Raw genomic sequence first — 288,358 nt, forward strand, 5'->3', positions numbered from 1 at the left:
GTAAAGCTACTCATTTATTCGAGATTTTAAACTCATATGTGACTGAAAATAATATTAACTGGGATAACTGTGTAGGCGTGTGTACGGATGGTGCCCGAGCGATGTCTGGACGACAGTATGGAGGACTACAAGCTCTCATCAAAACCAAGGCTCCAAGTGTAAAATGAACACATTGTCTCATACATAGAGAGGCCTTAGCAGCAAACAACGTTACACCTGAATTAAGTGTTGTGGTGGATAGCATTATTAAAGTGGTGAACTACATTAAAACATGACCCGTGAAATCAAGACTTTTCCATAAACTTTGTGAAGAAATGGGGGCCGAGCACACCTCTTTAATTAATTCTTGCAACTCTAGTTGGCTGTCCTACGGCAACGGACTCGCACCTGTATACGAATTAAGAAATGAATTTTATACGTATCTACACACAGAATCACATGATAATGCGCAAAACGTTATTAATTAAGAGTTTATAATAAAATTAGGATACTGTTGTGAATTTATTAAAAGGTTCAATATTTATAACACTTATGGATTTAACTTATTTTTTATTTATATTAACTTATCTGACAATAATTTATATATATCCGTACGTAACAATTAAATTCGCGAGCGCGTCTTCAGAATTAACTGTCCCTCCAAATAAAATGTTCTGTTAATATATGCCATTGCCGTTACGCTAGAACCATCGAACAGCCTTCTCGACTAGCGGCGAAATTATAACGGCAAAGGCAAACGGTATTCTCGCATCGGTTCGACCTTTTTCTGGAAGGTCAGTTCAGGTAAATAGAAGCCTCTCGTAAAATCTAAAACATAAGCATGTGAATAAAAACATGTTTACAGGTTAAAACTATGACTCATATTTTTACGTAACATTGTCCCCCTCTCAAAAGATGGTTCCTCCTGGAACCTTGTCGGGACTAGAACTGGAACGGTATGCTGGTATCGGCAACTGGACCCTCTTTTACAGCTTCCAGTTGTATAAAAATGACAAGGGACGGTTTTCTCTCCGCTCCAGTAACTATGCGGATTGCAACAGACTAACACCTGGACTTCGGTGTCTTTAAAGATCTCCTCCACCATAATTCGGATAACCCTCCAATCTAATTGGCGGCACTCCAACTCTGCACGTCGGACTCTAGTACGTGCCCTCTCAATTGAAGTAAGGCTTCCCATACATCTCGGTAGGTAGGTTGGTCACGGGCAGTGTCTTTTGTTACCAGATAGAAAAGGCAACGTGATGCATCTTGGAGTTTCAAGGTTTTACCGGGAGCTGGCACCTGGCATTGAAGTTCTGCAACTCGACCAAACTTCCTTCGAAAGACGGATGCCAACCCTGGTGCGTCTTTGATACTGGCCGGGATGGTAAGGGCCAGCGAGTAGTCATCGGGGAGCGCGAGTAGATCTTGCTTTTCTTCAGTGGTAACACCATGTCTCGCTTTACCGGTACCTCCATAGGCACCCATGAATTCCTCAAACGTGAGGTCAGACACATCTTGGACTTGGTTTACTTCCACTTCTTCATCTACGTCGTGGTCACCTTCGAAAGACGCCAGCCGGTTATGGTGTACTATCATCGGCTTGGGATTATACAGCCAGACTTTGTCGTTCTTCTTAAAGCAACCCTTTTCGGCTTGTGTATCGTACCGTTTCTTCATTCGGTCGCTAGCGATCTGAAGGTGGGAACGGACCAACTCATGTACATCGTCCATTCTTCTTCGTAATTCGATCACATAATCTTCACCTGCTACAGGCCATTGTGAAGAACGGAAGGTATTGGTTCCAGTCTCGCTGATGATCGGACACCATCTTTGTCAAATACTTGCCAACTGTCCTATTCATTCGTTCTACCATACCATCCGATTGCGGATGATACGCGGTAGTTCTTGTTTTCTTCATGCCTAGTCTATCACATATTCCTTGGAATAGATCGCTTTCGAAGTTCCTGCCTTGGTCACTATGGATCTCCAAAGGCACTCCAAATCGGCTGATATATTCTTGGATCAACTTATCTGCAACGGTGGCGGCCTTCTGGTCTGGAAGTGCGTAAATCTCGACCCACTTAGTGAAGTAATCCATTACTACCAGCATGTACTTGCCTCCATTTTCACTTTCTTGAAATGGCCCAGCGATGTCCAAAGCTATTCTTTCAAACGGGCTTCCAACATTATATTGTCTCATAGGAGCTCTCCTTTTTCGGTAAGGCCCGTTACTCGTGGCACAAATAGTACATTTCTTACACCAGTCTTTTACATCGTCGGAACTATTCATCCAATAAAACCGTTCCCGAATTCGCTGAAGGGTTTTCCTTACACCAAAATGCCCTCCCGATGGACTGTCGTGTAACTGACGAAGTACTTCGGCTATTCTGCTCTTTGGGATCACCAACTGTCTTCTCTTCTCTGAACCGTCATCATTTTCCAGGACTCGTTTCAGCAAGCCATCTTCAATGATAAATGAGTCCCACTGGGCCCAATACGTCTTAACTACTGAGCATAGGTTTGATATTTCCTGCCAAGGTGGTCGACGGTTTTCCTCTTTCCATTTTTGGATTTTCTGTATAACTGGATCTCTCTCTTGTTCTTCCCTTATCTTAGTAGGCGTCGAGTCGTCGTTGACAATCGTCGTTCTTAGCACTGCTGCTTCCTTGGATTCCGTTTTGTTGCAGTGGGAACACTCTGCTGGGCATGGCCTTCTGGAAAGAGAATCAGCGTTTCTATGGCTAACTCCGGCCCGGTGCTCAATCTTAAAATCGTATTCTTGGAGTCGTTCGATCCACCTGGCTATCTGACCTGGTCGGTTCGGATTAGAAACTTTCTGCCATAGATGTATTGATAGAAGTGCTCTACTGATTTAACTACTGCTAGAAGTTCTCTTCTCGTGACGCAATAATTCCGCTCAGGTTTTGAAAGAACTTTACTAAAATATCCGAGGACTCGCTCCTGTCCTCCTTGAATCTGAGACAGCACTCCTCCAATTCCCACATTACTTGCATCCGTATCTAAGATGAACTCTCCTTCTGGCAGTGGATACCCTAAAATTGGTGCTGTTATTAGATGTTTTTTTAAGGTCTCAAAGGCTTTTTGGCAGTCTGTATCCCAGCGGTATTCTCTTGCTTCCTCTGTAAGTCGCGTTAATGGCTTAGCGATATCTGCAAACTTCTTAATAAACCTCCGGTAGTAAGTACATAGTCCAAGAAAACTTCTCACTTGATGTTTGTCAGTTGGTTTTGGCCATTCCTTAATGGATTCGATTTTTCCCTTATCCACGGCCACTCCTTCTTTACTGACTATATGACCCAGATAATTTACTTTACCTTGAAATAGCTGGCACTTCTTGGGGTTTAGCATCAATTGGGCAGCTTTAAGTCGATTAAAAACGTTTTCTAAATTCCTCAAATGATCTTCGAATGTCTCCCCCAAGAGGATTATGTCATCTAAATAAACCAGGCATGTTTTCCAAGATAACCCTCTCAACACATTTTCCATAAGCCTCTCAAATGTCGCAGGAGCATTACAGAGTCCAAATGGCATAACGTTGAATTGCCACAATCCAGATCCTGTGGTGAAGGCTGTCTTTTCTTTATCTACTGGGTCCATTTCTACCTGCCAGTATCCAGACTTCAAATCCAAAGTAGAAAACAATTTACTTCCAGCCAATGTGTCCAATGTATCATCGATCCGAGGCAGAGGATAACTATCTTTCTTGGTAACGTTGTTCAGCAAACGGTAATCCACACACAACCTCGTCGTTCCGTCTTTCTTCTTAACCAGCACCACCGGAGAGACCCATGGGCTCGTAGAAGGTTCTATCACCCCGTCTTTCTTCATTTCCTGAACAATCGTTTCAGCTTCCTCTCTTTTCGCCTGTGGTAATCGTCGAGCTGTTTGACGAATTGGCTTAGCATTACCAGTATCAATTTTATGCTTAACAACGGTAGTTCTTCCCGTCTTTCCTCCTTTCGGTACGAAAATATCACGATACTGCCGAAGAAATTTCCTTAATTTCCTTTTCTCCATCTGATTTAGAGACTGTCCTGCAACTGCAACCATTTGGTCGAATTTGTCGTTGGAATTATCAGATGTTGTCGCCTGACGGATTATGGATGTCACAGGTACACAAGTTCCTACTTTTGTCTCTTTCTTTATGGTCACTGGGTAGTCGTTGACATTGATAAGTCTCACAGGAATTTCCTTAGCCGAAGTCACCAATTCCTTTCCAATTATGATTCCACGGCCAACCTCATCGTCGTGGTTCCAAGGCTCCATCATAACAGGTCTCCCTTCGTCCACAAATCCCTGTAGCCGCGCTACTATGATCGTTTCGCTTCTCGCAGGCACGACTGTATCTTCTGTAATGGCTGCTTGCACAGTGTTGTCATTATGTGGATGGAGAAATACCTCCTCGTTGCCAACTTTGATTACCTTATTCTTAAAATCCAATTGGAATCCATGCATATTCATTACGTCCATTCCTAATATAACATCCTCTTCGATGTCAGCAACTATAACAGTATGGACGAACTTTTCTGCTCCAATTCCCAATTGTACCTGGATTTCTCCATGAATGTTAGCATTTTCACCTGTAGCGGTCCGAAGTCGCAACCTCGTTGGTAACAGTTTCTTTCGGCTGTTTATAACTGTCGGGCGTATAATGGTTCTGGTCGCTCCGGTATCCACCAACAACGTATGCTTTTTACCATTTATGTCTCCATCTACATATACACTATCTTCACGACATTTCAAAGAAGCTATTAGTATGAGAGGGTCTTTGGAAAAGTTCTGGGTCGAAGCTGCCCCTCTAAGGCTGACCCGTTCTAGTTTTCCTGATGGTGAGTTTCTTGATTTGCGTCGTACCTAGGGTGCTTACAGGAGCTTCGTACGTGTCCTATTTCGCCACAATTCCAGCATCTGATGGTGTTCGTTTTCTCGTATGTCATGCTTTTTATCATATTAACGAGCTGGTCAAGTTTATCTTCATCTCCTTCCTCTTTTACAGTTCTAACTTTACTGTACCCGCCAGAGGCCTGCGTAGCTGACTCGTATTCGAGGGCGGCGGATAAGACATCAACCAGCGTTTTGTGACGAGCTAATCGCAGTGTTCTCTGCATTTCATGATCACGAAGACCACCAATAAACGTTTGAACGGCCAATTTTTCCATCATGTCTTCGGGAGCTGTTGGATAAGCATATCGTACTAATCTGGCAATATCTACCTCATATTCTTGAAGAGCCTCATCTTTCTTCTGTCTACGATTTTTAAGCTGTGACTGATATACATGCTCCAAATGTTCGTGGCCATATCGCATATTTAACCTCTTCTTCAGTTGTTCGAAATCATCGGTCTCCTCTACGGCTATGGTCTGAAGCACATCTAAGGCATCTCCTCGAAGAGCGATAGTCAGGTTTACAGCCTTTTCTTTTTCAGACCATCCATTCGCTCTTGCAGCTGATTCGAACTGTTTCATGTAGTTATTCCATGACGATTTTCCGTCGAAAGTTGGGTCTTTCACATGGACAGAACCTCCACTTCCTTCAAATTTCGGCAGTATTTCCAACTTACATTTCGTCTCGTCTTCTTTTATCTCCACTGTAAACGGATTGTTACCTCTCTCTGCTGTCCCTGTTTCCTCTATCTTCCTTTCCATCTCTTTAATCTTTTCTTCGAAGGCCAACATATCGGCAGCAACTTGATTTTTTAACGAAGACATTCTATCGTCCAGGGCAGACATCTCAGAAGTGACTTTAGAGATTTCCGAAGAGATGTTGGCAGAAACTTTGCTTTCCAGAGAAGAAATCTCGTTAGAAACTTTGTTCTCCAATGATGCGATGTCACCAGAAACTTTCGAAATATCGCCAGAAACTTTGTTCTCCAATGATGCGATGTCGCCGGAAACTTTGTTCTCCAATGATGCGATGTCACCAGAAACTTTCGCAATCGACGAGATAACAGCAACATGCTTGTCTTCAAATATATAAGTTTCCGGATCCAAACCTTCTTCTTTTAAAGCGTTCTTTAGTCGTTGGACTAAATCAGCCTTTTTCCCGGTAGAAACTAATTCCCTATCTTCAAGATGCCTTCTTAAATCCGTAACTGTGAGCTCATAAATCGTAGTCATTTTCACAATTTATAAATATTCACTTGTATTATTATTATAAGTCTAATTTATGTTCGATCCAACTTCTAACACCATTTGTTGTGAATTTATTAAAAGGTTCAATATTTATAACACTTATGGATTTAATTTATTTTTTATTTATATTAACTTATCTGACAATAATTTATATATATATATATATATATATATATATATATATATATCCGTACGTAACAATTAAATTCGCGAGCGCGTCTTCAGAATTAACTGTCCCTCCAAATAAAATGTCCTGTTAATATATGCCATTGCCGTTACGCTAGAACCATCGAACAAGGAAAAAAAATATCCTGCAATTGGCAGATAAAATTACTAGGTTTCAGAAGAAGTTGCTCTTATGACAGAGAAAATTAAAAGATAAAGAAATAGACTGTTTCCTGATTACCCTCTTTAAAAAATATGTTTACACCTTACATGTTATCATTGAGCGAACACTTTGAGAAATATTTTCCCGAAGATATGGAGCAATATGACTGGGTCAGAAACCCTTTCCTGCCATCCACACCATCGACACTTTCAACAGAGGAAGAACAACTGACAGCATTGTCCTGTGATTCTAGCTTAAAGCTTCAATACGACAAGGACAAACTATTTGAATTTTGGAGATCATTTTCTCATAAATATCATGCCATCAACACTTCTGCATTAAAGGTTTTATAACCATTTCCGACTTTGTACTTGTGCGAAACGGGCTTTTCTGCAGTTGCAGTAATTAAAAACAAGTACAGGTCAAACATAAACTTGGAAAAAGAAATTAGAGTGATAATTTACAAACTGGAGCACCGGTTTCATAAGCTGTGTTGAAAAAAGCAAGCAGATCCCCCACTTTAACCAGCCAGTTACATAAATAAATATCCCTTTTCATTTTTGTGCTTATGATTTGATTTCGTTCTTAATTTCACATAAAAAATATAAATGTTCAAATAGTGTTTTTGTTATAACTATGACCTGTTACAAGGCTAGTACTAAAATTGGTAAGTATTATTGGGGGTTGGGTGGAGGGGGCGTCACAAAAAAATAGCCAAAGTCCAAAGTGCGTCACAGTACGAATAAGTTTGGGAAGCCCTGGTATACAGCGATAAATTGTTTGAAATGTATATTCGACATATTTGGTTCCATGTTTTGAGCACGATAGAATCCCTTTATCCTTGTCAAAATATTCTTACTTGTAGTTGAAGGTTTAAAGATTATAAATATTTTTATAGAGTTGCAATTCATTTAGTAGTTTTTTAGAAAAAAATACCAAAATTCACTAATTAAGGCATTTTTTTCAATAAAAAAATTGCAAATAACTCAAAAAGTAAGCATTTTTAGAGAAATTATCACGATAGAAAAAGTATATATTTTGATGAGATACGTCTAAAAAAAATTTACTCAAAGCGATTCGGGAAATTGTTTGATTGTTATTTGTTTGTTGCTGTTAAAGTTATTTGTTAATAACAATTTCCGACCCAACCTCCAAAAGTAGGGGGAAAGTATCATTATAGTGTACCCATGCTTTTCGGCAATACTCTCTAGGGCATATATTTTTTTAAATTGCTTCGTGTGTAGAACTTGTTGTTTTTTTTTCTATAAAAATCTTCGAAATACAAATCATTTTCTTTCAAAAAGCTTGCAGTTCAGCTTTCTTTGAAGATGTATTTGGTATCTTAGTGAGCTGTCGGGAATAATAGGAAGCATTGTCAAGCACTACTAACACTATTTGGCTCCAAATTTGGAATCAGTGTGTTTTCAAACTATCGTCTTCCATACTCGTGTGGTAGTTAATATATATATATATATATATATATATATATATATATATATATATATATATATATATATATATATATATATATATATATATATATATATATATATATATATATATATATATATATATATATATATATATATATATATATATATATATATATATATATATATATATATATATATATATATATATATATATATATATATATATATATATATATATGTGGTTTCAGTTGTTTTCCGGGTTTGACTCCGCGTTAAATATTTTTGGTTTTTAGAAAAACCATTGTTTTGACGACGTTTCGGCAAGGTCACACTTGCCATTGTCAAGTCAGATTCTGCTTCGTCTTGATGTTACAGGCGAACTGATTTCTCGGTCGCTGCACGCTGAGTTTAAATATCTTGTTGCGCTTCTTGTCATTGGTCCTGTGCGCAGAGTGGGCGTGGTCTTCTTCGCTATTTTAATTTTTACGTTTTTCTGCAGAATTGTTTTCCACGTATTTGGGAGTCTTTGGGCATCATCTCTGGTGTTTAAATTTTTCGGATGTTTTTCGATCTCTATGGCTTCTCTGATTACACGTTTGGCCTTATTTTCGATGTTGGCTAGCATTGTTGTTCCATTTAAGTCTATTTTATGTCCTGTGTTTATGACATGTTGTGCTAGGGATGAAGTTTTTTCTTTTCTTTCGATGGCGTTTCGATGTTCTTCGCGTCTAACCTGTATCCTTCGATTTGTTTGTCCGATGTACGATTTATCGCAGTCTTCACATGGGATCCTGTATACGCCTTGATTTTCTAATGCAACTTTTGTTTTTGCTGATGGTAATATGGTTGCTATTTTTCTGTCGGTGTTAAAAATAGTTTCTATTTTGTTTTTTCTTAGAACTCTGCTGATTTTGTCTGTCGTACCCTTTATATAGGGCAGGATAGTTTTACCGACTGGTTTTTCTTCTTTTTCTGGATCTTTGCTGTTGTTTCGGGATTTATGTGCTTTTTCAATCATGAACATGGAGAAACCATTTTTTCTTAGACTTGTTTTGACTTTGTGCATTTCTTCATTCTTATGGTCCTCATCTGCCAGTTTCTCAGATCTTGTTATTAAGGTTTTTATTACCGAATTTAATTGTGCAGGATGATGGTGTGAGTCTGCGTGTAAGTACCTGTCAGTATGGGTTGGTTTTCGGTATACTGTATGTCCTATGCTTCCATCTTCTTTCTTAATAACTAACACATCTAGGAATGGAAGTTGTTGGTTATTCTCCCGTTCCATGGTAAACTGTATTTTTGGATGGATATTGTTAATGTGTTGTAGAAATTTATTAAGTTTCTCTTCTCCGTGCGTCCAGATAATAAATGTGTCGTCAACATACCTAAGCCACAGTTTGGGTTTATGCTCTGCTGTTTCTATTGCTTTTGATTCCATATCTTGCATAAAAAGGTTGGCTATTACGGGGGACAGTGGTGAACCCATCGGTGCTCCTTCGACTTGTTTGTACCTCTGGTCCTTGTAGATGAAGTAGGTGTTGTTTAAGCAATGCCTCGTTAAGTTTAGTGTATCCTGTGGTATTGGATATTTTCTATGTATAATTTCTAATGTTTCTTCTACTGGGACATTGGTGAATAATGAGATTACATCAAAGCTCACTAATAAGTGTTCAGGTTCCAGAATAACGTCCTTGATACGGTCGATAAAGTGGCTTGCGTTCTTGACGTAAGAATCCGCTTCCTCCGCATATGGTTGTAGCTGGTCAGCCAGAAATTTTGCCAGTGATTGTAACGGTGATCCAATAGAGCTGACTATTGGTCGTAATGGTAGCTCTGCCTTATGTACTTTAGGTAAACCGTACAGTTTTGGACATCTTGACGACTTTTCTCGTGGAATAAGCTGGAACTGTTGTTCTTTCTTGATGTTTGACGCTTGTATTTTGGCTTTCGTTGTTTTCTCCAGATACGTTGTTGGGTCTGTTGCGATTTTTTGATATGCACTACCGTTTAGAATGTTTTTTATTTTTGTGTCGTAGTCTTCAATGTTCATTATGACAGTAGCGTTACCCTTGTCAGCTGGAAGAACGATAATGTCTTTGTTTTGTTGTATATTCTTCAAGGCTTTCTTTTCTTCGTAAGTTAGATTCTTTTTCGGAGGCTTGGCTGTTCTTAATATTTGTGATACGTCTTGTCTAATAATCTCGGCTGTTTCTGATGGTAATTTAGTGATAGTCGTTTCCACTTCGCTAATGATGTTTTCGATGGGAATACGTGTCGGTGCAATAGCAAAATTAAACCCTTTGGAAAGGACACTATTTGTAGCTTCATCCAAAGTAAGATTTGAGAAATTGTAGACTAAATTATTGGATTCTGTTGTTGGTAGTTCCTTATTCTTGGGTCGTTGTTGTAGTATCAATTTCTCAAACTTTTTGATTTGTTTTTTCTTGGTGAGATCAGCATCTGTCTCCGATCGAAAGTTTGTGAGTTTGTCGAAGATGTTCCACATAATCGGATGTACTTTGTTACTTAGTGTGAGATATAGCTTTAGCAACTCTGAATTTACTTTATCGATGTCTCGTCTGGAATCTTGAATTGCTTCTCTAGTAAGTGCTAGACTTGCCCTTTTTAAAATATTCTTAGTTTTATGGTTGTTTTTGTGGAAACTTAACTTCATACAAGTGGGTATTATGGCTTCATCGCGGCAGCGTTCTAAAAAGGTTAGGTTACAAAGTAACTTACCTCGCTTTGACCGTAGTTTTTCATATCGTCTAAGGTCTCGTAGAATTTCCTCCCCGTAGAGGTTCTCTACGGGGAGGAAATTCTACGAGACCTTAGACGATATGAAAAACTACGGTCAAAGCGAGGTAAGTTACTTTGTAACCTAACCTTTTTAGAACGCTGCCGCGATGAAGCCATAATACCCACTTGTATGAAGTTAAGTTTCCACAAAAACAACCATAAAACTAAGAATATTTTAAAAAGGGCAAGTCTAGCACTTACTAGAGAAGCAATTCAAGATTCCAGACGAGACATCGATAAAGTAAATTCAGAGTTGCTAAAGCTATATCTCACACTAAGTAACAAAGTACATCCGATTATGTGGAACATCTTCGACAAACTCACAAACTTTCGATCGGAGACAGATGCTGATCTCACCAAGAAAAAACAAATCAAAAAGTTTGAGAAATTGATACTACAACAACGACCAAAGAATAAGGAACTACCAACAACAGAATCCAATAATTTAGTCTACAATTTCTCAAATCTTACTTTGGATGAAGCTACAAATAGTGTCCTTTCCAAAGGGTTTAATTTTGCTATTGCACCGACACGTATTCCCATCGAAAACATCATTAGCGAAGTGGAAACGACTATCACTAAATTACCATCAGAAACAGCCGAGATTATTAGACAAGACGTATCACAAATATTAAGAACAGCCAAGCCTCCGAAAAAGAATCTAACTTACGAAGAAAAGAAAGCCTTGAAGAATATACAACAAAACAAAGACATTATCGTTCTTCCAGCTGACAAGGGTAACGCTACTGTCATAATGAACATTGAAGACTACGACACAAAAATAAAAAACATTCTAAACGGTAGTGCATATCAAAAAATCGCAACAGACCCAACAACGTATCTGGAGAAAACAACGAAAGCCAAAATACAAGCGTCAAACATCAAGAAAGAACAACAGTTCCAGCTTATTCCACGAGAAAAGTCGTCAAGATGTCCAAAACTGTACGGTTTACCTAAAGTACATAAGGCAGAGCTACCATTACGACCAATAGTCAGCTCTATTGGATCACCGTTACAATCACTGGCAAAATTTCTGGCTGACCAGCTACAACCATATGCGGAGGAAGCGGATTCTTACGTCAAGAACGCAAGCCACTTTATCGACCGTATCAAGGACGTTATTCTGGAACCTGAACACTTATTAGTGAGCTTTGATGTAATCTCATTATTCACCAATGTCCCAGTAGAAGAAACATTAGAAATTATACATAGAAAATATCCAATACCACAGGATACACTAAACTTAACGAGGCATTGCTTAAACAACACCTACTTCATCTACAAGGACCAGAGGTACAAACAAGTCGAAGGAGCACCGATGGGTTCACCACTGTCCCCCGTAATAGCCAACCTTTTTATGCAAGATATGGAATCAAAAGCAATAGAAACAGCAGAGCATAAACCCAAACTGTGGCTTAGGTATGTTGACGACACATTTATTATCTGGACGCACGGAGAAGAGAAACTTAATAAATTTCTACAACACATTAACAATATCCATCCAAAAATACAGTTTACCATGGAACGGGAGAATAACCAACAACTTCCATTCCTAGATGTGTTAGTTATTAAGAAAGAAGATGGAAGCATAGGACATACAGTATACCGAAAACCAACCCATACTGACAGGTACTTACACGCAGACTCACACCATCATCCTGCACAATTAAATTCGGTAATAAAAACCTTAATAACAAGATCTGAGAAACTGGCAGATGAGGACCATAAGAATGAAGAAATGCACAAAGTCAAAACAAGTCTAAGAAAAAATGGTTTCTCCATGTTCATGATTGAAAAAGCACATAAATCCCGAAACAACAGCAAAGATCCAGAAAAAGAAGAAAAACCAGTCGGTAAAACTATCCTGCCCTATATAAAGGGTACGACAGACAAAATCAGCAGAGTTCTAAGAAAAAACAAAATAGAAACTATTTTTAACACCGACAGAAAAATAGCAACCATATTACCATCAGCAAAAACAAAAGTTGCATTAGAAAATCAAGGCGTATACAGGATCCCATGTGAAGACTGCGATAAATCGTACATCGGACAAACAAATCGAAGGATACAGGTTAGACGCGAAGAACATCGAAACGCCATCGAAAGAAAAGAAAAAACTTCATCCCTAGCACAACATGTCATAAACACAGGACATAAAATAGACTTAAATGGAACAACAATGCTAGCCAACATCGAAAATAAGGCCAAACGTGTAATCAGAGAAGCCATAGAGATCGAAAAACATCCGAAAAATTTAAACACCAGAGATGATGCCCAAAGACTCCCAAATACGTGGAAAACAATTCTGCAGAAAAACGTAAAAATTAAAATAGCGAAGAAGACCACGCCCACTCTGCGCACAGGACCAATGACAAGAAGCGCAACAAGATATTTAAACTCAGCGTGCAGCGACCGAGAAATCAGTTCGCCTGTAACATCAAGACGAAGCAGAATCTGACTTGACAATGGCAAGTGTGACCTTGCCGAAACGTCGTCAAAACAATGGTTTTTCTAAAAACCAAAAATATTTAACGCGGAGTCAAACCCGGAAAACAACTGAAACCACATATAGCTCCCGCGGAAATTTCAAATTCAATATATATATATATATATATATATATATATATATATATATATATATATATATATATATATATATATATATATATATATCGTTATGTTTCTTCTTTCCCAACCAAAGAAAAATAAATAAAAAAAATCCATCGAAATAAAATTTTAAGATATCAATATAAACAAATTGTATATAGTAATTTAAGATAAGATTTAGTGTAGATAAGAATAGAAATTTGTTTGGCAAACGACCTTTCTCCGTTTCTCCGTTTCAAACAAAATTATCGAAAAACCTTTGTTTAGAATTAGAAGACATTTTACCTGTAAGTTAATCTTTTCATTGTTTGTATAATCGAATATTAAATGACCATATTCTAATCTTTTGAAATATGTATAAATTGTGTATTGACAAAACCAATTTTAAAGTAAGCTATTTAGTTTTTCTCTGAAACCGAAATTAGGCTTTTCCAAAATCATGGTAAACACAATTTCAGCTTTTGATTGGACGGTCGTTTTTAAATGGGAATTTGTGAGCCGATCATGAGAACCGGAGAAGTCAGTTATAATTTGGTCATCGAAGGAAACAGTCGTTTGTCTCAAGATAGCAAGTAGATTGAAAAAGGTCCTTGTATCTACCGTTTTCATTTTGTGAAGATTTGTGAAAGTAGTTTTACGGCATCAAGTTGACAAAAGGAGGTCCTTGTGTCATTAATAAGTAGTTGAGTTTTTGGAGAAGTGCATCAGGTGTTTTGGGTTAGTGCAGCAGGTTTGCGAAGACGTTAGGAAGGAGCCTAGGTGCCAAAAAGGAGAGATCACATCGTTGAGGAGACTGGATTTTTCTGGGTATGTTCCAACATACAACTCAATAGGAAAATAACCTGTAAGTGTTTTGTACAATTGAATTTTATATCTGTGAAGGATCGGTTTGACATCATGGTCATTAGCATTCAAATTTAAGAACTGAGGTTTTGTTAGGCTAATCAAAAGTTTAAAGTTTTATTGTTTTCTTGTTTCAAGTAAAGAAAAATTTAAGTAAAATTGGTTTTCACTTAATATAAATGTATGTAGATTTAAAATCTTATTATTATAAAAATTTGATTTATTTTCTTGTATGCGAATTGACAAGATAACGACAGAATTTGATAATTGTTTTATTCGTTCATATAAAATAAAGAAACGTAAATTTTTGAAATATAACATTTTTTTTATTCTTATCCTTCTTCTCTATCCCGATAAAAGACAACTAGAAAATTTTTGAATCCATCGAACACAGGTAATATAAGGAGTTTATTTTACTTTTGATAACAAATAAGTTATATTTTTTTATTGGCTCAATAAACTTAAATTAAATTAAAGTCAATAAACAATCATAACAATATATATATATATATATATATATATATATATATATATATATATATATATATATATATATATATATATATATATATATATATAAACAGTCCTCTCTCTCTATAACGATATGCAAGGGACAGGGAATTTTCATCGTTATAAGGAGAGATCGTTATACAGAGAGAGACAAAATTCGGTACTGTAATATTAATAATACTGTACTAAATAACCTATTTTAATTTAAAAAAATTATCAAAACGAATATAAATGAGTTAAAACTGTATTGTACACAACATAGATGTATTAAAGAATAATATAACCAATACAGTATAAAAAAAATTACTGTACAATTAAAACATGTGTACTGTACAATAACAAAATAATATGCTACTGTAAAATTTATTTAGCCTACATTACCAAAACAGTCTCCGCATAAATCACTCATATCGTCTTCCTGGTGGATGAAGAATCGATGCAGTACTTTTGCCGCATCCAATGCCTGCTGAGGGGTCGGAGCTGGTTTTGGTTCTGCTTTCACTTCCGGGTCACTCTTTTCTTCTACACGAACTGCTGGTAGGATGTCCTCGTTAAAAAGTCCAGATGTAGCTAGATTTTCATCAACTTCTTCAAAATCTGTTAGCTCTTCTGGTCCGTAGGTGATAGTAAGTTCAAACTGTCTGGCCCAAACATCTAATGGTAGGTCATCTTCACCATCAGTCAATCTTTGATCTTCCAGCCATCCTGCGTGTTTGAAGGAATATTTTATTGTATTGCTCGTCACCTCGTCCAAGGATTTACTAATCATTAGGATGGCGTCAAGAATGTTTAGTTTAAGATCGCCATTGTTCTCAACCAATTCCATTAAAAGTCTTCTGTGTAATGGCTTTTCAAACTCTTGATGACACTTTGGTCCTAGGGCTAAAGGACACTCGTTGTGTTTGCTGGCAGAAAACAAAGTTCAATATTTTGAAGGTTGCACAGTACATAATGAGCAGGACAATTGTCTAATCATCCGTTACGTTTTTGTAAACATCGCGAGCCTCTCCTTTGATTTGCCCGTAGTTGATCTTGTGCCGCAGCTTCCACTTGCTCATCCAACCCTCAGACGCCTTGAAATTCTCAATTCCAAGCTTAGTTGTAAAAAACCCAAGCTTTTGTCCTGACCACAGGCCCAGAAAGTGGAATATGGTTCATACGCTGCTGCTGGAACCACTGACGCAAAGCGCGATCTAAATCTTTGTGCTGAGGTTTCCGCAACTTCTTCCTGCTATCGCCCTCTATCACCGCTTCAAGCCACTTTCTTCTGTTCTTCCATATCGCAGCTATAGTTGACTGAAAAAGCCCCGTACGTCGAACGATATCGGATTGCTTTTCACCTTTCTCTATTGCTCGAGTTATCAATAACTTTTCCTCCACCGAGAGCACTTTACGCTTTTTCGAAAACATGTTGACTGTTGACACACAACTCAAACTGCAAATGAAAAGTCGTCAATAGATGACAATATCTGTGTGATAACAGTTAGGCACGCCGCCCGAACAATAAAAGCGTGTCACTTAACCCTCTGATAAGACCTTGGGAATCCCCAAGGGAAAAGAAAAAGAGGTCGCCCAGTACAAACTTGGAGAAGATCCATCATGGGCGAGATGGCGAGATAAGAGGCCAAGGAAAGTCTTGGAATGAGGTGAAGGCCTTAGCGCAAAATAGAACCCGAAGGCGCGTTTTCACTGAAGCTCTATGCTCCACTTAGGAGTTCAAGAACCTTATATATATATATATATATATATATATATATATACATATACATATATATATATATATATACACATATACATATATATATATATATATATATATATATATATATATATATATATATATATATATATATATATATACGACTGAGTAGAATAGGTGGCCGTATTTCTTAAGCGCAAAACAAAACAACCGCTGGACAATGATCTTGCCACTCGTGACTCAGGTAGTCTGAACTTTAAACACAATAACACATTCGTCATCGACTATTGAACGCTGAAAAGTCATCGCTATAAAGAGAGAACGATATCGGTATATATATATATATATATATATATATATATATATATATATATATATATATATATATATATATATATATATCTATTTATTTCTAAAGATATCATTATCAACTTTAAGTATTGGAATTTTTTTATCCTGGAAAATCCATTAAAAAATTGATATATCTAAAAAGAATGTTCCAAATAATTTTCGATTGATAAAATACTCGTTTTTCCTGTTTACTTAAAATTTTTTATTCAAGTAATTACCATTAAGAGGCATAGATAAGCAGTAATTATATTTGTTTTACAAAAAATGTCTTATTTGTAGTGCAGTAGTGAGTGAGTTAATAACTTTAATGACTGAGGTAAAGCATTTTGTTTAAATTAATAGTAATGTTAAAAACCAATAAATTTTCTTTAAGGAAACTTACTTTCAATAACGGTTTTTAATGATTGTCTATTTATTTTTATATTCTACATTTTAATTTCCTGTCAGAACATTTCTTCAGAAGAATTAATATTCGAAAGATAATTATTTAGATGATTTAAAAATTCTCAATACTTTTAAACAAAATACAACACCAAGAAATACTTAGACATAAAAAGGAATTAAGGGAGGAAATATATATTCTTAAGTGGAACCAAGTTTTAATATTTCTTCAGTTATACTTTCCTTACTTATATTGACTATAATTCAAGTCAAAGAGCTTTGACAGATAGTGGAAATCTGACACTTATCTATTGCAGCACTGATGGCAGCTTTACCATTCCCATTCAATATTTCTGCTGTCTTACGGATAATCCTGTTGGTGCCATATTTAACTGTATGCTGATCCATCGAATGTGTTGAAGATTTGCCTTTTATAATAAATCCTGATAGAGTTGCTCAATTCAGTACAGGAAGTTTGTTCGCTATGATATTCCACGTAAGCCAAATGGGTTAGAAAATTATTCATAATTACATTTCCTTAATTTGTGTGTGATACTATGTAAATGGATTGGTATTCTACTCGATTTAAAAAGTTGCATTTGTTTTCTAGCAGTGAACATCAAATGTTTTCTTTAGCTTCTACTCCTGCAGCTGAATTTGACCTGCTCTGGACTGCTTCTACTTGTCACTCCATCCGTCCTTTGGTTATAAATGTATTTAGGCGGCTCTATCTCGTTTATTCTCTATATGTGATCTAGCCACCGCAGTCTATTTAATTTGATAGACCTAGTAATATCAGGTTCACTATAAAAGCGGTAAAGCTCAAAATTATAGCGCCTACGCCATAATCCGTTTTTTTTTCACACCTTTATAAATATGTCTGAGGATTTTACGTTCATATATTCAATTGCGTAGCTCGCCATACTGGCCATACATTTTCTGGTGCTATCCTCTTTTAATTAAATTGTAATTTCTGAAAGAAGTGAGTAGATGAAATAACTCTAAAACTAAATAAAGTAGAAGGTGTCAATAAAAATATGTTGATTACAAAAAGCTAATTAAAAAAACTTACGTACTTAAACTTACGTAACTAAAATTTTCTATGGGAGCGAAACTTTAAATTTAAAATTGTTCTGAAGCTATTTTCTTGTGGCATTTTATAGTAATTACTATTTAAATGGGAATAAGCCACAATTAAAGGTTAAAGTACATTTATTGACGTTTCAATTTCCACTTCGGAAATCGTTCTCAAAATACAAACATGAGTAAATTACTAATATTAGTAAATTCCAACTCTTAAAACTGCCTCCATTAATCTTACCAATGTGGCAGGGGCATTACATAAACCAAAGGGCATAACTGTGAACTGCCAAAGCCCTGATCCTATCGAGAATGCGGTTTTTTCACGATCAGCTGGCTCCATGTCTACTTGCCAATATCCACTTTTTAGATTGAGTGTGGAGAACCAACGAGAACCAGAAAGATGTGGTCTATTCTGGGCAACGGATAACTATCTTTTTTAGTTACCGCATTGAGCTGTCGGTAGTCAATACAAAAACGCGTTGAACCATCTATCTTCTTTACTAGCACTACTGGTGATGTCCATGGACTGTTTGATGGTTCAATTACCCCATTCTAACATCTTGAAATTCTATCAGCATAGATTTCACTTTTTTAGTTCGTTCATCATCAAGATCTTGGCACGTTTTAATCACCATCTCAACATGCTGCTTTGGATACTTAGATTTCGATAACTTCTCATTAGTATTCATAGAACAAATCGAAGCCACGTGAACACACTGTCCGATCAAAGTTCTTTTACTTAACTTAATAGCAGTTTCCTTTAAATTCATAACTCTTACAGGAACGACATCTCGAATTCTCACTAAAGCTTTGGCCGTTAGGAACTCGGCATTGTTCACATCTTCGACCATCCTTAAACTTCTCTTTCAGCAGTAACCATCAGGTCTGGTCATCAAAATTTTCTCAGTATTACCGGGTATTGTTATGTCACAAGTAGTTATTAAGCTGATAACATCTTCTTTGTCTTCATGAAACGGCAACTCTTCACCACTGATCTCGAGAACTCCATCTTTGACATTCAATACAGCCCCAACTTTCTTTAGTAAATCCATCCTCAATATGAACTCGTCAGAGATCTATGCAATTAATACTCTATGTTTCACTGTGGTCTGGCCAATGGATACTGACATATTAGCCTCGCCATATGTATTAATTATCTCACCAGTTGCTATTCTAAGTTTTACTGTTGCAGGCGATAATTTAAGCTGGCCTCGTACTACTTCTAGACGTGCAATAGTTCTTGTTGCACCTGTATCTACCAAAAACGATCTACATTTATTATTGATACGACCCTTGATGTACAAGCTATGAATTCCACCGGAGGACGTAATGTTCACAGTTACTATGGGGGCTGTGTTTCTCGAGGTCGGCAGTTGCCCCTTGGTGTCGATCCGTTCTAGTTTTCCGACTGTTGGATCATTTTCTTGCAATTACGGCGAATATGACCTACCTCACCACAATTCCAAGATCTGGGCTCGCGTCTCTTCGGAATCTTGTTACGAACTACTTTTCGTACCATTTCTTCCAGACGTTCGTCGTTTGGTTCGTCGCCTTCTTCAATGGTTCGTACTCGATGGGTCCGTGAAGTTTGACTAGCTGTTTCATGTTCCAAGGCAATAGCGAGCGCTTCATCTAGAACTCTCGGTTTTGCTAGTCGTAAAGCTTTCTGTAATTCATTGTCTTTTAACCCATTAACGAAGATATCTACAGCAATTTCTTCCAAAATGTTGTCTGGTACCTTTGAATAAGCTAACCGCACTATACGAGCAAGATCTGCTTCAAACTCTTGTAAATTTTCACTTGCTCGTTGAATTTTACTTCTCAATTGCGCCTTGTAGACTTGTTATAGATGGGCATCTCCTCGTCTAGTCGAGTGAACGAGGTCTGGTAACATTTTTCTTGACCTTTTGGAATCGATCTTAGGATATCCGCAGCATCACCTCGTAAAGCAGCAGTCAAGGAAACAGCTTTTTCTTGTTCTGTCCAATGATTTTCTGTCGCAATAGCTTTAAATTGTTTAAGGTATATGGACCAAGAAGACTTTATATCAAATGGTGGCAATTTGAATCTCATATGATGTGTCGTTTCATCTCTAGGTGATTCTTCTTTCACTACCGGATCTAAAGCTACTGTATGAACTGGTGGTAGCACTTTCGTGTTTGTTACCATGGTCTCTAATTGTTTGACCTCTTCTACGTCTTATATCTTGTCGTTTACATTTTTCTGTATCTTATCGAATGTTCTTGAAACTTCTTCAAATTTCTCATTGTTCTGAATACATACTTCTTTAATTATTTGTAAAGTCTCGTCGAATCTTCTAGATACATTGTCGAATGTTTCATCGAATCTTTTGGAAACCTTTCTCGAATTGATCTTCATTTTTTCTAGAAGTTTCTTCAATCATTTGCCAGACATTTTCAAATTTCTCGTCGAATCTTCTAGAAATATTTTCAAATGTATTATCATTTTTTCTAGAAGTTTCTTCAGTCATTTGCGACACATTTTTTATTTTCATTAAAACTGCTTCTTTTGCTGACTGGAACTGGAATGTCTCTGGATAATCTCCACTCTTATTGAGAATATCCTTCAGTCGTTCTTGAAGGATCTTCTTGGACCCGCTGCAGTCTCCATCGCGTTCTTCTAGTTGCTCACGCAACTGTTTTACTGAAAGTTCTACTAGCAGCATCTTTTGTCAGGTACACACGTACTTTTTTTAAATGTTCTTCCGTACAAAGATCACTACCGAACTACGCGGATGTTTCCCGACGAACAATACTTTTCAAAAGTTCAAAAGTCTTTTTTAAAAATCACTGCTGAATTTATTTTGAAATCTCACACCAGACACCACTGTAGCGAGATTAAATAAAACGAGCGGTTATAATTTATACAAATATATTTATTTATAAGTTTACAGCACGAAAATATCTTATCAACTAAACTCAAGTCATACCAGCGTTACATATATATAAAAGTTATTATGTACTAGAATTTTCTGTAGTAGTCCACCTCTAATTCGCCGCTTTCGAGATGCAACCGTTACATGGGCCACGCCGAATGCATGTTCGTAACATATATATATATATATATATATATATATATATATATATATATATATATATATATATATATATATATATATATATATATATATATATATATATATATATATATATATCTACGGCATAAAGTGGACTCCGCCCATGTTAAAATTCAGGTTCAATTGAGCTCCGTGGTCAAGTGGATACCGATATACGGAGCTCACTTGACCATTCCATAATATTGGTTCTGTCGATTCATCAACATGTAGAGTTTAATAATTTATAAAAATTTTTTGGAGCCCGTAAATACCCCTGTATCATAAATGTATATCGTTTAGTTCACGTGTATATATTATAGGGGTCGTACAGATCTTCTTCAATGTATATTTGAACCATACGTTTATCGGTTTAAGTAAGCTCTGAGAGTTTGGCAACTGTGCGATTATACCGTATATTTTCAGCATATACCCTGAACGGTTCATATGGGCTCCTTATTTTTATCTACTGTTCGTAGACAGTGTAATCTAATACGCATTACACTGAGTAACAGAGGATATCTTATTACCTGGTATAACTACGTACTAAAAGGTAACTGGTTCTTTAAAAACAGGTATATAGATACAAAAGGATTTGGGCTTATTATTTAATGGAATATTCGCTTGCATAGGAAATTTTATTTTTTCTGCATTTTTAAAAATGTTGTTCTTTTATTTACTATAATTTTATTAGTTCAATGCCGAACTCGATGTTTTTTTTTAATTACAGAAATTTCGTAATATATTTTGTTTACGTGAGTATGTCTTTGTACGTCTTATGTAAGCATCCGATTAATAAAAACTAATTTTATTTCATCCAATCTTCTGCGATATCTTTTATAAAGCTTTTTTATTATTTTAGTTCTGGTCTTATTTGTGTACTACATATGATATCTCGATGAACGGTTATCTCAAAATAAATATGGTTAAGAGCTACAATAGATATTTTTGTGTTAAAATTGGTAGTAGTGTGCACAAAAACAAAGAATGGTTAATTTGTTTAACAAGGTATATTCGGCGGCAGATGCATATAGTGCAAGCGTCTATGTTTTAAGGGTGGAAGGATGTGCACCTCATTTTTAGCTGACAAGCTTGCGAACAATATTATTTCTGGTCCTCAATTTACCTTTTAGTTTTAAACAATAATCTGTGACTGACCCCGTGCGATACAAACTATTTTCAAGGAATTTATAGGGAGTCTACGTTCAACAATCATGACATTATTGGATGTTCAGTTTTGTAAAAGCGTCTATGTTAGGGAAATTGAAGGAGCACACACGAGCTTTTCAGGAGTTTTGGCTGAAAATTGATTCATAGTTTATTTTTATTGTGCAATAATAGGTGTATCGTCTATATAATAGAAGTCCTAGTATCTACCGGTATGGATCGTTCGTTTGTGTAAATGTTATACAGTGTAGGTGCCTTTATGCTACCGTTCTTCATCTGCTATTCTTACCATTGAGTGATATAAAAAATATTCTCTTGTGTAGGCATAAGCAGACAATATAAGTGAGTTTGTTATCCAAGGGGATATCATATAGTTTTTGAAAAAATATTCTGTAAGTTAAGGTGTCGTAAGCGGCATTTAGATTGAAAAATACCACCACTGATACCCGATATTTTTCGTACCCATCTTTGATTTAGTATTTGTGATGTACATTACTTTGAATAGCTGACAAACTAAAAATTTCGGCTGATAGTTTTTGTGGTCGTTGGAGTTTTTGCCAGGTTTAAGCAAGGTAACAACTTTGGCTTGTCTCTAGACTTTGGGTATCTCCTAATTTGAATACAGTTGTTCATCATCTGGATAAGCCATTGTAGTGTTTTTGGTCCAGATTTCGTAATAAGCTTTGTGCTCAGATCCTCAATGTCGGTATTTGTATTATTTTTCATTAAATATGTAGATGGTGGATCCAAGCTCAAAATCATTAAAAGGTTCTCTTAGCTGACTGGTTTTGTTCTTTCTTACTTTGAGTTATTCTTTGCTTTTTTTCCGATAGAAATAGTATGTCTATATCTATAATGTGGTTTTCAGCGATTAGCTATATACCAAATACCCTAGGTTAGGCCCTATATGTGTTTCATGTACTAGAAATTAGTCAGATTCGTGTTTAGCTCATATGTCTGATAAGTTTAAATAAAGTAAAGTTTCTTGATTTTTAGATATACCCTTAACAGTTATAGACATATGTTATTAGAATAGTTGGTCCTAAAAAGGACCAATTTGACAAAATCATATTAAAGGGGTGACTGAAGAATTAGCCGATTAATTAATTAATCATTACCCGGGGTATGCCCGATTGCGGTGGTCTTATTAGTACTTCAATCTTCCTAAAGGCTCGTTTTTTAAACCCCATAAGTAATGCGTAATCTTTTACTTTTTATTAAAAATTTAAATTTTACATGCCGTGTATTACTTTTTGAAGATATATCGAATCAGATTTGTATAGTAATAATTTTAGGTTCTAAAGAACCTCTTTGTGAAAAATAAATAAGTTTGTGATATCTGTCACAACTCATATATAGATAATAAAAAAATAAACAGGTAAAATAAGAGTAAACAATCTTAACTACATACATCGGCGCCACTGTTCAGGTGATGGGTTTATCACAGATATCAAAGGTTACATTTTAATTCAATGTACTATTTACGTATCTTCAATATTAAAAAAGTAGAAAAAGACATGTTTATGCTTTTATTTTTTTAAATCTATGCTATTTTCTTTCTAGAGTTCCGTCTTTTTTTAACGACCTGTGTTCTTTTTTCAATTGGGTACTTGTCCAAAGCTATGACAAATACTCTGTCCTCTGCTATTCTACATTAATATGACTGATTTATTTTATCTTTCTTGCAACTATTTTAATGGTTATCCCGTGTATCTTCTTCTTCTTCTACTTTTTCTTTTCATATAGACATAACTGTCTGTTTTTCAATGTGCCTCCAGTAAGTGGCCTTTCCATCGTTTTCGTGGTCGTCCTACTGATCGTCTTCCTATGGGTTAACCGTCTCTTGCCGTCTTTATTGTTTTATTTGTTGTCATTCGGCTTATATGATCGTTTCATTCTACTCTTCTATTTCTTAACCAGTTTTTGATGTTCTTCACCTTGCATCTACGTCGTATATCTGTACTTCTAGCTCTGTCCCATAGTGTCTTACCATCAATTTTTCCAAGTGTTTTTATCTCTGCTGTTTCATATCTTTTTGTCCTCTCTGTGTCAGATCTTGTTTCTGCCGCGTATGTCATTATTGGTCTGATGACTGTTTTGTAAATTCTGCCCTTCGTTTCTGTTTCGATATTTTTATTTCTTCATAATGTTTCATTTATGCAGCCTGTGGCTCTGTTTGCTCTATTCACTGGGTCTTCCACTTTAGTTTCGAGCTTTCCGTAGCTAGATAATGTGATGCCTAGATATTTAAGCTCTAACACTTGTTCTATTATATGACCTTCCAGCTCCAATTAACATCTTAGTAAATTTGCTGTTGTAACCATGCATTTTGTCTCTTTTGGGCAAATTAACATATTAAATTTTCTGGCGGTTATATGAAATTGGTACAGCATACGTTGTAAATCATTTTCACTTTAAAAGAGTAGTATTGCGTCGTCTGCACAGCAGATTATTTTAATTTGTTTTTCTTCCATTTGGTATCTTTTTTAGTTCTTATTTTTTATTATTTCATCCATAATCAGGTTGAATAATAGAGGACTCAGGTAATATTCCTGTCTTATTCCATTGTCACCTTCAATAGGGTCGGTTAGTTCTTCTTCTACTTTTACTTTTATTGTGTTGTTTTGGTATATATTTTCGATCGTTTTGATTTTTCCTAGAGGTATCTCTCTTGCGTACAATAAGGGGATAACGTTTTTTTAATTTGTGTATCTTCTGCATATCATTATTTCTTTTGTGTATTAAAAATTAAATTTTGGTTATTATTTCTTAAGATTCTCTTAACGTGTTTATTAATTGTCTTGTTTTATGTGTATCAAGATATGTGTGTCATGATAGATTGTAATGCATATTTCATTTAATGTAATTAAAGTGCTCTTTGCGTTTGCCTATTACTTTCTCACTTCCTTAGCAATAGGTCTTTTTTTCCTCATCAATAACCTTATCCTCGCTCGATACAGCTATTTTAACCCTCTATAGCCCCGTGTGTACTTAAGGTAACAAAGGAGTTTTTGATGCAGAAAACTTTTTTAAAACAATTTCCGACTCTAGTATGCCCTCTGTTAATTTCAGGCAATATTTGGTTATACATTTTAATACACTCTATGAACCTATGACGAAACCTATATGGAAATGTTTAACAGTATGTCAAATGGACATGACTGCCTTATTAGTTTGTATTTTCGATCGTGATTTATTGTTATAAATTGTGTACAATTTATATAAAAATACATACAGAGGCATTATATCAGCATTTAGATATTGATTGCCGTTGACATTTGTTTATTTTATTTTGTTGTTTCAGTACTGTGATAAAAAACAGGTATGTTGCTTTGAATCCACACTTTACCATATTATTTTAAATTATTTCTTTAAGATGGATACAAAAACGTTCTACGGGAAAAGCAGTAAATATCCGAGGAATCCAAAGACTCTGACTTTAATAGTGATAATAAGAAAGTAATAATAAATTTTCCAGGTACCCAGATATTAATCGATCCAGAATCAAATAAAATGGAAAATGAAGACGATTTGTACGAAGCAAATTTAGACCAGGATACCAATTTAGATTTAGACTAAGATGAAGATGAGGGCGATACCGATAAAACTGAAAAACACACTGAACAAAATGTGCTCAAAAGGTCAAAAATGATCGTAAAAAACATTCAGTGGAAGAGTGGTTCTCGAACAGTATTTCCAATTCCAGAATGGAAAGGTAACTTACCAACATGCAAATTATTAGAACCGGAATCCCCTCTACATTATTTTAAAAAGATGATATCTACCAATATGCTGGAAAACATAGTAGAACAAAGTAATTTGTATGCACTGCAAAAGAATATAAATAAACCATTGAATATGACACTAGCAGAATTAAACCAATTTATTGGATCTGTTCTACTGATGTCAATATATGGCTTGCCAAGGACAAGATCATTTTGGCAGAAGGAAACACGTATTGCTCAAATAGTCGATACTATATCTAGGAATCGCTGGGAAGAAATAAAAACTAAAACGCATTTCAATAATAACGAAAATATGGTCAACAATAATGATAAGTTATACAAAATTAGACCATTCATCAACGGTCTATTTTAAAATTTTCAAAGTATTCCAATGAGTGAAAAATTGTGTATTGATGAACAAATGATACCATTCAAAGAGGCACATTCTTTAAAACAATATATGAAGAACAAACCCAAAAAATGGGGATACAAGGCATTTGTTTTGTATGATAGCAATGGTATTGTTTATAACTGGGAATTATATATAGGAACTGTTGAACATCCTCTTCATTTACCTAATGTAGGCACCAGCGGTAATGTAGTAATAAGATTGTGTGAGATAGTCGAACCAAACAAATACTATAAAGTATATTTTGACAACTGGTTCAATAGCATTTAGTTGCAGATTGAAATGGAAAAACGTGGACTGCAATGTTTGGGAACTGTTCTTCCAAACAGATTGCCTTATTGCCATTTTTCTGATGACAAGAATATGAAAAAACAGGGCAGAGGTACTGTAGAAGAAAAGCACGCTACAGTAGATGGCATAAGACAAACAGCGTTAAAGTGGTACGATAATAAACCGGTTCATTTGCTTAGTACATTTGTTGGTTCTAAGCCTACTTCGTTAGTCAAGAGGTGGGATAAGAAACAAAAATCAAGAATTATTGTATGCTGTCCAAATTCAGTACAATTTTATAATAAATTTATTGGAGGTGTCGATCTTATGGATTCACTAATTGCTCTTTACCGAACAGACATAAGATCTAAAAAGTGGTATCTAAAAATATTTTTTCACCTTCTGGATTTAGCTGTTGTTAACAGCTAGTTGTTGCATCGTCGTGATTGCGATTACTTTGAAATTAAAAAGAAAAACCAGTACGCTACATAAGTCCCACTTATGTAGCGTACTGTTAGCAAGCAATGATCAGATCAAAAACAAAGGACGTCCCAGGCTCAGTGAAATTGAGAACGAAATTGTAAAAAAACAGAGGAGAGGATCTACTGCTATTGTACTACCAAAGGAAGTTAGGCTTGACCAAACCTTCCACTGGCCAGTAATTTCTGAAAAAAAGGAAAGATGCAAAAAAACAGGATGCTGTAATACTTCTAAAGTAATGTGCGATAAATGTAAAGTTGCTTTATGTTTTACAACTAACTACAAATATTTGTTTTTTTGAATGACATAATAAATAAGTATATAACTTAATTCGTTAGTTTTTGCTAAACACTCCCAAAACTCTCCCCAAACGAAATTTAAAAAATCTAAAAAAATTACTAGTTGTTGTAAATGGATATTTGAGCACATATACAAATTAAAACATTTTATAAACAAACAAGTTTACAAAAAAGTCGGGCAATAGAGGGCTAAGATATATATATTTCACTATATGCTCTATCATTTGGTTTTCATTTATAATTTGCACCTATGACGAAATTTATAATATCTAAGATCTGGTGCTTTCATATGAAACTGGAATAAAACACTTGTTAGATAATATTTATTCGTTTTGAGTACACTTTTCTTAGAACCTAGTATATAAAAAAAGAAATATTTGTCTGTCAACAAATTTCTTTTTAAAAGTACGAGGCACTATTCTCATGCTGTGAGCTTTGCTGCTCTGTTACTTTTATAACGCTTAAGCTATTTTTAATTTATTGTCAATATTTTTGAGGTGTGTTATCTTAAATGATCATTTTTAAGGTTGGTACGTTTGATTAAATGAAATTGACATTAATTTGATAGTTTCCATTTTATGAGTGCTGATGGTATATTACTAGCATCTGTTGGTACTATATATCAATTTCAACATGTGGAAGTGAGAGCACTCTCTTGTTAGTAATTTCAGCGTAAATTTTGACGAAACCAGAAATAACCCATATTATTCTCCCCGTGTGATCTTAGTATTTCCGTTGATTAAATAGTATAGGGTATCCAATATCAATATCTAATGTTGATTTTTAAATGCACACTTTAGATACTCTGTTTTTGTTTACCTTATTTTTAGACCTTTTTAATTCAATTTACCTCAATCATTAATTCAATTATCTCTCCTTATCTCTAACTAACACCACATCGTTAGCATACATAAGGCACCAAGGGATATCTCCTTAACATGTTTTCGTTAATTTTTCCAACACTAATTAGAAGAGATAAGGGATTAGCACTGACCCCTGATGCAATACTATTCTCAAATGAAATTTATTAGTCTTACCCTCACTTGTTCTAACATTAGTTTTCCATTACTTGCCTTATGATAAAAATTGCATCCGTTGTTGATATGCCTTGCATGAATTTAAACTGATTTCCTAATATTTCTGTTTCTTCCTCTATCCTACTATCAATTATTCTCTCCCACAGTTTCATGGTGTGACAGAGTAGTTTTAGGGCTCTATAGTTTGTACAGAGTTTAACATCTACTTTGTTTTTGTATACAGGTACTAAAATGCTACTTCTCCATTCATCCGGTATTCGCCTTACTTTCAAAATTCTATTAAATAGTCCTGTTAGCCAACTTGTTCCTGATTTTCCTAATGCTGATCATATATATCCAGGGATGTCATCAGGACCTATGCCTTTTCTTTTTTCATCTTATGTAGCTCTTGAATTACTTCCGCGGTCGTCATTTTCGGCACCATTGCTATTACTGTCTCTGTTGCCTCTATAGATGCTTTCTCAAACTCTTAGTTTAATTGGTCGTTAAAGAACTCCTTGTAGCTATTTTTTAGATCCTTTCCTTGCATAAATAGTTTAATGTATTTATCTCGTATACATTTAATCTGATTAAAATCTTTGGTTTTCTTTGCTCCACTTTTAACAATTTTGTATATGTTTTTTTCTTAGTACTCAGTTCATTGTACAGCTTTTCATGCGCTGCTACCTTAGATTGTGCTACCGCACATTTGCTTCCTCTTTATCTATTTGATACTTTTGATAATCTTATTCTGATATTTTTTCTTGTCCCTCCTTATATAATCTTTTCTTGTCTTTTATATTGTCTTAAACATCGTCTGACTATCTATATTTACCAATTTTTAAGTCAATTTTCTGAGATTTTTTCAAGTATTTTAGTTACACCCTCTTTAATAATTTTTGACACATTTCTCCAAATTTCATTATGACCTTTTTCCATATTCCAACACATTATTTTTTTATTTCTGTTCTAAATTGAACTGCTTTGTCGCTTGTTAACGTCAATTAATCGTTTTTATGACTCTCCTCGATATTTTGGTTTTATTTCATATTTTACTTGTATATCTAGTACCAGCACTTTATGCTGTTGGCTTACAGTTTCACTAATTATTACTTTAGAGTCTTTACATAAGGGATTGGCTTACGATCCATATTTGGAATTGATTTTGTCTGCTTTTAAATTGGATAAGTTGGCTTTCTCTTTTCTAAAAGCATGTACTAACAGTGGACTAGGTATGGCCACTGTTAGTACATGCTACTGCTAATTCCAGCATATTATCTGCCATATTATTTGCTGCTAATAGCATTCTAATATTTCATCTATAGATTAAATCCGTATAACAAATAGATATTTTTCACTTTCTCGGAGTAATAATATTCTAACATACAAAATCCTATTAAATTGCCAAAACCTTCCTCGCATATTTTATTCACTTATAAGGGACAGCAGCAATATTAGTACCATAATAAGGGTATAGTCCTGGACTGGCTAATCGTTGGATAATAGGAAGCATGAGTGTAGCAGTTTTAATGTTTTCGGGACTGCTACCTGGTATGGGGGAGCAGAGATATCAGTACCAAGTTATTGCATATATGAATTGTTGCTTGAACTTTATTATTATTAAACAGCACTATATAAACAGCACTATATTCTATAACACAAGAAACACTGTTATAAAACAGTCGAATAATATACAGATTCTCAAATCAAATATTCAAAAAATTAAAGAACAGCTTACTAAAATAGAAATCGCCTATTTAAAATGCAATCCATTAATGGCCCAAAGTACCAAGCACTTCTAGCATATGGTAATGATATTGATCTCATAAGAAACTCTCTCCCGTCTGCGACATCTTCAACAAAGTGAAGAGAACACGAAAAATGTTTTACTTAAAATCAACAAAATGAAAAACAAATACAAGCGAATCAACAGAAGAGAGCAATTCAATCTAGATTGTGAATAAAACAAGTGATGTATTTATCTAAGGGGACGTCATAGAATTTTTGGAGAAATTTTCTCTAATTTAATATGTCGTAAGCGGCATTTCGATTGACAAATACTACCCCTAATACCTGATATCTTTCGTACCCGTTGTTGATTTTTGCAACAACGGGTACGTTATTACATACTTTATAAGTATTACGAATAAAAATAAATAAGCAAGAAGAATGTAAGTGTACTATATTTAAACCAAGTGACAGAAAAAAGAATATTATACATACATGTACTTCTAAATTAAAAATTATATGCCTGACAACGCAAGATACAAAAAACAATGATTTAACATTGAAAACAATGATAGCTTGCACAAGCGACAAAGTATTTAAAACGATAAGGCCGAACATATTATATCTAATTGTAATAGATATGTTGGCTAAAATTATACCATAAGACACCGAAATATTATATCTATGTGTTTATGTGTATCTAAAGTATAGTATTATATTGAATTCCCTACATTAAAAAGTCGAAATATTTAAATTAGACAGTAAAAAATTATAATTTTAAGATTAATTTATAAATTATTATAATTTAAATTTTACTGCTTGATGAAACAAATATTGTAAGTCATACACTATAGCAATCGAAACATCGGAAAGTACATTTATAATATAATAAATATTTCAGTGCCAATGTATTAAAAAAAATTCTAGTACATAAAAATGGACACTTGCCTATTCAAAGTTTATAATAGACACTAATTTCAGTTTATCTATAATTAAAGCAAGTAATATAAATTATAATTATTAAAATATTTAACTACATTAACCAAGTACGTATTTGTGAAATTTCTCGATGACTAAATTGATTGATATTTAAATAAATTTGAAGTTCCAAAACGTACCTGCTGTAAAATTTAAAAATCTACGACTAATCAAATTATTGGCAACATCGGAGGAGTTTAGTTGGGTACGCAAAGAAATGTATACGGATCCCAAAAGTGTTTTAACCTATTACAGAGTCCACTTAATCCGACGTGTTGGTCGGAGTCCACATAAAGCGCTACCCAGATAATGATATACACGGTGTATATTCGCCTGGAGTTAGTATAATACCGTTTTAGTACGGAGCTCTCATTAACCGCTAGATCTATATATATATATATATATATATATATATATATATATATATATATATATATATATATATATATATATTATATATATATATATATATATATATATATATATATATATATATATATATATATTTATATCGAGAAAAGGAGTACGACCGTCAATCCAAAATAAACTAAGGTACACTCGAAGGGTGGTGGGTTTTTCGGTCAAAGTGGAGAAATAAAAGACAAAGAAGGTGGCTACTTCATCTATTTATTGAAGACGTTTCGCTTTCTGCTCAGAAAGCATCATCAGTTCATCTAAAAAGAACAATATGAAACCAAACATCCATAGAGAAGTTACAACAAAAGTTAAAATAAATTATTCCTTCCTTAACTAAGATTTATCAACTTATATTTTATTAATATTTGTCAATATCACTTTTACATAATTCAGTAATTGTTCTTTTTGATGAACTTGTTTGATAAAATTAAACTGAAATTGATTCATAGAATCTTTTTCATTACGGTCCTAAATGTTTGAACCTTTGGACTGTGGAAGTTGTATTAGTCTTCACCTGTTAGCTGGCTAACTAGTGACGTCATAATATTATAATATATGATATTTTGGATTGACTTCGCATGCTTTGTTCCTTGTTGACAGATCAATCACTGTTGGGGTGAGTGGTGATTTTAACCACCTTTTCCTTTCATTGTTTGGTTTTTTAACGACAAGCTATCAACCAAATTTATCACATTTTTTGAATATACCGCCTTATATATAGAGGTTGGTAGGTGCCTTGCTGTTTATGTCACTTTGACCTCAAGGCCACTTCTCTTCACGTGTTTGCGTGGGTGTTAAACCTGTAAATTCATTTATCGGCGAGACTCAGTAAGCTTAAGACTGGTAACTTCATTTTATCTTATTACTATTAATCTTAAATAACTTATAATGTTACCTAAAGTTAAAATTAAAATCTAATTTATTAAATAAATTTGTTGGAAGTGCATTCGTATGATCTTTTTAGTTCTTTACACTTTAAAATAAACCTTAATGTTTTTTACTTAAGTTTTTATAATAACTTTTTTATACATGTATTTTTATCACATGTTCTTTTGCTGTGCTAATTTTGTTAAATTGCAAACTATACCTAGTTTCAATTAATTATTTTATACAACGTTAACTCTGAATGTCCAGTTTCGTAAGTTTTTTCATATTTTTAACATCATTGACTGCTACATGTCTTTGTAAGGTAACACACTTTTGTTGTAACTTCTCTATGGATGTTTGGTTTCATATTGTTCTTTTTAGATGAACTGATGATGCTTTCTGAGCAGAAAGCGAAACGTCTTCAATAAATAGATGAAGTAGCCACCTTCTTTGTCTTTTATTTCTCCACTTTGACCGAAAAACCCACCACTCTTCGAGTGTACCTTAGTATATTTATATATATATATATATATATATATATATATATATATATATATATATATATATATATATATATATATATATATATCCTGCTCCCCCTCTTAACCGATTCTTCTCTTTTTGTAATGCCTATCTGTTTCTGATGTTGGCAACCATTATAACAATATGTACTTTGCACACTGCTGCTCTCAAAATATTTGTGGTTGTTTTGTTAAACCACGTACGTAGATTTTTCAGCCAGGAAGTCTTTTATCTTCCTGGTCCTCGCTTTCCTTCTACTTTTCCTTAGCCCATTACATTTTTTAAATCTCTGGTTTTACAGCTTTTTACAAATCTCGATATTTGCACAAATGGAATGAGTTGAATGCCATTTCCAAATCTATAAACTCTACGTCGACTCTTCTTCTGGAAGGTAGTGTTTTTTTCTATTGTTTGTTTTATCGTAAATAGATCTTACATACTTCTTGTCCGAAAGCGATCTTTCTTTCAAAATATTTCAGTTTCTTAATTAGACTTTGTTCATATATTTTAGCTTCTTTTCTAAATGATTTAAGCACTTTATAAAATAATTTCTAGTTTTACTTACTATGAATTTAAGCTATTCTCTAAATTGCTTCTATTACTTTTCCTTTATCATTTGTACTTTTTCTCTTACTAATTTTCTTTGTTTTATATCCCACATTTTTGCCGTTTACTCTTCTTAACTTTTATTTCTTATTTAATTTCTCGTGCCCACGAAGCTGTTTGTGTTCTGTTGTTAGTTGTTTTGCTGGTGCCACACATCATGAATTAATTAGCTAAATTATGAGAATTAATTTTAATGTATCCCATATTTTGTTCTATTGTTTTAGCGTTTTGTTATTATCGTCGATTTTTTCGTCGATTTATATATCATAATCGTCGTATCAATTACAATAAGGCTATGAATTAGAAAATATTTTATTTTTCTTTTTCTATGATCGATTTGTACCATTTCTCTTCCATGAAAAATTGTATGTTTTTTTCTCTTCGGTTTAAATCCTTAAGATTGGGTGTAAATTAATATATATAACCGTTATCCACTTCCTTCTAATTTCTTTCTGTTATCGCAAAGATATCCAATTTTATACTTTCAAATTATGTTATTAATAATTTATTTTCTTTTCCATTAATACTTTTGTGTGGGTTTTTCTTTTGTTTTTAGTATATACGAGTATTCATTTTTCTTTTTGTCGCCTGGTCTTTAGTGATTGTTTGGTGATTTATTTAATTTATTAGATTTTGAAGTCGTAGTGCTATTTTGTTTCCTTAATATTTCCTGTTTTATACTCCATTTGCATTCACCGTTTCCAATTTTCAACTTTCGCTATTGTTCCGTTTTTTTTCTTATCTCGCGTCTGATTTGTTTTTAAATTTCTCTGTATTTATTTGGAAGATCATCCTGTATATACATTTCATCGTCCGGTCTTCTTCTTATTTTGTTATTATTTTGCATACTCTTATATTTTTCACGTTTCACTCGGTTTCTCTGCTAATTTTATTGCATTTTCAATTTCCACATTTACTTTCAGGTCGTTAATGTCGTTCAGCTGATATTTTCTTGTAGCGTTTTAATATTATTTTCTAATAATTAATTCTATAATTATCTAATTGGAATTAACCACATTTTCAGTTGAAAACGTTTACGTTTATTTTGACGTTTCGATTTCCACTTCGGATATTGTTCTATTTTGAGTATTTAAGGAGCCATTTCGGAAATGAAAATCGAAACGTCAGAGTAAAAGCATTTTCAACTGAAATTGTCGTTGATTCCAATTAAAGACAGTAAATACTACTTTCAGGACATTTTTTAGACAATTTTCCAAGGCGTTCATTTGGTCTTTTGTTTGTTTGTATCAATTTTTTCCACGTTTTCCAATTTTAATCCACGTTTTACTACATTGGTCACTCGTTTTTCCCTCTACATATGTTCTACTCTTTTCTTCAATTAATTATATTTTCTTTTAGCTAAAATTTTTATTCATTACTTTTTATTTTTCGTTCTTAGTTCATTAATTTCTTTACGAAACTCCTTTTGCTCTTTTCTTGTTTTATTAGCTTTTGTTGATATTTTATTTGTTGTATCATTAATTTTGCTCATCATATTCATTATCATTTCTATATTTTCTTTCATTTTTGTGTTAGATCTAGGTTGTGTTCTGACCATTTTATTACTCCTTTTAAAGCCTGTTTTGTCACTAGTTTCATCTTTTCTATAATTTTTCCTCTTCTTTAGGCCACGTTCATTATTCTCCATAATTTTTATTAATCCTTTGGCCAGTCGACCCTTCGGACGTAAGGCTCTTATCTTTATGATTTCTACGATTGGAACCAAGACTATTAAACTGATTATATTCGAGTAAGTAATTAATTAATTAATATTATTTATTTAACTTACTCTTAGGGGGTTTATAATTTTTTCACATTTACTACTTTTATGTAACTGCTGATCACTTTTGGATACCATTTTGGATCACTGATATTAGAAAACAGAAATCGCACCTTCTTTGCCGATAAATGCAGAACTTTACGATATAAAAACCTAAAGACTGAAGCATGCAAAATTCAATGCAATTAATGAATTTCTTTAAGTTTCTTTTAAAATATTTAAATTACACTTTGAAATGAATCTTCTTCTTCTAGTACCTTCCCTCTCGGAGAGTGGATATCCTTAAAATGAATATAGACTGAATAAACATTTCTTTACAATTTTCTTTCATTGCCTCCAGTGTACCTTCTTCTTTTTCCTTCTTGATTTAAGGCAAATTAACTGTTTTATATTTAGACATCGGTTCCCTCTATACTTAGGTAATCGAGCCATCTCTTTCGTGTGCGGCCCAAGTTCCAATGCGCGATAGGATACTACCTGATGATTTATCACGAACAATTTCCTCTTCATTCTTCCATTCTGTTAGTGTTCATTCCACACATTTTTCATTTTTAATACCCAGTTCTTGCTTCTTTTAATATATAAATATATGCTTCATATTTTGTTTAAATGTGGACCTTTCGTTACGATTAAAGTAGTATTTTTTATTTCGATAGCTTCTCTGAACATCCGTGAATAGTAGTACAATTCTACTTAATTTTCATAAGCACCTATTTTTCCTGAAACTAAATTTAGTGGTTCTACAGCGGATAAATTTTCTCATTAACAACTTAAGCGTATGTGGTAACTTTTTATAAAGAACAAAGATTTTTTTTTATCTCTGGCTAATCTTAGACTTTCTTGTGTCGTTTTCTAGCTTCTATTATTGTATCTAACCTTAAGGTAGACTCTTAATGAGGCTCTTTCATGGAGACTTAAGCTGCAGACTGTGTAGCAGAGAACCTGAAACAGTCGACCATATCCTGGATGACTGCTAGGCACCAGCTCGTAGGCGGCAAACACTTTTTAAAAACACATGAGCTACGTGCTTCGGAGGGCACGTAAAGCCATCGATCTCCCTGGGTTAATCTGAAACGACACTAGCTACTTGAAGCGGGGTTAAAGATGTAACTGCACGGTTCCAGACTTCTGGAATGGGTATCATAAATAAATAGATGATGTATAACAAGCCAATTGGCTGCAGTTCGATGAGTTTATAGCAGGCAGCTTCCGAAAAATATCATCTTTGTCTTGAAGATGAAATGATTCACGTTGGGTTTCAGGAAGATTTTGTTGTTTACATAATGCAACCAAAAAAAGGCGGTTTAGCGTCTAACTGTATGACTTTTTCAAATGTTTCAATGAAACAATTTGCAATAATTGTAAACTAGACTTGAATGTGGTATCTATATAGGCCTCTCTTTCGTGCTCGACTTTTAAAGTATAACCAGTTCTTTCGATTCTGTAGTTCCCATGATAAAAAATGTTTTGTTTTGTATAAGTTACACCTTTTGTGGATTACAATTAAATTTATTTATTTTTGTCTGGTATAAATGACTAATTTTATTGTACATTTACTTTGGAATAAAAGTAAGGACATTTTCCACATTATTGTTGTTATCTCTTAATCATCTTCGCGTCTCTCAGAATATACGTGCACAGTAGACATTCCTCGAACGAACGAGAAGCGAATGCCAAAGATAGAGAAATGTGCGTAGGGGTTTGCTAAAGAGAGATGCACGAAAACATTCGCATGCGGAACGAGTTTGAAAATATGGCCCCTGTTGTGTGCATGTACCACTTAAAGGCGCTGTTCTTGAGACCAGTTATAAAATAGCGGTTGATCGGTCCTCTGACGTTGTGACTAACATGTGTTTAGTTTTGTTCTCTTTCGTTCTAAGGCCTATTCTTGTTGCAATTTCTTCACTAATAGTGAATGAACCCCAAAAGGTATGTACCGTCTGGCAATTCTGCCGGTTTCGTAGACAAATTCTATTAATAAATAATTTAAATATATTATTTCAGTGGCATCTCTGCTGCATATTTGTCATTATTACTTGAGTAAATAAAATACCAGGTAGGTGTTAGATACTGATATGTCGTTATTGCTATCGTTTTGACCGATTTTAACTGAAAAGCCGGTTTCAAAAATTAAAAAATGACATTAATTCAAAAATAAACTTACAAATTTGACACTACATATTGATAACCTGACGGCAAAAACGTGTGTTACCAACATTTAAAAATGGGCGTTTCTCAGACCATTTTATATGTATGTTGCAACCTTATTGCATGTAGCAACACCCAAAACATTCTTCCGATTAGTTTTTTACGAACTAAATGTTATTTAATACATTATTTTGTCTACATATTAGTATATTGTTTTATTTTTGTCCCTTAGATGGACATAGAAGAATTGTTAAAACTTTGTACAATGACATCGACTGCATTAATATATAGGTAGATAAATAATATAATACCAACGAATATAGACGCATATGCGTTAATAATAACTAACAATATTTTATAAATCCGTAACATTATAGATTTAAAACATTAATACGATTTTACTATATTTATTATTGCATTAGATAAATGTAGATTATGATATTAAATATACAAATTTATCAATTATTGGAGTAGGCGGGAAAATAAATACAGGTTAAGATTAAACGAAATGTTTTTCTATTCGTCTTCTTTCCATGTTACAGATATTCCTGTGAACAATTTACAGCTATTTTTATTTTACAACTTATTTTCTACATAAATTTTATTAATCATAATAATCTCAAATGGCCTTAATCTTACCATATTATAATTATTATAATATGCTTTCGATGTTACCGTAATAGTATTATGCTTTCTCGTTTATAATTTTTACGTCCAAAAGAAATATTTTCGACAATGTATTTAATTTTATTTCAATATTTATCGACTGAGGGTTGTGTTACAGGTAGTCTTTTGAATGGTCTAGGTCTAGGTATTTTTCTGGGTCTATAGTTTATGATATTTTACCATTATCCGTAAAAGGGACGCCGGGCTGTTCTTAACGTGATAGGAGTGATCTCAGAGCTTTTTACCGTTGCGTCAGCCAGTTGCTAATATTTTTCTTTTCTGATTAAATAGTTTCTTTTATTACATTTATAACAGCATGATGAACAGGTATTAATGTACTCCAGGAAAATAAGCAAAATTTAAACGTATTTAAGACGTCTTAATAGTTTCAATTTAGTGTGAAAACGCAACTAAAAATCGTTATTCACTTATTTTACTCAAGAGAGATACCTATAGAAATAATAAAAACGATTGAAAATATCTATCAGAACAACACTTTAAAAGTAGAAAAGGAACATACTGACCAATTTGAAGCAGGCAATGGGATAAGACAAGTCGAATCTCAGAGTCCTCAATTGTTCAACCTGATCATGGACGAAATAATAAAAAGAGTAAGAACTAAAAAAGGATATAGTGAAGATGATTTACAATGTATACTGCACCAATTTAATATAACCGCCAGAAAATTTAACATGTTAATTTCCCCGTAAAAGCCACAATGCATGGTTATAACAGCAAATCTACTAAGATGTAAATTAGAGATGAAGGTTCAGATAATAGAACAACTAATGGAGTTTAAATATCTAGACATCACACTATCTACGGAAAGTTCGAAACAGAAGTGAAAGATCAAGTGAATAGGGTAGGTTGCAAACAATATGGAGAAATAAAAATATCGGGAAAGAAATGAAAGGCAGAATTTACAAAATAGTCATCAGACCCATAATGACATATCTTGCAAAAATACTATACAGACAGGACAAAAATAATGACAGAAACAGCAAAGATGAAAACCCTTACAAAAATCGACAATAAGACACTATGGGACAGAGCTAGAAGTAGAGTTATACAACGGAGATGCAAGGTGGAAAACATCAAGGACTGGGTAAGAAATAGAAGAGTAACGATCATATAAGCTGAAGACAAAAAATAGTGTATAATAATATATGAGTATAACAAATAGTAAGGACTGCGAGAGGCGGTTCCCAATAGGAAGAAGATCAGTGGGTAGACCACGACAATGATGGATCGACAACTTACTGGACTCACATTGAAAAACAGACAGAGTTAGGGCTACACAAAAAGAAGAAGATATCTTCGTTCCGTTCATGGTCTCTTATTATCTGTTATTATACTAAATATTTTCATTTCCGTTCCTTTTCATAGTCTTTGCGTCCATATCAGGTCGGATGTCTGCAGTGTAGACCATTACATTACTGATCTAACTACCGCCGTATGTATTCTGGCCTTTACTTGCCTTGATAAGAACTGATATTTCCAAGTACAGTCTCTGGATGTATTTCCCAGACACCCAGATATTCTGTACACTCTAGTTATTTGTTTTGTTTTACTGCTTCCTCCATTTTTTTGGTAACTGGATAATTTAATTACTAGATACACTGTCCATTACTCGTTTAAACTACTTTGTCTTCAATAATCCATTTGCAACTGGTGGAGCGTTTTGAAATTATTATAATTTTAGTTTTTTTTCTATGAAAATTATCGTGTTATACTATAAAACGGTCGTTTAAAATTGGTCCAGCATTCTCTCTCTTCATTTTCTGCTTTGTGCTTCGTGCGCTGTTTCTTGTATAATTCAATTCAGCATCATGCAACTTTACTCCACATTATTTTCATCTTCGATTGGATGTATTTTGATTGTATCTTCTCTTGCCTTTTTTGGTATAGTAGTTATATTATTAATGTCTCCTTTAAATTCTTTATTTTTAGTTTAGTATCCGACCTTATTGTTGTACAAGTTCTCGAATATTATTATCAAAGCGAAGCTAGAGCAATATTAAATAATGATCACTTTCCTTTATCCATATGATCAATGATCCATATTTGCTGCAATTTTTATATGGCATGGCCATAATTGTGTACAAATATGGCTATTAGTAACAATATAATTTATCATTGATCTTTGACTTCTTTCATTCTCAAATGTGTACTTATGATGTACTTTATAATTATGATTTAGAATTTAAAAACGCTTTAGTTATTCTTAATTCATTAGTGAAGCATATTGAAATTTACTGCTACTAAATGTTGATTTATAAATTTCTCCATCGTCTTAGAATCGCTACTTTGCCCTCATCTGTTTGTTTTGTCCCAACTCTTTATCTATTCCTTTTCTCCAACGTGTTATTGCTCTACCTCGTTTTTTGGAAGCATAGCTTATTATATCTATATATTTCTTTCTATCCGTTAAGACCACCCTTTCGTTTGACCATTTGCTTATTCTGTCTCTCTTTCCGTAATGAAAATCCCAGCGCCACCTATCCACAAAACTACTAACACCCGTGGAGAAACGATGACGACTATTATTGGACAAGTGTCAAACACGTGACTATAGATATTTTTGTAGTGTACCCTTTTACCCTATTATCAGCAAAAGTATATTATAGCGTTAAGTAAATATACTTTATTGTAAAAAATTACTGTTGTTAAAAAGTTTAAGAGTATTGCAATGATATTTATTTAACTGTTGTCTTTATTCAATTTATAATGTCTTTATTAAAAGGTTCTTATTTTAATTTATTAAAAAGCACGATAACTTATATTAATTTATTTAACTACTCAATAATACATAATTTATTTTATACGAACGCTACAATTAAAATCGCGGGCGCGAGTTCAGATTTAACTGACCCTTCCAAATAAAATGTCCTGTTAATATATGCCAGTGCCGTTAGCTAGAACCATCGACAGCCTTCTCGACTAGCGGCGAAATTATAACGGTAAAGGCAAACGGATATTTTCACATCGGTTCGACCGTTTTCTGGAAGGTCCCTTCAGGTAAATAGAAGCCTCTCGTAAAATCTAAAACATAAACATGTGAATAAAAACATGTTTACAGGTTAAAACTATGACTCATATTTTTACGTAACAGTATGTTGCGTGTATATACTATTTTATTAATGTTTAATAGTCAGCCACGTTTTGCAATATAATTGTTAGTGTTTCTATATAAAATTAAATAAATAATCAGATAAATGACGTATAATATATATTATACGTCATATGTCACTGGTTTATTATAAAGAAATATTTATTAAATAAATATTTTTATTTAATAAATAAATAATGCTGTTTATAAGAAAAAAATGGCTTTGGAGAATTTACAAAATAATGTGTATTGTCTTTAAATAATTATTTAGAGCGCGTATCCCTAGCGCGTCCTTACTCCTTGATTAAAAAAATTAATTTACTATTTGAGGCACGTTTTTCTTTATTTTCGTGTTTCTTTGTTTTTTCAATAACTATTTTTAATTATTTTCAATATTTTTTTATCTTAATTATGTGTTATGCACATACACTTTATGGTTAAAATTACTAACGTAACCTAACAAGTTTGCTTACTAAAAACTGTACCTAGTAAAAAAAGGCTGACCAACGGACAAAGTTTTGCAATAAAGTTGTTAGTGTTTCTATATAAAATTAAATAAATATTAAATATTTGAAATAATGAAAAAAATGAGGATTATTTGGAGATAGGGTTTTAAATATATTGACTGTAAAATAAAAATAAGTGTTTTATACCCCAGAGCCGGCATTACATCATATCTCCGTTGTTATTGGTCCGATTGGAGTGTGCGATGCGTTAAATTAAAGGGGAGGGGATAATGATTATATTAAGATAGGAAAAACGAACAAAGTGACTACTTAAAGGGCACTACACTCTATCTTCGTTATTACTGAACGTATAGCGACATACGAGATATCAAGTATCAATATCTATAATTTACTTATTATGTCGGTCTGTCTGTCCGCAATGAAAACCCAACCCTCGTAATGAAAATTACATCATATCTCCGTTATTATCGGTTTGATTGGAGCGTGTGATGCATTAAATGAATGGGAAGGGAATACCTATTATATTGAAAGGGAAACAAACAAACAAGGTGACTACTAAAAGGGCACTATACAGCATCTTCGTTATTAATAGACGTATAGACTTTAAGAAAAATTTTGATTTATTGACTTAAAGAAAACCTCTGGCTGATTACAAACTAAACAACTGATCGAATCCGAACATGTGACATAGCAAATGAAGGGAAAGAAATAACGAGTATATTAAAATAGAAAAAATCAATCAGTTTTTGTTTAAAAAAATCAATCAAGAATTCTGTTTGTTACTAAGTAGCAAATACGATACTACCGCTTATTTGTAGTGTACCATTTTATGCATCTTAAAACGTTTTGTTTTGTATTTTTCATATTCATTCATAATATCAAAATACTTAAATCTGCATAGAATATTTTTGGTGTAATAAAAAAAAGCATTTTAGTAGAACATCATACTTTCTAGAATTCCGATGCATTAAAATCGGGCGATATTCTAGTTAACATATAATTTGCAATTGGCACTTTTTTTCTTTTCCCTTTTTCTCTGTCTTTCATAAGGCACATAATTAGGTTGCTACGTTTATGATTTTATATTGATTATTGATTTTAGTATAAAAAATATCAAAATAACTCTATTGTTTTTATTTAAAAAGAAAAAAAAACAGAATTATTTCGAATGAGATATTTGGAAAAGCTGAGATGACACAAAGAAACCTTTTATACAATAACGTTTCAAAAATTCAAAGAATACTTAAAAACAAATTCTATTTTGCTTCATGAAGATGCCCAGACAGACACTATTTTTGAGCAGCACTAGTTATAAAATCAGGCCAAATGTACATTATTTATAGAATGACATTTTTCAGTGGAAAGAATGACTCGGTTCTTTGCGTGCTATTCTAAATACTTCCCAGCATTATACATAGTTATATAACTAACAATGTCGGACACAATCCTATTTTATAGTATAGTTACTCTAAATATTTAGTAAATTATGCTTCCATTCATGATTTAGGGAATAATAATATAAATTATCTTTACTCACTGGCAAATTTATTAAAATAATTAAAAAAATGAATATATATATTTTTTTTCAAAGTTGTTTAAAAATATCGGAGATATTTTTAAATAAAAGCTTATCCATAATTCTTCCAAAATTATGAGTTTTAGTCAAAAACCTCAAAATATTAATTTTAAGCAGTATCATGAGTTAAACCCCAGAGTTCTATTAAATAAACTAGAGGTCGAACTCTCTATGATCTTATTAAGACAGAATTAAAGATAGGCGCTAATTTTTGACGGAAAAAAATAAGAATGAATTTGAGACTTGTTTTATCAAATTGAACTTGTAAGCAAGCACAAAGATTGTTTTATGCCACAATAATTACAAAAAATATACCTATCTCGCGGGTTTAATATTACACTTATGTTTAGATGGGTTAAATGCCTTTTAGGAAGTTTTCTCCTCTAATTTATCCCACCAGTGAACGTTTTTGTTTTTTAATTAATTACTGAGTATATACCTATGTGCATAATTACATTAACAAACAATGACTAAAACATCCATCCATCTATTGTTTCATTTATCACATACTGCAGTCACACTATTATCCTAATACGCTGATCAGCTTAAGTCACTAACTTCCTAATGTCCTAATCAGCTTAAGATGGAATACTGGTAGTTCTGTTATGACATTGTGAAGTCACACTCAACTTCTAATACGGTGATTGGCTTGGGACACTAATTACCTTAGATGGTCACGAGTAGTTCGGTGATGACAGATAAACACAGCGGAACGAGAGATAATAATTTGGTGTGATTTAATTATGACCGTTGTGAACGAGTTTGATTTAATTTAATAAAATAGCTATATTTACGTAAATACGTGTTTTAACTATTTTAATAGACGCTACTATTTTAATAGACGATATCAGAAGTGTGTTAAAGAACCTACGGTAGAATTTAGTGAACTGTTTTTAATGTTAAGTGATTGAAAGTGTCCAAAATGCCGAAAAGGAAAAAGTCCAAGCGAAATAGTAGTTCCAGTAGTGAAACCACAACAATTTCGTCTACCGATTCTTCGCCGAGAAGGGAGTCAAGGTATACGAAAACGAAAAGAACACGTAAGTCAAGAAAAAGGATCTAAACATTCAAAAATAAATAGAACCTATACGTCTTCGCCTTTGCCTCAAATTAGAGAAAATGCCACAAAAATAAATTCACCATCTGCATCTTATAATTGTACGAATAGAAACATTGAATCCGTCAGTTTTATTCCTGAATTTGATCCACTAATTGGAGAAATAGATCGATGGATTGAAATAATAGAGCACAATGCTAAGACGTATAGTTGGTCTGATAACTACATTATATTTCAAGCGATTTCTAAGCTTAGAGGTACCGCTAAAACATGGTACGCTAGTTTTATTGAAAATGAAGTTGCATGGTCTCAATTTTCTTGGGCAGAATGGAGATCAGTGTTAGAAAATACTTTTCAAAGTACACGAAATACTTATGATCTTTTTATGGACGTAGCCCATCATAAACCAACAGAGGGTTCTTCATTATATGAATTTTATTTTGAACATTTAGCAAAAATTAATAAACTTAAAGTAAATTTTTCCGAGTCAGATAAGATTTCTTTAATAATTGGTGCTATTGGAGACGAACATATTAAATCTGCTATTGAAGTTGCTCAAATCAAAGATGTCAATTTATTGGCAGTTTATTTAAGAAATAAGCTTTATCACAAAAGTCCAGAAAAATTGCCTGATTTAACAAATCCAATTGTTTTTCTAAATCAAAATTTGTACATAATAACAAATTTAACAAGAATAAACCTTGTATGTGCTGTGGAATTCAGGGTCATTTAAAAAAACATTGTCACCACAGAAACCAAATATGCAGGTTTTGTAAAATTAAAGGTCATATTGAACAAAACTGTTTTAAAAAGAACAAAGAATGTCAAGAGACAAAAGTAAATAAAGCGAACAAAAATTTAGAAAAAAATAAATCTGTTAAACAAATACAGTTTGATTCTTCCGAAAATAAATTTAATAAAATTATTTTCTTAAATGAGCACAGCCATACTGCATTCATTGATTTTGGCAGCGATTGTTCGCTAATTTCAAAAGAATTGGCAGATAAGTTTAAATTAGAAATAAAATCATTAACTAAAGATGTAAAACTTTCTGGATTTTTGGGAAATTCTTTATCAGTTGAATATTATGTATTTGCTAAAATAAAAATCGATTTTGTAGAATTAAATATTATGTTGTATGTCATGGATAAAGATTGGGTTAATGACCTTCTAATAGGAAGAAATTTTACAGAAGATGTAAATATTATGTATTATATGATAGATAATAGTTTAACATTTAAATATAAGAAAGACTTAGATAAAGAAATAAGTACAGGAAATATATCTAAACACGAGAAAATGATGTTGGAAAATATTTTGCTAAATCACGAGGACTGTTTTTATACAAATTTGAAAGCTCTAAAAAAATCGCATTCTGTTGTTATGAGAATCGATATTACAAGTTCAGATGTAGTTAAGTTTCGTCCCTACAGAACACCTGCAGCTGACAAAGAAATTTTACAAAAAACAATACAAGAATTATTGGATGCAAATATTATTCGAAAGAGTAATTCATCGTTCGCAAGCCCTTCTTTTCTTATTGATAAAAAAAAGATGTAAATTGGACATGGACATAAGAAGAAACAAAAATTGTTAAAGAAATAAAGAAAGTTATAGTCTCAGAACCAATTTTAACAATATTTAATCCGAAACATGACATAATAGTTTACACGGATGCAAGTAGAGAAGGATTTGGAGGCATAATAACTCAAATTGTTGATGGTCGTGAAAAGTCAATTGCCTATTTTAGCAAGCAAACCACAAAAGAAGAAAAGAAATATCATTCTTTTGAACTAGAGCTTTTGGCTATTGTCAAAACCTTAGAAAGGTATAGATAATATTTAGCAGGAAGGTCTTTTACTGTAATAACAGACTGCAATTCCGTTAAAAATGCATTAGTAAAACAAACAATAATCCCAAGAACAGCAAGATGGTTTTGTGTTTACAAAAATTTTTGTTTTGAAATAAAACATAAATCAGGAGTACAACTACAACATGTAGATGCCTTAAGTAGGAACTTTGAAAGAACTGAAGCAGGGGAAAGTCTTGAAATTAAAGTGATGCTCATCAAAGAAGACGACTATCTAAGAGAAGCACAGGATACAGATACGGAAATAAATAAAAAAAAGATTATTCTTTTGTCAGGAGATCAGGAAAATCATAAGGATACTTTCAAGAAATATGATTTAAGAGGAAACAAAGTTTATAAAATAACGGAATATGGTAGAAGATGATATGTGCCTAAAAATTGTCGTTGGCAAATTGTCAAAATGAATCATGACGATATTGGACATTTTGCGTTGGATAAAACAATTAAAAGAATAAAAGAACGGTATTGGTTTCCACGAATGCAAAGATTTATTAAGAAATACATTTCGGCTTGTCTTGCCTGTTTATACCATAAACAACCGGGAGGAAAAAAGCCTGGCTATCTACATTCCATTCCAAAATATGCTAGAGCGTTTCATACACTCCATGCCGATCATTTGTGTTAACGAAATCTCAAAATAAATACGTCTTGGTTTTGATTGATGCCTTTTCTAAATTTGTGTTTGTTGAAGCTGTCCCAGATACATCAAGTAAACATGTTATTCGTGCTTTAGAAGAAATTTTTAAAATATTTGGTAACACCAAACGAATGATATCAGATGCAGGATCAGCTTTTGTTTCAAAAGAATTTTTGAATTATATGGCAGAGAGAGGAATTAGAGTGTTTACAACTGCAGTAGGAATGGCAAGAGGCAACGGCCAAGTAGAAAGGGCAAATAAAACATTACTGGATACCATGGCCACAATGGGTGCAAAGTTTAAGTCCGATATGTGGGATAAGAATTTAAAAAACATTCAACAAGGAATAAACGGGACAAAACACCGAATAACTAAATCTTCTCCCAGTGAAGTGTTTTTCGGGTACAAATTAAGAGTTGATGGAGACAAATACATAGATGATAATGATATGGACATTATTGATGTAACGTCATTGAGAAAGGATGTAGCTAAACGATTAGAAGAAAACAGAATCAAACAGAATAACGAATTTAATAAAAAAAGATGCTCTCCAGTGAAATATGCTGTTGGTGACCTGGTATTCACAAAAGTTACAAGTTTTCCAGCAAACAATGAAAGTAAGAAGCTTTTAGAAAAGTATAGAGGGCCATTCAGGATTGTTGAGGTTCTACCAAATGATAGATATCGTGTAAAAGAAGATGTACATTCATCAAGAACAAGGCGTCCTTATGAAGGAGTTGTTGGTGGAGAAAACATCAAGAGATTTAAGATTCAAAGATCTTAAAATTATTCAGGTGTTGTACGATCGAGGACGATCGTGACGTCAGGATGGTCGAATGCAGTCACACTATTATCCTAATACGCTGATCAGCTTAAGTCACTAACTTCCTAATGTCCTAATCAGCTTAAGATGGAATACTGGTAGTTCTGTTATGACATTGTGAAGTCACACTCAACTTCTAATACGGTGATTGGCTTGGGACACTAATTACCTTAGATGGTCACGAGTAGTTCGGTGATGACAGATAAACACAGCGGAACGAGAGATAATAATTTGGTGTGATTTAATTATGACCGTTGTGAACGAGTTTGATTTAATTTAATAAAATAGCTATATTTACGTAAATACGTGTTTTAACTATTTTAATAGACGCTACTATTTTAATAGACGATAATACATAATTGAGACCTGAATTAAAAAACCAGCAATGACGAAGACTTTGTCATTGGACAGACTGAACACGGCAGCACTGTTTTAAGCTTCTCAGCTTTCATCAAGCAGCTTTTATAAAATTCATTTTACAACACAATTTGGTAAATAAATTTTAAGAAAAGAAGAAAAAAACAATTGCTGATTGTTGAATTTGGATATTTATTATTTGTATTATATACACTTCATCTAATTTACAAACCGTTGTACGTCATCCGCGTCATAGTCCGTGAGGTTACATGATACCAACACGAAATATTTAGGCAGTAGGTGTGTTCTTTTTTAGAATCACTTTGCCGAATACACTGGCATTACAGCCACTAGACATATTTTATTATATACGCGTAGAAATAATAATTCAAGATTTCTATTAATGTTAACCTAAAGAAATACACAATAATATCTTTCATTTAATTTGTATAAATGCATTATTAAGCGTTTTTATGAAGAACATTTGTTCAGAACACACTGTAACTGTAATCGAACGAAGGTGATATTTTGGCATAAATTGGTAACACTTATTTGACAGTTGCGGTGTTGACTAGAAATTAATAAGTAATGAAAAAAGTGTTGATTTTGTTTAAGTATTCCATTTTACATCTTTATACGACGCATACAAGCTGCTCAAATTGTTTTTAACAAGATTATTTTTTAACTTTTGTTTTGTTTCTATTTATTTACATTACATATTAATCTGTTTTGTAGTATAATCCACTTTTGCAATAATTGTGACCTATTTGATTTAAAATGGATTCAGGATTTTTTATACTTTGACAACTATGTCAACTTCGATCTCTGTCAATGATAATGACGTGCAACGGTATTTAAATTAGATGGACTGTATATTACAATAATATAGGTATATTTACAAAACAATTTACGTTATTTATGCAAAGGTTAATAATGAGTGAATAAGATATAATATTTAGTTAATTCATACCTTTTTGAAGTAGCATCTATATTTTCAGTCTTCTGTTTTCCCAGTGCATAGAATCTAACCCTAAGGTATTTAATGCTCACCATCTTAATAAGCTCGATATGGTGATAACATAACCGAAGTTTACTACTTCAGTGCATACAGAGAAAAAAAATTACCTAAGGAAAGGTTATTTACTATAGACGGAACAATTCCATTGACTATCTTAGCATTCGTGCACGAAACATTTTAGAAGTCACCAGTTGCCAAGAACAAGGCTTTTTCTGTATTTTTCATAACCTGGAAACTGTCTTTGCTGTAATCGGGAACGCACCATTATTTTTAAATTTACTAACCTGCTAAATTCCCCAACAGAAGCATAAGAATGATCGGATTAAATACGACCTAAACACTTCAGTTTGGGAACAATTTTCCTAATAAATCCACACATATACTTAAAAAAGAATACAATTCTTTAATTTAGATTTCTGATCTCCTACTAGCACAATGTTTAACTCTTCCGGAGCAGACGAATATCAGTTTCTATTTCATTATGTTCAAAGAATTATTCTTTTCCTTCTTCACATTTGGCTATGTTAAGCCAGAAATATCTTATCTAATTTTAATTCAAAAAGACACTCGTATAACTAGAAAAGAAATATTTTTCGGCCAGAAGATCTTTATCTTTTTTTAAACTTTAAATATCCACTGTAATTCCATGTAAATATCACGGGAAACAAGTGAAATTTCAAACATTGTTTATATTATTTTTGCCCGCTTATTCATTTCACCTAGCTGACAACACGTGCACTAAACTTCAAAAAAGCTGTTTCATTTATTTTCCCCAAGTTCCATATCTGGTTTATTGTTACTACATCTACATATGTGTTAAATATTTGCCGCAAAATATTTTTTGAACCACAAAACTTATATTAAACTTTGGATTACTGTACTAAGATGCTTGTCTATAGCTTTGGGGAACATCCAAATGACATAAAAGACATAAATAATAGGTTTTCTTTAATTTTGGATAGTGTTGGGGTGAGGTGGAAGGAAATTAAATATATAAAAAAACCTCAACTGAGAGAAAGAAGTCAGAGCATTCTATAAGAAAGTTAACATCAAAAGAAAAGAATTCAAGGCAACCACACGACAATGCAAAAGTCCGAATGACGACCTATTAACAACAAGGAAAGATGTATTGAATAGATGGGTGGAATACTTTAACCAAGCACTTGATATAGAGGAAGAAAAAGAAAACCTGGAAGACGAAAGAGATCAGGTAAGGGGAACAGACGAGAGGGAAGAGGAACCACCAACGATTCTTGAAGTTGAAGATGCAGTTAAAAAACTAGCCAGAAACAAATTACCAGGAATAGATAATCTCCCAGCTGAACTATATAAAGAAGGTGGCCATGATACCATTATGGCATTACAACAGATTATAAAAGAAATATGGATACAGAAATCCCTCCCCAATGATTGGAATATTGGAATACTTTGCACCATACACAAAGAAGGACATATCTTTAATAAATGCTCTAACCACAGAGCAATTTCGCTTCTAAATGCAGAGTATAAAATATCTTCCATAGTACTATGTCACCGTAGGCACCATTTGCAGAACGGATAGTAGGAAAGTACCAGGCTGGTTTCAGAGGTGGAAAATGGACAATTCATCAGATTGCAACCCTGAAACAAATTTTGGAAAAAACACTGGAATATGGCATTGATACTCATCACATTATTATAGACTACAAAGCAGCCTACGACTCTGTGAATAGAAGAGATATGTTCAAAGCAATGAAAGAGCTAGGGATAACAAATGCGTTGGTAAATTTAACAAAACTAACTCTTGAAAAATTTGAATGTAGAGTACGAATTCAGAGGAAACTGTCTGAACCTTTTAAAACAAATAACGAGCTGCGCCAGGAAGACCCTCTCTCCTGTATACTGTTCAATCTGACTCTGGAAAAAGTAATTCGTATGTCACAATATTGTTCTGAAGCTATTTTCTTGTGGCATTTTAAATTAAATGGGAATAAGCCACCATTAAAGGTTTAAATACGTTTATTGACGTTTCAATTTCCACTTCGGAAATCGTTCTCAAAATACAAACATTAGTAAATTCAATTTATAATAATTACTATATAACAATTAACTAATATTTGTATTTTGAGAACGATTTCCGAAGTGGAAATTGAAACGTAATAAACGTATTTTAACCTTTAATTGTGGCTTATTCCCATTTAAATAGTAATTAACGTATGTCACAAATTACAACCACTGGTTCAACATATAATAAATCAGTGCAAATCCTGTTCTATTCCCAATATTGTTGGGAGCCTGGAAAACTCTTTACGAGAGGCATAAGTAACCACGCAACCACAAATCCTACGACCATTTGTTATAGAAAACGACGTCACCGAAGAAGTGAACGAATTTGTATACCTCGGAGCGCTCCTTAGCACTGAAAATAAAACTACTGTAGAGATAAACCGCAGAATTTGCACGGCCAACAGATGCTATTTTGGGCTTAATCTCCTTCTTAAATCCACAATTATATCGAGAAATACAAAAATAAAACTTAAACAACTCTTTAACTTCGAACTTTATAGAATATACCAGGAACCTGATATTGTAAAACATAGTAATATAGGACGTCTGAGGTGTATAAGGCATCTGATGTGGATGGGACAAAATGACTTAGCTAGAAAAACCCTCCTTGATAGACCCATTGGTCAGAGAAGAAAAGGAAGATCCAGAACAGGGTTCCTTGATAAAATCAATGAAGACATGAGAAATATGGAAATACGTGCTTGGCGGAAAAAGGCGATGAATAGGGACGACCGGAGAGAAATTCTTGAGGAGGCTAGGGTCCACGCAGGGTTGTAAAACCAAAATGATGATGTTTAAATGGGGGGGGGGGACTTTTCCTATTTCCCCTCCTCTCCGTGTATCCGCCAGTGGTGAGTTGCTAGTTTGAAAAGACCCAACATGGGAAATATTCTATTAAAAAAAGGAAAATTTTGATGTTCATTTGATTGATATTTTTTGATGTGGCGCAGTCATTCGGATATAATAAACAACTAATTGTAAATGACATGAAGCTAACTTTGCTTAATAATAAGACAACTATTCAAAGCATGCTAAAGTCAATAACATTCGTACTTGATGTGAGGAAACTCCAAATATCGAACTAGATTTCTCCTAGAGATTCTAAATTCTTTCTTGGCGCTGTTTACCAGCACATTACCAATGTTTTTTATTAAAATTAGAAACGTTTTAGAAAGCAGAAGAATACTTTTAATTTTTTACAATCTTTTATTGACGTATTTTTACTCAACAAGTTCACAATGGCATATTTGCACAACTAAGTACATATTTTTAAGGATCTCCAGCTTATTGATTTGCTACTGCAGGTATATGAGATTAAAACTAGTAATCAAACATCAAAATCAAATAAAAATTTCATATATTACGACATATATTACGAAAATTGCTACAATGTTTCTAGTTTTAAATTTTTAAATTAAATTTTTAATTGTTATTAACACGAATAATCATTTTTCCAATTATAATTTTTAAGATAATATTAAAAATCAAAATATATTTATTAATAAAATATATTTACTATGTTAAATTAAAATATATTTATAAAAATAAAATAGACGGTTTAGGTTTGATTTATGTTATCATGAATACACTGATATTCTCTAAAATATACTTATTTGAGCAAAAAATTTGGCAAACTTACCTATACAATAAAAATTGAATTACATTACCTAATGGGTAGCCATTACGACCCTTAACGAATTTGATTTTAAAAAATGTTCTGTAATAACTATTTTATTTATTCCAAAAATAGTTTTTTCCTTTGTAAAACTGACTTCAAAAGATATAAATGTATAAATATACGTTAGTCAATAAATTATGATAGCTCTGCAGGTGGTCTACTAAGTAAGCGGGGTTGAAGTATTGGAGTAAAAGTTATAGAAATGTTAGAGATTGGTTCTAGGTAAACAGATAATAAATTTATCATATACAATACATACAATAGAAGTTACTAAGCTGAAAAGTAACAATGACTGAAGGGATAGACGGAGGTAGACAAGAGGAAACCAAGTTTCAAATTTACTCGTAACTCAGTGTTGTGTATACTATCAAACAGTAATAAATAGAGGATATAAAAAGTAATTTCTTACACGAAAATGATAACCACTTTTAGTATCAGTCCATTCTGAGTTTTGTTTTACAATTAGTGCTGACTTTTCTATTTTTTTCAATTTTCTAATATTTGTCACTTTCATTCCTATATTTTCTATCCTCACCTATCTTATGTCATTTTCCACCTATTCCCTGCATCATATCTTTGGCATTCCTCTTTTTTTTCTGGAAGCCATCTGTTATAAACCGGCCGTACTGCAACCAATCGGTTTATTGTACATCTTCCAGTCCCTCAATATTCCCATTCCAGGATTCTGGAACCCTGAACCAGCTTATACAGGTCCAGCATATAGCTACCATATATTTTTGGACTAACTTGGTTGTCCCCAAAAAGTATTTGCCACCTGCGATTTACTAACTCGCAGTCATGCAATATATGGTTAACTAATGAAAAATTCTGATATGTTTTTGTACACATTTATGATAAGTCAAAGAATGGAAAAAAAGTATTTTTGAAGTGTGTAAACATTTAATTCCTAGCTGAGCGCTTTCAGCTTACAAAACCATCTTCAGAACTATGGTCAAGTATTCAAAGTATCACTACTAGGAGAGATCTCATTTAGTAAAAAATACAGAAAATTTTCTGTTTTAAAGCTGGTTCTATTATAAAATGTTCCTTAAAAAAACAGGTAAAAGACATTGGACTCCACAAAAAAACAAAAAAAAAACATTAAAAATTTTTTTTATTGTACGGAACTGACCATTTATTGGAGTTGAAGCAGCAAATTTCCTGGCAAATTTCATGATTTTGCAATTTTAAGTACGGAAAAGTAGTTTCTTTCTAAAAGAGAAATGACGATCAGTAGAAAGACCACGAAAACGATGGAACGACAACTTACTGGAGGCACATTGAAAAACAGAGAGAGTCATCTCTACATAAAAAGAAGAAGAAGAAGAAGAAGCAATTCTAAAGACTTTTGTTAAGTCATACATTTGAAGTCCATTCTGTAACTACAGTCAGAGCTGGTTGCATTATATTTCTGACTGCACCATTAAACTTGCCGTGGGTTATGATAAACAGGCAATCCGCGTAGTCCAGGACAGAATACCTATCGTTGCTGAGTCTAGCTATCAGCCTATCCATGACCAAATTCCACAAGAAAGGAGGTAAAACCCCCCTGCGGACAGTCTCTGACTACTTGTGCTGACACTGTATCCCCCAGTAACATTGCGTATATCCCACAGTTTCTCAGCATGCAGTCTATACATCTACAACTTGTTTCGTCTATTCCTTTTAGAATTACCCTCATGATTATATCGCCGTAGTAGGAGGCGTTGTCGAATTTTTCCTCTAGATCGAAAAATGCACCCAACATAACGTCTTGGTTTTCCAGAACGTACGCCACCGTCTATACGAGATGGTGCAGTGGGTTTTTCTATAGATAGTCCTGCTCGACATGCATACTGTCCCTGATGTACCTGACTTTCTACACCATCACTAATATGATTATCGAGCAGTTTTTCTAAAGTCTTCAGTACGAATGTCATCATACTTATGGGCCTTTGGGACGTAGCCTTATCGTATCTGACTTTGACAGGTTTAGGTATAAAAGCCATCCTTATTAGCCTCCACACACTTTTGGTACGTACCCCAATCCTACACTAGCTTGCAGTATTGTACATAATTTTTTGGAAAAAGGTAAAAGAAATAATAATTTAGACTTACTCACAATCAATTTAATTTAACTATCCAGACGACCGGTTTCGCTTTCTACAATATGCAAAGCATCTTCAGGTCACGATACAAAGTTAAATAAATGCTGAAATAATAAACCCATATTAGGGTGTTGTCTAATAAAGATAAACAAAGATAGATGATATAAATAATATAAATTACAGTAATTATGCCAATATTACATGTCTGTGGTTATTCAAAATGAATAAAATGTTTAAGCAGACAAGGTAAGACCCACAAATTGGTAAAATAGTATATTAAACTGTAATGAATTAATAAATGAACAAATAAATAAAACATTACTTACATGCCGGTACTCTATTAATTGATGGTTGAAAGAACATGATTCAAACTATCTTGTATTGTTGATTGGAGAACTCAAGTCTGCTATTGTAATTGTTTGACAGTAAACGGGGAAGTTCTTGAGAAGACAGATTTTATCCAATGAAGTAGAGATAGGTGTAATGTAATTGTTTGCTTGATGAAAGTAATGTTCTATACCATTAAGTTATTTAAAAGTTATTTATATTTATTCTAGAGATATATTTATGAAATGTGTGTTATTTATTGAGATTTTTGTTTTTGAAGGTGACAGTTGTGACAATGAATGAGAATAGATGTACAAATTGTGTGGGTGTGCAATTATATCAACTTGTAATTATCAAATTTCTTTGATAAAGTTCTGTTGCAATATGTGGCAAATGGTTGTAAAGTCCAATATATAAAGTTAAAAATTAAAATTGAGGACACTTTAAGACACACAGAAAACACACAGAAAACACTTAAAAACGGGGGGACGAAACAGACATTAAATTTAAAAAGGGGAGGATTTGAAAGTACTACATCTCTTACTTGGAGACAATGAGTTTTTTATGTTATGTATTAGATTTTAGAGGTAAATTTGACAAATGTAGGTTAAAGTGTGATCACTTTAACTTACACTTACAACTTACAAACTTTATATATTGGACTTTACAACCATTTGCCACATATTGCAACAGAACTTTATCAAAGAAATTTGATAATTACAAGTTGATATAATTGCACACCCACACAATTTGTACATCTATTCTCATTCATTGTCACAACTGTCACCTTCAAAAACAAAAATCTCAATAAATAACACACATTTCATAAATATATCTCTAGAATAAATATAAATAACTTTTAAATAACTTAATGGTATAGAACATTACTTTCATCAAGCAAACAATTACATTACACCTATCTCTACTTCATTGGATAAAATCTGTCTTCTCAAGAACTTCCCCGTCAAACAATTACAATAGCAGACTTGAGTTCTCCAATCAACAATACAAGATAGTTTGAATCATGTTCTTTCAACCATCAATTAATAGAGTACCGGCATGTAAGTAATGTTTTATTTATTTGTTCATTTATTAATTCATTACAGTTTAATATACTATTTTACCAATTTGTGGGTCTTACCTTGTCTGCTTAAACATTTTATTCATTTTGAATAACCACAGACATGTAAGATTGGCATAATTACTGTAATTTATATTATTTATATCATCTATCTTTGTTTATCTTTATTAGACAACACCCTAATATGGGTTTATTATTTCAGCATTTATTTAACTTTGTATCGTGACCTGAAGATGCTTTGCATATTGTAGAAAGCGAAACCGGTCGTCTGGATAGTTAAATTAAATTGATTGTGAGTAAGTCTAATTTATTATTTCTTTTACCTTTTGAAATGGACTCACACAAGCAACACATTTATGATAATTTTTTGTGCATAAAATCATTTTCCCTTTTTAGAAGAATTGGATAAATTCCGTCCGGACCCGGTGATTTTTACGGCCCAAATGAGTTTATTCAGCTCAGTCCAATTGGTTGCCATATGCCTAGTGGTATCAATTTTTCTTGAGACTTCGATGAAACTGCTCTCTGGAAAAGTCTTTCAGGATCTCAACATTCGTAGTATATTCACCTGAATCTTTTTGGAGCGTGGAAATACTTACCTGATGGTATTGAACTGCGTTTATTAGTCTAATTTATTAACTTTATTTATTATAAAATATTCTAACACTTAGTTTATTAAAGTCTTTATTTGTACAATATTACACTAATTTATTTCACACTATAATTATATAATCTATTTACAACATTTATTACAATTCATATTACAACAATACGCGCGTTACATTGCAAAACTCGACTCGATATTATTATTCAGACTGACTACCACAATGAAGATTCATTTATATATATTTATTCACCATTATTCTGGATTGCCTTTGAAGCGGATGGATGTTGACCTGTGCTGACCCTTCGCGAATGGTATGGAACGAAGACCGGTTTTATAACGTCTCGCAGAACCTATGAGAAAATACTTGAATAATAAAATGTTTACAGGTTAAATATGAGTCATATTTAGCGTAACAGTATTTTGAAAGAAATTTATTTAGTAGCCTTGACGTTTATATCTCCTCGCAATGGTGATTTTCTTCTTCATGATTTTCTTTTTGTCCTTCTTAGTTATTTATTATATTCAGTCAGATCTTTGCCATAATCGCCCCACTCGGCTGATCTTTTGGCGAAATTAAATTTTCATCTCACTGTTGTCCTTTGACTTGCAAGAGTTTCATTCCATCAGGTTAATTTCCTGTTAGAGTTCCTCAGTATCTCCGGACAGTTGTCTTCGAAGGCTGACACGATAACCTCTTAAAATGGTTCGGCTGACATACTTAGGTCCAATGTATGTCTTATCGTTCCTTTAACCTTACCTGAACAATATTTCAGATCTGCTTAATATGCTTTCCAGTTTGCCTTACGAGGATTGCGATTTAATTTTAGACTCATTGCCTGTTATTTTAAACCGATGTATCGATGGTCTGTACACCTCATCTGACAGATGCCATTTTTTAACAGTTATATCCGCATTAGTTGTAGCCAATGTTATATTAATTACTTCTTTTTGTTGAAGTTACGAAAGTTGGCTTATTTCCTACGTTTTTAGTATGTCTAAATCATGTTCCATAATAAACTGTAGTAAATACTCACGTCTTCTATTGGTGTTTGTTCTGCTCCAAATCAGATCGTGCTCATTCGCATCACAGCCAATGATTAATTGCAGTACATTTTTCTGCAATATCTCACTAGCTATTCCAACTCTCTTTATGCTAGTTATTCGGAATCATCATATGAAAGGTATGCAAATCCGAGAATTACGTTTTTATTTATTGTACCTTTTATTATGTGATGGAGCGATGTTCTAAACATTACCATTGATATCGAGCCCACGTTATCAAAATCGTGTAATTATGTTAAAATACAGCCTATAAGTATTAAATAAATTGTTGGTAATAAACCACATTTATAAATAAACCTTTTACTTTACGTTTTGTTATATTACAATTTAACATTTTTTTGCTTTGTTGTATTACATTGTTTGCTTCAGATATACTTTTAATTGCTTCTGCTGTATTCCTTCGCTCATATCTAAATGGTTAGTTCTTTCTTTAACCTGTTTTTAATACTTTTCCTATTTTGTGTTTCCTTTTTTCTAATTTTTATCTCAGGGTTTCTCATATAGTCCTCGGCATCTTTCATCCGCTTGTTTTTGTCTCCTTTTCGACCAATTATAAGCATTTCAAACTATCATTTTCCATTATTTCAAGTCCCATATTTAGGATCCATAGAAGATAATTATTTTTAATTGCACTGGTATACATATATTACATTATTTTAAATACAGTATATTTATACATTTGCATTTTAGTATCCCGCCTGATATTCGCAATAGCCTTTACTGTATTCTATATTGCTTTTTTAAACATTCTCTAAGTATTTGCTTTCACACACATATATTATTATTCAAATAGGATTTCTTCTGTTCATCATATATTATCTGATCTATTTGTATACAATTTTACATAATTATTTCTCACTCTCAAATTTTTGTGCCAACAGGGGGCATACCCTAATGTCAATGAATCCAAGATTAAGATTACATTATGTTTATTTCTTGTCTGTTTATTCTAAATATTTCTACTATAATGACTAGATTTGAAGAGCTTTTTCACATGAAAGTAATCTTGAACTTACGTTTTTTTTTAATTGCCGTATTGCCAGACTCCACTACGAGCCTAAGTAAGAATTCAAGCATTCATTGAATTCTGGCACTTCCAGGATAGTGCCGGATTAACAGTGTTCCAGCTAAAACTTTAACCACGGTTCCAGAGTAGTGATCTTACCACTCAATAAAAAACTAAAATTCATATATTAACTGTAACCTTAAAAGAAGAATAACTATATTATATTAAGTATAACTTACAACTAACCATACCTATCACCATAAATCAGAAGAAAAGCTTAAGAACTGCTTATTACCAAAAGAAAACAAAAGTACGCAAATATTTCCGTGAGACCATAAACTACTCTTAATATTTGGATTCTTGGCGGGTTCTTGACTCTCAAGAAAAAAGAAACCAGATTTTAGATCCCTGATTTAATTCCCTCCTCTGTCCTGCTGCTCATTCTTCTTTATCAAACCAGAGATCAGACAATACACTTCTCTCCATTCTCTATATCCTCTTATCGTATGTTTACCCATTTCTTTCATCCAGCTTGAAACCCATTCGCCCCCCAAAGTATCCCCTCTCATTTGCCGACATCTGGAAGTTAAAAAGGTGATCGGGAGCATTCGGTACGCCACATAACATTACAGTCCGCCGAGACAGATTTGCCTATCCTATTTGTAAACGTGCCAAAACTACCATGTCCGGTCAGAAACTGCATTAGGAAGTAGTCCAGTTTCCTGAACTTAAGTTCCCATCACGGCATCAGATCGGAAATAAGCTCCTTCGTTCATCTTGCCTTTCCGCTATCTTTTGCCAATTCTTTCTGCCACTCCTCTATCGCTCTCTCTCTCTCGCTTACTCTCTCTCTCTCTTCCTCATCTATATTTTCATCCAACCTCCTCGCATACACCTTCGCTGCTTGCTCTTTGCACAACAAGACGATTGGTATTACCGCTTTAATGGCATACAGAGCCTCATTTGAGGCCGTGTTGTAGGCGCTAGATACCCTGAGAAGCATTCGCCTTTGCGAAGTCCCCATCAGCTTGGCGTATTTCGAGTATTCAGCACACTGCACCACACGTCGGCAGTGTAAACTCCATTTATCACCCTTTTTGGTGCTACCTGGGCCTCCAATGTTCGGCATAGGCCGTACCACCTCCAGACATCGGTTCGCCTACTCCACCGTCTATTGGACGTGTACTGCGAACCTCAGTTCTTCCAACAGCCAGACTCCGAGATACTTAACCGGTGCAACCTCCACCACTTCTTTACTTCCTCTAGAAAGCGAAGTTTCCTTCCAGCACCTCAGTTTTCTGAGGTGCTAGCTGTAGATCATTCTCTCTGATCCACCTACTAATACGACGCAGGGCTGTGTTAGTCGCGTTAGCCATGTCCATGTTCTGACTCACCTTCGCAACCAGTGCGAGATCATCACTAGATCTTACGGCTCAGAGAACGTTGTTTCTATTGCCAAGTTTTTTTTATTATTATTATTTTAGTTTTTTAGGATAAAAAAACAGTTGTTTCCATTTAACATGTTAAGATCATCTTTGATTTTTACTGAAGAATTCTGGCACGCATAGTTAGGATATTTTGTCGTGTCTACTAGGTTGTTCCGTTCCTTTTTTCCATTTTCTTTCGTTTCTTCTATGTGTGCATGCATTTAGGTTAAATTTTTAACATTCGAAATCGTTCGACAACCATAAGGTATATTCTCACATGTATACACAACCAAACTTATATGGAATCATCTGATATTTCTTACTATTTCAAGCGATTAAAAAAAACAACATACGAAGTCAAAGAATATTTATTTTAAAGCAATTTAATTACAAATACATAAACATTAAAGAAAACGGTAAACTCTTGAAATAATAAATCATTTGTTTTAGTCAATAACATAAAAATTGTTTCAATTATTTTATTTATTTATGTTTTTTTTGTAGTCAGTGTAATCACCCCTAACCCTTATGCAAGCTTCAATTCGCATAGACATGCTCCTAACAAATTGTCAATATTTTGTTTTGGCAGGTTGTTGTATTCTTCAAGAGTAGATTGTACCAGCTGTACAGTATTTTGTGGATTCTTCCGGTGAGCTCTAATTGTTCTATTAAGCATATCCCACAATTGCTCTATATGGTTAAGGTCGGGTAAGCAAGGCCACTCCAGAACAGTGATATCTTCTGCTTCAAGGAAGTCTGTAGTTACTCTGCTGGTATGTGGTGGCGCATTATCATGCATGAAAATTAAATTTTCTTCTATTGCAACTCTTCAGAGCCTAACTACAGATTCTAGAACCAAATCAACATACCTACGAGCTGTTAAAGTTGGTTGGTTGGATGGAAATTAAAGGAGTTTTTACTGATCATAATGCCTCCTCAGAACATGATACTTCCTACTTTATATGTGTGAGACATTGTTTCTTTTTGGCGACTTTGTCTTGGTCTATTCTTAGGCGATACTAATTCCTGATGCCTAGCATAGGTTTTTGAGACAACTGCCACCACTGCTGCTATTTCCCACTGAGACATTTCTTGCTCCACAAGACCAATAATCTTTCCCCTTTGCACATGCGTAAACCCCGGCATAAGGTATATTTTCGTTTTTAAACGCACATGTTAGTTTATTTATTTTCGTTTAATTTACAAGTAATGAAAATAATCTATATTGTACCGAGTTGTGTTATGGGATTATTTTATCGGTTTGTTAATTTTCAATAAAAATCTTTAGTCTTCGCAGCAATAACAAGTTTTTTCAAAAGAAATAAATATTGGTTTGAAATGCATGGTGATTCATATAAGTTTGGTTGTGTGTATTGATTTATTCAACAAACTAAACACATTGTTTTAAAATTTTAATCCTAATTAGTTTATTATTCACGAGGATACATTTTTGTTTGTCGATTCCTTTCAGAAAGAGAAAGTGTTCAAGTTGCCACAACCAGTTTAGCTCGACCTTTAAAATATAGATGTCTCGAACATCTTGACTTTGAACACATCGTTTCTTTTTTTGATATCGAGTATAAATACATTGTACAGGGTGTGTACAACTAATACAATATTTGTAATTTGATTTCTTAGACACTAATTAAAAATAAATATAACTTACACATTAGCAAACTGGATTGCGATAACTGAGCACTATCAGGTGAGGAAGGCCAACAAGATTATAAATTATGGATACAATAATTGACATTGATGTTTTTATTGTTTGGACATTGTGTGGATGAACCAAAAATAACGATAAATTATATGGTTAGTAGGGATAATGAGGGACACTTATTTTTCGTATATATATGTTTGAGATCAAGAAGAAGTAACCCTTTAGGAAATTATTACTTTCAACACATATTTGGGTAAAGCAAGTATTCTAAAATTTTTTCTTGATTTAAATATCTGGATTCAACCCAATAAAGGGGAAAATAAACACGGTTTTTTTTTTTAATTTAACGCATCTATAGTATAAGATGGGTAAATGGAGACATAAGCTTATCATTTAATGCATATTATAAAAAAATTAAAACGATAATTTCTCATACCTGTTTATTCAGAACACAAACTACAATACCTTAAAACAAAATATTGTGAATACTCTCTACCATACAGTAATACATTATTAAAAAAGTAATAAACCTGTGTACTAAAACGGTACAGTGCAAACGGTACAATAAAACAATTTGTGAAGAATTCGCGGACTCTTTCCAGGTTTGTTCAATGGACTACCTAAGTCTGACGTCACAATAGGCAGGGCTCAGAAAACCTTTTCAGACATTTCTACTTTGTGTGTATTTGTCCCATAAGAAGTTGGAAATATTGTTTTTTTTTAATTGTTTGAAGAGTAAATTGGGACTTTTGGATATGAACGTTCAGAGGTAAGAATAACAAGTTATTAAGATATTGACCTTTAATTTTCATGTTTTAAGGTTATGTTATTGTTTGATTAAAACTTCAATTATTTTTTTTTTACTGTAAATCAAGGTATTTTGTTGTTGTTTTGTAAGGGGTTATTTCAAAATAAATCAATAAATCATTGGATTTACTTACGAAGTTGAAAAATATTTAAATTAATGTTTTATTCTTTTTTCGTTGCCAGTAATTTTACACTGTAAAACACTATTTTTTTTCTCGTGGTTTAAGTTGTAATATAACATTCTGTGGAAATCTAAAGTGTTAAAAAATGTTTTTTGAATGTTATTTTTTAGATCTGGGCATATAATGGCTGGTAAACATGTGTTGAAGATAGCCAGTATTAGTGAATTTTTCAGTAATTAAAACAAAACTACTATTAACTACTTAAACTACAAGAAAACTAATTAGTCTTTTACAGGATAAAATCACTAGCACTTAAAAAAAATAAAACATTAATGTAAATATTTTTCAACTTAAATAAATTCAATGATTTATTGATTCATTTTGAAACAACTCTGATAAAAACAACAACCAAATACCTTGAAATACAGTAAAAAAATAATAAAGTTTTAATCAAACAATAACATTACCTTAAAACATGAACATTGATGATAAAAATCTTAATACTTTGATATTGTTACCTCACAAATTCACGAACAACAAATAATACCAATCGCACAGAATGAATGTTCATAACCAAAAGTCCTTATTTATTCTTCAAAAAACCAATATTTCCAACCTCTCATGGGACAAATACACACAAATTAGAAATGTTTGGAAAGGTTTTTAAAATCCCTGCCCATTGTGACGACAGTGCTTAGGTAGCCCATTTCTTTAATGGTAGGGCGTAATATTGCGGGATTTTTGCCTTCCGGAAATACCTCCATTATAATTGATTCTTCCGCTATATACTCAATCCTCGGAAGCCTTAGCTATCTAAAAAAGCTTCCTAGTCGATCTAAAAATGTCATTTTTATTTCTTTATCGGAAAAAAATTCTGATACGAGACCAACGTACCCCGCTTTCGAAGTGGTTTCTGTAAAATACCGATTAAGTAAATCTGGGCGACTATCACTGCAGCCTGATAATTGTAAAATATTGCTAATAGATCCAGTGGATATCTTATCTGTTGCCAGCAGCTCATCTAGCTGCTCTTTTGCTCGCCTTAATTCAATCGTATTTTTTGATAGGAACTTACATTTCAAAGCGTACCACAGTCGCTATTATAATTCAAGCTTATCTTGCTATCGCTCTGGCTTATATTCTCTTGCATTTATTTTTCCAAATCTTCGTTGGTATCGGACTCTATTTCTGAAATATTTTCTTTAGAACCTTTTTTATTCTGGTTTGCGGAGTTTTCTCATCTTTGCCTGTTTTTCGTTTCGTCACTTTACTTTTTCTTCCTCTTCTTCTTCACGCAGTCATTCTAAAACCAATTTTTCCAAAGCAGCATTTTCCAAATTGTTGAATAATGTATTCTCGACGGTTGTATGTTTCTTAATAGTAGATTTGTACCTAGCTGCCGAAATTTGGTCAAAATCGTCTTCTGGAAATTTACTTTAGTCCACTGGCAAAGAACCAGTACCAACAAATCCCGGAACGACGATATCTCCTTTTTTGACATTTTGTTCTTATTGGTAACACCCAAATATTCTCTCATTTCTGTGAATAATATTATGTTCCAACTTGTTTTTAGAGGACTAAAAACAGAAAAATCCAGAGGGTACAGCCTGTGCGTTCGATATGACTAGGAAGGCGAAACAAAATTATTTGGTTTTCTAGAGCAGCTTGTACAAGTCTTGCACATACATGACTTTTGTGTCCATCAAATATTAACAGTGCTTTTAAGTAGGCTCCACATTTGGTAGTGATCTTTTAACTTTTTTCATATGGGGTATAAACTGACTAACAAAGCAATTAAAGAAGACTGGCTCTTGCATATATCCTTTAGGAGTTAGCGAATATGTGGTACCCGGAAAATCTAAACCACCGCCAGTATATCTGGATAATACGAATACGTTGATTTTGTTGGTCAATGCCCTTAATTTAGAAGGGAGCCGTACAAAAGCCAGACTCGTCTCAGTTGAAGAAAAGCTCGGGCATTTGATCAAATCCATTTTCATTTATAATTTGTTGTTATTTGCTGTAATTGTCGACTACACGATCTTGTATTTTGTAAACTTTGTGGTAAACTCCAGTGAAGTTTTTTTTTTCATTTCCTTCCTTCTTGGAACGTCGTAATACTCTAAAGAACAGTTGTGGTTGATGACGTCGTATACGGCAGCTTTTACGATTTCTGCCATGTAGGGTCTATCTAGTCATTATTTTATATAGTTTCCGACCATATAAAATTGCAATTTATTTTAACCTTTAAAGAAAAAGTAAGTATCAACTAGAAACCAAGTTAAGTATTGTCCGTATGTGAAAGTAATAGGGGGTAATTGGGGACAAGTCTGCAATTTCTCCAAAATTCTGTCTTATACATACTATTTTGGGGTAATTTTAGACACACAAAATAAACATCTAAAAGGTTTGCAGTTAAATCAAGTATATGCGCCTATATTGTTTGATTGATAGACTTGTATTGTGAGTTCGTAGATTGCTGGTAGATCTCATCTAAGTATAGAAGGGAGGTGCAATGACAAATTCACCTGATTGACTATTGTATTATCTCTTCTACTTGCTTCTTCAATGTATTTTAAGAGGTCTATATTATTATTATACGATTATTTACTATATTATACTGTAATATTTATATTATTTACTATCTTTAATGAGAATTAACCACAATTTCAGCTGAAAATACGTACAAATAAACAAATTACCTAGGTACTGGTAATACAAAGAAATCTTCTGATAATTCAAGTTTATCTATATTAACAATTCAGACATATACTCGTATTACACATTTTAAAGTAGATGACTTTAAAATAAGATTGTCAATATCTTTGAGTATGCGTTCCTGGATTTTATTAGAACATTTTCATGTAATCATTCGTAAAATTCTCTCTAAGTTCTTTTTTTATTTTGGTAACCAGATTCTACTACATTCTGCACAGGAATTTGCGAAGCAGTTGATTGCATTTGACATATTCATGTATCATGATGAAAGATCATCTTCTATGATTTTTCACTTCTATCATCTGTTTTATACATAATGTATTCCCATATTACAGTATTTCTTTTTCCATTTCTGTTTTGCTGCTTTGAAATATATTTTAATTAGGATGGATGACATTTGTAGTCCTAATTTAATCCTTCCATTATTTCAGTTCTGGTGATAGCTAGTTACCAATCTTTGTTATTTGCAGTGAGTACATATTCTTATACACTACTAGTTCATTATACTGACTAGAGTATTATACTGGCTAGACTTGAATATAAAAAGACCAAATACATGTAAGACCAAGACTGTGTATGTCTTAACCTCTTCAAGATTTTTTCTCCTTTCGTTTCTGTCCATTGCCTTCCTCCACCAAGCACGTATTCCCATATTTATCATATCTTCATCGGTGGATATTCTATATTCTAGGGATATTCTATAAAGTTTGAAGTTGTATCGTCTTCTCCTCACTTTATATTCATTCACCGCTCCATAGATTCCTTGGTAGTTTTCTTTCGAAACATCTTAACATGTTTTTATTACTTTCTGTTAGAGTTCATGCCTGTCGACCATATGTTAGGACTGGGCGTATTTAGGGTTCAAGAAAAAATACATTTTAAGTTTGCTTTTGTCTTTTCGATTTCCTCGGAAGTGTTCAAAAAAGATTATTTTGAAAAATAAAAAGTTATTTTAACCTTTAGATGTTTATTAATTGGCGCCTTGTTTAACCAATTTGACAGGAGAACTAGTTGGCCTCGATCTTGGTAAATAGCCATTGAGTTGAAAATTCTGAAGGTGGTGTTGCACCCCAGATTTTATATCAAACTGATTTTTGTGTGTGTTTATATATTATGTTTAATTGTAGATTATGTGTCTTTGACCTTCTATTTATCCATTAATGTTGGTATGTTCTTGCTGCTGACTTCTTCGTTTAGTATTGGTAACCCGAGCCTGTTACATTCTGTTGATGGGTTTGCTACACATTTTTCTTCATAAGAGCTGCTACTTTTATTTTTCTGTTTTTGTTTTCTACTTTTTTATAACTATTAATGCATCTTTTCATTGTGCTTTGTGATCATTGATTGTTATATATAATCTGCTACAGAGTCTGCAGCTTACGTCTATATGTCCCCAGTAAGGAAATCTGTTATGATTCCGAGCTAATTCCTGTTCGTGTTCCTCAGTAATTCAGCCTTATTAGAGCTTGCTAGTCCAGTATACATATTTTTATGTGTTGGCATCGTATATTTTCACAGTAAGAATTATATTGTGTTTGGATTCAGGCTTTTTTCCGGTCGCGGACGTTGCTTTTTGGAATTTCCAAGCGACCATAGCCGCTTGACAATCTGTGCGTATATTGATTTGCTTAAGTTCAAAATACTCATCTTAATTATTTCTCTTACACAATGCACGAGTGCATAAATCTTCTTTAATCGAAAATGTACTAAAAGATGCCATTTTTACAAATAGCATATTTGCCTTTATTTAGACCTCTTTCGTGCCCTTCTCTTTCTTTTATTCTGTTCATCTTTTAAGTTCGTCATATTCCTAAACCGAACTTTATAGTTTGCTTAATATGGTTTTTTCAAATATCCTTCAAAGAGATTTTTTGTCTTCGTCTTTTTTATTACCCAGATTTTACATCAATTGATTACGGCAGGTCTAGTTTCTGTTCTTTAACGGTTCGTTTTAGTTTTTCTGTCTAATAAATTACATATCATCAATCTTTTATTGATATAAAAGACATGCTATCCACAATTTTCTTATTTTCATTTGTCAAGAATTTATTTTATTGATTTGGGCCAAAATATGTGAAAACTGTAGTTGTTCAGTCTGATATAGACTTCATCATTAGGTCTACTCTTTGACACAATATGCTTGATTTTTGCTACTTTTAATTTAAGCCTTCTTTTTTGTGGCTCAAGATCAATTTCTTCCAATACTTCCTGAAGGTGTTTGTTCCTGCTATCGAGAGATACCTCATCACAGGTGTTCAGTCTTGTTGGCTTTTGGGATGATTAATTTAAGAACTAGGTTGAACAACATGCTTGACAGAGCTTTCGTGACTCACTCCCGCATAAACGTCAATTCGCTTCCACCCTGACTGCCATTATAATAGTTAATTTATGATGCTGATTCTTTGTTAGGTGTAAGAAAAGTACCGATACACTCTTGCATTTTATTTCTCTTCGTATTAATAAAAGCTTGCTTAGAGTCTATATACAAATTATACAGTTTTACGTCAAATTTATTAGCTGCATATTTCTTTTATTCTTTTGTAAAGTTTTCTGCTTGCTTGTGTAATTTTCTTTGTATCTAAATCTTAAAATTATTTCTAGTAGTTGTTACTGACTTGATCTAGAACACATTTTTTGTTCTTCTGACATTTTCCATTCTTTACAACACCATTATGTTTCTTTTCTTTCTAATTTTCCGTACTGTTTCCTTATTAGTTTATTTTTATTTTCCTTAACAACAAGTTACATATTTTCTTCAGGGATTGGTGGGAACTTCTTTGTACAAAGGTTTCTATAACAAGTATGCTGAAAGTTATTTTTGTCAATACATTTTAATATTTTTGTTCATCAAAATGAAGTTTTAAACAAATTAAAATACTAAAGTTTTTCTTATCTAAATTACTAAATGCAATGTAAAATACATTGAATACTGCATATCTTTACATAAATTAACTGATAAATGTATCTAATTACATCTGCTTTTACAACATTATGTTGTAGCTCCTTAGGTTACAATGGATTCCATCAACTATCGCAAAAATGTAACTTATTTCAAACAAGTTATGTTAATACGGCTTATACTTTAGTAATGTTAGGCTAGAAAATAAGAACTACAATACTGGCCAATGGCCAATTTGCTATAAAAAATAGGAGCAGAGATTTTTTAATACTACTGTTGTCCTCTTGTTGTTGATGGCGTTGAGTAATCACAGCATATTTCTTTACTAGGTATCGCTGTTGCTTCTGCTTTACCGTTACTTATACACATATCAAAAATGTCTTAGGAACACCATTATTATTCCTCTATTTTCAATCAAAACTTGAAATAGTTGATATTGAAATTTATTGTATACTATTGTTATAAAATTTTAATAAAAATGTCAATATTTGTTGAGAATTTTACGCGCAAGTACGTATAATATGTATAAGTGCGACAGAGATGCGCCATACAGTGCCGCGCTCCACGGCGGCTTAAAAATCGAGTGGACACGCATAATTAACAATTAAAAAACAACAGTCTAAATTAAAATAAGCTCCCATTGCTCTTCCGAATCTTGAAACTGAATGTTTAAACTTCAATTTGCGCACTTGGCAACTTCTTAAATAATAATTTACATATGAGTTTTCAAGCCTCGAAAACGCGTATTTTCGCATCTTTCAGATTTTAAATTATGTACTTATAACTCAAAAACTGTCAACTTTTTGAAGACAAAAAAACTCTCAACAAGAAAGATAACACGAAACATTTTTTGTTTAAATGACACAAAAAAACCTAAAAAAAAACGTTTAAACAATATCTGCTCAAAACTTTGGACCGGCACACTTTCAAATTTGTGTAAAGGAGACATTTTTGAACAACAATCCGCAAAGAAACGGTTTTACGACATGGACTAGTTACAATTATTTTTTTTGCAAATATAAGTTGCAAAAATTGATACACTCTAGTTTAGTACTAATGGATTGTATAAATAAAAGAAGACCTAGCTAGGCGAAACTGGTCAAAAACAGTACTTATTCTTCTTATAGTACCTTAACCTACGTATCTCCTTTTATTGTAGATTTTAAATGCTGTAACTAAGAACAGGAAAGTACCACATGCGAGTGGAACTAAATTTTTGCGGTGAGATTGGTCTGGCTTATTTTGATCTATTGAATTAATCCTCTTGAGAGTTTTCTAAAGGAAATTAGCTCCCGCTTGATGAATATATAAAGGTGTTTTGTTGTTTCCTTTCTTTAACCTTGTGGAATTCCTAGTTTATAAATGACAATGGGTAATCAGTATTTGTGAAAACCTATGTTAGCGGGTTGTTTCTTGCTGAAGTGCATTTTTGTTAAAGTAGCTGTTTTGGGATCAATCATATAATGATTTGATAATTCCTTTTTTAATGTTTACGTTGTGGTTTGAGTGGTACTGATGTGGCATTATAATGTATTTGTAATTATAACTGCTAATGCCAGCCTCTCCCTGATAAATGTTTAGATTGACATTAAGAGTCTTTATTAACAATAGCTAAGAAATGAAAGATCATGTTTTCATCGACACCGACGATAACACTTTTACTCCAATAACTATAAGTTATTTTGGGTCTTTCCAGAAAAACAGGAACTTCTCCATCATGAGGGGATTATACTGTGAAACATCTTATAGCAAAACAATACTATTATGTCTAATTTCAAATTTAATATTCATAGTGACCAGTAGTAGACATCTAGTCTCTCAGTGTGATTTCCTCCGGAACTTGATGAGTTATACCAGCTATTAGTACCAACAGATTGCCGAACAACTCCAAATACCTCTGGACTATGTAGATTATTTTTAATTAATACTGTGTTACTATTTCGAGGTGGTTAAATATTTCTTATAATTTTTTTAATATAATTTTTATTGGTTGTCGAATTAAGGTGAACGGCATACCAATTAGCAACCTACGCTATGCGGACGACACAATGATTATAACTGATACATTGGAAGATCAGCAGTTATTACTTGATAGGGTGAATAGCATAGGTAAAAAATATGGCCTCAAAATCAACATTTTGAAAACGAAATATATGGTCATTAGCAGAAACCCTCCAGAAAGCCCGATAATATGCATAGGTGACGATCGCATAAAACGCGTGAAAACTTTTAAATACCTTGGCACCACAATCAATGACCAATCGGATCCCTAACAAGAGATAAAAACCCGAATACAAATGGCAAGACAAGCTTTTGTGAAATTCAGACCGCTCCTATGTAATCAAAACCTAAATTTCGAAATACGCTACAGAATGGTCAAGTGCTACATATGGTCCATTTTGCTTTATGGCATGGAAACGTGGACTTTGAAAAAAACATCTATCAACAAACTTGAAGCATTTGAAATGTGGTCATTAAGAAGAATGATGCGCATACCTTGGGTGGATAGAGTTCGAAACGATGACGTCCTTAAGAGAGCCGGCGTGGAAAGAGAACTCTTTAAATTAATTAAAAAACGCAAGATTGGTTACCTTGGGCACATATTGAGAGGAGCAAAATATGAAATACCACAGTTAATCCTACAAGGGAAGATCGAAGGTAGGAGAGGAGCCGGCCGCAAACAATTATCCTGGTTAAGGAATATTAAAGAATGGACAGGAATACATAATACAGGCGAGCTGTGTCACGCCGCCAAGAACAGAATTCTAGTAATGAGATAGTCGCCTACGCACTTTGGTGTATGGCATGTTAAGAAGAAGAAGAAGGTGGTCGAATCTACCTCTAAGTACTTTTAAGTAATCAAGAATCAACAGATACGTTGGTTGTAGGTTACACATTGACGCCCAAAGTTGATTATGGTTTATATACTGGTGTTTCGTTGATATAAGGTTACAGTATCGTTATGTGTAACCTTTACTTTAAAATGTTAAGAGTTATATTTATTATTTCCTATGATATGAACAAAATTTAGTGGCTCAAAAACTGTAGGGCCCCTAAATATAATAACTCTGAAATTCACAGCTATTGGGTATATCGTTTTAATTCATTAATCACTGTTTTCACTGGGAATATATGTGGGTTTGATTTGGTGGCCTTTGTTTTTAACCCCTTAAATATGTAGTCATTGGGTATATGAGTTTAATGTTACAGCCACTGTTTTTAGACTCCCTAATTTTCAGTCATTTTAATTCGGATTTAATTTACTTTTTAATAAAACTAAAATGACAGCTTGAGGTCAAGAGATGACAAAAAATGGCCATTAGCCATTCTTTATTTTTACTTTCTTTGGCATAATGTACTGTATCTATTTTTTTGGACCCCTTAAATGTGTGGGTTTAATTTACTTATCTATGTTTTTGACTCCAATTGAGTGGGTCTAAACTATTTCAAAAAGGGTGGCATTAAAAATACAGGGTGCAAAAATATATTAATCCATCTCTGCTAGGAACAGCAAATTGCTCGTCTTACTTTTGTCTATTTTATGAATTATATGTTACATAAAAAAAGTAAAGCACACAAAATGTATAAAAGAAAGATAAAATTTAAGTCCACTATTCGCTTTCAAAGAGATGTTTGGAAAGTGTTTGTTTATAACACTTTCAAACCAGGTGGTTGTCTTGCAAATACAAGTCACGCAATCCAATAAGAACGAGTATTTTTGTATCATAGACTTAAGCGCAACAGGCACTGTACGAAAACAACACTGTTAGGATTTGGGTTCCATTTGTTGGGTCAACAGTTTTTGTTGTGAAGTAATTGGTGCTTACTATTTTACCCCAAATCCTAAAGTGTATGGGCGCTGTTTGTTGTACCCACTGGCTTCGTTATATAGGATTCTGGAGCACAACAGCCTCACCTACTCCTATATGTATAATATTTTAGGCCAATTGTAGGATAAAACACTCTTACATTATAATAGAATCAGAGGATATTGATAACAACAGCGTTCGAATCGTAAAAATGGTTTTATCTAAGCTATTAACACAAATTCTTGGGTGTAATTTTCCGGTTCTGTGCGCTGGCCTTCTATTGTCTGATTTCTAATACCAGTTGTAATTTGAAAAAACACCTTATTAAATTGATCTTTGCACCAAAGGGCGAAATCGAGAGCAAATAAAAAAAAATAGATAAACGGTAGTAGCTGCATCCTTGAGTTAAAGTTCAAAAAAATTTTAGGGGAAATTTTTTTTAATATATGCTAACAAAGGGCTATTAAAAAAACAATAAGACGAAGTTTCTATGAAGGCCTAGTTACACCAGTGTTTAAGTCCTACGTTGCTATGAAGTAAATTCTGTCTATAATTTATGCCATCATCCTAAATTATTATCAGCAAAAATGTACCTTAAAATTAATTTAACTATATTTAAAGGGTTTTTACTCAGGTGTTTAGTAGCTTCAAATATGTAAACCTAGAAAAGCACTGATGATGGAATGGTCATTCCGAAAATGTTGATATGTAGCCCGATATGATTTTTATATTATTACTAGTGATTTTGCCCGTCGCCATGCGACGGTGATCAAATCAATTGCCATTTACTGCCACTCCACTTAATTTTGTCTGTCTTCTTCCATTTGAGGTTAGGACGACAACAAAATGATATTTTAATCTGTTGTACAACTTTTATAACAAATAGGGTCACTTTTGTTGTAATTTGTTGAGAAAACTTGAGTTTTGTATTATATGTTTTACCGATCACTGAATTTTTAGGATCAACAAACTTTCAAAAGAACTAAAAATTAAATTTGTAAAATAGGTAATAAACTTCTTGCATGAAATCTTTGATGCATGGTCGGTCTTTTCACCTCCAGATAAGATATCTGACAAATATTTATCTAAAATAACATGTACTTATCTTTTCATTGTCATTTTCTGTAAAATAAATGTAAAATTTATTTCGGAACACACCAATATTTAATTAATTGTCAAAAAAATCATAGATCGTGAGTTTCACTAACGATGTCACTTGTCGTCCTAGCCTTTTATATAGATAGATACCTTTTATAAAAAAAATTTAATTTTTTTGATTAAATTTTTTTTTTTAAGAAATTTTTGTGATTTATGGTATACAGCCAACTACAAAAATTCATTCTTCTTGTAGATTCAGAAAACATTAAGGGTCTTTTGGATGTAAAAGCCAAACATTTAAAATATTCTAAAGAATGGACCAACATATAAAGATTGAAATCTCTAAAATGAAATATTGCAATATTATAGTCACGTAATAAGAAGGTAATATGATAAAATATACAGTTAATTTTGCAAGGGTGGCACGGAGGCGAGACTTCCGAGAATGTTTCGAATGCCATGAAAATTATTTCGAAAGACATTATAAACCATTGATTATATACTTTAGAAAGGAACTATAACGTTCAAGGGGTTTGTTATTTCATATGGTCAATGGACTCGCAAATATGAAAAAAAATCGGTGAGTGCTACCATTTAAAGGGATGAATTAGTTTCTATACACTAGGGTGCATTTGGGTGAATTCTATATACTTTTCGTACATACATATCGAAAGAAAAGTTGTTGAAAATTTAATTTCCGCCGTACTGAAAGAAGTACGGCCTTCTTTCTTAATATCGATATTCATTGGTAGGTATTCATCGATTTTTCTGCACAAACTTTAACATAGTTAATAAAAGATCTCATTAAATAAGTTTTAAATTTGAATATAATGTTTTAATGATAGACGTTCGGTAGATTTAATGATATATGCGTGCGGCCTGCAACCATAACATAAAAATAAGTATCTAAAATCTTAGACACTATGAGTGGTTTAAAACTTAACAGACGACAATGACAGTACTGAATATTTTATTATTAAGGTACATTTTTTTGGAATAATCACAATGATTCTAATTAAAATTTCCTTTTTTTAGACCAATAAGAAATTTTATTCTAACCTAAAATTATTAAGAAACTCATTTGTATCCATTTTGTATCCCTTTATTTCGTAAAGCTAAAGCTAGATAAAAAAATACAGCCAGATACAGGCAGATATGCATAGTTTTTCTATAAACAATGGGAAAAGCCCAAAATTCACTATTTTGCTTATATAATTTTCAAATAAATTTTATAAATAGTCGATTAACTGTAGATTTTAGAGCACAAGAAGATTTTCAATTTTATTTTTATAAAGTTTAAATCGATAAATGAATAAGCTAAATACTGGTCTTTTTAGCGATATTGTAAATTTTTAAAAATTTGTGACAATGAGCGCGTTATAGGTGTTAATATGTATGTTCAATTTCAGCCGGATCGGTTTAGTAGTTTATGTAAAATGTAAATTGTTTATCCCAGAGACGACCAACTGTTCTTGATCAAAAAATGATCTTAAGACATTTTACTAAAGTGGAATGAATTCTTGAAGATTTCAACTTTAAGTATTTATCAAGAAAAAATTATTATTTATTTCAAAATTTGATAGTTTTACATTTACAGTAACTTCGTTATTTTTTTATTACAATTAATTTTAACAAGTTGATCTATATAGGTGGTTAAAAAACACATATTTAAAAAAACAACCTATGACTAATAGGATCCAAGATAATATTTTTTTAAATTCGTATCTCCTTTGTTTAAATACATTAGGACTCGAAATTTTCACAGATTTCAATCAAATATCAGAATTTTATAATCCAATTTATAATATTACTATTAGTTTAAATATCTTTAAGTAATAGCCACCTAAAAAGTAAAGGTATTCGCATAAGTATTTCTAGATCAAGTGGTGGGGAAATCAGCTCTAGCTCGATTAATTTTTTAAAATTGAATTTTGAAATCGGAGCGCGCTGTAAAATTTTGCGTTATTTCGGCCTCTAAGCAACATAGAACCTTCTTTTTTTTAATTGGGGTAACTCATCGAAATAATGACATATCACACATTTTCATTGTCCTGGAAAATCAGGAAATCCCGCAAAACGTAAAACGTTGTATTCTCACAAATTTAGTTAAAAATAATAATTAATTAACAATAAATCATTTACTTTTACTATAATAAAATAAATCACATTTTACAATAAAATTGTTTAAACAATTTTATACTTCATAATTCAGTTAATTGCCATACTATTAACAAAATACACTAATAAATCGTAAAAAAATATTGATTTGCCTTGTATTCCATTTACATTTATTTTAATTGCATTTTTTTATAATAATATTTATTCATTTATATATTTATACATTTATTCTTCATCCTCCATTTTTTCAATATTTGTATAATTCATTTCTTTAAATAAATCGCCGATTTTTTCAGTCTGCTCTTCAGTATCGTCAATTCCAATTAAAGCACGATTTAAGCAGTTCGTATTATTATCACCATCCTTACAATTTATGCACCGAAGTGTGCAATTTAACCCATATTTTTTTGCAAATACACCGACCGGTTTGCAACCAGTAGTACATTTGGATAAGAGTCGAAGGAGAACTGACAGAGGAGTAAGTATACTTAGAGGAGTTCGGCAAGGGTGCATACTTTCACTACTCTTATTCAACGTCTACAGTGAAGTGATATTTCAAGAAGCTTTATTGGATATTGTGGAAGGTATTTTGGTCAACGGAAATAGCATTAATAATATTAGATATGCGGACGATACGGTCATATTTGCAAGTGACATGGAAAATCTACAGTACATAATACAACATGTATACAATGCATGTGAAAGGTACGGACTGCAAATGAATCTCAAGAAAACGAAATCAATGATATTCTCAAAAAACCACAAAATGTAGATAATCTGACCATCCTTCTTCTTCTTCGTCTATCCATTCACGTCCACATCTGAACATTAGCCTCTTCAAGTCTTCCTTTCCATTGTTTTTTATTGTACGCTACTTGTAGCCAATTTTTCCCGGCAGTCCTTTTCAGATCATCTGTCCATCTCATAGGAGGTCTGCCTCTGGGTCTTTTGTATTGGTATGGTCTCCAGGTTAAAATTGATCTGTGCCATTTGTTTAGATCGCTCCTAGCTACATGTCCAGCGTATTCCCATTTCAACTTTAATGATTTTTGCACCACATCGGTGACTTTGGTTTTCTGTCTTATCCATGTGTTTGTTTTCTTGTCCTTAAGTGATATACCTAGCATTGCTCTTTCCATCGCGTGTTGAGTGACTCTAAGTATATTCATATTCTTTTTTGTGATTGTCCATGTTTGTGCCGCATAAGTTAATATCGGAATAATGCATGCATCAAAAACTTTAGATCTAAGATGTAATTGAATTTGTTGATTTCTGAGTATATAATTCAGTTTACCGAATGCTGCCCAAGCTAACTTTCTTCTTCTTTTTATTTCTTCAGTTTGAATTTCCCTATTTAGTATTATTTTTTGTCCTAAGTATATATATTCTTCAACTTTTTCTATAACTTTATCGTTTATTATTGTCACGGTGTCTTCGGAGTGCATGACTTTTGTTTTGTTTAAATTCATTTTGAGTCCTATTTTAGGAGATTCGGTATGTAGTTCTAAAAGCATGGTTTGCATTTCTTGTAGGTCAGTAGCTATCAGGATTATGTCATCTGCAAATCGTAGATTACTGAGGTAGCGGCCACTGATGTTTATTCCCTTATATTTCCAATTTAGGTTTTTAAAAACGTCCTCCAAAACTAAGGTGAACAGTTTGGGTGATAAAGTATCTCCCTGTTTGACTCCCCTGTTTAATGGTACAGGGTTCGTGTGTTCATTTTCATTTAGGTAGTATGTAGCTGTAGCTTGGTTCATAGTTTCTTTTATTAAGTTAATATATCTGCTGTCTATTCTACAATTTTGCATTGCGTTTATTACGGCCGTGTGTTCTATGGTATCGAAAGCTTTTTCGTAGTCTACAAATGCTAGGAAAACTGGAAACTTGTATTCGTTACATTTTTCTATTAATATTTTTGTGGTTAACAGGTGATCGGAAGTTGAATAGCCTTTTCTAAAACCTGCCTGTTCATATGGTTGCTATTCGTCTAATTTCCTTGTTAGTCGAGTAGTTATGACTTTGGTGAGTATTTTAAACAAGTGTGACAGTAGGCTGATGGGTCTGTAGTTTTCCAATTTTCGACTATCACCTTTCTTGTGTAATAAGATTACTTTAGAGTTGTTCCAGCTCTTAGGGACTTTGCCCTAATGTAAACAACTGTCCACAAGCTTAGTTACAATTGCAATTAGTTCCTTACCTCCTTCTAATATCATATCTGTGGTAATATTATCTTCTCTTGCAGCTTTATTTCTCTTCATATTTTCCAATGCTGTAGTTACCTCTGAAATTGTTACTTTTGGCATTATTTCTGATCCAACATTTTTTATTAATTTCCGTGCTGGTCTCATCTCATCATCTTGTTGATGTGTTCTGTAAAGTTCTGTGTAAAATTCTTCTATTCGTGTCAGTATGTTTTCTCTAGTTGTGATTTCATTTTCGTCTTTTCCCATTAATGATATCATCTGACGTCGTCTTAGTGTCGGTCTGAGGCATTTCATACTCTTATTTTTTTCAATAGTTGTTGTTATTAATTTTTCGTTTTCTTTTCTTTTTTGTTGTCTGATTCCTTTTCTAAAATGCCTATTAAGTTCTCTATATTCGTCGGTTCCCCTTTTGTTAGATTTATTTAAGATCTTCCTTCTTTTTATTTGTTGTAATATTTCTTTGTCTAATTCATTGTATGTTGTTTTTGGTTTTTTCAGTTGCAGAAGGCTTTTATTCACTGTTTCGGTAATAAGGTTATTCAAATCATCAATATCATTGGAGTTTATCTACTGCATGCTAACTTGATTTAATGCATGCGCTATCTTTTTATTAAATTCACTATTTTTGATTTCTTCAGATGTCCATTTGTATCTTTTTTCATGTATTCTTTTTCTTTCTAGTTTTTTGTTAATTATTAGTTTTGTTCTTATTAGTCTATGATCGCTTCCTAGGTCAAACTGATTTAATACTGATACGTCTTCTACTAGGTTTCTATTCTTCGTTAGGATATAATCTATTTCATTCTTTGTCTTTTTATCGGGGCTCATCCATGTCCATTTTCTGCTTGGTATTTTATTGAAAAAGGAGTTCATTGAGTACATGTTATGTTCATTCATGAAATTGAGAAGCATTTCTCCTCTATCGTTTCTTTTTCCGTAGCCATGGTTACTAATTAAATGTTCGTAATCTTCCTCTTTTTTGCCCAATTTAGCATTAAAATCTCCTAATAGTATTTCGTAATTTGCTTTATTTGTATCTATAGCTGTTCTTTTTTCATCATAAAATATTTCTACTTCTTCATCGTCGTGGCTTTTGGTCGGGGCATACACTTGGATCACTTTCAGAGTGGTTCTTTTATTAATCCTGATGATGAGATATGCTACTCTGTCTGATATGGGCTTGAATTCTTCGATACACTGTGTGAGGCTTTGTTTTACCAAGAATCCCACTCCCGTGTATTCGCCACCTTTATGCATAAAATGTGTGCCATTTTTTAGTATTATATACTCATCACTTTTTCTTCTTCTTCTTCTTCAAGTGCCGTCTCCATCAATGGAGGTTAGCGGTTATGGTGGCAAACGTTTGTCTATCTTCAGCTGTTCTTAAGAGTTCCTCAAATCCAAGTCCTGTCCAGTTTCTGATATTACGTAACCAGGACAATTTTTTTCTTCCAATTCCTCGCTTTCCTTCTATTTTGCCTTTTATTATCAACTGAGGGATGTAGTATTTCTCGTTGCGCAACAAATGCCCTAAATAACTGGTTTTTCTTCTTTTGACTGTTCTCAATAGTTCTTTTTCTAAATTGAGTCTAGCTAGTACTTCTTCATTTGTTTTTCGTGCTGTCCAAGGAATTTTTAAAATTCTACGGTACACCCACATTTCAAATGCCTCGATTCTATTCAGGCTCTTTATTTTTAAAGTCCATGTTTCGACTCCGTAGAGAAGAACAGACCAGATAAAACATTTTACAAGTTTTAATCTCAATTTAATATTTATATGTGTATCGCAGAATAGAACGCGCATCTTAAAGAAACTATCCCTAGCTTGAGCAATTCTCGCTTTAATTTCTTGTTCTGGGTCCAGCTTGCAATTAATCCAACAGCCAAGGTATTTGTATTGGTTTACCTGTTCTAAAATATTCCCATTTATTTTTATAGGTAAGGGGATATTCTGTTTTCTTTGGATCACCATTACTTTTGTTTTTTTTTCGTTGATCTTCATTCCAAACTCTCGACAAGCATCCTTAAGGTGGTCTATAACCCTCTGTAAGTTTGTGTCTGTATCAGCCAGTAGGACAGTAGGACTTTTTCTTCTGGTCTCGCATATACCAAGGATATCCCATTTTATATCCTTTAGTTCACTTTCTATTTCTGGGAATCTATTGTCGTCCGTCAGTGTTCGAATATTGTAGGAGCATAGCCAAATTGTCATCTTGTGGCAGCCGGGTCTTACCCAGGGATTCTTAGCACCCCCCCCCCCTTCCGTTAGTTGTTTGATCGCTGCCGTGATCAAGTCTCTGGGAAGTGCTGGGCACTGGGGGCCTTTTCTTTTTTGTCCTGTACATTGATTTGAAGGTTTGGACCGTTATCTCCTCACGCTGGTTCAGTGCGGGTTGAGGAGGGAAGGGAAAGATTTGGGTAGGTCTGGGTTGGTGGGTAGGATTTAGGGCTTAGGATCCGTTTCTCTCCCGGAAGAGAATTGGGAGAAAAAGCCGAGCTCGCGTGGGCAGGGGCGCATCCCTGAAGCAGACCTGTCTTTACCGGGATCGTAAAGAGTGTCTACCCGCTACCCTTCGGGTAGCGGGTAGACACGCTTCGTAGTCGATCGAAAGAGTAACAACATATAAATATTTAGGAACGTGGCTAACCGAAGATGGAGATCAAACAAAAGAAATCAGATCTAGAATAGAAATGGCAAGAAACACGTTCATAAAATTGAAGAATTTACTTTGCAACCGTAACCTTAATCTAGAGATCCGCACAAGAATGCTACGTTGTTACGTTTTTTCTACTTTACTATACGGCATGGAAGCGTGGACAATAAAACAGTCTGAAATCCAAAAATTAAATTCCTTTGAGATGTGGTGCTACAGGAGAATCCACAGAATAACGTGGACTGAAAAAGTAACTAATATAGAGGTATTACAAAAAATGAAGAAAGAATGTAAAGTCATAATAACTGTTAAAATTAGAAAGATTCAATATCTGGGTCATATAATGAGGGGCAAGAAGTACGTATTACTTAGATTAATTATGCAAGGGAAGGTACAAGGGAAGAGAAACCCTGGACGACGCAAAATATCCTAGCTAAGAACTTTGAGAGAGTGGTTCGGTTGCAGCTCATTAGAATTATTCAGAAGCGCGGCCAATAAAATTAAAATAGCGATGATGATTTCCAACCTCCGATAGGAGAAGGAACCTGAAGAAGACGAAGTACGTTTGCAGGAAATGGACTATCTAAGCTCTGGCGTCACAATGGGCAGGGGTTTTAAAAACCTTTCCAAACATTTCTAATTTATTAATTAATATTTAAATGGGAATAAGCCACAATTAAAGGTTAAAATACATTTATTGACGTTTCAATTTCCACTTCGGAAATCGTTCTCAAAATACAAACATTAGTAAATTAAATATTAATTAATTTAAAATGCCACAAGAAAATAGCTTCAGAACAATATTTCTAATTTATGTGTTGTATTTGTCCCATGAGAATTTGGAAATACATATTGTTTTTTTTTTAATTGTTTGAAGAATAAATGAGGACTTTTGGTTATGAACATTAATTCCCTGCGATTGATATTATTTGTTGTTCGTGAATTTGTGAGGTAAGAATATCAAAGGATTAAGATATTTACTATCTATGTTCATTTTTTAAGGTTATGTTATTGCTTGATTAAAACTTTAATTATTTTTTACTATATTTCAAAGTATTTTGTTGTTTTTTTTATCGGGGTTTCAAAATTAATCAATTCAATAATTATTGAATTTATTTACGAAGTTAAAAAATATTTAAAGTATTTATTACAATTTAATTAATGAAAAATTTGACAGAAACCCAATTGAACTTACCGAGACAGTAACAGTAATAATCACTAAAATAACCAACCAGGAAGTTGTTCAAGAACTTGAAAAAATAAAAAAAGGTAATGCAGTGGATGAGATAATATTAACATAAACCCAATTGAACTTACCGAGAGAGTAACAGTAATAATCACTAAAATAACCAACCAGGAAGTTGTTCAAGAACTTGAAAAGATTAAAAAAGGTAATGCAGTTGGATGAGATAATCTTCTTGGAAAAGTGTGGACAGCTTTAGGAAAGACAGGAACTAACAGTGGACTAACAAGTTTATTTAATAGAATTATGAAAATGGGACAAATGTCAGATGAATGAAGAAGTAATATATTAGAACCTGTTTACAAAAACAAGGGAGATATACAACAATACAAAACTACAGGGCTATAACAGTCATCTTAAGAAAGTACCTATATGAAAGCGTCCCTTGAGAGATTCTGTGGTGGACGTTCAATAAGAAAAGAAAGAGATGGTCGCAGTAGAATTACAGGGATGGATGAAGTGAAAGAGAGCAAGTGGCGTTTTTTCTCAAGGTGTCTCAAGAAATTAACAACAAGTTCCACGAAATTAGACTAGACGATACCAAGAACATAGATGATTGCTGGAAACAAATTAAAACAACAATAATCACTGCACCTCGAGAAAATGTTTTAAAGCAACGAACAATTAAAAATGACTGGATGACACAATACATCTCAGATCTAATTGACGTTCGGAGGCAGTACAAATCCATAAACGGAAAAAAATACAATGAAATATATATATACAAGGATTTCCACAGTTTTCACTGTATTCCTTCACTCAACCGTTTTCTCCAATATTTCCTGTTTAGCCAGTCCCCTTCCTGTAGGTTTCTTCTACTCATTTTCTTATACAATGAAATACATAAATAAATCCAAAAAAGAATTAAAGTAGCAAAAAACCGATGGCTACAAGAATCCTGTTTAGAAATTAAAAAACTGGAGCGACGACGACGACACGAAATTTGCATAAAAACTAAGAAATTAACAGACAAAAGAAGAATTTAGAGACAAAATGTATTACAAGACTCTGGTGGGTGATAGAGCGCTGCACCGAATAGGAAAATTACATAATAGAACTATCGACCAAGCGAAACGTAGGAAAGCTTCGGGTGCTGACAGAATACCTGCAGAATTGTTTCAACTATTAGATGATGAGAACGTTGCGATTATCACCTCCTTTAACAAGATATACAGCAGCGGTAAATTACCAGACAACTCGTTAGAATAAATGTTTATAACTATTCCCAAGAAAAGGAATGCCAGACAGTGTAGCGACTATCGACTTATCAGTTTAATTAATATATATATATATATATATATATATATATATATATATATATATATATATATATATATATACCCGGTATTTAGGCGTTCCACGCCCTTCCCGTAGGGATCTATGGAGGAGTATCACCTAGCCGCAAGCCCTTATCTCTTGCCGTACTGCTCCACCATAGGCCGATCAGATACCAGCATATTCTAGACTAAGCCGCAGATTCATTTTAGAATTTTAAACTACTGCGTTAGCCTTTTTGGTTTCTGTTCACCGAGCCGGGGATTTGAACTGACATCTCTCGCATTGAAGCGAAGGAGAAGCCAGCCGCCCAGCCCGCTTGGCTATCCGATCAGTTTAATTAATCACACGCTCAAAATGTTTATGAAAGTGTTACATTGTCGCATATATAAACTTTGTGAGGAGATAACTGGTGATAAGCAGTTTGGTTTCCGAAACAGTATGGGTACTCAGGAGGCTCTTTTTGTATGCGAATACTCTTACAAAAGAGCATTGAGTTCAGGAAAAATATTTACGTATATTTTATAGATTTCGAAAAAGCCTTTGATAGAGTACCACATACGCTACTATTTCAATGCTTGGACTCAGTTGATCTGGACACTTATGACATTAGATTGCTCAAAAATCTTAACTACAATCAGACCGCTTATATTAAGGTGGATCAACAGTTTTAGCTAAAGTTTCTATTAAGCGTTGTATCAAACAGGGGTGTGTTATGTCACCGATGTTGTTTAATGCCTACACTGAACCAGTTTGTGAGACTATATTAAATAATCGTCGCAAAGGTGTCAAAATTGGTTGTGAAATTATTAATAACACCAGATACGCAGATAACACCTCCATAATGGCAGAGAGCCTAGAAAACCTTCAAACTCAGTTAAACGCTGTAAATAACGAATGCACTAAAAAAGGCTTAACAATCAACTTAAATGAAACAAAATGGATGGTGGTCGAAAAATTAATATCGAAAACTCAATACTAAAATTAGATAACAAAATCCTGGAAAGATTGGAACACTTTAGATATCTGGGGAGTTGGATTGACTGCATGGTTAAAATTTGGACCAGAATAGAAATTGTACGAAAAATTTTTATTAACTGGCGTTTTGTATTATGCAATAGAAGTCTGTCAATGACGATACATACATCATATTAGAAGGTAGATGCAGGGCAAAATATCAGTTGGAAGACGCCAGAACTCCTGGCTGAAAGACCTGAGGAGATGGTTTGGCCGATCATCTACAGAAATCTTTCGTACAGCTGTTTCCAAAGCTACAATTGCCATTTGGATCGCCAACCTTCGAAATGAGACGGCGCAATAAGAAGAAGAATGACCACACGTCTAAGAGTATTGAATTTCTACGTCTGGTCCGCTTTGTTCTATGGATGTGACACCTATACAACAAAAATAAAAAATCTTAATAAATTAGAAGCGTTCGAGTTGTGGTGTTACCGTCGCATGCTCAGAATCCCGTGGACAGCACATATATCTAACGAACGTGTACTAGAGACCATGCACAATACATTTCATCAGCTTGTAATACGACGCCGACGATAGCCAACGCTTGAAAAAACAAGCACGGCACACAAAGAAGAAGATATGAGGGGAAGTCTATGGGTGACACCAAGTAAAGCCAAAATGAGAGAACACAAAAGCTAGCTTATTTTTCCACAGCTTTACTCTTATTTATTATCCTCGAGTCTACCTATCCCAGCCCCCTTTTTGGTTCTTTTTAATATAACTGCTTATCGATAGGTCATGTCATCATATAGTTAATTTATTTGTTCCTTATTTCTGTCTTGGGTGTTCATATTTTCTTTCAAATCTTCTCGACAATGTTCCCTTAATAATTTCTAAGTTTTATTTCTATTTTGTTTTTAAAGCTTTACATTTAACTTTGTAAATAATATTTAAACAAATATTCAGTAGTTTTTTACTGTTGTTATCTATTTCATTGTTTTCCAGTTCATTGACTGTTTTTCCATATGGTTAAATCTTATCTTTCATTCCGAGTACCTAATTAATCTAATAATAGATTTATCCTTTACTCGTACATTAACTCTTAAGTTTTTAATTAACCACTCCTTGAAGTTTGTAATATGAATTCGACTAATAGTATCTACATTACTGCGATTTTAGTAAGCCAGAGCACCAACTACGGCAAATCAATGTGGTTAAATTTTTTTTTATTAATAATTTCATTCTGTAGTCCTAGTTATGCTTATCCACAGGGTTGGAAGTTCAAGAAATAAACATAGGTGCAATAAATACATCTTGCAACGCGGTAGATGTGTAATATTCTATAATACCTATCACAGTTTATAGATCGAGAGCTGATAGACATTTTCTTAAAAAAAAAGTGTAAAACAATTTAAGCAATGTCTAAACACAAAATCAAACATCTGATTGAAAGCTAGGAGATATTAAAACTACATTATTTTTGATGTTACAATTATATAAAGAGTATAAACTTTGTTTACAATGAAAATGACAAGTAATATTGCTATTTTGCCGAAGTCGCCAAGTATCTACCTTAAAGATCTAAATTTCACAACCTGCCCTAATTAGGGCTTTTATCGATTGGTCGGTAGGTTTCTTGCAAACCAATTAGAACCAAACCAAATGATTTCTTTCAAAGCTTTGTTAACTCTTTTACTTTTTTTAAACTCCTTTTTTTTTGTTTTTGAGGCATCTTGAAACGTTAGTATCACCTTTTAGAAGGCCCGGGCTCTCTACTTAGAGAGTCAAGTTATAACATAAGTACACGCGTGGCGTACTTTATACACTACAAGAGAATACACTCAAAACAGCAGTTTTGTTATTTTTTTTTTATTTTTGAAAAAATACACTTTAATTACATTTATTACAAAATACATTGGTTTATTTTAAACCTTATTTATTAACATATTAATAATATTGAACATTTTGAATAAGTCAGATAGAATGAAATTGTTATCAACAAATTTTTTGAAACCAAAGAGACATACTACTAATACTAAAATATAAAAAATAACAGCCAAAATGATTAATATTTATTGCACATCCTCTAAGATGTCACCTTTATTTTGACATTATGTTCTAGTAACAACAGCAAGATCCTTGATCCTTGATCCTTGCAGACTGATCTGAGACAAATGCTTTATGTTATCGTTGTAGTCCGATTTTTCTGTCTACCACAAGAAAAACACCGTTGTGTAATATCCTCTGGCTTATTCGATTTTTTTGTAAGGCCCATCTGGTTGTTGCCCACAGTACAACTCGATACCGATCATATAAAATGTTTGTGAATCACACAATACGAATGCTTTTATCCCATATTTTGCTGGCTTATTTGGGATATACCATAAAATGCTGCATCTCCCTCGAAAAGGAATAAGCATTTCGTCAATTTTCGGGTGTTCACCTAATGTGTAACTGTTATAACAATTTTCGGAAAAGCGGTCCAGCATAAATCGTATAGGGGTTTGAGCTCTTGTATCTTAATTGTCGAACCTAAGAGCACATAAGAGAAATAAAAATCGGTCGCAGCTCATGCGAGCTCTAAAAATTTCTGAGCCAGTTCCATTAGTTGTCCACAATTCCAAAAAATGTGTGTAACCTTGTTTTTTACGCCCAGTTAAAAACAAAAGTCCTATAGTTGCCATAATTTCAGATTTGTTTGTATTTCTGTTATCTCTATTGTCTATTTGCATATTGGTACTTAAGTCTTAAATGTACCCTATAAATATACTTATTACTTTAACAACACTTATTTCTGCATTTTCTATCAGTTTGATTAGTTGTCGAAGAGGATTGTCAAATTCTTTTCCGATATAATAAAAAGAGCTTTGTTATGTTTTTTTTTTCAATCACATAGGTATTAAGTATAAACTTGTGAAAAGGTAGTAATTTCATGACTGTGCTAAATACTACCCTTTGATTCTGGTTCTTTTCCTTTTCAGTACCTTCTTGTCCTATATATAACAATTATAAAACATTACCTATTATTTTGTAAAATAAAAAATAACTTAAACAAAACAAGCTTGTATGTTGACTGTATACGCAGTATACCAATTTGCTTTATGTACACTTTCTGAAGATAATTGCCACAATTTTATGCCTCTTTACAATTGTTTAAAAAGGCGTTGAACAGAATTTTGAATTGACCATTCACTTGAACCGAGATTTAGACCATAATGTATTTACCATCTTTTCATAATTGGGTGTGTCAGCTTCCTCAGACACAAAACATTAATATATTACAAGCCACTGTCTTCAATATCACTAGAACTTTCTTCTAAATCGTACTCATCAGAAAAATCATCCGATCTAACAATCGATTGCAATTCTATATCAGTGCTAATGATTTCTAAATTAGTTAGGATGTCAATATCGCGAAAATAATGTATATTAAATATTATCATGTTAGACGTATTTATATAAGGTTGTGGTTTATTTTAAGTTTAAACTTGTAAAAGACAAAAGTAATATAATGTTAAAACCTTACTTCACACCGAAAAGTTGTTATTCATGGTTGCTAGATAATCCATCCGAGTTATAAATATTTTCATCAGAATCAATGTTTGCTGCCAAAACAATTATAATTTGGTCAAAAACTGCATCAACTAAAGCTTAACGGTCTATTTTATTTCCATAAATTCTATTACATAACTTTCATAACGTCATTTAATTTGAGGCTGACATTTCTTGCACCAACGAAGTTTTTAAGTGCAGCGCAGACCAGTTCAATCGGATTTAGACGCGGATGGTAAGACGGCAGACCTCGGAAGATCAAAAAAGCGATGGGAGGATGATGTGGATAAGAACGTCGAAAATCTTCTTGGCATTAGAGCTTGGAGTAGAATGGCTATATACTGTAATGAATCGAGAAGTTTGCTGAGAGAAGCCAGGGCTCGAATTGGGCTGTAGAGCCATAGTATGGATGTATGATACGGTGGTAGTCGTAATATCTGTAGTTTAAAACTACATATAACTTTGGACGAAGCATTTCATCATTGTATGCTATATTTCTTTCCCTAAGCCATAGTTGCATATCTGCATTTTTCGATGTAAAAGTTGGGTGTTGTGGAATTGTGGAATGGTGCATTGTCTAATACTATAGGGTGATATTTATTAGAAAATTATCCGTAAACCACTTCTGGTAATTTTCGAAGTTCATATCATCATGATAATCACAGGATTTAGATTGAGATTTTCACCTTTAGTACTAATCCATTCTCATTACCAGCAGCAACAATAATTAACCCTTGTCCTTTGGAGACTGACTTTTGCAGAGCACTCCAACTGTATCTCTTTACCAATGCAAATACGTCTGATCTCTGAAAACAATCCTTCTTAAACACTTAATTTGCGTATGTCGTGCCTTTCCATTAGGATTTTGGTTTTTTTCCAACGAAATTCAATATTATGAAAATATTTTCGGGAAGTTTTTCTGCTTCAAGCGTAATCCATTTTTTCAGTCAAGATGGAAATTTATAATAGACCGGCGTAAAAAAATCATTGTTAAGACTTTTATTAAAACTGTTTCCGGCGGAGAATATCGACGAACAAAACGATTCAATGCCGACTTTTACTGACATAATCCCAAATATTAATTCTCTGAATAATATGTCGAATTTTTCTGTTATTTACTATATTAAATGGGAATTAACCACAATTTTAGTTGAAAATACGTTCATGTTGACGTTTCGACTTCCTTTTACTAAATCATTTCCAAAAATAAAAATTAAACAAATTATTTTGTTTTGTTTCTTAGTAATACAAAAAAATAGCTATAACTTGAGAATACCCCAGAAAATTTCGTTGAATGAAATGGTACTCTTATTTTGTTAAATGAAATCAACTGCGTCGTAAATGCCTCGGTAAAATATAGTATGATCTGGTTACTATATAGTATACATTAAAGGAAGAAATCACTAAAAGAAAGTTCACTATTAGTAAGGCAATGACATATCATGAATGAATGAACAACGGTATTTATACCTCGTTTAGGCGGGGCGCCTCTTCAAGGTGTGGGCTCCCTTGCTAGGGAGAGAAATGGTAAGAGCAGACGCCAGTCTGCGATTGTTTTTGGAGGATGGTTAGACGAGTGGCTTGCTAAAAAGCAATAGTCAGTCAGTGTGTGTGTTGTTTTGTTGTGTTTTGTGGTGCGTGGTGGTGTCGGTGTTGAGGAGGGTTGATAGCCATGTGATGAAGTTCTGAGGGGGTACCTTTCGCGATTTACCAGCTATACAGTAGCTCTTTACAGTACTACTACTACTATGCAGTACTACGGCTCTTTTCGATTGAGCATATTGGTATGTAGATTATTACCATCTACGATATCTTATTAGAGTCGCTTCTAGGATGTTGAAGTACTCATCAGGAAGTTCGTTTCCAGCCAAGTTGAGAAGTTTGGTCGGGAGGAAGGGAACTTTTCTAGTTGGGTGCCTGGTGAGTATGTGTCCTAGGCGGTGGCAAAAAATTTTTAGGACCTCTTTAGCTCTGATGTTGGAACTTGCTATGGTACGAAGGACGTATCTCTTGCCGAGAGTTTGTATTCTGCTCTCAATTATTGATATGTTCGCCAGTTGGTGGATAAGTGTTGACGGAAAATCAGCACGCCTTCTCATGATCTTTCTCAAGATCTTACGTTCGGTAGCCGTAATATCATTTATTTAGCGGTCGTTCTGTAGGGAGAATAGAACCGCCCTGTACTCCATAATAGGTCTGATGTAAGTTTTGTAGGTGTAGAGGAGAGTCTTGCTCTGTGTCTCCCAAGATTTGTCCGATAGGGCTCCTAAGAGTTTAGTCCTTCTTTTCATTCTGTTTAGAGTGAGATTAAGTTCAATCTCCCAATTGAGGTTCCTCTAAAATTGAACGCCGAAGTAGTTGACTGAACTTTGGAACGGGAGTCTAGATACATAGAACGAGAACTAGATGACATATCGAAAATACATTATTTTTATCTATCTACTATCCTATCTAACTATCATTAAATAAAGTCACCCGAAGGACGCAGTTAAAAATATTCACACCATTTGAAAGTCATCTGATAAAATTAAACTATTATTTTGTAGTGATAAGTAATTTTTTTAATTCGTATTTTGTGAACGATTGAAAAATTGTGGTTATTTCCCATTTAAGATAGTAGACAGTAGAAAAAGATATTTTTAAAAAGTATTAAGCTGAAGATAATTGAAGAAACCATTTTTTAATTTTTTAGAATCTTTGTTTAAAAAGAATAGCGATTAAACATTGCCAAACCTATGAATAGGTTTGAGTAGACATAGAGTAGACTTACCTCAGGACGGTAAAAGTTGTATATACATATTTATTTCTTGGAGTGTCAATTTCCATATACCCCAGTTAAGGAAGCAAAAAAACTAAAAAAATCTTATACCTATTGATATTTGAAGGTTCTAGAAGGTGTATGAGGGGTATCTGATGAAAAATCCGTGAAGACGTATAGCTGATTTTGCTTTGTGTGTTTTCTTAAACAATCTTAAAAAGTGAACAAAATATTTTTAGCCTATAAAACGTTTCTTGTACATTCCAAAGAAAAATGGTTCAAATAAAACTTATAGATCACAAAGATTTCTTTATCTTGAAATAAAAAAACTGACTAAGAAATAAATAATTGACTGAGATAATTGCAAAAATTACCTTATTTTTGTAGTAATTTCTAAAGTTAATAACTTTATTTACTACTCAAACTACTCAACTACTCAAAATTGTGGCAGTTAATGAATTATTAAAGTGTTCCAAATTTCTAACACATTGACCAAATATTTTATAAGTTATTCAATTCGTTTATCCAAGAGGGCGATTATTTAAACAACTGTACGTGTGCAAACAGTATCTCGTAAATTGCATGTATTTTGTAAATTGCAATCGATTTTTTGGGATTTCATTTTTAAGGTATATTAAAAAACTTAAAAATTTTATTAAATTTGTTATTAAAAAGCAGTTTGTAAAAGGGCTGAGTGACTATTTGGGGCAGTACAATTATTTAAATAGCCAGTTCTCCAGTATAAAAAAATAAAATAACTTATAAATGATTTGGTCGACCCGTCTACAATTAACTGCCGCAATTTTGAGTATTTATGTCAATGCAAACAAAAAGTTATTTATAAAGATATATAAATAACTGAATAAAGATTTATAATTTACTACAAAATAAGGGTTTTTTAAAATTATCTCGATCAATTCTTTATGTATTTTAATTTTGAAACTCTCAATATTCAAGAACTTTTTATGACCTACCACTTCTATTTGAACGATTTTTTTCTAAAATGTATAAGCAACGTTTTATAGGCAAAAACTATTTTTTTTTTCAATTTTTACGATTGTTTAATAAAAAACAAAATTACCTGTACATCTTGACATACTTATCATAATCTCATAATCATATGCACATACTAATCATAAACCTTTAATAAGATATAATATATATTTGACAGGTCTAATGTGAAAAACTTTATTACAGATATTTTTTAGGTTCTAAAAGGTATATGAAGGGTAGATGATCAGAAATCCGTGACGACGTGCAGCTGATTTTGATTTGTGTTTTTTTTAAACAATCTGAAAAAGTGAAAAAGAAATATTTTTTGCCTATAAAACGTTTTTTATAAATTTAAGAGTAAAATGGTTCAAATAAAAGTTGTAGATCGTAAAAATTTCTGAAATATTGAGAGTATCCAAATTAAAATACATAAACAATTGACCGATATAATTGCAAAAATTGAAAATTGAAAGGATTTTAAATGGTGATTTGAATTTTATGATCCAACTTATAGTAGGTATATACAGTTATAACCCGTTAAAATAAATGTATTCGTACAAATTGAAGCCCCCTTAGGAAAATTTGGAATATCTCAAGGTAGCTCAACAAAATAATAAGAATTTTGTTATTTTCACCTTTCCAAAAATCCCTGAAAATAAATTAATTAAATTTTTTCAATAAAAAGTTTACTATTATTTCATAAGAAATATTTAAATGTTATTGATTGGTGTATATTATTTATATAAATATATAATAATTATTATAAATTAATAAAATACTTTTAACTCTTTTATTTAATTTTATAGTATTCTTTACTATAAAACTACAGTAAACTCCTAAAAGGAGTAAACTACAAAAATAAATATTATTTTTGTAGTTTACTCCTCCACTTTTTCGTGGCGGTATTTTACGAGTACCATAACTTTACCGGGTTACTTTAATTTTTTACTCCTTCTCGGTATATACCATCTATAAATTGAAAATATGATTTTAAGAAAAAAAATGCTATTTTGTTTTGTATTTTTGTTTCACCAGCATTTCATTGAGTCTATTTACAAGCGTGTTGCATAAAAAATGTCAAAGGTATTATAAATGTTCAAAAGCTGGCCCTTTTTCAAACTATTTTTAATAACAGATTTAATGAAGTATTGATTTGCATATGAAATCGATTTCGATTTACAGAATACCTCTAGAGTGACTGTCTGATCAAGTACAGTTATTTAACTAATCGCTCCCCGTGATAAACAAATTGAATATCTTATAAATTATTTGGTCGATCTATTTGCAATTCAGTACACTTTAATTACTCATCAACTGTCACAATTTTGAGTAGCTGTATTTTATTACATTACGCAAAAGCAAAGTTACTAACGTACATAAATTATTGCAAAATTTAGAGTTTTTTGTAATATTCATGGTGAATGGTTTATATATTTTAATTTAAAAACTTGCAAATTGAATAACTTCTTAAGATCTACAATTTTTATTGGAACCATTTTTTTTAATTGAATAGGAAATGCTTTATAGACAAAATATTATTTTTTCACTTTTTAAGATTGGTTAAAACAAAAACAAAGCAAAATCAGTTGTCCGTCTTCACGGATTTTTTATCGGATACCCCTCATATAGATACTCATTAGAACCTTCAAATATTTGTATAAGATTTTACGTGAAATCAATGACTTTTCCCCAGAGAGACTGGTGTAATATAAACATAATATTTAACCAAATTTAAATTTGATAAACTTTAGAGTGAAGCATGTTCCATATTTCTCTAAATAGAGGTGGTGATTTATGTTTGTTTTTACTTATATTTCCAGGCCAATATCTTCTTTGTCGCATTAATTAGCAATCATATTTTTCAACATTTAAATACTTTGAAAAATTTTATGTTTAAATAATAAAAATAATATCAACAATATCTGGCACGACATTCAACACTAAACAAAACTCCATTACAAGGTTTCCAGGAAGCAGAAACTTTCGATAATGCAGACATTTGTCATTGTTAATTATGGCGAGTCGCAATTGTTAAATTAAGTTCAAAGACCTATTAAACATAAATGAATTTCTAATTAAAACAGAATGAAATTCATTGATAATCATATAAACATAAATTACGGACAAATAACTGCTAACTGATTCCACTTTAATGGCATATACCACGCTTGTTTAATAAATAAAGCAGTTATATTATTTCAATCAATTTAAAATAGCTTTTAGTTTGTTTATCTATCGGAATCATAGTTATTTATTTTTTTTAATTGATAATAAACTAAAAAACTTCTTGCATAATATAATCTTATTATTCATTAACCTGATATAGCGACTATGATATCAAAAATTGACTTTCTTGGCCTTTAATTTTTTTCGATCACCTGTGTTCCTATCAGACTTACTTAATGTGACAGTAGATATCTGGTAGTTACAATAACCTATTACTTCATATCAAGTTGTAGAGATGACTTATCCTGCAAATTGCCTTGATATTTTCAATAAGTTCTCTCCAAATATTTTGAAACCTATGACGGGTAGCTCTTTTAGACAGCAGACTTATTAGAACTCAGGTTTAATTAAAATAAAAATATATGTGAAACAAATAAATATCAAAATAAAATTATATTCGAGACAATATTTGCAGAATTTAAATGAAAATCTTACGGTAACGGTATCGACGCACGACTCGATGACCCACTGTTTAATACCTGCCAAAAATAAAATATAATTAATGTCATTAAATTAAAACAACAATTACGATGTGTTTAATACACATACCATGAAGAAAAAAAGTACGGCTTAGAGGTGGACGGATCGATCAACACCCAGTCTGGTAAGGAGCGGTAAGTGACTAATCAACACTTAGGTACGGAGCAGGTCTATCTCAGATTAACGCTCTAAGACCGACAAGAAACTGCCATTAGATCCACACTCTAGCAGAAGCGTTTGCCTTCAGTCAACACCCTAGAGTCAGTGTAGTTGTTCTTAGATCAACACTGTGAGAGAACTCGATTCTCTTGTACGGCAGCTCTTGTGTTATACGGTTGTCGGCCTTTCATCTCCCCTAGCGCGCATTAATGGAAGTGAAACTCAGCAGTGGCAGTCTGCGTATGGAGCTTGCGGGACGTGGCGATAACTGGCGATGCATATCGTTACAAATCTCTAAATTTAATTATATCTATCATTTATGGTAGCCGATCATATTTAATTTATTTTCTCAACCGAATAGCTGCGTTTGTAACTATTAATTATCTTAGACTTTATGTCTGTTATTCCATTTTTACGTGTGCAAATGGAGTTAAAAATTAAAGTTGTGTTCAGATATAAAATAGATATTGTGTTTGAGATCCAGGTGAGGAAAGTTCTAAAATGGGTAATATATGCAAATGTAAATAAAATCCATGTTCTTCATTTGTGTTGGCCCTTCCAAGTTTTCAGGGCATTCCCTTTACCCATTTTTTCCAATTTGACCATTCTTTTTGGCGTATGATCTTTCATTTTCTTAGGTATGTTATTTGTTATTCCCACTTTAGATCTTTGCAAACTCTACACCTCTATACATATCTTTAATTTTTTCCTAATGTTCTTATTTTTTCGCTTACTTCATTATGCCTTCTTTACTTTTCTCCTGAGGTGTTTCGTTTTGATTTTGTTTTCGTGGTATTATGTTTCTTTTATGAAAATCAGTTACAGTGTGACGGCATTATTTCATTTGTTATTTTTAAATCACAGTTTTTTCGTACCTAATACACATACATTAATTATTTGTTGAATTGTACATTATTACCGATTGATCTGCTATTCTATTTAGGTACATTTTGTCATTATTTGTTATCATGTTGCCCTTTTATTCATATATTGTAATTGCTTTCAAATTCTTACCTGTATAATGAAAAAAAAACTTATAGAAAGGGAACATTTAATTACCTGCTGCTGCCATACGTAACAGAAGGAGAAAAGAGAAGTGTGTTAAAAAAATGACTCAATAAGAGTAGGTGTGATCGGTGATCAAAAAGCACAGTGATAATAATAATAATAATTAAGGCAGAAAATGGCACTAAACACACATATGGAATACCAGAAAAGAATACAATATGGCGAGATACGTTTATATGCGAAGATAACAAATATGCAGGTAATTCAGATATCAGACAACAAAGGAAACTATCTTCCTTCCGTCGGAAGCTCAATCAGCCGCTGACCAATGAGCACCTATCTTGTATATATATTACTACTTAGACATTCTAGCACCTCCACAAACCAAGTTAGTTTAATCAGAGTTCTCCTGGCACTCACCGAACACCTGGTGACACTAGGAGTGTTTTCAATACTACAGAATCTACAACTCTCTTTGATTTAAGCTTTAACAAAAAAGTTCAACTAACCGCAGCATTATTAGAACGAATGCTGAGATTAAAGAATATTTTTCTCCTTCTTCACCGTCTCCGCAATAACTCTCAATAGAATCAACCAAAGTCAATAAAAACATAATAATTCTAACTATCCAAGTTTGTTTCTTCCCAATTGTGGCACATGTTTATTTAAACGGATGTACTCATCATCATCATCATCATTATCATCATCATCATTATTTTTGTCATTATTTAGAATGAAAAAATAAAACAGTAAAACTTTTTTTTCAACTGTATTAGCCGACAAGAATTATTTAAAACAGTATCTATACAGAATCTATAACAGAAAATAAATAAGATATTAACATTCAACACTGAGATAATCAGTCAACCAAACATATAACCATTTAAACTTACAGTAAACTTAAATGTGAACTAAATAAATTTATTTATGAATAAAATGAAAGTACTGTTTCAAGTCCGGACCTGGACCGTGACTTACAGAGCTTAGCCAGGCAATACGTATTGAATAATCTCGATGGAATAACGTAGCGTTGACTAGAACTTGCTGGACATAAATAATTTTTACTATAAAAGGACCGGTTTGTTTTATGTAAAGGTAGTCGTTAAGGAATAATTTGTTGAATAGTTGTAAGATCATAACATTTGTACAACGTGTAAATAATTCAAACCGTGTGTGTGAGTTTAATTTGCGTTACAATTGATGCGAGCAATAATCGGAGTGCGCTAACTGTTCGGTTTTCGTTAAGACTATTTTAAAGACTAAAAAAAGTTAACAAAGACTATTTAAACACGGCAAACATTCGCGTGTGTTTTGTGTTAAAACACCTTACCGTAAACAGCAGTTAACGGAACGAGATAAATACTCCAGTGGTTTTAAAATGGTTCGTTGAGAATCATCATCACCAATAAAGAAGACTCAGAACCATCTGAATTCCAGTTGGCAGACGAAGCATTAATGAAAAAAATCGATGAATCATTTAGCAAAATCGATACAACTTCCAAGAAGACCGATAAAAAATTCAACAATGTTTTCTACAAAATCGATAAAATTTTTAAAAAGACCGATGAGGGATTTAACGAAACCTTACAAATCATTAAAGAAACTTCCATAAAAACAAACGAAAAATTCTTTAGAAGTTTCGATAATGGCCGAAAAAACTTCTAAAATGAAAAGAAAAATTCGATAAAGTTCAGAAAAACGTAGACACTCTAAAAGAGAAAATCAAGCAATTAGAAATTATGATAACTAATAGTATGCCAAAAACTGTCTATTAGCAACTAGGGCGGATACAGATGCAGTAAATCCAACTCCAATATTAAAGGAAGAATGGAATAAACAAGAATGTAGCGACGGTTATATATTGGACATACCAACGGTTATAATTACGAAGTCATGCTGTCGTTATTTTATAATCAATTCCCAGGGAATAAGAAAAATGTTACCAGACTTTATTTACTAGACTGAAAAAATACTATGGAAATGCATATCTACAACAAGTATACAAAACTTACTGCGAAGTAGAATCCAGCAGGTACCTAGAACTTTTTAGATACGTTTGTTAATGGTTTGAGAGAGCGATTTGCAGAAAGTTTTAGGAATAGCAAGACTACTAGAAAAAGCACTTGCTATTGCTTTGGAGCACGAAACCGCTAGTCAAACTTCCCGATGCCATCAAGTTCGAACCATTGTAGGAGATAAATATAATAATAAACGTCTGGAAGAAATGGTCCGCAAAATAATCCGTGATATATGCCGGAAAAACGTGAGCCAAGTTGTTAACGAAGTAGATCATTCATCGAATTTGCAAAAAAGAAATAAAACAGTTGGAAAACATAGAGCAGGTCATACTTACTGTTAACATAAGGAACTTTATAACTGACGTATATTGGAGTACATTGTATTTTGATAGTAAGAAAGATCGTTGTTGATAGATACGGCGGGAAGCTTAAAAATGATTGAAAATGTCAATGATTTTTTTATTAACAAAAGCTCTAGTGAGAATTCGAGACATTGTTCTACTCGAAGTCATGAACATAAAGGGAACTGCTATCAAACCTGTAGCGTCAATTTGTTTAGTGATTACAGCCTGGACAAATACCTGACTATAAGTCAAATTATCTGAAGGAGGTTGTTTGTATTGCTATTATTACATTCCAAGATCTTGATAAGGAACACACATGAAAAGTACAGCTTATGCTGGCATAAAATCAATCAGACACAACCAAGCAGGCTTCCGTTCGCGAAACGAGATGAAGCTAAAGAAATTATTAGAGATATGGGTAAACAAGGGGTCGTTGATACATCTAATAATCCGTGGACTTCACCTGTAGTCCTGGTAAAGAAGAAAGATAGTTATACACGTTTTTGTATTGGTCACCAAAAAGATAGTTAACCTTTGCCCAGAATAGACAAAACGAGATGAAGCTGAAGAAATTATTAGTAGTATTAATAGTAAAGAAAATGATAGTTCAACACGTTTTTGAATTGACCACAAAAAAAAAAATAGTTGCCCTTTGCCCAGAATAGGCGATGCCTTGGATATTCTCTTCGGGTCTCGTTGGTTCTCTGCGTTTAATCTGGGTTGTAGGATTGGAGCCAGCTGATCGGGAAAAAACTGCATTCTGGATAGGATCAGGCCTTTGGCAATTAACAGTTATACCCTTTGGTCTATATAATGTTCTTGCTATATTTGAAAGATTAATGGAGGCAGGTTTGAAAGGGCTAATATGGCAAATAAGTTTGGTTTGCGCAATTGTGGTTGGAAGATCATTTAACGATCATTCCAAGAATCTGAAAGTAGTACTCTAAGAATTACGTGCAGCTAACCTATAACTGAGCTCCAAGAAATATCACATGTTTCGACGAGAAATTAGATATTTAGATCATATTTCATCCTGTAATTACGTAACAGCTAGCACTGACAAAGTTGAAGCAATTCAAGATTCAAGAATATCCAGTACCTAAAAATAAACACGAAATTAGAAGTTTTCTCGGTTTATGTACATATTACCGACGTTTTATCAAATGATTTGCCAATATCGCTACCCTTAATTAAACAATGATGAATGTCAAAAAGCTTACAAAGAGCGGCAAATATCAGTTTATCAATATTTAACTACATTTTTACATACGAGTAGAACAGTCAAATGGAATAAATTCGATAATAAATAAATGGGGAAGTGTTAAAAAAACTCTTGGAGACGTCGATTGGTATTTTTAGTTGTGCATTTTTTGCAATAAAAACTGTTTATATAGGGTGTGTTATATAACCGTGACCAATACCAACTTCCATATTTTAAAGACAACACCCATATTATTGAATTTTTGGAATCATCAGAATAATTTATATATATATCTCATGTACAATGTTCTATACCTATCTTTAACTGATTCGGAAATATTAAGCGTTTTCAGATTTATTTCAAATTTTGCTATAACACTCTCAATGTTTATTTCCCATGTAGATCTTGATAATAAAAAACGCCTGACCTTAGCAAATTGTTGTCTGTCTACATAAAAGTAGTTTTTAGTTTTAGAGTTATTTGAATTTCGTCAGCTGGATATCAGAACAATGGTTCATTTAACAGAAATGCACAAAATAGCAATTCTACAGATATTTGATTATGGAGACAACACACAAACACAAATGAATTTTGCTTGCTTATTTCATGAAACATTTCCAAATTTTTCGCCTATATATATATATATATATATATATATATATATATATATATATATATATATATATATATATATATATATATATATATATATATATATATATCAATGGACAATTATTAAAACAGAAAAGTTTTTTACAAGCTTGGACATGTAAGACATAAAAAAGCAGCTGCCAATGCAATAAATGGTGACGTCAAATTGGATGGATGCTTGAATTTGAGGAAAACCCACATATTACTAGTCTAAAAACAGCCCCGATATTTGATGTTATCCATCCATCGATTATTCGAACATTAATACAAAATAAATGCATCCCTGTAAAATGTTACCAACTTAGAAACTCATGGAAGATGATTTTGATAGAAGAACGTTTTCTTATAAACAAATAATTGTTAATAATAAAACATCAGAATTGCCGCTATCAGTCTTGAGAAAATCCTTACTAGATGGGAGAAGAAGTCCCTTTTCATTGATAGCAAGTTGAATTGCGATGATGATTTAGCATTATTCCAAAATAATGTCAGACCAACTATGACAAACTTATACCCTGATCTAGCAAACCCTTAAGTTCCAGCAAATATCAAATCAATGTGCGGCAATGCCTCAACCAAATATGTCCAAATCGGTGGATAGGGAGACGAGGACCAATGGAATGGCCAGCACGATTTTCGTATTTGACGTCATTAGACTTCTTATGGGGATTTGTCAAAAATATTGTTAGACTTAGATTAAAAAGGCGAATAACGGTTGTGATTAGATCAATTACACCTGAGATGTTGAGTAACATTAGAAGCAGTTTCTATTTAAGATTTGCGCATTCGATAATTTTAACTATCTCATAGATTCACATGGCAACTTCAACAGCTACAAGATGACCAAGAAAATGATGCATGTCTTAAAATGTGTCTTGGATTGGAAATGTAAAGGTAAACAACTGATCTGGCAGGATATAAGTGCATGTAGTTCAGAATTTCAAACCTATTGGTACTAATGGAACTCACTGATGCTGAAGGATAATCTTGTCGCAAAATAAGTTGCAAAGGAGATGTAAAAAAATGGTGCCGAAAATGCGAATTATTCGCAGCAGGTAATGGCCTAATTGGTAAAAGAAGGGCACCTATAAAAGTTTACCAAAACACCACGTGTGAACTCTGCGATTACAACTTCTCAAAAGCCGTTTTTATAATATCCAAAACAAAATTAAAGAATATACCATCCCACTTATAATACTGAAAGTTATTTAAGTGAAGCGACAGGTGCCAGTTCGGACTGGTGGTTTATTTGAATGCTTTGGTTTGCATTATTTGCAGGTCAAAGCGACGATGAATTTGAGGGAAATTAATAACGTAAGATTCTGTAAAAGTTCAACATGTGCCTTTTATGGATGCTTAGTAAGCCGATATCCGTTCTTTAAAACATATGATCATCAAAAAATATGGATCATTAAGTGTTAAAAAACTCTTTAGGTATTGTTACTAACATACAATAGACCTCTAGTATTAGTGTTTATAGAGATGATGATAATGATGACTAAGATTAAGGGTTAGTTACTACTTAAAGTGACTGTAGAACCATTAAATCATGACAAGTAAAAAATAATAATCGATGGCCATGCTACTCAATGAACCTGGCACACAGATATATTTACGCACATACACACTCAAATACAAAATACACATGCACATCTGCATCAGGCGCAAATCATCAGAGAACCGCACCACAACTGGCTTATTACACCGAAGTATAGCACCATCATGTCCACGGGAGGCATGGTATAGCAAGAAGAGTGTTACATAAGCGATGCCTCAGAGTTAACAAATCATACTCGCGAACTTTGTCTCTATCCCAAATAGCTCTTAATGACCCCAATCAGGGTCCTTCAGGCGAACCTTCAATATAGTAAAACAAACATGGCAGAACTTACTGATGCTGTGAGAAGGTTCGATTTAACTTTGATGCAAGTGCTCTAGATATACTAGTGTCAAATTAAAGGTCTATCGAGTATTGATGGAAAGATTAAAGGTTAATGGAATATGTACATCAAGCCAATTGGCTGCAGTACGACCGTTGGAGGACAGACCGCTTCTAGAAAAGAAAAAATAATTATTATATGACATAAAAAACTTTGCCAATATATGGCATATAAAGGCCAATATGGCCAATGGGCAATACATGTGATGTGAAATTGGAGTGAAACATGAAGCGCGTTGGAACGCAGGTAGGAATAAGGTCCCGACCTCGCATGTTGGAGAGGGCGCCGCTGATGAGCCTACTCCTCTACCATTATCCAAAATGAGCACGTACCAAAAGCTCATGTCCAGTTGGGTGCTAGACATATGTGTGAGTAGAATGTGCAGAACGTCTAGCGTACTCCGTGCGTTTTTCCATTTCGACACCTCAGACGACGGCTCAATACCACTCATTTCTTCCCGATAAGTCGCCCGTTAGGACAGACAGGGAAAAGGGACCTAGGAGTATTCTATCGCCGCTACTAGACGGCCGCTATTAGAACATGGGAATGGGACAATGGAGAATAGTGGCGCTTAACCGACAAAATGGAAGGCAATAGTAAACGCGGCAAAGACGATGATAAAAAATATGGTTGATATCGGCTAATTGCTAATTACTAAGCGACACATTATACATCCGTGTTTTTAATTTAAGTAGGTCACACTGTATACAAAATAAGACTATTTCGTTAATTAAAAAAAAATAATTAATATTATTTTTTATAGGAAAATTTTGAATTTTGAAGTACTTGTTTTAAAACAATCGAAATGTCACATTATAAATAATAAGCCAAAAAGAAAAATAATAAAGTAATTTCAAAGTAAACCATCAATGGATCGTTCATGGTTTCAGCTCCCTCTTCATACAATTCACTTACTATAATAATCTTCAATTCGTATGATGTAAATTATAACTTTTAAAATAATAAAAAAAAATGTTTACAGTTTGAACTTTATAAACAAGTCCGCCTATGTATGTACTCGAATACATTTTTAGAAGGAAAAAATGATAACAAAATTAAGGGATTAAACTTTATTTTTATTAAAACGAAATATATTACATCTGCATAGTAAATAAAAAATAATACATTTAATAAAAATGTCGAGTGTAAATTAATTTTCAATAACAAACCGTAGTTACGAAAGTGGCAATTATCCATAAAGGGTTCAAAGAGCTGTTAAAATACAAGAAGCAAATTAATTGGAGCACACAGTAAAATATACTGATAACCTTATAAATAAAAACTGCTGGCTTTATCTCGATATGTCCAATCGCTTATAACCAGCAACTCAATCAACATATTCACACACACATACAACATTTACACAAAACTTACAGAGTCGACTTTTAAAAGTTAAAAGAGGTGAAGGCTGCAAGATAAAATAATAATACTGGAATAATTAAGACAAGATTTTATAAAGTTTTACTGTGCGTTGCATAATTGCAGCTAAAGAATTCCATATTCTTCGTTTATTCAATCAAGACACCAAATAGAAAGCAGCGAAACAGTTGAAGTAGACCGAAAATTTGAATAACTTAATCAGGTTTTGAAGATTCTACCACAGTCTATCGATGACAAACGTAAGTGTTCATTACCTTATTAACTCGTTAAAATAATTGCAGGAGAACTTAATTTGATTATTATCATTCTACATCATCTAATACAGTAGCAATTTCTTTCATGCTTTTACTTTCATTTGCATCTCAATCGAATAAGCACATGTGCGGTTTCCTTATTTGTAAAAATCGTAGAAAACGTACGTATGTAAGAAAGTTTGTTCTGAAGTGTTTACAGTGAATATAAGTGTCTGCAGTTACAATACTTTCGATACATGCAATAAAAAATATTTTAAAGAAATGCAGCGCGGTAAGTTATTAGGAATAATATTATTTATATATTTATTTTTGACATTTAAAACATTTATATTTCGATTAAACTTTGAATGAATATTTTTTTATTTTCAATTACATTCCAAAAACTAATTTCTGCCTTTATTTTTTCCTTAATACCATTCCAAAGTCAGTCACAGTCAAATATGTCGTCGGAGACTTAACCTTTACCTAAGAGATTGTAAATAAATCATACATCGTCATATATTTAAATTCAACTAAGAGTTATTGTTTATATGTCATACTGTCTTTTTTTATCCCACGGTCTTTTCTTTTCTTGCGTTTTAACTTGACAGTTATTTTTCATTCTATTGTTTTTTTCAATGTTTTTGATCTTTAATAGATATGTATGCTATCTAGGTCGGTCAAATATTGTTATTTATATTTTATATTCTAACAGATAACTACATTTAACCTCATATTATACCATATTTATGCTTTGATATCATCATTAGTACTCTTGATATGGTTAATCTCTATATCCAAAGAAAATTTTTAGTTTGAGCGTGTAGTTATCGTAAAATAGTTTTTTTTGAGTTTATATTTTAGTTATATGTAGTTATAGTGTTTCTTTCTCATAGATTAGAATAATACAATATTTTGCTGCCGTTGCTAAGATTATATAATTTTCTATTAAATTGCTTCTGATACGGCATATTATTACAATATTTTTTTAAACTACGTCTAGTGTGTATTCATTGTTGCTTTAATGGTTGTCATCCAATAAATCATAATAATATTAAAGATTTAAATGAAAATTTCAACACATTAAGTCGTTAAGCATTCGATGTCAATTTCATTTCAAAAAGTTTGCCTAGAATCTTCACAACAATTATATACATGTATGGTATGTCCAAATTACGTTAGGATTGCCCAAAGTCCACATAATAATTCAATAAACCATAGCCATACAATATCATCCCAAGGTCTTTTGTACAAAATATACATAAAGATTATGCACATATATGTTGTGTTGCTGTGACCAGGTAATTCGAGCTTTAGATAGTTTAAGTACAATTTTTAAGTACCATCTGGTAGCTTGTGAGATGTCAATGTCTTGGCAACCATAACAAGGTTACTTTGTTGCTGAAGGGATTGTTTCTAGTTCCAGTCTGTTACCGACACATAAGAGGTAGACTTTATAGTCTTATCTGCAGCTTCGCTTTAGAGACAATAAATATTTTTCAGGTTCTCTTGAGTACAAAAATCTATTGCTAGTAATTCTCCTTAAAATATTGTAGAGATATTTTCAATGGCTAAGACCAGGTGTTAAGACCAGTAACCCATATTCGTGTTTCATCCCGTGGAGCTCCACTTGGATAGCCAGAGTTCGACAACAACTTGTCAAAAGACTCAAATGTCTCCTCAGTTCAAATAAAATAAATTGGGTAAAAGTATACAAACTTTCTCATTACTTTTCATCGTATTGCTCAAAAAATCAGTATAACCTGATATACTGCTAAATTAATTGCAATCAATAGTTGACCGGTTTGTTTCTAAACCACAATTATATTTTATGAAAAACCTCAATATGGCTATATATATATATATATATATATATATATATATATATATATATATATATATATATATATATATATATATATATATATATATATATATATATGTGTATATATATATATATATATATATATATATATATATATATATATATATATATATATAAAGAATACACGTACAGAAATATTCACATCTCGTCTTCCTGCCAACTTGAACTCGTCAGATACAACTTGCAGACTTTGACAAGATGATAAACATATCCATGATATGTATATATTATATGAATTATATAGAAGTCTATTACAACTACATTGTCTGTCCCTTTTCTTTGAAGAGTACTAAAATAGCGCCTGATTTTTTTTATAAAATAATATCTAAGAACATCCATAATGTAGAAATAATTTGCAACTTTCTACTTTAACACAAAGTATAAATATGTGCAAATAATATACGAACAGGATTATTGACATCTCGTCTACCTATCTACTTATGTATAAAATATTTAATCTTCATTTATACAAATTGTTTTAGAGTTTCTCCAATCTCTTTCATGACTATTTATCTCGTCTTTTATGCCAATTAAACTTGTATTATAGGTTTCATTCCTTTATATATAATATGTTGGCTTTGATGGTTGAACTTTTCAGAATGTTTAGGAAATTAATAAATGGTTAATGCTCTTTTCGGGCATCGAAGTATTGAAAACCATAAAATGTCCCCTCCTATACATTGCTTTTAACTAAGATCTTTCTCTAAAGGTTACATAGTATATCATTATCTGATTAAACATCAAAGAAATACTTAGTTTACACAAGTTTAAAATGATTTTAATTATAAAAAAAATAACTGCTTTTTACAGTGCAGACTGCAGTTACTATTTCAATTTTTTCAATAGCAAAAATTTGTAAAGGATTATTATTTCAAATTAAATATTAATGAAACTAAGACCGGAGCTGTACAAATAATATTCTTTTAAGAAATAACGATATCCGGAGATGAGGAGTTCAAACGGAACAATAAAGAAATCAGTGTAATACTTTAAGGGGGTGGGATAGGGTTTATTTTAAATATTTTTAAGATTGTTTTTTGAAAAATTGTTTAATATACATTTTTATGACATTAGAACATTACAGTATAGGATTTCAAGAGTATTATTTCAAACTTTGATACGAAAATATTAAAAATTGAGAAATTGAGAAAAATTGAGAAACAAGAAAATGGCAGCTAATTTTCCAAGATGAAAAAAAAAATAGTTAGTTTGCGGTGCTCATCGTTACTTATAACTGGATCATATGTTGACAAACAAACAAAAAAATTTCGTTAGATTATGAGTTTGTCTATGCCGCAACGTCGAGATCTTCATTTTATCGTTGTTTCAAATTTTAGAAGTAAAAAAAGACGAATTTTTTTAATTTTTGGTTTTTTTTAGTTTGACTAATTTGATATTATTAAATTAATTATAACAACAAAATGAAAGATCGATTAAGCAGTTTTTAAGATACAGTGAACACTGACTTGAAAAAAAAAAGCTTATTTGTTTTCGATACTCACACAGTATCGTCTATTCTAGGCCCATCCATAGCGACGTGCTGCCTGCTAAAATATCTAGAGCATCTTTTTGCTCCTGCTTTCGACGAACTTTGCCTTTTTTGTTGCATCTGCAGCCATTTTATCCGCTCTAGTAATTCCATTGTTATCTGCCGTGAGTGCATAATTATAAGAACTTAACACTGTACTTATTGCAATTTCTATGTGAGTGCTCACTTACTTTACTTACTCATTTTACTCACTCACCTCACTTACTCACCTCACTCAACTTACTCATTTCTAAATGCCTATAACTCCATCAAGTTTGCTCCGATCATGCTGAAATTTTAACAGGATACTTTTGAAGAGTTATACCATCGAATAAAAAAAAACGCAAAAAAATAACCTATCCTAAACCGTTGAAGAATTGTATCCAACTGGAAAATCACATTGTTTTTCTTTAATTATAGACTAGAAAATACTTTAATGTCCTTAAGCACTTTCTATGTTGTTTACTTTTCTTTTAATATAAAAAATTGTATTATAGAACACTACGTTTTAGCATGAGTAAGATGTAATAGACTAGGAATCTAGTGACCATTTTTTATGAGATCAAAGTATGAATCTGTCCCATTCACTGTTAATTTTTTGCAATTAAATGTTTGTTGATGTTTGTAACATTTATGAATATTTCGTTAACCGTAAAAGTGCTTACATGCGATTCACCTTTTAATGCCAGTAAATGTACTTTTTTCATCCAAGTAATACATATATAACTAGGTAAATAATTTGTTTTAAAAAACCGGCAAATTGTTTTGTAAAGTTGCACCATTCTGTTCTCTCTGCACCGAATTGAATTTGTATATGTTACTATATACACACTATAACATTTCTTGCTTACGTTCACATTTCGAAAGCTGCTAGTTGTATTATGTTATGTTAATTCTGGGTCCATATTTTAATTTGCATACGACTTTATGAATGGGTAGCGATCATCCAGTGATGAGTCAGTCTCTTCATTTAATAAAAGATTAATTATCTCTTTTCTATTTTTTTAACTGCTTTGGAATATGTGCGAATTTATTTATGTTTGTTTGATCTTTCTGTGCTTGCAGTCCATGTTCATTGTTCTCTTTGGTTACACCGGTTAACGTGTTTATTTCAAGATTTCAAGATCCTTATATTAGAAGAAGTTACTCAAACCTATTGTCAATTAATTTGTAGCTGCATCAATTGTTATCTGTGTTATTACAGAATTATTTTCCAAAAGTTAACTAAGTGAACTATTGAAGATATTGCAAAAAAAAGAAAAAAGGGGAACAATAATAATAATAATAATTTATTCATCCTGAAAGATCAATTAAATGATATAGGTCGAGTCGAGTAAAAAATGTAAATATTTATAAAACATCACAATTTAAGAATTAAAAGATGAAAAGTACATAGGATTAATTATTTACAATACCCAGATATTCACTTACACTGTAGAAAAAATTATTATATTAGGTTAGGTGCCCGTTGTACCTATAATAGACTTACATCCTTAACATGCTTAATATATTTATTGATTAGATCGGAATTAGCTTTTTATGCCAGTAAATGTATTGTTTTCATTTAGCTTTCAACTTATTTAACAAATAGATATTTTATTTGTAGAGTTTGAACAAAATATATTGGAAAATGTTGCTGACTTGAATATTCTCTAAACTTCGCCTGTGAGGTTGTAAGGCTTAGAAATCAAGGTGACTCAGTTTTATTACACAAAATTAAAAAAGCAATCAATTTAATAAACGAAGGCAGGAAATCTATTTATGTATATTATGTTCGGTTTATAGCGTTCTGTGACTTTCGGTTACCAGTCTCCATTCACGTATATCGGCCCAGCCTCTTGGCTCGAGCTTGTTCTATGCTGCTTTTAATTTCTATGGTTGGATCGTAAATGACATTGATATTACTTCCGAGATACACTAGTTCTGTCCAGTACGACATCACCTACTTTTATACCGTCATCCTGTATATAGTTTTGTTTGCTAACTATCATACATTTAGTTTTCTTAACGTTGAGTTTTAATCCATACTGGTCACAGGTTTGTTTTATTTTGTTCATTAGATTTTGAAGGTCTTTTGAATAATATCTTTGTTGGCTCTATTAGGGCTTCCTTAAATATTGCTTCTGAATACAAGTTATAGAGTAAAGGCAATAGTATACAGCCTTGTCTCACTCCTATTTTTATATTTATTTCATCCGACAGTTCTTGTTCAAGTTTTATTCTTGCCACTTGATGCTAGTATAGATCTGTAATTATTCATACATTTTTATCATCCAATTCAGTATTTCTAGCATTTTGTTATGTCGGACCGTGTCAAAAGCTTTTTCAAAATCGATTACACAGATGTATACATTTTGGTTGATATCTCTGCATCTCTGGATCAGAACTTGGATACTGAACAAGGCTTTTCTAGTACCCAAGCCAGTCATAAATCCGCATTGAGTATTGCTAATTCTCTCATCTAATATCATGTATATTCTGCTATGTATTACTCGCAGGAATATCTTCAAAACGTGACTCATCAGACTTATTGTCCTATAATCACTGAATGTCTTTACACTATATTTCTTTGGTATTGTGACAAATGTCGACTTAAGCCAATCAGTTAGTCATATTCCAGTATCATAAATTCTGTTAAAGAGATCACACAGTGCTTTAATTCCATTTTCTCCAAAAAAACTGTAATATATCAGCACTTACTTCGTCAGGGTTAAGGGATTTTCCATATTTGGCCGTTTGTATTGCCCATGTAACCTCACTTTCTGATATAGATGGACCTGTTATGGCAATCGGTGAATAATGCTCTACCCTTTCATCTTTAAGTAACTCAGAAATGTAGTTTTTCGATTATTTTAACTGTTCATTGATATCTAATATTCTGTGTCCGTTTTTGTCTTATAAACTTTGAAATAGTTGTTTCCGTTTGATTCCGGCGATCTCTTTTAATTTCTTGTGCAGATAAAATGTGTCGTATATCTTTTCATAGTGTTCAATTTCATTACATTCTTTACTATGAAATTGTGTTTTTACATGTCTTATCTTCTGCCTGATTATTGCCTGGATCCCCTTGTATTCGGTTTTATCTTTATTTCTGATTTCCCTTCTTTGGTTCATAAGTCTCAGTATTTCTTGTGTCATCCACCCTTGTTTTCTTTATGTTTTGACTGCACGTAATTTTGTTCCTTGAACGGTCTTTAGTATATCTTTATTTCTCATGCAGTTTTCCTCAGTAATTTCATCTTTGCTTGATGTCATTTTTGTTTTTGGTTCTAATACACTTTTTATTTCTTATTTTAAGGTATTATTTGACAAGCGTTTTATCATTTAACAAGCGTTGGTGTTGCATTTTTAAAAAGTTCAGCAGGGATTTCTTCTGGTCCATATATTGCCTCTTTTATTTTTTGTGGCAAGTTTGGCAGTTAGCTCATCTACGTTTACTTTAGATCTATGGATTTGGTATCTTCTGGCTGTTTGTTAAAGATATTCAAGTCTGGACTCTTGTAGTTCTTTTCTCTCTCTGCAAGGTATTTCGTGTGAATCTCTTAGCCTCCGAAGACTTGCTTCTACGTAGACCTGATTCCACTTCCTTGCATTTCGATCAGGAAATCTATTTTAAATGTTTATTTTTTAAAAAAGTTGCTTGAGGGACAATTTAGCGTGAGCCTGTGTGCATGTTTATTCTTTTTTGTATCATCATCAATACTGTTCTCAAATGTAATTAAAATAAAATGTCTGCTATAATTTTAAGAAGAGTATACTAAACTGTTTTTCCTTATGAAATCAATTTGGCGGCTATAAGCGTATAAAGAAGCTCCAAAATAAACAAGAAGTAAGCTCTATAATACAATACAAATCTTTCAAAACGTACCTCGTATGTATTAATAAAAATTTCACAACTATGAAGAATTTATCTTATTAAAAACGTTCTTAGTGTTTATTTTACAAAGTTTTGTTATGAAGTCATGATCTTTGAACCATTTCTCATACATTTTTTTAAACTAATGGTTTTTTAGATACGGTGCTATTTCTGAAACAGAAACAACCAATGTTTCTACAATAATGTGGAACAAAATATTATGTAATTTATCAAAATAATAATTTTCGAAAGTGTTTTATTTTTAGTTTCCCATAATCGAAAATTTCTTAATATTTTTTTCTTTTTACACTTTTTTCATACTTCGCTTAATCTTCTTCTTATTTTCTCCTCATTATTTTTCTTATTTTCTTCCTTTCTCTTCTTACCTTTTTTCTCTTTTTATTCCATTTCTTTTTCACTTCTGATTTTCTGACTAGCTGATTGAACAAATCTGTCGGTAAAAGTGTTAATTTTGGCGTGGTCATATTTATTGGAAGGTAGGTAGTCAATTGTCTTAGTTTTTGAAATATTTAAACATAACAGTTTACTGCTAGTGTTTTTTTTATTATTTAGTAATAATAATAATAAAGTATGGCATGAAGATTTGATATTAGCTCAAAACATTTTTAGACTTTTATTTATCTGAAAGACACTTTAGAATTAGAATTTAATAAGAAAACACCTATTCAGATATACTAAAAATTAGAGCAGAAGTTCAGCAAGGTAGCGTGTTGGGCCCGGTCCTTTATTTGCTATACAGATGCGACATACCTGTATTAATACATAATACAATTGCTGCCTTCGCTGACGATACTGCAATTTTAGTGGTAGACGATATTATCGAAGAGACAATAAACAAACTACAAACAGCAGCAAAAATACATTCCTGGACAAAAAAAAAATGGACAATTAGGCTGAACGAAAATAAATCTGTCTACGTTTACTTTACCAATAAAAAGATACAAAATATACCAGTTACAATTAATGGTAACCAAGTACTATATGCAATTACGGCAAAACATTTAGATATAACATTAGATGCACAATTACGCTGAAAAGTTCATGTTAAAAAAAAAGGTAAGAACTTGGCATAAGATGCAAAAAAATGTATTGGATGCTTGGAAGAAAGTCTTCTCTATCTATATACAACAAGCTTTTACTTTATAAACGAATACTACGACTTATTTGGACTTTGGACCTGGTAACCAACTCTGGGGGTGTGCCAAGAAAAGTAATATAAGAATAATTCAGAAATTTCAGAATAAAGTATTAAGAAACATTGGGTTTCATGAGGAACAGTGCGTGAGGAACAGTGAGTTCCATAAGGACCTGGGTACCGAAACTGTGAAAAACGGCTGAATATCATGAAAAACGACTCCATAGATATGTGAATAATGAAGCAATCCAGCTCCTAGACAACACAGGACTAAGTAGAAGATTGAAGAGGATAAAGCCCTTCGAAATAGTGACAATGAAAAAGAAGAGCATGGTGCTTGTGCGCGTGGTGCATGTTAACATTAGTTCGTTAATTATCAGATTAGATTAACAGAACACCATAGGATGAACCCTTGATTTCAAGCAACTCTAGTAATTTAGGATAGGTGAAAATTGCTCATTGGTCATTTATGATGAGATTGTAAACGTAAATAATAAAAAAAAAATAATATTTGTCAATAACATTGTTTTAATATCGTAAAATGTACAAAACACCATATAAAGAATGAAAATATGTTGAATATACAGTGACTGGAAAGCGGAGCTAAATATGAATAATAATAAAATTAATTTCATTACAAATTTAAGGAAAACCTGTTATATCGTATAAAAAAGCAAACTTTTACTTCAGGGCCAAATATTTAATTAATGCAGATTTCGAAGGCTAATCAACATTTTTGTAAATAAAAATATTTTAGAGTGAGATATATGGTCTATATGCACAGAATAGTAGAGTACGTTTCAACGAAAGAAGTAACAGAGTAGGCAAACTGCAGAATGGAGAACTGATGAATACACACACAGGTGATTAAAGCTTCAAACAATAAGACATCCAACAGATGATGTTTTAACACCTATGTGGTAATAATGTTCCAAAAAGAAAAAGTTTTATACTTATTATCGGATTGTTATAATACAACAAGAATTGGCCAATTATGACGATGATGCCTGTCAATTTTTAAAGAATAACAAAATATTTCTATAAAAATAAACCAAATTTTGTCTTGATTATGGTTACTAAATAGTTAAAAATAGAAAATATGAACAATTTTTGCGTAAAACATATATCTGATTAGAAAGCGAAACTTCTAAAAATATTTCATCAGTACAAATTGATAAGTAATTCTTTAATTACAATTTTATCGCTAAACTTTGCCGATATAAACCATTAGCAAAGTTTGACGCATTCCAGATATTAATTTTACTTACATTTCTCAAAAGTAATACAAAATTTAACTTTCGAGGACTTAAAAAGAAACAGAGACAGAATCATAACAAGTACATAGCAACACATGTGGACTATTGATATAAAAAAATATTTTGATAAGGTAGGGTCTTTTGTTAGTTTTTCTATTAACTCACTTTCTTCTTTATCGCTTTTGCCAGCCACCAGTAATTATATCCATAGTTGTTCCCTTTGTACATAATTCCGTAAATTTTTTCTTCGTGTCTCTTATGGACTACTCATTTTGTTTCGTGGTATTTGCGAATTTAATGCGAGTAGCTAATATTGCTGCTCTGCTCTCTTATGGAGTGACCTATCGATTTTTGTTTGCTTCTTGTAATCGTTTTTTATATGAATTCTTCTCCTGTTAGTGTCCATAGATTTACGTTGCTAAACCTTTTTGGCTATAATATATGGATTTTGTTTGTTTTTTTTTTTAGTATATTTAGCTTTGTCCTAACGGTTGTTGTCCTTACCAATATCTTATTTTGAATATTATATGATTTTTTGCTAAGCCCGTTCTTCTTTGTTAATCATATGCTGTCATCATGCTTCATAGGTAACAAATTTCATTCAAGTTTTCAGTGGTTTTTCATGTACGGTTATGGTGATGTTTGCATGTTTGCAGCTCTGTTTTGGCGAATTGTTTCCAGTTTGGTCTACTGAAGAAAGGGAAATATTTTTAGTAGCACATTTCTGTAATAATGAGAGGAAAATTTTGAAGGTTACATTGCTATGTTTATATACCTAACTTTGTTTAAATTGAACTTTTAAAAATGAAAGATAAAATACAAACGTGGAACTGGACGAAATATATTATCACCGAATTTATCGAAATGTATAAAAATAAACTACGTTTATGGAAAGCTACAGATAAAATGTACTTAAACAAAAACCTAAAGTATTATTACTAATATATATATATATATATATATATATATATATATATATATATATATATATATATATATATATGTATATATATATATGTATATGTATATATATATATATATATATATATATATATATATATATATATGTATATGTATATATATATATATATATATATATATATGTATATGTATATATATATATATATATATATATATATATAATTATGAATATGTCGTGATAGTATGACAGAACAATTATATAAAAATTTTTATTCTCGACGAATGCAGTCTATTTACTTTTTCAAGACATTTCATCTCGTAGTTACAAATTAATTCCATTCACTTTGATGAACGTGAACATTTTAAAAGCATAACATTTAAACATAATATAATTTTTACACCACACTAACTAACAATAGCACTAACTAAACAATAAAATAATTATTCAATGTGAATTGAGCGTCACTAACAAGTCGTTTTGAAAACGACATTTTGTACTTGTTTTCTTCTTAAGGTCGATTCTCACTATACGTTCCGTTTACTTTCCATACCCGTTCCATATACCTCCCATTATTTTAACCACAATTCTCAGTAGACGTCGCGTTTACTTACAATAAGTTTGGTTTTTCTCAATGAACTTTAAAGTAGAGTGGAAACAACTTCCACGTTCAGTTGTGTAGACAAAAATGACTTTTTCTGAGTCATCCAGTATCACAGTTGCTAAGATTTTGCATTATACACATAAACAAACAAATAATTTAAAATTTACTTACCAATAGTAATAGCTGACCAAATATTGTCTTTAAATGAATTATCGCTATATTTTTTATTTTCAAAATCATACAAGGCAATATTTTACCTGACAAGTTCTATCAATTTTTCGTCATTCATATTTTTATCTTAACAACCTAGACCCTAGACTGAACCGCGATGTAATAATATTCGCACTATCCATACCGTACCCGACACGTCGCAGCTTGTCACAGAAAAATACGTGGCCGGTAATCTTGAACGCGAGGCTTCGAGAATGGTAGGTAAACGGAACGGAAAGTGGGCATATAATATATGATTTGTGTTTAATAATATTTTATGTAAATGGAAAGCCACGGATATGGAAAGTAAACGGAACGTATAGTGAGAATCGACCTTTAATGTGCCATACCAAAATTTAGCAGTAGGCAACTGTGCGTCCATAGTATGCCCTATTTGTAAGGTTTATTCGTCTTTTAATTTCTTCGCTTGTTTTATTGGTAGAAGTCACTAGCGAGCAAAGGTATGTGAAGCTGTCAACACGTCCCAAGATATGACTTATAGTAAACTCACGCATTGATTGGTATAGTACTATTTTCTTGACACTGTTATATGCGACTTTGAAGTCGACGAATAGGTGATGGGTTTCAATGTTAAATTCAAATGTTTTCTCGAGGATCTGTCCGACATGAATGGGTGTAAATCCGAGCTTTTATTAGTTTTGAATGATGTATAGACAGATTACGACTTCGTGGTTTGTGTATATCTGTGTTGCGTAATGTTGTATTGGTAATTCTATTTTTTTTTCACTCTCTTTTGTGCATGTAGAGTATTATAATTTGATAAAATATCTGCCAGTGTATGTATGTGATGTTTTGTATCTTGGGGCGACTTCCATGTGTAAAGCGTCTACTGTAACTATTTGGGCTTGTATCACTGTCATTGCTATCTGCCAATGCGACGTTTCAAATCAGCCATCATTATGGATCTTGTTATGATTAGTTTCTATTTTTCATATAAATATTCTACTTCTTGTTTATATTTAGCTGTAACACCATAATGCTAACATACAAGGGGAAAAGTTTAAGACGATGAGGAAAATATTTTCTATAATGATGACCACTTTGTTCTAACGTTAAAAGTCTTAATAATATATTATATTATTCCTTAATATGACAGCTTCCATTTCAAGGTCAACAAATTTCACTTATACCCAAAATGTTACTATTAATTCTGTATTGCTTTATGATTACTTATTTTCAAAAACAATATAATTTGTTAAAGCTTTATATGCAAACTTAGTTTTCTATTGCCCTATAAAATACAAGTGAAAACAAAAACTCTCAAGTACCACTTTTCTTTCACCAATAAAGATTATAAAGACGAAGTAAAGTTTTAATTATAAGCCATTGGGTCAAGTTTAAGACAGCGAGATATTTGCTTTAACATTCCTATTGTGGGCTTCAAAGTATTTATTCGTGACACAATTGCAACACATATGTTATTTTTAATCACATTGACTTTTTGCTCGTTTGTCGTCTGAATATAAAATATTTTATTTCTGTCGTCTACAATTACCATCTGCGTTCAATAGACTGTTCACAATCGATGGTTTGTTGTCCGACACGAGGATATTATAATTTATTTTAAATGGATATACAGTATACACTGTGTTTTTTTTATTATTTCCTTTAATGTTTTTTTCTTTTCGAGAGATTAATCCTTTGATAGATATTTAACGGTTTTATTAAGATTTCGTAGAGATAAAAATTGTCCGTTGATGATTTTCATGGTAGTCTTACTCCTCGTCAGTCCATTCAAAAATTATTCTTCTTCTAAATGTGCCTATCTTCTAGAGATGTTGGCGACCACACTGACCCATCCTATTCTATTCACAGCAGCTCGAAATAGATCAGTTGACGTTAGACCAGTCCACTTCCTAAGATTGGTCAGCCAGGATATACGTATACGTCCAGGGCCTCTCTTACCCTCAATCTTGACTTGTAGAATCAACTGTAGAAATCGGTAGTGTTTTCTTAGCATCTGGAGAATGGTTATGTTACTTGTGTGATGTATATATGAGACCCTCAACATACGTCGGCACCACCATATTTGAAATGCCTCTAATCGTTTTATGGCATCTTCTGTAAGACTCCAACTTTCTACTCAATAGAGGAGGACACTAAAGACGTAATATCTAAGAATTCTTATGCGTATATTGATACTTAAAGATAAGTTACAGAGAATCTTCCTAAGGCTGTTAAAAGAGCTTCTGGCTTTTTCAATACGAGTTTTCATTTTGTAGCTGTGATCCCAAGTATCCTTAATATTGCAGCCCAAATACCATATTTTTCCACTCTTTCTAACGGTGTATCGCCTATTGTAATTTGGGCGTTTATGTTGGTGTTCTTACTAATGATCATTATTTTTGTCTTCTTGCAATTTAGTTTCAAGCCGTATTTGTTACATGCTTCTACAACGTTATCGATCATCCTTTGGAGTCCCTGCGCACTATCTGCCAGCAACACTGTATCGTCTGCATATCTAATATTGTTTATAAGTTGGCCATTTACAGCAATCCCATCTTCTGATTCGTCCAAAGCCTTTCTAAAGATGTTTTCAGAGTATTTGTTAAATAATGCCGATGACAATAGTTGCATTCTACCATCCATTTTTTTCTCTTGAGAATTACAATTCCGTGTAGTAGGGCTAATTTGGGTTTATATATCTGAGTGAATTATTCCAGCCAATCTGCTCAGCTACCAGGCTACCGTCTGCTTCAATCTCTTCCCATAGTCACTTTTTTTCAAAGTATATTAATGAAAGATCCTAAGACTCTGTTTCCACCTTTTATGGAATAAATTTCAATCATAAACATGAGACAGAATGAGTTTAGCTAAAATCCATCACTTGGTATATTCATTTGTCTACCTTTCGTTTGCAAATCAGAGGATTCCTGGATGTAACCATTCAGGTTGTGTTTTTGGTGGAATTACCATGTTGAACTTTTTTACAATCCTTAAGGTTGAAAATTAGTATTCCTGTATTAGTATACGGATTCCAGGATTTTTCTTTCAATTCTGTGAATATTTTTCGCTTGAAGATGCCATCAGTCCAGAATCTTTTGGATTTAAATATTGTTAATTTTTATTTGAATTGCTTGTTTGAAAATGCATGATACCTCAATTTTTATTAAAGAATATTAAAACGGTAGTATCTATATCTTCTTGTCTTCTGACAAACTTCGAATACAATACAATGCTTTTACTTTACTATAGATAAATAGAAACAGATTTTAACAGTTGGGCAAAGTATTTCGGTGAATTATTAAACGATAAAGGCCAAACAGGAACAGAAATACAACCACAAATACAAAATACAGAACAACAACAATCACAAGAACCGACAGAGAAAGAGGTAACAGAAGTAATAAGAGAAATAATAAATAATAAAAGTGTAGGAGATAGCGAAGTGCCATCTGAAATATTAAAAGTAGGAGGAGATATACTGCAGCAAAAAAGATATCTCAAATTATTATAAAAATCTGGGAAAACGAAAAAGTGCCACAGCAATAGAACACAGCACTCATCTGTCCAATTCAGAAGAAAGGTGATAAAATTGTCTGTGAAAATTACAGAGGAATCGCACTACTACTCGTAGAAGTAGTATATAAAATATTAGCCAAAATTATAAGAAGTAAAATAAAAACCTACGAAACAGAGATAATAGGAGAATGCCAGGCTGGTTTCAAACAGGAAAGAACAACTACCGATCAAATTTTGTGCTAAACTCTGCGCTGTTTCTTATTCTAGTTGACAGAATTTGCAGAGATCATCATCTGCTAATCTAATCAGCTTCAGTGCCCTGTTAGCAGACCTACTATGGCTTTGATTGTTTTCCTGTCTTTGCTTATTACGTCCGCTGTAGATTTTGGTAAATGTTCTAGAACGAATGTTTGTCCTCACGAAAGTGTATCTATTCCTGTCTTGGGATGGGTACACTTTCCTTCAAGTAAAATTTTGATAGGAGGAAACACTATGCCCTATGCTATCTAATCCAATCAAGGATGAAGTCATAAACAGCGTCCATAAATAAAGAGGATACAGAATGAGGAACAACGAAATTAAAATTCTCTGTTACGCATACCAAGCAATGTTGATAGACCAAAATGAAGATAACCTTCAAATACTAGGTCACAAAATAAATACAAGAGCAAAATAAATGCCGATTTTAACTCAAAAAACTAGAACAATAGTAATCAGTAAAGAACCAGGAAGCACACTGAGAGACCGAATGAGAAACGAGATTAGAACCTACAGGATACAGGGTATAAACGAGTGGACACTAAAAATAGAGTGGAACAATCACATCAGTAGAATAGCGGACACAAGAGTCGTTAAAATGGCATGGGACAAATCAACAAGAAGTGGTAGAAGAAGTATCGGCCGAGCGCGCAAGAGATGGAGTGAAAATCTTCCAAAGAGGTAACAACCCGCCAATGGACAAGCAAAATTGCTTATATAAAAGAAGAAGAAGTTATTATTTTCTCTTTTTTAATATTTCAAAAAGGGTAAGAGTATTTTGCATTAAAAAAACTACCTTACCTTCACTTGTAATAATCTTTATCATATCTTAACTGATGTTTGGGTGCAATTATTACCAATTACTCATGTATTGTAGTTCAAATAAAATAATCGTGTATTTTTAGTATTTCTATGTTAATCTTGTAGATTATGATTCTACGTCATCGTCCCCCAAACAGTTTATTTATTTACATAAAGCCTAATTTTGACATTGGAGTGAAAAAGTTGTTTTAAACTTTTTTATCAACTGAGAAGTATGCCATAAAATGCCATAAAAGGATAATAAATCACTAATCTATGTGTATTAATACTAACTAATTCGATAATCAACACGTGCAACATGTTCTGTGGAGCCCGTTTATTGTGATGAAAAGTTTTTTTTAACATGCAATAACCAAATTTATAACACAGAAAGATATATTATCTTAGTTTTCACATGTTTACTAAATACATTTATCATAAACATACTCAACTCCAGATTAGTTCAAATCTATTTAGAAACCAAAAGAAAAACAAGTTTGGCCAACATAATCATTTATTTAGAAGTCAGTTAGGTATTCAAACCGTATAGATAGTAGAGACATTGTCCAAGATACCACATACAAATGCTTCAATGAGAGTCTGTAATGGAACAACCAGTTCAAATGGACAATGACTAAACAGCCAAAATAAATACAAAATGCTTTATTCAGTGGAGACGAGTCTTGTCACAGCTCCTTAGTTCAGGGAGATAGTTTTTCTCAAGACATCGCAAAAGTCATGGATTCGACGAGTTTTTCCGGTAATATATACTTATAGTAAGCAAATCTATTCGATACGTGTTTGCCATAAATTTCAGCGTGGTTATTTAATTATTAATAATTTATTAGTTCAAACCTTCACCTTCAAAAACCTTCAAAATGGCGTATTATAAAAATTTTAAAATTAATATGTTACTCCAAAAACAGTAAAATCGTTAATTACTTTTAAAGATTAAAAAAGTAACTTTTTTAAACGACTAGGTAACGATTAGGGGACGGTTAGGTAAAAAGTAGTGATTTTTTTTTTTAATTCGAAGCTACTTTTTTATTATAATTAAGAAGCGAAATTGGTCTCATTTTAAACACAATGAATAATGACGTAAAGTTTCATTATACAAATTTTAAAAAAGATTAAAATTAAACAGTGTTCTCTGGTAGTGCTAAAAAAATGAGGCTGAAATGAAGATGTCGGACCATGTGGAGAAGGAAATTAAAAATGCAAACGTTCAAAATATGGAAAACAACTTTAAAATGCTTTATATGATATGTAGTTTTTTATGGATGTGAAATTTGGACTATAAACGTTGATATCATGAATAAAATCGAGGCATTTGAAATTCGGCTATTCAAGTAATACTCAATATACCATAAACCAGAATCAGAAACGAAGACATTCGTAGAAGAATAGGATATCAACGATTTCTATTAAATAGCATCAAGAGACGTAAACCAGAAAATTTTGGACATATAATCAGGAGACCAAGATATAGAGGTCGAGTTTCTTCAACTAATTTACAATGATAAATTTGAAGGAAAGAAATGAAGAGGACGGAAAAAACTCTCCTGGTTGAGAAATTTGTGACATTGGACATGTTTAACAGTAAACCAATTGCTACGCGTAGCCTTCTTGGCAAATCAGTCAGGAACTGATTGATTTTACCAAGATGAAATGGAAATCAAATGTGTTACTCCTAAAGAAGTTCACAACGAGATAAATGAAAATATTATTGCTAGAAAAGAGCCTTAATTCGATCTAATAACAGCAGAAATAATAAAACAGCTTCTAAAAAAATGTAGAGAATACTTTATTTAGATTTAAGCTTGTGCCGATTTACTGGAAAGTTGCGCGAAGGTCATAATGATAGACAAGCCAGGTAAACCGCCAAATGAAGTTTCATCGTACAGACCTATATCTCTTTCCTATACTATCGAAACTATTTGAAACACTACTGCTAAAAAGATTAAAACCAATTGTAGACGAAAGGAAACATCATACCCCCTCTTAGTTTGATTTCAGTGAAAGTCATTCGACTTTGGATCAAATACATAAAATAACTAATTTAAAAGAAAGGGCACTGGAACAAAAGAGAATTTTTTTAGCCATCTTTGTCGATATTGCTTACGCTTTCGATAAAGTATGGCATAGGGCCTCATTCACAAACTAAAAAAAGTACTATCCAAACAATACTCCAAATTATTAGAATCTTATATTGTAAACAGATTTTTCAGATAGGAGGATATTCTGGACTGAAAGAAATCAAAGCATCGCAAGGTAGTGTACTGGGATCGCTACTCTATATATTATACGCTAATGATATTCCCGACCTGACCAAGATATTATAGGCACTGACGATCAAGCTATTCTATCAGTTGGAGAAGACCATAAAGAAGCTGCAAGAAAATGGCAGATCTTGATGAATAAACTTAATCATTGGAAGACAAAAATGGAAAATTGACTGTGTTGGAAAGTTCACATAAAAAAAAAGTAAAAAGAACTCAAAATAAAATTTAGAAAGATGAACTGGATGCTTGGAAGAAATTCTAAACTATCCATTGATAACAAACTACTGATTTACAAACAAACACCAAGACCAGTGTGAGCATAGTAAAATTTCAGCAGACATAAACAAGCTCTACTTCAACATGTAAATATCGAGGCCACTCAACTCGAGGCAATACAGATATAGAAAGAAAGCCCAAGAGCTCAAAACCCTTCGATTTAGTAAAATGAAAATAGTTCGCGTAAAAGCAGAGCATTTAACTAAAGAAGCAATTTGTAAACTGCTCATTAATCTTCTTGATCAAATAGTTGTACCCTCAAGTTGTTGGTATAATAAAAAAAATGTCTTATGAAAAATGATCATTTTTCATTTAAAAAATGTAAAAATGTAATGTTTGCCCGCCCCTTTATCCGGCACTGCGTAGCCCAAGACCGAGATCAATATAAGAATAATATAAGCCTGGCATTCACCGACAGTAATTAATTAATTAGTTAATTACTATTATTTTTTAAATCAAATCGCTTTGTGTTTTTCTTTTTCCTTTGTCGCGATCAATAGTTTGTGGCAATTCTCTAGATTACGTACTCCAATGAAATTTCAATTTTTCTCATTCTTCTTTATCTCTTTAGGACAATTCTTAACACTGATCCCAGCAACAATCTATTTGGTTTTAACTTTCTCTTTATTTTGTTATAATGCAAGCCAAACTCTTCAGTCTCCTAGAAATTATTAAATTATATATGATCAAAAATTATTATCTTTTGGTTACCACCAATTTTTATTGCTTAAGTAATGGTAACTACAAGCATCAATTAATTTACTTAAGTGACAGTCAAAAATGAAAACAAATTTTTATTGTTAATATAAGCTGATATTTTTTAACCTCCAAACGGTTTGGTGTCCACGTTTTTAAAACAGTGTCAATATCATTCGTTTCCAATTCGATACTAATTCCATGATGACGGGTGACAGTGTAAGTAACTATATAGGAGTATACCGATAATAGTATTTGTTAAAATTTGCGTACACAAACAATCGGATTTTCGTAATAAAAAAAACATCTGCATTCAAAGCATTATCTAGGTCATTTCTTATCAGTGTATCCGATGTGACTTAAGTTATACGAACAGTTTGTGTTTCATACGTTTTTATAGAACGGTTATTTTTTGAAATTTTAAATGGTTCCCCCTATGAACCCCTTTTTAACGAACAAACAGTTTTTTTGCCGTAGAATTGTTTTTAATGGTATGTACATTGTTAATTATTATTTCATAACACATGATATTTGATTTTCGATGAAAAATGGACAGGAAGTTTAGCGTACATTTTGTTTTAGGAAGTCATATTTTAATTTTCAGCTACTTATATAAAATATTTCGGTACATGTAGACATACAAATATATATGTTAAAATGTTGATTAAAATAAAACCATAAATGCGCAAAGATTTATAAATATTAGCGCCTTTGTAATTTTATTTTTTTTTTATCAACATTTTAACAAATTAAAAGCACTAATTAAAATTTAGCAAACACTTTCTTTCAACTTTTCCCTTGTTGCATCTATTAGTACTTTTTCAAAATATTTTTATTTATTGCTGTTATTGTAAGTTAAGAAATTGATCAAACTAAATGAACTTTAATACAATTATATATAGTTGTTACTATAGTTATCCGGTATGTACGGATGTATTGAACTCATTATCTTGTAATGTACCTATTCCTTTTTTTTTCTTTAGACCCCTTTATCTCAATGTTTGTATGTCGCTTTGTGTTAATAAGTTAATTTATATGTTAAATAATATGATAATATGTAGCTTTCCAAAAGTATTATGTGGATTTTTTTATTGGCGTGTTAGTCTTATTTCTTTCCCAAATTTACCAGTTCAAAAATAAATAAACTTCAACGTGGATATAATTACAGTTATATAGTTACAGTTTTAAAAATGGCAACGAATTTGGCGCGAGTCGTGACAACTTTTTGACACTTCGCTTGATTTTAATATGGATATCTAGTTGATGTTTTTTTTTTCGTTTTAATCGCTATATCTTGGTTAGATACATACCATGGAGCTTTATTTATCATACGGAGAATTTTGGATTAGAATGTTTGAAATATCCTCCTATTTTAGAGTTTACTACAGCCCCATAGTTCTATTCCATATGCCCAAACTGGTATAAGTATAGCTTTGTACAGAAACAGTTTATTTTCAAGAGATAACTGAGACCTTTCGTTAAATAGCAAGTTCATATTTTTTAGTTTACGATCTAGTTGTTTCCGTTTAGTTTTAATGTGCGTTGTCCATGTAAGTTTTTCATCCAGATGCAATCCCAAGTATTTGACAACTGGTTTTATAGGAATGGGAGTATTATTAATATAAATTTGTGGACATGTAGATTTTCTTGTTGTAAAAGTAATTTGTACTGATTTGCTAGCATTTATACTGATCTTCCATCGCTTAAGCCAGTTTTTTAATTGGACTAAATGATTTTGTACTTTTCGTGATGCTACATTAGGGTCGATATTCACTGCCAAGATTCCCGTGTCATCGGCAAAAGTAGATAAGAAGGTATCATTGCTGGTTGGAACGTCTGCTGTAAATATCAGATACAGAAATGGGCCCAAAACGCTACCCTGAGGTACGCCAGATTGTATGATGTGGTAATTTGAATAGCTGTCTTCAATTTTGACTTGGAAGTAACGGTCAGTAAGATACGATTTTAGTATAAAGTATAGTTGGTCTGTTAGATGTAATTTCAGTTTGTAAAGGAGACATTTATGCCATACTCTATCAAATATCTGTTGTATATCTAGAAACACTCCAGCGCAAAACCTTTTCTCTTCGAGGGTTGTTTTAATTATATTTACTATTCTGTGGCATTGTTGGATGGTTGAGTGTTCACGTCTAAATACGAATTGGTGTTGTGGTATAATTTCGTTTATGGGAATAACTTGCTCGATTTTATGTAATAGTAGCCTTTCAAATACTTTCGACGTTATTGGAAGTAGGCTTATAGGACGATATGAATTTGCTTGCGTTGCGTGCTTTCCAGGTTTAGGAATCATAGTAACTTGAGTAAATTTCCGTTGTATTGGAAAGTACCGAAGACGTAGTATGCTGTTGTATATTATTGTTAATAACACCATTGCCTTTCTCGGTAGCTTCTGAAGTAATTCTCCTGTTATCAAATCATAGCCAGGAGCATTCTCAGGATTTAACATTTTTATTTGTTGTCGAACCTCTGTCGGAGTAAATATTGTCAGAGGAAGATATAGTTGACATGGAGTTTCGAGGTACATTCTTATATCACCATCTTCATCATTATTAGTATCTGGTGCTGCGAATACAGTTGCAAGATGCTCTTCGACTACTGTTGTTTTTTCTGCGTTTGTGCGGGCCCAGGTCATATCTGTTTTTCTTAAAGGTGAATTTGTTATTGTCGGTGGTTTAAATTTTTTAGTAGCTTTCCATATAGAGTAGTTTTCATGTAAGAGGGTTTTCTTGCACACTTCTTTGGCGCTGTAGTGTTGCTTCCCATCCTGTTGTTTGTAAAACTGTTGTTAAATAGTCTTCTACTTTCTCTACATCTTGGTTTTCTTTTATCCTAATATCTAGTCTAATCTTTGTATTTACAGAATTTTGGAAAACGTCCTAGTTTGTTTCTTTAGCTGTGAGTTTGGGTAGTGGTGTTCTCCATATTATGTGTGTACTTAAAGTTATTGTTATTGTACTGTGATTTGATGTTAAATCGAAGTTTGACTCTATTGCACTATGGATGTCAGCTATCCCTTTTGTTACAGCAACATCTACCAAATCTGAGATTTTGTTGGAATCCGTAGGCCAGTATGTGGGTTCTCCCGTTGATAAGTATCATAAGTTATTTTGTTGGATGATATTCATTAATGCTCAACGTGGTGTGTTTGACATTCCAGTTTCCTGCTACTATGAATTTGGATCAAAGAGTTTGTATGAAATCATGATACTCTTCGCTTGAAATTGGATGTCTAGGTGGGCTGTAGTCTGATGATACACGATGAGAGAGGTGTTTGTTTCGTTTTTAATGATTGCTGCTTGGATTTGTTTTGTAATATAAGGTTGGACTGCCTAGTGTTTAATTTATTCTTCTGCTATTTTATTTTATATCATCTGACTTAGCCTGTGTTCAATTGAACTTGTGTAAACTTTAAGCGTCACCGGAAATAAACATATGACTATGAAATTAAGTGATCGAAATTGGTCTTTTATGTATGGGGGAGATCAGGTTGTTTTCCCACTCCACTGTATTCTTTTAATCTGTAGTCTATCACGGTGATCTTGCGCATTTTAACACATCTTCTATTTCTTCCGTATTTATCTCTTCAGGTATTTGGTCTTCTTCATTCGTTCTTATTCTTCAGTGTTTATAAATTTAATTTGGTTTAATAATATTTACCTATGTAGTAAGCTTTCCATATTTTTAAGATATCTTTTTTTAATTCAATTTTAATGTTCATGATTGCCCCTTTTTCCTTGATAACCAGAACAGAATTGTCTGTTATGCGTTATGCATTTTTCTTTTATCTGATTTCAGAATTCTCACCAGATTTTCTCTTTGGCTGTTTTTATTTGCTTTTTTACAATATTTTCAATTTTTATGCACTGTTCTATATCTTGTTAGTTTTTCGTGTTATTATGATTTTTCCAACCCATTTCTTTTCCACTGTCATTTGTTGTCCTCTAGGTTTTCAGTAAGTTATAACTAAGTCAGTCTTATATAATTGCCTTTTATAATATGTACTTATCTCTACTTCTAAATGGCTTTTAAGACTTAAATAATAAATATTGTGTTCCTCTTTTATAATATAGAATGTAAGATTTAGATGTACCTACACTACTTAAAATTTTTGTTTCAAAAATTTTGTTTTCCGGTTTTTTCAGTTAGTAATTGTATATTGTAATTATGTACAAATATTGTAGCTGCACAAAAATAAAAAATTGTTCCCTTCCTTAAATGTAACATTTAATAATACTTAACTGTTTCAAAATAAATATAAAATGTTACTAACCTACTGACAAGACATTAAAAGACAATGCATACTAATAACCAAGAATTTGTAAAAATACAGACCTTGAAATTTTAGGAATGTTGTTTTACCTACCGGTTAGTCTACATAATAAAAATAACGCATATATTAACTACAAGTTCCGTATTATTGGTAAAATGTGTAATTATATGTTGTAGTTGTAATGTTATTCATAACGTAACAACAGTTAAATGAGTCTGAATGCGTATACCTACGTGTGTCTATCCGAGACACCAATCAGAAATTTTCCTTCAGTACAAACAATTATTACATAATTTAATGAGTACTTTTGGATGATTAAATTAGAAATTGTAACAACAGTTTTGGCTATGTGCATTTACATATTTAGAATAAGTTGTACGAAGAATTAATTGTGGAGAAGACATCTAAATTACTTTTCTATTGTAAAATAATGTATATTATTGTTTTTATGTGGTATCTAAGCTTTAGTAGAAGACGGAAGAAGAAAAATAACAAGTACATATTATACGATGATATGAAATCATCATATCATCATGTTCATTTTATTTTATTTAGACTCCTTACACTAAAAACACAATTTATTTATAACATTTATTTACTTAACCATACTATACTAACATTTATTTTATCGACTGACTCCAAAATCTAAATTGTTCTTTATAATATATTTCTGCCTATCTTTCTGAACCGCCTCCGGAATCCAATCGAAATTTCTCGATGCCGCTGAAGCGCTGCACCTGCAACTCCTTCGTCGATCGCGCACATTCATTCCATCAGCGGGGTATCCAGGCTATCGTAATATTGCCGCCTCCTTAAGAGATGGTTCCTCCTAGAATCTTGTCGAGACTGGAACTGAATAATAGTATCGGTAACTGAACCCTCTTATATAACTCCCAGTTATATAAAAGTGCCCAATGATAGTTTTCGCTCCGCATCGCTAAACATTGCAACAGACTGGTACCTGGACTTCGATGTCTTTACAGATTTTCTCCACTGTATTTCGGACAATACCAGCAAAAATAAGGGTGTACAAGACAATAATTCGTCCCACAATAACGTATGGAAGCGAGACTCCGAACTAGCGGGAAACGACAAAATTACTGGTACTGGAAAAAAAAATACTGCGGACTATTTATGGGCCTTGCAAAGAAGAGACAACAGGAGAATGGAGAAGAAGACACAATGATGAACCCCAGACAGTATATGGAGATGAAAACATAGTACGCTACATTAAAGCAAACCGAATAAGATGGGCGGGCCACGTACTAAGATCGAGTGACGAAAGACTAATGAACGCCACATTATGGGGAAGGCCCGATGGCAGAAGGTCAGTTGGTCGGCCAAGAAAGAGATGGAAGGACGCAGTAGCCAGTGATCTACGTAAATAGGAAATAATTCTTTCTTCTTCTGCTTAGCCTTCTATCGTCCATGTTTGGACATAGGCCTCTTACAACTCCTTCCATCAGTCTCTACCCTGAGCAACATATTTCCAATTTGTTCCGGCTATTCTTTTAATGTCATCAACTCATCTCATCTGTGGTCTTCCTCTTGGTCGTTTACTTTGGTAAGGTCTCCAATGTTGTATTGTAGTATTCCAACGTTGGCCTTTTTGTCTAGCAGTGTGACCCGCGAAGCTCCATTTAAATTTGGCAATTTTTGTTGCTATGTCCTCGACTTTTGTTTTGGATCTTATCCAGTCGTTCCTCTTTTTATCTCAACTCATGGGAACAGATCAACTCGTGTATATTGTCCATTCTTCCTCGTAATTCGTTCCCATAATCTTTACCAGTTACATCTTCTGCAGGTCGAGATCCAAACTCTAGATCAGAAGGTAGTCGCCTCTCACGTTAGAATAGGACTTTTGCAGTTGTTTGGCCCATTGATTCATTAATGGCAGATATGCAGATTGGAAAAATTTTAGCCAAATACTTGTCAACTGTCTTATTCATCATCACTTTCCAAATCGGCTAATGTACTCTTTGATTGACATATCGGCAATAGTGGCAGCCTGGTGGTCTGTAATTGCGTAGATGTCGACCTACTTTGTGAAGTAATCCATCACTACCAACATGTACTTGCAACCAATTTCAATTTCTGGAAATGGCCCAGCAATGTGCAAAGATATTCTTTCAAACGAATTTCCAATATTATATTTTCTCACCGGAGCCTTTCTTTTTCGGTAAGGTCCGTTACTCGCAGCATAGGAATCATTACATTTCTTACACCACTTCTTTAAATTGTTAAATCTATGCATCCAATAAAACTATTCCCGAATTTGCTGAAGAGTTTTCTTTACACCGAAATGCCCTCCTGAGGGACTGCTGTGTAACTGACGAATTACTTTGACTATTTGCTGTTTGGAATCACCAACTGTGTTCTCTTCTCGGAACCATCATCATTTGGACCAGATTCTTCTCTTGTTCTTGTCTGGTCTTAGAAGGCGCCCACTCATCATTGACTACCGTTGTTCTTAGTACTGCTACTTCACTGGATTTTATTTTTTTTTGCAGTGGGAACACTCTACTGGGTACGATCTTCTAGAAAGAGAATCAACATTCTTGTAGCTAACCTCCACCGATGCTCAATCTTGAAATGGTATTCTTGGAGTTCAAATGGCATGTTGAATTGCCACATTCCAGATTCTGTGATGAAGGCTGTCTTCTCTTTATAAACTAGGTTTATTTCTACCTGCTAATATCCATGCTTAAGTCCAAAGTAGAAAACAATTTACTTCCAGCCAATGTATCCAACGTGTCGTTCTCCGAGGAAGGGGATAACTATCTTTCTTGGTAACATTGATTAATAAACTGTAGTCCACACAGAACTTCGTAGCTTCGTCTTTTTTCTTGACTAAGACCAACGAGGTGACCCATGGGCTGTTAGAATGTTATATCACCCCGTCTTTCTATTTTCTCTCATCAAGATAAATCTAAATTGTTCTTTATATATATATATATATATATATATATATATATATATATATTTCTGGAGCGCCGCACCTGCAACTAGATTGTCGATTGCGTATCTTCCATCAGGAGAGTAGAGAAGCTATCGTAATAGATTGATCTAGAGTTCTTTTTATTGTTGGTATTAAAAAACCCAGTGTTGAATGAATGTAATCTATTTTTAGTGGCATTCAAATCTCCACTGGCTCCAGATTTGATAATGGTCTTAAATATTTTCCAGGTGCTTGATATGAGATTTTTATAAGATATAAAAAAGTAAATTGATCATAAAGAGTTGACTCTTATTCTTATTATGTTCAGCAGTGAACGCAAAACGATGATGATGATTCTATTCTAACCATTATAACATATACTTATAAACATTTGCTTGTAAGCATCATAAATTGGTATTGGGTAAAAAACTTTTTGATATGTGTATCTATTTTTCCTACGCTATATTTATTTATTTATTTCTTTTTTTCCAGGAAACTACAAAATGCAAGCCCCAACAGGAAGAGTCTGAACATGAAGACTCCTTACCAGTTCCACCAGATGGTGGATACGGGTGGGTGATAGTATTCGCTTCCTTCATATGTAACATGATGGTGGACGGCGTTACCTACTGCTTTGGAATTTTCCTTCCCGATCTGGTTACACACTATCATTCCACAGAAGCAAAAGTGGCTTGGGTAGGATCGATTTTAGCTGGAGTAACCATGTGTACTGGACCCATAGTAAGCGCTGTAACGAATAAATATGGGTGCCGAGTGTCTTGTATGGCCGGTGCTGTAATCGCTGCAACGTCATTCGCTCTCTCCGTTTTCAGTCCATCCGTTGAAGTCCTGATGCTTATCTATGGAGCGGGAGGTGGCATAGGCTTCGGATTAATGTACGTACCGGCGGTCGTGTGTGTGGGATACTACTTCGAATCAAAAAGATCTTTAGCGACAGGTATGGCAGTGTGCGGGTCCGGTTTTGGAACAATCGTATTTGCGCCGCTTGGAAGGTTTCTTCTGGTCAATTACGGATGGAAGGGAGCTAATTTAGTGTTGGCTGCGTTATGCCTAACGTGCACTATTTTTGGATTCTTAATGAAGCCTTTAGAATATAAAAAACCAGAAAGAACAGTTACTATGGTGTACCAAAATGGAACAGCAGATATCACCGATGATATGAAAAAGAGTTACACAAGTTTGGTAAGTAGTTTTTTTAAATAAGTGTAATATCATGTTTTTTTTGAAAAATATATTGTATTACTGGCTTATGAACTTTATATAAAATATCCATTATATCGTGGCGTTAGGAAAAATGAAGAGATTTTGTAAGTTATTTGATAACCGCATATGGGATTAGTATAAACCGCATATGGGATTCTGTCGAATCTATGAGTAACGAGCTAGTAAATTACATGGACAATACATAATTCTGGTAGTTAATAAAAAAAAACATATTTGAAATTGATTTTTGAAGAATTAAATAGCGAAGTTTAATAGAATAATAATTGAAGTATTACACCAGTTCAAAGATCAATAGAACTAAATAAGATTCGTAGATGATACAATTGTATAAATTATGGGAGACCGAATGAGAAAATAATGTTTTAGCGAGCATGGGAGTAGAGAATCTAAGAAATACATCAGCCTCATAAAAATGACGTTGCAGGGTTCAACAGCCGCAGTCAGAGTAGATGGAGAACTGACTCACCTATTTAACATCAACATGGGAGTAAGACAGGGAGATGCCCTATTAACCATGCTATTCAACCTAGTTCTTGAGGCAGTCATCAGAAAAACCAATATAACCGGCCATATAAACACCAAATCAGTACAAATTACTGCATATGCAGACGATGTAGCCATCATTAGTAGGAATAAGCCACAACTAATGGAAGTGTTCAAACAAATTGATCCTGAAGCAAGAAAAAGAGGTCTTAAAATAAACGAAGCAAAAACGAAGTATATGACAGTCAAAAGAATAACTGACAATGAAAATAATATCACAATAGACAACTATACTATCGAACGAGTGGATGCCTATTTCGGCACAGAAATCAATCAGAAGAACTCCGTAAGTAGCAAAATTAATGCACGTATTTCCAGCGGGAATCGTACATACTATGCTAATAAAAGATTGATGACATCGAAATTATTAGACAAAAGAACCAAAATGACTATCTACAGAACACTGATTAGACCCGTAGTAACCTATGGATGTGAAACTTGGGTAATGACGAAAAAAGATGAAGCCCAACTCAGGACATTCGAGAGAAAAATACTGAGGAAAGTATATGGCCCGGTACAAGAGGAAGATGGCACATGGAGAATCAGGAGAAACGACGAGGTTAATGAGTTAAATGAAGGTTATGACATTGTAAGATTTGTGAAAAGTCAAAGACTGTCATAGCTGGGACATGTGCAGAGACAAAGCGATGCAAAAACAACTAAGAAAATGTTACAATGGAAGCCCATAGGAAGGCGAAAAAAAGGAAGGCCCAGAACGAGATGGTTGGATGACGTGGAAGACGACCTGAAAACAATGAACATAAGACAATGGAGAAGAAGGGCACAAGAGAGATCTGAATGGAAGGACATAGCCAGACAGGCAAAGACCCATCCAGGGTTATGATGCCAAAAGAAGAAGAAGAGAAGGGAGTAGAGAATAGTGAAAAATAATAGATCTTACTAATAGAATGTAACAAATGGATAGAAAAAAAAGATATATAAAATACCTAATATTCTGAATGTTCAGGTTATTGCTTATGATGTTATTCCCGTTTTCATGGATTTTCCTTTGGCTTTCTTCGTGGTAATAATTGCCTCAGACTTTGATTTATTAGTGTTGCCAGTATGGACTTCTTCCTATCCAATTGCATAAAACTAGCACGATAAAGTTGGTATTGTAATAGAGCTTCCATTGAAGCCATTCTATTATAATCTGGAGTTCCTGTCGACACGGAGACTCCTATGCAGCTTTCCTTCGGTTGGCAGGTTCAAACTCTGGTCACAAAACAAAAAGATTATATTTTGTAGTAATATAACTTATAAATGGATCTGCTGCTTAGACTGGAATACTCTGTTGTATCGGATCTATCCATGGATGAACAGTACGGCAACAGATGTGAACTTGCGACTTGGTGTTACTCTTCAACCAAGTTCCTCAACCATAAAAATCTTCTGCTCCTTTTTTTTCTTCAAGAAATTTTTTTTTAATTTAATGGACTCTTTCTCAGGACATATTAGCCCAAAGTACTAAGCGACTATTTAAGACTACCTATACTACATCGAATTCTTTCATATTAAGGAGCATATAGAGCTTATATTTTATCCGGGTACTTCTTGAGGACCACTACTGTCTTGATCACCCATTAAAGCAGAGTGGTAACTTCCAGCATCACAATATTTTGAAAGTTGCAGCTGTACTCTTTTTTTGTAATTTTCTCGTCAGGAGTACTTCTGGCATTAGTTATCCCACGAGAAATAGTTGGAAGTTTCCGTGGTATAATGACTTTACTAGTGTTAGCTGCCTGCTCACTCATCTTCCTGAGCTTCTTTCTTTGAACTCCGGATAATCATTAACTTATCTTAGTTATCTTAGGTAACCTTATTTTCTATAAGAGTATGTAACTCCAATTTGTGGTTTTTGTCCCGATGTTGTGGTGGCTGGTAACTCGTTCTTAATACTCTGAAAATCATCTCTGGAAGTAGTTTTGTTTAGTTTTGGACTATGAAATAAATTTTATATCTCTCAAATAAAATTTCTACCTCACAAGTGTACTTTTTTATTTTTAATTATCTTCTCAACCATGTAAGGTTATTAGTAAACGTATTTTTTTCACGCCAAATTTTTTATTACACCCGTAATGTCGTCAAAATATCGTCGTGTTGTAGTAAAGGCCGTAAGGACCACTTTTACATATATCTCGTTCTTCTGGTACCATCTAGAAACATTCTCCACCACTCGCTATGACGGCATATTGAATGTATTACAAATGATACACACATATGAGAACGTAATGCCAGTTTCCTTTTGAACTTGTACCAGTATTGAATCCGTGAACTACCACGGCATTACCAGAAACCGTCATCGTAACTACTTGGAATAAACTATTGAAATTAATAAAGGAAATGGCATCTTTTTTTTGATATAATATCTGTTATCGAAAATAAAAACGTAATTTAAGAAGATAAATGTAACGATGAGAAGTATAGCTAAGCATACATAAACCCCTTTCCTTGGCCTTTCTATTTATAATTTATATTTCTTGTACTCTTGAACCAACGTTATTGTGTCAATGAATGGACTTTCTTTTAAACAAACGATTCCCTATCCATCAATCTAAAAACGTATTAACCTCTACATCATTATATTTGGAATCTTTTGATTTTGTACTCTTTGATCCTCCGTTGACTCTGTTCTGCCTATATTTTCCATTTCAATCACTTTTCTGTTACTACTGTTTTAAAAAAAATTTAATACATGTATAATGCCATATCATTATATTTTTAATACATGTGACCATACTTTTTACTTTACTATTATAAATTCTAAATTATCCCATACTAGGTTTTTTAATAATCTTATTGCTTTTATACTCTGCATACTCTATTGTTTTTGTGTCATCAGTTTATTTTTCCTACGTCCTCTTCTTCTTCTGGTGCACTCCATTACTGGAGGTTTGCGATCACCACATTAAAATGTTCTCTATTCTGCTCCACTCTTAGTAATTGTTGAACTTTCATGCCCGTCCAATCTCTGATATTTACGAAGCCATGACGCTCTTCTGCCTACTCCCCTTCGGCCCTCTATCTTCCCTTCAATTATTATTCGTAGCAGATTATATTTGTCATTTCTCATTATGTGGCCTAGATGCGAAGTCTTCCTCTTCGTAATCTTTGTTATAAGTTTTAACTCTCTATTTATGGTGTAATATATTTATGTAATACAGTAGACTCCCTCTATAACGAGAACTGAAATGGCAGACTAATTACCTCGTTATAAGCGAATCTCGTTATATCCAACAACAATAATATTGTGCATAAATATGAATATCTAGTTTTCTAAAACATTAACTTTCTATAGTGAAGCCATTCGGAGCAATATAAGATGCTAATAAATATTGTTTGAATGGCGTTTTTAAAACAAAGTTGTTTACTTTTATTGTCAATGAAATGCATTAAAACAAAAAAGAGTTGTTTACTTTTACTGTCAATGATATATGTTAAAACAAAAAATCTGTATTCTGTAAATATGTATAAAGCGTATAAAGTTATTTTGTCATTTTTGACTGCTTAAAGTTGTCCAGTATTCTATCTATCATATTTTCTAAAGATGTGAAACAGTTTTATGCTTCTTCATTTGCGTTTTGTCCTTGGATAAAGTTTCTGACAACCTTTAAAACACTTTCCACATCTTGTCTATTAGGACCCATATTATTAGGTGTGAATGGTCAACCCAATACAATGACACTTGTGAATCATAAATTTTACATTTCCGACTAAGAATCATAAATTGTAAGAAGTTTATTGCGGGCGGCCCGCAGTTAAAAAGGGTATTTATTTATAGCTACGGCCGGGCCAAAACGTAAAAAACACGTTTTGCAATCTTATTTTCTCTCGTTATAAGCAAATTTACCTCGCTATAAAGGGTTATAGTTCAATAGAAATTTCACGGGACATCTAATGTACCTCGTTATAAGCGAAACCTCGTAATAACCGTGTTCGTTATAAAGGGAGTATACTGTACTATTCGATTCGTAATGTGTTGTGCCCATGATATTCTGAGCATTCTGCGGTAAAGCCATATTTCAAAGACTTCTAGCCGTCTTATGTATTTAATTTTAATGTCCAGGCTTCAACTCCATACAGAAGAACTGACCAAACGTAGCATTTAATAACTTTAATTGGGATGTCTACGCTTAGTTTTCGGTTATAGATAATGTGCTTCCATTATTGTACATGCTCCTAGCTTGTTCTATTCGTGTTCGTATTAGAAGAATTTTTCACCAAGTAACAAAAAACAAAATTTGTTCAATTTATTAATGTTTGTATTTTGAGAACGATTTCCGAAGTGGAAATTGGAACGTCAATAAACTTATTTTAAACTTCAGTTGTGGCTTATTCCCATTAAAATAATAATTACTTTAAGATACAAGAAAATAGCTCAGGAACAATATTAGTTGTATTATATTTATTTCTATTTCGTCTGGTCCACAAGCTTTTCAATTCTTTGCACATTGTATATACGATATAATATGTGATACATTGTATATGTTTTACCTCTACGTCTAGGATAGGACATCTTTCCATTTCCCACGTTGATGTCGTGGGGAATCGAAGGATTTTTCGATAAATTCCTCGCATACTTGAATTTGTTCGCTTCTTTTTATAATTTTTCTTCCTTTGTTGTTATCCAGACTGGGTATATTATGTTTCTTGTTATTATTGGAGGTTCCTTTTAATTGTTTGCAGACGTTGAATGTATCATACTTGTTGTCTAGGTTTTCTATTGTGTGACACATTTTATTTATCCACTTTTCTTTTGCTTTTTTGATTTTTAAATCTATGGTTCTTTGGATTTATTTATATAGATCTGTACTGTTTTTGTGTTTTCAATTAATTATTCTTTGTTTTTGTATTCGGTCTTCACTCCTTCTGTTTACATGTCTTTACCATTGAGTTATTTCTGGTGTATATGTCTCGCCAGCGCATTCTTCTTTTTAAAGGTTTTTCTTTCTAATTATTTTTAATTTGGATTTTCATGCTGATCTGAAGGAGAAAGTCCACTCCTGATGCTAGCCAGCTCTAAACAAAGGTCTCATCTTTTAAAAAATAATTTTATGTTCACGAGTGTTTTTCTCGCTTGTTTGATTCTTGATAGAATTTCGCTTTTGAGGTTATACTGGCTGTTAGTATTTACTCCCAAATATTTTATGGAAGCTACTTGTTCTATTATTTGTCCCTTTGCATACAAATATACTTTATTGATATCGTTAAAAATAATAGAATTTTAGTTTTGAAAATATTTATATTTAAACCGAACATTTCGCTATGACGAACTACCGAATTTATTATATTTTGTAGTTCTTGTGCAGTGTTTGTTATTAAGACGGCATCATTAGCGTACCTGATGTTGTCTATCCTGGTTCCATTAATCTTGATTCCACCTTGGACCTTGTCTAATGCTTCCCTGAATATAGATTCTGAATACAGAAAAAATAATAGCGGTGATAAGACGCAACCCTGTCGCACTCCTCGTCGGATTCGTATATGTTTGGATATTGTATGTTTTATTTCAATTGTTGCCGTTGGGTGCCAAGATAATTCTGAGATAATTTGCAAGTCTAGCTCGTCAATTCCAGTTGTTCTCAGAATATCGATCATCGTTTGATGGTTAAGTCAGTCATATGCTTTTTGTTATTTAATAAAACACACATATACATCTACATGCATGTCTCTGCATCGGTGTATTAATATATTTAAGGTAAAAAGAGCTTCTCGTGTTCCTAATCCGTGTCTAAATCCAAACTGAGTGTTACTCATCTGAAACTCACTACTTCGACATTGATATTGTCTGGGCCGATGGCTTTTTAATTTTTCTAAGCTTTTACTGCATGAATAACTTCTTTGATTATTTCTGGACCTTTTTCACGTATTCGATCATCTATGGATGGTGAAGCACAAGGTCTAATGTCTTCAAAAAGTGTCAGAATGTATTCTTTCCATCTCTCCAGTATGTTTTCTGTACCTATCATTGTTTCGTTATTATTTTTTTACATTGTTTCTTGTCTCTTTCTGTGTCTACCTGTAATTTCTTTCAATTTTTATGGACATTGAAGATGTCGTATTTTTTCTGAAGTTGTTAAATTTCGAGGCATTTTATTGACATCCACAACATCTGCTTGTACCAAGTTCTCTATCGTTTCTATTTTTTTCATGACCTTGATACTTATTTCGTTGTTCCCTTCAGGGCTTTTTAGTTGCAAGATGTCTATTTTTCCTGTTAGTTTTTTTCTTTTAACATTCAGAAATCTTTTCATAATGAAATCCATTATAACTGGAATGTGGTCTTTAAGAAAGTCCCAAGATATGTTTATGGTTTACTTTGAGTTAGTTCTGATTATATTCATTTTACTGACCTCTGCCTATGAAAATGTTTTCTGTGCTAGAAATCACTTCTAAACTCCATTATATCGTATATTTCCATACATATATATTTGCTTCAGAAGTTTAGGAGTTGTGGTGTTTTTCTCTAAGATCCGACAGATAGCGAATAAACAACTTTCGTTACTCATATCTCATAGCTCACAACATGGGAAGAAAATAACAAAATATCACTGATACCATCTAAAATAACTTATGGTTGCCTACCTTACATTCCAGTTCTGACACCGAAGCTAATGAAGATCTTCAAAAATGTTAGTGGTTTAAAAATTACAACCAAAAATGTGAAAACGGTATCAACGTTATACACAAAAATAAAAGATCCTTTCACAATACAGGAGTCATCGAATGTTGTTTATTCTATACCGTGTACCAATTGTAACAAAATATATATAGGAGAATCATCTCGTAATTTTCACAGTAGGGTGATCTCACATCGTAGCGATATAAAAACCAATAAAATAAATGCATGTGCATTGACAGAACATGCATTAACGTTGAAACATGAATTTAATTTCGAGGATTCCTGTATTTTGGCAAAGGAAAAGAACCATTCAAAACGTGTTTTCTTGGAAATGTGTTCCATAAAATCCAGTACATCTTGCATCAATAAAAAGTCATAGATAAACTGAGCAACATTTATTGTTACTTACTGTAAAAACATCCAAAATAAAATTAATATTTACCTGTACCTACACAAATTACACTTATATGCATAACATGTTGCATACCATTAAGACAGGTTTAAAAATTAAAATCACCTAAGATGGGCCTCTAGTATTTCTTAAAAAGAAATATAATATTAAGTACACCTAATTACTTTTTAATCATGGGGTTTTTTCTTTTTGTTCTCTATGTGTCAGAGTTAAAACACACCAGTAAAAGATGACAAACTAAGTTTTACTATCTGTACCTAAATTTTAAAGAATTGTAGAATGTATTTTGTCCATTATTTTATATTTTATATGTGTTATTAATGTTGAGTGTCTATGCTTTTATAAATAATCTCAACGACTAGTAAGTTGCACTGAAGAATTGTAATACATATTTTATAAATATTTACATTTTTTTCTTATTAGGTACAGTGTCTTGAAAAAGGAATAAAACCATTCCGAAAGCTAGACAAAAAGTCATAAGAGTGTTTCATTAACAACCCGGTCAATTTTCTGACTGCAACCCTATTAAACTGTGTTGTTTGTTTATATCGACAGTCACTAATATCCAGTAATTCTTGTATATATATATATATATATATATATATATATATATATATATATATATATAATATTTTGCCATATACTATTTCGGGTTTTGCCGTCTGTTTCTTTGTTTACAAATTTTGCTGTATATCGTGTGAGCAATGTAAAGAGAAATATTGATACAATATATCTCATAGGCAGGTGATTATTGCTTTTTTATTATTTGTCGAGTTAATTTTAAAGTTTACGGACAAAAAGTTATTATCAAAAATATTTTACGCACTTGACGTAATTTGGCCTCCATATCGTACACTGGTTTTAATGAGGCTTAAAAATGAATAAACCTTGAATATTTGCCCGATTAATTTACATATGGTCGGATATTGAATAATATCACTATATTAGAAACTGTAACGAAGTCATCATCTTTAATAAAAGACGATACTTCGGTTTAAAACGACGCGTGCCGCGTTTCTATTAGCACAATTAGTACCAAAATGTACAAAGACGTTTAGAACTGTGAATATACAAGACATTAATTTCAGCAATAATATTCTTTTTTGGAACTCTTGTAATAATTAAGATTTCAAAAAATTTTGCCAATCTTTATATATTTTTTTGTTCCCATTAGTTGGAAATATGCTCAAGAAAAAGTACAGTTATTGTGACAAGGTTAAATATTGGTGAATATGAGGAAGAACAGGAAGAACACTTTAAATATCTTGGAGTCTCCATTAATGGAACTAATAAAAGAAGCATAGTAACCATTGAAAGAATTCTGGCAGGAAACAGAACTTACTGGAAATACAACAACTTGCTCAAAGATAAGAAGCTTACTCAAAATATTAAACTGAAAATTTACAGAGCAGCAATTAGACCAGTAGTCACATATGGTGCTGAAGTAATGTGCCTGATACAAGATAAAGAAAGATTGAGGATATTAAAGAGAAAAATTATTCGGAGAATAGCAGGTCCATTAAACGTAGGTGATACGGAATTTAGTAAACGAATGAGTAAGAGTACTTTTGAAAGGAAAAGACATCGTCAGATTTATCAAGGCACCGAGACTTAAATGGATGGGACATCTAGAAAGGAGAAATGCGGAAGCAGTTATCATGAACATCATCAAATGAAGACCAGTATTAGGCAGGCCATCAGAAAGACCGAAGACGAGATGGGAGAACCAGATAATTGTGGACCTTAAGAAAATGAGAGTTAGAGATTGGAAAACCATAAGCAAAAACAGACAAGAATGGATAAATATTATATAAGACGCCAAGTAACACAATTAATTTTAAAACCAAAATGTTAATGTGAACTGATTCCCCGAGACAATAAATCGGAAGCGCCCAAAGAGTGCGGCAAACACTCCACTAGGAGTGAAGATGCCATGATGATGATAGCACCATTAGGAACGATGTAATTTTGCGTTATAAATCAAGCCTAATATCTTTTATAAACAGCAATATGGTGACACTTTTTTTCTTTATTTTTTGTGTTAAGCAACGAATGGTATCAAATAACGTTAGTTGAACACAATATTTTACGTGGTTATTAAAATAATTCCATATCTTGCAATTGTAAATTCTGTTGCACAACAAGATAACAATTCCCACAGTAACCCTAATTGAAGTATTTTTTTAATGCAACTGTTTACAATATGATATCTCTTAACTAGTGTGTTTGTTACAAAACACTTTAAATTTAATCTTCTTCGTTGTTGTTAAACATTTTGTTCGTAACGTGATTATTGATAAATATTATTTGAAACTCAAAAATTTATCAATCGATTTAAGTAATGAATGCATTTATAAAAAGATTTTGTTTGTAAATATGTCAATAAATGAATGAAAAATCTTGCCCCATAGTAACCTAAATGTTTATCTGCAGCGTTATATTTTCTTTCGGTTAACAAAGATTTTTGTTTATCAACATTATAGGAATATTTTTTATATTTAGATGTTTCCTGATCGTAATGTCATTTTGATTTTCTACTTTTAGTGCATCAAAAAATATTAAAATGGTAGCCAGTGGGTTTCAAAATCTGAGGAAAATGTAATGAGTCAAATATGTTGTTTTTTAAAATACTATTATTTTTAATTTAGCCGTACACAAAATACGAAAACTCATTTCTTTTCTCCAAAAAAATAATTTCCACAAATTCATTCATTCATAAACTTACGACATATCTTCTACTTCTTTAGTTTATTGGCCTCCGCCTACTTAAGTATTTGGCCAACTCATCGTCGCGGAATAAAGGCATAATTCCTTATTCACCTACGATCTGCAGAACATTACATAATTCCAAGATATTGCCTCGGATCGATAACTTACGATATATATTTAACGTTCAAAAAACTTTTCAATGATTGCTGTGTAAATAAAAAAGCCGAGTAAGGTTACTAAGTTCTGGAAATCCTATACATGTGTGATACCTAGAATGAAATATTTACACATTTCTCACTGCTTAGCGACCTTGCTTAACACAAAATGGAAAACATATTATAAACAAATCGATTAAAAAGAAAATAAGAAATTCGTATACTTATCTTTAAGTTGCTCGTTGCAGTGGCGACCATTTAAAAAAGCTAGAAAATTTGTGCGAATCCTTTGGTCTTCAAATCAATACCAGTAAAACAAAGCAATGGTGGTAATCAAACGTCCAAACATAAATGCTAACATTCAAATTTACAACACCTCGATAGAAGATGTCAATAAATTTAATTACCTTGGCTTATAGATAACCAAAAATATTCACCTGGAGGTTGAAATATCAAATTGAACACTCAAAAGGTAAGCTAAAAATTTATGAAAAGATTCTAGAATTTCCCACTACCAGAGGCGTCCGACAAGGAGACGCAATATCATCAAAGCTCTTCACTGCAACTCTAGAAAATATATTTAGCAAAATGAACTGGCAGAACTAAGGAATATCTATTGGAGATGAGATGGATGGAGAATATCTCAGCCATCTAAGATTTGTAGACGACATCGTTCTGATTGCCAATAGTCCTGATAAGCGACCTAAATGCAGATAGAAATGAAGTTGACCTAAAAATGAACTTAACAAAAACAAACACCATGTACAACGAGCTAGTGGATGTCCAAGATGTAATAATAAACAACACTGCACTTAAGACAGTAGACGAGCATGTATATCTGGAACAATTAATACATAAGTATGGCTCCAACTCCCAGAAATCAACAGAAGAATGAAACTGGCTTCTCTTTTGGTAAAAATGCAGTTATGTTCAAATCGGAGATGCCACTCCATCTGACGAAAAAAGCATTTGATCAGTGTATACTACCAATTATGACATGCGGCTGTGAAATTTGGACACTAAAGAAAGAGATAATCAAAACTCAAAGTCACTCAAAGGTCGATGTAGGATGCATGCTAGGTATAACAAACAGAGATCGAAAAAGAATAGAATGGATCAGACAGAAAACCAAGGTGAATGAGGTAATCCACAGAATTAAATCTTTAAAATGGCAGTGGGCGGGACATTTAGCGAGAAGAACTGACAATAGGTGCTCCATTAGAATTACACTGTGGCATCCACGAGGCGTCAAGAGGCCAAAAAGACGTCCAGATTTAAGATGGGACTATGGCATAAGGAAACAAGCTGGTAGAACATGACACAGAAAAGCGAATATTAGACAATCGTGGACAGAAATGAAGAATGACTATGGAAGAGGGGCTGCACCATAATCGGCAGAATGTGCTGAGAATGATGATGGTGATATATAAAGGTTGAAGGCCTTCGAGATGTGAGTATTTAAAAGATTCCTGAAAATATGCACAGAAAACTTCTTAAAATTATCAAGAGGCGGAAAACCAGTTATCTAGGATATGTGTGGCAGAAAATCGAGAAGCTTTCGCAATGGTGATCGCCAACGTCCGATAACTCTGATATGGCACGTGAAAAAGAAGGACATGTGTATGGGTGAAGACAAGATCTTGAGGTTGTCGATGGAGGTGAAAATTGAAGAAATCAGAGGTCCCGGTAGGAGAAAATATATATATATATATATACCCGGTAGTTTAGGCGTCACGCACTTCCGGTAGGGATCTATGGAGGAGTATTACCGAGCCGCAAGCCCTTATCTCTTGCCGTACTGCTCCACCATAGGCCGATCAGACACCAGCATATTCTAGTCTAAGCCGCAGATTCATCTAGAATTTTAAACTGCTGCGTTAGACTTTTTGTTTTTCTGTACACCGAGCTGGGGACCGAACCCACGTCCACTGAACCACTCGCAGTGAAACGAATGAGAAGCCGGCCGTCCAGCCCGCTTGGCTATCTGACCGACAATAGAAAATATTCATGGTTGAAAAACATTAGAGAGTGGACGGATCTAGATACTCAATCTTTATTGAGAGCCGCACAGGATAAAGATTTGTCAAAATTGTCGCCGACCTTCAGAAATAGAAGAAAAAAAGCAGCAATGAAAGACCATAAAAACAATAGAGCACTACTAAAATAATAGACTTTAAGATAAAAACTTCTTGAGAAGGATTAAGAGAATATTCAAAATTGTAGATATTAGTACATTCATAAAAAAAAATATATTTAGATTGACTAGACGTGAAGTAAGGATGGACAATACTAGATGATCTAAGAAAACATGTTAGTGAAAGTTGTAGGACCAAAAATGAAAACGAGACCGCTCAATAACCAGATAGTATTGTATCACTAAAATTTCGAGCAAAAAATGGATAAACACAACTCAAAAGTTAAACATACTGATATAACTAGAAGAGGTCTATGTTCAATGACGAACTGAACAAACTGAATAATAAAGGAGAAGATTGAAAAATATATAAGAAATACAGGCTAATGTAAACACGTCCAAATTCAGTATCCATAATATTTTCGGCTTTCTTTACCTTGGTTAAAACGTATTGAAATTAAATTGAGCGAAAACTTTGAAGTTCCATAAGTCAATTTTAGTTTGTCTAACCCTGCTCTTTATTTTAATATTCAGAAGACAGTACAAATATATTTTTAAATTGCTTATGCTTTAAATTTTTCTTCTTCTAAGCATAGTGCTATTTTTAGCAATTGTTTTGAATGATAGTCATCTTATTAGTGATTTTATAGCCAATACTTGGCTTGCAAGCTTTAAATCGTCTAGAATGCATTAAAGATCTTCGATGTTGTTTGCCGTCATATTCGAGGATTTTTCTTTGTTTTGTGGGGATTTTCAGATACAAAAGTTTTTTAAGTGTTATTAGGGTTATTAAGTATTAAGGTTTAGGGGTATTAAGTGTTATTACTTCTATATTCTTTTTTTCGTGTTATGACAGGCATTTAATTTTGTTTAAAAATAGTGTCACCGTCTCAGATAACAAGATTTTTCAAGTTTAATTTTAGATATCTCGAAATACATTTATTTCACTCTCAATTTCATTTCCTCGCAATAGTCCATTCAATTACAGGTTAGTCTGTATTTCCGGTGCTGTTTGTGGGCGACGACTAAATACCAAATACCACATATTTATAAGTTTGGTTACTGTCTGGTTGTCCTTCGATTTTTATCATGGTTCCAAAATAATCTTATCGTTTTTAACAGTTCCGTTTGAAGCAACGTCATTTTATAGTTTCGCTTATAGAATTCAATATGTGGCCGCCTTGCGGATTTTAGAATTATGTTCTGGGTGTTCAAAAAGCACGTAATAATTATTTACTGGGTGTGTTAAAGAAAGAGACAACTCGTTTTTATATTTGGGCAATATTTAAAAAAATAATGAAGGTTGGCAGCTGCAGTTTACAATTTTCATTCAAAATGTGCACGTGCCTTGGTAAAGTCGAGGCTATTTACACTACATCGACACTACTGAGCATAAATTCCGTAAAAATTCATAAAAAATCGGAATTTGATTATTTACGTCATTGAAATATCATAAACACTATGAAGGGGTATAATCCTACAAAAATAATTAAAGCATCTATCTAAGCCAACTTGAGCAATGATAAAGACGTCTGCTTACGTAGCATTATTAAGTCAATTAGTATTTCGCAGTTTCGCTGCCCAAAAAATGTATATTTGTATCTAATGCTTTTCACATAAATTTAAGGATCTGAAGAACAGTATCAAATTAATCTCCTTTCTTTGATTTACTTTGAAAATGGTTTTATCGTTCAAAAAATCTGTTGAGGGAGGGGAATAGATATAGAATAATATAATAGAATAATAGAATCTTTAGACACGAACAGTAGATTTTAATGTCAGTTGCCATAAAAATAGTTGTCTTTACGACAGATATTCTAGATTGCTCACTATATCTGCGTCTTTATTAATTTACTTATTCAACACTTGTGACTTCTGAATATCTTCAGTAACGGGGTTGTTTTACCAAAAGCTTTCTTCTTGAACGGTCTTCAACTATTATTATACATCTAAGTTTTATCGTGACATGGTTTACATACTTGATAAATTTTCCAGAGGTCTCTGTAGTGCTATATAATCATTTTGAGACATTCAAAGTGATGTCAAACAGTAGGACAGGAAATGAAATTCACTTAAATTAAAATGATAATAAATTTGGTACCTGGCAAACGCAGAAGAGTAACCAAGACACATATCTATAAAAAAAATCCTTTAATACTTAACCTTTTTGACCAGGTGTGTTGCCAGTCGTGATTTATGTATTTATGTATTTGGCGGAAATTATTGTGATTGTGTCAATTAAATTAAAATTAAAAACACTTAAGGACACTTACGGAAAAACAGAACACATTTAAAAAGACACATCAGACATTTAATTTAAAAGGGGTCACTTTGTGGAACTGTCAAAAAGGAACTGGCAAAAGAGGACTAGTTTTTTGTTGTCTAGAAGGATTTATCTCTCAAAAATATATTAGATAATTAAAATTTATTAGACAACAAAAAACTAGTCCTTTTTTGCCAGTTCCTCCTACTTACAAGTGATGTTGTGAGTATTGTGAGTTGATTGTGAGTAGGTCGTATTCTTATCTCTTTTTACGTGTTTAAAAAATATGAGGAAAAAAGTAATCATGTGGGGAAAAATTTTAATTGCCTATTCTTCTGATTTGTAAAATTCTTATTAGGGTTATTCTTATGTCATTTTCCTATGAACAAAATAAACAAATTTTTAAAAAACGGATCTGATATTTTTTTAGTTTGAATAAAGCAGTTGATTAGGTGGTACTAGTGTAGGATTTAAAGAAAACATGAGACATCGAACTTACCAAATTCAAAATTCACAAAGGTATATTATTAAAAAATGGGAGCAAACACTTTTTAATTGTCATTTGTTATTTCCCATACTTCTACTTTCATACAGAACAGTACATAGTAGAGTTTATGTACAGGAGAGTGTAAAATACCATTTTTTAAGATATTTTCAAGAATTATGTACGAATAATTTAAGTTATAATAATTTAAAATATTTTCTATAGCCTCAATAAGATAAATATATATTTTAAAACTTAAGCGTAATTCCTATTAAATCCATAAAAATATTTAATAATGCAATTTTTTATTGCGATTTGTGTTAATCTTATATCTCACATTCTTAATACCTGATATACGGTTATTATGCGAACGTAACATATAATTATGAGAACCTAATTTAAACCATCTCGAAACAAAATCGTAAAGAAAACCACAAGCGTTGCTCTTTACCACGATGTTTTTTGAACATAGTAAACATTGTCAGTAATTATCGTAACATTTCCAATTATCTTCTTACTAGATCTTCAAGACCAGTCTAATTTGAAAATAAAAATAAAACAAAAATATGGAAATACAAGACAACAAACTTCTTAATACACTGCGCATCACGAAAAAGAGGCCATCTAAAATTTTTGCCATTTTTTTAATTTTTACGAATCATACCACAAACTGATTGTCATTAGATGTTTGTGTAATGTTTAAGAATATGTTCTAAAGCAGTATGCAATCATTTTTTAAATAACAAATGTCAAAAAATAACTTCTTCCAAAATAATGATTTTATCGAAAAATAAAAAAAAAATAACATTGTACATTTTTTCTGTTTTCTTTATAAAATTACAATTAAGTCGTGATTATTAATACTGTGTAATTACACTCCTCATTCGATTTGGCATTGAATTGATCAAATTCTGGATGTCGTTTTGAGGAAAAGCTTCGCATTCTTCCATGAGCGACAACCGAAGCTGCTCACGATTTATTGGAGCAGGTATTCTGTTTCTTACCCTTCGTTTGAGTAGGTCCCAAACATGTTCAATCGAGTTCAAATCTGGACTTTGAGCCGGCCAGTTCATTTTTGGCACACCGACAGTTTCCAGATATTGCGTTACCATCCTGGCTATGTGTGACCGCGCGTTGTCTTGCATAAAAATAAAGTTTTCGCCGACAAACCCAGTAAAAGGCATTACATGCTCGTCTAGAATTTCGGTAATGTATCGGTGTGCATTCAACGCTCCTCTATCAATAAATACGAGATCGGTACGGCCCTCGAATGAAATGCCTGCCCAAAACATTACCGAACCTCCTCCAAAAGCAACACGTACTCGTCGAACACAAGCAGCATATCGTTCTCCACGTCTTCTGTATGTTTTGATGCGACCATCTGAGCCATAAAGAACCATCATGGACTCATCACTAAACAAAACATTTTTCCAATCTTCTATCGTCCAATGCTCGTGGTCTCTAGAAAACTGTAGTCGGTGTTGTCGATGTGCTGCTGTTAACAAAGGTCCTGTTGCTGGACAGCGAGCACTTAGACCAAATTCCCTCAACCTTCTTCTCATGGTAGAAGTGCTTAAAGTTTACTCGTGAGCATTATGAAAACGGTTTTGGATTGATCTAGCTGTAAAGAACCGATTTCGCAAAGAAGTGCGTTGTAAAGAATGGTTTTCTCTGGCCGTCGTGATTTTTCTCGGGCCTGATCCTGGTTCGTTCGTGAGATCCAGTCTCTACGAATCGTTGGTAAATTTTTTGAACCATACAACGACTGACTCAAAGCTGTCTGGTCACTTCTCTTTGACTCATTCAATTATTAATCAAAGTAACAATTTGAACAGATCTAACAAATTTCTCAGCTATAGTTTTAAATTTAAAAATTGCCCAAGTTTACTCTTCGATCAACTGTACACTAGTGAAAGGTTTTTGAAAAGCAGAATAGCCATATTCCAAGAAAAATAAGGTACAAACAACACGTGCATTATCCGAAGTTGTAAAAGTGATATCAATTGTGCAAACTTATTAGTATTACCCTTAACTGACCTGTCGGCACCGTTTTGTCGGTGCCTAAAAGACTTTAAAAGTGTTTCTGCATTGTGGGAATTTAGTTACAATAGAATAAATTGTATAAACTTGAAAGTTATTGAAAAATTCTTACAAAATTCTAGGTGGCCTCTTTTTCGTGACCGCAGTGTAGTTATAGTGTCCGTCAACAAAAAAGTTTATGACAGATAGTCTCTCCAAACTTTAGGTATCGCTTCATTAGGCCGAGTATGACACGATTTTCTTCCGCGACTTTTTTGGTTCTGGGACGTTTTTCTTTCCTTTTAATTTTCCCGAAAACTTTCACCCGTCAGACAGGAAAGTCGGAAAACAAGTTCCGTATTAAGTGCTGGATTAATAGATTAAAAAAATTAGATAATTAAGAAATTGTGAAACTTTGTTAAATTAAAAAACTTAGTAAGGTTATAATAAATCGTATTATTTTTGTACAATAAAAGATTTTTTTTAAATTACATAATTTTCAGTATATTCTACTTATGAAACCTACTTTTTTTATTTCCAGGGCGACTTATCCGCATCCAGACAGTCACTTGCAAGTAAAAAGAGTCAAGCACTACCACCATTAGCAAGACAAGATGTTTTGTATGCAGGGTCTATAAGAAATCTAAAGGAATTTCAGTCTCAGAAATCCTTACACGACTTTAGACAAAGTATGCTTAGCATACCAAAACATAAATCCAGATACGGTAAGTACACAAAGCAACTATTTAATTTAATTTTTTTATGCGCTAAACTTGAAATATTTACCATCATTATTGCGGTAAATCTGTCTTTAGATCTTATATATCTGTATAATTGTAGAACTAAAGACTTTTTTGTTCCTTGGGTGTACACTATAGATCTCATACATATATTTTAACTTATTTAAAAGTAGATTATAGCTTTAATGCTGATAGAGACTAACATTAAAATAATTCGTATATCGACGAAAATAATATATTACAAACTATTGTTAGTAGAGTTTTGAACGGTACTCTAAAAACAGAGATGTAAATTATTCTAAAATGTGGAATTTGCTAAATGATACGTATTTATTCTGGAAATGGTTTCTTAAAACTACAAAAACGCCAAAACACTGTTCTGAATCTATTTTCCCAGCAGTCCCGAAAAATTGTATTTTTCAAACGATTTCCGAATTGGAAGTCGAAACCTCAAATAAAATATTTCTTATTATACGTTTGTTAAATTCTCAAAAAATATAATACTTTAAATTTAGTGACACAACAATAAAATTTATTGTTTTATTGTCTACAAAAAAAAGTCGATGTTTTGCTATATCTCCTTCCCTTCCTGTTGTTACTTCAGGCGAAATATAACCTGTTTCTGGCACTTGGTCATAAAATATTTGTATTAAACACTGCCTATTCATTAAATACCACTAAGCAGTCCTGTGCTCTAGATAAAAACCTACGACTTTCTTACAGGCAGTTTAAACATACTCTACTTTTAGTATCTGCTATGCCCATAATTAACTTCTATTCTTAAAATTTAGCCCCGTAATCTTTGTTATCAAAACAAATATTTAATCTTTTGATGCACATTTTTGCTAGATGTTCTCCTTCATATTTCGTTTGGGCAAGAAGTTATATTTATAAATTAATGAAATTAGGCTAGGTAACAAATATCCAAAAAATACATTATCTTCAACTTGTAACATATCTAACGTTAAAATCAAATGTTTTATAACTAAACATTATTCCTCTAGGCGTAATAGTTCAGTTTCCTTGAAAGGTTTACTCCCCAAGTGAGATTTTTTTTGCTTGTATCAATTCCCCCTTGGTCTTCTGCTTGGGAATGATAATCGCAGGCTTGGTTTATTAGTGTTTCCAGCCTAAGTATATATCTTCCTATTATAATTTTTAAAACCAGCAAGATTGAGCAGATAATAGAATTTCCAGTGCAGCCTTTCATTTCTAACTCGTACTATTCGTCGACCTGGATACGCATATATGTTATAGCTCTCCAACAGCAGCCGACTTGGAGCTTGATTGTTCAACGCTCAACTATGAGTCCTTTATTTTTTTTACCCAGACAGACTAGTGTCACCTAGTGACTTGCTAGTGTTTAGATCTTCCCTTCTGATTTCTGGAAGATACATCAACACATATTCAATTACTATTTTTATTGGGAATAAACCATAATTTAAATTTAAAATAATATGGAATCACTAACAGGAAAATTTTACTGTCATTATTGCACGTGGTTGTCTTTCTAAAAACGAATCACATTATTCGCAGAATTCACCAAGTACATAACAACAAACAAAATTTAATTTATTAAATTAAATTTTGTTTTGTGTTTTGGGAAGTAGATTTCCGAAGTAGAAATCGAAACGTCAAAATAAACTTATTCTAAACTTAAATTGTGGCTTATTCCAAATAAAAGTATTAATTGCATTAACTAGAAATGCCCCACAAGAAAATAGCTTCAGAACAATATCAACACATATTTAGATTAAGAGATTTTTTCAGTATTAAAAACTTTTCACTCCGTGTTTTCTTCAAGAAAGTCCTTTGTGATATTAAAGGACTGATAGACACGTATCAACACAAAGTAATAGGGCATGAGTCAAGTTCCGTTATAAAGATGAGTACATGATATTTCACCGATAACTTTTAATGCACTTTTTTATGGACTATATTTCATTCTATAACACCATTTAGTGCGTGTGATTCTTGGGGATCATTGTCATTACAGCAGTTTTGTAACTTATTTTTACACTTTACTTACTTATTTTTACGCTATAATATTTTACAGCCCTGCTCTTCTTTGTAATTTTCTGTCATGTATTTCTGGTCGACGCAGTCTTTCTAGCAGTTTGTGTCTCATCAGTTTTCTTAAGCGGTAGTTTTACGTTTCTCTGATATGATAACCTTGCTAGTGTCAAATCCTGCTCTCTTGTGTTGATGAGCCTCATTTTTTGATTCCCAGATTAACCTCCTTTAACCTACTGTATATTTAAATGTAAGTTTCAATCAAGATGTTAAAAGAACTGGTAATTATTTCTTCTGTTGGAAGTTATTTTAGTTAAGATAAGTAATTTTGGTAGTTTTTAGGTTCTTCTTATAGTCTCCTGCTTTTATTTCTTATTTTTGTTCTTTTGTACACCCCATGTTCCATGAATATCAAGCAATATGGGTACATATTTGCTCCACATTCGGGTACAGTGAGTTCTTAATATAAATATAAGGCCTATTATTAAAAGAAGTTCCGCCTGGAACACACAATTGAAATAAAAAAAACTAGAATATATAAGTAAAATTAAACTTCTCCAGCTTAACTGGAAGAGCACGCACTGTTAGAAAGTAGTCAAACAAAAATATATACTACTATCTAGTGTAAGGCCAATGGAATTCAATTAGAAAATAATGAAAGCAAAACACTTCTTCTTCGTCTTCTCAGTCATCTATCGTCTATTTTTTTAAACATGCCCCTCCCAACTCCTTCAATCGATCTCTTAACTGAGTAACATACTTCCAATTTGTTTCAGTTATTTTTTCATGCCATCTGCCCATCTCATTTCTTTTGTCCAGGCTTGATATCCTTATCCATATGTCACGATAAAAACGAAGCAGTGGTTCAACACTTTGCTTCTCAAGTATTGAGGTATTTTTCCGTTCTTAAATATCCAACTGAGTTTTTCAAATGCTGTCCATGCGAGTCTTGCTCATCTAGTGATTTCCACTCTTTGGTTATCTTTGTCAAGTGTCAGGATTTGGCCTAGGTAGATATATTCTTGGACTTATTCTATATCATTGCTATTTGTAGTTATACGTTTGCTGTCGAATTTCTCGAATGTGCTCGCTATAATAACGATATTATCAGCGAATCTGCAGTGGTTTAAGTTCTTACCATTAACAATGGTGCCATATGTTGACCAATTTGTATTTTTAAAAACGTCTTCCAGGGCTAGAATAAACAGCTTTGGAGATATTATGTCGCCTTTTCGAACTACACTCTTAATAGAAATGGGATTTGTATATTTTCGTCTAGTTGTACTGTCATAGTCGTGTTTTCATATATATTACGTGTAAGTTGCGTATATCTCGAATATATTCTACAATTATTAATAGGTTGTTCTATGACCTACATCTCGATAATGTCAAATGCTTTTTCATATTCTACGAAGGTAAGAAATACGAGTAGTTGGTAGTTATTTGCCTTCTTTATCAATGTTGTCATTGTCAGCAGATGGTCTGATGTACTATATTATTTGCGGAAGCCAACCTGTTCTACCAGTTGGTTTATTTTTTTTTTAAATTCATTTTGTGAGTCAACCGGTAGGTAAAATTTCTAACAGTTTGTACTCTGGACTGAGCAACGATATAGGTATATAATTCTTTGGGTCTCATTTGTCCCCTTTTTGTGTAGGAACATTACTAGACTATCGTTTCAGTCTTTAGAGCAAACAGCAAAACACAAATCGAATAAAACAACTACAGACGATGAAGAAGTAAATAAAAGTAAACAATAATATTCACACTGCGCCTGCGTTCCATTAAAAAAACTGAAAGCTGGCGAACTTATTAGAAATGGTAATTTTTAGTTTACTTCCAATTATTGGTGTCTGTTTTGTAAATATAAAAAGCTACAGATCAACTTTGTTTTTTTATCTGAGCATTAACTGTTTTTGTTTAAAAATTTAAAATGTATTTTTAGAATAAGAAAATAAGATTGCTGTAATTTGACGTAAGTTATTCATTTTGAAAAATATAAAAACAAAAATACTTTTAATGTGGTTTTACTTTTAACCAGTAACAATCGATACTTATTTTGAAATGCTAAAGTAGATAATAAAGTGATAACTTTTTGTAAAAATAACAATTGAAGGATATTGGAGAGAAAATATTGTTTCATACTTTGAACTTCATGTACAACTGAACTATTGAACTATATAAATAATTAGGTTTTTTATTGTGAAGAAAAGTATGGGTAAACTCATCAATGAATTAATAAGATGTCTCTTAATTATAAAAATATTTGTATCAAGTAACACAGCATCACAATAAACAACATCAATATATAATTCTGATAATTAAGTACAGAAAATGAATGTTTTTATTTTAAATATTGATCAAAATTAGCATATAGAAAAATAGTACAGGCCATATATAATTGTTTTGTTTTTCCAAAAACTGCTTCCCTAAAAGTCGTGTATAAATAAGTTGTTGTTTAACACACAAATCGTTACTGAATTTTAGGACTTATACAATATTCTAGCATCAGCGTCTACTTCAAGCACCAGCAATAAGCGTTACTACCTGACTTGACAATGGCCAGGGCGAACTTGTCGAAACGTCGTCAAAAGGATAATTTTTATCAAAACAAATTTTTTTTAGTTTTTAGCAAAACCCGGAAAAGCACAGCAAGCATATATAGTTTCGCCAAGTTCGCACTTGCCATTATCAAGTCAAGTAGTAACGCTATTCGATGGGTTTTTGACAGAAATCGACATCGTAAGCGACAAGAAGCAAATTTTACAGGAATCGATTTTTTTGAATAACTACTTTCTTTCAAACTGAAATTTAATAAAAATTACATAGGTTTCTACATTTCCAAGTATTGTTTTAAAGGTCAAAATTGGAAAAATGGACAATTAATTTTATTTATTTAGTCGCTTACGATGTTCTGTCAAGCAAACTTTTTACTTAAATTGTAGCTTACGATGCACATACGATGTTTTGTCCATACCGATGACTTTTTGACAGAACATCGTAAGCGACAATAAGGTATATTGTTAATATAAGTTACCTCAAAAGTTATTCAATACTAAACAAAACCGAAAGTTCAGAAATTTTATTTTATAGAATACTATTAATATTAAAAAAATGTGCGTTTCTGTTTCTTCTTCGTCTGTTTCTGCTAAGGCATCTGGCATATCTGTTCTTGCTTTTAAAGTTTTATACTCATTCCAGAATCTTTCGGGAATTACACGATTTTCGCAGAGCTTTTTAAGATCATCATATTTTTTATTCAAGATACTTAAAGGAGATGGATATAGAATTTTGAACTCTTGCGTTGTATTTCTTCTGCCTAAAAAAGGTAGTAACAATAGTATTACAAGTTAAAAATAACCACTTTATAAGTCTTACCTTTGGCTATTGGTATTTTTATTTTGACCAGCACAACTGTCACAATACAAAGCCACTGTTTTGACATATTTCCTCTCATCTATCATCTCATTACTACCACGATTACCATCTGTTTCACCCCAGAGGTAGCAAAAAGCGTCTTCGCTTCCACTTTCATAGACAGTTTCGTTGTACATAGCATATTTACTAGAATAATACAAAAGTAAGTTGTCTCCGTGAGGGGTGTTTAAAACTTTTTTAAGATCAAAACTAACACATAAATAACTAAAGATAAAGTCACGTTGAGATGGCAGTGTACGGATATAGGATAACAGCGTTGCCAATTCTACTGCCATTGTAAGTTTTGCTACTTTTGTAAAATAAGCAGGGCCAAACTCACGGTAAACTAAGATATGTTTAGGTAAGCTAAAGTTGTTAATAGAAAATTCGTGAATGAAATAAATGGTAATAATTCCTAAAATGCTTTTATACATAATACCGCAGTTAATAGGGAAAAAAATATGAAAAATATTCTACAGGTTTTTTAATGTTCTAAACGGTAGATAAGGGATAACTGATGATAATTCCTTGAAGAATTACAGCCAATTTTGCTTTGTTTATTTTTTAAACAAAGATGAAGTTTGGAAAAAATCATTTTTTTGCCTATTTTGTTCCTTTTTGTGCATTTTAGGGAAAAATGTTTCAAATAAATGTTGCAGATCTTAAACAGTTTTTTAATTTTTTAGTTTGTAAATTAAAATACATAAACAAATGACTGAGATAATTGCAAAAAACCCCTAATTGAGGCCCCTAGAACACAAGGGTGTAAGTGCAGTTGCTTATCACTTAGCAACTGATATCTAACAACAGGCACGTACTCTTTTGGCTTCAAACTTTCTACATTAACAACAATAACACCATCAAAAATTACATGTCATTGAAAACATGCTGAAAACTGAAAAAGTGCTACCTAGGTTTTTAAATTTATATCGAACTTTGAACAAAGATTTTTCAAAACTTTGTTTTTGGCACTTACACCCCTTGTGTTCTAGGGGCCTCAATTGTGCACTAATTTATTAAATGTTCATAACTTTATTTTTTGCATAATGACGTCTAATATAACTACTTGAAATTATGTCGATTAATGAGTTATTTAAGTGTGCTACATTTCAACCAGATCAACTAAATATTTTATTACCTTTACTGAGAAAAGAATACCCCCGAAAAACAATTTTCAATCATCTTCATTTTCATAATCTAGTTCATCTTCAGAGTCATCGTTTAATGAAATTCTAATAGGTTCAATGTCATCTTGAATGTTGTCTACTGTCCAAAAATTATTCTCCAATTTTATAACATGGTTGACGTAATTTTTCCAATGTCCATTGTTCTGTACTTTATCATAACCTTCATAAATCAATGTTTTAACGTCGTTTTGTTTGAAACTTGAATTCTTAGAGGACACGTACCGTTTCACTTCACTCCACACCATTTCTATTGGGTTCAGTTCACAGTGATAAGGCTGAAGTCTTAAGATATGTACATCTACGCGGCATTGTTCGTCACTGTGATTCCTGTATTTTTCACCAATACAATCAATTTTGTATTTGTCATAAATATTTTTAAATACATTAGCAGTTTCCAGAAGTTCATTTTTTAAGTAATCTTCTTCAAAATAAATGTCCTTTTCATAGAGCCACTCCTTAATTTGACGTTTCACCCAATATTGTTTGGGAAAATTTAATTTCCTAGAGTGATAAGATGCATTGTCCAAGATAATGACATTCTTTTTATTTTTTGGGAGATTCGGTATTAACATCTCTTCAAACCATTTTTCAAATAGATCTCCGTCCATCTCTTCATGGTAATCTTCAGCACCTTATTTGGCAAGAAAAGTGATGTCAGCACCTTCAACAAATCCGTCTTTGTTTCCTGCATGGACTAAAACAAATCTTGGTCCTTTTCCGGTCGGAGTTTTTAAACCTGTGGTAAGTCCATTTACGAAAGCCTGTCGGCTATTTTTTATTGTTGTATCTTGCCATACTTGCCCATTGGTTATTTCAGTATTAACCCATGATTCGTCCATATAAATGATATTGGCTCCTTCGTTCCTCAGTTTCTTTATTTCCCGGAGATAGTGACGCCTCCAAGCGACTATTTCTTGTTTTCTATTAATATTGAATTTCTACCTTGTTTGCCATATATAAAACCCATGTCGTGCAATAGTCTTCTCAACGTACTCTTGGAAAAATTCGGAAGATGCTCCATTTGCTTAATTTTTTTCTAGTACTACGTCAAGGGTTGGAGGAATATTGTCCATAAAAAAACCGTGCACTACTTGTCTTATTCTAGACCGAGTTGCTTCATCATATCTATTCTCACGACTATTCAAATAACCGGTTCTTTTTTTTCTTATAGGAGTTACGAGTGGACCATTTTTACTTTCACTTCTATATCGGAATATCGTTCGCTCAGAGACTCCAGTCATAGCAGAAACTTCCCGCACTATTGTTGATACACTTTTATCATTATTACTGTTTGATAAATAGTTAAAAACATTTAACACTATTTTTTTGCATTCACTATTTAACAAATTACCGTTTTTGAATTTTATTACACTCGCGGCCATTTTGACACTGACACGACACAAACGTCTGATATCAACTGAAAATTCTTTTAATGACTCTCAAGTATTTACCTGAATTTATAATTGCTGGCATTAGACAATAATTTTGAATTTATAAATAGGTATATTTTTTTAATTCTAAATTATTTTTTAATGTCTGTAACTGTAAATGCAGGTAGAGAAAGTGTGTCATTAAAAGGACATTAAGATCAAAAACGGATTATACAAATAATTATTTCATTTCCACGAATTGTAAACAATTTTGAACAGAAGATATAATTCCGAAAAGACCAGATTTCCGAAATATAACTTTCTATTTTTAAAATACCAACAGAAAAATTATATAATTAAAAAAATGTAGTATTTTTCCGTTTCACATTCATAAATATTTCCGAAATTATAATTCTTTTATAGGAGCCGGCCCATAACGTACGATTGTAGGTACGATTAAAAACTGACAACAGTGTAGTTATTTCTGGCATATAGAAAGTACAGGCCTATCTCTGGAACGCTGCCATCTGAATGTGAATTTTTATATAGTATCTTGCTTTGAAAGTTTTTGATCTGAAAGAAATTGTGATTTGCATTCATCTTTATCTTTCAAATGGTTGTCATGTTTTGCTATTTCTTCTGCTGTAAACGTAATATCTTTATCCTTTTTTGACTCACACATGCTACATTTGTCCTTTGGTAAATGAAAACCAATATTGAAATCCTTATGAAAAATGTCACGAAATACTTTTAAAGAAACAGTTTTTCTTTGCAGATTATCGTTTTCTTCCTGATCCTTTACGAAAATTCTATATAAAAAAGATACATTTCTTAACTCAGTAGGCAAATATTTTCTAGATGTACTTGCTCTGCAGTAATGAGAGGGTACTGCTGGTAACTGGTTTATAAATTCGTGAATTTTTATCTAGAACTTTATTTTTGTGAACAGGATCATGTCTGCCTCTTTCATCCTTTTTAGCAAATGTTTCGGCAAGTGCATTATCTTTGGTGTATCTTAAAGTCATTTGGGATATGCGCAATGTTTTTATACTGCGACTTTTGTTCCATCCCATGCAATAAAATATTTAAATGTTCGATTTCTTCTTGATTCAGTGCCTGTTCGCCTTCTTTTAATTGTTTTTTCTTTCACATACAGTAAAGTTTTTGATAGGTACCCAACCCCCATTAAAATTCAAAGATCTCATGAAGTTGTTGTTCAGTGAAATTTTTGGCACATGAGTTTTGACATGCTTTTTTTTGTATGGGTTTTCCTGAACAGATTTTGTGGAACCAAACACCTTTTCAGCAGACTTGGCATGTTTTTTATTATTATTTTTTTGCTTTTTTACATCAGCATCGCCTACCTTATCTAAAAATTTGGCAGAAATGTCGTAATCAGAATCAGAGCTTGAAAAGAAAAAATTAGAATCCTTGTTTTCTTGGAAAGAATAATCGGAGTCAAACCTTTTATTTATTTATTTTTTTTTATTTCTGGGAATTATTGGCAAAAGGCAGAGATGTTTCCGAATCAAAACTCGAATAATTTACCAAACGTCTTTGTTTGGTGTTTTTATAAGTTTTATAAATTTGATTCAACTGGTAAATATTATATTTTTCAGGTAGAGAATTATCATAATCATCTTTATCAGATTGCATTTCAGAAACGATGGCGTTCATACTATCCTCTACAAGAATAATCGGAATGTTAGCAATGTCAACCAACTCTTTTAAATCCAATGATTTACTAGAAGTATATGTGTTATCAAGATGATTAGAAATATTTAAAACAGGGCAATCAGTCTCGATATTTTCAACAATGGCAGAATTATCAATGTTTTCTAAAGCTTTTGCAACACTGTTCTTTTCAGCATTCTCCAATGCCATTAGGATTTTATAACCTCTTGAAGAATAAGCCATACTTAACCTACAAAAGTTTTGTACAATACCAATCAATAAAATAATAATTATTAAGCATTTAACTCACCAGAATAATAAAAAATGGCACACAAATAATCTTGTAAATAACCACCATAACAATAATAACGATTAATTTGTAAATTTTTATGTTGATACACTTTATACACGTGGTTATTACCTACTACTAACCGTTTTATTTCGGCGAAAACTATTATCAGCAATCCAGAGTCGGTTATCGTAAACGCCTTCCACTCCATCGTATCCGACACGAATTCATGTCACATAAGATGTTTTGTAGGGATCAACTGGTGCTTACGATACGAAATAAAACATTATTGTGCTACATCAAGTACGTTTAGCTTACGATGTTTTATGAGAACTGATGTAGAACAACTCCAACAATCATATGAGACCAAAAAAGCATTTTATACTTTATTGTCGCTTACGATGTTATGTCAAAAACCCATCGAATAATACAAAATAAAAAAGTTTAAAAACTGCAGCAAATAGCAAATTCCGTAAAAAACGATATTATTCAATCGTTTTCGTCTATGGCCTTCAAAGTAGATGGTACTTTTGTAGCTATCCACTTAAAGTGGGAAATAAGCAAAACACATTCGCCGGCTGTTCTGTGTGAATTTGTATCAGCCATAAATGTAGCAGAGATATGCAGAAATAAAGTTGCAGAAATAAACTCTATTGATACTGATTCATACACGGAAAGTTTGACGAATTATGCTCTCTTTAGTATTATTAATATCTTTCTGTTTCAGGTGGAAAAGCTCTTTCTGGAATCACCAAAGTTTTTACCGAATTGCTGGATTTCAGTTTGATGACCGACCGAGTATTTATTATCATAGCACTATCTAACGTAGTAGGGTTTATGGCTTTGTACATTCCCTTTGATTTCTTGGTCGAGGCTGCAGTAAAAGATGTAAGTACAATAAGTTCAGGTATAGATAAATATATAGTATTCCTATAGCTGCGTAATTTTTTCCACTTGCCTCTGTCGGTCACTTGTATATTCTAGTTATTTATTTTTGTCTTTCTAATATTTTGCATAGTTGCTTCTCATCGCCTTCATCTTATCTTGGTCTGCTCCTATTTCTTTTTTGATTCTGATATTTTAATGCCATCCATTTATTTAAAATTTACTCCTTTATTGGCTCCAGATGCCCTAGCCTATTCAAATGTTTGCTTTCAACTAGCACATGATCAATTTGGATTTCTGTTTTACCATTTGATGATCTCCACGTCATTTTATGGATATTTTTGGCTCTGAATAGTGTTCTACGCTTAAATCATTCCATTGAACCTTACGTACATTTTTCCATGCGTGTTTACATATTTGAGAACTATCAAATTCTCTGTTTTTAATACAAGAGTCAAGTATAGTCCTAAAAGAAACAGCTGGTAAAAAGGGAAAATCAAAGAAGCTGCTCTAATTATGCTAAATGAGACTAATTTCCTCGGCAGAATGCAGTAGGATCTGATTGCCCATCTTAAAAGAGGAAGTTAATAAAAGGAAAATACCACTATTAGTAAGTCAGTAACATATCGAGGATACATCATTTATGTTTTTAAATAACATAAATATAAAATCAGATTTTGGTGTTTATTGAGAGTAAACTAAATTTAACACCAAATACTTACCATGTTGGGACAGTATTATGAGGTTTTTTCCTCATGATTCCTATGGAATCACTAACAGGAAAATTTTACTGTCATCATGGCATGTTTGTCTTTTTAAAGGCAAATCACATGTTATTATTTTTTCTGACGGATATTCTCAAGTTAAAGTTGATTTCATGTAATCGAATGAACTATCTTACAATAAAGTAGTCCCAGGAACGCAACTCAGCATTAACATTATCATTTTAGAGTCGTCTACTTTAAAATGTATAATATATGTCTAAACTGTCAATATAAATGAGTCAGATAAAATTAAATTATTAGAAGAATTTTTCACCAAGTAACAAACAACAAAATTCGTTTAATTTATTCATGTTTGTATTTTGAGAACAATTTCCTAAGTGGAGATTGAAATGTCAATAAACTTATTTTAAATTTCAATTGTGGCTTATTTCCATTAAATTAGTAATTTCGATATAGCTGATTTAAATAAGTCTACTAAAATTGTGCCTTTTCTTCTCCGTCTTTTTTTCCGTCGAGGTGTAAGAATTGATAATGGTTATACTTCTGTATCTTCTCCGTAGATTATATCAGAAAATTAGCCAAAAATTAATTACATCCTATTTAAACCCCAGTGTAGAGTCCTTTGTTTCTTGTGGAATTAATAAATCAATTTTATATTTTTTCATATTGAGCCATGCGCCTACAACTTGGATATTTACCTTTTCCATTGCTTTGGTCGTTCCTGTATTCTTCCCTTCTGTTCCTTTTGTAAGAGCGTGATTATTTTTTACTGCCGATTATTTGATATTCGTCAGTATAAAATAAATATAGAAAACGATTTTTGTTGGTTTGTTTTTACACATTTAGTTTAGGAATTACCATGCATAAACTTAAGAAGATAAGAAAGAGCTACAATACTTTATTTTTATATTGCAATATTTAATAATAAATAGTTATTGCACTTTGGATTGATAGATCACGTTTATTTATCACATGCTTACATAGACCGTCGTCATTTAGCATTTCAGAATTAATAGAATTTCCTAAATATTATTGTTAATTACAGAGAACTAGATGCTTAATCAAAATAATTAGAATTATCTTAGAAATTACAAAACATCTTATTTGCAGCAGTAAATAAAACCATTAAACTCTATCAATATTGCAAAATCATTTTTAACATTGCACTTTTAAACTTGACGATTCAGAAATAGCATATAATTAATGTTTTCTTTCAAATTAAACAAACACTAACAGTGGCTATAAGGTAGTCCAAATATACGAGAGCCATTAAAAATATATATTTAAATAGCATAGTTTAATATTAATGGTAAAGAAAATAGAGGCATCATCATCTTCAAGGCCTTTCATTTCTGATAGAATGATCGCCGCTCTTACTTAGAGATCGCAGATTTGCTTATTGGGGTGAATCACTCCACATTATTCTTGTGCATTGTCTGAGTTTGTTGTATGACTTGACTTTTGTTACAATTTTCTTCACTCATTTCGATCTGTGCATAGTTCCCTCCAATTTCTCACTTTCAGGATTTTAATATCTCTCACGACCTGGTCCTCCCATCTCCCTCTGAGTCTTCTCCTTGGTCTTTCAGTTTCTGGCTTCCATCTGGTGACCTTCTAAATCAGTAGATCGATTTTCCTTCTCTCTATGTGTCACAGTCATCTCCATTTGTATGCTTTAATTTATCTAACTATATCTTCTTCCTTCATTATATCTTTTAGTTTATGGTTCATTCTTTTTCTCATTTCTCCGTTTTCTATTCTTATTGATCCCATAATTCTGAGAATTTTCCTTTCGAATATTGTTAATTTTTCTTCATTATCTGTGAGGCACATTGTCTTAGTCATTTTTGCTAATCTGATTAACTTTGCCGGTATATCTTAATTTTTTATTTCATTAAATAATTTATTTCTTCCAATACAGTCAAAGGCTTGTCTACGAAGAGGATGTGAATTTCTATGTTGCGTTCGTGGCATTTCTCAAATGTTTATGTAATTATGTGGATCGCATCTGTAGTGGATCTGCCTTACCTGAATCCTTGCTGGTAGTCCCCAGTTTTTTTTTCTCTGTGAGTTTTTGTCTGATAAGGGTTGTTGGAATTTTGTATGTTGTACTCAGTAGTAGAGATATTCATCTATAGTTATTACAGTTTGTCACTTCTCCTTTTTTAAATGTTGGTATAATTTTATCTTCTTTCCAATCCTCGGGCATTTCTTCTGCTTCTCATATTCTAACTATTAGGTAATAGATACTTGTTATTAATTTTTCTCCTCTGTTTTTAATTAGCTTCTTTGGAAGTTCATCTGGACCAGGTATTTTTACTGTTTAATTTTTTTAATGATTTGTAAATATTCATCACATGTTGGTATACCTATTTCATTATCTCTCATGTCTTTTGTTGCGAAATCTTTCTCTTCAGGGCTTTCTTTACATCTATATAGTTCTCCAACATCTTATAATTATTATTTTTAGTCTAAAAAAATGTTACAGTGACCATTTTGCTTCACTCTATTTTATATAATTTTCGCAAGATAATAGGTTTGATACATATCTTAAAAATTACAAGGTTGACAAAAATGAAGCCAAAGTTAGGTCATCAAGAACGTAGTCATATCTTCCATCACTGTTCAAAAAACGTTTTGCTACAATTTTGTAATGTCGGCCATATGATTTATACATATCATAAAACATTCTGAGTGTTTTTCACAATCTTCTAAAATTACTGTATAAATCTACTACTAAAATGTACAGAGAAACCCTCGTAATATAAAAAAAAATTCTGTTCACCTCCTACATACATCAGCAATCAGCATTCGAAATCCTATCTCTTTACTTTCTCCTTGTTCGAATGTCTATACCGATTTTTACTAGTTACGTAATCGATCTAAAGAAACGGCGAAGGTTACAATATTTGCAATTTTATCGATAACTAACCGTTTAATATCTTTGGCATAGACCTACAAATCTAAACTCGGCCTAGACATGAGTAATAACCATAAACTACTAAAAAGAACAATAAAAATGTCATGTATTTAAAATATCTCATCTAAATTACAACAAAAATTTGCAATTTTATTTTTGTTGTTCTTCTTCAGATAAGTTATTCTTTGAAAACGTCGCATTATGAGTTAGTCTATTTGTATAACCGGACTTATTTCCCAATTTTTTTTAATTTTCCTTTTTCTTACATCTTCGTACTTAGGTCTGGTACGAGCACGTATCCTCCATATTTTTTGTCTACTGCTGAATTTTTTCGTTTTTACACTTCATAGCTAATTATTACATGTATTATCTATTCAATAACTGTTAGTAGAAAAGGATAACCTTATCTTAATACATCTAAAAAGAAGGAAAAAATAAAAATTAGTTGTGATATTATGTACGTGATTCTACATTATTTTTATGATATTTCATTGACGTAATCATTAAAATATGCGGACAGGCACCATTTTGTAAAATTATTGTAAATGGAATTATATGCCAAGTGATATATCATCTGAAACTTCTTTTGTCACTCATATGTTTTTGTCCACTGCTATCGCGCTTTTTTAAAATGGCTACCACTTATGTTTAATGGCGACAATTGGAAAAGTATGGACTACATCTAATAATTTGGTAGTCTTACGCTTTAATCCAAAATGCTCCAAAAAATAAATTCATTTATTCCGCACATCTGTCAAAAGTATGACGTCATTGAATTCGTTCTTAAATGATGCTATGTGACTAATGATACTAAGTGGTACATCATTTAGAAGCTCTTTTGTCAATTAGTATGCTTTCAGGCAAAGAAGTGTTTTGGGAGGGAAAAAGACACTCGGACTTAATTGAAGTTCAATGGTTGATTTTGAAATCTTGCCAATCCTTTTTAATACCTACTCGAAAGAGATTCTGAAAAAAACTTCGTTTCTAGTTATCATATATTTACTCTAAGCAGGTTTTAATTAAATACTGCATGAAAAATAACTAATAAAATACAAACATTAAATGATAAGTAAAAAATTTAAAAAATATCTGTCAATAGAAGATTCGATTCGTAACGATTGTCCAAATTCAAAAATCATAAGTGACATCCAATTAATAACAATATTGACACTTCTCGCTGTAAAATAATTTCATATCAATACAATTATTATTTTTAACCATCTTATTTAGTTTATATAATAATTAAATTTACTATCAAATGATTCTTTTTTATTATTTATATTTTAATATTAATTTAATACTTCGTCTGAATTTGACAGGACTGTCAAAAGTAAACAACGTATGCTTTGTTAATACGTTAGCACGTAGAGTTAGGAGCAATCATAATAATTTATCGAATTATTTTATTATAATATAACTAGCGGATCAACTCGACATCGAGTTTTTTAAATGAAATTTTTATTTTGCGAGAAAAATATACAATATATACAATGACCGGAAGTAAAAATATTTTTATCAATAACTCAAAAACTATAAATGATAATTTCGTGAACTTACATTTTTGAACTCTACGTTGAATTCTCTATTGATTTGACTAATAAAAACGAAACTGGAAGTCGACCTCAAAACCGGAATGCAATTTTTAGTTCATCAAATGTCGACATGGATATCATTTAGCAGTTAATTTTGCATGCTGATCACGAATCCGGTGTCAGATTTGCTCTACCTTGACGTTTTATGCGCGTTTCGGGTTACTTCCGGTGTCGGATCGCAACCGGAAGTACATATTTAGATTCGTCTCGACGAGACCTTTCGATCCATATATACATTGTGGGGTCTAAAACTTAAAGTAAATTTTAACTTCCGGCCATCTTAAAACCGGAACTGAATTTTTGTACCAAAAGTATATCTTGACAATCTCATACGTAATACTAATAATATTCCGAAAAAATATTTTAATTATCTAATATGGTTTTTGAGTAAAGTGGTGGACAAGAAAAGGGCTTAGCGTTTTAGTTATAAGATAGATTTGTTAAAAATATAAATAATATATAAATAATAAACTTCGCTGTACCATCTGTCCACTGTACCATCTTTTTTTTTTTCACAGTAGTCTCTGAAAATTAGACGGTCGCTATTTTGAAATCAAGTGATAACATGATGTAATTATTTAGAAACTTACTGAGTAATAAGAGAGCTTTTAAATGAAGTGTTACTTGTCATATGACGTCGTTGAAAATATAATTTAAGTATAAAATTATTAATTTAAGTTTAATAGTTCAGAAAATAGATAGGAAGCTCACTGTATGTCCTCGAACTTGAGCAATATATGTTGCTGAAATTCCACCCTCAGAAGTTACGAATCAAACTAAAACCTTGTAAGAAATATTTAGGTCTTGCTTTAAATTTAACTTTATTTGTACCATTTTCAAAATTGGAGGTGTAAAATCCATTGTTGCCTTTAATTTTAGAATGTAAAAGCGTAAACATTTAACATCATCCATTACAATGCAATTACTTTTTTTATTATAGGAGAAATATTTGTTAACATATGTTTTATTAAAAAATAATTATCCTTTGTCGTTTATAAATAAGGCATTTTTAAGAATCGACCATTATTAGTTAGAATAAGTGAACATCAATCTTATATTAAAAATAGATAATTTCATAGCTCTCAAATATGTAAACATGCATGGTAAGGTGAACATAGGGTTCAATGGAACGATTCAAGTATACTCCTAAAAGAAACATATGGTAAAAACAAAAAAATCAAAGAAGCGGCTCTCATTATGCTAAATGAGACCAATTGCGTCGCAAATTCCTCGGTAGAATGTAGTAAGATCTGATTGCCCATTTTAAAGGAAGAAATTAATAAAAAGGAAATGTTACTATCAGTAAGTCAATAACATATCGAGAATCCATCAATTATGTTTTTAAAAAACATATATATAAAATCAGAATTTGGTGTCTACTGAGAGTAAATGTGTGGTTGTCTTTTTATAGACGAATCACATGCTATGATTTTTCTGCCGGTTATTCTCAAGTTAAAGATAATTTCATGTAATCGAATGAACTATCTTACGATAAAGTCGTCCCAGGAACGCAACATAACAATATTGGCAATATCATTTTAAAGTCGTCTTTAAAATCACGTAAACTTTAAAATGTATAATATATGTCTAAATTATTAATATGTCAGATAAAATTAAATTATTAGAAGAATTTTTCACCAAGTAACAAAAAACAAAATATGTTAAATTGTGGAGTATTCGTAATAAAAATAGAAATTACATTAAGATTCCACAGGAAAATAGCTTCAGATTAAGATCTATTATAATTTTGTGTTAAACAGATTATACCAATCTACTAGTTCTGTTTTGTGACGAACGATCAGATCTTTAAATTTTTGGTGAATTAGTGGAAGGTATACCATTTTCACATTTTCGTGATTTGCTAATTTCAAGTTGGTACAACATTATATCTTTTGTTTGTTTTTGTCGTGGTCACTATATCATATTTAAATCGCGTAGGAAATTTAAGGTTTTTTCTTAAAGATGATGTCCCATGTATTAAAACAAAACACAATAAATCTTATACTACTGGATTAATTTGTAGCGTAATAATTCTATTTTTAGGGCATAGACAAATCAAAAGCATCTCTACTTATATCTTTCATGGGTATAACCAACACAGTGGGCCGTATAATTTGTGGATTTGTAGCAGATTTTCCCAAAGTAAATACTCTTCTTGTTAATAATATTTGTATGATAGTTATGACCATAGCTATTGGTTCGGCCGGATTTTGCCACGACTATCTATCTTATTCAGCAATGGCACTCATCAACGGATGTGCTATGGGTAAGTAAATATGTATAATCTTAATCATAAAAAGTTTGTTTATTTTAAATGCCAATGTTTACAATGCACACCTGAGAGCATATAAAAGTCGATTTAAAGCAAATAAAATAAGGCAGATAGTATAAATACGTTTAATTCTAATTAATCTATAAATCTAATAAATTCTAATAAACCCTTAATAACTATAAATTAATTGCGATACGACAAAGATATAAAACCCAACAGTTAAGTTATAACCAAGAATCTGTTTACAAGAGGTGAAACATTTTATAGAGTCAAAAATAATAGAAAGATTAAAATCTCACAAAATAATTCATTGTGACCCTCAGGTATACAAGAACATTACAAGCAAGTGATTAAATATAGCTGTATATACGTATTATAAGAACAACGGCATAAGATGCAATCGAACACAAAAGAATAAATTTATATTATACATACTAGAGGCACGTGTAATAAATATTGAATTTTACCAGAAGAGTAATCAATAAGATACAAAAGCTGCACAGAGAGCAATGGAGAGGTCAGTGTTGAATATATCCCTCAGAGTTGAAAATTAACTAGTTTGGAGAAAAACTGATGTTATACGCAATTAAAAGTATTACAACGCTAAAATGGAACTGGGCAGAACATGTTGCCAGACTCAAAGATGGAAGATGGACCAAGAAAATTTTAGAATAGAGACCTATACACGATACTTATCGTAACCGAGGACGTCCTCCAACAAGGTGGACAACCACCGCATCCAGCACAACTAGATTCAGAGTGCTTAGGATCAAATGGAGTATAATTAAATGGGTCCTCTAATAATAATGAATCAATAAAAAATTTTGTACAAGCAAATCAATAATAATAAAATCAATAGTACAGAAATCAGTAAATATACACTATAAGTAAAGTTAATAAATTCAAAATAAAAATAAAATGTTCTCGACAGTTGAACAGTTCACACGACACAATATGAAATAGTTCAGCACAAAAGTAAATTCTCAACAATGTATATAACGATGTTATACAAGTAAACGTACTTGATGTATAACAACAACAATGTAATTGGTGTTAATAGGTTGTACTTTATCACGTGGTGTAGGAATGTGGGATGCTACCCCGTAGGTAAGACACGACTGTCTTATCAGCAGTTCAGAAGCAAAGTAATTTAGAAAGATGCCCAGCTTCCTTCCGAAACGACGGTATTCTGGAAATACGGTTACTGAGAAATACTGAGACTAACGCTGATGTTGCCTAATACTTGCAACTAGTTGTGAGCTCTGCTAATTTGAATCATACGTCCCGCAATTTGATGGAGTTACAATAGATATTGGAGAAAGTGCAATAGTTGCAATATTTAGTAATCCATATAAAAGATTCGTAAACCAAAAAACTAGTTAAAATAGAAGTTGAAGCAAACGTTTATAAATTTATACAAAAAAATATACACAAACAAAGAAGGAAAAGATTTTTATCATATAAGATTCATTAGATAGCAAAACAATTAGATTTTACTTTAAAAAATATACTCAGAACAATTAATTGTTAGTTAGATAAAAAGTGTTTGGCAAAATTAGTTTAACAAGTACTCATATACATAATGTTATTGAGTGAAAACTAAACTTAAACTTCAAATCTCTCAAGTGCACATCAAAGAAACTAAACTGTAACTGCAAATAAAACTAAACCTTAACTCGGTCTATTGCCAGAACTTTTATTAATCGTTGTTAGTCTTCGTCCAAGTAGAACTAGAATTATTTATTCGGTATATTTGGAAATGACTCGGTTATTGAATTAAACTTTAACGTATTATCCTTTTTTTACTAACTTTAAGTATCAGTGAACATTAATTCAAATTTATATAATTTTTCAGCCGGATACATCTCACTCACATCAATCCTTCTGGTCGAATTCTTAGGATTAGAAAAACTAACAAGTGCATTTGGACTACTCATCTTATTCAGAGGAACTGGAGCTCTGATCGGACCACCATTACACGGAATCATCATCAACTCATCTTCGTATTCCTATGGTTTCATGGCAGCCAGCGCTTTCTTTGCCATCTCAACCATACTCTCTTTTATTATCCCAATAGTACAAAAGAGTGCTAGCAAGGAAAAAATAATCGTGCACGAGGATCTGATGCCCGTTAACGGAAAAATCGAAGAAGGAGTATAAAGATAGGTTTATTAACACGTTGACTACTCACTGCTTAGAGCTTGAGCTGAATGCTTATGGCTTGGAGCGCCGTTCTAGAAACTCGTCTAGCTTTCATGAGTTTATTACTTATGATGGAAGGCTAGAGTCAGTATGAACAAAGCAATAAGAGCAGGTAAGAATACTTAAATGGCTTGAACAGACAATGCCTTCAAGAATGCGATTCTTTGACGAACACAAGATCCACATTCATTTGACGAAGAGATTGTGTTATACTATGACAATGATAATCGGCTAACAATGAGTTGTACTAAAGTAAACGAAGCACCTATTTTTTATGATGTGGTTTAAAATAGATTATTTTGTACGTGGTTAATTAAACATATTAGTATATTTATATGCTTTATAAAAAATAAAACACAATTAAAATTAAACTTGTTTACAGAAATTGTTGACATTATCTCTGACAATATTAAAAACAAAACAGTTATAAAAATTGAGGATATACTTAATAAGTTCAAAAATCTCAAAATATTTATAAACCGGTAACAATCTTTAACTTTTACACCCTATATTGTGTCACTACTTTTCACCAGTATAAAGTTCTATACAAACACCTTTAATTAATGTTTAATGTTACTGTGTTCTCGTATTTACCATGGGTATCTTAATTCCTGTGTAAATACAATTCGTACTTGTGGTATTTACAATGTACGCCTTTTAAATAATTCATAAATAAATTATAAGACAAACATAGTGAATGTAGAAGCCTGCATTTTATGGAAATTATTGCTAAAGGCGTAGCAGCACATTTTCAAATAAGAAGATAAGAAGATTATATATATATATATATATATATATATATATATATATGCATATATATGAATAAATGTTGGAGGTGCAAATTGGTGGCAATTGAGGTAGGTCGAAAACGGAGTATGTGTGGTTGGGGGGAACAGGAATGGTTGAGGACATCAAATTTTGTGGGGCAAACCTATGACCTGTAGAAGAATTTAAATACCTTGGCACCTGTATAACGAAAAATGGAACAGTAGCTTGAGAAATTGCACGCAGGATACAGGCTTCTTGGTTTAACTGGAAGCGAATGAGCGGAGTACTCTGTGATAGAAAAATCGGTGAACGAGTGAAAGAAAAGATATATAACAGTTCGATGAGGCCTGCGTTGGTGAACGAAGGTGAAGTGTAACCTCTAAAGAAGGTTCAGGAAAGGAAATTGGAAGTAGCGGAAATGAAAATGTTGCGGTGAATGTTGGTTAAGACTAAAATGAACAACATTAGGAACTACTTAATTAGAAAAAGAGCAAGGGTAATTACAGTCTCAAAAAAGGGTTAAGAACAAAGACTGCAATTGTTTAGTCACGTCAGACGTATAAATAAGATATATGTGGGACGAAGGATAGAGCTGTTGAAAGCTGAGCGGTAAAGAGGTAGAGGAAACCCGAGGAGAAGATGGCAGGGACTTAAAAGAGAAACGTTTAAATGAAGAAGACGCGATGGAGAGAAATGGGAAGGATTCTCTTGAATGAATCGAAAGTAAATCACAAGGATTCACTAGAGTATTTTAGTTACTGTACTTGAATCCATCATCCGACAGTTGGTTTTCACCTCTGAGTAGGTGGAGTACTGGACACAGTTCAAACCCAGAAGACGCTTAACTAATTCTGACTCTGGCCAATGAAACCTCAGATTTCACGAAATATGTATACCAAAAGCAAAATGCAGTGATCAGAATTAATAGTATAAGCTTCTGAATCTTTTTCCTACACGTCTTCTTTTTAATATTTTCCTTGCGTCACTAGATATGCATTACAAGCTATATTTTTCCGGGTCTCTCATTATATCCTCAAAACACGTTAATTTTCTGGTTTTAGTAGTTTTTACGATTTTTTATTTTTCATCATCTTAATTATCACGTTTTCATTGCGTATTATATCCAACCAACTACTGCGCAATATGCTTACCATAACATGATATCTCGAAAACTTCTAGTTTTGTAAGCATAGCACCTGTTGTGGTTCGTGCTTCTGTTCGGTAGAACATCACGCAAATCACTTAATGTATTTTGTTCTTCAGATCTAGATTTATATCGTGCCCACAAAGAATTCTCTTCTACTTAAAGAAAGCTATTTTTCTCAAAGAAGAAGCTCAATCGCTTCTGTTTGCAGCATAAGTAAGATATCTCCGTTCTCCCTACCTAACAGACGAATCACAAAATTTTATGCAAACTGTTAACCAGGCTTATTTAAAAAAATCAGGCGTATTTTCCTAGTTTTCGGGTGAAAAATAATGATATTTAAGCCAAAGTAGCAAAAAAAATTATACAAAAAAGCTAATACGTGAAGCCATACTAATTTATAGCGTCTTGAAATTTTTTGGTACATTTCGGTAATCAGCAAAGTGAAGGAAATTTACTACATTGGTTGTCAACATTAGGGATGCCTTGCTTAATATCAGAACAAACCAAAAATTACTCGTATGTTAAAAGTCATTTTCAAAAAATGTCAGAATCTCAAAATTATCAAGTAGCATTTTCCAATGTTTACTTAATATTTCACCAGTACTGTTTAAGTAAACTATGATTTAGTTAATTGAATGTTCATATTTAACCAAAGGCTTAGTTGAAGGCTAACAAAGCGTAAGTAATGCAATTTTATAGAAATTTTAATTACTACCTACTTACCAAAAACGTAAATGAGAAAGGTAACCACTTATTAATATTTACATAAAAGTAGGTGTGTCGTTTTGTAGACATTTTATGTGACTGCAATCTTTAAAAATACTTTGTATAACTCGATTTAGAACAATTAGCTTAGAACCAATGTAGAATTAGATAACTAACAGTAAATTATTTATTTACGAAAGTATTAAGAAGTCTCATTAGTTATTATCATCTCAAAAAAATACTACATACGATGTACCCACTTAAACCAAAACATTGTATTTTTTATGTGTGCTTAGTCTCTTTTGGTTTTTGTCTTTCATTAATGTCATAGCTTTTTTAGTAGAAGACTCTTAATACTTTCGTACATTTAAGAGACAGTCAATGTGTTAAATTTTTATAGTAGACTATTGTCATCTGAGACTTAACAAAAGAGGTCGTTTTTAATCTTTTTGCAGTTTGGTTTTGCTTAAACTCACCAAAAATTTTTAAAATTTTAAAAGGATCTATAAAATTAAATGGTTAGTTAATTTATTTATATTGACTTCAACGATTTCTTCTTCATACTCTTTCCTTATATTTATTATAAAATATTATAATTTTTTGCATTTTACCACGTATATGATATATATTTTTAACCACCCTTTCACTCGAACCAAGAGGTCCCTTGTGACTCTTGGTCATCATTAAAAATTACAGCAATGACTTTAATAATAAATCATATTATTTTTTATACTATTTTTATTATATTTATGACTATTAACTCTATATCTTTTTCTCGGGCATCTAGTGCTTCAGCAGATATCCAAATAAAAATATTCTATTTCAGATAACATGTACATTTTGTCTTTACAAATACTTATGGGATTTTTTATTTTCGCAATATAAGTTTTGTATTGCTAATTGTACGTTTCTTAGTTTCTTAAAATCCTTTCGAGAACTTTTTTGTTTAAAATCCAATCTAAATATTGTTACCAATATCCATATGACTTCGTTTTTATTTTTACAATATTTCGTCCAAAAAGAGCCTTTTTGTATAAATCCTTCTTCTTCGTCCTTTTCAGCTTGAAACGTTTCTTATCTATTGTTAATTTTTGACCAATCTCTTTGAGTCTCATTATATTTTTCCTTTTTATTACAAAGTAAAGATACGCTTAGTTAGTCTTATTTATTTCTTGGTATGACCAGTGTGTGTTCATTGGTAATATTATCTGGACGTAATAATTTGGTGTTTATTTTTGTTCGGTACTAAATGAAATCTACTTTGTCAAAAAGATATGTAAGTCAAAGACACATTTTATCACCTTCGCATGCCATAGACGATACAATAAGCAGTACCTATTCAATTGGTATTTTTTGATCATTCCACCGTTTATCCATAATACTATCATTTTATTGATATATTTACTTATCATGTTTATATTCTGACAAACACAAGTTTAAAAACGACCTCTAAATACATATTTATAGCAAACAAAAATTATTATTTAAATATAATACTTTATTTATTTGTTTTAATAACAAAAATCATTTCGATTGTGTCATGTCTTGCAATTGTAGTGTCTTTGTAATCCCATGTCATTTCATGAAATGCCATACTTTATTTAACAGAGGAGTTAAGTTATTACAAAAATTATTATAGATAATATAAAGAAACAATTGTTAGTAGTTTTTTACTAACATAGTTTATAGAATAATTAAGTTAAGAAAAGACTTTTATCTTGTTTTATTATGACACAGAACATTTTTTATTATTTGGCCATTCAAAAATATTTTTACTGCATATTAATTCATATTCTTACTACATAATATATTGGGATGTTTGGTATTCAACATTTCTTACCTAATAAACATCAAGGATAGTATGATATGTACTATAAAACAAGCCAGTGGTGAATCCACTTAAAAAATATTACTCAACAATTTAAAAAAAAAATGTTTTTCCCGATCCATCTGTCAAAAAAAAACGAAGTGACTAAATTAGACTATATTATTAATTTAGTTTTAGTCTTTTTCATTAATTAACAACTATTTTGGAATAAATGTGAATGCACCGACTTTAATAGAAACCGTGTTTAAAGAAATAATAGAACATTATACCACTATTTGAATTGTTAAAAATAAGCGAAAACACTATTTTACTTAACTGTTCACTTTTGAGACAATGGGTATCGTACAGGTTTATATACAAATAAAACTTGTAATAAAGCCATAAGCCATTGCCTTTCTCGTCGTCAAATATCAAATACTAATATATCTACATATAAAACACGTACCGATATTTGCGCCGTTGATATACAAACACATTCGGTTTAAGAATAGTCAGGGAAATCATATAAATGACCGGTAACAACACATGTACTATAATATAGTACATGGTTTCCTTTATAGGAATCTTTCTGCTTTAAAGTATTGAGGTGTTGGTAAACTTTTGATTTATTTGAAATTGCTTGGCAATCGACTTATTGTGTTGTATTGTCCTAATATCAACAAAAACCATTTCTTATAATCTTTTAGCCTTAATTTTCCCTACTTTTAAAAGAGCACATTTACCTTCGTACTTTTTTTGTTGCATAGTCGAACATTGCCTAGAAAGTGTCTAGCGATCATCTAAATAGACTATTATTATAGTCCATTTGAAGGATAATATCATTGTCATATTGAATTTAATGATTTACTCACATTTTTATGATTGTTATATCCCATTATGTTAGTCAGCCTATACGCAAATTCGTTTTATACTTAATAACGTCCTTCTTATTATATTGTAAATTGTGGATTTGCCTCAAATGTCTTGTCAACTTATCATAATCTTAAAATTTATGACAGTAATCTAAAAATTGTAATTAACAGATCTCATCTTGATCTTACCAAATTATATCGTTGTGCAGTTGTTACTTAGAAATGTAAATAATTCATTTTTACTTAAAGTTTATTTAAAATCTATAGTTCGCACTAGTTGTTAATGTTGTAACCATTTGTGATTTGTCATTGTTGTCTACACAGTTGTTGTATAATTTTAGTTATTTATTTAACTGTTGTTTATTTATACCTATTTAATTACGTATTAAATTTCAAGTTTAAAGATATTATAGTTGACCCCTTTTAAATACTATTTTGCACATCCATGACCGATATTTGGTATTAATGAAACCATTGTCATTGATGCCTACAGAAATTATCATTCTTGACTTACTTTCCAGTTTGCTACTGAATTATTAATGAAAGAAACAACAACATTCTTAAAACAAGTTCTACAAAATTCTTACGTCTTTGAATAGGTTTGGAATGTCTATGGCTTTGTGGAGATTATCTTTTATGTATTTTAAGTTTCAGACGACATAAGAGCATTAGATAATAGCACTTAATGAACAACATAACAGAATTGTATTCAAGCTTAATGACTAATTGTTAATTTAACACCATTCGACAACGCGAAAGTTATTCCACAGAGTGATAGCGCACCATGATGCGAAATACTTGTTTATTATTCCTCTAGAATTTCAGAATTCAGGCCTATTTCCCTATTATACCTAAAGCTTTCTGCACGTCATCATCAGTAGGCATTTTGAGTCCAATGCTGAACATAGGCCTCTCGTAAATAATTTCATTCCATCCGATCTTGAGCATCCTGAATCCAGTTGTGCTGGATCCGCTTGAAGGTCTTGAAGAAGTTGGCAGGCTTGATCTACCCGGTCTGCAATAGGGAATATGTCGTCTGCAAACCTGAGGTTGTTCAGAAACTCCGCATTTATCTTGACTCCAATATTTTCCCTATCAATTATTGTTTCTTATAGCACTCTGTAGTAAAAAGGTGAATAGTTTAGGAGAGACGGATTTCCTTGCCTAATACCCTTCTCCAAGGAAAATGTGTTTGTGTCGCCATAGTACATTCTCACTGCAACTGTTGCGGTATTATATATATATATATATATATATATATATATATATATATATATATATATATATATATATATATATATATATATATAATTTTTTTTTCGAAGTCTGTTTGTTTTATTCTCTCGTTCGTCAGGCAATTCGCGAATTTATACATTCTCATAATTGATCACAATGACACAGCTTTCCACAAAATACCTTCGTCTTAAATATCCGCACATCGTCTTGGGTTGTGCCTGGATATATTTCGGGTAATTCTATTTCTTTTTTTTTTTCTATTTTACACTATTTCTCGACAATCTTGTATGCCACTTAAGAACGGTGACCTAGCTTTGGACTGGAAACATAAATTCTCTCTTAAATGGATTTTACCAGCTTGTAAATTCACTTTTGTGTCAAAATATGTGATACCATCTTCTCTAATCATCCAATAAATCGTTGGCTAGCTAATATTTGGATCTCTGAACAAGAGAACAATTTAAATAAATACTTTTATCAATTGTAAGTTTGCCCAACTTTTTGAACTTATGTATTAAATAGGTAATTTTTGTTGTTGTCATTTGATACCATCTTCGCATTTTGTAATCATCCAGTAAATCGTTGGCCAGCTAACATTTGGATCTCTGATCAAGACAATAATTTAAATAAATACTTTTATCAATTTTAAGTTTGCCAAACTTTTTGAACTTACGTATTGAATAGGTAATTTTTTGTTGTTGTCATGGTCACTACATCAGATATCGGAATCAAGTGGGAATTTCAAAGTACCTAAATATTTTCTCAAAACTTATATCTTACAAGGTTAAGTATGTTATAACAGTAGCAAATTTACTTAAAGAAAGTATGTGGTTATTTAGAAATGGTTTTGAACAAATTTATAGCTGTGGCGGCGCTGTGTACTTCATGGTGGGCTCTGGTTCGTTTCCTAGCACTGACAAGACATTTTTCAATTTCTAATTTAAACTGAGCCTTTACCATGCTTCGGAGGGTGCATAAAGCCGTCGATCCCGGCTACGTCAGTGGTCGTTAAGTGTTGTTAGAAGCGCTCGCGCGACCTGAAAACCCTGGTTTTTGTATTGGATGTTCATAAAACCATTTCTGTACATATCATTTCCTTATTTTATATTTTAAATTTTCCAGTCTTTACATGTAATAATAAAAGTTTATTTAAATTCTACATTATTTTGTATAGCTATACTACTTTTTGTTTAATAGACTTCGTAATCAAGTCGTTAATAGGTATGACATGTTGGATTACATTTACCAAATAATTCCTACTTTGGAGATATAGACTTAACTCTTTTGGTCTTTTATATTCGTACCATTAATTTTTTAATTATAATAGCAATGTTTTGGTCAGTTTATGTTAATGTATTAAATTTGATCCAATGTAATCCATTTTATGAAGGGTGTTCCCCTTATACAGAATTGATTGTGTATACACGAAGATGAAGACATTGAGAATGATAGCGAGTAAAACTATTAGGTAAAGAATAAGAAGCGAAGACATCAGAAATTGTACATGCGGAATGGATGACATATGATGGAGATAACGACGTCGTTGCTGGTACAATGATATGAAAAGAATGGACAGAAATATATTGGTGCGAGTAATTCTTGTAGACAAACAAAAAAAAGATCTCCTAAAAGATGGAGAGAAAGCTGGCAATTTACATCGCACAAAAGCATGTTCTGAAAAATAAATAGACAAGAGGTCTAAATGAATAGAAGAACATTACGTAGTCCTTAAATTTTGAAGGAATTTGAATTAAGTTGTTATAAATAAACAGCAACTTATCTATGCATTACATAAGCAATTTTGTTGATCAGAAGACGATATATTAATTTGTTATATTAAATGTTATATGGACTGTTGACCACTCATCTTTTCAGTCTTTTCTTTTTATTAGTCTGTCTCGATTGGAAAAGTAAAGAATCTTTTAGTGATTTTGAACTAACAAAAACGGTTTTCAAGATGCCTTATTTTTCCACTCGTTATATTCTTTTATTTTTCCAGTGGGAGGATTTATTTTTTCTTCTCTAATACTCGAAGATCTATACTTTGGAACCTTGCAGCTATATTTTCAAAATGTTCAAATTATTTGATTATGATTGTATAGGTATGTAGAAAATATCTGTGTAATTGTATAGAGAGTATTTTAAATGTAGTGGCGGAAATTTCTTGTAATAATAACAGTAAAACTTAAGCTAGCAAAGCAGTGGCGTTCCAAAAATACTTATGATTTAAATCAAATTATTAAAGATAGGTAAACACAATATATTAAACAATAATATTAGATTTTATTTGGCAATATTGTTTTATATATATGTATGTGAAACCATAGATACGTGTTATAGTATTACTAAATATTAATTGCAAAGATTGTTTTAACTTTAAAACCATTATATTAATTTATATTATTACTCATTATTACTCACTGAAACTTCACGATGTTAAATAGAAGAATATACGAAATGATGGTAATAAATTTAAAGAATAATACATACATATAGGACAGTTTTGAAAACGTATATTATACATTATAATGTTAAATTATGTTTTTCACTTTCATAATCAGATGCACTGTCGTCGCCGCTAGAATCGTTTAAATCAATCCTTAATTCTGCAGAAATTACATATATGCGATGTTCATTTTCCAAATACTTTTCTTTGACCTTGACAACATGTTCACCAACGTTGTTCCAGTTATCTTCAGTTACTCTAGCAAACTCTTGTTCCACCAACACTATTTGGTCTTTTAACTTAAAATTAACATTTTGTTTTGCAACTCCATTTTTTATTTGAGCCCAAACCATTTCTATAGGGTTCAAGTCTGGACGATATGGCGGAAGTTTTAAGGAAACATGTCCATACTCATATGTCCACACACATTACCTCGTGCAGTACTTTGTCAAATTTATATTTAATATGACCTTGTTTGTGTTGTTTGAGGATTTCATATAATTACGGTTTTAACATTGACGTTACAAATGGTAAATTTTTTTCTGTCAGCCAAGATATCATATCCGTTTTTTTAGAATTACTGCTAGGTGCTTTATTAATTTTTACATTATGATATGACGCATTATCAGTAACAACAACATATCCTACAGAGAAATTAGGAATTAATTGTTCTTTCATCTGTCTTGGCTCGTGATTTAAAAGTCAAAAGGACATGCTGTATGAAACCCATATCCCCACCGCCATGTACGATAACCAACCTACTTCCTTTTAAAATGTTTTTGAACATTCCTTTGCCACTGTCATCTGCCCTACTATTTGGCGTAGTGTGTTCTGCATATACATGGATTTTATCAACATATACAACCGAATTACATTCACATCTGTAATATTTAATTTTGTCCAAATACTTACTGCGTAGAGCATGAATGTCATTCCGTTCAATTAATAAACGTCGATTATTTTTGGTTTCCTTCCATTTAAATCCCAAATCTTTCACAATAATGTAAAGAGAACTCATACTTCCAGTTCTGTTGTAAACTTCTTCGAGTCTTTTTTGCAAAAGCATCAATGATACACGACAATATTCAGTCTCATGAAAACGGTGAATGGTATTTCTAAAGAACTGTTTTGTCGTACTCCCTCAAATCTGTCACGGTTGCTTTCCTTTTACCAAATGTTGTAGCTCGAAATTTTAGTGAATTATTTGACTTTGCGTTTGTTAATAGATAGTCTTATTAAAGGATTATTTCTAATGTAAGTAAAGTTACTCCAGTAGCTTTACTCACACGTTGTTTAATATTGATTTGATTATCTTCGGGAAATAGTATTTGTATATTATTAAATACATTGTAAACTTTTCCTTTGGATTGTGGTGTCAATCTGATCTGTTTACTCGTACTACACTTATCCATCTCCATTTTACAAAACAGTTCTAATACGCATGATAGCGCCTTTCTTTTCGAGACTCGACAACATAATGAGACTAAATTTCGAACTCGTTTTAAATTCAGTGACTAGAAATTATCGGAAATAATTCTTATAAGTTCTTTTAAGAATTTGGCAACTTTTACCAAACTTTATAGAGAGTGGAGTTAAATGCCAAATATGGTATTATAACCTTCTGTTAAAATTTTAAGCACACGTGCCGTAAATTTTGAAAAAAAAAGATCACAAACATTCATATTTTGACACTGTCAGTACTGAACATTTTTACTAAGTTGCTGATTTGACTGCTGAAAGTTTGCTATCGATAAAATAAGCTGTGTAAAATCAAACTCCATTTAATATTTAAGTGAGTAATAATTTTTTAATTAGTGCGGTTTCAAATATAAAACAATCTTCTCAAATGACCGTTTTATCTCAAAATACCGTTAAATTATCGACCATTAATCTTTTTGTCAATTTTTTTGATTTTTAACATAATCTAATTTTTTATATTAGGTACTTATTCCGCCCACTATTTTTTTTATGAGTATTTCTCTCATTGATAATTGCAATAGATTTTTCACTAGTTCTGTATTTCATCGTATATTGCAACTATCTACCTTGCATATATGTTAATTTTTTACTTGACATCATTATTCGACAAAAAATTGATAATTGTCTTTATGTTTATTATAACAAAACATAACTTGATGAAGAATTCTAGCCTGGTGGCTAGAATTCTTCAGTGGTGGTCTTAAGACCTAATGGCCACGTCAATATATATTTTATTATTTTTTAGTTTCTAAAAATTGATGTAAATACTATTAGCCTAGTTTAAACTGAATCATTGCTGATTTAAATTCCTTATGATAACCTTATGCTCAAACAAAGACAATATTTAATACTACTAAAAGAGTTCAATGCACACTATTAAAGTTTCACTAACTTATAATGTTTCTCTTCTACGAAGGGGCTAAATTTTCATATTTTTATAATTTTTAATATAATTATTTAAAAGACCTACTTAATATTATACACCTATATTTACTCAGAACTTACGTACAAATTGTGCAAATTGCAAAATGGCATCTCTGTTTTATTCAGTGTATTTACAATTTTCGTAGTTTGATTTATTTCATGTAAATATAATTCAAGGTTATTTTGCAAACGGAGACAGAACCATAGACATATAATAAAAATATACTGAGTGCTACAATACAATGACCGGCTTCATCGACCACATGACCTAAATGACCAATGAGAAGGTCGATAAACCCGGGCCATTAAAAAGAGATGCAGGGACTGCTTTGCGTCAGCTTTCTTTGTCGCACTGGGGAAACGTATAGCAGCAGTCAGTCTATTTGTATTATTGTATGTCTATGGACACCGTCTTCTATATAACTTTGTAACTGATACATAAAAAATGTATCACATTTTAAAAACAATATTAGAAATCATTCATAGTGATTATTCATATGCAGAAACTTTTCTCGTTCCTTATGTAATATTTGAAGAAATGAATTACAGCAAAAGTTACTAGTATAATAAATATTTCTATAATATCCTAATATTTCTATAATACAAAAATTTATTCATATTATACCATTTAGATGTAGATGATTAAAATATGTCCAAACTAAGAGCAGTTTAAGCAAATAACACTATTAGAAATATATTAAGAAATACCATAATAATATAAGAATCTTAAAATAATGAGTGACCTCCTCTAAACCATGCCTTTAACCTTGCTGGTCCCGCGCCGATCCTAATCAGGTTCTCACGTCTAGTAAATTTTGCGCGTCCGCTGCCACTTTGTCCTCTCACCTTTTCTGTAGCCTTCCTTTTGGTATTGCGTCCTGCATCTTACTATTTAGAGCTATTTTTTGGCAATCTTTCAGTTTTCATTCTCACTACATGACCAGCCCATCAAGTGTTTGTTTTTGGAGCGGAACACATGGGCGAGTGAAAAGTAAGCTTTGTTTCCATTTACAATTCTTTTTTGAATTTCTGGTTCTTCTGTTTCATCCGTATTTAATGCAACTCCTAGATATGTGAAACTTTCTATAGTTTTAATATCGTCCTCTAATTCAACTGTGCGTCTGTTTCCGCTAGCTCTTGCCTGTGTTACTTTTTTTTTCTTTTAAATGTTTATTACTAGTCCGGTCTCTTTTGTCTCTTTTTTTTTAATTGTAAATATATTTTTGCCGCTTCTTTTATTCTGAAAGACATAATGCTATAATAACAGATGACATAATTCAGCTATCTTATCACATGTTCAAGAGTCAAGTTAAATAGTGTCGGTGCCAGCCCGTCTCCTTGCTTTAATCCTTTGACTATTGAAAAGTTCTCACTGAGATCATTTTGTACTCTGACAGTTGATGTTGGCGAGTCCATTGTTGCTTTTACTAGTCGGATGTAAATAATTAACATTAGCTAATAATGTACCAACAAAATAGTAGTGTCGTGTATCAAGTATTTGTCTGCCTAGTGCCTTATTATAAAGGTAAATGACTATCTAAATCTTTCTTTTTTATATATATTTGCCATATATATATGACGTTGATTCGGATCCTAAAAAGTTTAAAAAATAAACAGATGAATAATTTATTAGTCAAATTAAATAGAAAGCCATGTCGATAGCAAAGTAAGCAAAGCGCTTGCCTTTGTAAGTTTGGACAATCTTCGAGTCGAATCTTGCCGAGCATGGCATTCTTACAAGAAATTTTTGTATTCATTGGATCGGTATCCGCTCGAGGCGCCGCAATATATTATTTGGTGATTCTTGTAAAGCCGTCTTTATGTATTAACTAGGCATTTATAGAATACACACTACACAAATTATACAAACACGATTCCTGAAAACGGCATAAGGGATTGAAAAGAAAAAGAAATGAAATGAAAGAAAGAGAAATAAATTAACTACGAAGTTGTAAATACCTAAAAGTTCTAGTCGAACGTATTTTTATATTTTTTAATTGTAAAAAATGTCAAATTTTCACAATAATGTTGGTACTTAGTAATAAAAATAATGATATTTATTAAAAAATTTACAAATTGTTTTAATAAATAAATGAAAATAAAATTTCCTAATTTTATATCGTTTATTTTCATTTTTATTGTTCCAATAGACCAGATTCATGATTCAGCAAGGCAAAAATTATACCTAGTTGGGCTAGTAAGTCTGTATGTGCACAAGTCACTATTTCAAGGGAGAGCAATGAAATGATTAAAAACAAACAACTTACAACGTATTTTAAAAGTATTTAAAGAGGCATTGGAGAATATATTACTGCATACAATAAAAATAACTACCCTGGAATATATGTATATCTAATCTAGACCAATAAAATCTATGATAGCAGCAAACAAAAACAAAATTGTAGTAGATAAAGACAGAAAATAAAAAGATTTTTTGGAAGATGTTTATATAGAGAGAATTTTCTGCTCAAAAGGAAAAGTGGAAGTTATGAGAAAGGTAGATCAATCAAAGAGGTGAGTAGATAAAACATTTTGAGGAATACATTTGAAAAGGCCTGATAGTTTAATGAGAAATAAATCTAGATTTATTAGATATGATATCATGCGACATGATATGGTTTGATATCAATAAACCTGCTTAAAATGCTTCTGATATTTTTTGAAAATTTAATAATAACGAAAATATTCCAGAAGCACGTAGATTATCACCTCTCCTCGATGGTTCTGAAGCTATGTTCTTGTGACATCTTACATAATTTTTAAGATACACAGTCAACATACTAAAAATTAAACTAAAATGGTGACATCTCCTGAGATAAAATATTTCGAAAGCAAAAAGATTCTTCGTTCGTATTTCTTGGTAGAGACTACTTTAGTGGAAGCACTATTACAAGTTAGAAATATCAGGTTAGGATCTTGGAAGTATTACAGGTAAGCGATGGAGTTTGTATAGTCATACAAGATATTGTGACTATTTCAGGTTCTCTGCAATAGAGGTTGCAGAAGTCTATATGAAAGTTCCTTAGTATGTAAGAGTCTATTGATTGCCGCGTGTCCAGTAAGAAAGCCTGTTATAAGTCTGAGCTAATTTCTAATTGTTTTCCGCAGTACTTCAGCCCTATAAGCGCCTGTCCGTCCAATATACATTTTGCTACGTGATTTATCGATGGTACTTCACAGTGAAAGTTATCTTATAATCAGATATAGGCTTTTTTATGTCGTGTATGGTGATTTTTTAAACTCGGCATTACGGCTGGCTCTGGGTTGAAGTATTTTGTAGCTGATCTTCTGGTAAGTTGATCAGCTCTTTCATGACCTTGTATTTCCCGATGACCTAGACTTCATACCAGTATAACAATTATAACTAATTATTCCTACACCCGATCATTCTGTAGTTTTAGACCTGACTGTGTACCAGGTATAACCTTGCAGCATGAGTTTTGTATTTCCTTTGCCCCATCGTATACCACGTATAACCTTGCAGCGTGAGTTTTATGTTTCCTTTGCCTCATGCTACTCGTATGTAGATGACCACTAGTAAATTTCCTTTAGGCCTGTATGTATTTAGACCATATATGGTCTACAACATTCAGCAGGGTTTGAAGGTCTTCTAGACACTCTGTCATTATGGCATTGTTATCTGCGTATCTGATATTATTAATAATTTCACCACTGATTTTAACACCTTCGCGACAATTCTTCTTCTGCTAGTGCCTATCCTCTATGGATGTTGGCTACCACAATGGCCCATCGTATTTTATTAGCAGCTGTTCGAAATAGGTCTGTGGTGGTCATACCTGTCCACTGTCTCAAATTCTTACGCCAGGATATTCGGCGGCGTCCTGGTCCTCTATTTTCTTCTATTTTCCCTTCTAATATCAATAGTAGGATTCTGTATTTATTTTCATTTCTCACTATATGTCCGAAGTATGCTAACTTCCTTTCTTTAATGGATTTCAAGACTTCAGGTTCTTTTTGTAAACGTTGCATTACTGCGACGTTAGTTATATGATGTACATATGATATTCTGAGCATACGACGATAGCACCATATCTCGAAAGACGGTTGCAGTCTGCAAGACGCATCAGTGAGTCTCTGCTCCATACATAAATACAGAAAACACTTAACAATTAAGGATTTTGAGTCGGAGATGTAAGTTCAAGGTTAAATTGCATAGAACTGTCTTTATCTGTTGGAAGGTACTCCTTGCTTTTTCGATCCTACATTTAATCTCGTATGAGTGATCCCAGCTGTCTGTGATGTTGCATCCTAGGTATGTTATTTTTCTGTTCTATCCAATACCTCATTGTCTGCCATAAACTTTGCATCTGTATTTTGGTTTTTGCTTATGATCATAATTTTCGTCTTTGTATTATTAAGTTTCATTCCATATTTTCTACCGATGTTAACTACTTGATCTATCAGTCTTTGGAACCCTTAAGCACTATCCGCAACAAGGACAGTGTCGTCTGCATATCTTAGATTATTTATTACTTCACCGTTAACAATCACGCCATCAGTCGTTTCTCCCAAAGCTTCGCGAAATAGATGTTCAGAGTACGCATTAAACAGCAAAGGTGAGATTATGCAACCTTGTCGTACTCCTCTTTGTATTGGGACTTCATCGGATAATTGATTGTCTACTCGAATCTTGGCTACTTGTTTCCTATAGAGATGGGCTATTATTCTTATATCCTTGTCATCGATGTTTGCGATTCGCAAAGTTTCAATAAGCCTCTCATGCTGTACTTTGTCAAATGCCTTTTCGAAGTCAATGAAACAAGGCAAATACATCTTTATTAACATCTCTTGCTCGTTGTATCAATACTTGTATGCTAAAAAGTGCTTCTCTTGTGCCAAGACCGCTGCGAAATCCAAATTGTACATTAGCAACACCCTCCTCAAATTTCTTTTATATGCGAGCATGGATGATGTTTAAGAATATTTTGAGTGAGTGGTTCATGAGGCTAATGATTCGGTGTTCTTCACATTTCTTAATATTTTTTTTTTTTTGGCAGTGGTATAATTATAGACATGTACCAATCTTTTGGTAAAGTTCCTGTTTCATATAAACGGTTAAATAATTCTGTCATAATGTCAAGTTGATTATCTTCTATCAATTTCAATACCTCAGCATATATTCCATCAGGTCCTGGCGCTTTGATGTTTTTTATACTACTTATAGCAGATCTTACTTCTGATTTTGTTATTCTTGGTCCATTCTCGACGTTGTCATATACTTCAATGTGTTCGTTGTCACTGAACAGTTCTGCTATATATTCCTGCCATCTGTCCAGTTTTTCTTCGCGACAATTAATTAACGCTATCTTTTAACTTACCTTTTAGACTATTTATATTATATCTTTTCTCATACATTTCTCGATAATGTGGATGTACTAGATTTTCAGAATGTGATGCTAATGGGAAAAAGGTTTGCACCTTTACAAGATCCGTTCCACATTCTACCCCTCTGTAAACTCTGGTTTCGTACATACGTAGCCGGGTAGTCTGTCTGGATATAATGTAGTCGATTATTGATTTTTGTTGAAATGTAGGCTAAGTCGGTGTATGTTTATGGTTGTGGTTGTAAAACTCATTCTGTATACGTAATGAATATTGCTGACACATTTCTATAAGCCTACCTCCATTATCATTAATATCCTTCTCTTCATACGGCCCGAAAACGGCGTCATTTATTCTATATCATGTGTGTCCGTTAAAGTCTCCAAACATAAAAATTTCCTTTCTGTGCTGATATTATCTAAAAGTTGACTTGACGAAATGTAATATAACTATTTTTGCATGATTGCTATAATTCATTTCTTGTAATTAGAACCTTGTATCATTAATTTAGCGAATCTTTTGCGATTAACCTCAATTTGCAACATGTTTTACTTTGTCAAATACTTTTTTCTAATAGGCAATACAAATCGGTAATTCTATTACCCCCTACAGTTCTGAATTAGAAGCAGTAAACTGAAACTTTTCTACATTCAATTCCTTATTCAATCTCATAGTTTTAGAGATAGTCTAGTATTTCTCAAGATGGTGAATTTTTATCAAGCTTAGTTGAACATAAAATAAAGAAGAAATAAACGTAAGAATTATTACTAGTAGATATTTTATTAATCTATGTAGGAAATACTAAAATAATTAAATGTAATATTTGAATTTCGTTAAAAAATATCTAAAAAAATAAAATTATCATGGCACGTTTTTTATGAATTCTACAGCACCTTTAAAATATTTACAATTTATAAGTAAGATCCATATTATTCTGCTGAGACATCAGTAATTTCTTCACACTGGTGCTCAATTTCCTCCTAAAAATGAAAAAGTGGATAAGTGAATTTAATAAATAATTTCAAACATTAAAATTATTTAGAAGCAATAGAAAACTTTTTATCAAAATAAATCACTCGATTCTACAGAAAAATTTTTATATATAATATGTATTATTTTCGTTTTATATGTTAATCAAGTCGACTACATTGTAAATTATTATATACGGCATAAATTACTTGTAAAAGTTTTTGCTTAAAGTAGGTGGTTACCCCATCCTCTTGAAAGATAATACAAATATCGACCATAGGAATACGAAAAAAAAAAGAGACGGAGTGTAAGAAACATGTTGAAATAAGATTATTATTACCAGTACTGGATAGACGTCAGTGAAAAGAAACAAGAAAAGATCTATACCACATAAGCACAGCAGACAGAAAAAAGTATTTTGTACGTGGTTAAAACAAAGTCTAGTTAGCGTCGGTAGTAGTTCAGCTATTTAAATATGTAGGTCAGAGAAAAAAGAATAAAAGTATCCTGTTTATGACACTAAACCAGCCAGGAAACGACAGTTGTTTTGACAGAAACCTATATGTTTATTAATTAAGGTCAAAAAACGATAAATTTTCACTGTTTCCGTATATCAGCAAGACAGTTTAGCATTTGTATATAAAAATCTTCAACATGGAGTTTTTTAAACCTTATTTGTTGCTTAGAAAGTTGCAAAATAAGTCAGAAATTTCGGTTTTTTATGAATGTTAACAACTTTTTTAAAATAAACCTGTGGTGCTTAAAATATCATAAAAATTTCAAAGCGATCGGTAAAATATTTTATTTGTTTATCCCAAATTAAATTTGTTTGCAACAATAAAGTCAGAAAATGATAAAGTTACAGTAATTCTACAAAAACCTTATAAAAGAAAAAGATTTATTCTGTCAATATTATTAGGAAAAATTTTAACAAAAGAAAAACGATTTTAAATCTTGTAATAAAATTATTTTGCAAAAACATTTGTTTTTTGCTTATAAACAATTAGAATAACATTTTAACTGCTGCCTACACGAAAATTGTTTTTTCATATTTTGAATGCTTGCGTTTTTTTTTACAAATTTTTAAAAAGAAATAGTTGTCATAGGACAATTTGGGACGAAGTTTGTTCTTTTTTAGCATTAATTTTCAATTTACTTTGATCTGCTTGTCTTTGATCTGCTTTATAACACCGTTTTTCGAGTATGTTGTCCAATTTTTTGGATATTAAATATCCAATGTTTTGGACATGAAATGTTCAATTTTTTATAATTCCAGAATATTTTACATTCTATAGTTTAAAACGTTGGATGCGTGACTCTTCCTCCTTTACTGTACTAGAATTGCATGATGAAATTTGTTAATTTTAAAATATCTTGATACCTAACTAAACTTTGTGCATAGTTTTTACAAGGTTAGGCTATTCTTGTAACAGAAACAAATAAATACCAATCTAAACAGTAAGAAATAACTTTTATGAGCACTAAAACTTGAGAAGCTTATTTATATTTATCCAGTCATTGTAATGATATTTTAACTGTTAGCATAAACTATTTACTGCATTTTATATTTGAAACATAATTATAAACCTAGTTTTCATAGTACTGTAAGAAACAATAACCTTTTACTTTAAATAGGTATTCGAAAAAGAAAAATTAGTTAAAAAATTTAAGAGTTAAAATTAAAAAAAAATTACAAAAATAATTCTAATTAAATGCAATTTTATCTTGTGTAGTTTTTTCCATCTCGTAGCCAATTAAGTAATCATCACTTCACTACTGGCGCGCCCTAACTTGGATACTAAAACCTTTATTATTCGATTCTATTACAATGTCTATTCTTAGTAGGTATATATTTATAGTATTTTAATAAATACCTATTTTATGTTCGTCATCCTTTAACCTTTTGACTTCAAAATCACATAAAATACTTTAAAATCTAATTTTAACCTCTGTATTTCTCTATATTATATTATAATATAGGTTAATTTGGTAAAGTATAAAATATCATTTTTATACCATGGAAGCCTTTTTAAAAGGTCCTAAACAAAACCAAGAGTAACGTGATTGTAGAAAGTGAGAATTCTAAGGACTTTGAAATCGGTCGGGTTTGAAATCGATCAAGTAGGAGGGACCACTTTCCTGCGTTCTATTTGATTTGACTCTTGAAAACGATTTTAAAAAATTACATAATAACGTAGATGATACTCTCTTTAATCGGAAAACACAAGTGAAGAAAACCAATATCGCAATCAGCAAAGTATTTCAGGAAAGATTTCAGATTCAGGAAAATTTCAAATATTTGGTATCGAGAAGTATTTTAAATTCCAATCAATTTAAATTATCAGAACAACTTCACAAATGAGGTTTCCCTACACGTTGAACACCCAAACTAGAAGGAAGAAAGAACACGAAGAAGACCAAGTAGAAAATGGACAGAAAGAAGAAGAAATTAAGTTCAACATAAATTTACTTCAAGAGAAATCCATAAGGGACCTATACCAGAGAAGACTGGACCAGAAGTTACAGGATTTCGGTTTCAGAAACGTCAAAGAAACGTACGAGCACGTCAAACACAGCATAAAAAGGCGGCATTAGAAGCTTTGGGGAAACTTGAGAAAAGAAATACCCAACACAAAGTAAAAATAAACAAAGAAACCAAAAAATGTATTGAAGAGAAGAAAATTCTATATATGAAAAGTAAGGGCAAAAGAAAAGAATGAAGAATGGGAAGAAACAAGGAATTCGGAATCCTGGAAAATACTGAAATCTTTAAGGAAGAATAACAACGAAAAGGTCCAAATACAATACATATCAGAAAAAGAGTGGGAAGACTACTGTAAAGAACTACTCACAGAAAACCGCCCAGATTTCATAGAGACAGACACAGAACAGGAACAACAACAAAATCAGAATAAAGAACAGATTGAGATAACATTAACCGAAGTAAAGAATGCCATAAAGACTTTAAAGAAGAAAAAATCAGGGGGACCAGGAGGAATCGTTAATGAACTAATTAAGTACAGAACGGACAAACTACACAGAATTATACACGAAATGTTCAGTAACGCTATAAACCTGAACGAAATATCAGAAGAATGGTCCAAAGCATATATAACCTCGATACATAAAAAGGGAGATAAGAAGAAATGCGGGAACTACAGAGGCATCAGTGTGATAGCATGTATGGACAGGTTATATGGAAAAATACTGAAAGACAAACTGGAAAAATCTATCTCAAATAAAATCGGAGAAGATCAGGCGGGGTTCACGGCAGGAAGATCTTGCATAGACCACATTTATACACTCCAACAATTAATTGAAAAAAAAAATGGCAAAAAATAGACCAGTACACATGGCATTCATAGATTTAAAAAAGGCATATGACACGGTCCCCAGAAAACAACTATGGAACACGATGAAGGAAATCGGAATAACTCAGAGGTTAATAGAAGCCGTAAAAAACCTTTACAACAACACCAAGGTAAGAGTTAAAACCGGCAATAAATACTCCAACGTATTTAAGACCACAAAAGGCTTATTACAGGGATGCTCTACATCTCCGACACTGTTCAAGATATTCCTCGAACAAATATTAAAACCATGGAAAAGAAAATGTGAAGGGATGGGAATACCAATCCGGGACAACTTCTTGTACACATTAAGCTTTGCAGATGACCAAGTGGTAACGGCTCAAGATGAAGAAGATCTGTGCTATATGCTCCGAAAATTAGAAAAGGAATACACAAAAAATGGACTGGAAATAAATCTAGAAAATACCGAATATTTAACAACAGAGCAAGAACCAGTGAGAAACTTGGAAATGGACGATAATAGGGAAATTAACGGCACTGACAAATTCAAATATTTAGGATTCATACTCTCAAAAAATGGAACCACCGAGCAAGAGATAACCAGCAGATTAGCACAGACAAGAACATGTATTAAACAAATGAATGGGGTACTGTGGGATAGACAGATTACCAGAAATACAATGAAGAGAATTTATAACACCTTGGTACGCAGTATAATGACCTATGGAGCAGAGAATTGGGTAATAAATAAACGAAACAGGTCCAAAATCACAGCAACTGAAATGGAGTTCATGAGAAGAAGCTGCAGACTGACAAAAATGGATCGCATCAGAAATGAGGAGATAAAACGAAGAATGGCAGTTGAACAAGATATACTCAGCTACATCGAAGAAAAACGTTTAATTTGGTATGGACATGTGAGAAGAACAGATCATACAAGGTGGATAGGAAAGATTTCGGATTAGAGTCCAATAGGAAGGAGGAAAAGAGGTAGACCCCGAAGATCATGGAGGGGTGAAGTGGACGAGGCCATGGAAAGACGAGACCTTAGAGATGGAGAATGGCAGAACAGAAAGGACTGGAGACGTTGGCTGAAAGAATGAAGGCGGCGACAGCTGTAAAAATCCTAATATAGATAGATAGAGAACGACTCCAACCTAGTAATAAATACTATACAGTTCAACATTCGATCACTTCACACTTAGTGAGAGAGCTACAATGGGATGGTAAAAAATATAGCAGCAAGTCAGAATACTAGCCGATTCTTAGTCTATCAGAGGTGAACCGAAAATTATTTGTTATTGAAAACGATCTTTGGAAAGTAAGGTGACATTTTATACCATATAGGTTAGGGGCACTATGTAAAATTCCTTAGTGAGAAACGGATAGGTGACTAGTTTTTGAGTTGGTGTTTAGCATACCACTATCTCTAGTATGACCGGACATTTATGTTTGGTAGCTGTATCTATTCTTTTTTTAGATGATTATCTAAATATCTATTCTTATCTAATAGGGACTTAGTGCCTTACTCGAATATTAGAATGTAGGAAAAGTATGCTTAGTTTCTTTTAGCATCTTACGCGTCACGATTCATACCAGTGAGTGACCGTTTACCTAGTTATGAAACTTATCTCTCATGGTACTACTCATCCATTGGTCGACACGATTTACTTGTGAACTTAAAATTAAAATCGCAAATTTGCTTGGAATTTTATACAACTACATTTGAAACATTTCTGACTCGGATATGATTCGAACCAAGTAGGTACGCACCAAACTACTCACAAATGGCTATCGAACCAAATGGTAAGGAATGAAAAATATTTAAGACTAAGGAACAGGTATCTAGATCAACTTTACCAAGCTGCTGAAAATAAGAAAAAGAATTAAAATAGTTACATTAGACATTGTCAGTATAACATGGAAAGAACGTAAATCTAAGTCTCACCAAACCAATGGAAACTAAAAATAATGCTGTATTTTTACTTAAAGGAACTAAATCATCTTATCAGCATGATGACAAATGTATAGTCATAACCAAATGCATATAAAATGTATAAAAACTGCATAAAATTTAATTATCTCTTTTCTCACCTCTTCCAGTTGAAGACATTTGGCCCATTCGTGAAGTGTAATTCTGTGGTTGTTATCAGCATCACATGAATTTAAGAAAGGACTGATACAGTGTTCCAACGCCATCAATGGTGCACGAATTGGGAACAGCTCGTGACGGGAAACAGATCTAAAACATTTGAAAAAAGTAAATTAATTCCATATATTTAACTGTCAGTTGACAATGAAGCACCAGCGATTTTTCCTTGATCTTTTCGTATTTTGGTAGCTATAAAATTAGTTTTTCTGTCCATCATATTTTTTAGATATTAAACTTATTTTTCATAGTTCAAAATGGCTTTTCCATAATTTTTTGCACGTTTTTTACAAGACATAAAAGACTATCTTTTAAAAAGGATTAATTTAAATAATACTATAAGGAAACTAAACAGTTAAAATGATACTAACCTGTCTGGTGGATTTCCATCTAAATCACAGAATTTCCAGACAGCAGCATTTGTCCAACGGCGAGTCATGTTTGATTCAGCTTCACGTTCCATGTTCAAGTAATGGGGTGTAAGTTCTTGACGGTCAGCCAAATCCCTCATGATGTTGAAAAGCCAATCACGCATTCTGCGTGGAAAGTCAGCCATTTCTTCTTGGGTACAATGCTAAAAATTAACGATATTTAAAAAATTGACATACTGTGTTCAAAAATGATTGAATTGTGAATATGAAAGAGGCATAATGAGGCTTCCAAACGAATAATAAAAAGGTAACAATAAAAGGATTTAAGTAAATAGAAAGAACGGATTTATTTTATTATTGTTATGTAACAAGTTTTGAATCAGACCATAAAAAAAGGGCTTTCAATAATAGAAAAACATATTTTACGTACGCACTTCATCTTCTAAACCGTAATCATTCTTTGAATGACCAATTTCAAATACTTCACATTAAAAATAAAGACCTTAAGCTATCTTTATGGGAATCTATGAAATTTAACAAATTTAAAAGTACAGATATAATTCTGAATGTCCAACTTTAGACAAACAGTTCTCCGCTCCGTAACTTATTCAGTTGAAGACTATAAAGTGTAAAGGCATACCAAAAATAGATCACTTAAGAAAGGCACTCTGTGATAATAAATTATAAAACATTTTGTGAAAGTGTTGAAAGTGTGAAAAAGAAAAGTTTTCACTGTTTTATTGTTAGAAAAAAATATGTGTTTACTAGATTATTTATTATACAAACATACTCACAGGCATTTCCCTACATTGTCCGTAATATTCAATGTGTACATGTTTATATTGGGGTCCTTTGCATTCCTTGTCTCCTTTAGCACACAAGCATCTTTGTTGGTAGATAGCGCAATCTGAAGACCACGTTTCGTTGTAGTTGGAGCATACTTTACGACGAGATTCACTTTCTTCGGGACAAGTTGGAATACAAACACATTCAGGTTCTCTCAATTCATTGACTTGACAGATTCTTCCGGCTCCACAACGGACCTGCATACATGGATCTGGAATTGATGATTTACTTATTTACTTTAAACAAAATTATCTTAAAAAAGATTTTTTTTATTAGTCTACATGTTTTAAGTAGAGGGAATAGTTAATTATTGACCAATCAACGAATTCTGAAACTATTTTCTTTTATTCTGACTTTTATTTTCAAATCGTGAGATCCAATTTAATTTTTCTTGGAAGTAAGGTCCACAATCGTTTGCAAATATGTAATTAAATACATAATAAAATTAATACAAATAATAAAACGCAATAATAAAATAATTCGGTTGACAATATTTTCAATATCTGAAAAATTATCCAAATGTTTAATGTCTTCAAGTGGTTCATTATTAATATCTGGTAGAATCTGTTGGGAAGCACCAATTTCTTCATATAATTTAAGGAAAGTTGGCGGAATAAACTGTATGAACTGGGAAATATTTTCAACTTTTTTCTGTTTAGTGGAATAATTTCACTATATTTTGATTTCAATTCTCTGGAAAATAAAATTGACTTCCTCAAACGTTTCTGTCCAATATTAACTGCTTTATATTCTTCATTAGATGTTTGATATACATTATGTTAGGTTGTTCAGATGAAAACTTAACGCTTGATATATTGGAAAAGTTAACTTTTTTTGTCCTCTGTATATTTTTATATTTTCTATTTTTAGTAATTTAACTTTGTAGCACTTTAAAAGAAAAAAAATTAGGTTTCAATACAACCACCTCAAAGCAGTTTTTTCTTCACAGCTTCATAGCAATCGTCTGGAGTGTACACTTGTTTTAATCGATAACGCTTATACTTTTCAATAATTACTACGAAATCATGGTCACATGGTAATTTCGTATGTCCTACTACCAAGTATTTGAGCTCATTAGAAGGAAAAATGCCTTTTGTAGTAAACTGTCGTCATAAACAAATTAAACACCAGTTTTTTTGGCAGCTGCAGTTAACTGTATACACTATAAGTTTATCAGCAGTGGGTCTATTAGTTTTAAAATGTTTACATAAAATGCTGGCATTTTTATCGCTACCTCGTTTGACAATATTTTCGGTCCACATGTACGTGAAGGCATTTCCATTAACACGGTCATGGATGCTGAGGTTATAAATCCATGCATTTCTTAAATAGAACGCTGCTCCCACTGTTAAATTTGGCACTGGCATAGCGTGATGGAGGTCAAAGCTTATAACCATTGAATTTCCCGTAGTGTTAGCCTCTTCTGTGTCCTGTTTCATTAGATCCTGCAAGGGCTGGGCACGTCTTTGATGTAACTCCAAATTAGTGTTCAATGTATTTGCAATTACTTTGTCAGCTTTATTACCATTTTTCATATTCATTGAATCGCACACTTTAGAGGTATCGCTTTTAGGTAACTTAAAGCCTAACTTAATAAAGGTAACTGATATTTATCTTGGGTTACTGTCATAAAATTATTTTGGCGGCACTAGTCATAATAATAATAATAATAATGTCATAAACTGAAAATTTAAAGATCTGAATCTAGGTAGACTTTTGTTGCGTTCTTTTGCCTGCTAGAATGACTTGTTTATTATGGTTTTAAACTAATATGCACTAATATTCTCACTGTGTTCTTCTGGTATCTTCTTCTTGTTATTGTTATTCCTACCTCTTTCATCTGACTTTGGAGTAGACGTACCTCCTTTTTTTGGTCAACCAGTCTTTTAATACTATCGGAGTATACGGCCCAGAAAATAACAAGCCTCAAACAACAAGGGAAGCATTTTATTACCAATTACAACAAATAGTAGATCAAGTCAGAGGGAAGATGATAATATTGGGGGATTTTAACGCTCGAATAGGCAATCAAGTAATACCCGGAATCAAGCAAAAACATAACGAAGATGTCAAAAACGAGATTGGAGAACTGATGATAAACTTCTGCACGAATAAGGAACTAAGAATAAACAACACATTTTTTGACCACAAAGACCAACAGAAATATGCATTTATTAACACCCGTGGACAACGATCTATGATAGATTATATTATAACCAACAGTGATATACATCCTTCAAAACAATCGACGTAAGATGACTCAACTCAGCAGATGTAAGTGGCGACCATAGCCAAGTATTATGTAAAATAAAAATCATCCTGAAATACTTCCCACCCAAGAGAGCGGCGCCAACACAAACAAAAGTCGAAGGACTAAATACGGAATCAACGGAATACTTATACAGGAAACGAATATCAGAGAAGATCGCTGGGAATGAAATATTGGAAAACGATAACATCGTTTGGGAAAGTTGGGAAAAACTCAAAAATAACATAATTAACGCAGCAAGAGAATCACTTGGAAAGAGGAAAGTAACGCACACTAACATATCAAAAATGAAAACACCATGGTTTAGAGAGGAAGTGAAGACAAAATGTGAAGAAAAGAAGAAAGCCTTTTTACAATAAAGAACACAACAAACAACAGGCATACAACCACTATAAACGATAAACCAATGTTCCACTGCCTGCTATCGCTTGGCTCCTTTTGTTGCAATATAAAATAATGGTGACACAATGGTACTTCCTATAGCGGCGCCGTCTATGAGAGAATAGCTGAACTTTTCTGTTTGGGGTATGTATGGTCTTACATTGTGCGATTTCAACCTTAATTCATTTTTGACGAAATTGTGGCTTGTCCCCTTCTGGTCCCAAGGTCTTGAATTATCAATTGCCCTTTTTTTCTAGTGTATAAATCATTCTACGTAGCTTTTGTGATCCGTACATTATTAAGTTAGGTGTGATACATACGATCTCGCACGCTTTCTTCTTCTTGATCTCTTGATATCTTTTATGAGTTTCTTTTCTATTGTTTGTATTTTTTTTCTGAAGATTGCTTGTTTGATTCTTCTTATGCTATTATTTTATTGTTTTCTTCCTAGTTTAATTTTTCTTTTGAGTTTTTCTCAGTTTTCGCAATATTTACTAAGATTACAAAATTTTTGTTCTTCACAGGTATAAGTATGCTCCTATCCTTCGTTATTTCTATCATACCTCTGGCGAAGGTTCTTGAACCAGGATGTTTTTTGTCGTCCAGGACTACACATTGCTTCTATTTTCTCTTGAATTATCACATGCAGTAGTTCATATTTAAGATTTGTCATCACGTGAGAGAAGGACTCCAATTGTCTTCTTCTTATGATATTCAGAACCTCTCTTTCTTTGTGTAGACGTTGTAAAACTGATTGATTCGTTATTCTTTCCATTATGTAGATCATTAACATTCTGCGTTAAGGTCTATCTTGAAAGCTCAATTATTTTATATATAGTTTCAGCGAGAGTCCAAGCTTCTATTTAATAAAATAGAGTGCTCAAGACCTAACCGTGACATAGACGTATTCTTAAGCGAATTCTTAACGCTCTGTTGTTAATACATTTTACCTCTTCCTAAAATGTTCTGACTCGCTCTATCCTGCTGAAAGTTAAGTTTGATTTTTGATTTTGCTGCTGATTATACATTTGGTTTTTTTTTGTATTTACTTTCAAACCTATTTGTTTACTATGATCTGTTACATCTTATAAAAGCAAATTTGAATCATCTTTATCTGTAACTATGTCATATTATTTTATAATTTATTTTCCAATTTTTCTTGTTATTTTGAAAAATATAAAATATTTTTATATATAATAAGGTATATATTTCACAGAAAAGGAAAAAAATAAAAGACATAATGACAATTATATGACCAACATTGGATCTAGATATTTTTTAAATGGGATAAACTGCAATTAATTATACTGAAAGTAACATTTTATTATTTTGTTTTGACGTTTCGATTTCCAATCTGAAAATCGTTTTCAAAATATTTTTTAATTTCAGAATTTTTTAAAACTATTTCCGGATTGGAAATCGAAATATAAAGTTTCCCTACAACTAATTGTGGTTCAATCTCATCTAAAAAATATCTTACATCTGTTAAATATGCCACCAGAAAACAGTTTCAGAATCTTTTCAAAATTGGATGCGGGAAATGGTTGTGTAGCTATGTGGAATATTCAATTTACCGATTTAAAAATGAGTAGATACTATTTTATTGGGATTAGGCCACAATTAAAGATTAAAATAAGTTCATTGACGTTTCAATTTCCACTTCGGAAATCGTTCTATTTATTAAATAGTATCTACTTTAAAATGCCACAAGAAAATAGCTTCAGAACAATATTAAAAATGAGATTACCAAACCAAATAGGATGACAAATTTGAATTGTTAGGGGATTGAAAATCACATACCCACTAATGGAACCCGGTTGTCGATATCATCATCACCTGGTGGAGCTATTGGAAATGCTTCTTCAGATTGTAAATCATTTTTAGAATCAAAAGATTCAATGTGTATTGGCTTCCTTCTGGTCTTTTTGCGTTTTACCTAAGGAATAAATAACATTATGTCTAGTATTAAATTAAGTGATTAAAAAAAACTTACTACTTTCTCAGCAGCAACGTCAGTGACTAGAAAGACGACGAGAAAAATTAAACCTAAGTGGCACAGCTTCATTTTATCTGCTGAATTTTAATCTGGAACAAAATAAATAAATATTTAAACTAATATCTCCAACAGGTGTTTTGAGGTTTCACCTCTCATCAGGCAGACTTGTAGTAGCTCGTAATATAATGAAATGTGGTTTATTTATATAACCATTATAGTAACATAAAATGCCGGTGTGCGCTAGTAGCGACCTGTATATAAAGCATCAAGAAGTCAGGAGACTTCTATGCAATGGCGAATTAGGAGAACTACAAATCCAAACTTACTGGAAGCTATTGGACGATGTTAACAATAAGCTTTTATACCGAAAATACAAAAACGATTTTTGTATTTTAAGGACGATTTCCGACGTCAAAATAAACTTATTTTAAAATAAAATTGTGGCTTATTCCCAATAAAAATAGTAAATTACAATAAGATGCCACAAGAAAATGGCTTTAGAACACTAGCAAATATAGTAGAACCAAGGGTTTTAAAAATATCAAAACGGGGATGTTGCATAGTTCACTAAAGGTAAAGAAGTTGGTCTAGGTGATAAAAGATCGAATTAATTTGAAAGATAACGGCAAATTTAATATATATATATATATATATATATATATATATATATATATATATATATATATATATATATATATTAGACCTAGAGCTAAGATTAATACTATTACAAAAATTAATATTAAACTCAATAGTCTTTTGTAGTGATCACCATCACCAGTAGTGCATTGATTGAATCAGTGTGGTAGTGTCTAGGGGCTCGGGAGACTGAGACCTCGGAAGATCTGAAGAACACATCAGAGTGTAATCATTTTTGTAATAGTATTAAATATATATATATATATATATATATATATATATATATATATATATATATATATATATAAACTAAGGTACACTCGAAGAGTGGTGGGTTTTTCGGTCAAAGTGGAGAAATAAAAGACAAAGACGATGGCTACTTCATCTATTTATTGAAGACGTTTCGCTTACTATTAATCTTTAATAACTTATAATGTTACCTAAAGTTAAAATTAAAATATAATTTTTAAATAAATTTGTTGGAAGTGCAATCTAATGATCTTTCTAGTTCTTTACACTTTAAAATAAACCTTAATGTTTTTTACTAAGTTTTTATAAAATTTTTTTTATATATACATGTATTTTTATCACATGTTCTTTTGCTGTGCTAATTTTGTCAAATTGCAAACTTTACCTAGTTTCAATTAATTGTTATATACAACGTTAACTCTGAATGTCCAGCTTTGTAAGCTTTTTCATATTTTTTACATCACTGACTGCTACATGTCTTTGTAAGGTAACACACTTTGGTTATAACTTCTCTATGGATGTTTGGTTTCATATTGTTCTTTTTAGATGAACTGATGATGCTTTCTGAGCAGAAAGCGAAACGTCTTCAATAAATAGATGAAGTAGCCATCGTCTTTGTCTTTTATTTCTCCACTTTGACCGAAAAACCCACCACTCTTCGAGTGTACCTTAGTTTATATTGGATTGACGGTCGTACTCCTTTTCTCTATATATATATATATATATATTTTTATACTTTTATACCATCATTAACACCTAAATTAATAGAAACACTAAAGGTTATTGACAATATAAAAATAGCAACAAAGAACATCAAAACTATTTCATCTTTATATTCTAAAACTAAATATCCTATAGACAAATTTGAAAAAACGAATTTAGTATACAGCATTAGTTGTACTCAGTGTGAGGCTGAATATGTTGGTGAGACCGGAAGAAATCTTTCAAATCGCATTATTTCTCACAAAAGTGATTGCAGAATTAAAAAACCATCTTGTGCTTTGGCAGAACATGTAATCGATAAAGACCATATTATGGATTTTGATAACATTAAAATTTTATGTAGTGAAAGAAATTTTACTTTTGGCAATATAATTGTCAAAAATAAAAATTTTATGTTGGCATTTATGACATTGAGGCTATTTGTAATTGGTTGCTATTTGAACTTATTTATAAATTCAATTATTTTTATATTAAAAAAATGTTTTCAAAATTATAAAAATTTTCGGAGAAACATTTATTAGATTAAAACATTTTTGTATTAAATATTTTGAAGATGTAAGCAGTGATTTTTACTTACCAAACTAATTTTTATTTGGTAAGTTAACAAAAATTGTTTTTTCTTTTTAGTTCAACCTTGTAAGTATTTTGTCTTTTTTACCTCTTGATAATAATTGTAAACACAATTGAAAGCTCGAGAAAAAAATAGTTAACCAATAGCCCTATTATTGACTCCAACCCATCCAAAACAGTTATATATTTATATATTTATATATATATATATATATATATATATATATATATATATATATATATTTATATATATATATATATATATATATATATATATATATATGTATATATTTATATAAAATTGATATACGAAGCTATTTTGAAAAATGGAAGTCATGTAAATATGCCTTATATTCGGATGGAATCAGAATTGGCCTCAATTTTTATTTTTGGTATACCTATGGCAATTATTATTATTGCGTTTCTTATACAATTACTGCCAAAATAAAACTAAATCGCCAAAATAGAAAGTGTTTATAGTAGAACATTATTTATGTTCATACTAAAATAGACGGGATAATGGCTAAGATTTAAAACAAGTCTCAGAACATAGTGATAAATATTTAACAAATCGGTAGCCAGTAGAAATGTAATAGCCATTATTGAGAAATTTGATCGTGTTAGTGTGTTGTGTCAATGTTTTACTATCAATGTCATTGAAAAAGAAGCCTACGAAGGCTTAGAGAGGCTTAAAAATTAAATATCATTTAAACATTTACACGTGTCGACTATTCAAAGCTGTTGCTCATTATTATTACCGCATTTAAACTGATTTAAAACTACTAAATGTTGCAGACAAACGTGCAACACAAGTTTATTTTGAATAACTGTCGGGACTAGTGTACGATTATTATGATTTCTTGAAAACGTTTTTTACTGAATTTCATATTTGCCTTAACGATGCCATTGTAAAGAAATCATATCATAGGGAACTAGTTACTATTTGGTAACCATATTATTACCTCTGAAATCTGCAGGTACACAGCCATATAGCCTTAGGCATCTTATTTGACGAAAGTTTTTAAAAGAAGAGCATTTTCGTGGAACAAATTTAAAGCACCCTTCTCACTAACATGATCTGATACGATTCATGCACTACAGAACATAGTAATTTAAGTCAGAATCTCTCTCTTCAGTCGTGACCCCCCGGAGGGAGCGTAGTGGTCATCGTCATGTCGTGTATTGTCCATCTTCAAATGTCTCTGGTCATTTTTTTTTAACTCATGCATAGGCCTTTTGCAAATTTCTGTAATTAATCCATTTTTTTTAACCATCTTATTGGGAATATTCCTCGTGATCTTCGGCCTTCTGCCTTTTCTTGGATAGTAAGTTTTTCCATGTTTTCTGTGTCTGCTCTCATAACATGCTCAAAGTATTTTAATTGTTGGAGGTGGACTGTGCTGGAAAGCCGTTTGCTGACCTTTAGTTCATTTAAAATTGAATTACTCGTCGGGTGATCCACGGAATTCGTAACATTCTTCTCCAACGGAACATTTCAGTGTCGTCTATTTTTCGTGTTTCCGCTTGTCGTAGGATCCAAGATTCCGATCGGTATGTCAGTATTGAGAATATTAAGTTAATTAGGTTAGTGAAATTTGAGAGTCTTTCCATATTTTGGTCATCTTTCCTATGACGACTTTTGCTAGATCACATCTACGTTTTATTTCTCCTATGGTGACCCTATGTTTGTGATCAATAATGAAATCACAACCTCAAACTAGTTAATCGTGGTTATGTGTGGATTATTTTTATGGAGTCATCCACTATCATGATGTTTGACTTTGATTTGTTTAACCACAGACTAAATATTTGACTTTCGTTTTCAAGTCGTATGAGATCAGTTAACTCTTCTTGGCTATTTGCAAGTGGAGATGTGTCTTCTGCAAAACGTAGGTTGTTTATTTTTGGGCCGTTTATTGAGATACCCTTTTCCATTCTTCCAACACTCTTCTCGTAATATGCTTCCCATATATATTAAATAATTGTGGAGACAGTATATATCCTTGTATCACACCTTGTTCTAGATGGAATGACAAGTTAGGTTTTAGTGCTTGACAAGTTAGAATATCCACCTGCAAATATTGTCGAACTGAGACAGAATATAATAACCTATTTTCAATACGTCATACATATCTTAACCTTTATTTATGTGTGTGACCTAATATACATATAAATAATTTAAATATGTCCCGTATAAGTTTTTATGGGGGAGAGCGTCTGATAATGGTTGGCGTAAATAAAACCTATTTTTGATATTGTTAATATGTTGAATACAGCCTAAATTCAACGAAGTATTATATTTATTTATTTATATTTATAAAAATATACTATTCATAAAAAATATTAAAATAGAATTAGCATACCTCATATACTTTTGCTTTTAAACACGACTTTATAAGATTTTATCTTTGCATATCCTGTCATAATATCAGCGTATATTATGAGGATGGTATGTACTGATAGACTCTTCCGGTATTTTTTGTACAGGGTCACATTTATTTCTACTTTTTGACCTAAAAATATTTTGATATATATTTAAAATACTCAGAGACCTCAAGGAACTCATGATAAGAATAATGTTAAATAAAGAAAAAAACAGGTAAGATAGTGCACATAATCTTCTAAAATCATGTAGATAGCTTCCATAGGTTTTACAGTACCTAGTTCTTCTTCTTAGGGTGTCTGTCCGTTCCGAACCTTGGCGATCATTCTGGCTATGATGACTTTGTTGGTTGCTATACGGAATAGCTCTGTTGAGGTCTTTCTATACCATGCTCTCAGGTTAGAAGCCAGGATAATCTTCTTCGTCCTGGGGCCCTTTTTCCTTTAATTTTACCTTGCAAAATGCATTGGAGTAGCTCGTATCTGCCTTGATTTCTTATTATATGTCCCAAGTACTGCAGCTTACAGTCCTTCACGATGTTGACCAAATCCGCGGTTGTGTTCATCCTCCGCAGTACTTCTTCATTGGTGATTTTGTCTGTCCATGGTATCTTGGGCTCATAGTCAAGAATGCACTTTTTGCCTTTCCGATGCAACATTTAATCTCTTGAGTATTGTCCCAATACTCATTGATTATAGTTCGCAAGTAGTTGTACTGTGAGATACGTTCAATTTTCATTTGGTTCACATACAGATTTGCTCCAGTTATGTTTTCCTTGCTGATGATTATTAGCTTAGTTTTGCTGGTGTTTATATACAGTCTATATGTTTTACTTGTTTCCGTTATTTTTTCATTTAGTTTTGCAATCCTTCTATGGTATTGGAAAACACTATTGTATCATCTGCATACTGCAAGTTATTGAGCTTGACTCTATTGAGTCTGACTTCAATAGTGGGCACTTGTGTTGTTCTAAGGTCAAGGAAAAGTTTCTCCAAATATAGAGTAGTTGCTGTATGTGTTCTATCTGTCCTATATTGTTGGCAAATTTGACAATATAAAATACTCAAAACTTTTATTTATATATATATATATATATATATATATATATATATATATATATATATATATATATATATATATATATATATATCCAATCAATTGTCATCTACAGTGGCTCCACTCAATTTTTTCTGGATTCCTCCTATTTAGGTCTAAGATGACAATAAAATGATATTTTAGTTTGTTGTACAACTTTCATAACAAATAAGTCACGTTTGGACTTTTGGAGAATCGCTGAACTTTTGCGTAAAGTCGTCTTATGAGATCGATCTACGTACAAAAATCAGCGTAATTCTAGTTTGGTAAGTCATTTTTTGGGATAGCTTGAGTTTTGTATTATATTTTTTACCGATCAGCAAATTCGCAGCCAATTCTGTAGGATCAACACACGTTCAAAAGAATTAAAATTTAAATTTTTAAAACAATACCATGCAACTTTTTGCATGAAAGGACCGGTGTTTTCGCCTCCAGATAAATATTGTCCTATCTAATAGATAGAATAGACATTTATTCATAAAATAAAATGTTTTTACACGTCAAATTATGTTGCGGTTACTTATCTGTAAGATAAAGGTAAAATTTATTTCGTCAAAGAAATCACACTAATGTTTTATTATCTCTTTTGATTATACAGTTTGTGCAGAAATAAATTAAATTATGTAAGAGAAATTTAATAACGAATAAAAAAAATAATACATGTATATTAATAATTCTTCTGAGGTTTTTCCATATCCCTAAAATATTATATAAGGTTAGCTCAAACATATTCAACTTCTGAAAGTTTAATAATGTCTTCATTTAGCAATTCATCTTTAAAATTGTCTTCATTTTGATCTCTCGCTAGGTTATAAAATGTTGCTGTTTTAATATGGAATTCGTTATAGAAATTTTCTTCATGGATTGTTTTTGTACTCCTTAAACATGGCTCTACTCTATAGTCAGAATCTCCAAGTAACAACCCATTTCGATTCCACAATAATACAGAATTATTTATACCTATATATTTTTCATGTTGGAATCCTATACTGCTGTTATTTAATCAATAGCCCCAGTATCTCTTGGTTAATTAACTCATTTTGTTTTAAATTATACTTCTATACACGCGTTCGACGTTGGAAATTTGTACGGGAGTGAATCGGCAAAATCATTACATATGTAAGATATATGTAAGAGAGAGACAGCAGATATATTTTCTCTCTCTTTCTCTTCCGAGAATATATGACCGAGAACTGTCAATTTTGAAATACATTACTCTTATGGCAAATTGTTTGCTTGTTTTGTTCATACGCTGGTATATGTGAGTTCGAATCCCAATACGAATTTCCTATTTTATTTTTGAAATATTTAAAAACCCCATATGTACGTTAATCTTATTAAATATATGTAATATACGAAAAATGCGAAATTTTAAAATAAAATAAAAATTTAGAACATAATCCGAGTTGTTGGTTTTTTATTTTTATCTTCCACAAACATTTTTTGAAGTTATACTACTATACGCGCGTTCGACGTTGGAAATTTGTACGGGAGTGAATCAGCAAAATCATTATATATGTAATATACAGGTAAGAGAGAGACAAAAGATATATTTTTTCTCTCTTTCTCTCTCAAGAATAAAAATGTTCCTTTTGTAAATATATTTAATATTTATTAATATTATTATTATTTTTTTATTAATATTATTATCATGGTAAATTAAACATATGCGTAAGTAAGTTATGTATATTTTAATTTTTAAATACTTATGAATATTGCATTTTAATTTGTATTGTATTATTATATTAAATTATGTTGTAGTATATTATATTGCATTTTTATATTAATAACAAAATAAACAATGAATTTTACTACAGAGTATGTGTAAAAATTTTTTTTTGCACTCAACTCCTTTCATACATATATGAAAATAAAAATATACATTTTCATCAAAATATTGATTTAATCCTTCATTTACTATACTCCTATTACAGGTCAAATGTTGTTTATATACAGCAAACGATGTACCATACACCTATATACCTAATTCCGTTTCTCTTTCTGCTCTCTCTTACCTATAGCATTACATATGTAATGATTGTGCAGATTAACTTCCATTTGTAACGGCAAACGCGGGTATAGAAGTATAACTTCTACCGGTAGTCTCACTGGACTGACACACCCGGTTTTTTTTTAATTATCGAGATTATGAAAACATTGAATGTCTAAATTAAGTGAAGAAATGGAGGTAGAATACCTACTTTTATAATCTTTTATTAACAACAATTTACAATATATTCTCAGAATGTAGATCACTGTCGGTTTACTTAATCCAAACCTCTTAAAAAAGTATTTATCATTACAAAAGTTAAAATGGTCAATTAAATTTTCTAATACCGCATCCATGTATCTCACCCACAATAAACAACAATAAAAAAGTTATATGTTTGATTTCGCAATAACTTACAACATAACAAACTACAATAAACACAATTTATCTTCCAGATAACTTCTTATTCGGTACTTTATTTGGCAAATAAATATTTTACATTTTATCTGTCAGATAATTTTATTGATGTCAGTTAGTAGTTCAGATTTATTTACTAGGTGGCGCTAGGTATTCAAATCTAAATTATTAAGCTTTAAATTATTTTGTTTATTAAATCTTATCTTAAATTTATAGCAACCAATATTTTTGGCAATTTTGCGAAAAAATTAATCGTATTATTAAAAATATTAATATGTAATTAATATTATTAGTATTATTAATTAAACATATCGTTTCAAAAACAAAATATAATTGAAATGTGAGATGTTGGTAGTTCTGATTTCTTTTTCCTATGTGGCTTAGTTACCCTACCGGAAAAATAGTGTGACTTGTGGTCCTAGCCTTTTATATAATTACCGGAATAATACTATTGGACGATGTTAGGACTAAAAAAATAGTAAGTTACTATATTTGCTGGTAAATTATTCAAATTTCTCGGATAATAATATATCGAAGTATATTAACATATATAACATTTTCATATTTTGTTCCTGTACTAGTATTTTATTGTTTTCGCCTTAAATACCCCTATCGGTATTTTCCCCGTATACGCTGAACATCGAGTAATTATAAAACCAAAAAATCAAATAAGCAATCACTGAATAGTTGGACTGAAGAAGTTCGATACCGGTAAGATTAACATTATTTCTGTTCTAACAACTGCTCTCCCAAAAACCTCTGGGATCAGCTACATCGACTGACAAAATTTTATTCTAAGCTAGTAAATTCAAATATGAAGTAGCGGAACACTTCCTAATAGTTGTTTTTATATAATTGAATTTGTATATTATGTGTACCTTTTATATGTTTTAATAAAGTAAGGTTGTTTGGCTAAATGCTTTTATTTATCCTTGTTTATTTATCTATATGCAAATGTAGGTTACCCATATATTTTTATTAAAAGTCAATTCTTTTTAATATTTTCAATTATATTTATATTTCCATACAATTAATAATTGGTGTCATGTAGTTATTATAGCATGATCGGTGCATCTTAATTAATTTAAAAAGCGATTTAATAATTCCAGCGGAGTTTGCTAAATATATCCAAATGGGGCCAATATGTGCTATTAAAAATATTGCATCAAGTTCTATTGATCATTAACTATATTATTGAAATTGATAAACTAGTTGTTAAACTTAATAATAATGGTATATGTATTAAAACTTTTTAAGAAACTAGGGCACTTATTAAAAAAGAATTTTTAAATAGATATACATAGTATAAACTGTAGCAATCGAATTGTTCACATAATATTATCATCGTCTATCATATTCATCTTGTCTTATCACAATAATAGTATCGTCCATTCATCTCTTTTCAATATGTGGCTCCTAATATTTACTTTATACTCATCACATGTTTTTTTAGTTGCCGACTCCTCGTAGAGATAAAGGCAAAGCAATGATAAAAAGTGTAGATGCGCACTAGCCTAGAAAGACTGACGGTTTTACGTATCCTCCGAAACATGGTGATGGCTCGTATAATTTTTACAAATTGGAAATTTTGTTTTCAGTGCCGAAAATTGCACTCGTACGTTCCTTCTTGGTATGCCAGTATCTTAGCCGCTAAGCTGCAGCGACCTACTAGTAGAGATGTTATTGATTTTATTAATTCCATCTTATATACTAAAAAAATTTCATATATTTAATAAACTTATTAGTTTATAATCCACAAGGAATCTAAGTTCCTGTAGTTGGCTGTATACCATATATGACAAAAAATTTTATTAAAAATCCTTTATAAAAGGTATATAATTTAAAAACCCAATCGGGCTATATCACAAAACGTTTTCGGAATCCATATTCCATCATCAGTGTTTAGGTATACATGTATTGAGCCACTAAATATGTGGGTAAAAACTCAGTTACTTTCATCAAGTCCTCGTAGACACATCGTTTCAGGACCAGCAACTTCACGTGGAGTCATACGTCGCCATGTTACCAAATGCACTGGTAACTTTAACATCATATTTACACCATACTATGTAAACTAAATTTAAACTAACAATTTTTAACGGGTTTTTACCCACATATTTAGTGGCTCAATATATTTATACCTAGACACTGATGATGGAATATGCATTCCGAAAACGTTTTGTGATATAGCTCGATTTGGTTTTTAAATTATATAACTTTTATAAAGGATTTTTAATAAAAAATTTTATTAGTTTATATTATAAATAATATTTTTTTCGCTGGTATTGTGCTAACACCATTTAAACTATCGATTTTTCCAAAAAGGTAACAAAACTGATATGATCAATTTTCGACTTATCGACGTGTCATCTCGAAATTGCAAAAATGTTTGAAAAGAGTATAAAAAATAGACTGTTTAATAATCTGAATTTTAATAATATATTAAATCATAAACAATTTGTTTTTATACAAGGAATTATTACTGCAGATGCCATGAATGAATAAATAAATAATGTGAAAAATGGACGGAAAAGTGATTGCTATTTTCCTGGATCTTTCAAAGGCCTTCGACACGTATTATAGGTGTAGCATTGAAAGTTTTTGACAATTTATTGAATGCATAGAAAGCAGATGATAAAAATTAGGAAGGCTTGCAGTGACCCTTTAAATATAAAAATTGGAATACCCTAGGGGGCAGTCTTTGTTCCACTACTTTTTATTACGTGTATAAATTATTTATTGATAAATGAAGTCACTATTTTATATGCAGCTGACACAGTATTAGTTTTTACAGACAACAGATGCCAAAATGTTAAAGCAAATTAAGTGTTTACAAAAAAAAACATTGGCTCGATAATAATACATTAATTTTAAACACAGATAGATTTTTTACGTACCATTTCCATTTAATGGTACGAACGGACCAAATTTTAATTGTTTCAAAATACATGATTCATATATTTTAAACACTGTGAAATATTTAGGTAGGTATTAAAGTTGACAAAAATCTGAAATATGAAATGTCGGACTTATATTCAAGATCTAACCAGTAAAATTAGATGTTAATACATGAATTTTATGCTATCCTCATACATAAAGTATTGTTGACAAATAAATCTCTTTAAGTTTATTGTTAAAATTATCTCATTATTTTCATTTTAGTGTTCACAATTTTACAGCCTACTGCACAGATTTGCAAAGTAAAAATGCTATTTTCCCTCATTAGTCACCATTATAGGAAATGTAACCACAATATTTGTCTGCATATCATATTAATAAATATTACTAGATAAATATTTATGTAATAAACTATTACAATTTTGTTTTAATAAATATAACTGTTTATATATTTCTTAAAAAATATACATACAAAATTTTGATGTTATTTCAAGATAAATACATATTATCTATAGCATATTTTAATTTCGTAAAATTGATATTAAATTACGTAAATAATTAGTGAAAGAAAGTGAAAGAACTTACAGGTAGATAGAGAAAGAAGCAAGAAATAATATTAAGAAATAATAATCACGAAATAATTATAGGCACAGAAGATAAACCGGAGAGATGGAAAGAATACATTCAGACACTTTTTGACAATGATAGACCTTGTTCTCCACCATCCACGGATGATCTAATAAATGAAATGATGATCCTAGAAAGAATACATTTCAAGTGTCAAGAAGACACTTTTTAACGACGATAGATCTTGTGCTCCTCCATCCACAGATCAAAGAAATGAAAAAGGTCCAGAAATAATATCAATGTCTTCTTCTTCCTCTTCAGCTTTTCCCATTATGAGTTCTCGAGACGTTTTCGTCCTCCACAGCACTCTATTTTTCCAGTCATCTTCTCTGAGGTATCTATCTATCATAGCATTTTCTATCTATATTTTCCATATTGTAGCAAGTCTTCCTTTTTTGTAGTAATAAAATAAGAGGCAACTGGTCAATTTTTATAGATTCCTATTGCATTGCGTAAATAACAATCCGAATCCCATCAAAAATATTCTGTATGGTATTAAATTCACATGTACCATGCTCATTTTATCAAAAATAAATATCAATAAACATTTTGAATGGTTATCAAACAAAGATTTCGCAATTGAGGAAAGGACTACGGAAAATGAGATTTACCTAACACCCATGCCAGTAACACTATAGTGGTAAATACAATAGTCAGTATATTTTGTACTATTGATTGCAAATTCGTAAAATAAAGCAAATAAATATTACTGAAATACATCTACTACACCTTGTATAATATATTCATTTTAATAATGTTTAAATATGACCTAATTTTAAAAAAAAAATTATCTTTTGTTTCTCTTCGAAAGAGTAAAATTGATAAATATATCTAATTATGATAACCCCAATGTGTCCGTGACTTATTGTTGGCAAAAATATACTGAGGCCTATTTAGTAAACCAGATATTCTGATTAATTATATAATAACAAAATTTATTATAGAATCGCTCATATTTTGTAATTTTTGTTAAAAAGACGTTCATTGTAGATTTAATGTTTTTGTCTTAACCAAATTCTCTACACATATCTTAGTTGTACTTGTTCCTTATTTAGTATCTAATGGTTTCCCTAAAAGTCAGTCTTTTCGTCAAGATGTATCAGCTCTGGTTTTGATCGCTTTAGTAACCTTAAATTAAGTTCAATTATTACCCTAATAGGTAGAAAGGATTAACATATTGGGCACTACCTGTTACAGAAAAGAAATGGTTTCTTAAATTACCACTCTGGACACCCAACGAATAGACATATAATACAAGATAGACTAATCGTTGCAATACCAGCCTGCTTCCCCAGCGCGACAGAGAAAACTGACGTAAAGCTGTACCTAAATCTCTTTCTAATTTGCCAGGTTTATCGATCACGTAACCTAAATGACCAATTAGAAGGTCACGTGGTCAATAAACCCGGCCCATTAAACAGAGATGTAGAGACTGCTTTGCATCAGTTTTCTCTGTCACACTGAGGGAACACGACTGTATTGCAGCAGTCAGCAGATCTTATATTATATGTATATGGACCCAATCAGATACAAACATAACCTCATACAAACACTTAGTCCTAGAGTACATACGTTGACACATGAGCTATACAAAAATGAATCTCTTAATCTACTTAAATCCATTCTCATCGATAATTCCCATCCCATTTCAATCACCAATAAATATTTATTTTCCAAAAACTATGAGTATTCTATTACAGAAGCTCCCAATGGTGTAATATTAGCGTCCTTCCAACAACATACCTACCTAATCACCAATAACCTTACCAAACTCTTCAATGACGTACTCGGCAAAATATCCTTAAAAATACTAGAACTGTAGGCAAATTGTTTTCGAAGACCAACACTCCATTGACCCCTTAAGAACACACTAATGTTGTCTACCATATACCCTGTACGTGTACAGAGTGCGACTCCTATTACATTGGTCAGACAAGCCGCTCTCTTCAACGTCGACTAACGTAGAAACTAATTGTAATTTTATGGCCAACTAGGAAAAAACTAGTTTTCCGAAAAAGTGATAAGAGGCAAAATTTTTTAAAAAATAATGTGTTAAACTAATGATGCCACAAAATTCATTTGATTTGAACGTACTCAAAAGTTTGGGGGGATTTAGGGCTACACACCCCCCTAAACATTTTTCTGTGCACTTAGATTTTGTTGTTTCTTATTTATGAAAAATGCTGTCAGAACAAGAAAGTAACGTGTCAATTTTTATTACAAAATAAAGTAGTTTAGTAGATAATGCAAAAAAACAATTTTTATTTTGTAACTTCAAAGGGCTGTAACTTTTTTTATGTACATTTTTGTACTAAGGTAAGTTGGATTCAATCAATTTATTTTTGTCTCCGGAATGCGGTTTGTTTGTATAGACTTCACTAAAATGTGTATTTAGATCGTACTTTTTACGTACACGTCATAAAGATTCTGCATTGGAATTAACGGTGGGCGAAACAATATAATTGTTTATTATATCTAAAAGTGTATTAATCATATTATGTATAGTTTCTCATAAAGTGGGTAGTAATACACCTACCCAACACATTTATCTGTATAGTGCAGATATTATAGGAAAGTTGACCTCAAATCTTAAACATAAACAATAGATGACATATTTTATTGTCTACCAAAGTGGCTAATAATAGAAGGAAAGTAGACAAGTGGATGTCTACTCACTATATACGATTTTGTTCAGGATATTACATGCATTACAAGTTTTTATCATGTTACAGAGTTTCCCAAAGTTATTTTAAACTAAAAAAATTTAAACTAATATTACAATACTTATAAACAAATACAAATGTATCAATATAATTTACATAAAAGAATCTATTATCTTTTTCAAATTGTACAGAATCATACTACAACAGCAGTATAATAAAAATGAGGGGACACATATTGGGGATGATAATAAATCGAAATACTGTAGAAGAAGTAAAAGACCAAGCAATATCTCAGACATCTCAAGCATGTCTTGACACGTACGAACAAATATACGAGCATAGATAATATAGATGAAATACATAAATGATTCCTAAGACAAGTAGTAAGTAGTGCAACAAGACTCGGCAAAAACTGAGGTGAAAAGGAAAGTTTGTGTTGTGGCGACATCATGTATACCAAATTAACCCAGGAAGTATAGCAAAATAGACAAAAAACTAGACTTAGCATGAAAAAACACTAGAAACACTATTAAGAGATGTGCAATATAGATCCTGAAAATCAACATTGCTTCAGACGTGTTGAAACAACACTAAAAGACTATTTTATTTCCTATTACAATAGGAAGAAGACCACGTTCCAATCCTTTGTTTATTATTGTCACAATATTTTCGTTCTTTCTCACTATCTGTACGGTTTGTTCATTTCCCATTTTTGTGGCCTTTGTTAGTCTCTTCTATGATCCTAGTAGTTTTTTTTTTGTTATAATCTCTTTCACCACTCTCATGTTTGGTTCTTTAAAATCTACTTATGTTTTGTATGTCATTGTTTTCCTTTCTTTTATCTATTGTTGTGCATTTGGGCTCAATTTTAAGTTTATATTTATCTTGGTGTGTGAGTAGATCTTCTTTCCAAAAGTTTCTACTATTTTTGTGATCGAGTTGGTAAGTTAATTTACATTCTGCCGATCTAATGTTTCTATCGACTTTAGCCTCTTGATTAGCTCATTTTTATATCTTTGTATTTAATTTTAGAACGTTCCCAGTTAGATAACGTCGTTTTTTAACAATTGATGTCACTCGATTTTAATATCGTTTTCGATTGTTACTCTAACTAGTCTATGGTCACTTCGCATGTAGAATCTATGTATAACAAATACATGTGAGCATATTTTATTATGTATTTTGACTATAGTGTATTACGGCTTTACAGATGTACACAAAAATAAACTACAAAATGTTCTTTTTCTTATTGTCGTGCTTTTATTAGATTTTTATAGAAGACTTTGGCTTCCTTTGAAGCATGTTTAAAATTTCTTTAAATTATTCCCCTTAGGAAATTACTTTCACGCCACCTATATCTATATATTTTGTTAAAGCATTAAAAATATCCCAAAAGCAACGAGCGATTTGTCACTAAATGTCGCTAAATGTTTGCTGCTCTTTTTAACTATCATTTGTTAAATAGAAACCCTTCCATAATAACAAAGAGATCAGTTTCCATTGTGAAGTACCCTGCCTACCTTCTAAGAAAAGCAGGAGTTTCTAGGTAGGCACAGGTAGTGACAATCTCTCAAATTTATTTGGGCAGACGAAAGAGAAGCAGCAGGTAATAGAGGTAGTAGTAAATAGTAGAGATAAATGAAGAGACGAATGAAGAGACGAATGAACGGCAAACAGAAGTGACTTCGTTTCTTCGAATTGGAAGACATCTGTTTAACAAAAAAGAAAATAGTTAATATAGGAATCACTGTGTGGAGATATATAGATAAGGGTGAATTGAAAATACACTTACCGCCGTTTGATGGAGACAAGCCGCTTGCCACAGGAACCAACTCGAAAATGAATTCGAATTCTGATCTTAGACAAGCTACGGATAAAAAAAGGAGTGGGAGTATGGGCCGAAGAGTGCCACGTAAAAATGATATTTAAATGTCAAGGCTAGTATGGTTGTTTTTGTAACCTAAGCACTTTCTCTTGACAGGAATTATAATTTCACCGAAAACAAACTCCTCTGCTTTTCTTAGAAGGGAGGCAGGGTACTTCACAATAGAAACTGATCTATTTGTTACTATGGAAGGGTTTCTATCTAACAAATGAAAGTTAAAAAGAGCAGCAAACATTTGTCGAAATATTTCATTGTTAAAAAAAGCGTGACAACATTACCTTGTTATTTCATCTATACCTACCTGGTTTTACGAATATCTTTCCCCACTTTTGTGTCGGTATCTCATGTTTTTTTGTGTCCAGGTATATTTAATATTTTTAGCCTAATTAGGCCCAACTGCCTAATAGTCCCAATACTGACATGTAAACCGACGTAAATCTTGGACTATGATGATTTCCAACCTTCGATATAAGATGAAACTTAAAGAAGAAGACAGATCATGGACTTTGTCGCATGCACTACAAATAAATCCAGGGAGATGTTCGCTGGACTTTCCAATGCAACAGAGGATATGAGTCTAGTAGCCAAAAACGTAATGAAGGAACAAATGCTCACAAATCGTTAATATAGACTAATTAAGCAGCTTATCTAACAAGAAAAAAAAAAGATCAATATATACGAAACTTTCAGTTCTAATCTAGGGTTGTGAGACTAGTAATATTTAAGTGAATACCAATAGCCTTCAAGATTTTTTGATCTTACTTTTCATGTCTAGCCTTAAGGCATTAAGCCTACATATAATAAGGTCAGTATTCGCTGGGAATACCACATATGTATGGGTATAAAATAAAAGTATATGGAGAATATGATTGATGAAAGATTGATAATCACCAAGATTATAAGGTAGTGTTACCGCATATTAGCTATAATTTGTTATACCTTAAATAACATTTTTTTCTCTTTTCAGTGGTTTTATTTTACGTAACTCTTTCAATATTTTTGTCTTAGATAAGTTATGAGATTACACTGCTGTTTCATCTATTTTTGACTGGTTTTACGAATAGCTTTCCCCACTTTTATGTCGATATGTCATATTTTTATTATTTATTATTTCTTATATATTCCATTAAGCCCAGAATGGAGATCTTTATTATTTTTTGAATATTGTATTTATCAATGAAGATCACTAAGGAGAATTTTACTCTAAATTTTCAAAAAATCGATTTTTATACGTAAAAACCTTTCTTAGTATTATAGAAATACTCTCCTAAAATTATATTAATAAATTGGAAATAGAAACGAAGTTAAGCTGTATATATACTGTATATAAGCTGTTTGTATACAACACCGCGTGCCCCGCTTCAGCTGTGCACCTGCAACTCGACAGTTCCTTACAAAACTTATAAAGTTCGTATTTTATACTATTGAATTTTATCGAAAATTATTATTTTAAAAGTCGCAAGAAATGTCAGGATCCGGTGATCATTTAAACGTTAGTCGAAGTAAGGAAACGCATTCAAATAAGCATCATATGAAAATAAAATTCAAAGGTAATAAGTTGACCACAGAAAATAATTCTGAATTACTCAGTTTCTCAAAAAATTGGAGAAGTATCAACGAAAATCGTTAATCGAAAAGAAGAAGATTTATAGCTTTTAATGGACAGTGAGGGCACCCACTAAGAACCAGGAAAAATAAGTATTGCTATTTTATTCTATAAAATTATAGTAAAAATGCGCGTTTTTCTTGAAATCACATTTTTCAAAACTGGGAGACGTTTTTCTTAAATCTACTACACCAATCTCAGTAAACCAAATTGTTTTTGTTACTTTATATATATTATTACTAAATAAACCTCTAACAAGTTAAAAAAACCATTCCAGCTTTTTAGTTCTGGAGTAAATTCAGCCACAAAACAGGCATTTTTTTTTCGATTTTTTTATAAAATCGCATATAAAGGCCTTAAAATTAAAAACAAATAACTTTTAATGGTTTACTTTTTAGTTTTAACTCTCATGAATTGAATCCAGTTGTAATTAAAAAAAATTACAGGGCAGAAATGTGCTCCCAAAATAAAATTCATCTTTCGGAAGACATCCTCTGCAGTTGTGAAAAACAACTAAAAGTGCCAAAAAAATTTTTGAATACCTCAAAATCTTCTTAACAATGAATACAAAAAAATTATAACCATAAATATAATACGTTTCTTTGTCTTTTAATAAAAATTAATATTTAAAAATTGTCTTTTTTTTCGATTTCGAAAGTAAAAGTCTCCTTAAGTTGTTCCAGCTTCTGTATTAATGACTTAGTTTTTGTTTGTGATACTCTCATCTTTCAAGTAACTTAATTCATATCGAAACACTTTATTTGTTATGAGAGTAAAACCAAAATGAACAGTGATTTAAATGAGCGCAGTTAAACATCAATTGAGTTAATATTCACTTCAACAAATATTTCACTTTTGTAATTGAAAATGATGGCTATTAACAGCTTGGGACTATTTAAGAATCTCAAAACAAATATTTATAATTCTTTCAATTTATATTATCGTTTTCGTTACATTTGATATAATGACCATGTGCGGTTTTATTTAACTAAAAATAAGCCGGAAAATACATTTTTCATAGTAAAAATAATTCTATATAGTTCATCAGAAATATCATTCCTGCTCAAAAAAGATACTGCAAACTACTTCGTCAACTAATTTTTCCAGTGAGTTTTCTTTTAGCAACATGAAGAGAACCGCCTATATTCATCCTTATTTAAGATCTAAATATATACTAAATAAGGGAAAAAATTATACACGGTGTTCCAAGATGTTTTTAATAGCATATAATTAAGGAAGTAATGAATATTTTTATTTGAAAATTGGGAAATTTCAATTATAGGTACCTACAATACAATGAATTGATGTATACATGAGATGTGTGACGTCATCACCAGTGCTGTGACGTGATTACAATGGAAAAAATTTAATTGATCAGGGAAGTGAAGGTCACGTCAGATGAAAGGGTTTATTATCCCAAATACAACAGCGTACCACAATGAGGGTATTAATTTTAATAGGTAAGCTAAAATTTCAATTTATATATATTTTCATATTATATATATATATATATATATATATATATATATATATATATATATATATATATATATTCAACAATAATCAATAACATTCAAAATGTGAAATAATTTTATACAAGGTGTTCAAAATGAACTCCTCTGCTTTAACAAAAGAGTCAAACTGTCTAAACAGTTCACGTGTACATGCCGCATGCATCATCTCTGGCGTTATCAGGGTACACGCCTGTCTAATTTTAGTTTTTAAATCGTCTAATCTGTAAGTTCTTCGTTATAAATGATTCTTTTTAAACAGCTCACTACAGATCACTTAGAAATCTAAGGGTGATAGCACAGGCGATCTTGGAGGCCATCGGACGGATCCGTTAGTTATATATAGTCCGTTATATATCTATCAGCTATTATTATTTACACACTTCAAAAATACTTTTCTTTTTCATTCTTCAAGTTATTAATTAAGTTCGTCATGTTGATAAGATTTTACATTATTTCTCTTGTTGTAGAGAATATGTATTAAATCTTTCAATTGGAAGCGATCAAATGTATTTACTAAGTCAATAAATGTAATTTAGGCTGTTTATTTTTGATTTTTTAGTCTTTTGTTCAAATGTCAAAAACCGCATCCGTTCACCCTGAATAGTTGCTGTTCCTCTTCTAGAAGACTATTGATTTAATTGGTTGTATTCATTATAATCTTTGGAACCGATGGAACAAAATTCTTATAAGTTGGAGACCGTGGGAATATAAACGAAGCAGAGGAAGGCCCCAAATGAGATGGCCAGATGATATCAAGAAGCACGTGGACTAGGTGGATGACTATAGCGACAGACAGAGAAGAAGGGAAAAGGATTGGGGAGGCCTATGTCCAAAGATGGACCTAAGAAGGCTAATTAGATAGATAGATAGATTTATTATAATCTTTATTATAAATTCTAACTTGGTGCTTGGTAAATGAAGACCTTTCTTATTCACTGGTATTTTCTTTCTTAAACATATGAATAGTAGTCCCCGTTCACCATTTATTTGGGATTGTATAGTAATGAAAATACTTATTTTAATTTCTGTTTTGGCTTTGTTTTACGTCGGACATTTCAATTTCGATAAATGAAATTTCATAAATTGAAAAGCTTAGAAAAATTACGTAAACTCTAAACCAACGTTATTAACAACGTATCGCAATAAAAAGTTATCGTTGAACAAAAAAAACATGATTTCATAACAATACTAATTGTGAAATGCAATTAGAGAAAGAGAAAATTAAATGCACCACATACAACATCAGAACATCTTCAAATATTGAAACAATCAAAATTTTTCTAGAGATGCATATTAAAAGCAGGGCTAAAACTTTTAATGGAAACAGAATTAAAGACGATAGCGTTCTAATAGTAGAAAAACTGGAAGACTTACAAAATATACTGGACAGAGTTAATAATGAAAGTGAAGCAATGGGACTAACAATAAATCTTCAAAGAACTAAAGTAATGGTGATTGACAAAACCAATGAAAATTGTCCCGTTGACCTAAATAACACTCAATTAGAACGAGTTTACAAATTCAGATACTTGGGAGTAGTACTAAATGATAAGTGGGATCCATATATCGAAATATAAACACGAATAGAAGAGACTAAGAACATGTATAATAAATAAAAGCAAATTATCTATAACCGAAAACTAAGCTTAGACATCCGGAGTAGAGTTATTAAATGCTAACTTTGGTCAGTCCTTCTATATGGAGTTGAAGCCTGGACGTTAAAATTAAATACAATGAGACGGCTAGAAGCCTTTGAAGTGTTTATCGCAGACTGTTCAGAATATCATGAACATAACACATTACGAATCGAACAATATTAAACTCCTTAAATAGAGAGTTAGAACGTATAACAACGATTAAGGAGAGAAAGACCTCATACCTAGGCTACATAACGAGAAATGACAAATATAACTTGCTACGATCAATAATTGAAGGTAAGATAGAGGGCCGAAAAGGAATAGGCAGAAGAGCCATGTGATAGCTTGGCAATATCAGAACTTGAACGGGCATGAACGTCCAAAAATTACTAAGAGTTACGCAGAATAGAGAACATTTTGATGTAGTAATCGCAAACCTCCAGTAATGGAGTGCACCAGAGGAAGAACATTAGAACTAAAAAGAAACTATATTAAAAAAAAATGTTACAGAAAGTAACAACAAAAGAAAAAAGGTTATGTAAACCAAATAAAATACGAATATTTGCAATTTAGAGCTAGAGCATATCTAATATGAACTAATCCGCGCACACTATAAACACTTGAACGTTGTCTATAGGCAAGACGATTAAAACCTTAGCAAAAGCCCGAGATTACAATAAATTCAGCAACAAATAGTGTTCATAAATGGAGTTAAGACCGTGTACCTAACAAACATAGGCTAAATAGGTTTAAAAATAAGATTAAGAGAACATTAAGAAAAATTTAATGACCCATAAAAAAGGAAACTAAGGTAAAATAACAAAGAAGAAAGAAAACAGACGATTAGCAAAACCAGGAAGTAGATGATGTAATGAATGTACAAAGTAAAGTACAAAGCATAAAGAAAATTTTTTCAAATTAAACTAAAATGCTAGAGATTAATTACAAACGGCATGTAAAGGGGAAGATATGTACGTATAATAAAATATAATAAAATAATTAAAAAACCGATAATTTCATGAGCATTAAAAGCATTTCTAACAAATAAAAACGAATAAGAGAATTATTATTTCGTTGCGTAAAATGGTTATAACGTTTCTATGTTAAATCAAATTCTTAAATATAAAAATACTTAGATAGAAAATGGGATAAATAAAATAAAGATAAAATAAAAGCAGTATAAAAATCTAACTCTTAAAAGATGAAAATGATAAAAAAAAAACTTACTTTAAATAAATAAAATTTAAGAAAATTTGGATTATATCCGTAGAAAATAAGTATATTCTGATCAATAAGAGCAAATTAAAGATAATCTTAAAGATTTTTGACTATTTCAAACCGGCAATCAACATCACGCAATACATTATTGGTATAAAATCTACTTCAAATTATTGTTGCTAATAAAAATGTTAAATACAAAAATGACATCAAACATACGAACAATCAAAAAAGAAATTCAAAACATTTGAAAAGTAAACTTACTCAGCCAGATGTTCCTCTTGTTTCAGTGCACTTAAAACAGTGACTAACCTAACTACTGTTGACTGGTTGTATGAATTTCTCATCTGAAAGAGAAGATCATGCATGATCAAAGAGAGTGCTGTAAAAATCGCCCACACCACTACTGTAAACGATCCAGAGACGTTCAGTATAAAAAGTAAAGGGTTACTACACTCATTGAAAATTGTTTTTATGGACTGGCAGAATCGTTCTCCATATACATTTTATAATAAATAAAAATATATAAAAAAATATTTTGAATTTTTCGATTCAATCTGTTTTAACCAAGAGTACCATAATTTATTGACAAACCTTTAAAACTTTAAAAAGGAGTTGCCCAATCTCCGTTTTGAACTGTAATTAAGATGTAATAAAGAAATGTAAATATTATTCAGGGAATAAATGAAGAAAACGTTACAGAACAAATACAAGAAAACCGAAAGAAACTAAAAATATTATTATAACGAACAAAAGAAGCCAAACAAAACAAACAAAGCAAGTAACGTAAATTGAACCTGTATGGGAAAAAGGATGCCCAGAAGTTGAGTACTATTGTGGGTAACATAAAAATTAACCCAAGGGGAAGTTTCGGAGAGTTACAGCGATTTAGATGGGCCGGACACATAATACGAATGCCTGACAATATGATTGCTAAAGAGCTAACGACAGGAACACCTAGAGGAAGAAGAAGCAGAGGTCGACGCAAATTAGGTGGTTAGATGGAGTTGAGACCGACTTAAGTTGAGGAATACCAGAGACGATGATGATGGAAGTTTCTTGTTGGAACTATAAGACACAAACGGCACTCAGGTGTTTTGAATGACACAACGGCGAACTTTGAGACGTTGGTATAGAGATCGCTTATATAGGAACAAGAGATACTGAAATCAGAAAGAATAAAGAAAATGAATCATACTAACTGAAAGAAAATGGTCAAAAATATAACCAAATATAAAGGAAAAAGGGCGCCACCATGTCTTTTCTATGACGGACAAGTTAAAACTCTTAAAACCAAAATGAATATATATAGCCAAATAACAAGAAACAATCACACTTACCTTACATGTTCGTTCAGCAAACCTTTTATAATGTATTTAGATTTTGTCCAAGAGGAAAGAAGATTGTAAGAGAATCTAAGATACTATACTGTTACATATAAGTCATATTCATTAATGACCAAAATTAAATTTTTATAAAAAACGAAATCATAACTTTAGAACGAAATAAAGAGAGGTTGTCTTTAACAGTAATGTGCAAAATTTACGTTTTTTGTTCTTTGTAACTGTCTGTATTTTTGACGTATGATATATCAGACGCTGGGCAATGAAGGACACAATATTTCATAAAACATTATTTATTTTAAAAATTTTACGTGTGATATTTGACAAAACATTTCTGCTGAGGCAGGATAAAAATGTAAAACTTACTATAAATGTTTTTGTTTCATTATACATGCTTTGACTGTAGACTGCGGGTTCTTTTAATAGAAGAACTGCTTCCCAGCGAAAAAATTGATAAATTATGGAAGCTGCTTCACCCCCACTCTCATAAATAGGTGGAAATGTTAATAGCTCAACAATAAAATTATAAAAGACTTATACTCTTACTCCCATCTCTGGGAGGCGAACGAAGAAAGGAATTTTTACTTGACTTTCAATGAGTTCAACTGAAAATTGATGGTACTGGGACATGGAATGGTTTTTTAAAAATCTCAACAGGGAATCTTAGATCTACAGCCGCATCGGCTTTTGTTAGTGTAAATAATGATTTAATTTTGTTTATTCCAATCGATGATTTTAAGACGCAATTATTACAGAGAAAGCGTTATTCGGTGCAATTAAGACTTTATAAACAAACACTTATAGTATATCTTCTCGTTCTGCTCGTTTGAAATTCTACAGCGCAAAACGTGTGTTTATAGGAAGTCATCTAGATTTTTATGATATACAGAGTGAAAAGATAATTCTGCAAGGATAACTAATGAATTAACAAAAGAGGATAACTAATGAAATATTAGATTTTATAAAAAAGAATAAGTAAGGTAAGGTAAGAGTGCAATGAAATGAGAAAATATTATTAGAATCATAACACTTTTCACACAAAGAGTAAAAATAGAATACAACAAATCAGATAATATGAAAATTTATTAATCGATGTTGAACAAAAGCTCTTTTACGATTTGGTTTATGCCTGCCTGACTCCGAGTCAGTTTTAGATTTCCACCGCTATCTGATGAGACCCAATATACGTTGAAATATGTTGTAGCTTGAATTATAGAATTATAGAAGGAAAATATATACATCCATGCCTTCTGGTACATAATACACCTTCTCTATAAAACGGATTACAAAAATTTGTTTGTGAAGGGTAGAGATATTCTCAAAAAAAACTTTAGTTTCCTTTTCTTATGGGTTATTGAATTTTTCTTAATGTTCTCTTAATCTTATTTTCACACCTCCCTAAACCTAATTCTCTTAATCTTTTCTTAATTTATTTAGCCTGTTTGTTAGGTACACCGTTTATACTCAATTTATGAATACTGTTTTTTGCTGAAATTATTGTAATCTCGGGCTTTTGCTAAGGTTTTAATCGTCTTATCTATATACAACGTTCAAATGTTTATGTTAGTATGTGCTGATTAGTTTAACACTGTTTAATTTTAATTGTTTTTAGAACTATGATAATAATGAATTAAATTGAATGAGATGAATAGATTTTCTTCTATTTTCAGTAGCTGTGAAAATATTTTGTTTGCCATCTGTAATCGATTATTTATGTTAATTCTTTTATCTTATAGAGTATTTATTTATAATAATAGCCAAGTCGCCGAAACTGAGCTTTAAGCCCTAATATGCAAATACCGAGTCTTTTTATTGATTTCATTTAACAATTAAGTAGGTAGTTAGTAGTAAATTCGCCCAGAATTCTTTTTTTTTTATTTTAGATATATTGTAAATTGTAAATATCCGCATTCTATTTGGGTTTACATAACCATTTTCATTTTGTTGTTACATTCTGTAACATTTTGTGTAATACAGTTTCTTTTTAGTTCTAATCTCCTTCCTCTGATGTAGTCCATTACTGTAGGTTTGTAATTTTGTTCATCGTAGCAGGTTATATTTGTCATTTCTCATTACGTGGCCTAGGTATGAGGTCTTTCTTTTCTTAATCGTGGTTATAAGTTCTAATTCCCTACTTAAGGTGTTTAATAATATTTGATTTATAATTTTTTATGCCCATGATATTCTGAGCATTCTGCGATAAAGACACATTTCAAAGGCTTCTAGCCGTCTCATGGTATTTCATTTTCGTCCAGGCATCAACTCCATTAGAAGGATTGACCAAAGGTAGCATTTAATAACTCTAATTCGGATGTCTAAGCTTAGTTTTCTGTTATAAATAATTTACTTGCATTTATTATACATGTTCCTATCCTGATCTATTCATGTTTTTATTTCTATATCTGGATCCCACTTATCATTTAGTACTACTCCTAAGTACCCTAATTTGTAAACTGTTCTAATTAAGTGTTATTTAGGCCAACGCGACAATTTTCATCGGTTTTGCTAATCACCATTACTTTAGTTTTTTGAAGATTTATTGTCAGTCCCATTGCTTCACTTGCATTATTAACTTTGTCTTGTATATTTTGTAAGCCTTCCAGCTTTTCTGCTATTACAAGGCTATCCTCTTTAATTGTAATGTTTCCATTAAAAGGTTTATTCTTGCTTTTATTATGCTTCTCTAGAAAAAATTTGATTGTTTCAATACTTAAAGATGTTTTGATAACTTGTTTTATGTGGTGAATTTAATTTTCTCTTTCTCTAATTGCATTTAACAAATGGTGATCCCTGCAAATTATTCAGGTTCAATTAGTATTGTTATGAAATCATGTTTTTTTTTGTTTAACAATAACTTATCCGTGTTCGTGTAATTTTTCTAAGCTTCTCATATCAATGTAATATCACATTTTTGAAGTTATACTTCTATACGCGCGCTCCACGTTGGAAATTTGTATGGGAGTGAATCTGTGAAATCATTACATATGTAAGATAATGAGTAAGAGAGAGACAGAAGATATATTTTCTCTCTCTTCCTCTCTCGAATATAAAAATGTTCCTTTTATATATATAATTTAATATTATATATATATATATATATATATATATATATATATATATATATATATATATATATATATATATTATATAAAGATACATATACATATAATATTATACATATAATAAAATATTTATTAATATTATTATTTATGTGATATGTTTTGTATTATTTATTAAATGTTCATAATTATATTAGTCTTTTGTATTTCAAAATAATATTCTCAATAAATCACTGTATGATCCAGAACAGTCGGGGAGGACTTTTTTATTAATATTATTACATTATTGTCATTTTTAAATACCTAAATATTGCAGTTTAATTTGTATTGTATTATTATATTAATAACAAAATAAACAATGAATTACACTGCAGAGTATGTGTAAAAAAATTTTTGCATTCAACTCCTTTCATACATATATACGAAAATAAAAATATACATTTTCATCAAAATATTGATTCAATCCTTCATTGTTAGTAAGTTGTTATTAATTATGTTTCTCTTTCTGCTATGTCTTACCTATAGAATTATATACATATGTAATGATTGTGCAGATTGACTCCCAAATAAATTTGTAACGGCGAATGCGTGTATAGAAGTGTATAACTTCTACCGGCAGTCCCACTGGACTGCCACACCCGTTTTTTTATTATTAGACATATCGAGACACATTCACAAACACAAAAAATGAAAAATCTACAATTGACTATATCTTGACAAACATGACAGCGGTGAAAGTCGAAAAAATTAATGTAGTATCTTGCGGAATCTCAACACAAGAAAATAATACGCGAAAAAACAGAAGCAAATGTTCAGGAGGGGAAGATGGTATTGATGTCAGTTAGGAAAATATTACAAAGACGGTAAAAGAGGCTATTGCACTTGCAAAATATAATTGAAGGGTTAATGTGAAACAATGACAAGCCTCAAAAAGGTAAAAGACGTGAGATATTTGACTTTGAACGTTAAAAATAATATTCTAAAATCCAGTAACAATTTTTGTTGTTTTAGTTTACATGTATGTCGATGCATCCCTATCGAACTATAGTTAGAACAATTTTAATAAAATTACAACAATTTTGAGAAAACAACAGTCTTTATTTAAAAAAATGTGGCTTGTTACAGTATTACTTTAATAATAAATACCCAAAATCTTATTTAATAACCAGCTCGGCGATCTCATCAGCAACATCAGGGCTGACATCCTCTCGTAAACTATTGTAGAAAGGATGATACACTGAAGGTATGTAGGGTAATAATGATCTCACATTTTCGAGTTTCTTTTTTGCAATCCAAATGGGCTCAATCTACTTCTGTTGTAAATCAGATACAGAAAGCACATTTGGACGCCCCTTCTTGACAACAGTAACGGGGTTGTAGGTACCATTCACAGAATGCTTAACGTAAAATACTTTTCTGATATCACTCTTGAATAAAAAGGAAAAAACATTGGAAAAATCTAAATATTGCTGATCATCAGTGCGAGTACTCTTTTTAATGTTCTCTAAGAGTGGTTGTACATTGAGGAAATCTTCCAGCCTCATAACAGTTAAGTTGAAGGACTTCTTTTTTTTTCGATTTTTTTATAACTTGATGCCACTCTTCAGGAGAGTACACAAGCAGAGCATTCTTTTTATGTCGTTTTCCTATAAGAGCAAAATCCCTGTCAGATGAAAGGTGAGTGTGTCCGCTGACTTAAAAAGGGTGTGTAATAGACTTAAACTTTTGTTCCTTCAGTAGCTGTAACCATAAAGATATTAAAAGCCAGTTTTTGTTTTGCCCGGAACAATTATCCGTGAAGAAAACGAGATGTTCTACTTCACCTATCTTTGAGCTCAGAAATTTTATGAGTATTGATGCAATTTCATCACTTTCTCTTTATGCAACGTTTTCCGTCCAGACAAACATATGACCAGCGTCTTCTTCTGAACGCTTGCTGCAAGTCGAACGATATAACACATGTCTTCTTATAAATGATTTTGGACCGGGCTGTTTCACTCTTCAGTAATTGTTGCATTGACTGAGCCTTACACTTGTGCAAGTTAAGTCTTGTTGTTAATTCGCTATAATCTTTTTTTTCTGATTTTGCTGACTCTATTTGGATATTAATTTCCTAGCATGTCTTGCAAGTGTCTGCTTTTGGCAACTTGAATCCAATGTTATACTCGGTATATAATATCTTACGGCAAGTATACTCCTTAACTGGTTCAATTCTTGCTTCTTTACACCAAGGTACATATAAATCCGAATAGAGACTGGTTGTACTCATGTTATGGTCCAGGTAAACTTTATTCATGCTCTCTTGTCGACTTTAGTGACTTTGATACTTTGGAATCGAATGTATGTGGTTTTTAACACTCAGTATATCCGAATCAGATATTTTGTTCACAAGGTTTGTATGCTTTCCTCTGTTGTCTCTTTCTGGCACTAGATTTCCTTATATCTTCTTTCGAACAATGTTATTTACTCTGAACTTAGAAGCTTGAAGTTCATGGATATTTAAAAATTCTATTTTACAGACACATGTAGTTTCATCATTAACATTAATGAAGTAGACTGCATTGCTCTTTCTATCCGATTCTTGATGTTTTTGCTTCCTTCGGTAGGACCTTTTTTTCTTAACAATATCTATACATCCGAAAAAGTACCTATTTTGTAACTCCCATAAACCAAGGTTCCAAAACTCGTTAAAAATATTGCTCTCGTAGCCCTGAAGCTTCCCTATACGTTTTAATGCAACATTTTATCTTGAATAACAGTGTTCATTTCTTTGTCTCCATCGACTTGTTGGAGTTTTGTCGGGTGTGTTTGGTTTTGTCCTTTTTCTTGACGGACCTTGTTCATTATCCTACAACAAAATGCAATAATATAACAAGCCATGTCGCAAGCCACTACAATCATACTTTAATCTTGAATGGTAATAATGTGACAAGCCACATTTAACAAAAAAATTACATACCGCTGTATTTTCATCACTTGAGTTACTTCTAGATTTTACATAGTCAGGATCACGGTCACTGTCATCAAACGTCGACTCATCTTCAGTATTTTTCTTGCTACAATCGTCAAAACTCACAGAAATATCCGAATCCCTTCCGCCCAGTTCACCATTTGGATGTGGCTTGTCATTATGTCGAGTAGATACTAAGACAAATTAGACCTATGCAATAGTGTTACCGCGCCATCTATTAACAAAGGACTGAAATAAATTTTTAGTGGCATGTTATACTATTACCTTAACCGAGCATAGCCTTAACTCTTTTTGAACTTATGTGTAGTTTGTCATTGTTTCACATTAAGCCCTTCAATTGGCACACTAAATACAAGCTTCAGAAATGCATATAAAACACCATGAGTCTGTCTAAAAGTAAAAAAGTATAAGAAGAAAAAACAAGCATACTTGAAATATCATATCAGCAAGAACGTCATCACCATATTAGCAAGAGCATAGAAATCGTATTATGGGTATAAATAATCATAATTAAAACACTAATACTGACGGGAAACTTAAAAGGTCAGTATTAGTAAACTTTTCCATAAAAATGTCATATATGGCATTTAACAAGAACTACGGCAAATGATCCAATCACAACGGAAAGAGATTGACAAACTTAATGGCAGAAATCTTTAGATTGAGACTGGATCAATTAGCTAGCTGATTTATATAAGACAGATAACACAAATGCAATAAGAAACATATGTAAAATAGTATTTAATAAAAATATCGAAATTGAAATGTACGACGTAAAACAAGGCCAACAGAAATTAAAACATGAAAACTACAGAACAAGATGAAATTCCAAGGGTGTTAATATGGGAGAGAACGTATACAATATTATTCCTGAAGTGTTTCCATCACTATAAAATCCCCACTTTTCGTCGATATAGACGATGTTTGGGGATGAAATAATCCCTGATAGGAGTCGTGTTAATAATACCAGCCAATAAAATAGTATGAAGTAAATTGAAGTATGTTGCAAACCAATAAGAAGTTAAGTTTCAAGTTAGTGCAAATTAGTTATCCTTAAAGGTGGTGAAAGCCCAAATTCACCGTAAGTTTTTACCTTTTTCCTATAACCTGCAGTTTAAATTTCAATGCTGAATATTTTCTGATGGAAAAACGATAAAAAGGAAACATACCCATCTGTTATTATTTTTATTTTTCTTCTACATGTACCCAGTGCAATGCAGCGTTAGTGTTTTTTGAAGGGGTACATTCCTTAATTTTCTTTGCATGTTGAGTCACCATGCTTTTTATATAAAACACTAAATTTGTATGTAAATCTGTATGTAATCTACATATAATATAATGACATCAGGTAAATTTTAAAATTTAATTTTTTTTTTAAATAATCTTTCTTTTTGAGGTCATCTTTAACATAAATATTTTTACAAGGTCATTAGGAGAAATTATCATTTAACATTATATAAAGATGTAAGAAAGTATCAAATTGTAATGGACGTTTTTGCTTGTAAGATGTAAATTATGTATGTCGTATGTATGTATGTAGTATGTCGAATTAAATCTATGTTTCCGTTAATAATAAATATTGCTTATGTAACAACATAGTATTTTTGATTTCTCCAACAATCTTCTTTTCTCCTGGTCCACATATAAATAAATGCTAACAGGTTTGCTGAACAAACCTACAAGTAAGGTGTAAATTTTCTTGTTATTTTTTTACGTATATATGTATTTTGGTTTTAAAAGTTTTCCTTAGTACTCACAAAAAAGACAAGACCCTTTTTCATTTTTTCCAATTTTGTCCATTTTCTTTCATATTCTTTATTATCTCTGACTTAAGTATCCCCGTTTCTAACCAGCGATCTGTAGACCCACGTCCCAAAGCTTACCATTGTGTCTTTCAAAACACCTGAGTGCTGGTTTTCATAATGAACGTACTTGGATTTGAAATTCTTTATTTATCTTTTAGTTCCAATACAAAGCTTCCCTTTGGGATAATTTTTATGTTACCGACAATAATACCCAACTTCCGAGCATTCTGTCTTCCCTACCAGACCAGTTGTTACTAGTTGTTACTAGTTGGTTGTTACAGTACTTATCCAAAACGCATTCTAATTACTACCAAAACTGCAGATTGGAAAGTTGTGAACCGTTTTAAAGAAATTTATTTAATTAAAAATCCACTCAAAACTGGACGAACGAACACAGCAACTAATGATAAAAATCCATGGAGTTATGCAACGTTTCATAGAAAACCCTAACACATTAATTCGAAAAACTGCATTAGAATATAATGTAAGATCGGTTCATAACATTCTACTGAAAAATAAATTTTATCCTTTTAAAGTAATGCTTTTCAAGAATTATCTGATGAATATTTTGATTGAAGAATGCAAATTTGTAGAACTATAATGCATAAGGTAGATATACATCCTCAGTTTTCAAATAGAGTAGTTTTTTTATGAAGCTACGTTCATGTTAAATACTCGTACTAATGTAAAACGCTATAACTGCAGATATTAGAATGAAATAAATCCCAGATGGATACCGGAACGCAGTACGTAAAGGCTTTTGAAAGTTACTGTTGTGGTAAATATTATAAATACTACCATGATTGGTCCATTTTTTTAAAAACTGCTTAAATTTTATATCTTCATGTAACATAACAAGCAAATGAATAATATATCCCACAGAAATCTGCTGTTTTACCGACCATGATGAAAAAGTAGTGTTCCTAATATGTAGAATCGTGCGAATGTATTGAACAACGTCGTATTTTTTATATGCTGTAATCAACAAGAAAGATTTTACATTTAAATGTTTAATTTCAAATGCACCTTTAGCGTCTAAAGATTTAAAATGCCACATAATACTCTAAAACTTTGTTTAAAGTTGAATTATTATGAAAATTAAATAAATTGTATGTACAATTTTATTACAAGATTTGCAGTAAATTTTTTCTTCATCAATGCGCAGTTCAGGATGGGATACAATCCATGTACAAATGTTCTTAGATATATTTTAATTTAGTCATCATATTAAACACCAAAAAATAAATTTAAAATTCACAAGGAAACTAAGTTCCTGTAGCTGGCTGTATACCATGTATCACAAAAAATTCAAGTAAAAATCCTTTATTTTATAAAAGGTATATATAAACCTTTTATATATACCTTTTATAAAGGATTTTTACTTAAATTTTTTTTAAATTTAAAATTATTCCCAGTCACCAAACAGTCACTAGGAAGTACAAATCAAAAATGAATATTAAAGTACATTACACCAATATAATTAATTTTCTGATAATACTTACTTGGATATTTAAAGTAACCTAAAAACTAATCTCTTAAACTCAATATAGTTCAGACTATTTGATGAATAAGCAATAACAATGGGTTTTCCCGTTTTGTAAAATTGTACTTCAGCCAAAAAGGATTTAACTAGTTAAGTAAGTATTAAAATAAGTAATATAAGCAAAACATTCATTACATACTTACGCACTTTTACTAAAAATCCTAAGTTATAAGCAAAAAAAAACAAAAAAAAGCAAAATACTTACATATAGTCCGGACTTTCGTCATAAGTCAGTTATGGCGAGGTTATCGTGAAAATAGAACTCCTGACAAGCAACAACATTAATATGAAGTGGAAGTCCTGCCAAGCAACATCCTTATATGAACATTCCATAGCTAAAACTTAATATTGATGTTTAGTTTCAACCGGTAGAGGGCAACCTACAATTACTGCACTTGAATTTATTACCAACTTGCAGCATGTGGATGTGCACCATATTATAATCTCAAAGGTCGTCATAGATACTGTAAGAAATTGGCTGTATGAAGCCAGTTGCTACTTCGAAATATGCTCAAAGCTTACCTTTTTCGAAAGACAATCACAGTGCAACATAAGGGTTCAAAACTGGGATGAAAATATTTGGCTTAAGTTTTGACTTCCATTTAAATTCACGACCAGGAAGAGTGTGTAATCATTCTGGAAATGTTGAATTTTTACATTATTAACAATAAAAACAATTTTTTTTTTTCAAAATTGTCACTTCTAAACTGAACTTTTCGATCACTAAAAATTGTATTTCCTTCAATATATTTGAATAATTATGTGAAATTCTTCATATTCTAGTTTTCTAATTATGTGACAAGTACCTAAAAGATGAACTTAATAAAATTATACTTTTGATCTTTTAAATAAATAAAATATTAAAAAAATATAGCAAACAATTTGTAAAAATCTCAATTAATAAAGTAATAACTAATAATAATTAACAAGTTTTCTTTGTCTAATCGTTTGACTTATTTTTTTAACCTACAAAAAACTAGCGTACGGCACTGTCTATTTATGCCTGTCCTTCTTCCTCCATTGCAAAAGCTATAAAGAAAGAACGACGCCGCCAGTTAATTTAGAACGCAGTTTTACTTAAATGTTTATACACATGTGACCTATTACAGTTCCTTTAAATTAAATGTTATCATATATCTTACAATGAATGACCACATTCTGATTGTTCTAATAAAATATTATTAGGATGTGTCTTTCTTGATAAGCGTACTGATCTTAAAAACACTACTTATAAATTAATATGTTTGCAGTATTACCTATAATGGGGCTTCCAACGTCGTTTTGGGTTGTGGCGTTTCTTTTCTAGAAAATATATATCTTCTAGAACTAAATACAGTACACTATTATAGATATAGACTACAAGCCCATGGGAGCTTTGTAATGGGTCATTTGACCCAGTATGAATCACATATAAAATAACACTACAATATGTAATAAGAACTTTAGAAACTATGCCGTCAGTTCTTGTCGGTACAGGTGAATCACAGGTAAGATAAACTTACCACTCAAGGGGGTAAGTTTTTTTTGCAAACCTATTTGTACGGCATTTATAACTTGGGTAGGTAATATAAAAATAATGACCTGCGACCTAATACAAAATCTAAGGCGCAACCCTTAATTTAAACCTCCATGCTTTGAGTACCGATAAGAATTGGCGGCATATTTTCTAAAGTTGTTATTACATATTGTAGTATTGATTTATATGTGATTCATGTTACTTTTGATTTCGACCACCCCCAGAGAAAATCGTCCTTCTTCTTCTTTGGGTGCCGTACGCTATGCAGCGTTTATTTATTCATAGTGGTTGTCAAATGTACAGCGGTAATTCTTCTCATCTTCTTATTATCGTATTTACTTCAGTACGTCGCACCAGTTTCTTGTGTCTCTTAGTCATAAATGTTGCTTTTGCCGAGGCCCTTCTCGACCTTTAACTTTACCAAGATGATATTTGCACATTTGCTTCACCAAAGCAGTCTCTGCATGCTTTTCTAATGGGCTGGGTTTCTCGACCACGCAACCTAAATGATCGAGGGGATGGTTACCTCTTTGCTGTTTTGGCTAAAATATCCTCTCATTGCAGGTCGGTAAGAATCAGCCTATTTTCTAACATTGCTTTGATCTAGTTGCATACGGTAGCGGATATTCCTTTTGATGGTGTTGTATCAGAATAAGAATTTGGTAGTGCATTATTAAATGCACCTTATATATCAAGGAAGGCGGTTAATGCAATCTCTCCATTATTAATGTCTATCAAGAATTTTTTCTATAAAAGTAAAGAAAATGTATTTATCCCATATGCATGGATGATTCAAACTGAAAACACAATTAATAATTCTAGCCTATTTTTCATGATTGAAAAACACACTCGCTATTTCAATTGTCTCTTGGAGTGTATAACCATTTTTAATACCATAAGAGAGAAAAGTAATTATCTTCAAAATCGCTATTTCATAATAGCTTTTACAGAAACATCAACAACTCAACTGAAGACCATTTTTTTGTAGACAAATAAATTATATTAAACTTCTTTCTTTTATTGGGATTAGTATCAATAAATGTTGATCAGTTGGGTCAGATTTTTTGTATAGGGTAGAGTGAGGTTAACTGGACATCTTTTGAAAAAAAAATTATATTTACTTAGTGTCTGGTTCAAAATAAGCCAATATTTATCCTGTGTTTCGTTGTTATTTGACTAACCATTTAATACGGTTTTTGAAGTTTAATAAATATCTAAAGGAATAAGGGGATGATTTTCGTAATAATCTGCAATTTTGACCAGTTAACCTACCTAGTAGGTTAACTGAAACATGGAAGCGGGCTAACTGAACAGTATGATATACCAAAAAAAAATGAGTAAAGAAAATAGGGAATTTTCTTAACAACTCTTTATTGAACTAATATAAAGTAAAGTCAAATTCATTAAAGTCTATGTTAAAAGAAATCATTTTAGCAAACCTGGCACTGCTACTTTTTATCGGCAGAGGCAGTTTGTAAATAATATCATCAATAGGAACAAAACCGGGGTCGCCTTCTAAGAAATATCGTGTTTGGTTATGGCGTTCCATAAAACTAACATCATAGCCGTTTAACAAATTGTCATCAATGTGAGCCACATAATGCCTACAGGTTGCATTAGTCTTGCCATAAACTTTTGCAATAGCATAGTCCTCTTTTGAAACTTTGGGTGGATTGGATTCTATATCGTCAAAATCTTCTGGTGAATCGAAACTTTCTTGGTAACTGACACTTTCGTTACTGGAAGATGTGCTTTCTCTAAATACACGTTTTTTTACAACTTGTGTCTTAGTTTGATTTATTTTTATTTTTTTATTGACCTTTTCTTCTCGAATCCTAGCTTCTTTTTCTAAATTTTCATTGACAGGTGTGTCCGTTAGTATTAAAGATTTGCGTTTTTTACGTCTAACTTTAGATTTGCGTTGCTTGGCTTTTGGGTGAGGGCGAATCTGTTCGGGAGTTATAATTGTTGACATTGGGGTTTGACAAAGTGGCCTCTTTAATGTTAATCCCGACTGAGACTGTTGAGATTTCGTTTCTGCATCCACTGGATGTTCTTGAATTTGATGAAGACGAACATTTTTTTCAATAATTATCGGAGATATTTGAATTTGTAATATTTGAGAGTTTTCTTCTGATGTTCCTATTTGACCACTGTTGGACGAAGTCTGTTGTTCGTTCTCTGGATTTGGCCTATCTGTTACATATGATGACAAATAGTCATCATCAGAAAATATTTGATCATTAAACGGCTCTATGCCAGTAGCTCTAAATCCACTGCATATATTTTTTGGTGTGAAAGCTTGAAGGAAAGCTTCTCCTGCTAGATTTGCAACATCATAAATGGTGATAGTCTTTCCCGAATTATTCACCATCCACCTGTCACAAGCGGCACCATAAAATTTTTTTAACGAGGCAAACGCAGCCACATCTAGCAGCTGCAGCTTGTGACTGCAGTGAGGAGGTAACGTTAAAAGGATTATTCCATTTTCCTTCGCAAAATCTAGTGCCGTTATGCTTAAGTGACTTTCATGATTGTCGATAATCATTAGTTTTGGGTGTTCCTTTGACGGTCTTTCATGTTGAGCAAAATGTTGCAAAACAGGCAAAAAGAGTTCACTTCTCATCCACCCAGATGGTGTTGCGGCACCTTTGCTTCCAGTAGGGGCTCCGTGAAGCATGTTATCCTTAAAATGCACGCGTGGAAATATAAAGTAGGGTGGCACATACCTTCCAGTGGCGCCAATAATTGCCACCAAGGTAACAAGGACCCCTCTTTCGGCAGAAGTCATTTGCCCCACGCTTCTTTTGTCTGTTGCGGCCAATACTTTTGGTGGTTTGTGCACCGTCGTTACACCTGTCTCATCTAGATTATAGACATCATTGGCATGTAACTTATATCTATTTTTAAGCTCTCTCAGAATTTTGAAAAATGCTTGTACATTTTCTTTATTAAAGCTGGTCGCCCTACTAAGGCTAGTTTGTTCAGGGGTTCTTAATGATAATCTGTGTCTTCCCATAAAATTAAACATCCACTCCCTTCCTGCCATTCCATCCCGAATCCAACTCTCCTTTATAGTTTTGTTGTTAGCTACAGCAAATTCATATGCCAACCTTCGACCTTGTTTGGCTGACAATCCATAATGAATGTTGCAAGCTTCTTGTAAATATTTTTTAAGAAGCAGTTCTTCGTCTTGAGAAAATACCATTAGGTGTTCATTACTTGGGCGAAAATTAACCGTCCCCAAATCATGGTCGCGGCACTTGTCTACATAACGTTTTAGTGTAATTCTCGGAAGACCAAACTGGATAGCTACGTTTCTTACCGAACGACTATTTTCTAAGACTTCTTTGCAAGCCTGTTTTAATGTTTCTGAACTGTAGGACCTATTGTTTGTCGTTCGTATTCTTTTCCTTGGCATTTTCTGAAACAAAAAAAAATTATAAAGTAATAATAAATAGAAACCAGTAAAAATATTAAGACAAGGCGCTTAAATGATATTTGCTGAGCCAATGTTTATTGTTGACTTGGAACCAATACATTTAGACGTGACGCCCACATGAATGATTTACAATTAAATGTATTATTGCAGGTGACCCATAAACCAATTTTAAAAGCAGTTTATCTGCGTACCGCCTTATAGTAGGTTAACTGGACTAGTTCATCTAACCTCACACGGTGAGTGTTCAATTAACCCAACTAGGTAATAAAAATTATAAATAATAATAATTCTAAGAACAACGCCAAATATACTAACTTCAAATAGTGGAATAGATGGCTCATGCTTACCTCAAAAACTGTGTACAAAATAACTGGCTAAATTATATTTTAATCTGCTTAAAAATAAGAATTTTCACAGAGCGAAAAATTTACTTGCATCCAATAAAAACCATGTTGACTTCACTGACAATTCCCTGTAGGTTATATAGAAATCTTTAGTGGCCACAAGTAGTGGCTGTTAGAGTTTGCTTTAAACTACATGTGCACGGCTCTGATTCTCTCTAACAAAGAAGCTTCTGTTATACACCTATCTAGTTTTTACGGTAAAAATAAATTATTTATTATTGGTGACGATTGTTAATGCATAGATTACTGTTTAAACAATTTTTACATAACTTGAAATATGGTTCCATTAGATGGCGCTAGTTGTCGTATTATCTTGTCTCGCTCACAGCCGCTTTACATCAACAATAAATTCATGAAGAAATTCATAAAATAGCTTTAAGTTTTTAAGGTCAAATTTGTTGTAAACAAAGCACAATATGACATCCAATTTTGCCGTTATAAAAACGCACGAATATATTTATGAAAGAATTGATGAAATAGAATAGATATTTTTCTTATTTGACGTGGATTCAACGTCACCAACCTGTGTCGATTTGAAGCAAAGTAGGGCTATTACATTGTTTATTGATCTTGGCATCTTTAAGTAGCAGTTAACACAGCTAGTCGTACATATCACAACCTAAGGCGGACACTTCGACGATATTTAGAAGAGTGAAAGCAAGTAAAGTCTTGTCGGGGCGAAAAACTATACTTAAAAACGCCCAAGAAGCAGAATTAGTTCAACGTATTATCCGTCTTTCGCAAATTGGATATCCACTTACTGCAAGGGTACTTTGTAAGTGTGTATATCGGTATATAGAACTCAATAAAATCCCAAATCCTTTTTAAGGAAGAAAAGAAATAGCTGGTCGTTATTGGCTACGAGATTTTATGAAACGAAATCCTCAAATCAGGCCTAGGAAAGCACAAAACTTAAATCCGGCTAGAGCACAAAAGCTTAATAAATGTATTGTAAAAGATCATTTTACTAAGCTGGAAGGTATTCGAACGGATATATAATGTAGACGAGAAAAGTTGCAGGTTAACACTTCACCATCAGCAGAAAGTTTTGGCACAAAAAGGCGCAAGAAGAGTACGTGTTGTTGCAAACGAATATGGATAAAGTGTTACCATCGTTTCTGGTTGTAATGCTCTTGGTACAGCAATCCCTTCAACGGTACTTTTTAAGAGTAAACGTAGTAAGCCAGAATGGGTTGACTCATTACCTCCAGGTGCTGTTGTTCAAATGACTGGAAAAGGCAGCATGAAGATTGAAACTTTTTCAGTTTGGCTTCAACACTTTGCAAAATTTAGGACTGCTGGTCCGTGCATTATCATATTTGATGGTGCAAGATGTCACTTGGATCACACTATTGTAGAAACTGCCGAAAGATACGAAATCATTTTATACTGTTTACCTAGTAATACTACTCACGAGCTCCAACCAATGGACAAATCTGTATTTAGAGCTTTTGAATATTACTGGGATGATAAAGGTATGAAACATTATTCTATCTATCATCAATCAGCCAATCGCGACCACTGCTGGACATAGGCCTCCCTCAGTTCTTTCCGGTGTTACTGGGCCGCTTGTAGCCAGTTTCCCGCTACACGTTTTATATCATCGGTCCATCTAGTCAGTGCTCGTCCTCGGCTTCTTATATAGTTTATGGGCCTCCATTCCATAATACGTCTTGTCCACCATCCATCTTGTGTTCTGGCTAAGTGCCCTGCCCAGTTCCACTTAAGCGTCGTGGTTCTTTCGATGACGTCTTGAACTCCTGATCTTTGCCTGATTTGTTGGTTTGTTATGTGGTCTTGAAGACTCATGTTCAGCATTGCCCGTTCCATGGCTCGTGTAACTCTGTGTTTATTCGCAGATTTTTGCGTGAGTGTTAAAGTCTCTGCTCCATAAGTTTGTACAGGCTAAACACATTGGTTATAAACCTTTCGCTTGAGACACATGGGAATTGAACTTTTTAGAATATGGGTTAATTTGCCAAATGCTTTCCAAGTCAGGCCTATTCGCCTCTGTATTTCATGTGTTTGATTGTCTCTGCTTATTTTGATCTCCTGTCCCAGATATTTGTAAGTGTCTGTTTGTTGTATGGTATTATTGTCTATAGTTATATTTCCACTCATTACGAGATTTGTTATAAGTTTAGTTTTCTCAAATTCATTCATTCATTCTATCCATAAGGATCGTGTTATTACTAAACAGGTTTGGGGCAATTTTTTCGACTGTTTAGGACAAAACAATGACACCATCTAATATAAAATCGGGGTTTTCTTCAACAGGAATTTATCCATTCAACCCAGTAGCTATCCCAGAGATAGCGTTTGCTCCTATTACTATCACGTACTAACATTAGGACTTGAAGGTCCCTAAGAGCTGGAACAACTCTAAAGTAATTTTATTACACAAGAAAGGTGATAGTCGAAAATTGGAAAACTACAGACCCATCAGCCTACTGTCACACCTGTTTAAAATACTCACCAAAGTCATAACTACTCGACTAACAAGGAAATTAGACGAATACCAACCATACGAACAGGCAGGTTTTAAAAAAGGCTATTCAACTTCCGATCACCTGTTAACCACAAAAATATTAATAGAAAAATGTAACGAATACAAGTTTCCAGTTTTCCTAGCATTTGTAGACTACGAAAAAGCTTTCGATACCATAGAACACACGGCCGTAATAAACGCAATGCAAAATTGTAGAATAGACAGCAGTTATATTAACTTAATAAAAGAAACTATGAACCAAGCTACAGCTACATACTACCTAAATGAAAATGAACACACGAACCCTGTACCATTAAACAGGGGAGTCAAACAGGGAGATACTTTATCACCCAAACAGTTCACCTTAGTTTTGGAGGACGTTTTTAAAAACCTAAATTGGAAATATAAGGGAATAAACATCAATGGCCGCTACCTCAGTAATCTACGATTTGCAGATGACATAATCCTGATAGCTACTGACCTACAAGAAATGCAAACCATGCTTTTAGAACTACATACCGAATCTTCTAAAATAGGACTGAAAATGAATTTAAACAAAACAAAAGTCATGCACTCCGAAGACACCGTGACAATAATAAACGATAAAGTTATAGAAAAAGTTGAAGAATATATATACTTAGGACAAAAATAATACTAAATAGGGAAATTCAAACTGAAGAAATAAAAAGAAGAAGAAAGTTAGCTTGGGCAGAATTCGGTAAACTGAACTATATACTCAGAAATCAACAAATTTAATTACATCTTAGATCTAAAGTTTTTGATGCATGCATTATTCCGATATTAACTTATGCGGCACAAACATGGACAATCACAAAAAAGAATATGAATATACTTAGAGTCACTCAACACGCGATGGAAAGAGCAATGCTAGGTATATCACTTAAGGACAAGAAAACAAACACATGGATAAGACAGAAAACCAAAGTCACCGATGTGGTGCAAAAATCATTAAAGTTGAAATGGGAATACGCTGGACATGTAGCTAGGAGCGATCTAAACAAATGGCACAGATCAATTTTAACCTGGAGACCATACCAACACAAAAGACCCAGAGGTAGACCTCCTATGAGATGGACAGAGGATCTGAAAAGGACTGCCGAGAAAAATTGGCTACAAGTAGCGTACAATAGAAAACAATGGAAAGGAAGACTTGAAGAGGCTTATGTTCAGATGTGGACATGAATGGCTAGACGAAGAAGACGAAGAAGACTAACATTAGGAAGATAAAGAGAATGTACCATTGTCAGAAACTAACATTGGTAATAAAGAAGATAATTGCGTCCCGTCAACTTCAGGCATGCAACAAAAAGTTTACCGTTGTCATTCTACTTTGGGTTTTCAATCGAAAAATAGCTCAAAAGAAGTATGTCTGGACATTGATAATAGCAACTCTTGTCGTCCCTCCACTTCGGGTATTCAACCGAAAAATCGCCCAAAAAAATTCAAAAAAACTATTATATAATAAAAAAAAAACAAAATATATTGATTTTCTTTAATCACGTTTTTCATTTTTTCACATTGTCTGGCAATTTTTTCCAAAGCATGACCAATTTTTTATAAAATCTTAACGTTTCAATAAAAAAAATACTCTTGTACTTTTAAATAGATTTAACAAAAAATTTTTAAACATAAATCTTTTGGTGCCCTTCAAGGTATCCAAATTTCAAAAAGATCGGATTTGCCATTCTTCTAAAACGTGTAACGTGCCATCCGTCTTGGAAAATTTAAAATATTTTTTAAGGTATTGTATAAGCAAATATATATTTACAAGAATCTAAACAATACTTATCTTGTTTATTTTTACAGATAAAAAATCATGACATATTTGATGAATATTGATGATAAAGATTCATTTCATAATTCTTCCGATGACGATTCCGACTACTTTCATTTTCGCAGTACTATTTACAGTTTACCCATGAAAAAAATAAGAAGGAATAAGAAGAAGTATTCTTAAATTTTAACACAAGCTTCTTAACAAAAAACGTATGCAACATCATCATCAAGTGAGCAAAGTGTCGATATTGACTTTCATTAAATGTAGATATTGTAATGAATGGAAAATATTTTAAGACGAAAATATTTTTATTAAACATTTAAAATGAAAACATACACTTCTACTTATTAAACCTTCGATAAAGAAAAATGAAAACTTTTGGAAAAAAGAAGGTTATTTGCAGAACTAAGCAATCTTTCTTCTTCTTATAGTGCCGTCCCCCTACGGAGGTTAGCAATCATAATGAATATTTTTATTTTTAAATTTGCTGCTCTAAACAAATCAATCGATCTACATTGATACCAATTACATGGATTATTCAACCAAGAATGCTGCCTTCGACCAAAGTTCTTCTTTCTTGAATCTTTCCTTGTATTATGTGAATCAAAATTTCATATTTTGTTCCCTTCATCACGTGGCCTAGGTATTTCAGTTTTCTTGTTTATATAGTGGTGATTAGTTCTGTTTCTTTGCCAAACCTCTCTAGTACTTCTTTTTTGTAATTCTATCAGTCTATGATATTTTTTTTACTCTGCGGTATAACCAGAGTTCGAAAAACTCGATTCTTTTTAAATTACATTTTTTTAATGTCCAAGTCTCAGCTCCATATAATAATATTGAATATACTATAATATCGAATGGTACCTAGTCTAATTTCCAAATTAAGATGTCTGCAATTTAATAGTGGCTTCATTCGTATAAATACTGATCTGGCAATCTCTATTCGCCTGTTTATATTGACATGACTCTGTCTGTTTTTCAATGTGCCTCCAGTAAGTTGTCGTTCCATCGTTTTCGTGGTCTTCCTACTGATCGTCTTCCTATTGAGGAACCGTCTACTGTCTAGGGAATTGTCAATATGTGGTACATATTTTGTGGTCTTTTAGTAATTTAACAAGAGGCCCATATTGGGTAGATTTTGTTTCTTGAAAACAAATACAATATTAAGAAAAGCTAATTACATTTTAATCACATTGTTTTTTCTTTCTGTCCTCTATGTATCAGAATTAAAACACACTATCAAAAGATGTCATGAAATAAACTAAGTTTTACTATTCTACCAAAATTTTGAGAATGTATCGTCCATTATTATATTTTATATTTGTGTTGTTAATGTTGAGTGTCAAAGTTTCTTCTTCTTCTTCAAGTTCCCTGTCCGTTGCGAACGTTGGCTATTAACATGGCAATTCTGATCTTGTTTGCGGCGCTTCTGAATAGTTCGACCGATGTGAGCCCGAACCACTTCCTCAGATTTTGGAGCCACGAGTGTCTTCTCCTGCCTGGCCCTCGCTTACTGTCTATTTTTCCCTGGACAATCAATTGCGGTAGACGGTACTTATCGTTTCTCAATATATGGCCTAGATATTCAAGCTTTCTTTGTTTAATTGTATTCACAATTTCTTTCTCCTTTCCGATTCTTTGGATTACCTCTATGTTGGTGACATGTTCGGTCCAGGATATACGAAGAATGCGTCGGTACACCCACATTTCGAATGCTAGTTTTCTCGTGAGCGTCTCCGTCAGCGTCCAGGCCTCCACACCATACAGTAAGATCGGAAAAATGTATCATTTAACTAGACGTAGTTTTAGGGGAAGAGACAAATCCCTGCTTATGAGGAGCTTTTTCATATTGCTAAATGCTGCTCTAGCTCGTTCTATTCTCGCCTTAATTTCTGTGGCCTGTTCCCATTTTGCATTTACGTTGGTGCCAAGGTACACATAAGATTCTACATGGTCAATTAGTATGTTACTTATCCGTAACTGTCGAGCAGGCTGTTGCTTCCTGCTTATCAGCACCCACTTTGTCTTCTTGAAGTTGAGGCTCAGGCCGTATTCCTCACTAACTGAATAAACTCTTTCCATTACCTGCTGTAATTCGTCTATGGTACTGGCAAGGATCACCGTGTCGTCGGCATATCTTATATTGTTAGTAGAGAAAATATGGGAATTTCAAATAAAAGATGGCGGCCAGTTGGATGGCTGGTATGTGGCGTTGAGGCCGTAGAAGTAGCCTCTGGGGATGTAGGGGGTGATGTACAAGAAATATAAGTATGAAAGAAGTACACCCTATCGTGATAGGGTTGAAAAAAAGGGTGAGAAGTAGAAAATACGCAATATTGTTGTAATAATATTGTTGGAATGAATAATTTGCTGACAGAGTTGGTTAGGTGGCGTTGGGGCCTGTGTAGATGTACAAGAAAGCCTCCCCTGACGTCAGAGGGGGTGTGTGTTCGAAATGGTAAAGAAGAAGCGGTGAAAAGATGAGTAAAGGAAATTTTATGGTGTTATGTAGATATTTAGTAACAAAATATGATAAATGGGGAAATTAGGCAATGCAGATACGTCGTATATATTGGTCATTAGCAAGCTAAAAAGCAACGATTTAATTTTTTAGTATTAAATAAAATTTAATTTTATTCATATAAAGAAACGAATTTTTGCAATTTAAACCATCAACTAGATACGCCCACTTTCTGATAACGCGTAAAAGTATATACAGTTTTAGAATTAAGAGAAAATGATAATTTCATTTTATTCGAACGAATGTTTTGTAATTTAAAACCATCAACTGAATACACCCATAGTCCAATGGTGTGTATTTGCAAATTACTAGTTAAAAGGGGCGTAAAATTCACAAGGGATTTCCGAATTAGCTGCTATTTAAGCAAAAATCGCGGATTGCCATTTCATAGAGTTTCCGTCATTGTGAGTGTGATCAATACAACTAAAAAGTAAGTATATATTTTTTTATTTAAATATTTGCTACTTGTGTTCAGAAGTCTTTTGTCTTCTTCTTTTATGTTTAATATTATAATTTTACCTTAAAGGCCTGAAATCTACCCAACAACATAGCATTTTCTGGTAAATGCTTTTTTTCAAACCTTCTTGTGTATGTTCTTAAGTTATGAGTTTCGTTTGAGTCCTGGTCCTCGTCTACCTGCTATTACAAGCTGTAGAAACTCGTAGGTAATGCTTGAGTCCTGGTCCACGTCTTTTGTCTTCTTCTTTTATGTTTAATCTTATAATTTTTTCCTTAAAGACCTGAGATCTACATAATAGCATAGCATTTGCTGGTAAATGCTTTTTTTCCAATCTTCTTGTGCATATTCTTAAGTTACGAGTTTCGTTTGAGTCCTGGTCCACGTTTATTACATATTCTTAAGTAATGAGTTTCGTTTGAGTCCTGGTCCACGTCTACCTGCTTTTACAAGCTGTAAAAACTCGTAGGTAATGCTTGAGCCTGGTCCACGTCTTTCATCTTCTTCTTTTATGTTTAATTTAATAATTTTACCTTAAAGACTTGAAATCTACACAATAGCATAGCATTTGCTTGTAAATGCTTTTTTTTTCAGACCTTCTTGTGTATATTCTTAAGTTACGAGTTTCGTTTGAATCTTGGTCCACGTTTATTACATATTCTTAAGTTATGAGTTTCGTTTGAGTCCTGGTCCACGTCTACCTGCTTTTACAAGTAGGTAATGCTTGAGCCTGGTCCACGTCTTTCATCTTCTTCTTTTATGTTTAATTTAATAATTTTACCTTAAAGACCTGAAATCTACACAATAGCATAGCATTTGCTGGTAAATGCTTTTTTTCAGACCTTCTTGTGTATATTCTTAAGTTACGAGTTTCGTTTGAGTCCTGGTCCACGTTTATTACATATTCTTAAGTAATGAGTTTCGTTTGAGTCCTGGTCCACGTCTACCTGCTATTACAAGCTGTAGAAACTCGTAGGTAATGCATTCTATTGTATAACTATGATTTTGTAGTTTCTTCTTTTTCATCATCATATTAATGTTTTGTCATATTTTATGTTTTACTGTTACGATTTTACTTTAAAGACTTGAAATCTACACAATAGCATAGTATTTGCTGGTAAATGTTTTTTTATTATTTTAAGCCTTCTTGTGTATATTCTTAAGTTATGAGTTTTGTTTGCATCCTGGTCCACGTTAATCTTCTATTATAAGCTGTAGAAACTTGTACGTATATAACTATGAGTTTGTAGTTTCTGCAGTTATGAGTTTCGTTTGAGTCCTGGTCCACGTCTACCTGCTTTTACAAGTAGGTAACGCTTGAGCCTGGTCCACGTCTTTCATCTTCTTCTTTTATGTTTAATTTAATAATTTTACCTTAAAGACCTGAAATCTACACAATAGCATAGCATTTGCTGGTAAATGCTTTTTTTCAGACCTTCTTGTGTATATTCTTAAGTTACGAGTTTCGTTTGAGTCCTGGTCCACGTTTATTACATATTCTTAAGTAATGAGTTTCGTTTGAGTCCTGGTCCACGTCTACCTGCTATTACAAGCTGTAGAAACTCGTAGGTAATGCATTCTATTGTATAACTATGATTTTGTAGTTTCTTCTTTTTCATCATCATATTAATGTTTTGTCATATTTTATGTTTTACTGTTACGATTTTACTTTAAAGACTTGAAATCTACACAATAGCATAGTATTTGCTGGTAAATGTTTTTTTATTATTTTAAGCCTTCTTGTGTATATTCTTAAGTTATGAGTTTTGTTTGCATCCTGGTCCACGTTAATCTTCTATTATAAGCTGTAGAAATTTGTACGTATATAACTATGAGTTTGTAGTTTCTGCTTGTTTGCCATTTTATTGTTTTATATTCTTTTAAGTTTTACTGTTAGAATTTTAAGTTAGTTTTAGCTTTTTATCATCTTTTATGTTTTTACTGTTGCAATTTTACCTCAGACCTGCAAGAGACACAGTAGCGTGGTATTTGTTGGTTTTTTTGTGTACATTCTTAAGTTATGAGTGTCGTTTGTGTCCTAGTCCACGTCTACCTTGTATTACGAGCTGTAAAACTCGTATGTAATGTATCCTATTATATATAGCTATGATTTTGTAGCCTCGACCTAGATTTTTTATCTTGTTATTGTCTTTTTTCATCTTTTTTAATGATAGAATCTACACTGTAGCAAATAAACTTATATTTAAAATTATTTCAGATGGATTTAAACAAACTTAACAAAGTTTCTGTTATCCAGAAGGAGGCAAAGCCGATTAGAAAGCTGCAGCAATTGCAAGTTGACAAACCATTTAAAATAGTAAATTCTAAAATTGTCACCACAACATTTGGACAAACGGTGCTATTAGAACTAGAGGAAACTGTGGTGTTCCTACCGAAGCGGGTTACCGAGGACTACATCCCCTATATAGAACAGTTTAAGACTGAAAAGTACGCTGTCGTCTTCAGAGGCCTGGTGAGCACGGGCAAACCAAATCCAGCAGCGTCATTTGAAATAATTGAAATTTAAGAAAAAAAGAAAACTGTAAGTAGATTTTTTATATTCCAAATTTTGAAAAATGAATTCTGAGGAAATTACTATACTTAGTAGTGAGATAATTAAAAAATTTGATGAAGCTGAAAAACTACTTTTTTTAAAAAAGCGTTGTTCAGATAGAGAAAGAAAAAATTATATAAAGCAAGTTAAAAAACATATATGTTTATGCAATTTAGCTATTAAGGATGGTGATTTAAGTATAGGGACGCTACGAAAACTTCAAACTAATGTAGGGATCCTTAAAAGATTTCTAATTATACTTCAAAATTTAAATTCTGTTGCAGGTGGTGGGTTAAATATTAGACGTAAAAGTAAAGCAAAAGTTGTTTGGAGAAATATAGTATCAATTTTTCAAAGTAGAGTACAAACAGGAATAATTATTAATAAGGAGCATAAAGATATTTTACAGTTTTTTGCTGATGCTTTTAAACTATTTAAAAAAAAAATTGAATTCAACTTAAAAACAATGGGCATACTAAAGGTAAATACTACATTTTGTGGGGAATTTATCAAAAAAGCTGAAGATGTGGAAATTTTAGAAAGAAAATATTTTCAAACTAAAAATGAAATTATTGATGTGATTACCGATTTAAGTTATTGGTTTGAAGTTTTTGTTAAAGATGTTGTTTTGAACGATTTATCTGAATTTGCGGAATCTCAAAGTGGTTGGGCACTGAATAAAATTATATCTTTAGAAATAAACATTAATAAATTTGAAATGGCTAAAGGAGCCTCATCGTATATTCAATTGCATCCGAAAGTTGCTAAAAAACGAGCTTGTATTAATGTTAAGAATAACGACCAGGCTTGTTTTGCTTGGGCTATTGTATCAGCATTATATTCAGTTAACGTAAACGCTAACCAAACTAATTCATACCCTCACTACACCAAAGTTCTTAATTTAAAAGGTCTTACATTTCCAGTAACTCTAAATCAAATTCCCCTCTTTGAAAAAAATAATGAAAATATTTCTGTTAACGTTTTCGAGCTAAATGTTAAAGACGAGCATTTCAACTTTTCAGTGCTTCCTGTAAGATTAACTAAACACAAACGAGAAAAACATGTCAATTTATTGATAGTTCAAAATAAATATTATTTTAATAATGAAGTGGACAACGTCGGACCATGGAGTGGTGGACGTGATGAAGATATAATACATTTTCACTATATTTGGATAAAAGATTTAGGTAAACTTGTCAAATCACAACTTTCTAAACACCATGGAAAAAAATTTATATGTGATAGATGTCTTAATTATTTTTATACAAAAGAAAAGTTGGATGCTCATACCATCTACTGTGAAAAGATAGATGACTGCAAAATAAGTTTCACCAAGGAACCATATGTTAAATTTAAAAATTTTGTTTACAAAGAAAAATTGCCGTTCCTAGTATATGCAGATTTTGAATCACTGCTCGTTCCTCTGCGCGTATCCCACCCAATACCATCAACTACATCAACGTATCCATATCAAAGACACACAGCGTACAGTGCTGGATTATATTTTAAGTGTAATTATGACGATAATTTATCATTTTATAAAAGCCGTGTGGGTATGGATTGTATGTCATGGTTTTCACATGAAATTGATAACTTGGCTCAATTTATTTATTCAAAATTAATAGATATTCAACCCATGAACGTTGAAGTAAGTTTAAAAGATGCTACTGAGAGATGCCACATTTGCAATAGAAAATTTTTGGAAAAGGATCATATTGTAAAAGACCATTGTCATTTGACTGGCAATTTTAGAGGTTTTGCACATAGTGGGTGCAATTTAAATTATAAGAAATCATTTGTGGTTCCAATAGCCTTCCACAATATGAGTGGTTACGACTCACATTTCATAATAAAGGATTTAGCGAAAATGTACCACATTTCCATTTTACCCATCAACAAAGAAAAATATATTAGTTTCACAGTTTACCATAAAAAGACAAATATTAGTTTCCGTTTCATTGATACTTTTAGATTTATGGGGAGTTCATTAGATAGCCTAGTTTCAACTTTGAAGCCAGAAAATTTCGGAATTTTAAGAAAACAATTTCCAAATTTAGATGATGAAACGTTCAAGTTGTTAACTAAAAAAGGAGTGTTCTTTTATGATTATTTAGATAAAATTGAACGGTTGGATGAAACAAAGTTGCCAAATAAAGAAAAATTTTACAATAAACTGAACGATGAGCATATATCAGATTTAAATTATGCTCACGCTAAATTAGTTTGGGAGAAATTTAACATGAAAACTCTTTGGGATTACAGTAATTTATACATGAAGACAGATATACTTCTTTTGGCTGTAGTTTTCGAAACTTTTAGAGACACATGCTACAAGACATATGGGTTAGATCCAGGACACTATTATACCATCCCGGGTTTCACATGGGATGCAATGCTTAAGTATACAGGATGTCACTTGGAAACTATACAAGATGTTGATATGCTTTTATTCTATGAACGAGGTATACGTGGAGGTATCTCACAGTGTTGTAACCGTATGGGGGAGGCTAACAACAAATACATGATGAATTACGATCCAACTAAACCTTCTAAATATCTCATGTATCTTGATGTTAACAATTTATATGGTTGGGCGATGAGTGAACCACTCCCTTATGGAGGTTTCCATTGGGATGATACAAATATCGATGTTATGTCAATACCCGACGATGCAAAAGAGGGATACATACTTGAAGTTGATCTCTCTTACCCAGAAAACTTACATGACCACCATAAAGATTTACCGTTTTGTGTAGAACATTGCAAACTTCCTGGTTCCAAACAATCTAAACTCTTGTCTACTCTGCACAATAAAACTAACTACGTTATTCACTACAGGAACCTAAAACAGGCTATATCACATGGATTAGTTCTTACTAGAATTCATAAGGTATTGAGATTTAAGCAGATGGCTTGGTTAAAAGGTTACATTGCTCTTAATACACAATTGAGGGCTCAAGCTAAAACAAGCTTTGAGAAAAACTTATACAAACTCATGAATAACGCTGTATTCGGAAAAACTATGGAAAACCAGAGGAAGCATAGGTTGGTAAAATTAGTCAATAAATGGCAGGGACGAATAGGTGCTCGAAATTTGATTGCTAGCCCGAAGTTTCATAGTCGCGTTATTTTCGATGAATCATTAATGGCAGTAGAATTAAAGAAAACTGAAATTATTTTCAATAAACCATTGTATGTTGGAATGACAATCTTAGAACTGTCTAAAATCTGCATATATGAATTTCATTATGACTATATGTTACAAAAATTCCCATTAAATCAAAATAAATTGCTTTATATTGATACTGATGGACTGATTTATGAAACTGAATGTAATGATATATACGAGGAAATGATTAAGACTGATATTCATAGATTTGATACAAGCGATTATCCTCCAAAGAATCCTTGGAATATTCCTTTAGTAAACAAAAAAGTGCCTGGTCTAATGAAAGATGAGAATAACTCAAAAATCATGACTCACTTCATAGGTCTTCGTTCAAAGCAATATACATATAAAGTGGCTGGAGAGAAAGATGTTAAAAAGTCAAAAGGGGTTAAGATGAATGTTGTAAAGACTAAAATTAACTTTGATGATTATTTAAATTGTTTGAAACATTTTCGTGAAACTGTCGAATCAAAATCACTTTTTTATGCAACACAGCGTTGTATACAATCCAAATTACATGAAGTTTACAGTATTGAGCAAACTAAAATAGCCTTAAACCCTTTTGATGATAAACGGTACTTACTGTCGAACACTTTTGATACTTTACCATGGGGTCACTATAGTATAACACATAGGTGAATTCATTTTTCAGATTTGGAGATGGAAAGTCTACAAAATTTATGTATAAGCACTATTATCAAAAACACACATGAAATTTCAAAATTTATTAGCAGATCGCCTTTACCATGGGTGTTAACGGAAAAAATAGTTCAACAATTTAGTAAAATTAAATGGACGCAAATTAAAACTAACCCCGTTCCTTATGAACCTTTTCAAGTTTGTGACTTTGAGAATCATGATCTAGAATTAAATATTTCACCAGCACTTCGTCAGGCAATTATAGATTGTGAGGATTTTGAATCTTTTGCACTTAATGATTACTATTGTTTATGGTTTAGGTATTATAAAATATCAAAATATAATTTGCTACTCTGTCGCCCATGTTACAGAGTATTTAAATTAATTTTCTCTGAAAAACAAAAATGTCTAAAAGCTGTATCTGATAATTTTCATGTTAGTTGCTTAGCGTCAGACTTGCATTTGATATTTAGAAAAAAATCATCCTGGTGTCAAAATGGTTTTTGTGAAGTACTCTTTGAACTAAAGGATAGATATGATTGTGAGGAGGATTTACACGGAAATCATAATCAAAGAGTAAGATTCTCCAACATTTAAGATGTTAATAAAATTTAACTTTTTGCTAAAGACGATCTGTATATTTGTATATCTGTAAAATGTAAATAATAAAAAACTTTCTTGTAAAATAATTATTTACTTTTTTTTTTTTTTAGTTGTATTGATCATAACCACAAAAATGTTAACTCTATCAAAACGAATACGATTTTACGATTAACGAATAACGAACGAATAACGAACGAATAACGAATAAAAGACTTTTTTGTAAAATATTCTTTATTTTTATTTACCTTTTCCCAATACAAACTCCCATTTAGACATTAATTATTTATAATATAAATTTAGTTTAGCTAATAAGGATTTCAGTTGTTTTATTAATCCATTATCTGGACAAGGGAACCCTAACATATTCCAATTAAAAGTACCTTTTTCAATGACACTTCTTGTAAATTCATTAAACTTGTAATAAATGTTTTGCTTTAAGAAATATATATGCCCATCAATATAATTAAATGCTGATGTAATATCATTTGGTATTCCTGGAAAAATGTCACTAATACGTCCTCTTGAGATAACGCCTTTATCATTAAATTCAATAAATGAGCCATCAAAACAAACAAATTTTTTTCCTGAATTTGTTTGAAATAAACCGGTAATACTTCTTGCGTTATTTACTTCAGGTACCATGTTATCTGTATGTATTCTTAAGCTAGGAAATGCTGCTGCGTATATACGATTCCTACTTACACCAATTAAATCTCCATTGGTACTTTGAAAAACATGTGTTACGTTCGTAATTCCCCTTGGCAAATATCTTATAAATTGTTCAGCATTGGCGGGTATCTTTTCATTATTTAAGTCATATTTCCATATCAGATCCTTACTTACTATATACATTCGGTATGTTGGAAATGATGGAGCGTATGCTAAAAATATTAAATCTGGGTATTCTAATTCACATACATTCGTTATGGCATTTTGCATCGATTTATTACTCCTAGCTATTGTGGTTGCCTTACTCCTAGATCTTTCTGTTGTGGTTGTCTTTAAAGTTGGTGAACTGACCCTAGTAACAACAGGTTGAGTTGGAATAGATGCAGATTTAGTTTTAGGTCCATATAACTCTTCTAAGCCCATTTTATCATCTTCAGATATGTTGGTAGGTAAAGCTTGATAAAACGGATACATTACAGCTTTCCTATCGCTACTATGCGATAAACCTAAAGCGTGACCAACTTCATGAAGAAGGACAGCAAAGAAATTTGTTCGACCCTCCGCTGTAGAATTCAAACTGAAATCCCATGTTAGATTGCTATTCATATGAATTTCTATGCATCCAGTTACTGGTGGAAAATAAGAATGTGCCAATACACCACTTGTAAATGTATAAGGACATGCGCTGTTACCCTGACAATTATATCGAAAATAGTGCTGCTTTGGAACGACTGTTATAGTTATATCCGGATTTGGATTTGGGACTTGCAGATAAGTAAACTTAAATTTTGATGCTTCTTCCCATATCTTAAATACTCTTTTAGCGACTTCCAAAGCTGTAGGAGTAAATTGGGGAAAATACCATTTTATATCAAATTTTTTCCATGCTGATTTTACAGCGTACGCATTGTCTCCTTGTGTACATCTTGGTTTCTGCATTAACTCCACAGTTTCTCTATTTAATTTTCCATCCACAGGTAAATTATATTTTTCTTGAAACTTTTGCAGTATTTCAGCAATATCAGTGTGTGCAGTTTCACTTGTGGTGATATAACCATATTGTTCTAACCATGACACCGCATTTGTCTCGTTAAAATTTTCACCTAAGCAAAAACTTACGATGCCAGTTACGATGAGCAGAACAACTTTATTGGTTTGCATCTCGAATGATACTGATTCAAATAAAAAGAATCAGTTTAATACAAGTAAAAGTTGACACTCTTTGACCCCACCAACTTGACTAATCTTATTTTTAATTTTAAATAAATAAAACAATAGATACATATTTTACAAGCTTTATTAAATTCTTTCAAGATCATTAGCGATCCTATGTTTACAGAAAAATATAAGTTGTCCTAACGCCACATGTTGTAAAGTATATCCTTCACGTGCAAATCTATACAACTTTTGAATGGCGTCAAAACACGTATAATTTTGATTACTAAAACTATCTCGAACAATATTAAGCGTATTATAATAAAAATTTGGAAATTCAATAGTCTCTAACATTGTCACATACGGTGTTAAAAGTTCGTTGTTTGCTTCTAAAAGGGTGTTCACTTGCATTTCTGAGAGACAAAAGTTAATGTCATGCTTGGTTATTTCGAGGAATTTGATGTTGTCGTAGATTATTTGTCGAATTCTGCAATAGTCACCGCACTGAATTTCAGCAGGATCATCAGAAACGGTTACGTTCTCATAGAAAAAACTATTCTCATTGAGTTGGGTAATTAATTGTTCCCATTCATATGTACTGAAAGATATTTTCTGCCATGGTGATTTCCACATAATTATCGCAGGAGTGTATGTTCTGGCTGGACTTAGACCACATCCAATTTGGTATGATTCATTTAAAAACTGTGTGTACAGCAGGTAATGGGTCTCGTTCTTGGCCGCTTCTTCGTACTTCTCTAGGAGTACATCCAGCTCACGGTCATAGCCTTCAAATACGATTGATGTTTCGGATGATGGTGAAAGGGTGACATCATACTCGCTGCCGCTTGAGTATCCAGTATCTTGGGAATACATTTTGACTAGCTAACTGACTGCAACAAACTGAGAAAAGAAAAACGTGTTTCTACGTGTTTATCCTCAATTTTTCATACTTCTGTTCCCCCACCTTTTAGATGACGGCGTCATTATCAATCCAACTATTATATTTTGCATCAAGGCCAAGCCATTTGACGTACATTTTTTTATCTTTGCGACGTAAAACTTTTTCAACTAAGTAAATATCAGGATTGGCTGTTTTCTGTAATTCTTCATTGTAAAATGCTCCTTTTATAGGTATGCCTTGCATGTCTTCGAGCATGTATGTTGCAGGGTTGGTAATATTAATTTTAGTAACTTTGAATAATTCTGTTGTCCAACTTGGAACGTACCCCTTGTCGAATAACATTTTGGTTTTGCTGATGCGTACAATGTCACCAACTTTAAATTTTCGTGGACCTGCGATTTTTAAATACCTAAACTTGTTATTTAAAATCTTCTTTTCATTGGATTTGTTCACTTGTGATGGTTTATATCCCGTTTTTGAATGCTTTGTATTGTTGTATTCAGACGTAACTTTGGGTAATATGTCAATCCACTTGTATGTACCGTGTAAGCTGAAATACTTGTATAGTTTGGATTTCAACGTTCTAATGACGCGTTCAGCTATGGCTGCTTTCATGGTAGTGAAAACAGAGTAGTGATTTATTTTATGTTTTTTCATTAAATTTTGAAACTTGTTGTTGTAAAATTCAGTTCCCTGATCCGACTGCAGATTTTTCGGTGTTCGTTTACTGTGTTTGAGTATATCCGAAAATGCTTGAGTTAGCTCTTCACCCGTTTTTGTCTTTAATGGACGAGTCCAAAGGTATTTCGAGAAACAATCGATAACAACTAAAATGAATTTAAAATTTCTATTGTTATGAGAATGAGATCGCATTTCAGCCAAGTCCATCTGCCATAAATCGTCTAAGCCTTTAATGATTGTACGTCGTCTCGGATATTTTTTTCGTGCTTGCTTATGGAGCTCGTTAACCAGTTCTATCTTCTCTTTGGAATTGGCCATGCCTACCTTCTAACGCTTTACCTCTTTGGACTAAAGGGTTTAAATATGTGTTTAATATAGTAAGTGAGTCTTGTATTTATTTTACTGCTGCAGATAAACGTTCATCCAGCTCGAACAAAGTCTTTGACAGATCTGATACTTTATTATCTAATAAAGATCTCATATCCGATTCATCTCGAATACTTTTCTGCCATTGCTCAATATTATGAATCCTATTATCATTTATTGTTTGCATATCTAACTGTAACTCGCTTCGTAATGTATTATGGTTTTACGTTTCATCTTTTTTACATCGGACATCACTCTTCCAAAACTTTTAATCTTCTAACGCTTTAAGTCATTGTTTTCAATGAATTCTTCTATTACCTTAATACGAATTTTCAAATCTTGTGAATTAAGATCCATTGTTTTAATCTTTTTTTCTATTTCCAGAGCTTTCATCATATTTTGTGTAGTTTGGTAGGCAGCATCCGTAAGACTCTTCTCCATTTCATGTTTAAATATATTTAGATCATTTTTAAAATTATGTATGTCTTTTGATAAATCAGATATTTTCAAACCAACCAATTTATTGTCATCAGCTAACCCATTAATCGATTTATTAAAACTGCTTTCAATTTTGTTAATTGAGTTCGAGATTTTTTGTTCAAGTTGAGCATCTTTTGCATTATATTCATTGTGTATCAAATTAAACTTTTTTCTTAAAAAAGTTTTGACATTAACAATTTGATCATCTACGTATTTCTTATTGGAAATATGTATACCTGCTACAGGAGGATCTCGTTTAATATCCTTATTGACTGCATGTATCTGGTTTTGTAAATCCAAAATGGATTGCTTTAAACCATCACGTAGCTTTTTAACAACTTGTTCGTTAGAACGATAATGATGACGACCAAACTTGTCAACACTCATATTGAAAATGATATCCAATAATCCAACCTAACATTAATATATAATATCTGCTTCACGTAATTCGGTGATAATGGCAACAATTTCGTTATTGTGGGATGTGTTTCCTGCTTCTTGGGAAGCAATCAGCAATTTTAATCTGTCACATAGTTCGTTTGGATCATCCCAATACACATATTCAATAGGATTATCATTGTAGATCAAATGGGAATCATCGAGTCCTGACCCTTTGTAGCTAGATGGTGAAGATAACGATGTTCGAGGAGACGTTGACGATGAACGAGTCGCTTTTGCTAAACGGGCGAGACCTTCGAAAGGTGGTCTCTTTAATGCAGTAGATCGAGTTTTTGGTGGTGATTTCTTCGTTGTTGCATCGATAGGTTTAAATAGTGGCTTAATAATATGATGATATTTTTCTCCAGTTGCACCTTTAAGACGACCTATAGCATCCAGATGAGCTCCTGTACTATTTAATAAACTTTTATAGTGTTTTAAATCATTATCATCATAATATTCTGGACTATTATAAAAAATTAGTTGATATAAACCTGGCGTTCCCGGTACCCATCCTCCTCCCTCACTACCATCACTGATGACTTCTACACTACCTTTGTTTTTGTTAAAGTTTATTCGCCGTTTACCTAACATCCAACCAATTTCGTCATTGTATATAGGTCCATAGTTTTTATCAATTTTATCGTCTTTCATCCAAAACTCTTTTATATATTTATGACTCATTGGAGGATATTGCTCGATATATTCATCAATAACCTCTTTCGAAACATTATCAGGATCAAAAATTTCATGTTCGTTAGGTCGATCAGTTGATACTGCATCCGAAAATACATCGTCATCGCCGGCTTCTTTTTTCATCTCTTCCTCCGTTTTCACCTCTTCCTTTTTGACATGATTAAGTTTGTTATTAATAGCATGATGCAACGTTTTTGAGGATTGCGCAATATCTTTTAAAGGTTTAGCAATGGGTTTAAAGAGTTTATTTAGCGACTCATCTTGTTCTGTTTTACCTAACTTTAGTGCCAAATACTTTTTGCGAATAACCCGAGCTAGTTCAACAACTTTACGCTTGCGTGCAGCTACCTCTTTGTCTGACATATTGTTATACAATGAGTGTGTTTCGAGCATACCTACAATTTTATAAATTTGTCAAAGCCTTTACGATATCGTCCTTTAGAAATATCGAACTCCTTAACAATGACGAACGTACCATATTTGTCTTTCCAACATTCAGAACAAAATTGTTTAAATTGGTCAAATGTCATGTCAGGTGAGACGTGATCATCAAAGACGTGTTTTAAATTGAGCTCATCCTGTTTAAACAATACAATAAGGTTTGCATTATCACGTAGGAGTTGTTTACCTGCTCGACTGTATGATTGACATAGGTATGCACAATCAATATCTTTATGTCTGCCCATACAGTAATATTCACGTATTGTTTGTTGTGGATCCGTTGATACATCATCAAAAATGAAAATAGAATTTGGTTTAGCTTCACTGGGACTTATTACATCATCATTATCTTTAAATGGAAAATAGCCCACTTCTTTTATAGAGTCCAACACTTCTTTCAAAAATTGATACTTAGGTTGAAACAACGACTTTGAATAAACGTAAACATTTTTGAATTTAGCGCCATTTAGATCAAACAATAATGCCAACATAACATTAGTTTTTCCACATCCACTTGGACCACATATGATAGCACGAAAAGAATGTGGTAGCAATGCGCCATGTTTACTGGTTCTTGTCATGTTATCGACAAAATCCAAGTTTTCCACTACTAGTGTCTTATCTTGCTGAACTACATTCATCTTGTGATTGAGATGTATTTTATACACTTGGTTATATAAAGAAATTTTTGTAAGAAACAATCCATTTCAATGTTGGTCGTTCAAGGTGAAGGAGTTTTGAATTCTCTGATCAATAGTCTACCATTTGAATTGCACGCTCCTGGCTACCAATATCTAGGGCCTGGAACAAAATTACAGAACCGTCTAGCTCGTGGAGATCCTGGGATAAATCCATTAGATCGAGCTGCGAGAAATCACGATATCGCATATTCCCAAAGTAATTCATTGAAAGATCGACATAAAGCAGATTGGGTGTTGGAAAACAAAGCGTGGGAACGAGTTAAAGCAAAAGACGCATCTTTGGGTGAAAAAGCTACTGCCTGGTTGACTACTACAGCGATGAAAGCTAAACGAAAACTGGGTATGGGTATGAAACATGGTAAAGGTGTTGGTTCATTTAGGCGACATGTTCTGCAACCAATTATCAGAAAATTGAAACGATCTCCTCCGTTACCAAATCTGCGCAAATCAGCCATTCTTGCACTTGCAGCAGCTAGAGCAGCTGTTAAGAACGTAGGTGGGAAAAAGAATATACGGGTACCAAGAATCATTCCATTGGAACCAAAATCAGGTGGTATTTTACCTTTAATCCCCATCTTTGCAGGCTTATCAGCTCTCGGTAGTTTGGCGGGGGGCGCAAGCGCAATCGCCAAGACTGTAATTGATTCAAAGAATGCTCAAAAGAAACTAGAAGAGGATAAACGTCACAATAAAGCTATGGAACATCTAGGCAAAGGATTATACCTTCGCAAAAACGCTAAAGGTGGCTTTGGATTATATTTAAAGAAGTCAAAAAACTCCCGCTGAAGCTACCTAATAGACCTTTAACTAATGTGGACTTGATTAAATTTGCTAAAATACTTAAAATTACAAATTTTCGTGGTGTGTTTATGAGAGATAATTTACCGCGTAACCCTCGTAAACATGAATGTGCTATAATTAATCTCGACATTTCAACAAACCCCGGTACACATTGGGTAGCTTACAAGAAGATAAACAACAACATAGAGTACTTTGATTCATATGGTTGCTTGAAGCCACCGCGAGAACTAGTATCATATTTGAACGGTGGAAGAATTTTTTACAATAACGATCAATATCAAAGTTATAAACAAATAAACTGTGGACATTTGTGCTTAAAGTTTCTCTACAATGCAACCATCTAACGAAATCTTAAGACGTGCCATTCGCGTTTTTATGGAAAATATAACGAGCGGTGTTTGGTATGAACTACCTCAAGATATTCGTCATGCACTAGAAGAGTATTTACCTTGCAAGAAAGATTATGATAAACATGAATGGAGTGATGTTTGTGGAATGTATATGAAAAGTAAATGTGTATTTTGTAAAGTGTCATATTATAAGAAAAATGAAACAAAAAAAAAACATGTAACAGTATAAGAAGAATAAAGAAATTTTTAACATATTTTGTTATTTAACTTACTACATCTTTTACCGCATATCAGTCATGTCTCGATTGTTGACCCTAACGAGTACTACAAACGAGTTTTCGTTTACTCCTCAAGTGCCTCTTATGCTTAATCCGTTTCGACAGTATTATGTAGCAGTGTTAGGATTTCATACATTTAATTCAATTCCAAACATTGATGGTGAAAAGTTTTATTTCTATGAGCAAAATGATCATACAAAGCTGCGTAGCATTGAAATTCCATCCGGATGCTATGAAATTACTGATATCGAAGCGTACATTCGAAATGAATTAATGCATAAATACAATTCGGTTCGGGAGTTTACTTTAAGACCGAACAACAATACGCTTAAATGTGAAATTTTCTGTCAGGATCACACCATTACTTTCGATAAAGATGATAGTCTTGGAAAATTATTGGGTTTCTCTTCAAATAGAGTTTTGGCACCAGGAGAAACGCATTCTTCAGATCAACCTGTCAACATTATAAAAGTATCGAGTCTACTCTTTGAATGCAACATTACCGAAGGAGCCTTCTACGAGGACAAACCTGCGCACACCATTCTACATTTTCCGATAAGTGTTGATCCTGGTTTTTCTATAGACGAACGTCCTCATAATCCTATATACATACCAGTAAGCAACAGCATACGTGAAATTACCAAAATTACCGTTAGTGTAGTCGATCAAGAATTAAGACCTGTCAACTTTAGAGGAGAGAAAAGTACGCTGCATTTGGATTTTAAGGAAACGATATAGATGGGTTTAATTATAAAACAAAACTCTACACATCAATATCCATTAGTCTCACGGAAATCCTACAAGCGGCGTGACGTGTCTGCTGCAAATAAAGCTTTTCTTGTTTCCATTGGATTGAAGTTGAAGGATGCCAAAACGTCAATATATTCGACGACAGGTTCAGGAACCTCAGCCACCTATTTTCGACATTTACCAAAAACCTCTGTTCGACGATACTATTAGAAAAGAAGAATTTCGTACATACACACCTTACATCAAGTCATTTAACAATAGCGACGTTGTTGAATTTATCATAAATCAATCAGATGCATTTTTTGCTATACACGAAACACTTTTGGAAATTAAAGGAAGTATAAAGAAAGCGGGTAATGGAACTGTTTCTCTTGCACCGAATGCTGGAGCCTTCTTGTTTGATACATGTACATATATCCAAAGTTCACATGATATAGAAATCGTTCGAGATCCAGGTGTAGTTAGCACTATTCGCAGTTTGTTGTGTTATACTCCTGAAGATTCTAAGTTTCTCAGTACCGCAGGATGGAACTATCCAAATAATCCACATTTATCAGGAGACAACTTTAGTTTACTGATTCCGATAAAACATATTTTTAACATTTTCAATGATTACAATAAATTAACTTATGGCCGTCAAGTGTTTCGATTTGTTCGAGCACGTAATGATAGGGACTGTATTTTAGTGGAAGAACCTAACGCCACAACGACAACGGCAGTATCTTTAATTGTTACAAGCATGGAACTCAAGGTCAAACATGTCTTTCCGAATGATAATGTGAAAATTGAATTAATGACTCCGATTAAGAATAATACGCCAATAACTATACCTTTCCGTAAATGGGAGCTCAATGAACTACCTTCACTTACGGCAGGATCTCGACGTGAGATATGGAGTGTAAAGACAACTTCAGCTGTTGAACGTCCACGCTATGTCATTGTAGCTTTTCAAACTTCTAAACGAGATGACATTCACGCCAATCCAACGTTATTCGATCACATTAGAATGTCAAGCATACGAGTGGTTATTAATGGGGAATATTGGCCTAACGAGAGAATGCAATTAGATTTTGATAAAAATGACTATGCTATAGCTCACTACAACTATACCGAATTCTTTCCCAGTTATGCTCATTCGTCAACAAAACATCCCATCTTGGATTATCAGGCTTTTAAAAAATATGCCTTATTTACGTTCGACTGTTCCAAACAGGATGATACTTCATTCAGATCAGGAACTGTTGATGTTAAGTTGGAAATCGAAGCAGATGAAGGTTTTCCAGCAGGCACTCGAGCGTATTGTTTAATTATTCACGACAGCCTTCTCGAATACTTTCCTCTAACTGAAGTTATCAAAAATATCATTTAAAAATATTAGATAAGTTGAATGAAGTGTTAGTAGCAGACAAGCCGTCATCATGAGAGTAGCGTTCGTAGACATTCAGGGGTTCACCGTAGATGGGTGGTTTGTACCTAAAGAGCTTACCATTGAAATTGGATATAAACGATGTCATTATATATTTACGTCTCCACAACCGTTTGCTACATTGAGTAATCAAGATAAGAAGACTGCTGCATACTTGGAGAAAAACGTTCATGGTCTTCGGTATTCTAATGGGGATGTTGAATATTCCAAAATAAATCAAATACTAGAATCCAAGTTATTGTATGCTGCCGATTACATTTACGTTCGAGGAGAACAAAAAATAGATTTTTTAAGGCAGAAATGTCAAATGATTGGAGTTTTTCCTACAATTATTGATGTCTGCAAATTTGATGATACACCTTACGCTACGGGGAATTTTATTCATAATGCTAACAATTGCCACGCCACTGGATTATTTTCCTGCACTGAGAGAAATGTGGATCACCTCCGCCAATGGTTTTGTGAAAAGATATTACCTATGTAAATTAGACTTTTTTAAATAAAAGATTAAACGTATTATTTTAGTTTTATTAAAAAAGACTTCCTTTTTTACATATTTACTTTAATGCAACATGACTTACATTTGCGACTTACAAAAAATTTTATAATAATATTAATCGTTAGAAATACATTTATTACTAACACGATAGTTAAAAGTATAATCGATGAACCATATTTCCCGACGACATCATTATTAGTTTTGTACCATTCTGAATCACTTTCGGTGTTATTTGGAGATATTAGGATGATCTTGTAGAATGTTCCTCCTGACTTTGGTATCTTTTTAAAAAATACTGGAAGCTGTCCATAATTTACCACATTATGCTCCATTAGAGCCCATTCAGTTCGATTGCAATCAGTTTTTACATCGTTAAAACATATCGCTAGGTTCTTAACATTGTTTGGAACGTTTGTATAAAGGACATTGTTAACAATAGCTGTGAGGATGATGAATGAGGTTGTTAATTGAGGCATCTTGTCGGTTGAATTCTGTTTAACGGGTATTGTGTTGTTGTTGGTAATTTCCTTTCTGACAAATGTAGGTCTGCAAATCGTTTTTCAATTGCAGTTCTATCTTCGTACCACTGTATATCGGCTTTTAACTTTTGTATTTTTTCGTAAAACTTTTCTAATCTACACCGTATGGAAGACATTGATGAAATGACACACGTTTAACATAACGAATAAATATATAGTAATTTTATATTTGTTTGAAATTTTCGTTAGTCCTGACCTGTTTCTAATAATAAAATACCTATGTGTTAAATAGTATGTACGTATTAATTTAAATTTCGTGTAAGCAAGAATCATAATAATTTTCTCCAAATTCTAAAACTCTATATACATTAACGCATTATCGGAATGTGGGTGTATTCAGTTGATGGTTTTAAATTACAAAACATTCGTTCGAATAAAATGAAATTATCATTTTCTCTTAATTCTAAAACTGTATATACTTTTACGCGTTATCAGAAAGTGGGCGTATCTAGTTGATGGTTTAAATTGCAAAAATTCGTTTCTTTATATGAATAAAATTAAATTTTATTTAATACTAAAAAATTAAATCGTTGCTTTTTAGCTTGCTAATGACCAATATATACGACATATCTGCATTGCCTAATTTCCCCATTTATCATATTTTGTTACTAAATATCTACATAACACCATAAAATTTCCTTTACTCATCTTTTCACCGCTTCTTCTTTACCATTTCGAACACACACCCCCTCTGACGTCAGGGGAGGCTTTCTTGTACATCTACACAGGCCCCAACGCCACCTAACCAACTCTGTCAGCAAATTATTCATTCCAACAATATTATTACAACAATATTGCGTATTTTCTACTTCTCACCCTTTTTTTCAACCCTATCACGATAGGGTGTACTTCTTTCATACTTATATTTCTTGTACATCACCCCCTACATCCCCAGAGGCTACTTCTACGGCCTCAACGCCACATACCAGCCATCCAACTGGCCGCCATCTTTTATTTGAAATTCCCATATTTTCTCTACTATTGTTCGTGAACTCGCCGTTTATTTTTATGCCCTCATTTGCATTTTCCATACATTTGTTAAATATTTCTTCGGAATAAATATTGAATAGGAGTGGGGATAATATACACCCCTGAAGGACACCTCTTTTGATCTGCACACTTTCAGTGAGTTCGTTGCCAATTTTTGCTCTTGCTGTCAAAGTTTATTTTAAATAATTCCAACGACTAGTAAGTTGCACTGACAAATTGTGATATTTTGTAAACATTTACACATTTTTTTATCTATATTGCAGTGTCTTGAAAAGGGAATAAAACAATTCCGAAAGCTTGACAAAAAGTCAAAAAAGTGTTTCTCTAACATCTCGGCCAACCTTCTGACTGCAGCCCTAATAAACTGGTGGTTTTGTTTATATCGACAGTCACGAATATCCTGTATTTCTTGTATATATATATATATATATATATATATATATATATATATATATATATATATATATATATAAATTAAATTGTAGAATGCAGTCATATAAATAAATATATTTTGTGGAGTCAAGTTAATAAATGTTATAAATTATTTGTGTCTTTAGTGTTGGTGTGAAAAGACTGTAAATAAATTAGAATAAGTGTTAAAAGACTGCAACTGAAAATAAAATAACAGTATAATATGAATGATACCAAGAAAACAATTTCACATCGACCCTTTTTAAGTACTACAGCAGATTTTTGGACAACAAAAAAGAAGTTTTCTGGACATGACATGTCACTGGATTAATACTGATTACGTAAGAACATGAACTCTGAAAAAAATATAGCCACTATAACAAACAATATATCAAATTTTATTAAAGCAAGCACTTTATTAACTTTAATAAAAATTAACTATAATTTCAGTTGAGAAGACGTTTATTTTTGACGTTTTCAACGAAGTGAACATCAATCTTGTATCAAAAATAGAGAATTTGACAGATTTTAGATATGTAAACAGGCATAGTAAAATAAACATACAATTCTTTGAACGATTATGATGAAAGCATACTCAACTTAATTAATGTACGAAAAATTGTATGTCTGGGCCATATTTTGAGAGGAAAAAACTAGGCAATCCCTCAACTAATTATCCAGGGAAAGATTGAGGGCAAGAGGGAAGTAAGTCGCAAGCAAATATCGTGACTATGGAATATAAAGAACTGGATAGGCATAAATAACACTGGTGAGCTTTTGCACGCCGCAAAAGACAGATATCTGGCCTTACATAATTCGCCAACGCACTATAGGTGCACGGCACTGTAAGAAGAAGAACATATAAAATTAGAGTGTAATGTTAATATCGAGAGTAAACTAGATGTAAGACCAAATACTTACCATGTCGGGATAGTATCATGAATTTTCTCCTGTTTTTCCCTTGTGATTTACAATGGAATTACTAACGAGAAATGTTTGCCTTCATTACTGGGTGTGCTTGTTTTTTTAAAGACATATCATATGCTATAATTTTTCTGACGGGTATTCTCAAGTTAAAGTTAATTTCATATAATCGATTTAACTATTCTCCAGTCATCCCAGGAACGCACCTCAAAAAAATTGAAAATATCATTTTAAAGTCATCTGCTTTAAAATTTATCATCATCATCGTCAATCAGCCAATCTGATCGACCGCTGGACATAGGCCTACCTCAGTTGTTCCTAGTGTTCTCTACACTGGGCCGCTTGTAACCAGTTTTCCGCTACTCTTTTCACGTCGTCGGCTCATCTAATCGGTGGTCATACTCGGTTTCTTTTATAGTTTCTGAGCCTCCATTCACTGATTCATCTTATCCGCCGTTCATCTTGTGTTATACGAGTAAACTCTAGACTACGGCTCTTTAACAGAGTTTTAAGCCTATATATCATAGAAATTGTGTCTTGTAAATTGACTACAATTAATACAACATCATACGCAAACCTCATATGATTTAATCTTTCTTCATCTATATTGATGTCCATATCCTGCCATTGAGTGTTCTTAAATATTGACCTTTAGAGCTGCTGTGAACAATATTTTAGTGAAATCTTCTCTTCGACCTAAGCTGAATTTTTGACAATTGAATTGAATATTTGACAAATGCACGGATCAATGGTATGTTGTACTCGATGCATTTTTCAATTAACTTTATGGTATGCAAACTGCCATTTGTGTCATATTCTACTGTTTAAGTGATTACAGTAGTATTATAATATCTTCTTAGATCTTGTTTAATTTCTGCTGAAATTATTTCATTTATTTTCTAATTTTTTATTCGTTCCCCTTTTCTTTCTCACTTAGGTTTCGTCTTATTTTTATTAGAGCTTTTGTATCTTTGCTGATCTTTTCGCTTTTGGTGTCACTTTTCTTGCAAAATTTATGTTGTACGATTTTAACTGAGTCTGTCATTAATTTATTGTAATCGTTGATACTTAGATGTTTGGGATTATTACTCTGTAAAGTTTCGGCTATATTTTTATGTATGCTGGTGGTTGCATTGGTGGATTCCAAACTATACGTGTGCAACTATTTACCATCTATACTCTTTTTTTAGGTTTATCGTTACTCTGGCTCTTACTGGTATGTGATCGCTTCCTATTGATAATTTATTAAGTACAATCCACAAGGAAACAAAGTTCCTGTATTTGGCTGTATACCATATATTAAAAAATTTTGAATAAAATCCTTTATAAAAAGGTATATAAAAAACCCAGTTGGGCTATGTTGCATTGACAAAACGTTTTCGGAATAAATATTCCATCATCAGTGTCCTAAAATAGTATTTAACCACTTAATTAAACACTGAACACTTATTTTAGGACACTGATGATGGAATATTTATTCGAAAACATTTTGTCAATGCAACATAGCCCAACTGGGTTTTTTATATACCTTTTTATAAAGGATTTTATTCAAAATTTATTAAGTACAGTTAAACCTTGAACTATCTGTTTTTTGTCTGTTATTATATCCTATTCACTTTTAGTTCTTACATCTCGACTAACTCTCGTCCATTTTATATTTTGTTTCTTCTTAAAAAAAAAAATGTTCATTGCATACAGTTTGTGTTGCAACAGAAAGTTAGTTAGCATTTCTCTTTCGTTTCTTACTCCTATTCCAATTGCCACTTGTTGTTTGTCCTTATCCTTCCAAGTTTACCATTAAAATCTCCCATTATTAGATTTTAATGGGTCGCTTCCTGCTTTTTTGCTCTTTCCTCATAAGAGGCTTCAACAAGTTCTTCTTCGTAATCGCTGGTAGAGACGTATACCGGGATTATTTTCAGATTGTATTTTTTATTTAGTCGTAGATTTATATACATAACTCTAGCGATAATGCAGTCAATCCTCTGTATATTTTTCTGTAATTTTTTGTAAATTAATAGACGTCTTCCTCCAATTATCGATTTGACTTTACTAATTCCTATAATATCCCATTTGACCAGTTTAAGTTCTTCCTCCAGTTCCGTCATTTTATCATCTTTCGATAAGGTTCTTATATTATATTATTATGTAAGTATGTGCAGCGTTCGTCGTTGTTGGTAGCTGTTGGTAAAATATATATGCGTGAATAATTGTCAATATAAAGAAGATAAAATTAAATTATTACAAGAATTTTTTTATATTACTAAGTATCAAAACAAAATAATTTGTTTAATTTATATTGTGAAAATGAAAATCGACCAAATAATATTAATAAATATTCTTCTTCTTCCTCTTTATAAGCAATTCTTCTTGTTATTCGAGGAATAATACTTCTATGGAAGGTTGTCACTCCTTCTTTTTCGCGGTCGTGCGATATTTCTTCTGCCGTTTTGGTGACTTATCTCTTGGTATCTTGACTTGACGACTCGGGGCTCCCCCATTCTGCTTATGTGGTTATTCCATTCTTTTTTTCTATTTATTGTCTATTCGTTTATACACTATAAGTTACATTTTCTTCTAATGCCTTCCCTTCTCTTTTAATCTCTCAGCGTATTTCCTGTAATTCGTCTCAGTACTTTCATCTCTGCCCTCTCCAGTAGCCTTTGTGTTGTGACTGTGTCGGATCTTGTTTCTGCCATTTATAAATATGCCACAAGAAAATAGCTTCCATTACAAACACATTATTTATTTTTTTTTTTGAGTTTTTGACAAGTTTTTGAGATGTTTGGCATATTTGAAATTCAAAAAGGAAAAAAGGCAATTGAAATCCGTACAATCTGTGTTCTGTTGTTTTAATTAATTGTTCAAAAGTTATATTATAGTGTTAGAAAACTGACTGTACGGTCAAAAGATGTTGCATAAGTATTGGACTCAGCAAGATTTTACTAGACTGTATTGTAAAGAATGTTGCCTAAGCTGGGAACCAACAAGATAAAAATATAATGAAGTATAAACATACTTTATTTCTTAATACCTAAATAAATATCAAAAATAAAGTAAATCACTGTTTCTATTTTTAGCGATTTTTCAACATCAAATTTTAAAATTATATTAACATATAATAGGTACATTAAAGTTCTCATTATATACAGCATTTCTTAATGCCTGAGACACGGAGGCCCCGTTATAAATATATTAAAAACAAAAATTATACACCTGTTTAGAATACACCTGTTCAGAAAAACAAGGTATTCAAATTATCTTCTTCTCACACTACTTTCAAAAATCACATGGAAATGGTCTAGGAAAACCACTATTGGTTCTATAATGTCTTCTATGATGTGTAATTAGGTAACAGACAAATAACTGTAAATATTGTGTGGTTAAGATAGAATAGGATCTATAGAATAATGTGATTGTGTACTTACTATATTTTTCTAAGCTTAATGCTCCAGTTTCCTTATTCCAGTGTTTTTAATATTTAGAGACGAGTGGCCTAAAATAATCCTTGCGGTTAAAACGATTCTTCACATTATTTTTAGGACTGGTGATGTCATTTGTAATTTTAGAGGCGTAACAATCACCCAACGCACGAACGCACTTCTACAGTCAGTTGAATATAAGCCTTCAGCGTAGAAGCATTTTATTCTCGAATTTCGCGTAAACAGTGATTTTATATTAGATTTATATAAGGTGAGTCCCTGAAAACTACTGTACTTGCTTTTAAACAATTATGAATGTTCAATTGTGATATACTTAGTTGCTGTAAGTCCAATATTTTGCCGATAATTTGAGATGTTTACGAAATACCAAACCTTGACCGCTACGTAATAAACATGGCTGCCAGAAAAGTGTGCCCGTTCGGGCAAAATAATCTCCCACGGTGTTGGGTTCAATGATCCCGGAGTCATTTACCCATTTGTCTCTAGTAATTGAGTAATCTCTAGTAATAAATCTATTATGATAAAAAATATAGATAACTTGATTTTTTTTTCAGGACGACAAAATGGTTCAAAAATATAAACGGAAGACCGACAGACAAAAATGGGACAAAGATAAAATGCGAAAAGCTACAGAAAGTGTGTATAATGGCCTTGAATACAAAACAGCAGCAAAAATTTTAAGGTGCCGTTGATAAGTTTGAAGCGACGTTGTAAGGGGAAAACAAGATAGCCATGGACCATTTGAATAGCCATGGGAAGCAAAACTAGGATATTCACCGAGGAACAAGAACAGCTGCTTGTTACCTATATTCTTGATATGGAAAGTCGAATGTGTGGTCTTGCCACCAAAGACGTAAGTTTTATGGTGTACCAACTCACAGTTAGGTGCCATTGTGCATAGATTTTCGCACCAAACAAAACTTGTTGTTAAAGACTGGTTAAAGGGTTTTCGCACGAGACACCCTCTACTTTCACTGAGATCTCTTGAAGCAACATCGTTCGCCCGCAGTCATGCCTTTAATTGAACGGTTGTAACAAAACGCCATTCTCTTCACTCAGAATATATAATGTAGATGAGATGTCTGTGAGTACAGTACCAGGAAAAAACTGTAAGATTCGTGCTAACAGAGGTCGGAAACCAGTGTCTGTCTCTGGTAGAGTAGTCTCTGCCGAACGAGGTGTATCTACTACCGCACCGGTTTCTATGGCTGCGGGAGGTTCATATGTTCCACGAATGTTAGTTTTTTCTCGAAACAGGATGAAGGAGGAGTTAAAAGATGGAGCACCACTAGAAGCAGCATGCAGATGCAATACGCAGCACTCCTAATTTTTGACGGTCATTTTTTTTCACACTAACAACTTAGATGCCATCGAAAATGCCAGGAATAATTTTGTTATCATGTTGTGCTTGCCTCCGCATACTACACACAGGCTACAGCCACTAGACCTTAGCTTTCCCGTTAATCACCACCATGATCAAGCGCTAGAAAAATGGTTGACTAATTGCCCAAGAAGAGCTGTTACAGTATTTCAAATTTCGAGAATTTTTAATGAAACCTACATGAAAGCATGCAACCCCATGAATTCTATTAATGGTTTCAAGAAAGCCGGAATCGTACCTTACAATCCAATATTTTCCCAGAAGTCGATTTTGCAGCTGCTGAAGTTACAGAGCAAGACGAAACTGAAAACATGCAACAAACTGGAAATGTTATCATAACAGCTCCTTCAACTTCAATTCAGCAAACCCCTTCTAAGAAAAATTGTGGTCAGGGTTTCAGTTCAGACAGCCATGACCTTGACGAATCAGAAATTGGATCTTCTTCGTCCGTTATTTGTTAGCATATTGACACTGGCTGCGCATCTATAACTTCGACCTCTTTTACTATTTTTCCGAAAGATATTTGCCCAATTCCCAAGTTGTCGCAACCACGACGCACTACCAAACAAAAATATGTTATTACGGTTATTTTTATAAGCCTTCCTTACAAGGACCAGCTTTTAGGTAAGCGACAAAAAAAAGGAGAATTAAACGAAAAGAGAGTTCTTAAATTAAAAAATAAATCGGGAGTTAATGGAAAGAAAAACAAAAAACCACGTTCAATTAAAGTTATAAAAAACAAGGAGGACCTAGATTATAAAGAGTCGTATGTTAAAGAAGATGCAGAGTGCTTTATTTGTGCTGATATTTTTCTACGATGTCCAGCAAAAGGGATGGGTGCAATGTAATATTTGCAAACGTTTGGTCATAATGGATGTGCTGGAATAGAGGACAATGACTGCGAGCTTTACACCTGCTATTATTGTAATAAAAATGCAAAGATAGATAGAGTTTGTAGAAAGTTGTAATTATTGTACTACATAATCAATTCACTTTATTTCCAATAACACATACCTGTTTTCAAAAAAAAAAGGTCGTATTTAACCCTACTTTAAGGGGTTATTTTACCCCACCCGGATGTGTATAATGATCGTTTTGCAAACATTTGAAATGTTGTAAAGTTCATTTTTAAATATTAGTTGCATGTTTCATAGTGGGAGCAGAATAGTTGCTGAGTCTAAAAATAATTTTCCGAATTTTTTGACCTGTAATTAAGCATTATTTAGATTTTTGGTCTTCCGGGGATCATTTTGGGCCACTATTCCCTAATGGTTCTTAGAAAAGTATTATTTAAAATTAGATTACTTAAGTTGTTTATTATTTATTAAGTATTTTTCAAAAAGTTTAATTATTCTCTTACACTCCTCATCGTTCTCTTTGCCTTTGTCCCTATGCGTGGTCTATATAATTAAATTTCTTCATAAGTTTTTATTTTAAGTCATACCAATATCAATCCCCTTTATCGACATGCCCTGCCTAAACGTTTCCCCCAGTTATTCTTGGGTCTTCCTCTCCTCTCCTTCCAGGCACTTGCGAGTCAGTAACTGTTCGAATTGAATTATCAACGTCTCGATGTTGAACATGCCCGAACCATCTTAACCTAGGTTATTGTTTTTTTCCCACATAGCTATTTTTTTGAGTTTTCCTTTCAATTTTTTTGGAACCTATTACAAAACACACCACTCCCTTCATTCCACTTTATCCCAAACTAATTCTACCCGCATTTATTTCCCCATTACTCTGTAATAACAATTTAAAATCCTTTAACCGATTAAAAACACATACCAGTCTTTTCATTTACTTTTCACAATTATTATTCCACCATCCAAAGCTATCATTTTATTTGTAGTTACTCCTCTCCTCTCATGTAGTTTCCTGCTCTCATCTAACACTAATGAGAATAAATGGGACTAAGCACTGAGCCCTGATAAATATACTTTCACATAAAAATTTTCAGTTTCCCCCTCACTTGCTCTAATACCAATTGTTACTCCCTCATACATATTTTCACATACTCACCGGGAACTCGTATTAAGTGTCCACAAGAGAATATCTCGAGAAATCTATCATATACTTTCTCATGATCGATGAATACCGTATGAGCGTTTGTGTCTTCATTCCTGTAACTTCCATCAGCTGCCTTATAATGAAAATTGCTTCTATTGTTGATCTGCCTTACATATTTTTTACCAAACTTATTTGCGGATATTTCAGTTTCTTTACGTTAATCAATTAGTCTCTCCCATATTTGCATGGTGTCACTAAGTAGTTTTATGTCCTTCTTATTTGTGCATTGTTGTATATTTCCTATTTTTTTATAATATAATGCTTCTCCATTCTATTAAACACACCCGTTAACCAAATTGTTCCTGTCTCTCCTAAAGCTTTCCACACTTCCTCAAAGGTATCATCTGGTCCAACTGCTTTACTTTGTCTTTTTGAGTTTGTTATTTTGGTCACCATTTATGTTACTGTCTCCGTTAGCTTAACTTCTTTCCTACCTACCATAATTTGTATCCTTCACCTACTTCTTTCGTCATTTGTTCTTTCCACCTGGTACCTTGATTGCAAGTAATTTGTACTCTTCTTCTTTTAAGCGCATCCCCCTATAAGACTTCTAGGATTTCATTGTTCTTTTAGCGTTATGACCTAAAAGCTTTTAAAAGATACAATATAACAAAAATTATGCAGAAATGGTGGCATCTTCTAAGGTAAAATCTAATTATTCTCCTTAGACTGATAAATACAAATGTGCTTAGATTGTGGAAAATGATTTGATGAATGATTTGTCACTTTATATTTCTATAAAAACAATACCCCACTGGCAAACCGGAAGCTTATACTTTCATTCTGGGCAACACTGGAACATTCATACTTTCCAATGATTTTATATTTTTTAAGTGCAAGAAACCACGCAAATTGACAACTTCCGCGTTGTATTTTTTCCACTTATACCAATGTGTAATCCTTTTTGGATGTTGTTAGAAAGGTCACCACTGGATATACTGCGAACGGCAGCTACATGGTTGTTAAGAAGCGAGTCGTGAGCTCGAAACTAGCTTTTGGAATTGGTACTTGGTTCAACACAACAATTTACCAAAGATATGATACAGATATAGAGATCGATAGATAACTAGATAGATAGAAATGTATGGTAAAATTACCATAGATAAATAGAAAAAGATAGAAAAGAGCGTCACTTAACTTTTTGATAAATAAAAGCAGAAAGTTAAGAAACTCTAGATCTAGAAGAAAGTTAAAAAAACTATGTTCTGAAAACCGAAAATGTAAAGGATATGGAAGTCTCTATTATTAAATAAATTTTATCACATACTCTATAAAGAAATAACGAATATGTTCGGTATAAATAGTCCACATACTTACCAAGACTGATATTATAGAGAGAACTATAGCTATCAAATGATTTAAATTTAATATTTATTCAGAGAACTTGTTGGTAGTAGAATAAAGAAAATACGTTATTAAAAAACAAAAACAATTTATTCCAACACATAGTTAAAATATACATAAAACAAATAAACCCTGTAATTCAACACTTGGTTGAATATATAAAAATAACACTAAATGGATAAATAATCCTCTAACTTACAATATCAAAAAAAAAGTAATCAGTAAAGAGAGATAATAATAATATGCTATTATTAAAAATTCAATGAAAAAATAAAAAATAAAAAAATCTAATCCTTACTAGATCGGGACATAACTCAAGTTAGGGAAATTTTAAAACCTAATAATTTAATTTAACTCTGACAATTTGATAATAACTCTACAGTAGCAAAAGTAAAATAACTGTATTGAAACGAGAAAACAAACCGCATTGTAGTTTATTTATCGAATAAGCTGGTACTGTGCTAACTGTGCAAGACAATCCCATCGAGTGGAAAAGAAGCAAAATACCTTGGAGTAATCATGGGCAAAGGCTTAACATTCAGCAAATATGTAGAAGCCACAGTACAAAAAGCAAATATGGCAAGAGCATCTATAAGAGGACTAACAGGAAGGAAAAGCAAACTCAGATTGAAAACAAAAATAAGACTAATAAATAGTATAACCCTGCCTATACTAACATATTCATCCCTCGCATGGGGACACATATGCAACACCTCAAAAAAGAAGATACAAGTGGCACACAATAACAGCCTAAGAGAAGCAGTCAACGTACCAAGATACGTTGCAAAAAGATTTCTCTTTAGAGAATTGCAACAAATCAGAGTGACTGACACGATGAAAGAAAAAGCCAGGACAAAGTTCGCGGAAATAGAGAACCACCCCAGTCACATACTACGAGAGATAATGAGGTATGACGCTTTTCATAGATGGAAGCACAAAAGACCAAAACAACAAATAGTAGACTAAAACAATAACACCAGAGAGAAAATTAAACCAGAGAGAAAACAAAACACTAGAGAGAATATACTTCAAAAATAACAACAACGCACAAAGAAGACAGTTCGTAGCTCAAAAACACTCAAGGACTATCGCCAAACACAAAGTGGGCCCGGTTGCCTTAAAGAGGATAAACTCTATATTGTCATATTGTTCTATATTTTATATATTTTTCAGTATTATAGTATAGATTTTACACTAATTCTGATTTTTTGTTTCAGGGCTACCTACAAAAAAAAATATAAAAAAAACACAAAAAGCCGGCCTCGGCCACCAAAGAAATTAAAAAATACTAACAAAAACCGGCGCAAGCCGACAAAAAAAATTAACAAAAACCCCAAAACCCGGGCACGTAGGGCCCAACCCCTTGAGCACCAAGTCGCCGAACTGAGCCTGGTTCAGAGCGGAGACTTGATGCCCAAATAAGCAATTTTAGTTCGCGGATAAGCCACTTTAAGATAACAGGATTATAGCGACAATGCGCTGTCCTGAGTTTTGCATTCGGTTAGGAAACCATGTTGGGGTTCTATTACCCAGGACCTCCACATGAAGAGCATTTGGCTGATAGTTGTGCCCCTATCGTGCATCAGAGTATAGGGGGGAAAGGGATGGTCTGGAGCATTGGAGCGCGGTAGGGTGACTCCTGTTTTTACTCGAGTTAACACACCTCGCTCCAATGAATTGTTACACCCGAACGTAATTCTTAGGGGTGAACATTTCTCACAGGCTGGGTTTAATCAAATTGCTTGTTTGCTTGCTGGTACTGTGTATATTAAATCAAATTTAGGCACTGTGGTTATCAAAATGTAATGACTCTATATATAATAGAGTGAAATAGAGTTCGTGTAATTTTACTTGATTACTCTGGTACTTAATATTTACTCAATAGGTGGACAAAGATATGATCTCAAATTTGTAAAAGATCGGAGCAATATCTCGGATATTTTTTCAGGTATCGGATCTCAGCATATTTTTTCAGGTAACACACAGGTGTAAAAGTTAATAAATTACAGTTGTTGGTAGTTCGCCTCTTGAAAACTCACTGACTCTAGGTACACTTGTATAAAAAATATCGGGAAATTCATTATATGATTTAAGAATAAATCTGTATTTAGCTTGAAGAACGATATGGTATTATACGAAGATCTATTATTTCTAATAAGAATACACCAAGAAGATTGCACTTCTGTTCACACCAAACACCACACCAAAAGTGACATTCTTTCCTTCTATAGATTCACAGCTATCTTAAGAAATACCAGCTACATATGCCCAACTATCTCTAATTCCTAAAATTAGAAGATTGTATGGCTTAAGCAGCCTTCTCCTCTTTGGGTTCTATTATTTAGCGAAAGAGTTAGTGTGACCAATTTAGGGTCAGCAGTTAGAAAGTTTAGTATGTCTAAAGGTTTGAAAGTTTAAATAGATCTTACTCTCTATAGAAATATATTATGCTTTGTTAGCCGAAAAGCCGTAAAGAGATTTCAAAGTGTCTTGCTTTCTCAAATTGGTTTAAAAATCAAAGACACCTGTGTGGCGTATCAGTATATTGGGGAAGTATATTTATAAAAATAATAAAAACAAAGAATTAAAATTTAATAAAATTTTACACACTGATATGTCTAGATTTGGTCTAAATTATTTTGATGGTTGTCTTCATATGTAGAGATATCCAGGTGAACAATATCTGTTACCATTTCGCAAGAGAACCCATAAGTTTAGACAATCGATCAGCATCATTGAGGTTACAATTCTTCGTGAGACTTTACCGCGTTTACTATTGTCCTCTTGTCGGGCCTAAACCTTATTTCCACTGTCTGAACAAAGTATCTAATTTGATTTTTTTTTATCTGCGCTTTGTTTCGCTTATTATGCTATCTCTGCAAGGGCCAAATATAACTGGGAGGATTTTGCGTTTCCATACCAGTAATTTATTTATTTCACTTTTATTATTGTCCATATTTTGCTTCCGTACGTGACGTGTATTATGCTCTTGCGGATTTCGGTTTTAGTACCTCGTAAGGGAAGTTTTGGTCCCATTAAATGCTGAATTGCATGTCATTATTTGCATTTCCAGGTTCAAATGAGGTAGTGATGCGCGAAATATGCAGCTGCATCTATTTTGCGTCACTAGCCTCTCCTACTCAATTCCGACTCTCACACCCTCGTGGCGCAACCTAGGAAGCCTGAGCAACCCGGTGGAAGATTACGATAACCAACCACAGTGGGAGAGAGGTTAAGTCTAACGAGAGTGGGAGAAATGGTTCTCCGACTCCGTATAGAGGGTTGGGCTGAAGGTTAACTACCTTCTCCTAGAAAATGATAAGTTGTGAATGTTATCATACGACGACTGTTTTGTGTAAAAATTAGAGTTCGCTGGTTAAATGAAATTAAAATAATAATCGAAGAAAAAATGCAATATTTTGCCTGTAAATAAATTAGCGAAAATAACAATTATTAATTGTGAATAAATTACAAAAATTAGCAGGCTTTAACTAATTGCTGTTATCTGTACAAAGAATAGAGGACTTACGTCTGAAATATTGTTATATTAATTAATGTAGCCAGTAGAATAGAGTTGTATTTGACCGTCGCGGCACCATCCGAGGCACAAACAAAGGGACGTCCCGATAAACTCGATATGCTTACTGTACACTGTTTCGGTAGGAAGTGTCTATGTCTTCGTATAAAATAGAAACTCTCTGGCCATATTCCTAGATGGTCCGTAGGGTAAGAGAGTCAAGTACACGCCAATAAATCACTCTATTGTATTGCGATTTTAAATGGCAATAATTTTAACTAAATGGTCACAAAAATATCATACATTACAGCAGTTTCTGTATTTGTGACGTATTTCCAAAATAACAAAGAAAGTCGAGTCTTTCAACTTAAAAACAGACATGTGTTTAAGCCAGTTTAACAATGAGATTTTACGAAATAACAGAAAATAATATCTTTTAAAGCAAAGTAATTAGAATACACCATTAAATTAGGTCATATTATAGTACAGTAAAAGAAAAATATTAAATGTAACATATGAAAATAAACACTATATACTTTCCCAAACAACGACGACTGTGCGAAAAAAAGGAACACGATTTGAAGGTTGCGACATGAAATACTGGAGCCTTGTATATATTAGGAGCTTTTCAAAATCTCCTAAACGAACTGTATAGATACAAACTGCCATACAAGAAATGAGGTGGATTGGAAACAATATATTGGAAATAAGAAACAATACGATTTTCTACAGCTGCGATCCTAAAGATAACATCTTAGGCACTGGATTCGTAGTAAAAAATAGAGTAAAACATACAATAAGATATTTCAGGGCCATTATCTTTCTTCTTCTTTCTTTCTTCTACTTTTCTTTTAACTACCTACTCTTAAAAAAACTATAACCTGTGAATGTATTAAATGACGATGACTGCGAAAAAAGAACACGATTTGAAGGTTGCTACATGAAATATTCGAACCTTGTATAAAATCTTAATGGTGGTTGGAGTGGTGTTACAGAAAGTGGTACTTTGTGCGGAATCTTTAAGATCGTTATTTAGAATATTTAAAGGAAATATCTAGGGCTAACGGAATTTTTTATTACTTTAAAAAATTGTAAATTGGTCATAAAAAAATAAAGGATAGCAGATATTTAATTGAATATACTAAATGGCTCATGACATTGGGAAAATAAATAAATTGACACGTGGAAGCGTTTTGGCCCGTTAAACTATATTGGACTCATTAGATTACCCAACTTTCCACGCAGTTATGAGCCAAAGCCTTCTTCAGAACAATCTTCCATTCGCCCCTGTCTCTGGCAACTCTTCTCCATGCTTTAACTCCGATGGATTTTAGATAATCCTCTATGTTATCTTGATACCTAAGTTTTGGTCTTCCTCTGGCTCGTCTTTCCACTGGTCCTCTTCGGTCAAAAATTTTTCTGCTCTTTGCATCTTCATCTCGCCTAATTACATGTTCTACCCATCGAAGGCGTGCTAATTTAATATAATTTACAACGTCAGGTTCCCCAAACCTTCTATATAACGCAAAGTTGTAGCGCCTACGCCACAAACTCTGTTCTTAGATTCCTCCATATATTTTTCTTAGAATTTTTCTCTCGAAACGTTTAAGCAATTCTTGGTCGATCTGTGTAAGTGACCACGTTTCAGACCCGTATGTTAACACTGGCCTTATTAGTGTTTTATATATGGTAACTTTAATTCTTCTTTTGGCACTATTCTTCTTTTAATTTCTTCGCTGACATTGTTGTCTTTGGTCAGCAGCGAGCCCAGGTAGACGAAGGTGTCCACACCTTCCAGTTCCAGATCATCAATTAATAGTCTAGGTATCTGGTTGCCTGATCTAGTACAATACATATACTTGGTTTTCTGTGCGTTTATTTTTAATCCCATTCTAAGTGCAGACGCCCTTAGTGATCGAAATGCTTCGATCAGAAATTCTGTGGACTAGCAATAATGTCTATGGCATCTGCATATTCGACCACTTGTACAGATTTATTAAAGATGGTGCCATTCGTATATAATGCCCTTTTTGTGAAGAGGGTGCATTACACCTAATTTCCAGTCCGCGGGCGTTTCCTTCCGTTGCCAGATTTTGGTTACTAATTTATACATGTGTTTAAAAATGGTGTCACCACCATTCTTAAAGAGTTCGGCAGGAAGATTGTCCAAACCGGGAGCTTTGTTATTTTTCAGTTTTAAAATGGCTTCTCTAATTTCTTCTTCGGTGGGGGCTGCTCTTGAGCGTTTTCATCCATAGTAATTTCTATTTGGTCTTCTTCACGGCTATCGCTAAGCAGTTCTTCGAAATGATTCGCCCACCTGTTTAGTATCTGTTCTTTGTCACTAATTATGGAACCATCTCTGTCTTTACATGCTATTATTCTGGGTTTGAATTCTTTTCTGCAGCTGTTTATCTTCTGGTAGAAATTTCGCGAGTCTTTTCTATTGTGGCGGTTGACAATCTCGTTTAGAGCGTTTTCGTATGACTCTTTCTTTTTCCTTCTAAACGTCCTTTTTTCTTCTCGTCTAAGATTTTCATAGTGTTCCAGGTTTGATCTCGTTCTGCGCTGCTGAAGTCTCTTATATGCTTCATTTTTCTGTTGGTTAATGGATCTACATTCTTCGCCAAACCAATATTCGTTTATTTTAGCCTGGTTAGGTTTTAAAACGCCTTTAGCCGCTGTATGGGGATAGCTTCCTTGCATTTGGTCCAGTGTTCTTCTATATTTAAATTTTCGTCACTTCTTGTTAGCTCTTCATTTAAAATGTTTTTGTAGTTATCCCTAGCGTCCTCAGATTTTAGCACATCAGTATTATATTTAGTAGATTTTGTGCTCTGGTCCTTCTTAGCGTTTGATATACGAGCCCTAAGTTTTGTTCTTACAAGGTAGTGGTCGGAGTCTATATTAGCACCTCTACATGCTCTTACATCTATTACGTCCGAGAAATGTCGATTATCAATTAGTACATGGTCAATTTGGTTTTTTGTTTGACCATCTGGTGATTGCCATGTGGCTTTGTGGATATTTTTGTGAGGAAAACATGTGCTTACTACCACCATTCCCAATGATGCTGCGAGTTCAATCATTCGTAAACCATTTTGGTTACTGACAGCATGAAGACTATGCTCGCCGATCGTTGGTCGGTAAATAGTCTCTTGGTCGACTTTACCGTTAAAATCACCAATAATAATTTTTATGTCATTGTTCTGACATTGTCTGTAAGTGCTTTCCAGTTTCTGGTAAAATATGTCCTTCTCCTCGTCTTCTTTATCTTCAGTGGGAGCATGGATATTGATAATGCTGTAATTAAAGAACCTGCCTTTAATTCGGATTCTACATAGTCTTGGACGTGTTGGATCGAAAGCTATGACTTCTGATTTCAATCGTTTATTCAGTATGAATCCCACACCAAAAATACGATTATTTTTATCTCCGCTGTAGTAGAGAGTGTAGTCTTTTTTTTTCTAGGCTAGCACTACCTGTCCACCTGATTTCTTGAAGTGGTATAATGTCTGCTGAATATTCATTAAGTGTATTGGACAGACTTCTTAGTTTACCTGCACTATACAGCGTACGTACATTCCAAGTAAATAAACCAATATCATTAACCTTATTTCGTTTACCAAGTCGTCGACAAAAAATCCGTCCGGCTAATTGTTTTGAAGTTTCCGTGACAGAAGGATTTTTACAGGAGGGGGTGTTAACCCATTGCCCAACCCCCAACCTGGAGGACCAGTTTACCCGCTCTTGTCAGTTGCCAACCCAACCTTCCACCCGGGTTGGATACCGGATCTCCAGTTGGGTTGCTCGGTTTAACAGGGGACACCAACGTGAAGGTGAGTCGGATTTGAGTAGAAGAGGCTAAGTGGAGTAAACTGGAAGCAACTCCATATTTTCGCATCCTACTCCTTTGTCCACCGCCTCCAATTGTTAATTGATAAGAATTAGTAAATCAACATTCTAAAAATGTCAATTTAAAGCTTTTTACTTGTGTTATAAAACTGTTACCTTAAATGTTCATTTAAATGCTTCACTTTTTAGTCGTAGGTAAAAAAACAAAATTATTGGAAGAAAAAGTAAAAACACTATTGGACGTTTGAAACTAAGATTATAAGTAGAGAATGAAATAAACAAAGAATTTGAAGAATATATAAAATTTGTAAAATTACATCACACATTACTAGAATTTAAACGGTTATAACGGAATAACATTAAACCGTTGATTGAATAACCCAATTAAACATTACACATGTCATCTACTGTATTTTTTTAAATTACATTAGTAATACCCTGTATATAGAAACAATTTTTATTTAACTTGAATATTTATGATAGTCCAGGTATAAAATTCCAACAGCTCCTACGGTTCCCCATCAATGTCATTTCTGTGTTCTAATTTAAAAATGATGTTATTAAACAAATATTGCGGGTTATACATAATACCTCTGAATTAAAATTTAAATATTACATAATAACAACAAAAATTTTACTTCCAATTATCATTAATAGTCAATATAGAATACCCAATATTTCAATCAAGCCGACAAATATAATTATGCTCCGGAATACACTCACTATACCTATATTTTACTGATTTTTTAACAAATCTTTTTTTTAGTTTAGACCCATTCAGTGCCAGTCAATTGTCTGGTATAAAAAATATCCTTATTAATTTATTAGCCTTAAGTAAATGGGACAAACTGATCTAATTCTCGTTAAACGTTTTTCCAAAAATTCAAAAAAAAATCCACAAAAAATATTCTTTTATATTCTTTCGTATATTATAAATTTATAAATTATATATTATCTAATAATGTTTCTAACACTAGAATGCTAAAATAGATAACGGGAAAGAAGGGCAACATATTGGTCCTTAAGGATTAGGAGAGAGAAATCAACGAGGAGAAACAATGAGTATCTTTGCAGCTGAACATGACTTAATCATGCTAAACACATTTTACAAACTACCACCTAGACGCCTGTATACGTGGAAATCACCTAGAGACAACGGAGAAGACGTTATTATAAGAAACCAAATAGACTATATACTTGTTAACAAAAGATATCGAAACAGTTTCGAATCCCTTAATAAATAGATAGACGACATTAAAGACAATTTAATGAAGAACGATGAAGATAAGAATAGGACATGGATGACGACAGAGATTCTGCAGCTGATGGAAGAAAGAAGGAAAAATAAGAACAATAACTCTATGTATAAAACATTACACCGAGATATACGGAGAAAGATCAGAAAAGCCAAAACAACTGGAGAAAAAATGCCAAGAAATCGAAATTCTACAAAGTAAATACGACGACTTCAACGTGCATAAAAAGGTAAGAGAAATTACAGACAAATGTAAAAACAGAAGAGTAAGTAAACTTGTTAATGACAACGGAGAGGTAATTATTGAGTATTGATTATACCTGGAAAAATTATATACGAAATTTATTTATATTATATTTTTGATGAGAGGGAGAACCAGTCCCCAATACCTACGGAAACAGGACCATCTATACTAGTGGCAGAAATAATAGCAGCCATAATATCACTAAAAGAAGGGAGAGCTCCAGGACCAGACGGAGTACAGTCTGAATTTCTTTAACTTCTGGATAATAAATCTTTAGGAATACTATGTAAAATCTTCAATATTATCTATATCACAGGCAATATTCCAAAAGATTGGCTAGTTTCAGAATTTATTACGTTGCCAAAGAAACAGAGAGCGAAAAAGTGCGGAGAATATAGTCTAATAAGTCTAATGAGCCATACACTAAAGAAGAGAGAATACAAGACACACAGTTTGGATTCATGAAAGGCGTAGGTATGAGAGATGCACTGTTTAGCCTACAGGTATTATTTCAAAGATGCAGAGATATGACTTGCGATATCTACACCTGCTTTGTGGACTACCAAAAAGCATTTGACATCATTATAAAGTGGTCAAAAACAGATATAGAGAGTCTTCAGAAGAAAGTAACACTTCTCACAAATGCGCAAAAACACCATACACGCAATGCAGTAGAGAGAACAACATTACCCGCGGTATCAAGGAGGAAGAGGACTTATGGACATAGGTGAGCAACTGGATAAACAGGTTGCTAATTTAAGAGCTTATTTTCAGGTACAGGCTGAGACATCTACTTCACATCGAGCAATTTGCGCAGTAGATGATACAACGCTGCTTAAACTGAGAGAACAAGAAATGCGCATAAACCACCGGGCTAAGCAAGAGAAAATGCCCAACTGGATGAGTAAACCTCTGTATGGACGACATCTTAATGAGATCAGCCAAAAATATGTCGACAATACAGCGTAGAATTATTGGTTGACATCAGGAAAGATGTTTTCCGAGACTGAGGGTTTCCTACTTGTCATTCAGTATCAGATTATTCCAACTAAAAATGACCTGAAATATATTCTTAAAAATCCTCAAATTTTACCTGAAATATATTCTTAAAGTCCAAAATGACAAATTCCGGAAACCCAGGAAACCATCCAACATCTTACCGGTGGCTGCCAGGCGTTTGTCGGTACTGATTATAAAGAACGCCATGACTCAATAGGAAAGATTATCCACCAAGAACTGGCTCACATACTGGGACTTCTTTAATCCAACCATTTTCCTTATTATCAATCGTCTCTGACAGAATGCTTGAAAATGACAACTACAAGTTATATTGGGACCACAGTGTGTTCACAGACCAACCAGTTTCACATAATAAACCGGATCACATACTTTTTAATAAACTTACTAGGCAAACAACACTTATTGATATGGCGATACCCAACACCAATAATTTACGTGTTTAATGCAACGAACAGATCGCCACGTACAGAGATCTAGAAATACAAATCAGGAGACAATGGAGAATGAAAAGTACCCAGACAGTACCTATTATTATAACACCAGTAGTAGATACTACTGGTGTTATTCCCAAAAACCTCCTAGACAGGATAAAATAGCTGGGTCTAAATGAACATTTCTATAAAGCCATACAGAAAGCGTACTTCTCGCGATGTCCAGATGTGTACGAAAATTTTTGGAAGATACTCTAGTATACCAAGCCATCTAGAGCTCGATAACACGAAAAGAGTCCCACCAGAGCTCAATCCTTTTGATACCTTAGCTGAGGTGTCTGGATGAGTGAATTTTCCCCTTAGAGGGAGTGTGAATCGTATGGCTGGATAAATACTTCTTCTTATAATTTCCTTTAGAAAGCCGCTCTGTCATTGTATCAAATCTGGTTTAACAATGATTTTCAGTACGTTTCCCAGTATTCTTTTATACAATTTGGTTATAGTGATGTTTTAAATTTTGTTGTAAAGTATGATTCATTGTTCTCGTTTTTCATATTAAATTTGATTCGCGAACTCAATCGCCTATAGGGGGCAGTGCAGTTGTATCAATATGGCGGATATAATTGGGATATCGTTTGTGGATATAATTAATATTGTAGGTGATTCAAAAAGACCTTTAATTGAAGGACAAGCAGTGCTCGATGCCAATCACGTAATAATGTGCGGGGTAATTTCAAAAAATGAATTTCAGGTTAAACTTGAGGCATTATGTTTGCAAACCAGCAATCTGAAAGGATTGCCCCATCAAATACAAATCGAAATAAAGTCGTCAACCGATTCGAAAAAGACCTTCATTTGCAAGTGCACCTGTAAAGCTGGAGCCTCTGGGAAATGCAAACACATTGTCGCTGTTTTGCTCTTTGTTTTTCGGTAAAAATACATATTAATTTTTTGTAAGAATTGACAATACATGTTATTTTTGTTGTAGATGCTCCATTCAGAACTTGGAAGACTTAAGTAGTACAGATACGACGCAGCAATGGGGAAAATTAAAAAAAGAGTATATAGTTTATGAAAAAACCGTTCCTATAAATGGTTTCTGCCACATGGGGAAAACTGATTCTCAAGCAGCACTAGAAAGTCGCCTTGATAATAATGCCGAGACCAGTGTTTTAGACATTCTACTTTCTGGTGCAGAAGGATCGGAACTGCAATTAAGTTTGCATGAAAGTGATAACATTAACTCAGTGGAAGTGTCTGACGGTGATAATTTAGTACAATTAGCAATGTATCATGACATTTTTACTAACAATAAGTTATTACCTATGTTTGATAGTATTTTAAATGTTACAATAGAACTGAGTGATGATTTGGTACAGTTCTATAACAAAGAAATATTTGTTGCTCATGAAAATGGCATAAATTTATGTAGGGCAACTATTTCTCAGTCTGGTGAAATGTGGCGGAATGCTCGAAGAATGAGGATTACTGGAACTACTTGCTACAGTGTTTACACTTATTACAAAAATAAAAATCAAAACTGGGCTTCGAAAGTAAAATCACTATTTGACACTCACTTCAAGGGTAACGTTGCAACTCGCCATGGAAAAAAATTTGAAGGAGATGCTTTAAATGCCTATCAACAAAAATCAGGCAACAAAGTTGAACGTATTGGCATTATTGTACCATCAAGTGTTTCATGGTTGGGTGTGAGTATTGATGGGCTAGTAGACAACAAATGTTGTGTAGAGGTAAAGTGTCCTTTAGCAGGCAAAACCAGAACTTGCTGTGATGTAATAAAAGAATTAAAATACCTGAATGGGACTTTACACCAAAGAACATTAAGTTTAAAGACCAATCACCAATATTATGGCCAAGTGCAATTGCAGATGTTATTAAGTGGATTGGACCTCTGTCACTTTGTTATATACTGCTCGTATGACAAATCCAGTATTATAATTGAAGTACCATTTGACCCCCACTTCACAGGAGAGATGTTATCCATAATTAAAAATGCATATTTTTATAAAATGTTACCTGTTTTGTGTAATAATATGTCTTCTTCTTCTTCTAATGGCGCTACAACCCGTTGTGAGTCTTTGCCTGCTTAGAAATGTTCTTCCATTCTGCCCTGTTGGATAATTTTCTTCGTCACAGCCTGATGTTGATGGTTCTAAGATCTTCCTGTACGTTGTCTATCATCTTTTACTGGGCCTTCCTCTTGTTCTACTTCCTTGGGGCTCCCATCTCTGGATTATTTTTACAGCTTGATTATGTGGCATTCTTTCTAAGTGACCAAGCCAGTTTAGTCTTTGTGACTTTACAAATCTAACAATATCTACGCTTTGAGTTAGTTCACTTTAAATCTCCACTAACCATTGCGGCAATGGGTTGGTCCAAATAACTTTCTTAGTATTTTGCCCTCAAATATTCTCAGTTGATTTTCATCAGTGGTGGAGAGGGTCCACGTTCCACGCTTAGATTCACGATTCAATAACTTACTTTTCATTAAGTCTTTGTTGCATAAAAGCACTTATTACCGCTAAGAATCTGTGCTTGTATTCCTTGACTGACATTGTTGTTGTCATTTATTATTGAGCCTAGGTAGGGAAAAGTGGAGGCATATTCGTAGGTATAGTTGTCTACCTTCAGGTTCTCATGTAGCTCAAATGTAACAGCTTCCAGTTTCAGCTCTATAACTTTTTCGCTGAATTCCCTTTTGTTGTGACTTATTATGGCAACATCATACACATATGCACATATTTTTATGGATATTGTATTAATATATCCGTTCATATCCAATTTTCTAATAGCTTCTGGGTTTAAGAGCTCTTGATAATGCTCCTTCCACCTTTTCATTAGTTCCTGTTTCGCACTGATAATTGCTCATTTTTGTTCTTTGTTTTAATATGTATGATTAGGATAAATTTTAGTTTTATTATATTTTATTTTTTTAGTGTTTTTATTAGAGTAGGTATAAACAATAAATGTTAACAAACAATTCAAAATGTAAAATATATTTTTAAAACAACCTAATTTGTATATTTATCAACAGTAAGTATTGGAGTAGAAAGATTTACAATTCCTGCAATTATATTCACAATTGAGTCCATATATGGAACCATATATAAATTTATTCGTCCTTTAAGAATTTTAAAGATTTTCATTCTTTGAATTGTCCTTTCAACATGAACACGAGCTGCAGCTATCTCAGCAGTTGATAGTGCATCTTCTGCTGAGAATTGCTTCGTTTTCCCTAAAAATGGTGGACGTATTAGTCTTATTTTATTTTGTAAACTTTCGTCTTCAATTAAAAACCCTTTGTCCACCATTATTGCGTCTACATTAGGGATTAACTTGTTTATTAAATTTGATTGCACAAAAATTTCCTTGTCCGAAGTTCTACCCCCATATACTTGGCTTATAAATGTGATCAAACCTGAAGGTGCAATCCCAATAAGTACCTTCAGTGTGTGATCACCTTTATAATAACTATAGGATATTATGCGGCACTTTAAACACCTATTTTTTTCCACAGCAATTTCTGTGCAATCAAGTATTATTCGGGTATCAGGATACTTTTCGAAACAAGTTGGCATTCGTTTCGAAACTCTTTCTTGTGACAGCCATGGTACAGCAGGTTGTAGTACCTTATGTAGTACTTCAACTGTCACATGAAAGTAATTTTTGCAAGTATTTGCTGATACTCTGAATAATACAGATAAACATCTAAATGAAAGGTTAGTTTTTAACTTTACAAATACCAGTATTATACGCTGCCGCAATGATAAATGTAATGGTTTTGCATCTTTCTTTTCCAGCATACTGGCAGCTAAACATATTTTGTCAAGTAGACCCACTGACTGAATTCCTGTGAATGCGTTCACATCTCTGTTGGTTTTTAGCATATCTTCCAATGTGGATTTTCTAGTTTGATTTAGCATAGTTTCCGTAACCTGTACACCTTTATCAGTTAAATATGTTTTAAATCCAGGATCATCTTCTGCAGCTGTCAAAATTTCCTCCATAACATTTATTTCTTCATCTTGTGCAGGTGGAGGTGATGTAGATGTATCGTTAACACCAGAGGAGGAGCAGCAACTTTCATGTTTAAGTGCCCGTCTTCGAGCTAGTCTTGCAGCTCTTTCATGCTTAAGCCCTTGTATTCTAGCTAGTCTTGCAGCTCTAGACTGCTGTTGAGATGAAGATGATGGTCTATCCAAACTCCTTGTTGGTAGGTTCTGGGATGGAATACTACCTTTTTTTAAAAATCTTTTGTGAGTGGTTACATCTGAAAATAAAACCACTATTAGGCTCACAGAAGTGAACAAAAAAAAAATGTTACGCCTTGTATTAAAATAACATGCAAGATTGAATATGCAATGCCCATTATTTAAATATTTACTTACTTGGTAGAAAATAATCATTCTCCGTAAAATGCAAACTGCATACATTCATGTATTTGGATATTTTCTTTCCAATGAGAAGTACACGACCCCATTCCTTCTTCTCCATTTCATTTCGAGGAAAGTAATGCAAGGAGATATCTTTCGTTGCTCTCGCAGAACACTGCGGAACTGAGCACATTCTGTTACTACGCTTTTTGGTCTCCATAATTATAAATAAATCGTTAAATGAACAAAATAACACAATCGACAAGCACTCAAATGACGTTTATACATAGGATGACTTAGGTTAACAGATGATTTGTTTACATTTTTATCCCAATTCCTCTAGTTCCAAATAAGCGGCAGCACCGTCGCTTGAGTTCGCGAATATATTATACAGAATTAGTAGTTGGCATCTGTGATCGGCATCGTAGTCAAAAGGGATCCGAAAAATAATGTTCAAAGGTGTAGAAACACATATATTGTAACACGATATAATGAATCCGTTCGGTCTGTGAACTATAAAACGCCCTATAAAGTCGCAATCTTCCAATATCATTTGCGCCTGGGAATAGGAGAATTGGTAAAAAGACCCGGCTCTCGAAATTATTATGACCCTGTGCTTTTAAGACTAAAAAATTTGTCACAAAAGTAATCACTTTTTTTTATATCTGTTTTTGGGTATGAACAATAATTGGTCTATTTTGGTAATAAAATCTAAAAATTTTATTTTTATTACTTTGAGACCATTTTTACCTACAACTCTCTACTATAGCTAAATATCTATCGTGACCTTAAGGGCAGGTTCGGTAAACTCCCAGTATATATTAATTCGTTGATAATGAAGTTTATTTCGAACTGCTACAACAAAAAAAATTAAAGGTCTATCAGTCTATTATCATCGATAAGCAAGATTCAAAATGCAAACATTTAACCCAACAGATGGTGCTAATTCCACCAGGGATCACCTGCGGATATTATCATGAAATCCAGATGAGCTAGAAACAAATATCAACATTCTGGACGAATTAATAGAGTCAACAGACTAGAGTTAGATGTCATAGCAATACAAGAAAGTAAAATGACGGAAAACATA

The 288,358-nt window shown here is 32.5% G+C and overlaps 5 protein-coding genes and 1 long non-coding RNA gene across 10 annotated transcripts; 2 read left to right on the forward strand and 4 right to left on the reverse strand.

The window, feature by feature from the left end:
• Window positions 1-16,959: 16,959 nt before the first annotated feature.
• Window positions 16,960-182,754, forward strand: LOC140452616 (monocarboxylate transporter 14-like). Of its 5 annotated transcripts, none has more exons than XM_072546944.1 (6): window positions 16,960-17,020; window positions 130,000-130,710; window positions 148,635-148,818; window positions 159,511-159,671; window positions 166,949-167,171; window positions 169,033-182,754. In XM_072546944.1, the coding sequence occupies exons 1-6, from the start codon at window positions 17,012-17,014 to the stop codon at window positions 169,335-169,337; spliced, it is 1,593 nt and encodes a 530-aa protein (XP_072403045.1). In that variant the 5' UTR covers window positions 16,960-17,011; the 3' UTR covers window positions 169,338-182,754. The 5 variants fall into 5 exon arrangements, with proteins under 5 accessions (XP_072403045.1, XP_072403038.1, XP_072403041.1 ...); XM_072546937.1 differs by lacking the exon at window positions 16,960-17,020 and adding an exon at window positions 37,306-37,434; XM_072546940.1 differs by lacking the exon at window positions 16,960-17,020 and adding an exon at window positions 102,751-103,074.
• Window positions 182,755-186,867: 4,113 nt separating this feature from the next.
• On the reverse strand, window positions 186,868-220,922 carry SPARC (secreted protein, acidic, cysteine-rich). Its single transcript, XM_072546960.1, has 7 exons — window positions 220,774-220,922; window positions 198,396-198,487; window positions 198,203-198,338; window positions 193,701-193,963; window positions 192,907-193,109; window positions 192,481-192,628; window positions 186,868-187,086 (listed from the first exon to the last, which is right to left on the reverse strand). The coding sequence occupies exons 2-7, from the start codon at window positions 198,465-198,467 to the stop codon at window positions 187,036-187,038; spliced, it is 873 nt and encodes a 290-aa protein (XP_072403061.1). The 5' UTR covers window positions 198,468-198,487; window positions 220,774-220,922; the 3' UTR covers window positions 186,868-187,035.
• A 10,519-nt stretch (window positions 220,923-231,441) lies between these two features.
• On the reverse strand, window positions 231,442-232,245 carry LOC140439895 (uncharacterized). Its single transcript, XR_011950747.1, has 3 exons — window positions 232,201-232,245; window positions 231,753-231,866; window positions 231,442-231,571 (listed from the first exon to the last, which is right to left on the reverse strand). It is a non-coding gene; the product is annotated as an uncharacterized lncRNA (long non-coding RNA).
• An 11,527-nt stretch (window positions 232,246-243,772) lies between these two features.
• LOC140452645 (uncharacterized) lies at window positions 243,773-251,046 on the forward strand. The gene is made up of 2 exons (XM_072546967.1): window positions 243,773-243,829; window positions 246,075-251,046. The coding sequence occupies exon 2, from the start codon at window positions 246,433-246,435 to the stop codon at window positions 250,216-250,218; it is 3,786 nt and encodes a 1,261-aa protein (XP_072403068.1). The 5' UTR covers window positions 243,773-243,829; window positions 246,075-246,432; the 3' UTR covers window positions 250,219-251,046.
• Window positions 251,047-251,100: 54 nt separating this feature from the next.
• LOC140434405 (matrix metalloproteinase-16-like) lies at window positions 251,101-252,651 on the reverse strand. The gene has a single exon (XM_072522646.1). It carries the CDS (start codon window positions 252,649-252,651, stop codon window positions 251,101-251,103), a length of 1,551 nt encoding a protein of 516 aa, XP_072378747.1.
• A 33,255-nt stretch (window positions 252,652-285,906) lies between these two features.
• On the reverse strand, window positions 285,907-287,520 carry LOC140434420 (uncharacterized). Its single transcript, XM_072522682.1, has 2 exons — window positions 287,284-287,520; window positions 285,907-287,165 (listed from the first exon to the last, which is right to left on the reverse strand). Exons 1-2 carry the CDS (start codon window positions 287,486-287,488, stop codon window positions 285,907-285,909), a joined length of 1,464 nt encoding a protein of 487 aa, XP_072378783.1. The 5' UTR covers window positions 287,489-287,520.
• Window positions 287,521-288,358: the final 838 nt, after the last annotated feature.

This window comes from Diabrotica undecimpunctata, chromosome 1 (assembly GCF_040954645.1).
Source record: "Diabrotica undecimpunctata isolate CICGRU chromosome 1, icDiaUnde3, whole genome shotgun sequence".
Lineage (NCBI taxonomy): Eukaryota > Metazoa > Arthropoda > Insecta > Coleoptera > Chrysomelidae > Diabrotica > Diabrotica undecimpunctata.

Bases quoted from the DNA above. Each gene is read 5' to 3' on its own strand.
- LOC140434405 (XM_072522646.1), bottom strand. From the start codon at position 252,651: ATGCAAACCAATAAAGTTGTTCTGCTCATCGTAACTGGCATCGTAAGT.
- LOC140452645 (XM_072546967.1), top strand. From the start codon at position 246,433: ATGAATTCTGAGGAAATTACTATACTTAGTAGTGAGATAATTAAAAAA.
- LOC140434420 (XM_072522682.1), bottom strand. From the start codon at position 287,488: ATGGAGACCAAAAAGCGTAGTAACAGAATGTGCTCAGTTCCGCAGTGT. The intron at 287,166-287,283 runs GTAAGTAAATAT...TTTTATTTTCAG, and splicing joins GAATGATTATTTTCTACCAA to ATGTAACCACTCACAAAAGA.
- LOC140452616 (XM_072546937.1), top strand. From the start codon at position 37,354: ATGTGTTTAGTTTTGTTCTCTTTCGTTCTAAGGCCTATTCTTGTTGCA. The intron at 37,435-129,999 runs GTATGTACCGTC...CTTTTTTTCCAG, and splicing joins TAGTGAATGAACCCCAAAAG to GAAACTACAAAATGCAAGCC. The intron at 130,711-148,634 runs GTAAGTAGTTTT...TTTTATTTCCAG, and splicing joins AAAAGAGTTACACAAGTTTG to GGCGACTTATCCGCATCCAG.
- SPARC (XM_072546960.1), bottom strand. From the start codon at position 198,467: ATGAAGCTGTGCCACTTAGGTTTAATTTTTCTCGTCGTCTTTCTAGTC. The intron at 193,964-198,202 runs GTATGTGATTTT...CATCAATTCCAG, and splicing joins CAACCGGGTTCCATTAGTGG to ATCCATGTATGCAGGTCCGT. The intron at 193,110-193,700 runs GTGAGTATGTTT...GTTAATTTTTAG, and splicing joins GACAATGTAGGGAAATGCCT to CATTGTACCCAAGAAGAAAT.